This window comes from Galleria mellonella, unplaced genomic scaffold (genome assembly GCF_026898425.1).
Source record: "Galleria mellonella isolate WM207_F2 unplaced genomic scaffold, CSIRO_AGI_GalMel_v1 utg1267, whole genome shotgun sequence".
In the NCBI taxonomy this organism is placed as follows: domain Eukaryota; kingdom Metazoa; phylum Arthropoda; class Insecta; order Lepidoptera; family Pyralidae; genus Galleria; species Galleria mellonella.
The window spans coordinates 2,480,483-2,709,819 of record NW_026441987.1 but is presented as its reverse complement, the minus strand read 5'-3'; the positions used below and the strand labels follow the sequence as shown (position 1 = coordinate 2,709,819).

Below are 229,337 nucleotides of genomic sequence, written 5' to 3'. Positions count from 1 at the left end.
AGAGGTAACAAACAAACACATTATACACATTAACACGTGTATAAAATTGGGGTAATGTTTTAACAATTACACATCACAACATGTTAATAAACATTACCCCATATTTTATTAACATGTTGTGATAAACAATACCCCATATTTTATTAACATGTTGTGATAAACATGTTATCCCATATTTTATTAACATGTTGTGATAAACATTATCCCATATTTTATTAACATGTTGTGATAAACATTACCCCATATTTTCTTCGCATGTTAATGTAAAAAATGGGGGTAACATTTAATAAACGGAGCGAATTAATTTACAGAAACTACACTACAATGAAAATTCACCTTTGATTTTGTAGCAAGAGTCCTTGATACCGTCCCGGTGTCTCTGCTATCCGAGCTTTATGGAGCGGCTCCGGCGAATTGATTTAAATTGGCGCAAGTTGTAAAACTTGACGTTTGGCCCTTGAATACAAATGTACTTTTAATTTTCACGGTTGGCCATTAAACCGGCGAGATGCTAATACTAAACTATAAATATAATAAGATTAGAAAGAGTTTGTAAATAAGTAAATTCTAGAGGAGTTTGATGCATCAAGTTCTTTCATCTAGTTTGACCCGTGAATGCAAATGTGCTTTTAATGTTTACAGATGGCTATAGAAATGGCGAGATGAAAATGTTTATAGACTTTCTGTAATAAACTAAAAATATGATCGAAACGTGCTTGTAATAAAGCGATTTTAAATAAAGAATAATTTGTTCCTTTCCATTTTTAAATAAAAAAATATTTGTGTTTTGATCAGGTGTAACGTATAAATGTTCAGGTTTTACCTTAACAATTAATTAATATCCCACTGGTGGGCATGGATTTAATTTTGTTAGACTAATATATGTATACATGAATAGTTTTTACCTGCGACTTCGTCTGTACGGCTAGGATAAAGTCGTTGATAAACATAAAAAAGTAGCCTATGTTCCTCAACAACCTATCTAGTTTTAAAGCAATTGATTGATTGAGTAATTCAACGCCAAACGGTAACGAATTCACTTTCCCATGTACAATTTTTTTTACAACACAGGGGGCAAGCAGGCATGCGGTTCACCTGATGGTAAGTGACTACCGCCGCCCATGATCACCCACAACACCAGCGGCATTGCAGATGTGCTGCCGGACTTTTAAAAAGGAATATACTCTTTTCTTGAAGGTTATGTTGTGGTATCGGTTCGGAAATACTGCTGCTGGATGTACAATTTAGAAAAAAAAAAATAGAAAGGATAATTAACACGCTAGGTAAGCTTGGTATAATGGTTTTATTTTGAGATTTCCTTTACTTTTGCTTTGTCCTCTTATTTGCCTAATATGATATGGGTTAAAGAACTTTGTGGGAATCATAATAGGGGTTCATTATAATTCACCAACGAAACTGAATATTACGGCCCTCATCACGAGAGAGTTATTAAACTCGACGGGTCACTCAAAACATTTAAATATGATTTGTGTTAACTGGGATTTACTGGTCACATAGCTCGAAGAAACGACAATCGATGGGGAAGAAAGATTCTTGAGTGGCGACCGCGTACGGGTAAACGTAGTGTAGGGCGACCTCCCACTAGATGGAGTGACGACCTGAAATGCATTGCAGGGAGTCAGTAGATGCAGGTGGTTCATGAACGTTCTTTATGGCAGTCTATGAGGGAGGGTTATGTCCAACAGTGGACGAATAATGGCTGAAATGATGAAACTGGGATTTAAATCTCGATGGAGCTTCCCATGGAAGTGTTACAAACTTTTAAAAAGCTAATAAATTTTATGCAGGCCAAAAGCATAGTGTAAAGTTTCTTGCATTGAACTGTTTAAAATTTTATATTTCGATTAGGTTATTTTATTTCTCGATTGTTTATTTTATTTTCAACCAATTTAAAAAAAGGAGGAGTTTAATAAGGAATACGGTAGATTTTTTCATGTCTACTACTTCATAACTCCGTCAGTTTTAAACTTCTTAAATTTGTAAAATTTTTTCTTTGTTTAAAACGACAAAATACTATAAAACTTTATTTTATAAATTAGTTCCGTAATTTCGTTTTTAGATTAAAATAACAGGTTTTATCATAATTGATATCGGTTTTTTTATGCGACAAAATTTTTTTTTATTATTTACAAATTATTTAAATAATTTTAATAATGTTTATAATAAATTTAATATTTAATATTTTTAAACATCGTTTCAAATAAAAAAAAATCGAAGATCATTCTTATACATTTTTTATTTAAATATTTTTATTGTTTAATTTTTATTTCTAGTGTTAAAGGATTAAATAGTAGGTCAACGAGAAATACGTCACTGTAGTTGGTCGGCTTCTGTACGGTTTAAGTAACATGACTACAAGCAGGCCTGTTTCTTCTACGTTTTAGGCTATATTGTAGGGTAGCTCAATTTAAAAAAAAATCTTTAAAATTGTCAGTTGTTAAGTGCTCGTAGTAAGCGGGTTTCATGTAATGTATATTATTTTGTAAGTAAGCATATTAATTTAAATTCAATTAATTCCTACCAAAATGGCTCTCGCTGAAAATCAGCGCTGTAGCTGCTCGACTGCAGCGTAACGCTGAGCGGTAACCATTTCGGTAAATATTGCGTAAAATCTTCACCTCCAATATATGTTATTTTACTCGGTATGAACCTTTTTTTGTAATTATAACAATATTTGCAGAACTATATTATTTATAAACTAATATTAAACTATTTAAGAAGATGGCTTCCGCTGATTTTCTAGCCCCAACGTAGGTTATTTTCTCTTCTGGCGCTAGTAAAATGTAGATACGTAAAGTTGGTCGCGTGACAGACGATGTGGCTCCGATGCAATTATTGAAGAGTACTGAGCATGGGGCACGGGGCATGGGGCTCGGAACTCGGGGCACGGGGAATGGAGCACGGCTCGTGCTTGTGGAGCAACGTTCAATGCGACTGTCCTTATTTGAAGTTATTAATATTTGTATTTTTTCTTTTATAAATACACTAGCTGTTTCCTGCGGCTTTTCCGACGTTGCCTTATTTTCGGATCAATTTTAGTATTAATCTATTGAAATAGAATTTAATGAGAATGTAAACACCAATAGTGTAATTAAAAAAAAAATTGGTTAATTGTTTTAATATTTCGATTTGTTGATAATTTTATTTAGAGAGTATTTCCGTGATAATTTCTGATCTGAATATAATATTATATTTATATAATAATTTATATTAGAAATTTATTTATTTTTTATTTATTAACAGATATTTGCATGTTGGATATTAAAACTAGAATAACGGTCGCAAAACAGGCCTACGACGACAAAAAAAAAAAACATATTTTTACATCAAAAATATCCAAAATAATCCTTAAGATATTTATGAAAACTTATATTTGGAGCATAACATTATATGGGTGTGAAACATGGACAATGACGCAAAATGAAAAAAGATGCTCAAGGCATTCGAAATGTGGACATGGAGGAGAATGGAAAGGATATATATATATATATATATATATATATATATATATATATATATATATATATATATACATATACATATACATATGCATTGCAGGGAGTCAATGGATGCAGGTGGCTCAGAACTATTCCTTATGGCAGTCTATGGGGGAGGCTTATGTCCAGCAGTGGACGGATAATTGCTGAAATGATGATGAAGGTGATATATATATATATATATATATATATATATATATATATATATATATATACACAACTTAGAATGGCAAACAAGCTGACGGCCCACCTGATGGAAAGTGATAACCGTCGCCTATAGACATGAGCTGTACCATGGACATAACAGAGTATGCTGTTTCGCCCATGATACCTCCCATGCATTGCCATTCCTGAGGACTCGGGTGTTATACCTCTGTACCCAGTAAATTCACGTAATATCCCACCCTTCAAACCGAAACACAGCCATGCAAACACAACTGCATCACGGTTGAAACACGAATGGGACAGAGGTAGCCAAGCAATCGACTTTTGTACAAAGTTTCCCTCAGGTAATATATATATATGAATACATACAATGTAAAGGTCACTATGTATCTTATAATTCACTCAGCTGATTACGTTAAAATTCCCCTAATTGGGCATTACCCCAATTAAGGAGCGAGTATTAGTATAACTTAATGCCCGCTCAATTATAAAATTTCGTTGAATTCCACTCCAACGATTTTCTCGTGATTATGTAACAAACAAGTATAATCCTTAGCAATATTACGAATATAAATGTAAAAATTTGTCTGTTTGTTTGTTTGTTGCTTTACAGCCTTTTAATGGCTATTAAATTTTGAATTCTTACTTAAAATTTGAAAATTATAATAATAATAATATAGATTTATTTTCTCTTCACAATTTAACACAGTGAGATACAATGAGACATGCTTATATTAAAGTAATCAAATTATAAATATAATCCTGAGAGACTGGTGCCTGAGATAGGTATAAGAATACCTGTATTACAGCTCACCAGGGCCTCACTCCGCAGGGTTACTTACTAAGTACTTGTAATATAATAAGTGAATTCAATGTAATAAATATAATTTATAGGAAGAGATAAATAATTATACCTAATTCAATCTGGGAGTTGTGTGTGTATGCGTGTGTGTGCGTGCGTGTGTGAAAATCAATCTACGCACCTATTTATATTTCTGTCACTCATGTATGTGTACCATATATGTTTGATTTTGTACAAGTAGTTGCACACAACCATTTTGCATATTTTGTTTTATAGTAACAGGTGGCCAACGTCGTTGGAGACACTAAAATTATTGATATTTAGATATATCTTATATATAAAATTCTCGTGTCACGGTGTTTGTTACCAAACTCCTCCGAAACGGCTTTACCGATTTTTATAAAATTTTGTGTACATATTAGGTAGGTCTGAGAATCGGCCAACATCTATTTTTCATACCCCTCAATAATAAGGGTGACCCCCAACCCTAATTTTTTTTTTATTTTTTTGACAATTTTTAAATTTTTATTTTATTATGATTTAGCATTGAAAAATACATACAAATTCAAATTTGCACGCAATGCGATTAACCCCTGTTGTTTAATTGTAATTTTATATGCCGCAATAGGTTTGCAAGATGACAATCCAATATAATAATTGTAGTACGATATATTTTCATGTATAGTTCTAGAAATAATGTATATTGTAAAACAACGTTTACCGAGTCAGCTAGTATGTATATATATTGTTATTGTGTTTACTGTTTGTTGAACTAAATAAAGAGAAAAAAAAAATTCGTAACTATGAAAATGAGTCATTCGCAGTTTTTTATGCTTGTTCATATGCTTGTTTGCCACCTCAGTGGTATACCACTGAGGTGGCAAACAAGCATACGGCCCACCTGATGGAGAGTGGTTACCGTAGCCTATAAACACCTGCAATACCAGAGGTATTACGCGTGCGTTGCCGACCCTGAAGAAACCTCTTTACCCCCCTTTTGAAGAACTCCATGCTGTAGTCTCCTGGGGAAACCTCGGCAGGGAGCTTTTTCCGTAACCTGAGTGTTCGTGGGAGGAAACATCTCTGAAACCGTGCTGTACGCGACCATTTAGGTGTTTGGGTGTCAAACAGTAATAGGCTCAGAATAGTGATCTAATAATTTGCCTGAAGATGCCTAGTCATAGAGGTGAAACACGTGTAGCAAAACGTGCTTGGACGAAATGACAGTCGGAGATTGATGCTCTAAATGGAATGTTGTTGAATTCCTGGTAATGAATCAATCTTCGATCTTCGAGGTCAATCTTCGAGTGTTGGCAGTCCCACACATACTAATGGTAGCGGAATCACTACCTAGTATAATACAAAGTCGATTCCCGTCTATCTATCCCTATGTATGTTTATATCCTTAAAACTACACAAAGGGTTTTGATGCGGTTTTTTTAAACAGATAGAATTATTCAAGAGAAAGGTTTATATGTATAATACATGCATAATATAGTAGAGAAACACTGATAATTTTAGAAGTTTCTAATGTAATGACGTAAAGTAATGGGGCGGCGGCGGCACTATTTAGTATCAGTATAGCACCCGCGCGAAGTCGGGGCGGGTCGCTAGTTAAATAATTTTAATCAAATAATTAGTAATGCGAAATTTAGTATACACGTGAGGTTTGGTATGAGATGGAGACGGGATATAGGCTTCTTTTCATCCCGGTTAGAAGACATATCCCGGTCACGCGGACGAAGTCGCGGGTAAAAGCTAGTAAGTAATATTGGCGATAAAAAATATTAGTATAGAGATAGATTTTAGGAAATATTTACGATTAAGAAAATTTAGTATAGACGATATTAGAGATTAAATTCGGTAGCGGAGCACTTTTTAAATAATCACTCGGCAACATTGAAAAATGTTAAATTGTTTTTGAAACAACAGATACACTTTGACAAGTAAAAGTTATGGAAGCTTTTAATACCAAATTTTTTTTATACAACTTAGAATGGTAAACAAGCTGACGGCCCACCTGAAGGAAAGTGGTAACCGTCGCCTATACACATGAGCAGTACCATAAACATAACAGAGTATACTGTTTCGCCCATGATACTTGCCATTCGTTGCCATTCCAAAATACTGTGATGACTCTACTTGGGCCATCGAATATCTTGTGACGTATATTCCTCATACCTCAGAACTAGAACGTTCACGCATGGTACGGTTTTTTTTTATGGGTGAAGATGGAATGGTAACCCCGCCTGCGCTATCGGTATACACTGGTGGGGCACCAGTGAAGGATGATAGGTGAGGATGCAGGCAGGTCAGTTAGCCCATAGTGAACAATTTAACAAAAATTAACCACTATGGTTCCCTGGGAGAACTACGTGGAGGTCGACCTGATAGGGTGTAATAGTAATTGGCAAATTAGACCCCATTACTAACAATTCCTTTCCCCCCGCATGGTACGGTTTCAAAGGAGCTTCCTCCCGCGAACACTCAGGTCGTGGATCTTCCTGCTAAGGCTTTGTCTAGAAACTATAGCATGGGGTACCCTGCACTTTGGTTGTTTTGTTAAGAGAGGGACTGGCTGAAAACCAGCGCTGTGCAGCTGTTCACACTGCGCTGAGACACTCACAGCATCAGCTGAGCCGGTTCCTTTTGCCGAGTATGGGACACTTTTTGTATATGTTATTTATATTTTATATTGTAATTGTATGGCAATAAATGTTTCTATTCTATTCTATTCTTCAAAAAGGGTGTATTAATTTATCTCAACCCTTTGAGTGCGCATTGCAACTAAAAGTGCCACGAGCGTCATGGCGCTCGTGAACTCAGTCGCTGTTTAGCTTGCTGTAAAAATAAATATTAAAATTGGATAATTTTTGGAGGAGATACAGTTTTTTAGGAGACAAGGGTAAATGACATCAACACGACAAAGATTTCTTTGGCATTTTTAAGAAGATATGAGTAAAAATCGATGGCGCTAAAAGGGTTAAGGTTCAGCAACGCGCGCATGACACCATCAGGGGGCGGGTCGCTGCCGTCGGAGATGTGGTGAGTGCGAAAGCGAACCCATGTCTCCGACATATGGCACCTCGAGGGTATATCGTCTGATTTTTGGTGGGTACACTCCCATCTTACGGGGGGATTCCCACAGTACCCATTCACCCCCCACAAGGTGTATGGGTCTGCATAAAGCATTTTCAAGACGTTAAAAAAAAAGGTGTTGCAGACGTCCATAGGTTACAGTAACTGCGTTTACCTTCAGACAGGACGTATGCTTTTTGTCACCATATTAGTATAAAAAACCGTTTTTTTAAATGGTTAAACATGGAATGGTAACTTCGCTTCCGCTATCGGTATATGCTGCCTAGGCGGCTGAGGATAAAAGCTGGTCGGTTGGCCCATTGCGACGAATTTGATAAGAATTAATCACGGTAGTTTCCATGGGGAACTGCGTGAAGGTTGACTTGACATAGTATAATGTTAAAATGGGTCTATTAGTCCCCATTACAATCAATCCCTTTCCCTCTACTGTGCTATGTGTGTACAATACCTAACGTAAAATGTAAATTTCCATCATTCTAAGTTAAATAATTGAAGTGCAGATATACCTAATATGCTGTGACGCCCATTACCTTTGGTTAAGCCTATACTGGCCGCACCAAGAATTGTTCTGCCTTATGTCTTGAGCAATTTCGCACATGACATACGTGTTTTATTATATTATATGTTAGCAATTCAATATCATAGACTGGAAAAAGGAAATTGAAGGTTCGTATGTAAACTAGTGGTGCGACTTGTAGCGTATTTATATGTTAGTACATTACTGCAGCGACCAGCAACTGAGGCATTGATGGATGAACGTGCAAATGTGGGCCGAGGCGTAGCCGAGGCACATATACGTGAGTCCATCAATGCCTAGTTGTGGCCAAGGCTTGTATAGTACTTTTCTCAACAATGCGCGGAAATCAAAAACACAATTTTACTTTTTAAGTTCAATGACGAATAATGAACAATAATAATTTTTCACGCGCCATAATGTTCCTTTGTTTTTTTTTTCAATAAACAGCTTTCTATTTGCAAGCCAGTTCGAAGTTTAAAGAAAACCTTTTATTAGTTACCTCCTTGGTAGCCATGTTTCGAAGTAAAAGGTCATTCCATTTTTAAATTACAGGACAGATATGAGTTTACATAGTAATTTATCTGGCCGCAAAACGAGACATATGGATTTTCATACGACTTTTGCCGGCCGCTGCTCGCAATGCATCTGGCCAGTACGGCAATTTTGATTTATCTCGAAGAAGATTGTCAAAATAATGCTCACATTTCCAAGCATGTTTGAGAAAAACATATTTCCAACCGACATCAGAAAGAAGGAGGGTAAGGATATGATGATGATGATGATGAAGTAATAGACATCCATCCATATTAGGAATATTAGGGTTTCTATATGTATTTATATATGTAGGTATAACGGAACTTTAATGAACTTGCTATTGTCGGAAACAATAAACCTTTCCGACGATTATTTCGACTTCATTCGGATAGTTTTTTTTTTCAGATTGAAAAATGAATATAATTTTTAAGACAGTATTAGGATTATGGATAAGGCGAAAGGCGGAAATTATGCGTACCTTCGATAGCTGCAACTCACGAGTACAGCGCTGGTGTGCCCAAGTGGATGACCTAATCACCGCAGTTCAGCTCCTCGTCTTCTATGCTGTCTTTGGGTGGCTTCGATGGGCAGAATAGCACGGAATAGTTTTTACTTAATTGGCCCAACATAAAACTGTATACTATATTTTCAATGCGATGCGCGCGCGCGACGGGTTCGCTCGGTAAGCGGGATAATTGCACTCTGCCCTGTGGCGTTTTTGGTGCGTCACATGCCCATAGAGCATAATAAAATAGATGAACCCAGGTACAATCGAAGCGGCGTAACCAGATTATATTTGTTTTTTTTTTTATAATACAAGAGGCAAACGAGCATACGGCTGACTACTATATGACTATCATAAATAAGAATCATTATCATCATCATGTTAGCCTTAACTGTCCACTGCTGAACATAAGTCTCTCCCTAACGAGGGGTGTTGTCAGTAGTTGCCATGCTTGGCAGTTGTTGCATGGACTGGCAACTGCAGGCAACCGCAGTTTGGATTTGGAGAGGTCTTAAGAGGGACGCTGCTGCCCATCGCTTGCCCAATTTTAGCCGCCTCTTACGACACTCATGGGAAAGGGGTGGCCTATTCTATGCCGGGAGCACACGGGAATAAATAAGTTTATATAATTGCCATATGGTTCCTTTCCCATGAGCGTCGCAAGAGGCGACTAAGAAAACTTAATAATTGAGGGATAGACAGCAGCGACCCTCTTAAATTATCACTAAAACCTAACTGCGCTTGCTAATCCGCCTGCCAAGCGCGGCAATTACTGGCAAAGCCCCCAAATAAGTAAGGCTGCTGAATATAGTCAGCAGTGGACAGTTAATGGATAACATGATGATGATGATGATGATAAAGATTAAATAAGTATTCCGCTATCACTGGCACCCCAATCTTTAGCATTTGTTTGTACCAGTGTATAGAGGAAATGAAAAAGGAAAAGCTTTGCGGCCAATAGTGGGGATTGGAAGGGACCCTCGGCATTTAGTGAATCTACATAAGATTGGAATACTTTCTGTTTCGTATTTATACCTTACAGATATACATACAGTTAATCGATATCTAACATTGGTTATTCGATTACAATTATTTAGTTTAATTCCGTTACCATTAGTAGGCGTGTGACTGGCAACACTCGAAGATTTTTTTTAATGGATGATAATGGAATGGTAACCCCACCCACGCTATCGGTATACATCGGCGGGGCACTAGTGAGGGATGATAGGTGATGATGAAGTAGGTCAGTTAGCCCATCGTGACGAATTCAGTAGGTCGACCTAATAAGGCATATTGCTAGCAATGTGGCTGTCAAACTCCATTGCTAACAATCCCTTTCCCTCCCACACTAGAAGATTGGCCACCACTGTTACTACCAGAAGTTCGACAACCTTCCATATTAGCTATCAATCTCCGACTGTCATTTTGTTCACAACTGGCTGGAGGAGATTACATAAAATAGTTGCCTGGACACGAGGAAACTCAAATATAAAAATTAGTTGTTGAAAAATACAACAACAGAGTTTCTTGCCAGTTTTTTTCTTATTTGAAATAGCATTCTGTAACTGCATTCTGAATTCTGAATTTCGTTTTTGTATTATTATGGGAAAACCACTAGAGGGAGACTTTGTACAAAAGTCGATTGCTTGGGTACCTCTGTCCTACTTGTGTTTCTACCGTGAAGCAGTTGTGTTTCATGGCGGTTTGAAGAGTGGGATATGGCAGTGAATTTACAGGGTACAGAAGAATAACACCTGAGTCCTCAGGAATGGCAACGCATGGGGGTATCATGGGCGAAACAGTATACTCTGTTATGTCCATGGTACTGCTCATGTCTATAGGCGACGGTTACCACTTTCCATCAGGTGGACCGTCAGCTCGTTTGCCATTCTAAGCTGTGTAAAAAAACGTATAATCTCATTATTATTATCCCTAATCATGTAATTAGAGACACAATTCCCTGTAAATGTCTAGTGATATATTTTCTAATAAATTGCTGTTAGATAGAATCCTAAATACATTTGTGTTCTATCACAATTCTCTAAGTGGTGGCTTCTTTAATAACGAAACTAATCATCCTGTATATATTTCTTGCAGAAGACAGCTTGTAATTGCGACATTTGAGCTACGAACTAAATTATATGAAGCCCAACTGGAAAATTACACAATTTCTTGGAAAATTGATATTAAATACTAAATGTATTGACTTTTAGTTGCAACGCGAAATGAGAATAGATTGTAACCGATATTAGTGTTAATGGAACTCCAATTGATATTTCAATTATACGTACTTGATTACAACTATACTCGTCTATTTCTCAGCCATGTGGTTTTGACGTAGAATGGGTCACCCCTTCCTTTCCCATGGGTATTTTTTTTAATGGGTGATAATGGTATGGTAACCCCGTCCGCGCCATCGGCATACACTGGCTTGGCACCAGTGATAAATGACTGATGAGAATGAAAGCAGGTCAGTTAGCCAATCCTGACGAATTCAACTAGAATTAGCCATGATGGTTTCCAGGAGGAACCACGTGGAGGTCGACCTGACAGGGTATATTGCTAGTAATGGAGCTATTTGACCCCATTACTAACAATCCCTTTCCCCCTTCCCATGGGTATTGTCAGCAAAAAAGAAAGAAATAGTTTAAATCAAGTAAACATAGATTTAAGCATTTTAGAATAGTTATTTTTACGGAATGCAATTTTAGCCAAGAATGGACAAAAAACTCAGCTGTTGATTTTTCAAAAAGTTGGCGTCAAAAGTGTCTAAGGGAGTTTTATGGTCGAGGGATAGGTAGCAGTGTCCCTCTTAAAACATCACCAAAGCCTAACTGCGATTGCTAACTCGGCTGCCAAGTGTAGCAACTACTGGCAAAGCTCTACTTATGGTATACATGTATATACGCGAGCGCTCGTGCGCGCGCGTATATACATGTATGTAGTCACCATTTAATATTACTAAATTATATAATAACACCTCTGACTATTCCATTAGTTACCTATTATAATCATATATTCATGGGCCTATATAATTTTATCTTTTTGAACTCACCAACAACCGTTACGTCACTCTTAAATAATCAAGTGCCTGTCAACGCGCCGTCGCTACCTTTTATTTATAGCGCGTCCGCTTCAGTAGGCACATTTTGGATTATCAATATGAAACGACTGAGTGATATTAAAGATAAAAAAAAAATAATCGAGGTGTTTCATATAATTTTAATTATAAGAGTTCTTCATTGCGATTCCGTTCCAAGAAACAGTTCATTTGATCCTAAATAATATTATTTCCAAGAAATAAGCCATGTACTTTAATATCGAGCAACAAAGTACTGTTACAACAAAGGGAATTCATTTTTGCCATCCAAAAAATACGTTTTTCGAAAGCAATATTCAACAGTTGTATATCTGTATTGAGTATTAAGAGGATCTATAATCCATATCTCATTTATATGTTTTGTCTCACTTCTTTTATAAGTTGAAACCCTTATTTTCACTAGTGTTGTCTCATTGTTAAGAATCGATCATCAGTACATTATTCGATTGAAGTCACGAATAATGTAATCGATAATAATGGTGTATTCGATTTTACCAGATAATTAATTATTATAATTTTATAATATTTAGAATGGCAAACAAGCCGATGGCTCATCAGATGGAAAATTGTAACCGTCGTCTTTGAACATCACAGTATATTTTGTGATACCCATGGTACCCTTCATGCATTACCATTCATGAATACTATGGGAAATACGGCTATAAAAGCACAATTGTTTCACGCCAGAAACACGAGTGAGACAGACTTACCCATGCAGACGATTTTGGAAATTAATTTATTAAGAAGCTATGAATTACATTAAATATTGTCACATTTATAATCAATAAATTCTCTTACCGTGTAGAAACACTTTTGTAAGAGCCACTTCGACAAGGTTTGTTTGAATTGTTTAAGACCTAATTCTTTAAATTCTTTAGGCATTGCATTATAAGAGTTCTTCATTGCGATGAATTAGACATAATAAATAATATTAATTATTAACTATTGTATAAATAAATACAATAAAAATAACAATTAAAACTCCTAATAGAGCTCCTAATGGCTCAGAGCCATTTGTCAAATATTGCCAAATGATAAATCAAATACCTAAGGGCCGTCATCATCATCATATCAGCCTTTAATTGTCCACTGCTGAACATAAACCTCCCCCTTGGGGGTTTTGCCAGTAGTTGCCACGCTTGACAGGGGGGTTGGCAACCGCAGTTAGACTTTAGAGATGTTTTAAGAGGGACGCTGCAGCCCATCCCTCGCCTTCCCTTAGCCGATTTTTACGACACCCATTAAAATTTATTGATATTTTATTGATCGATCGACATAATTAGTAATACGTTATAATCAATTATTTATAAAATCGATCGATTGTATTGTTTAGATCTTGTCGTTGTATTGATAGAATCGATAGCCTAATCGAGTTATTTAGTTTGTTCCGGCTGACAATAAATAATCGATTATTTAATCATATATTGGGCATCTCTAATTTTTTATTATTTGTGCTACAATTTTATATGATACTCGAATTAGAGAAGAGAATACTCAAGAAGTTTTGTGATATTGACGAAGCGTGTAGTAAAAGGATGTACGAATCTCTTCATAGAAATGTCTCCAAGTAAGTAATAACTCATTCATTAAGTACAAGGGTGGACACGTAACTATTCCCAGTTCGTAGAGTTTTTTTACCTTAATCGATAAAAGAAAGTAATGTTTTTTTTTCGTATTTATGTGTTTTTTTATAACACAGGGGGCAAACTGGTGCCCCGTCAGCGTATACCGTTAGCGCTGGCGGGGTTACAATTCCATTATCATCACTTAAAAAACCTGCCTTTATCATCCACACCTATCATCTCTCACTGGTACCCGGTCATCGTATATCAATAACTCCAGCGGGGTTATCATTCCACTTTCAGCTAATAATAAAAAAAAAATCGACAAATACCTTAAAAGGCAAGTCGTGAGCATTTTCATTTATTTTATCAAACCCGAAAAATTAAAACTAAGCAAACCCCAATCCGTATTTGCAAATAATCTAACTAAATAAATGAAACTAAACAAATCCAATCACGACCAGCTTCATTAGGGTCGCTTCACATGCAAATGTCTAGGGCGACTCAACACTTATATATGTAAACGAAAAGATTTACAGTAGAAACCTTTTATTAAATAGAAAGCCAATCGAGATACGTAGAATAAGCACATGAGCCTCGCGTAAACCAAACTTTCGCTCCAGTAATACGCAATATAACGTAAAGATACGCAGTGTAACTAAGTACGTAAAAATACGCAATGCGAGGAATTTATAGCGATTACGTTTGCATCGATCAACTATATTTTTATCTGAGCAAGTTGTCATCTTCTTAATTGTTCTTGTTTATTTGTCTTTTTTATACAACTTAGAATAGTAAACGAGATGACGGTCTAACTGATGGAAAACGGTAACCGTCGCCTATAGACATGAACAGTACCATAGACATAACAGTGTGTACTGTTTCGCCCATGATACCCTCCATGCGTTGCCATTTTTGAGGAGTAAGGTGTTAAGTGAAGCCGAGGGGTAGGCAGCAGCGTCCCTCAGCGTCTCTAAAAGCCTAACTGCGGTTGCCAACCCGCCTGCCAAGCGTGGCAACTACTAGCAAAACTCCCCTTATGGGAAAGGCTTATGTTCAGCATTTAACGGCTGAAATAATAATAATGGTGTTATTCCTCTGTACCCAGTAAATTCACTGCCATATACCACCCTTCAAACTGAAACACAGCCATGCAAACACAACTGCTTCACGGTTGAAACACGAATGGGACAGAGGTGCTCAAGCAAACGACTTTAGTACAAAATCTACCTCTGGTAATCTTTCTGTATTTCGGTTGTATTTTAATAACAACTTCTAATTAATTCAAAGAATACACGCCCGTCAATAGAGTGAAACCGATGAATGTTTCAATTAATCTGTATTGTTTATACAGTGTCTCCCAACTGCATAGTTTGTAGCTGCAGAGTTGTTAGACGGAGCAAGTCATAAACTTTTGTATTTAATCTGTTGCGACGCTGGGAAGGCAAAGTATTAAGTGGCATTTAGTAAATTTTGCAGAGGAACAAAGAAACGAAACGAAAATGCAAAATGTCTGATAAGAAGGTAATATTAAATGACTATAATTTTATTTTTGTAATTACATATGTATGTAAATATATTTGTATGTATTTCTATGTATATGTATTTATATATTTATGGATTTATTTAGGTATGTATTAGTAATTTAAAAAAAAAAAAAGTATATATATATATATATATATATATATATATATATATATATATATATATATATATATATATATATATATATATATATATATATATATATATATATATATATAATAACTGTCTACTGTCGAACATGATACCTACATATATATTCTATATAATTACCATTATCCATAAGGAGAGTTTTGGCAGTAGTTTTCACGCTTGACAAGCAGATTGGGTGATAATGGTATGGTAACCCTGTCTGCGCTATCGGTATATGGTACACTGGCGAGGCACTAGTGATAGATGACTGATGAGGATGAAAGCAGGTCAGTTAGCCCATCCTGACTAATCCAAATAGAATTAGCCACGATGGTTTCCAGGGGGAACCACGTGGAGATCGACCTGAAAGGGTATATTGCTAGTAATGGGGCTATTTCATCCTATTACTAACAATCACTTTCTCCCCTGGCGGGCAGGTTGACATTTTAAGAGGGACGCCCATCTTATGCCCATTCCTCGATTATTAATTTCCCTTAGTCGCCTCTTAGGACAATTACGGGACAGAAAGGGTTTTTTTTTATGGATGAAAATGGTATGGTAACCCCGCCTGCGCTAACGGGATACGCTTGCGGAGCACCAGTGAAGGGTGATAGATGAGAATGAAAACAGGCCAGTTAGCCCATCATGATGAATTTATCAGGAATTAACCATGATAGTTTCCAGGGAGAACCGCGAAGAGGTCGACCTGGTTAGGTATATTGCTAGCAATGGGATTCTCAGTCTCCATTACTAACAATCCTTTTCCCCCGGATAGAAAGGGTTGGTCTATTCTATGCCTTTATATTATATTAGACCATATGGTAAATTTTTGATATGTTTTATATTAATAAATAAGTGGATTTTATTTTACACAAAAAAAAGCATTTTCAATTTTGGTTAAAACAATTTATTAGATTTAAAAATTAATTATGTAGTAATTCTGAACTGATTTTGATAAAATTTAAATTTTTTTATAAATATGATTCTTTATTTTATTTTTAATTTTCCAAAGCGGTTTATAACTGACGGAGTTATTAGGTAAAAATATTAAAAAAAATACCACGAAATTGAGAGTCTCCTCCTGATTTTAGCATATGCTGATAGAACAGGCGTGGTCACCATTCCATTTTCATCCCATAAAAAAGCAATGGAACGTTAAGCGGTCACAATGGTATAGTGACTATAAATTTACTTGTAAAATAAATGTAATTAACTTTTTATTACGGTTTAATTTTACTTGTCAGTTAAGTTTATAACATGGACAGTGCCGTACTAACTGAAGCGTGTAGGCATCCCCTTACCCCATCGATCATTATTGTTACCGTTCCCGTTGATCCCATGTCGACGTTTTGGGAATTCATGGTAATTGTTTTTATGGCAAATGGTGTTTGCTGAAATAAGACCATTAGATTGGGAGGGTTCGGTTAGCTTGCGAATGGGACAGTTAGTATTTTTTTTTAATGGGGGAGAATGGATCGGTAACCCCGTTTGCGCTATCGGTATACGGTGGCGAGGCACCAGTGAGGGATGAAAGGTGAAGATAAAAGCAGGTCTGTTGGACGTGACGAATTTAACAATAATTAATCACGACGGTTTCGTGATGGCACTGCGTCGAGGTTGACCTAATAGGATGTATTGCTAGTAATGGGGCTATTAGACCCCATTATTAACAAACCCTTCTCCCTGGATAGACAGTAGATAGTAGTAGACTTTGTACAAAAGTCGTTTGCTTGGGTACCTTTGTTCCATTCGTGTTTTAACCGTAAAGCAGTTGTGTTTGCATGGCTGTGTTTCGGTTTGAAGTGTGGGATATGGCGTGAATTTACAGGGTACAGAGGAATAACACCTGATTCCTCAAGAATGGCATCGCATGGGAGGTATCATGGGCGAAACAGTATACTCTGTTATGTCCATGGTACTGCTCATGTTACCACTTTCCGTCAGGTGGGCCGTCAGCTTGTTTGCCATTCTAAGTTGTATAAAACAAAAAACTTGCACACGATAACACTAGGGGTGTCACGTGCAAGTAATGTTTTAAGAGGAACGCTGCTGACCATCCCTCGACCACTGAGTTCCCTTAGTATATATATAAGTAGTAGTTATCACACAATGCGATGAAAATCGTACCGATCAGCGATATGAATGAGAAATTCAGTGTAATCGAGACATATCAAGCGCGGTATAAGATATTCAAGACGCGTTCAGTAAATTTATATTCGGCGTCTATAACTAGAGCTGTTCAGGATCGAAGCCCAGAAGTTTTGGGCGTAACTTTCACCATAGATATGTATTATTAATATATTGGATGATATGTTTATTTGAGACAAAAAAAAATGAGGTCGTATAATTTTTTTTTTATTTTTATATCATTCTAAGTACACTGGTAACATCGAGACCTTAAGGGTTTAAATCCAAGACGAGATTTTGCCTCATTTTGTATCTTCTACTGCTTCTATAACGTTTTGTGTTCTAAAGAATCGATTGGAATGATGTCTACAGCCACCTTTTATCATCGCGCCGCTCGCCATTGACAGGAATTCACCCTTTCTCATCATCATATCGGCCTTTAACTGTCCTTTGCTGAACATAAGCCTCCGTCTTGTGGGGTTTTGCCAGTAGTTGCTACGCTTAGCAGGCGGATTGGTAACCGCAGTCAGGCTTTAGAGATGTCTTTAGAGGGACGCTGCTGCCCAACCCTCGCCCTTCCTAAGTCGACTTTTACGATAGCCTTGGTAGAGGAAGGGGTGGCCTTTTCTATGCCGGGACCACACGGCCATTCTCACCCATTTGAACCTAAATGGTCACGTACAGTGCGGTTTCAAAGGGAATTTCTTCTGCGATTGCTCAGGCTGTGGAATAAGTTCCCTGCCGAGGATTTCCCTAGACTATACAGTATTGGGTTCTTAAAAAAATATATTAAGGATTCTTTAGGGTCGGCAATGCGCACGTGACACTCCTAGTGTTACAGGTATCCACAGACTACTGTACCCTGTAAATTCACTGCCATATCCCACCCTTCAAACTGAAACACAGCCATGCAAACAACTGCTTCACGGTTGAAACACGAATGGGACTCTGTCCCAAGCAAACGACTTTTGTACAAAGTCTCCCTCTGGTAAAATTTATATTCATATCTCATTCTCTTTAAACTGACTTCAAAAAAGAAGGACTTTCCTTCTCAATTCGGTTGTATTTTTGTTGTTTGTTACCTCACATTTTCCTTCATTTAAAAACTGATTCTAAAAATTCTATCTTTATTAAAAAAGGATACTTTCAGATAATAGAGAATAGAAGAGGCAAAATGCTGGGCCATCTTATACGACATGACGATTTTTTAAAGAGCATAGTAGAAGGAAAAATAGAGGGCAAAAGAGGAAGAGGAAGACCGAGGAATAATTACATGGGGCAGATAAAGGAAACACTAGGTGTCATGTCGTATAAGGAGGTCAAGGATATGGCCTGGGATAGAGCTGGCTGGAAGAAGATGCATGAATTAGTTGCACCGACAAGAGGAAACTGTTAAATGAAAAGAAACATTCAGATTAGTCCCATAGAAATTTTATTCATCATGTAATTTATTTATATTATTTCGAAATCGGTTCAGCCGTTTAGTTTTTATTTTAAAATAATTGGTTTTACAACGGTTGAAGTCTTTTTTTAACACAATCTTATTTTATATTTCATTTCAATCAGTCACACATCGTCTACAGTCTATAAAGTGTATAACTATTTTTATTTATCTTTTATCTACTGAAAAATTCCAGCGTCGAATTAGTCCAACAAATGAGCCATATCTCTTCTTGCCCATCGAATGTTATTCGAGCGTCGGATGGGACTATTTTTACGTTCACAGCATATGTCGTTAAATTATATAGGGATTTTATTTTAAAATATCGACAGCTAGCTAGCTTTTATTCGCGGTTCTGTCTGATTGTGACAGTTTGCACATTTTTTCTATTTGTATAATAGTTGATTTGTAGAGAATACATTATTTTATATTAGGTATATACGTATGCCGTGTAGGTCCCGGCATAGAATGGGTCACCCCTTCTTTTCTCGTTGAAGTCGTAAGAGGCGACTAAGGGAACTCAATAGTAGAAAGATGGCCAGCAGCGTCCCTCTTAAAACATCACCAAAGGCCTGACTGTAGTTATATATATATAAAGGTATAAATATAAATATAAGTATAGATCATAATATATTGGTTGGCTGGGAGAGAATGCTTGTAGCATTAATTATTTTTTTAGCATTAAGTCCGCCATGTACACATATATGTATTAATGAATAAATAAAAATAAATAAATATATACCTTAATAATACTCCAAATGAAATAGATATAAGGTTTAAATAAAAACAAACACATTATCCTCTTTTTTTTAAGGCAGTTAGACAAAGCGACTGATAAACCACATTCGATCCGTTACACGAATAGATATTAAAAATATCTGGTAAATATAAATCGGTCCTATCTAAATGCAGTTCCGTAGATTATGCATTTTATAATTATTATAAATGATAGATTTTTCAAATAGAATCGTCGTTATATTTTTTGCACAGCCATTTCTGTTATAATACCCATCAGAAACAGTTGTGTTTGCATGGCTGTGTTTCGGTTTGAAGGATGGGATATGGCATTGAATTTACAGGGTATGCAGGAATAACAACAGAGTCCTGGAATGGCAACGCATGGGGGGTATCATGGGTTAAACAGTATATACTCTGTTATGTACATGGTATTACTCATGTCTATAGGCGACGGTTACCACTTTCCATCAGGTGGGCCGTCAACTTATTCGCCATTCGCCAGTTGCAAAAAAAAAAAACACCTACACATTTACTTTTTTATTTGAAAAAAAAAAATAGGTTAAGTTTAGTAAAAATCCAAATAGCACGTCGAAAGCGCTAATAAAGTAACATCCTAAAATAGCAAGTTATTAGGTGCTTCGCGTTTAATGCATTTAATTATTTAGAAAGTTGTAAAAAATAAAAAAAGTTACTGATTAATACTAAAAATATACCTTATTAACACTAAAAAATATACAGTCGTTTCAACCTTCAAACATCGAGAAACTTCCGCATGCAACTTACTCCATGTTGTTTGTTTTGATGTTCATGTTGAATAATTTTCGTTGGATAATTGATTAGAATTATTTTGTTTAATTCCGCTACTGTAAACAAAATAATTCTACCGGTTATTTGATTAGAATTATTTTGTTTAATTCCGCTACTGTAAACAAAATAATTCTACCGGTTATTTGATTAGAATTATTTTGTTTAATTCTGCTACTGTAAACAAAATAATTCTACCGGTTATTTGATTAGAATTATTTTGTTTAATTCCGCTACTGTAAACAAAATAATTCTATTGGTTATTTGATTAGAATTATTTTGTTTAATTCCGCTACTGTAAACAAAATGATTCTACTGGTTATTTAAGTGATATGGATGGACTTCTGCAAAACAACACCTATTTTTTTTTATAACAAAATGAGCAAACTAGCAAGCGGCTCATTTGTTGGTAAGTGACTACCGCCGCTCATGAGCATCTGAAACACCAGAATAATTGCATTGTTGCCGGCCTTTAAAAAAAGGAATATGTTATTTTTCTGAAGCCTGTAGCTGTTACTGTAACCCCACCTGCGCTAACGAGATACGCTGGCGGAGCACCAGTGAAAGGTGATAGATGAGAATGAAAACAGGCCAGTTAGCCCATCATAATGAATTCATCAGGAATGATAGTTTCCAGGGGTCGACCTGGTTGGAATATTGCTAGCAATGGAATTCTCAGTCTCCATTACTAACAATCCCTTTTCCCCCAATATTCAATTTCAATATTAGATCTGCTAAAATAGTTAACACATTTTCAACATACGCTTGTCGTACTAACTTAGGATCCAATTCTCCCCTCAACAGAATGTTATCATCGTATAATAAAGCCGTAAACGTTGACCATGATATCGACATCTTTGGTAATTCTTTAGTGCAGTTTACTAGACTTATTAATAATATGGATTGGTAGTTAGGTCTTTTCTAATTGTATAATTGTTCATATAGCCTTAAGCTTGGTAGTGAGGAATAAAATTTTTTTGTTCAAACTTAGATTTAAGCATTTTGTAATAGTTGTTTTTCTCTTTTACTTACTAATAACATTGTATATTGTCTACTTAATTATTGATGGTAAGGTACCACATTTTACCAGTATATGTTGATGTACAGGATTACCGTTTCATTTTCATCTATAAAAATGTGCACTTAACTCTCTTCTTCTTTCTTTTTTATTGTTAGAGAGGCAAATGCAAGGCAGTCCACCTGATGGAAAACGACTACCATCGCCCACAAACACCTGCAATACGAGAAAAGTTCCTGTGTGTTCCGGCCTTTTAAATGTTTGTAAGTAAAGAAAACAGCCGTGTGGTCCCGGCATGGAATAGGTCACCCCTTCCTTTCCCATAGGCGTCGTAAGAGCCGACTAAGGGAGGGCGAGGAGGGGTTTTGCCAGTAACTGCTACGCTTGCCTATCAAGCCCCCAAGGAGGAAGCTTATGATCCGCAGTGGACAGTTAAAGGCTGGTATGATGATGAAATAAAGGGAAAACTGAAGACGGCACCTCATTCCACTACCTATATCTACGAGGTAGAAATAAACGGAATACACAGACAGTAGTTCTTTCTTACACAGCTGGTTAAAAGCGGTTGCTTTTCTGCACTACCTTAAGGGAACCCTAAAAAAATGTTCCAAGATAGATAGTTTTTTTTTAGAAACAAACATTGGTTACAATGCATTCGACTTTAAAAATAAACTGCAGTGTGTTTTGTTATACCAATAAGCGATCTGTAGCTCGCAGGACGGTTACAAAAACAAACGGACAGATGCATTGGTCTTTTATAAATAACAATTTGATGAGCTTTTGGACATAGTGTTGTGTTGTTTCGTACAATAGATCAGTTTCTTGTGTTGAGAATTATTTTGTTATTTATTTGTAATATTTATTTATTTTTATTGTATCAGCTGTTACCTTTCGACTGCTGAACATTGGCCTCCCTTATAAGAGGGGGTTTGTCAGTAGTTGCCATGTTTGGCAGGCGGGTTGGCAACTACAGTTAGGCTTTGGTGATGTTTTAAAAGAGACACTGCTGCCCGTCTCTCGAGCATTAAATTTCCTTAGTCGCCACTTACGACGCCACTTACACCATTTACACCCCCCCTTTTCCCACGTGAAAGGAGGGGGTGGTAAATTCTACTTATTATTTCAAACTTAACAACAGTTATTTGTGTGTATAGATTTTAAAAATAGATAACTATCGATAAAACACATTTGTGGGTATACAATTAAAAAAACATTACCGTTATTATTTCAGTGTAAGTTTAAAACTTTGTTACGGCGATTTAAGGTTTTAGCGCTATATGAATAAGGTTCATTTTGAAATGCAATACCATGTCTGTATTTTATGCAAAAAAACTTTGTACAAAATTTTTGTACAAAGTTTTTTTGCACAACAAACGGTACATACATGACAGTGGGTCCGATTCTGAGGTAATTCACCAGAGGGAGACTTTGTACAAAAGTCGTTTGCTTGGATACCTTTGTCCCATTCGTTTTTCAACCGTGAAGCAGTTGTTTGCATAGCTGTGTTTCGGTTTGAAGGGTGGGATATGGCGTGAATTTACAGGGCATAGAGGAATAACACCTGAGTCCTCAGGGATGGAAACGAATGGGGGGTGTCATGGGCGAAACAGTATGCTCTGTTATGTGCATGGTACATGGCTCATGTCTACAGGCGACGCTTACCACTTTCCATCAGGTGGGCCGTCAGTTTGTTTGCCATTCAAAGTGGGAAAAATAAAAAAAATAAATCTGACATTTTAATTTGATTATTTCACGATATTACTAGCTATTGAATTATCATAAATTAAATCAATACATATAATAAAATCATAACTGGTCGCTGTCTGTACATGGAAGATATATAAGAAAAACTATTGCAGGGGGCTTCATGAACCTTCATGAACAGAACCCATAACAATGATTTGTAGAATTTTTGTATAATAAAAAATACCTATACAATAATACTTCTGGTATTGCAGGTGGCCATAGGCTACGGTAATCACTTACCATCAAGTGGGCCGTATGCTTGTTTGCCACCTCAGTGGTAAAAAAAAAGTATTTGCCATTTTTCTTTTCTAATAATATCATTAAATGTAATATGATCCGATATTAGAAGTATAAGGCAATAAAAGCTCTATAATTTCAATAAGGAAGTAAGAATTTATGACGAGATTCAGCAATTTCCCGCCGCGATCGTCGGCCGGTTGTAAGCGGTACATTGTTGTGATCATTATAACTCGGTCCACCTTCGCACTTTAACAGACCTTGCACAAGGTAGCGTAAATTAATATTATATATATATTAATTTTCATTTATTTTGTTCATTAAATGAACATTTAATGAACAAAATAAATGAACATTTAATAGATGAAATAAATGAACATTTAATGAGTCAAATAAATGAACATTTAATGAATAAAACAAATAAAAGTTAAATGCTTTGATAATTTTAGAGATTATAGTAATATTTTAATTTGCGAGACACGATTTCTGGTTTATTTAGTGCCTACAGATCATATTGATAGGCTTAAAATGCAGCTGTAAATATTATTATCTAAAACTTCTAAAATACAATAATTTCTGAAATTATAATGTCTAAAAGTATCTTTAAAAGTTATTCCCAGAAATATTTCGTGATTTACTCTATTTATTTATTTATTTAAGGAACACCAACAGCATATTGCATTATAACATATAGGTATAACAAACATTAAATATAATACAATATTAATGCACACGCCTATTATAGGTATTCACAGCATTCACTTTAACATTAACATACAGTGCAAGTAAATTAAGTAAATAATAAAAATAAACATGTAACCTAAGTTGTGAGCAATATCAGAAAATAAGATTATGAGTGAATTGAATTAAAAAAATATATATTATGACAATTAGAGTTTTAATATTATTAACTAAATTCTAATATTATGATTTCAGCCGTTAACTGTCCACTGTTGGACATGAGACTTTCCCATAAGGAAAATTTTGCCAGTAGTTGCCAGGTTTGACAGGCGGGTTGGCGACTACAGTTGGGCTTTTACAGATGTTTTAAGAGGGACGCTGCCGGCCATCCCTCGCCCTTCCCTAGTTGTTTACGACACCCATGGTGAAGGAAGGGGTGAAGTGGAAGGGGTGGCCCATTCTATGCCGGGACCACACACGGCCATTTAAAACTATATTAATATACACTTTCTGTAAATATTAACGATTTATATTAGAGTAATATTTATATATCATTTAATTAATAAATTAATGAGTATACTTTATTTGCATTATACAATATAGGGAATAAGCAAGACAATTTACAAACACAACGATACAATTGTATAAGTACAGTGAGGCGGTCTTATTGCTGAGAGCAATCTTTTCAAGACAACTTTAAGGTAATGGACTAATTGTTGTACAAATAGGTATGATAGTGCTGTATAATTAAAAAAGCATCTTTTGCAAATTAAAATATATAAAAATTAAATATATATATATATATACATTTACATATTAATCAAACAAAATTATATGTTAAATATGTACCTAATACTAGGATATATATTAATAATTATAGGCATAAGGAAAACAAACTATCATAAAATAAATAATTATATAAATACATAAATCATTTAAACAAAGTGGATATTCATTTAAAACACGATCTGAGATTAAATTACAATTTCTAACTTTTGTTTTGATGTGGTATTTCTATTGTAACATAATAATTCAATGTAGGGAGGCAACAAAACCCCATAATATTAATGGGGAAGTAAGATTTCATACAAGATTCAGTAATTTCCCGCCGCGATTGCTGGCTGCTTGTAAACGATACATTGTTGTGATCATTATAACTCGGACCACCGCCGCTGTTTAAAGCACCTTGCATATAGGACTGTTGATAATAAATTTATTAAAATTATTAATAAAGAGATTGTATCTCTAAAATTATTATTAACATTATTAATAAAGAGATTGTATCTCTAAAATTATTATTAAAATTATTAATAAAGAGATTGTATCTCTAAAATTATTATTGACATTATTAATAAAGAGATTGTATCTCTAAAATTATTATTAACATTATTAATAAAGAGATTGTATCTCTAAAATTATTATTAACATTATTAATAAAGAGATTGTATCTTTAAAATTATTATTAAAATTATTAATAAAGAGATTGTATCTCTAAAATTATTATTAACATTATTAATAAAGAGATTGTATCTCTAAAATTATTATTAACATTTATTAATAAAGAGATTGTATCTCTAAAATTATTATTAACATTTATTAATAAAGAGATTGTATCTCTAAAATTATTATTAACATTATTAATAAAGAGATTGTATCTCTAAAATTATTATTAACATTATTAATAAAGAGATTGTATCTCTAAAATTATTATTAACATTATTAATAAAGAGATTGTATCTCTAAAATTATTATTAACATTATTAATAAAGAGATTGTATCTCTAAAAGTATACATGAATTTAAAATATTCATATAAAACTTCATTCTGAAGTAATTTCTCGAATTCTGAACCTTTAGTGTTGAAAGTATCTTTAAATAAATATGAAAGTGAACTTGTTTGTTTTATTTTCTAATCTTTTTTTTATACAACTTAGAATTGCAAACAAGCTGACGGCCCACCTGATGGAAAGTGGTAACCGTCGCCTATAGACATGAGCAGTACCATGGGCATAACAGAGTGTACTGTTTCGCCCATGATACCCCCATGCGTTGCCATTCCTGAGGATTCAGGTGTTATTCCTCTGTACCCTGTAAATTCACGCCATATCCCACCCTTGAAACCGAAACACAGCCATGCAAACCCAATTGCTTCACGGTAGAAACACGAATGGGACAGAGGTACCCAAGCAATCGAATTTTGTACAAAGTCTCCCTCTGGTAATCTCATAGCACCTAACGGTTAACCCATCACTAACAAATTTGATATGCACATACCACATGGGATTGGATACAGACATTGCGATTTGGGATTTTACATATTTAAGATTGTGTTAAAAAAAAGATTTCAATTTAAAAACTAATAACTATTTAATGGACCAAAAAAATCCGAAATAAAAATTATTATTATTATTAAAAACGAATTTACTGAGCCGATTTTGATAAAATTTCTATGAGATCAACCTTTAAGTATGTCCTTTCCCATAAAAAAAGTTTTTTCCAAATCGGTACAGAACTTATAGAGTTATGAGGTTAAACTAACATTTAAACTTTATGATACATGAAACAAAATACAGTCGAATCGAGAACCTCCTTTTAGAGATCGCTTGTAAACGTTCAGTGTAACACGGCGAGTGTGCAAACTCCTTTACACAGCCAGCTGTCCAATTACAGACTTCAGATTTATTTTGAACAATGTAACGCCGGTTGTTAAGCGAGTGCGCTGAAAATTTCAGAGGTAGAGAGAGAGCTTGGTTGACCGATAAAATTTTTATTTCTGATTTCCCGTTTGTTTCAGTTTTCGTATTTGCAGCGTATTCATTTGTGTTTCTAGATGCCCGTTTCGTATAATGAGTTTGGTAACCTCTCACCGACGTGATTTTTTATACAACTTAGAATGGCAAACAAGCTGACGGCCCACCTGATGGAAAATGGTAACCGTCGTCTATAGACATTAGCAGTACCATGGATATAACATTCAACACATCTCTGTTTGCAATTCCCGTCAATTCCCGTCTCTGATAAACCATGAAATATGCAGCGAGAAAATCTAAAAGTTAATATGATACTTTTTATACTAATTCGTGCGGGCATAGCAGTGGGATGTAACTAGTTGTAAATAAGCGTCATGGTACCGTTCATTAAAGGTAGTAGATGAGGACCTACAGTTTTTTTTATACTACTATGGTGGCAAACAAACATACGGCCCGTCTGATGGTAAACGGGGTTATCGTAGCCCAGGATTTTTCCGCGCCTGTTGCGCGGTTGTAATAAGCCTTTTTTGAAGAAACCCATGCTGTAGCCTCTAGGGAAAGTCTCGGAAGGAAGATTATATATATATATATATATATATATATATATATATATATATATATATATATATATATATATATATATGTAAATATTCGTAACTAAAGCCTACTAAGAGAAAGTACACTATAAGGTCGACTTCCCCGCGGTCACCCTATAATCCATCATATATATGTATGAGTGTGTATATATAAACATAGGATTTATTGTATGTTTTCCTTATTAATGTTGGTATATTTAAAAGTATCTTTCATCCAACTTTAAAGTAAAAAGAGAAAATAACTCCTTCCATAGTCAACTACACTCACCAGTCTCATCAGTATCTCTTGATCTGCAACCTAAGCCTTAAACCACTAAAGTCCAGAAAAAAATTCCTATCTTGTCTATGCTTCGTGTTTCATGTAGGAAAAGTTCTATTGGTGTTAACTATAACCTTAATAATTTGAGAAGGCGTATAGGTCATAGCTGGTAAGCAGATGCCAGGATACATTCAAAATATCGGTATAATACTACGGCACCCTCTGTAAAGGTGCAAGTTTATTTTATTTCAGTGCGCAACGTAATCTTGTCGGGGGTGGACGTCTCGTTCCGATTGCCCGCCGAAAATTCGCGGTGCCATTCAACTTTTCGAAAAGTGTAATTCTGAGACTTTGACCGTTTGTGTTGGTTTCTATTGTGTTATTTTGGAAATAAACCGGATCGGACGATGTGAGCGAGCGATTTGTTCGTCTCTTTTGTAAGTTTTTCGACTTTATCAAGATCAAGCCGGTAATGATTTCTAGACATGACATTTTGTATTTCGAGTGGGCTCTATACTTCCAATGACTTACCTGGAACATTTTCGGTCGTTTTAACGGCATGACTTGTTATTTTTAATCTAACATTAGACGTACGGAATTCGAAATAAATGTTTATTCAATAAACAGGCCAACACTAAATACAGTTTTACCACAAAAGTAATGTAAAACATTGTCTATTACAGGCGTTGTTTAACAAAACTCTAAGTAACTAAATTATGTTTATTTAGTGTAAAAATGTTTCTTTATAATTTTAAATCTATAAAAAAATAAACATATATGTTAATTTAATAGGCTGCACATTGGTAAATGTTAAGTTTAACCAGTAAATCTTAGAATTTACCAATGTGAGTTGGTAAATAGGATTTTATAAGAACAAAATCATTTTTTATATTTTTCACCAAACCAAACCAAACCTAATCTAATCTACTCGTATCTTTCTGACCACGAGAAAGATAAAAAATTTACTGAACACTAAAACTGTACAATATTGTACATGTTTAAAACTATGTCTAGTTCTGTAAAAGCCCGAATTACGGTATATCTATTTTTTTCTATACTTACATCAGAGACGTGGCAAATTAAAAAATATAGAAATAAAATGTACAAATACATATGTTACTGTAAAAGCTCGTACATTCGTTTGTTTGGTTTGGTGAAAGATACAAAAATGATCTTGTTTTTATAAAGTCCTCGCATTTACCAACTCATATTGGTAAATACTAAGATTTACTGGTAAAACTGAAGATTTACCAATATATATATAAACTATTGTAGTAAAATTTTGTACTTTAAATACCTGTTAATTTATAATAAAATATTCTTTTGTATAGACGTAAACAAATGTTAGACAGGTTTTTCTAGTAAGACATTTAAACATTTATTGAACACTTATCTTTGCTAAGTTAAATTTTTTTGTGGTAAAGCGGTTAGTGTCAATTTAAACTTTACGGCGATGAAAATTACGTCAAAAACCGAGCGACGGCGGTATGCTCGCCCATTGCGACGTCGAATTTAATATGCTCTGTAAAATGTTGTGTTTCTATTGATATAATAAACTGTTATAATAAAAATTTTTTTTATTTATTTATATTTTTTTATGTAGTTTCTTATATTTTTAAATACTTTTTTTTGACACCTGTATGGGTGTAGTCGTATGTTTTTGTAAAATAAAGTTTCTTTCTTTCTTTCTTTCATTCTTCTCTTTATATATCTAAAATGGTAATAGGCCTATTGATATTAAAAACTAGCTGTATCCCGTGGATTCGTTCTAGTGAATTTGTACATAAAGTATCCTATATGCTAAGTTTGTTATAATCAACCTGTATTCCTAATTTCATTCATATCTGTTTAGTATTTTTTGTGAGAAAGAGCAACAAACATTCATTCATTGATGTAAACTTTCGCATTTATAATATTAATGGAGTTACTTAAAAATCCCGTGATCCCGTGGTATAGAATGGGCCACCCGTAGGTTTTCCCCTAGGTGTCGTACTAAGGGTACTTAATGGCCGAGGGATAGGCAGCAGCGTCACTCTTTAAACATCATCAAAGCCTAACTGCGGTTGCCAACCCGCCTGCCAAGCGTGGCAACTACTAGTAAAACCCCCTATTTATGGGGGAGGCCTATGTACAGCAGTGGGCAGTTAACAGCTGATATGTTGAACATAGGCCTCATGGTGTGAAGGACCGGTTTACTAATATTAAATATAAGAACGAAAATGTGTCTGTTTGTCATCTCTTAGCGAATAAACGGCTCAACTAATTATCATGAAATTTAGCATAAGTGCTCTGTCCTGCGGCTTTGTCCGCAGTTGTATCGTATTTTTGAATAGCCTATATCTCTTCTCGAGAAATGAACTATGAAATCTATACTTATAATAAATCTGTAGAGAGGTCAATTCTGTACATGAAATATATTTCCAAAATAACTATCAGGGGGTGATTAGTGATCGATACAGATGCCAAAAATGCAATCAGTAAAATTTTTGTCTGTCTGTCTGTCTGTATGTTCGTTATAGAAAGAAAAACTACTCGACGGATTTTAACGAAACTTGGTACAATTATTCTTCATACTCCTGGGCAGGTTATAGTATACGTTTCATCACGCTACGATCAATAGGAGCAGAGCAGTGAAGGGAAATGTTAAAAATGTCCACCCGTGCGACGCCGGGACGGGCCGCTAGTAAAAATAAAATATTCAAATCCGACTGGTAGTTCTAGAGACTGGCGCGTTTAAGCAAAATAAAAAAAAAAAATTTCCGCATCATTATCACTACATAGTATAAAATAAAGTCGCTGTCGCTGTCTGTCCGTCCATATGTATGCTTAAATCTTTAGAACTACGCAACGGATTCTAAAGCGGTTTTCTTTAATAGATACAGTGATTCAAGAGGAAGGTTTATATGTATAATACATGCATAATATTGTAGAGAAACACTGATAAATTTAGAGGTATCTAATGTGACGTGATGTAATGTGCACCCGTGCGAAGCCGGGGCGGGTCGCTAGTTATATTATACTAGTGTTGTTTTTTAAATAAAATATAACCTATATTGCTTGCTGATAAAGTACCTTTCCATGGATGAAAGAATTTTCGATCGACTTTAAAGAGAAGTGGATTTCTAATTCGGTTTTGTTGTTTTTTTTTTTATCATTTGTTACCTCATAACTCCGTCAGTTGTGAACCGATTTGAAAAATTAGTATTTCATCTGAAAGTACACACTTACAGTTTGGTCCTGTGAAAATTTTATCGAAATCGGTTTAGTAGTTTAGTTTTTAAATTAGAATAACTCGTTTTGTCACAATCAAAGACGATTTTTTTGGGATACAATCTTTAATTAAGTAGATTGAATAGTTTTTGAATTTATACATTACTAACACAATTAAATCATTTCTCTATACAATATTAGTTTAAAACCAGAGGGAGACTTTGTACAAAAGTCGTCTGCTAGGGTACCTCTTTCCCATTCGTGTTTCAACCGTAAAGCAGTTGTGTTTGCATGGCTGTGTTTCGGTTTGAAGGGTGGGATATGGCGTGAATTTACAGGGTACAGAGGAATAACACCTGAGTCCTCAGGAATGGCAACGTATGGGGGGTATCATGGGCGAAACAGTATACTCTGTTATATCCTTGGTACTGCTCATGTCTATAGGCGACTGTTACCACTTTCCATCAGGTGGGCCGTCAGCTTGTTTGCCACCTCAGTGGTATAAAAAAAAATATTTTGCACCATATATATTATGGTTTATATACACTCTCTCATTTCGGGTACTCAAGGTTGACTCGAAGAAATCCCTTATGAATACCTGCAATACCAGAAGTATTACGTGCGCGTTGCCGACCCTGAAGAAACCTCTTTATTCTCCTTTTGAAGATCCACAAGCTGTAGTCTCTTGGGAAGACCTCGGCAAGGAGCTCATTCCATAACCTGAGTGTTCGTGGGAGAAAACATCTCTGAAACCGCGTTGTACGCGACCATTTAGGCTGTAGGGTATCTTTTTAAGATTTTTTTTTAATGGATGATAATGGTAACCCCACCCGCGCTATCGGTATACACCGGCGGGGCACCAGTGAAGGATGATAGGTGAGGATGAAGCAGGTCAGTTAGTCCATCGTGACAAATTCAACAAGAATTGTTCACGATGCTTTCCAGGGGGAACCACGTGGAGGTCGACGTAATAAGGCATATTGCTAGCAATGGGGCTGTCAAACTCCATTGCTAACAATTCCTTTCTCCCCTCTTTTTAAGATTTCTCATATTATATTTCTCTTAAATATCTTCCACGTACACCGTACAGATATCGTGTAGTTACAATTTTGTTATATTAGTGAGATTAGTATAGATACGGTGTGAAGAAGGACCACAGCTATGGGTTTGAGCAAATGCCATTTGCGTATAATATCGGCTTTAATTTAAGCACAATAGAGTCTAATTGGCTTTGGTTAAAATTCAACTCGGCATTTCTATTTGCATTTTGTGTTAAAGTTTAAAGGATTGGTTTATAAATAGACTAGGTTTTACACGTGACTTCGTCCACCTGACTGGGATATGTTTATTGACTGGGTTAGAAAGTATCACATATAGTACGGCTATTCCAAATTTGACAACGATTGGTTAAGCTGTTAAGGCATAATAAGGTAACAAACAAACTTACATTAACATGTATATAATTGTTTTTTAATGCATGATAATGGAATTTTGACTCCGATTGTATTAACGGTATACGCTGGCAGTGAGGGATGATTCAGCACGATGGATTCCAGGAGGGACCATGTGGAGGTCGACCTGATAGGATATATTGCTAGTAATGAGACTGGTATTCCGCATTACTAGCAATCCCTTTAACCCATAATTATAATATTAGTAAGGATGATAATGAAGTGATAACCCTGTCTACACTCTTGGTATACACTGATGGGGCACCAGTGAGGGATGATAGGTGAGGATGAAAGCAGGTTAGTTGACCCATTGTGACAAATTCCTAGGCAGTTGATCACAATAGTTGAGAGAAGGGATTGTTAGTATTGGGGTTTAACAGCCCCATTGCTAGCAACACAAAATAAAACACCCTTTCAGGTCGACTCCCACGCAGATCCCCCTAGAAACCATCGGGGCTAATTCTAGTAGAATTCGTTACGATGAACTAACTTTACTAGCTTTCATCCTTACCAATCCTCACTGATGCACTGCCAGACTATACTGATAGCGCAAATGGGATTGTCCGAGATATATGTATATCTACTGCTTATCCCGGTCAGTAAACATATCTCAAACATGCAGACAAAACCGCGTACAGGAGCTAGTATATTATGAATGTAAGAGTTTGGATAAATGGACGCATGTGGACACGTTAATGTAAAAAATATTTATTTATTTAACTCTTTATTGCACCATAAATAAAAATATAAAATGACAAGTGAATAATTCGAGTGAAATACAGTAAAATAAATACTTTGGTTAAAGGAGAACAGATAGAAATATATTGAGGGATAACAACAAATTATGATAAATAAACATATAAACGTAAAGAATAATATACTTATAAAAAATATACATATATAAATCACATACTCTCTGTGCATCTTCTGCCGAATTTATCATGGGGAGTGTTCTGAGGAATTGTTCGGATTGATATGCCTCACCTGCTGCTGATTTTTCTTGAAGGTTATGTTGTCCTATTGGTTCCGTATTTTTACAACCCGCCACAAACAAAAGTTTCATCAGAACAATCTGGACGAGTGGCGGTCTTCCACCGTGCGTTTTTCAATGCACTTTCTTCCACGCACAACCACTCTTTGGAATCAACTTCCAGCAGCAGTATTTCCGAACCAATACGACAACATAACCTTCAAGAAAAGAGTATATTCCTTTTAAAAAGGCCGGCAGCACACCTGCAATGCCGTTGGTGTTGTGGGTGATCATGGGCGGCGGTAGTCACTTACTATCCAGGTGAGCCGCATACTCGTTTGCCCTCTGTGTTGTAAAAAAAATATATAAATAACTATACATAGTACATATTAAATTAATAAATATATAAATTGTAACTAATTATTTAATAGTCCAGATTGAAGCTTTTCATTGTTGTGATAAATTAAAGTATTCGTAATTTTCCCGAAGGGGCTTTTTGAAGGAAAATTTGGTTAAAGACTTTTTTTAGTTTACTTATAAAGATTTTTTTTATACAACTTAGAATGGCAAGCAAGCTGACGACCCACCTGATGGAAAGTGGTAACCGTCGCCTATAGACATGAGCAGTACCATGGACGTAACAAAGTATACTGTTTCGCCCATGATACACCTACGCCTTGCCATTCCTGAGGACTCAAATGTTATTCCTCTGTACCCTGTAAATTCACGCCATATCTCACTCTTCAAACCGAAACGCAGCCATGCAAACACAACTGCTTCACGAGAAACAAGAATGGGACAGAGGTGGCCAAGCAAACGACTTTTGTACAAAGTCTCCCTCTGGTAGATTCTTATAAAATGAATTTTTAAATCGTAGCTCACGGCATTCGTAGCTGTAATTGTTTAAAAGTTTTTTTTTTTTTTAATCTGAAGGTATCGTAAACAACAAGGGTCAAGGACTGCGGAGGAATTGTTTATGTGAATGCTGACACGCGATATATCAATAAATTACGTGAATTTTTTACAGTAACAATTCAAAAATAGGCCACAAACCCTTTCATTGTAATTGAAAACACAGAAATGGCATTGATTCGACACATTTAAATGAGTAGATTTTATAATTTAATAAAAAATTCCCTATTTAATACTATTTTTAAGTTCACACATGCTTGAATAGTTTTGTACTCAATAGGAGCCTTTATTCATGAGCGCGGTTCACTGTGAGACCAACGCCCTGTTTGTCCCAATGATAAATGGAGATATAATTAATTACAATACAGTATGACTCGCGTATGGCTGTGTGATTCCACAAATAAATATTATTGAAGCCACTTGATTTGCTCCGCTATAAACTCGATTGTATTTTTTATATATATTCTTTGATGCACTTGAACAATAGATACAGCGATTAGTTTAACAACTTGTTAGCCAAACGTGGTTGCTTATCTGGCAAAACTTTCCTTCCAGCCATGCCCAGTGCAGTTAGAGAGAAAATAATTGTATTTTTTAATGTTGGTTACTTTATAACTTCGTATATATAAACGATTAAAAAAAATATTTCAATCTACTTACAGACTATATATGGCAGATATGGCAGTGAATTTACAGGGTACAGGAGAATAACATCTGAGTCCTCAGGAATGGCAACGCATGGGGGGTATCATGGGCGAAACAGTATACTCTGTTACGTCCATGGTACTGCTCATGTTTATAAGCGACGGTTACCACTTTCCATCAGGTGGGCCGTCGGCTTGTTTGCCATTCTAAGTTGCATAAAAAAAATCCCCGTACAGTTGTCACATTGGTTTAGAGTAAGCATATTTGTCGATTTTCGCCAACTTGATTTTTATAGGAAGTTATACTGGTAGATTTGTAAAAGAATATTAATGAGCTAGATATCGCTTATAAGGAATGTACAGACACGCAAACTTGCAGTTTTATTATATACTAGCTCTTACCCGCGTCTTCGTCCGACCGGGATATATTTATTGACCAGGATAAAAAGTCGCCTACGCCCTTTTCCCCATATATGCATTATGTGTATACCAAGTTTTATTCGCCATGTAGTCCCGGCAAAGAATAGGGTATCCCTTCCTTTCCCATGGTGCCATAAGAGCCGATTAAGAGAGGACGAGAGATTAATCGTATTAACGAATCCTAGTACGAAATAGGTATTGGCGACCTGCACGCATGCTAAAGGTAAAGGAGTTAAGGGGCCGCCTGAAAATCAACGCTGTATAGGTACATCTCGCTGGAGCTGTACATATATAGCAACAGCTGAGGCGGCTCCTATTACCTACCAGCAACATTATTTTTTTTTTTTTTCTATTTGTTGTTTTAATTTTTTATTTTCTTATTACTGGTGATAAAGGTTATCTATCTATCTAATCATCTTTAAAACCTGATTGTAGTTGCCAAGCGTGGCAACTATTGGCAAAACTCTTGTTAATCGTTCAACATATAATGTGATTATTAGAAAGAAACAATATATTCAGAGAGAATTGTGTACTTTTATTATAACAATGAAGGACAGGACAAAAAGTAATGTCGAATATGTAATTTAAAAATATATCAAAATTTGTATATCAAAATATTTCTAGCCATTAACAACAAATGAATAAAAAAAAATGGAGGAGGCTCATGCTTACCAGTGGACAGCTAAAGGATCATATCGTCATAGTCGTAGAATACTGACGGATCTGACAAAGATTACATATAAAGATCCGTCAGTATTCTACGACTATGACGATATAATGATAGTAAGTGCTTTATATTATTCCCAAATTCGTGTATAATATAGTATATGTTATATATGTGTAAGTATATTTGTTATTTATATATATTTATTCGTTTATATATGTAATTTTAGTATGTATGTATATCAATAATTACTAGTACCGCATTCGAGTATTCTGACACTTCCATATGGTTGACTGGGAGAGAATGCTTTTAGCATTAAGTCCGCCATGTACACATATTTGTACTAATGAATAAATAAATAAAATGATACTAAATTTCATAGTGATCGGTCAAGCCATTAAAGAGTTAAGAGGTCATAAATAAACAAACTCACTTTCATGTTTATAATATTAGTGAGAAATTGCTTTTGCTCGTGACTTTTGACATGTGCGTGGATTTTGGAGTTGGAACAATCCATTATGTCTATCCAAATAGACTTGTTTAGTAGTAGACAAGTACTTTTAATTTGTCATTTTTGAAAACAGCATCCAATTTGGCGCAGCAGTTTTTGCGTAACTAACATACAGATTAAAATCCTAACAAATATTGTTTTGATGAAATTATTTCTATCGCTCTTATTAAGAATTCTCATATTAAAATTTTATAAATATCTCTTACTAGCCTTTACACGTGACTTTCTTCGCGTGATCGTTTACTGACTGAGATAAAAAGTAACCTATATCCTTCTCCGTTCATATAGTATGTGTATAGCAATTTTTTATTTATTTATTTATTCATTAGTACATATATGTGTGCATGGCGGACTTAATGCTAAAAGCATTCTCTCCCAGTCAACATTAGGGAAATGTCAGAATACTCGAATGCGGTACTAGTTATTATTGATATACATACATACTAAAATTACATAATTAAATGAATATATAATTAACAAATATAATATTCAATGTGATTGGTTTTTTTTAATGGATAATAATATAATGGTAACTCCACTCATGCTATTGATATACACCGGCGGGGCACCAGTGAAATATGATAGGTGAGGATGAAGCAGGTCAGTTAGCCCATCGTTACGAATTCAACAAGAATTGTTCACGATGGTTTCCAGGGGGAACCACGTGGAGGTCGACCTAATAGGACATATTGCTAGCAATGGGGCTGCCAAACTCCATTACTTACAATCCCTCTCCCCCCATTGTGATTGGTTAAGCTGTTAAGGCGATATAAGATTATTATAAAATTTGTAAAAATATAATGATGTACAGACATCGTACAGTTACAAATATTATGTATATATATTCATCAATCATTACATTATGGATGCACGTCGAATCCGAGTGCTCATCGATTTCGCCGATTCCGCCGAAAGCTGAAATATCGTAACTCGATTTGAACTTATCGCTCGGTGCGAATCGATTCGTCTACCCTTTGAGGGGGTAACTATTTTTGTTGAAAATTGCGTAGCTTTTTTTATGAGAGTCGAGATAAGCCGTTTCATGATTGTGTACAATATTTGGAGACGGTTGGAAAAAGGATTATTAGGAAAGATGTCTAGCAGACTTATTGCTAGCAATATACTTTATGGAGGGGAAAGGGATTGTTAGTAATGTAGGTCTTAAAGCATCATTGTCAGTATTCTTCATTAGTTCGACCTCTACGCTTCCCCCTGGAATCTATTGTTTTTTTTATGCAACTCAGAATGGCAAACAAGCTGACGGCCCATCTGATGGAAAGTGATAAGCGTCGCCTATAGATTGTTATTAATTATAGTAAAATAATTTTGACACAAAACAAATTGACCTGCTTTCATTCTCACCTATCATCTCTTACTGGTGCCCCGCCAGCATAAATCGATAGCGTAGGTACCATTCTATTTTTACCCATAAAAACAAAAGACAAAATATTTACAAATTTTCATTTAAGTATGCAAACGAGGATATCTGCAAAGGAAACAGTGACTGACATAGCCCGAGGGATAAGCAAGCTGAAGTGCCAGTGGGCTAGTCACATTGCCGGCCTTTTAAAAAGGAATATACTCTTTTCTTGAAGGTTGTCTTGTCGTATCGGTTCAGAAATACTGCTGCTGGAAGTTGATTCCAAAGAGTGGTTGTGCGTGGAAGAAAGTGGCTTGAAAAACGCACGGTGGAGGACCGCCACTCGTCCAGATGATTGGGATGAAATTTTAGTTTCCTCCAAAAGATTACAATAGTAAATTTATTATATATATAAATAATTACAATGAGAAAACAATGGGCGACCTTATCGCTAAGAGTGATCTCTTCCATCTATTCTTTGATACTTGTCTATGAATATTTTTATTAAATTAAAGTAGGTACCGCATGATTTACTTAGTAATTCACTGTTCATCCCAAAGCTTGACTGGTAGAGAATGCTATTAGCATTAAGTCCACCTTTTGTGCCATATTTTCTTTCGATAAATAAAGTTATTTAAACAAACAAATATAATGTGAATCGGATTTAAAAACCCGTTTACATATTGATAGCTGTCTAAAACCCTTGTATGTACAAATAAATCAACACATAATGTTCGGAAAGGCAGCATTTAGCCTTGAGGGATGCGAGGGTATTTTTTTATCACAGTGACGCAATCCCTTCCTTGGGGAATACTTCGGATGCCGCCTATATTTGCCTGGGGCCATCGAAACATAGCCATGTGGTTATACCTTGAAATTTTTACACCCACCCATAGCGGGAATTCTTGTTATGGGTTGACATAATATTTTACTAGTTTTGACCCACAATTTCGTACGCGTGGCCAAGATATTCTCACTGACCGCGATAAAAAGTCGTGTATATATACATATATATATTTGAGACTTGATGCTCTACCTATATAATTTAAAGTCAGGCTATATTTTGAGCGACATCCTTCTTACAACGTGACCAAATACCTAAATGCCAATATTATTGTTATATTATTATTTATTTATTTTTAATTGTAATAAATGGAACAATTCCAATTTTAAAACTTGTACTCAACATTATTGACATGTAATTACTATTTTTATTATTTTTATTTGTTATTATTATTTTTAATTGTTATTAACATTGTTTTAATTTATTTTATTAATTTAAAAATTATAATGTAAACATTGAATTATTATTGTGTGACGAAAACTGTTTTATTGTTCAATATAGAAATATATTTATCATAAACGTACATTACTATGTTCTAAATTTAAATATGTAATTTTATTTTTTATGTATAAGTTAATTTAATGTATTTACTAAATATCTCGTCACATATTACTTTGTTATATTAGTTTCAAAATAATAATAGTAAGGTTACTAATCAATATTATTATTCCAATATTTATTTTTGTGGGGATCTATATTACTATTGGGGGGGGGGGGGGACTATTAATCTTAATCAATAATTCTCAAATAATTAACCGTCTCTCTTAAAACATCTTACGTGGTTGCCAACCCGCCTGCCAAGCGTGGCAACTATTGACAAAACTCTCCTTATGGGGGAGGCTTATGTTCAACATGATGAATAATTCTCTAAATATGCTAAGTTATGTTAAGTGTTACCTACATAGTATTTTTTATCGCGGACTTAAATGCTACTAGCATTAAGTCCGCCTTTTGTACCATATTTTCTTTTTATCAATAAAGTTATTTAAAATAAATTAAATTATCATAATTCGAAGAACCGACAACCGATGGAGAAGAATGAATCTTGAGTGATGACTCCGTATGGGCAAACGCGGTCTACGACGACCCCTCATTAGATGAAGTGACGACCTCAAACGCATTGCAGTGACTCAGTAGATGCAGGTAGCTGAGAATCGTTCCTTATGGCTGTCCATGAGGGAGACCTATGTCCAGCTGTGGATGGAAAATGGGTGAAATGATGAAATTATACTTATAGTTTACTTAAATCATTTAAGTACGTGTTAATTCCCGTCTTTTATTAAATATAAAATATGCACCGCGAATGTCTAAAACTGTTTATTACTACGTATGTACTTCTTAAAGCAATGTAAAATTTACTGTATAGTAATTTTTATATTATAAACTGTAGTCAAACATATAAATATTCATTTCCATTTATTTGTATGCATTATTAACGGGTTCTTAGCATTATGTAAAAAGTTTGAAAAAGATCGACGTCGAGTCCTGTGTTGAAACATATTAAACATATCCATAGAAATTCCGGCGCGCTATACAAAAATTGGGACACGCTGTATAAAGGAGCAATGTATTCAGCGATAGGCCGATATTCAAAGCGAGTTGAAATGAAATAAGTTTCAGTGTACGTACGTATCTGGAATACCCTAACTTTGTTTGGTTTGTCATGGATTTTAACAAATGCCTAGCGGGCTGGACAAGCGTTGATATCAATACCTGAAAGTCCAACAAAAATATAACAGTAAGTCATCCCTCTATTGTTGCCTGTACAATACGCCGCACTAGTGTTGCCATAACGAGATATTGAATTAAATAGATAAAATTTTCTACATTATTTATTACATTAAAACTAATATAATTTAATTTATGCTGTAAGAAAATATCCAAAATTGTAAAGTTATTAAAATAATTCGATTAACAAATCGATACGCATCAATTATAATCAACTAGTGTTGGCTACTTAATCGACATTTCAAATGGATAGTGTAATCGATAATACGTTGAATCGATTGCAATCGAGTATTATTAAAAGTGAGTTGATTGATAAAGGCTAGCGCGGAATATTAGAGAGAATGGGTTAATGCTATCTCTGAGCCATAAATGTTATGTCCTATTTTGTAAACAGTTAATTATTAACTTTGGATGACAGGAAACTTATTTAAGAGTCAAATAAAAATAATTTATTATTGTTATTATTATTAATTGAAATATTGTTTAGTACATTCATATCAAGTGTACCCAAACTTTGGTTTGTAGTGGATTTCACCAAATACATAGCAGGCTAAGTAAGCGTTGCTGTCGATATCTAAAAAGTGTATCTTATCGGTTTCTAAAAGTCCAACAAAAATAGTGAGTCATCCAGCCATTGTTAGCGGCACAATACACTGCACTAGTGTTGTAATAATCGATAGATATCGATTATAAAGCTACAGTTCGATTGAAACTACAAATAATTTAACGCTCAAAATTTGTATTGATTTTTTATACAACTTGGAATGTCAAGCAAGATTATGATCTATATAATGGGAAGTGAAAACCGTCGTTTATAGACAGGAGCCGTTTATTGTTTTAAACTTGTAATTGATATTATCGATACCAGAGTCTATATATTTAACTATCGTTAAAATATATAGTCTTTAACCGATTCTATTGATGGTGTCGCATTCCACAATCGATTAGAATCGAATAAAATTTATAAGTATTAAATATGTATTGTACTATCGGTTGAACCGATTCAGTCGATAGATTAATCGTGTTTTAAATTGTTATGGATGTCAATTTGTTTAGTGAAAAACATTATAACACCTTTCATTATAATATGTTGAAACGCTTTTGAAACTGACATCAGAATCTTGCAAAATACAGAATAAAGAGTAGAACAGAGATCTGATAATTATCTACTATTTACTATAACAATCTACAGGTTCCTTCTTTTTAACAAATTAAAAACCTACAGACACCTTAGTTTTAGAGGAGACAACATCATCATCATCGATTACTACTACTAATTATTCGAATGAGTAATTCATCATTTTCAAACCACTAACTCCTGATTTCATCTGACTACAAATTTTTAACTGACAACATTTTTTTTGGCTGTCACTTGTTATCACCTATTTTTTTTCGGGGGTCGCGAGACTTTTTATTAAACTTTTTAGCTTTTTCGTGGGTCGCTATATAAAAATAGTTGAGAAACAATGATATAGAGAACACAAGTTCTCGATGCAAATTGTGCAATAAAACGAATACCATAAAGTTCTTATTTTACAAAGTTTTCTTCAGCAATTAGTCTTTCTGGCTGAGTTCGTTATAAGTCCTAGAAAGTTCTAGAGTTCCTTCCAACACTTGGAGAGCTTCAACTGTCATTGTGTAAACTTGGTGTGTTTGTAATTGCTCAATGTATCGCCATTGTGCGCTGAGGAGTCTACGTCGTACTCGTATATATAGAATGGAGAATGGAAATCATCTGTTGAAATTGTAGTTTCAGAAATATTTAGAACTAGTTGTCTCTCGCGGCTTCACCCGCGTAAATCAGAACATAAAATATCCTGTGTGCTAAGTTAAGATATGATTAACCTGTAATCTAAATTTTATTCACATCTGTTCAGTGGTTTTAGCGTAAAAGAGTAACAAATCCATCCATCTATCGTTATAAAGTTAAGCCTAACTGCCGTTGCCAATCTACCTGCCAAGCGTAGCAACTACTGGCAACGCGCGCACGCACGCACGCACGCACGCACCCATCACGCACGCACGCACGCGCGCACTTAAGATCGCACGCACGTACTCACGCACGCACGCACGCATACACACACACACACAAATAATTTTTATTCTACTGACATGAATGATATATATATATATATATATATATATATATATATATATATATATATATATATATATATATATATATATATATTATATAACTTAGAATGACAAGCTGACGGCCCACCTGATGGAATGTTATGGTATAATATACGGGGACGAAGTCGCGTGTAAATACTAGTATATAGTAATATAATTCTATGTTACTTATTATCGTTATTAAAAAATTATAATGAGTAATAAAACTGCTTTATCTTCCTAACATTTTCAATTAGACATTTTCCTTAATTTTGATCTTTGATGTCGCGTAGGTGATGTGATTAAAACTTGAAATAATTAATATAAAAAAAGAAAAAGATAGATAAATCTTGACTAGAGAACAATTAGCTATTTTTGTTTGTGGGCCGACATTTGATTTCAAACTTCTGGTTTTGAGTTTAAAGTTACTTTTAATTATTTATTTATACTTTACTGTACATATAACAAGTAAATAAGGTAAGGTAAATTGTACGTAGGTGAGCTTAACTCTACAAGAGTTCTCTTCCAGCAACACCCAACCGGGTAGAGCGGTGTGGTACACACACACGCACACACGCACACACGCATACGCACACGCACACGCACATACACACGCGCTCGCTCACACACATATATATGTGTGTGTGTGTGTGTGTGTGTGTGTGTGTATAATGTAATGTAAATTGGACTCTATATTACGCGCTAAGATTCTCATTTTCCTTCAGAGACCTTCACAGGCCTCACGGAGTGACCTCACTGTTTTCAGGCTTTTTAAGCGTTGAGGGGCCACAGCTTCACATTCCAGGATTATGTGAACAGCCGTTTCTTTGACGTCAAAACAGCTTCGACATAGAGAGCTGTCTGTGGCTCCTATTGTGTATAAATGTTTCTTTAACGGGCAATGACCCGTTATTGTCCCTATCTTAAGATTTTTCCCGTCTAGATATAATAAACGTTTTTGATAGTCGTATATGTACGTATACATATATACTTATGTATATTAGACACAAATATATATTTATACATACATACACATATAAATATTCCGACAAATACAAATAATAAATATATTTTCATAGAGATAGCAAATAAGTTTTCTTGCTTATTTAACCAAAGTTAAATACAGTTTTTTTAAAGGATGGAAATCGAATGATTTAGACACGGGCAACAAGGCAATATGCCGTGCAATTGCGCCAGCTTCCTTTACTACGCTGGATGTGTAAACTTTATAAATTGTATGGAGCATAGGTAATGAATACGAGTGAGAGGCATCTATGACATTTTACTTTTAAATTTTCGTCTTGGAAGGAGAGTATTTTTTTTTTAATGGGTGATAATGGAATGGCAACCCCAGCCGCGCTATCGGTATACACCGGCGGGGACCAGTGAAGGATGATAGGTGAGGATGAAGCAGGTCAGTTAGTCCATCATGACGAATTCAACAAGAATTATTTGCTATTGTTTCTAGGGGGAACCACGTGGAGGTCGACTAAATAGGGCATATTGCTAGCAATGGGGCTGTCAAACTCCATTACTAACAATCCCTTTCCCCTCGGAAGGAGAGTATTTACTATACAGGTATATATATATATATATATATATATATATATATATATATATATATATATATATATATATATATATATATATATATATATATATATATATATATATATATAATATAGTACAAAAATGTTCTTTTTCATTTATGTGTTTACCGAATCGATTCTATTGATAATACATTTAAGTAGCATTTGGTTTACAAAAAAAAAAAAACCATTGACTTGGATAGTAATTTTGAAAAAAAATCCATGGGATTAATCTGAAAGCACGTCGTAAATAACGGAGTTTTGAGGTAACAAAATAAAAAAGAAAACCTAATTAAAAAACATACAATCGAATTGAGAACTTCCTGCTTTTTTTAAAGTCGGTCAAAAATACAACCGGACACTTTTGCGGTCGAAACAAGTAGGCCATTACTGCGTTTTAAAATGTACACACGGGGAAGTAATAAATAAATTGAACCCGGCGCCGGCCACCAGCGACGGTGGCGCCCCCTCCATTTCGTATTCAATACAATGCAAATATCCTCGCCGCTGCCGGACAGTGATACGGGGTATTAACATACATTTGAGAATGTTTGTAAACGTTAATCCGACTTGTGAGTAGTGGACAGCGACCAAAATTTATTAAACACTAGCCATCCGACCCTGCTTTGCACGAGTAGACAGGATTTTCGAAAATCAATATACATATATAATAAAATCGTAACTGGTCGCTGTCTGTACATGGAAGGTATGTAAGAAAAACTATTATAAGAGGGCTTTATGAACGTAACAGAATTTAAAACAATGATTTTTAAAAAAATTATGTGTACGTTTGTGCACGCTAATCCCAGAAATGGCTTAACCGATTTATATGCGGTTTTCACTAATGCGTTTCGGTTTGCTATACTTAATATTTAGCGTTTGTTTTGTTTCAATAAGTTCATAAATAAAAAAGTTATACCTATCTAAAGAATGGTATAAAATAACCGATCGGTTGAATGGGCTCAAATTTTATGAAGGTAGGTATCAGTAGGTATTTATCATATTTTAATTCACAGGATATTTTATTTATCGATTCACGCGGGCAATGCCGCAGGAAACAGCTAATCAATACATATAATAAAAAAAAAACAGCCAATTTAACTGATCGCTTATTATATAGCACTTTACATGTGATCCTTTAGATTGATATAACTTTTTTATTTGTGAACCGATTGGAATAAAACAAACACTAAATGTTAAGTGTAACAAACTGCAAGGTATTAGTGAAAACCGCATTTAAATCGGTTAAGCCGTACCTGAGATTAGCGTGCACAAACGTACAGAGAAACAGGTAAAAATTCTAAAAATCATTGTTTTGCCTTCTATTGCATTCATAAAGCCCCCCCTATAATAGTTTTTCTTATATATATTTCATGTACAGCGACCAGTTACGATTTTATTATATGTATTGATAAATCTAACACAATTCCTAGACAAACTAAGCCAAACTACGGTTGCCGACATGCCTGCCAAGCATGGCCACTACTGGCAAATCCCTCCTCATGGCGGGAAAAAAGATTGTTAGTAATGGGGTCTACGGTGACCTATTGCTAGCAATACACTTTATCACGTCGACCTCCACGCAATTCCCCTTGGAAACCATCGTGGTTAATTCTAGTGGAATTCGTTACGATGGACTTACTGACCTGCTTTCATCGTCACCTATCATCCCTCACTGGTGCCCCGCCAGTGTATACCGATAGCGCGGGTGAAGTAACCATTTCATTATCACCCATTAAAAATACCCTTATGGGGGAGGCTATGTTCAGCAAACATAAAAAATAAACCCAAATTGAAAACCTCCTTTTATTTAAGTCGGTTGAAAATGATTGATAATTTAAATAATCACCAATATAAGTTTATTGCACCAAAGACATAAAAATAAACAATGACATATAAACAATACAACTGAAATACAGTAGCATGGAGTACAGATCAAAATATACACATAAAGGTACAAAAGGCGGTCTTATCGCTAGGGCAATCTCTTACAGACAACCTTTGGTTAAAGGAGAGCATATAGAAGTGGGTAGGTGGCGGCAAGAGTGAATTATATTTTGACCACATTCAATACACATTTCTTTGAAAAAGTCCAGTTTCATTGATTGAACACTCAAATAAATCTATGCTAATGATTCCGAATTCACTTTGCAGTAAAAACAATGTGTTCTCTTTCTCTCTCTATCAAATTGCACGGTCCATGGTTTATTTTTTTAAGCACGGTCGAGGTGCAATTCTGTTTTCATTGTGGAGTTAGGATTTAGGAAGGCTAGTGGAGCGCGAACGTGTTTTTGTAAAGGAAACAAAATAACGAACGGTCGAATCTAGCACGTACACACTTTGGCTTTTTAAATGTATTAATTCGGCATTTTTTTATTATTTCAGCCATTAATTGTTTATCAGACAGTAATGTTATTTAATAAATCACCTGTCCATTTGAAAATTATACAAAATCTCGATTCTATTAAAATTAAACTACGATCCCTTTTATTGGAAAAATGCTATTACTCCGTTAATGGCTTTTGCACTGGCGATTAATGTAAATACCTTATTTAAAAAATTAATGTAATATATATATTACGGATGAAGCTAAGAACAAGGAATTACATAGAAGGAGTGATAAAATTGTCAATTCATAGCAGGTTAGTGTACAGAAAATGTTATACGGCCGTATAACCCTACCAAATTCAGATACAACTTGCGTGCATACTTTTTACATAAACTGTGTTGAATATATAATCTAGTAATGTAAAACTTGTCGTTGACAAATAATTGACATATCAAACATTTTCTATACACTAGCCTGATATGAATTGAGAAAAATAGCAACTGAGGATGTATTTTTCGTCCTCTTTTTACTAATTATATTTGTATAAGAAGAAACGAGCCAACCATATGATTTATAGTTTTTATTTTATCATTCCTTCTATGTATTTCTTTGTTCTTAGGAATGAAATTAACATTGTTTATTGTAAAATATATTTATTGTTATTGTTATTCAATAGTTGTAATATTCAAGTTAATTTTTTTTTGTATGATTATATCTTATTAAAAAAAAAAACAATGTACATTGTTTTTTTTAATAAATGACTAATCACTAATGACTGTTGGACAAAAGCTTTCACCATAAAGGGAGTTTTGCCAGTAGTTGCCACGCTTGGCAGGCGGGTTGGCAACAATTAGGCTTTTAGAGATGTTTTAAGAGGAACGCTGCTGCGCATCCCTCGCCCTCTCTTAGTCGCCTTTTAACACCCACGAGAAAATGAGCGGTGGCCCATTCTATATCTGGGCACACACGGCAACTAAATTCTGCTAATATTTATTAATAAATGTGACAGTTTGTGAAGATGTTTGTATGTTTGTTAAACAATTACGTTACACAAGAATAAAGACAGGATAAATATACAACTAAAATTTACAATATTTTAATTTTTTTTTTATCGTAAACAGATAAACTAAAAAAAAAATTGCAACTTAGATCGACGATTTTCGAAAGAATAAATATTAGTTTTCTTAAGCAGACAAATAAAATTTGCTTCAGGAAAAAAATGCTAAATTAACCTTTCCTTTACCTAATTGTAGTACCCATTAGAGCCTTAATGGTCGTATAATCGTATAAAAAAGTATGAACGTGATAATTATGTAGACGATATTCATCATAGACTTTTCTAGAATTACAAATAGGGTACGCACTTACTTTTTTTACCAATTTAGTGCGTCCCTAGTACGAAAAAAAATAAATGACGCGTCTGAAATTCATCGTAAAAAATCGCCCACTTTTTTCAAGTATTAATGACACAATTCACATGTTTTATCATAGGTATGTTTTATTAATATCAAATTTCTTTATTTTCAGGTAAATTTACCTTAAAATGGATATAGTGGCGATAAAAATAATGTATTTAACAAAATGACAATGCACCAGTGAATCAAAATGGCGGACGCTTTTGGCGGGAAGGTCGCGTTCAGTGTTCTAATTTTGATTGTTTTCGTGGACAGTGCCATCAGCCAAGCGCCTTGGGTTGAGGAAAATGAGGACTTGGGTGAGTGTTTTTTATTTTATTCACGTTTTCCATTTATTCTCAATGGTTAATTTGCACTTTTTTAAATACATGTTTTTTTTATGTACTCTGTCTACGTTTTTATTATAAAAATATAAATTATTATTTATTTTAAACGTGTATAGGCGTTGCATTTTTAGTACAGTACATATTGAAACATGAATAATAATATAATACGGATAATTTTTTTTTTAACTGACAAAGACACCTTTTTGTAGGTTAAAAAGAAGAACAACCCATATCTCTATATACGTGTGGGACCAAGGGTGTTGCAAGTGAACCATACAGCGCCATCTAGTTTCATTCACTGTCATTCTTCCCTTTTGCTTCCATGCGTATACTTATATGGCCGCGCTTTCTTTTCACTCTTTTTGTATTTTGCTTATTTTAAATAATTAAAAAGTTTATCATTATATTATTTTTACTTTTATTCCATCAGGTTATGGGCCCAGCACGCTTCCACTGCGCTGGTTATGGGCCATCAGATTAAAGTAAAATATCAGTGTAAACAAGTTTAGTTTTCCGAATAGTGACCGCGTGTAAAAAAGCTAGGTTAGGTTGCCGGCCACATTTTTTATTTTTTCAGCTAATCCATCAGTTTCTGAAACAATGTCTATAAACACCGTGCCTTTTAGTAAACTGACCGGGAGAGATAATTATAATAGTTGGAAATTTGCAACAAAATCGTACTTGGAGCATGAAGAATTATGGTCGTGCGTGGACCCCGCCAACAAAGAAACCGTTGACCCTAAGAAGGATGTAAAGGCTAAAAGCAAGATTATTCTCCTTGTTGATCCAAGTAATTACCACCATATAGAGCAGGCACAAAGTGCACGAGAAGTGTGGGAAAACCTGCAGTCTGCGTTTGAAGACTCCGGACTTAACAGGAAAGTAGCCTTATTACGTGATCTCATTAATACGAATTTAGATAATTGTACCGATGTTGAAGATTATGTGAATAAAATTGTAACAACTTCCCACAAACTGAGAAATATTGGTTTTAAAGTTGATGATGAATGGTTAGGAACATTAATGTTAGCAGGATTGCCAGATCAGTATAAGCCAATGATAATGGGTCTGGAAAGCTCTCTTGTGAAAATTAGTGCAGATTTTATTAAAACAAAATTGTTACAAGAAGTTAAAAAGGAATCTGATTCTACTGCATTGTACACAAAGCATAGGAATTATCCTCAAAAGAAAGTTACTAATCATAATATTCAGAATAAATCACGAGGTCCCCGTTGCTACAATTGTAACAAATATGGACATATCAGTAAGAACTGTTTTTCTAATAAGAAACTAAATACAAAACTTAATAAAAATTATGCTGCAGTTTTTTCAGCTTACACTACAATGGATGATAGTGACTGGTATGTGGATTCAGGAGCATCGATGCATATGACGAGAAGATCTGATTGGTTGTATGACATTAAGACACCTCCGATACAAAGTATAAAGGTGGCTAATGACTCTTCCGTTATAGTACAGAAGATGGGAAATCTGGATCTCAACCTCTACTGCAATGATGGTAAAGTAAACCCAGTCCAGGTGAGAGACATTTTATTTATACCAGAATTAAGCACAAACTTGCTGTCGGTTAGTCAGTTGGTGAAAAATGGATGTCAAGTTAACTTCCATAGCACTAGCTGTAATATTTACAATAAAGATAAACAATTAGTAGCAACGGCAAGACTCACCAACAATATGTATAAACTAAATACTATTAAAGGAAATGCATATATTACTGCCAATAACAGTAGTGAAAGTTTAGATATTTGGCATCGTAGAATGGGACTGTAAGTCTACTGAAATGAGGTTTGTTGGTTACTGTCAAAATACAAAAGGCTATAGATTATTAGATATTAAAAAAGGAGTAATTATAAAAAGTAGAGATGTAATATTCATAGAAAAGAACCAAATAAATTTGAATCAAGTACCCACCAACACAAATCAGAATATTGAGACTGTTTCATTAAAGTTGGGAATAAGTACTCCCAGTACAGAGACAAAAGTACCAACTCCGAATGAATCCAGGATAGGAAGTGATACACCTACACAAGACACTGACAGTTTTTTGTCTGAGGTTTCATCAGTTTCAAATGACTTGACTTACAATCCTACTAGTACTGAGACAACTGATGATAGCACACTTGAGGATTGCTATACGAATGTCACACTCAGACCAAGGCGTCAATTAAATACACCGAAGTATGAAAAGGCAAATGAATATAATGATAATATATATTATGCATATTTGACTATATATAATGATCCAACAAGTTTAGAAGAAGCCTTATCATGCACAAACTCACAGCAATGGCAACAAGCCATGGATGAAGAATATAAGTCACTGTTGAAAAATAAAACCTGGATATTAACAAAACTGCCCCCTGGTAAGAAAGCAATACCGTGTAAATGGGTATACAAGACCAAAACAGATGGAAATGGAAACATAACTAAATACAAAGCACGATTAGTAATAAAAGGGTGTGCTCAAAAAAGAGGTATAGACTATGATGAAGTTTATTCACCTGTAATAAGGTACACATCACTGCGATACTTACTGGCGCTGGCTACGAAGTATGATATGGACATTGATCACATGGACGCAGTATCTGCATTTTTACAAGGAGATGTAGAAAAGGAGATATACATGCTACAGCCACCTATATATGAAAATGGCAATGACACAGAAGTATGTTTACTAAAAAAATCGTTATATGGACTTAAACAAGCTAGTCGCAACTGGAACAAAAAGCTAAATGCTACACTTAAAGAAATAGGTCTTTCTCGCTCCAATATTGATCCCTGTATCTACTATAAAATTGTTAATGAAGAAGATATAATGTTTCTGGCAATTTATGTAGATGATTTGATTTTATTCACTAATTGTAATTCTACAAAACAGTATATGAAAGAAAAGCTATGTGAAAAATTTAGCATGAAAAATATGGGAGAATTAAAATATTGTATCGGTTTTCATGTAACAAGAGACAGGAAAAATGGTATTATGTATATTGATCAAAGCACATACATTCAAGAAATACTGCAAAGATATGGCATGTCAGACTGTAAACCTGTTAAAACACCAATAGATCCACTTACAAAATTGCATTCCTCAGGCGAAGAAGATGCAATATTAGAAAACATTCCTTATCAAGAGATAATAGGATGTCTACTCTATTTATCTCAAGGCACAAGACCAGACATTAGTTATGTAATAAATTACCTAAGTAAATACAACAATAAACCAGAAGTGAAACATTGGAAAGCACTAAAACGCGTACTGAGATATCTGAAAGGAACTGTCAATTATGCATTGACATACAGGCGACGCGAAAATGAAGATATAGCTCTTGCCTACTGTGATGCTGATTGGGCTAGTTCAGAAGATGACAGACGCTCATGTACAGGCTATACTTTTATTTTTCAGGGAGGATCCATATGTTGGAACTCAAAGCGTCAGCCCACTGTCGCATTATCAACAACAGAGGCTGAATATATGTCCTTGTCGGCATGTACACAAGAAGCACTTTGGCTGAGACAATTGCAAGAACAGTTTTGGCCACATCTTGAAAATAAAACTTTAATTGTTTATTGTGATAATCAAAGTTGCATTAAACTTGCAGGTACTGATGGTTATAATTTCAGAACAAAACATATTGACGTCCGCCACCATTTTCTAAGGGACAAAATAAATGAAAAGAAGATTGAGGTGCAATATGTAAATACTGGCGAGATGGTTGCTGATATACTGACCAAAGCTACTCCCCTAGCTAAGCTAAAATACTGCTTCTGCAAGATGGGCTTATGTTCAAGGGAGGATGTTGCAAGTGAACCATACAGCGCCATCTAGTTTCATTCACTGTCATTCTTCCCTTTTGCTTCCATGCGTATACTTATATGGCCGCGCTTTCTTTTCACTCTTTTTGTATTTTGCTTATTTTAAATAATTAAAAAGTTTATCATTATATTATTTTTACTTTTATTCCATCAAAGGGTGTTCAAAATGAAAATTAGCTGCTCCGTATTACTATGTATTTAAAACTTTTCTTAAAATTATTCAAAAATATATCACCGTTAACCATCTATCTAGAACACCGTAGCAAGAATGAATCTGTTCCTTTCAATCTTTCAATCTTACTTACTCATGCACACTCGTTCATTATACGTTCCGTTACAACAAATATCGAATACATTAAAAATATTTCCTACATACGTATTTACGATTTTACCGTATCTAAGTACGAAAATTATCCAGTATCTATAATGTAAGACTAGATTATAACATAATTCAAATTAATTTACAATTAACGGTTATAAGGTAACAAATGTAAATAAAAAATACAACCGAATTTTGTATCTCCTTCTTTTTATAATCGGTTAAAAAGAACGTTCTATCAGCAAAATTGAGCATAATTCCCAAAGAAACATAGATAGAAAAACAATTAAAAATAAAATCAAGAAACATTGATAAAAAAAAAAAAGGTAAAAAAATATCTCATACTAACATGACAGATGAAAGCGCAGTGTATCAGAAGCTCACATTTACCACATTACCACATTGCCCATGATACCCCCCATGCGTTGCCATTCCTGAGGACTCGGGTGTTATTCCTCTGTACCCTGTAAATTCACGCCATATCCCACCCTTCAAACCGAAACACAGTCATGCAAACACAACTGCTTCACAGTACAAACACGAATGGGACAGAGGTACCCAAGCAATCGACTTTGGTACAAAGTCTCCCTCTGGTGACTGTGCTTCGGCTCGCTGAAAGCGAGCTGTAGATGTGATTGTATCCGCATAGTCATTACGTTAAATTACAATGTGTACTTACAAAACTTTTAACAATAAAACATTTCAAATATGGCGGCTATGAAATTTGAATACCTACGTACAGTTCAAAGATTATTTTCATACTTTGATTGTGTTCCTTGGGGACTTTCATGAATGCTATCCGAGGGTTTGGCAAACAATTACAAAACACAGAATAGTATTGTTCCCAAAACAAACATGGATGTGCATTATTAAATCTTAGTAAATATGTATATCCAACTTAGTTTAGGTAATATTCCTAGTGGGATTTGTGTATGCCATTATTTAACTGTACTAGGCAATATTATACAAAACTTTTTGCGTAAAACAACATCTAAAATGTTTCTTTCCACTTTCCCGCCATTTCATTTTTCCGCCATATTTGAAATGCTAATACGAAAACGTGACTTATGGGGGCTATTATTTTATTTTTTTAAATTAACTAGCTGCTACGAACGGTTATCTGGATTTGCGATAAGGCCAGTGCCACGTTGGGTTTTACTTTTTTTTATTTTTTATGGGGTCATGATTTTGTTATGGTGGTTATTTAAAAATATATACACACGACTGTAAACCGAGATGGTTTATGCATGCAAAAATAATGCCAATCCCACCTATTTGCGCTGTTGGTATAATATGATGTTATATACATATGTTGGTATATGTGGAGTACAGGCCACATATATTATCTGTAGCTATATATTATTATTTACCAAATTCGAAATTGACACGCTTATCTATATTTTCCTTTTGGCTTTCCTTTACGGCCCTAGTCTTCTAAGTTCCTTTGACTATTATATACATATTTCCAATTGCCATTCCTGGTTTCCTTTGTCGCCCACAGTATAAAATACCAAATAGTAAACATAATAAAGTTTTTATACGTAATTTACGAGTACTATTAATTTTACTACAAAGTAACAGAAGCGTTGACAATTGATTCGATTAATTTTTAATAAATTGGTAGTTAATATTTCACAAAGGGATAAGTTATTAAATCAAATTTTTTCACGCTTCAATAGTAAAATATTTTTCATGCATCAAAAATTACCAATTTTCCCAACAATATCAAGTACAAACTTTTAGTTTAATAATTTTATTTATATATATAATATGTAGTTATATATTAGTCTAGCTTTCTCGATCACATAATTACATGTAAGTTAAAGCGGTAGTTATTATATCATCTAACTAAATGGCTTTTGGACAAACTTTTTTATAATATTACTAGCTGACCCCGTAAACGTTGTTTTACCACTTATTGCGAAATATAAAAATCGCGATTAAAAGACAGGGATTGATCGTAAAACGGTGAAAATTTTAAGTTGTGTTTATTTTTCAAAGCTAAATCATAATGAAATAAAAATGGAAACATTTATTAAAAAAATTAAAAAAAAAAATTTTGGGGAGGGTAACCCTTATCATTGAGGGGTATGAAAAATAGATGTTGGCCGATTCTCAGACCTACCCAATGTGCACACAAAATTTCATAAAAATCGGTAAAGCCGTTTCGGAGGAGTTTGGTAACAAACATCGTGACACGAAAATTTTATATATTAGATAAGAAGGAATATCTTGAGTGTTAAGCGTGACATTTTAATTATTTTTTACCCCTTCTATTGACATTTTTCTATTTTGTAAATTTATTGTATTAGTTGTTATGTGCAGATAAATGACATAATGTAATGAAAGTAGTAACCGTCGCCTATAGACATGAGCAGTACTATGGACCCATGCGTTGCCATTCCTGAGGACTCAGGTGTTATTTCTCTGTACCCAGTAAATTCACGCCATATCCCACCCTTCAAACCGAAACAGCCATGCAAACACAACTGTTTCACGGTTGAAACACGCATGGGACAGAGGTACCCAAGCAATCGACTTTGGTACAAAGTCTCCCTCTGGTAATCGTCCTCGTATTCTTATGGTTAGGTTAAGTTAGTAGCTAATTGTTGCATCCTTTTTGGAGTCATATTGCGAACAATTAGGAAAGAGGGGAAGAGGGAGACCAAGGCATAGTTACATCAGGCAGATCAAGGAAGAAGTTGGTGTGGTGTCGTATCGTATTAAGATGTGAAGAGACTCGCTGAAAATCGTAGTGAGTGGCAACAGCTCCATCGAAAAGAGCGCAGCTCTTAAATAGGATAGATTTCGAACAACAAAAGCGTTATATTATAGATCTACGGAATCTAAATTAATAATTTGAAAACAGTGAGGGGTAGAACGTAAATAAATCCATTGTTTGCATATTTAATTTGCGTTGCAGCTGAGAAATCTGGCTCATTTGAATTTTATTATTTTTCGTATACCAAAAACGTGTTTTTGGCTGAAACAATTTTCTTTATAAACTCATGAATAAGTATAGTGAATTGCTTGTTTGGCATAACATATAACGCAGTGTAGAACGACCCCCCACTAGATGGAGTGACGACTCAAATGCATTGCAAGGAGTCAGTGGATGCAGGTGGCTCAGGATCGTTCTTTATGGCAGTCTATGGGAGAAGCCTATGTTCGACAGTGGACAGATAATGGCTGAAATGATGGTGAATGATAACATATTGCCATGTAGTCTTGGGATAGAATGGACCATCCCTTCCTTTCTCGTGAGTGTCGTAAGAGGCCATTAAAGGAACTTAATTGTGGAGGGGTGGGCAGCAGCGTCTCTCTTAAAACATCACCCATCCTAACGGCAGTTGGCGACCCGTCTGCCAAATATGGCAACTACTGGTAAAACATTCTAATAGTGGGATACATATGTTCAGCAGTGGACAGTTAACGGCTAATATAATATTAACATTTATTATCCCAAACATATAAAATAAATGTTATATTTTATACAGTTTTTATAATAGATCAGCTGTTGCCCGCGACTTTGCTCGCGTGGTGGGGAAACACTGCACCTTGTGTTTTTCCTTTATGTTTCAGTTTTCAAAAATAATTTGTCAGCTGATAGTTACGTTGTTTTTTGATGGGTGATTGTGGAACGGTGACCCCTACGCGCTATAGATATTCGCTACTGTAGTTTTTTATACTACAAAACAAGCATACAGCCCGTCTAATGGTAAACGCCTGCAATACTAGGGGTGTCACGTGCGCGTTGCCAAACTTGAAGAACGTTTGAAGTAAAAACTTTAAATAGTTCTTTAAAAAATTATGCATAAATAATGACGAATTCTAATTAGCAAGTCCGACAACTGTTTTAATTATGACCGATGGTAGACTTTCAAAGTCGTATTAGTTTTAGAAGCTGCCTCTATTATTACTTTACATTTTATCTTGTAAAAAGTTATGTACAAGTTTAAAAAGATTCGTATTTTGAGAGACTTTGTACAAAAATCGTTCGCTTGGCCACCTCTGTCGCATTCGTGTTTTTCTGTTTTTGTTTTGATAAAAAAGTAGCCTGCTTTGTTCTTCAACGTTTTGTTATAAACAAATGAATAAACAAACAAACTGATAGTTACATCTTAGTAATATTTATTAATATATGTCTTCTTTTCATTTAAGAGTTTCCTTTTGTCGTTGCAACTAATTCATGCATCTTCCTCCAGCCAGCTCTATCCCAGGTCATATCCTTGACCTCCCTACACGACATGACACCTAGTGTTTCCTTTATCTGTCCCATGTAGTTATTCCTCGGTCTTCCTCTTTCTCTTTTGCCCTATATTTTTTCTTCTACTATGCTCTTCAAAAAATCGTCATGTCGTATAAGATGGCCCAGCATTTTGCCTCTTCTATTCTCTATTTATGTATGTATGTTAAGGAAATAAAGAGTCAGTGATAAGCTGTCCCCGTGACCTCGTCCGCGCGGTGGACGAAATTAGCTAAATTCGTAGAAACATTATCATTGCAGGCACGTCCGCGATATCGTCGCGGGAAATTAAAAGAGTCACCATGCAATTGCATACAATTTGCCCTCCCATATATATATATATATATATATATATATATATATATATATATATATATATATATATATATATATATATATATATACACAAGGAATAAACGAGCATGCGATTCACCTGATGGTAAGTGACTACCGCCACCCATGATCACCCGCAACACCAGAGACGTCGCAGGTATGCTGCTGGCCTTTTAAAAAGGAATATGCTCTTTTTCTGAAGGTTATGATGTCGTATCGTAGAAGAAAGTGCCTTGAAAAACGCACGGTTTTCAAAAATAATTTAACAATTTTCAATGTTTTTGACTAATTATTTAAAAGTTTCTATACTGGCCAACTAGAAGGTAATATTGTTATAAAGCCATCACGGAATAATTGAATTTTTATAGCAAAAATGTATTTGAAAAAGTAACTGCAAAGCTTTTAAAGTTAGATTTTTAGGTATGCAAATATATTTTATGATTTATATATTTAAAATATTTTTATTGACCGAATAAAAATATGGCACAAAAGCGGAGCTAATGCTGGTAACATTCTCTGTCAGTCAACCTTTGGGGTGAATAGTGAATCACGAACGTAGTACTTCATTGTTGGGATAAGTAATGTTAATGACAATATATATATATATATATATATATATATATATATATATATATATATATTTTGTAAGTTATATATAATATAATGAATTTATAAATGTTGTGAGCAAGGCAACTTATCTCTGACAGAGATCTCTTCCAGTCGACCCTATACAGTTAGAAAGCATGTCGTTAGCGGGCAGCTGAAGTGCTACAACTAATAATACATAAATACATACACTATAAATACATATAATACCTACATACTTATATAATAAATGTTAAAATAAATTAATATACTACTTACATTAGAAATTTAGTTTAATGATTTTAAAATTAGACAGTTCAGTTAGAAAAATAAAAAAAAATATAATTCAAGGGAAAGAGAATGTGATTTCAACCTTTTCTTGTAAGAGGTAATAGAGGGACTCTCTTGTATGTGGGAAGGGAGTTTGTTCCATAACTGGACAGCTCGATACGAACAATTATGAGAAACGGCAAAACACAGTGGGTTTGTTTAATTTGGTTTGATTGTGGTTTATTTCCCGTTATATATATATATATATATATATATATATATATATATATATATATATATATATATATATATATATATATATATATATATATATATATATATATATATATATATATATATATATATATATAACGGGAAATTAACGAAACCACTGTGTTTTGCCGTTCCTGATAATTGTTCCAACTTCGCTAGTACTTGTCACGCTTGGCAGGCGGGATGGCAACAATTAGACTTTGGCGAAGTATAAGGATAAACGTTGCTGCCCATCCCTCGACCATAAAGCTCCTATAGTCATCTTGTACGACGCCCACGGGAAAGGAACCGGTGGCCCATTCTATATTGCGACCACATGACGGTATTAATTAACATATACCAACGTGGAATTAACACGAAATATTGCTCTCTCGAGATAAATTTTATAAAGCTTTACATATTATACATTTCAGGGGCTTTTGATTGGAATATCGGTTGTAATATTCATTTTAATGACAATATTAATGAGGTCGCTTTTTCAATAACCAATTGGGACCCGGCACTCACTCGATTATGTTGATCGTGAAACGGATTTATTTTGTTAAACCGAATTTTAGCGGGGAAAGGGATTGTTAGTAATGGAGACTAAGAATCCCATTGCTAGCAATATACCTAACCAGGTCGACCTCCACGCGGTTCCCCCTGGAAACTATCATGATTAATTCCTGATGAATTCATCATGATGGGCTAACTGACCTGTTTTCATTTTCATCGATCACCCTTCACTGGTGCCCCGCCAGCGTATACCGTTAGCGCCGGCGGGGTTACCATACCATTTCACCTATCAAAAAAAACACCGAATTTTACATCCCCAAAGTGCTCGTACGTATTATTAAATATTATCAGTTAATTTCAATAGTTTATGTGTAGATACTTTTATTATAATATTACTAGTTGTTTTCTGCGACTTTGCATTCATAAATTTGTATATAAAGTGTCTAAGTCCTAAGTTAAGGATATAACCTATTTATAATAAGGATGTACCAAATTTCATACAAATTTCTTTCAATCTTTTCAATTTCACATTTTGATAAAGACGGAAGCTGTTGGGGAGACCTTTGTCCAGCAATGGGACCCTACAGGCTATACGATTGTTTGAATATTAGTAGGTTAATATTACATACTTTTCCCCGTAACTTCGTACATCTGCAAGTATCGGAAGAAGTGCATCAAATAATTCAGTGTTTCTTTTAATGGACGAATTTGAAATGCGCCTGCTTATGTTAACGGTATACAATGGTTGGGCACCAGTGGAGGATGAGACTTGAGATGAAATCAAGCTAACTGGTTCATGAAGGCAAATTTGTTAAAAGTAACCACAATGGTTGCCAGGGTGTCCATATAATCCTGTGATGATAGGGTGGGATGGACATTCCCCACCCTAACTAAGAGAGGAGGCCTGCCTTACACCACCTACAGGGCGGGCCGTCGCGTTGGATACTCGGTAGTCGTACAAACGGGAACCCGGGATCCAACATAAGCGCCTCGAGGTACGTCGTGTGGTTTTTAGTGGGTACGAATCCCACACACCCCAGCTGCCCTCCCTCCGGCAGATGGGACGGTCTTTCCGAAGATTTTCCACACGTTAAACAAAAAAAAAAGCTGTCCATATAAACGTGCACCTGTTAGGAATTATTGATAGTTGTGGGGGTAACCTCTTCAATCCTTTCCCCCCAAATCAAATCACTACGTTTTCAAACCAGATATCATCTCAAATTCGTAACAATCTAGATATCATCTTAAAAAGGATTCTACATAAGGATCCGACAATAAAAGAATAACAGTTGTAGCGTCAAATATCGGCAGAGTGAGCATCGTGCCTTTGCCTAATCCAGAAGTACGGACATAACCAAAATGGCTTCAACGTCGAAGATTACATTCCATCTGGCACATAAACCCGTCCCAAGGATTACGCCGCAGTCCATTCGCCAACAATATTTACTATTATATCGACGATAACTGTCTTACATTATGGGCAGCCAGAAACAAATGTGAAAATAGTAAAAAAACGAAATTGGCCGTATAAATATGGCTGTGCAGTTATATATTCCTTGATTTTGTTTTTTTTTTATTTTCATCATTTTGCGGGATTGGGTACAGAGAATAAAGTGCATACAGCCTAGTCTGAGGTAGGTAGTAGTTCTTTTTGTCTGTGTTTTTGATGAAAATATAGATAGAAAGATAATTATTAACATTTTTATTTTTTAATTTTGTAGTGCAGCGCGTGAATTATGTTCTGGAATTAGATATGGCTTTGCGTAGTTCAATTTTATACTAGGAAAGCAGGACATCTGAAGAATGAATGAAATGCAGTCAAGAGATTGATTATTTTCATAATAGTTATTATATGTAAGAGACTGAATTAATTTTAGTCGATGGTGGTGCATATCAAATTGACAATGTCTTTAGATCTCTAAGATTGATCCATTGAGTGTAGAATAAAAGTTTTGGGACTTAACGGAACCCATTCAGATCATGAGTCGAAAAAAAACATGAATCTCTCTAAACCATGTACCATTTGCTTCAAGAGATACCTCCCATTGTGCAGCCCACTTATTCTTGATGGCACTTTTAAGAGTAGGCAATAAATCTATGTAAGGAATAGCAATATCCTTCGGCAAACTGTCACATGTTACAACTGCCTTCGACAAAGGCTGCATTTTCATTGCCTCATACATTTATGTGAGGAGTCCGCATAAGAGCCACTAGCACTTGTTTTGTGAGCAAATCTTCAAGCTGAATTCATATTGTTTCAATTATATGACCAAAAAAAATATTCAATTTAATAATAATTTATTAAAATATTATATATTTATTTAAAAATTAAATATCATTATTATATGATCTGTAATTGGCAGCATACTTTTTTTTTGCATTTATTTGGGAAAATTAACAGAGAAAAAAAAAAAGAATAATACATAATATTACTTATAATGTTGAATACTGTTTTTTTTATATATGTAAATACGTTTCAAATTCATAGATCAAATATAGTACCTATTCGCATAGCAATAAATTTTTACGTTCAGTTACAATGTTATGATGTTCAGATATGTCATATTCTTCCAATTTTTTATTATTTTTTTGAAGCGTCCTAGAACGGCAAATAAGCGGACGGCTCAATTGATTAAAAAAAAAAAAACTATTAAAATTAAACAATCATATTCGAGAACTTGTGTTAGATTCTCATTAAAAACACACCAAAGGACTATGAGATTTTTCGTAGATATAATTTATTTATTTATTTATTTATTCATTAGTACAAATATGTGTACATAGCGGAGTTAATGCTAAAAGCATTCTTTCCCAGTCAACCATAGGGAAGTGTCAGAATACACGAATGCGGTACTAGTAATTATTGATATACATATATATATATATATATATATATATATATAGTTCATATTTATAGTTCATTCCCATAATCCTTTGGTGACATATTATTTGTAAATTATATATATAAACGAATAAATATATATGAATAACAAATATACTTACACATATATGATATATACTATATTATACACGATAATTGAGAATAATATAATTATATAGATCCTAATGAACTAATATATATATATATATATATATATATATATATATATATATATATATATATATATATATATATATATATATATATATATATATATATATATATATATATATATAGTGCATATTTAACATATAGTTCATTCCCATAATTCTTTGGTGACATATTATTTGTAGGTTAAAAATATATAAATCTGGATAGTGGAGCTATGTGTCTATAAATAGATTTTGATGTCGCTGCAAAGTTTTTGTTGTACATATTTTATATTGGACAGTTAAAAAGGTTTAACATACAATAGTGTACTTATCCTATAGAAGGATCTCTAACATGCAACCTTTGATAATCAGATAGGAATCTATAGCATATACGTGGGAGAACGTTGTGTAGCCTAAAAACTCTAATATGCCCGAATTACGATCGGAAATTGATATCTAATATGGAAAGGTCGTAGAACTACTAACAATAGCAGTACTCAATCCTCAAATGTTAGAAGTCGCACGCATACTAATGGTAGCGGAATTAAACAAAATAATCCTAATGAACTAACCAGTAATATGGACTTCCGCAAAATAACACCTAGCACAGTAGAATATTTTCGAAACCTTATTGATTTGGATGTAGCTTACAAATCAAAACACCTACAGCCGGCCGAGGTGGCCATCTTGCAGATGTAATAAGAAATTCGACTGAATGTGTACATCGATAATCCCAGGAGTGATAACGAATTCAAAGCGCGCCCCGCCAGCGACGAGACGAATACAAAACCTGCGTTGAACAAATCTAACCAATGATTAACTTATGTACGCTTTTGTATCACACACACGACAAGAATATAGTGGCTATGTGACGTTTTCTTAATTTGATACGCCAGCATTACGTTTGTGGACTGCGGTGAAGGATTTTTAAAGAGCTCCCGAAATGAGAAGGCTCTAGATCCGATATAAATTTTATATTTGTGTACATTGTGTGATTTGGGTTTCTGCTTTGAAGCTGATGTGTACACAGCCATGCGTGTTTTGCTTTGAAGGGTAGGATAATATAGTGAAATTGCAAGGTGAAATTCCATACACCAAAGTCTTGGGGGTGAAAAGAATGTCAGTAATGGGGATTAGCAATCTCATTCTACCTCTACGCTATTCTCCTCAGAAACTATCGTGGTTAATTATTCTTGAATTAATCACGATGGTTCAACAGATCTTCTTTATCCTAATTCATTATTCCTCACTGGTGTCCCATCAGCGTATACTGATTGTGAAGGTGAAGTTAACGGGAATAACGAGATACGCTGGCGGAGCACCAGTGAAGGGTGATAGATAAGAATGCAAACAGGCCAGTTAGCCCATCATGATGAATTCATCAGGAATTAACCATGATAGTTTCCAGGGGGAGCCGCGAGGAGTCGACCAGGTTGGGTATATTGCTAGCAATGGGATTCTCAGTCTCCATTACTAACAATCCCTCCCCCCCCCCCCCCCCGTAACCATATTATCCACGCCTAGTAAGCATAAATATTAATACGGGATTAATTCGAAACGAATTATTGTCAATTTTTTCCATTTGTATAGAAATGTAACTATAATTATGGCTTTATTGAATTGGATACAAATCGAATAAAAGGCACCGTTCTTACATAGCATTTTTGAGAAACGTTAATTTATCCGAAAAACGACGTTCCAGTTTCATAAACAAGAAACAAAATGGATAATTATTTTTTACAGATCTATTTCTTTTAACGCGCCACCTACCTACTTATGCTTTAATTCTTTCTACCCAAAGGTTGTCTGGAAGAGATTGCTTAGCAATAAGACCGCCTTTTGTACTACACTATACGTATTGAAAATTGTTCAACAAACCCTGTTATGTTAAATAAATAAATAAAATAAATAACTTCTTCTTTAAAAAAAAAAGCGTTCACGCTCAATTTTTTACTTTATCCGAGCAGTAAGTGCTTTATATTATTCTCAATTTCGTGTATAATATAGTATTTATCATATATGTGTAAGCACATTTGTTATTTATATATATTTATTCGTTTATATATGTAATTTTAGTATGTATGTATATCAATAATTAGTAGTACCGCATTCGAGTATTCTGACACTTCTCTATAGTTGACTGGGAGAGAATTCTTTTAGCATTAAGTCCGCAATGTACACATATTTGTACTAATAATAGCTAAATTGGCGAGGTGTAAATGGTTTATTTCTAAGCGATTCAGAAATAGTAATTATTCACTCGATTAATGTATTTATTTTTGTATTTCTTATGAGATATGAATGAATGAGTATACTTTATTTGCATTATACAATATAGGAAATAAGCAAGGCAATTTACAAACACAACATTACAATTGTATAAGTACAGTAAGGCGGTCTTATAGCTGAGAGCAATCTTTTCAAGACGACCTTAAGGTAAAGGAGTAATTATAATTATTATTAATGGAGATATCCTAATCGAATCGTAAACTGATTTTGATTGTAAACGTAACTTTTTTTTTTTTTAATTATTATTAAAAGAAGGGAAGGGATTACTTCTTCCCTTAATTATTATAAAGAGAAGGAATAATCCTATTATTGTTATAAATGCGAAAGTTTGTGAGGATGGAAGGATATTTGTTACTTTTTAATACAAAAACTATTGAATGGATTTAAATGGAATTTAGTACTGGGGTAGGTTACGTAGGGTAGGTAGGTACATTCTGCTTTACCTTCTTACCACCGTCTACAACTTACTGTCTGGGAGGAAAGGGATTGTTAGTAATAGAGACTGAGAATCCCATTGCCGACTCCCATTGATGACTGAGAATCACATTGTTGACTGAGAAGCCCAGAGCAATATACCCAACCAGGTCGACCTCCTCGCGGTTCCCCCTGGAAACTATCATGGTTAATTCCTGATAAATTCATTATGATGGGCTAACTGGTCTGTTTTCATTCTCATCTATCAGCCTTCACTAGTGCTCCGCCAGCGTATCCTGTTAGCGCAGGCGGGGTTACCATACCATTTTCACCCATCAAAAAAAAAAAACTACTTATTGTTTTCTTCTATCAGAGCTTTGTGTCCGCATGCAACAGTATGCATGCATGGTAGTACTTGAATTATTTATTTTGTTAATTTTTGTAAATGTTTACAAATAATTAAACGTGAAAATAAGGTTGTTTATTTGCTACCCCTTAGCACCTTAACGGCTTGACCAATCTCTATGAAATTTGGAATAAATGTACTTTTTTTTAATGGATAATAATGAAATGGTAACCTGCGCTAACGATACACAATGGTGGGGCACCAGTGAGGGATGACAGATGAGAATGAAAATGTACAAAAGTTGATTGCTTGGGTACCTCTGTCCCATTCGTGTTTCAACCGTGAAGTAGTTGTGTTTCTCTAACAATCCCTTCCCCTCTTTGTAAAGATGGGATATAACAGTGAAATTACAGAATACGAAGGCATAAACACTATTGTATTTTTAAATACAGCAACGCGTAAGAGATGTTACGGGCGTCACTGTATACTCTATAGGCGATGGTTAAAAATTCTTATTTAACTAATCCAATATTATAAACATCAGAACCTCGTTTTCCGAAGTTGGTAAAACTCTTACCGGTATTCAGAATCTCCACTCAATCACTCAGGAGTGCGTTAAGTTACATTTTACGAGGGTTCCGTAACAAAATTTACATACAAATAGTTCATATACGCTCAGCCTATTATAGGCCCTGATGAAAATGGCCCAGAGTTACCGTTAAACTTGTTTAATACAACCCACCTTTGTTAACTTAGTTTACTTTTGAACTATCCTTTCTAACTTACTAAATAGCATTAATATGAAAATGAGATACGTAAGAGATTTTAAATGTCGTGTGAATTTTATAATTAATATAATGATTATTAGTGCTGGTCACATAGCTCGAAGAACCGGCAACCGACGGGGTAGAAAGGTTCCCGAGTGGTGACCGTGTACGGGTAAATGCAGTGTAGGACGACCCCCCACTAGATGGAGCGATGACCTGAAATGCATTGCAGGGAGTCAATGGACACAGGTGCCTCAAGACCGTTCTTTATGGCAGTCTATGGGGGAGGCTTATGTCCAGCAGTGGACGGATAATGGCTGAAATGATGATGACGATGATGTAATTATTAATCAATTAATAATAATTATTTTTGTAATCAATTAAATATCGCTAGTTAATAGGTATTATCCATACCTTTATAGAAATATCTATATAATATCTATATAGAAATATATATATATATATACTTTGTACAAAAGTTGATTGCTTGGGTACCTCTGTCCCATTCGTGTTTCTACCGTGAAGCAGTTGTGTTTGCATGGGCTGTGTTTCAGTTTGAAGGGTGGGATATGGCGTGAATTTACAGGGTACAGAGGAACAACTATTGTAATCTTTTGGAGGAAACAATAAAGAGTATCTATCTATCTATCTATCTATCTAACAACACCTGAGTCCTCAGGAATGGCAACGCATAGGGGGTATCATGGGCGAAACAGTATACTCTGTTATGTCCATGGTACTGCTCATCTCTATAGGCGACGGTTACCACTTTCCATCAGGTGGACCGTCAGCTTGTTTGCCATTCTAAGCTGTATAAAAAAAAAGTTACATGAACGAAGTCGCGGATCAAAGCTAGTAGATTGATAATTATTAAAAGATAATATTATTTAATTAACATACATTAAAAAACCCATTGCCTACAGCTGTAGTACTAAATTGAGGCCTCTAATAAATTGATGTACTTGCGTCATCTATTCCATCTACGTCTCTGCCGCAACGCTCTCAACCTAGATGATTTGGTATTCATTAGCTCAACCGTACATTAACTAGTAAATGTAGATGTAGTCGATCTTAACATTAGTCAATTAACGAGCCGGAACCCGACATCCCCCACGGGAATGGAACTGCTTCCATACGGAGCCAAGATCTGAAGGCCTACCATGAAATGTTTTCCAAAATTTCGGAGCCGAACGAAACACAAATTTGATGTTAAAATTACGTAATACATACTGTTTAAAAATATTAACAATGTTAATATATCGTTCTTATGGACTTTTATAGAAGGATTTATGACGAACGAAATGTTAAGCTCCATTTATTGGATCGATACGGTATGGACAAAAACACGTAATTGAGTCCAAAAATTCGGATTTTCATGTAATAACATGGTAGACCATCTGTCTAGGTTTATTATACATATGATACTAGTTTTTGCACGCGACTTCGTACGCTTAGATTTTACCTTTATAGGCAGAGTTTAGATAGGACAGACAGGAAAGAAGGTTCTTGAGTGGCGACCCGTACCAACAAGCGCAGTGTAGGAAAGTAATGTGTGTAACAAAAGGGTAGCCAACTTGAAAGGTTTTAATTTCCTAGTTTTTATAACGAATTATTAATTATTAAAGCAAATAAATAAGCCCCCCCCCCCTCCAAATTCCAAATTGCGCTACGTAATACTGGAACACCCCCTCATAAGCTATTTAACATCACCCAGGGCGAAGTTGCGGGATGCAGCTAGTATTTACATCTATTATACATGGTGAGATTCATTCTATGGCGTTTCAAAGATCAACTCCTGAAGACCTTTTTTTATTAATTTCTTTGCAATCGATGGGATTCAGTGCGAAGGACGGAAGGAAGTCCTCCCGTGTCGGTCCCATATAAATTTGTGATTATATGACGATGCCGTTTACTTTGCAGGGCAAAATTATGATTATTGTGAAGCAAAGTCCGTCCGCTTTGAAATTTTTCAATCGTACATTAATTATTTTTATTTTATAATATAAATATTTATTTTTTGACATTTATTTTTTGAATTGACAAGTTTTTATTCCTTATTTACTAATACTTTCAAATTAAAGTAGACGTAGTTGTGTTTGCATGGCTGTGTTTCGGTTTGAAGGGTGGGATACGGCGTGAATTTACTGAGTACAGAGGAATAACACCTGAGTCCTCAGGAATGGCAACGAATGGGGGGTATCATGGACGAAACAGTGTACTCTGATATGTCCATGGTACTGCTCATGTCTTTAGGCGACGGTTACCACTTTCGATCAAGTGGGCCGTCAGCTTGTTTTTCATTTTAAGTTGTATAAAAAAAAAACTACATTACATAGATATAAAAAAAAAAAAACATATATAGACATTGATGTATATTATTCACTCCTGTTGGAATCTGCTCTTATTTTTTCACCTCTTAATTCTTTAAAATCCTATCGTTATGAAAATTGATGTGCACGTACTATTTGTTTTTTTTTTTAATGGGTGACAATGATATGGTCACTCCGCCTGCGCTAGCGGTATACGCTGGCGGGGCACCAGTGAGGGATGATAGATTAGGATGAAAGCAGGTCAGTTAGCCCATCCTGACGAATTCAACTAGAATTAACCATTTTGGTTTCCAGGGGGAACCACATGGAGGTCGACCTGACAGGGTATATGGCTAGTAATGGGCCTATTTGACTCCATTATTAACAATTTCTTTCCCCCCGCATTATTTGGGTCGGAGAAGCATATATGTTATTATTTGTCCCGACCAATGAACATTTCCGTCACGCGAACGACGTCGCGGGAAAAATTTAGGCATCAATATGTGTTTAAAATGTAATATTGAAAAAAGAGAATGTGGTAAGAAAAATACATCGCTATTCACTCTCTCTGTTTACCGTAACGGTTGACTGGTAGAGAACGCCATCAGGCATTTAGTTCGCCCTGTAGATATATTTTAATGTATGCAGAAATATAAATAAATATATACATATATTTGTGTATATGTGTAAATTTTAATATACATGTATATACTAGTATCGCATTCGAGTATTCTTTCTTACACTTCCCTAAAGTTGACTGGGAGAAAATGCTTCTACTATTAACATCGCCTTGTACACATATTATTTTATACATACTAAAGAATAAATAAATAAATACTATCAGATATAAGATGGAATTGTTTGTGTTAATATTACATAACTTCTGTTTGCCCTCCTGATGTACTTACAAGTGACTGGTTCAGCAAATATTTACTGAAAATCTGTAACATAATTTGTTTGTACAAATTCACAAATATTTCTCTTGGAACTTTTTCACAAATCAAATACATCATTTAATTCGTATCGTTGTTAGGGCTCTTAACTTATAGATTTATTTAAATAAATTTATTGTCTACTAGCGCTTCGCCCTGGCTTCGCACGGATAGTTTAGAATAAAAAAAAAATTAGAAATAATCTTCACTCAAACAGACTTATTTATAAAATCTTTCATATTGTAAATTTTTTTTATGAGTATACCATATATATTATTAAGGATTGTTTAAGCCGTTAAGGCGCAATAAGATAACAACCTTATATCGCCTTAACAGCTTAACTTTGTTTGTTAACAAACACACTCACTTTTACATTTCTAATATTAATAAGGATTGTTTAGGCCGTCAAGGCGCTATAAGTTTGTTACCTTATAGCGCCTAAACGGTTTAACTTTGTTTGTTAACAAACAAACACACTTTTACATTTATAATATTAATAAAGATTGTTTAGGCCGTCAAGGCGCTATAAGTTTGTTACCTTATAGCGCCTAAACGGTTTAACTTTGTTTGTTAACAAACAAACACACTTTTACATTTATAATATTAATAAAGATTGTTTAGGCCGTCAAGGCGCTATAAGTTTGTTACCTTATAGCGCCTAAACGGTTTAACTTTGTTTGTTAACAAACACACTCATCTTTACATTATTAATATTAGTAAAGATTGTTTAAGCCTTTAAGGCGTTATAAGGTAATAATAATATAATAGCCTTATAACGCCTTAACGGCTTCACTTTGGTAACAAACAAACTCACTTTTATATCACTATTTATATATAATAAATCTGTAGAGGTTGAATGTCTGTAAATGGAAAAAAAAAAACGCTAAAAACTGAGTCAGGGGGATATCAGAAGTGAAATAATACACATCTAGATTTTTTGCAAATTTTTTTCTTTGTCTGTTTGTGCAGGCTAATCTGCGAAACTATGGTACCGATTTAAATGAAATTTTGCATGGTGGTACCTTACATCCCCGGTCAATATTTTGGGCACTTTTAATCACGAAAAATTAAGGAGTTCCCGTGGGACAGTTAAAAAACTATAGTAACATTTGTTAATTTTGGTCCAATATTCCCAGACATAATAAATAGATATACGTATCTATACACATCGATACATACTAAACAGAAATAACAAATACCACGCGGACAAAGTCGGGGGCATCAGTTAGTTTATAATATAAGTAAGGATTACTATCACAGATTGGGCATTATAGTGTTTAAAATACACAACGGTTACACAGTTTATCTTTGTAACGAATGGTAAGGCAGTATTATGCAAATACGCTTTTGTTCGTAGCTCGTTCTGTTTTCGGACACTTGTGTATTATCTTCACGCTTAACTGTTTGGTGGTTCGCATAAATTTAATTTGGATTCACTAATTTACAATGTGTTTTACGTTGGAGTTAATTGATTGTAGTCGAGATATATTTTTTTTATGCAACTTAGAATGTCAAACAAGCTGACGGCCCACCTGATGAAATGTGGTCGCTTATAGACATGAGCAGTATCATGGACATACAGGGTGTACTGTTTAGCTCATTATACACCTCATGCGTTGCTATTCCTGAGCACTCAGATGTTATTTCTCTGCACCCTGTAAATTCACAGCCATGTCCCACCCTTCAAACCGAAACACAGCCATGCAAACACAACTGTTTCACGGTTGAAACACGAATGGAAAAACGTTGCCCAAGCAAACGACTTTTGTACAAAGTCAAATGGTAAAATGGTATTTTACGTTATGCCACTTTAAATTATAATGTTTTAACTGTAACTCTTACGTGTTATCAATGATAACACCAGAGGGAGACTTTGTACAAAAGTCGATTGCTTGGGCACCTCTGTGCAGAGGAATAACACCTGAGTCCTCAGGAATGGCAACGCTTGGGGGGTATCATGAGCGAAACAGTATACTCTGTTATGTTCATGATACTGCTCATGTCTATAGGCGACGGTTACCACTTTCCATCAGGTGGGCCGTCAGCTTGTTTGCCATTCTAAGTTGTATAAAAAAAAAACGTTGGAACTGAAACATGGTCCTTCCTAGACGGTTGCCTGTACGTCAGCTTGTTGGTCATTCTAAGTTGCTTTTAAAAAAAACTATGCGTCATTTTTTCTTGCATCACTTTTAAATAAACCATTATTTTAAACATTTATAAGTTGTAACGATTATTCATAACTTGCTGTATCCAACAGTTTCGTCCGCTTGAATTCATTATTTTCCTTTCCCTTTCCCTTGGGAATTATGAGAAATCCCCTCTTAGCTCTCGCCTAAATTATACAATTAAATTTCTAGACTAGATCCGGTGGTTTAGACTTTGAATTGTATATCAGTGTAGTGTCGTGAACTAATTTTTACCCCCGACTTCGTCTGCGTAAACGATTGTATTGATGGATTGATGAAATTGATTAATTATATGATATGTAAGTGGCAACTATAGTTTTTTTTTAATAGGTGATAATTTTTTTTAATAGGTGGTAGCCCCGCTTGCGTTAACGGTATGCGTTGACGGAGCACCAGTGAGGAATGGTGCGAAAAACTACGAAATATGCTTATTGAAAAGTGTTTTTAGACGATAAAAGAATTTGTAAGTCTCAATGGTAGATTAGACTAAGAATGCACTCTATGTAATAATATTAATAATATGACATGTACGATTTTAATGCTTTATAACTATAATATCGAATATTTTTAAATGTTGACATAATTAACTAATTCAATGTAACAATTAATATGTATTTAGAATAATTATTTGGACATACATAATTGATAAATTTTTACTTAACATGTGCTAAGACAAAATTTGCATGCCTTTAGATAAGGCGAAATGTGTAGCTCAGTTACCATTTAAGACCTTTGTACCACATTTCGAGCAAATAAATTATTCTTATTCTTATTCTTATGACAGGTGAGGATGAAAAGACAGATCAGTTAGTTCATCATGACGAATTCCACTAGAAATAACCACGTCGGTTTCCAGAGGAACCGCGTGGAGGTCGACCTGATAGGGTGTAACGCTAGCAATGGGTCAATTAGACCCGTTACTAACAATCTCTCTCCCTCGGCGATTAAGGGTTAACGAGGAATGGGTAGCAGCGTCTCTTTAAAAATATTTCTAAAGCCTAACTGCGGTTGCCAATCCGTCTGGCAAGCATGGCAACTACTAAAACTACAACCCCCCCCCCCTAAGGGAAGGCTTATGTTCAGCAGCGGACAGTTAAAGCTGATACGATAATATGATATGACCTGATGGCGTCAGGTCATATCATATCAGGTCCTCTTGCTGTAGAGCTGAAGTTCTTCCTCACTTCTTGGGTGCATTGGCATACTTCTACTGTCCATGCATCACGTTCATTTCCACCTCATACATCTAGGTTTGTGGAATGAGCTCCCGTCTCCAGTTTTCCCATCACAATATAGTATGGGGAACTTCAAATAAAATGTGCCTACAAACATTTAAAAGGCCGGAAACGCCCAAGCAACTCCTCTCGTGTTGCAGGTGTTTATGAGCGACGGTAGACGCTTTCCATCAGGTGCACCGTATGCTTAGACTGCCTAATAAAAAAAAAAATAAAAATAGCCTGTTTTCCACTTTCTCCCAAATAACACGTGTTTATTGAATTTCATAATGATTGATTGAGATGTTCGGACGTTAAGAATTAACAAATAATCAAACTCACTTTCAGATATTACTAATACTAGCATTTATCCGCGACTTAGACCGTGCGACTGGGATAAAAAAAAGCCTCTGTCCTTCTCTATATACATATTGCCATAGTATGTACAAGTTTTTATATGGGTGAAAATGGTATGGTAACGGTAACTCCGCCTGCGCTAATGGGATACGCTGGCGGAGCACCAGTGAAGGGTGATAGATGAGAATGAAAACAGGCCAGTTAGCCCATCATGATGATGATGAATTCATCAGGAATTAGCCATGATAGTTTCCAGGGGAACCGCGAGGAGGTCGACCTGGTTGGGTACATTGTTAGCAATGGAATTCTCAGTCTCCATTATTAACGATCCCTTTTCTCCCTCCTAGTATGTACAAGTATATACAAAATTTCACAGTGACTGATGTAACAAACAAACACACTTTAAAATTGTTGATATTTTATAATAATTGTAAAGGTGACTTACGAAAGTGGATCAAGCAATGAATATATGTAACGATAGAGAGTCATTCCACACCGCCCTCTCTATCTACCCAGCAAGAAACTTAGCGTGAGGATAAATAAAAGTTATTTATTCACAAGTAAAGCTTAGTAAAGTAGTAAAAGGGTCGAATGGAGCGAGACATTGAAAGTATTCTGCAGGACAAAGATATAAATATATGTTTATAGGGATTGTTGAAAAACGCACGTCGTGGAGAGAGATGGTGTAAAATTCCATAGCTTTTGAAGAGGACGTCTGTCGAGTCAGTCTCTCCCATAACCAGTATGGTTTTACCAGTATTTGTCAGGTTAAGCAGGCGGATTTTTTTATGCATCTTAGAATGGCAAAAAAGTTGACGGCCCACCTGATGGAAAGTGGTAACCGTCGCCTATAGACATGAGCAGTACCATGGTCATAACTAAGTATACTGTTTCGCCCATGATACCTTAAATGCGCTGCCATTCCTTAGGACTCAAGTGTTATTCCTGCGGATTGGCAACCGCAGTTTGACTTTTGGTGATATTTTAAGCAGGACGCCTATCCCTCGACCATAAGCTTCTTTAGTCGCCTCTTACGACATCCATAGGAAAGGAAGGGATGCCTTATTCTATACCGGGACCTACATGGCTAATCGGATCAGTTAGTTAAATATATTTTTTTATGAAATGAAAGGTACTGGGTACAGAGGAATAACACCTGAGACTTCAGGAATGGCAACGCATGGGGGGTATCATGGGCGAAACAATATACTCTGTTATGTCCATAGTACTGCTCATGTCTATAGGCGACGGTTACCACTTTCCATCAGGTGAGCCGTCAGCTTGTTTGCCATTCTAAGTTGTATAAAAAAAAAAAAACATAAGTTCTAGTAAACGAAGTGGGTACAGCTAGTAAAGTGAATAAAGTAATTGCCTTATAGAGTTAATTCTAGTGATAGTATAAATGCAGAAGTTTGCAAAGATGGATGAATGGATGTATGTATGTAAAACTACTGAACAGCTTTGAATGAAATTTGGTACGTCATATCCTAACTTAGTACATAGGATACTTTATGTATTTTTTTTTTGTTGGGTGAAAATGGTATGGTAACCCTGCCTGCGCTAACGGGATACGCTGGCGGAACACCAGTGAAGGGTGATAGATGAGAATGAAAACAGGTCAGTTAGCTTATCATGACGAATTCATCAGGAATTAACCATGATAGTTTCCAGGGGGAACCGCGACGAGGTCGACCTGGTTGGGTGTATTGCTAGCAATGGGATTCTCAGTCTTCACTACTAACAATCCCTTTCCCCCCGCTTTATGTATTTATTAATACATGCTGGCAATACCATAGGATTTTGTCAGTAAAATATACTTTTTATACATTTGAGGATGGTATCTATATAATACTAATCGTGAGAGAAGGAATTGTAAGTAATGCAGACCCTGTCAGATCGACTTCCACGCGGTCCCCATGGAAACAATCGTGCTAAATTCCAGGTGTATTCGTCACGGTGGGCTAACTGACCTGCTTCATCCTCACCGTTGCTATCACTGATGCCCCGCCAGTGTATACCGTTAACACAAACGGGGTAACCATTCCATTATCATCTATTAAAAAAAGAAATACTAATAGTTCTCAAAATCCTATTAATGTAAATGCAAAAGTGTGTAACAATGGATAAAAGAATAAATGTTCGTGACTGTTCCACGCAAAAACTGCTAAAAGGATTTGAATGAAATTCGGTACACAGGTAACTTATATCCTAACTTAATACACAGGATACTTTATGTATTGATTCACACGGGTGGACCCGTGGGATACAGCTAGTAATAAGGCACGGGAGAGACCAAGCTAAGACATCGAATTCAGCCTTTTATATTTATATGTCCAAAGAATATAGCTGAATACAGCAGTGAACGAGAATCGGATACGTAGTGGACTCACGTGGCGACTGTTGAGCGGAAACGAGAAATATTTACATACGACCCGACCTTTTGCTCAAAGGACCTCTTGGTTTTTAATACACGGATAACATCAAACGTAGGATCATGTGGATAAAGCGGTTTGCTTGCTTTATAGTGATGGCACGGTTGGATGATGGATATATAAAGATGTTTCTGGGCTGTAAGGAGTATGGTCTCAGTCAAAATACATAGTACATGGGAATCAATAGCGTTTCTGAAGAAATTTAATTTCTTATTCACATGAAAAAATGGTAGTTGGAATCTCTATATTGAGATTTATTATATATTACCTTTTCGATACATTTTTCTTTGGAAAAAATCTTTACCATAGATTCACCGGCAAAGAAAACAAGAAATACAATTCGTTTATTCATATAAGACATTTTTTGGTTACTTGTTGACGTTAGTTTATTTAATTCTTAAAAAAATACGAGTATGTATATTTTTATTTCTATCTCTATCCTATTTAAGAGCTGCGCTCTTGTCGGTGGAGCTCTTGCCACTCACTACGATTTTCAGCGAGTCTCTTCACCTCTTGATACGACACGACACCAAGTCATTCCTTGATCTGCCTGATGTAACTATGTCTCGGTCTCCCTCTTTCCCTCCTTCCTTCTATCTTATCTTCTATTATAATGTTCATAAGTTCGTCGTGTCGTATCAAGTGTCCCAACATTCTTCCCCTTCTGTCCTCAACAGTTCTAATAATTTGTCTTTTTTCCTTAACCCTAAGCAGGACCTCCTCATTGCTAATTCGATCCCTCCAGCTAATTTTATTTCAACCTGTATATTTTTAATAGTTTTTGCTCGCAACTTTGCTCAAGTGCTAATCAGTTTTAAATAGTGATATTAAGATAAAACATATGCAAGATCGTTTAAGAATTGTATTTTTGTAGGTGTAACTTGGAATGTATGAGAACCCCATTCAATTTGGTCAAGTCATTTTTATGTGACGCTACGATATATATATATATATATATATATTGATATTAAAATTTTGTTCTATAAAAAAAAACAATTTCAAAGAACAAAAGAAAGCAGTTATTTTTTAATACGAGTAAAAGTGACTTTGATAAAATTCCTATGGGTCCAATATGAAAGTATATCCGGAGTTATGAAATAACATAAAATACAAATATAAAAAAAAAATACAAACGACTTGAGAATCTCCTCCTTTTTAGAAGTTCCTATTCGTGTTTCTATCGTGAAGCAGTTGTGTTTAAATTTACAGGGTACAATAATACATCCTCAGGAATGGCAACGCATGGGGGGTATCTTGGGCGAAACAGTATACTCTGTTATGTCCATGGTACTGCTCATGTCTATAGGCGACGGTTACCACTTTCCATCAGGTGGGCCGTCAGCTTGTTTGCCATTCTAAGTTAGATAAAAAAAAATGTCTCACATGTCCAAGGAACATTCTAGACGGATAAAAAGGAATTTCAACGAATAGAATGCCCTGAAAAGGGTAAGTATTCATTCCAAATTTTTGCACACTTCAAAAGGCAGTTATTGGCTCACTGTCCCATTCCATTAAAACGGTTCAACGGTTACTTTAAGGTAAATCACAGTTATCTAAATCTAAGGGTTCCGTACCGTAATGAAAATGCTAATGGCTAGGGGGAAAGGGATTGTTAGTAATGGAGACTGAGAATCCCATTGCTAGCAATGTACCCAACCAGGTCGACCTCCTCGCGGTGCCCCCTGGAAACTATCATGGTTAATTCCTGATGAATTCTTCATGATAGGCTAACTGGCCTGTTTTCATTCTCATCTATCACCCTTCACTGGTGCTCCGCCAGCGTATCCCGTTAGCGCAGGCGGGGTTACCATTCCATTTTCACCCATAAAAAAATGCAAAAAAAATGCTAATGGCTATTATGTAGATAGCATAGACGTACATACGCGTAGATGACGCAGACACATTATCTTGCTAATATAATTAAACTTGGTTTCACACGTGACTTCGTCCGCGTCACCGGGATGTGTATACTGATCGGGACAAAAGCAACCAATATATGTCTCCTTCCTGTGTAGTGTATACCAAGTTTCATAGTGATTAATTAATCGGTTCGTGCGTTAGGAGGTAACAAATAAACAAATTTACTTTTACATGTTTGTTCCGACATTACTAAAAAATACCATTTTTTTTTTATACAACTTAAAATGACAAACAAGCTGACGGCCCACCTGATGGAAAGTGGTAACCGTTGCCTATAGACATGAGCAGTATCATGGACATAACAGAGTATACTGTTTCGCCCATGATACCCCCCATGCGTTGCCATTCCTGAGGACTCAGTTGTTGTTCCTCTGTACACTGTAAATTCACGCCATATCCCACCCTTCAAACCGAAACACAGCCATGCAAACACAACTGCTTCACGTTTGAAACACGAATGGGACAGAGGTACCCAAGCAATCGACTTTGGTACAAAGTCTCGCTCTGGTATTTACAAGCCTATACATAAAAGAAACGGATATAAAAACTCTTGACATGTCAGGCTGACAGTTTTCTAACCTTAACAGATTTTTACGAGCAAATAACAACAATTCCTATTATTAATAAAACGAGAACTCACATCGAGTATAACAAAGGTTATGCAGAAAAAAATAGAGAATTTATCTACTCAATGCAATAAACTTTTAAAAGATGATGATAAAGAACTAAAAAAAAAAAATATTAAACAATTTTATCAGTTGTCATGTCACCCATCTTGTTACTGTCATTAAAAATATTCTCAGCCTCAAAATCCAACACGGAAAGCGTGCAATACTAACGAATACGGAACGCGTCATAAAATGTAAATAGATCTGAGTGGTTAAAATATGCATTTTGTACGAATACAATTTATTATTCTCGTATTTAGCTAACCGGATTGAATGAAATTAATAATTTAATTAGCCGATTGTACGAATTTAAATTCGGCACTGATGTGTGCGAATGGGGCTTTATTCGCTTCTGCGCCTATAGAATTTTCCGCCGTTTTACAATAAACTGGATTATGTTTGCTTTTATATTTGCTTCATTTCATCAAAAATAAATGTGTAATTCTTGTTATATTTCTTTTATATTGTAAATCCCCCAACCCTGCCATTATCGTATGGTCCCGGCGTAGAACAGGCCACCCCTTCCTTTTCCGTGGGTGTCGTAAGAGCCGACTAAGGGAAGGCGAGGGATGGGCAGCAGCGTCCCTCTTAAAACATCTCTAAAGCCTGACTGCGGTTACCAATCCACTTGCCAAACGTGGCAAAGGTGGTAAAGGAAAGATTAGTGTGGGGCGACTTTTTGCGTGTTAAAGCGATAATCCTAATCTCAATGCGACTTTTTTTAATGAATGAAATTTCATTTATAATGATAACCGCCTTGCATTACTGTATGATTGATGTTAAGCGAGGATGAAGTCAGTAATTTGGCTCATTATGACGATTTCACTAGGAATTAACTGCATGATGTTTACAGTAATGATGTTTGTCAAATGGTTTCTAGTTTTTTATACTGTTAATTCTATTATTTTATTAACAAAGTGTCGTCTGTTAACGTAGTTTTTTAATTATTTATTAACATATTTTTACAAAGTTTTTTTTACTATTAAGGATTAGTTATAAATAGACTATTGATTCACTTACAATCCACTTATTTACATGTTATATTTAAAGTTTGTATTTCTTCTCTTATGTTATATTCTTCTGTTATGTGCGCCAAATAAATAAAAAGAAATCCCCTTCTATTAGGATCGAATAATATTGAAGAATTCGCTTAATCTAGTACTGATTAATATTAATATTAGTACTGATCGTAACGATCAGTACCATATATATCGCCGCTGATGTGTGCGGACAGGTCCTAACCTTGTATAAAATTTCTCTACCTTCTTTCAGTATGTTTCCATTTAAATACGTCAAATCAATTTCCTGACGTTTTCCAGAAGCTTCGAAACCAAATCCTTTATAAGATTTTAAAACGTGGAGGCTTCGCTAATTGGCCATGAGTAGGGTTGCCAGACGGCCGCTTTTAGACAGACATTTGAATTTATATATTTAAATGAGAATAAATAACCGCCTATTCGCGTGAGTGGCACAGATAAAATTAAAAATAACCGAGATAGAAAATGTAATGTAAAATATTGTTCTTACCGTCCGATCTTGTTTTTGATGGATTTAACAAAACTAAAGTCATATTTAACTGTGATTTTAAATATAAAGAACAAGCTATTAATAAACTGTTTACGTAGGACTTTCTACCAGTTGTTCAACGGATGTGTTATTCAAAAGATATTTTAGTTAAAATACCTTTTTTTTTTATACAACTTAGAATGGCAAACAAGCTGACGGCCCACCTGATGGAAAGTGGTAACCGTCGCCTGTAGACGTGAGCAGTACCATGGACATAACAGAGTATACTGTTTCGCCCATGATACCCCCCATGCGTTGCCATTCCTGAGGACTCGGGTGTTATTCCTCCGTACCCAGTTAATTCACGCCATGTCCCACCCTTTTAAATCGAAACACAGCCATGCAAACACAACTGCTTTACGGTTGAAACACTAATAGGACAGAGGTATCCAAGCAATCGACTTTTATACAAAGTCTCATCTATACATTGGTCCAGTAATGAATATGTTAAAAGTGTGTTATCTAAAACATTCCGAAAATAGACATCCGACTGATATGGGCCATATCGAAATGGGCGATGACCTTTTTTCCGCCATCAATGCCCAGAGAAAGCCAGTATATAGATATCAGATCGGTAGTTGTCAAAGATCGGTAGAAGATCCAAGCCGGCTTCGTACGAGGCAGAATTTTCGAAAATCAATACATACGAAAAACAACAGTTTTAACGAATTCAACTGATTGGTTATTTTGTAGCATTTTATATGTGGCCCTTTAGATTGATATAACTTTTTTATTTATGAACCGATTGGAATAAAACGAACACTAAATGTTAATTGAAACAAACCGCAATACACTAGTGGAAACCGCATTCAAATCGGTTAAGCCGTTTTTGCGATTAGCATGCACAAACGAATAAACGGACAAAAATTTTAAAAATCATTGTTTTGGGTTCTGTTTCATTCATAAATGTACGGACAGCGACCAGTTACGATTTTATTATATGTATTGATATATATATATATATATATATATATATATATGTACACATATATAACAAGAATAATATAAAAAGACTTAAACAAAATTGTAGTTAGTCTATTAAAATAATTACATACGTATCAATTAGACAGGTAGTAAATTAAGTTTATAATATCAGCAATTAACGTGGTAATAAAAAGACATAATCCATGTTTCAAAGTATCTTTCGAGGGGCCGGAGGGGGAGGGGGAAGTTATTGGTATTTATGATAATTGGCGTTTAATTTTTCTATAAAATTCTAAATGAAATGCTCGATATACGTTAGAATGCGGTTAAATGGTTTCATAGCAAGAGGTCTGAATTGAAACTGTATTCGGTATTCATATATTTCTACCGTTGAATTTATAAAGTACTAATTGGTTGAGCGAACTATGTAAACGTTTATACAACTTTTATGACGCAAATGGTAATGAGATATATATATATATATATATATATATATATATATATATATATATATATATATATATATATATATATATAATATATATATAATATATATATATATATACTGCGATTGCCGAAAATTTCTGTGAAAATTTATATATATAGCAATTAATGGTGTACAATTTTAAAACAATTACTTACTTATATATATATATATATACATATATATATATATATGTTTATAAGGGAAAAAAGGAATTGTTAGTATATGGGGTCTAAGCTTATTATACTCAATGTACATTGTATTACTGTTGCTGTGCCTAAATACATAAATAAATCACCAGCAATAATACTGATATCAAGTATCGATTGGAAAATTGAAAATAACGGAACGAGAAAGGACGAGGCATAAAAAATGTAAGGCGCCTCACTATGGGTGCGCAAAAGTTGTCTTATCAATAATTCACTTTGTCACACTAACATGTTTATTACACTTTTGGGCACCTTCCCCAATAATACAGCGCTTTTACGACTTAATGCCTCCAAATAGTGTTGTTATACCTCGATCTCGAGTAACGTCTTAGTTCGTACCGCGTCAATGCGCGTATTTTATAAAGCCTCGACTCAATTTAGTGTTGTAAAACGGTAATATTCATGGGTCACGTGTCGTATTACAGTTAAAATGTAAATAAGTTATTATTATTTTTTATTTTTATTTTCAGGGCTTTTACCTTCTTCAGGTACGCTGAACTGAGGGCCTACCATGAAATGTTTTCCGAAATTTCGGAGTCAAACGAAACACAAATTTGATTGATTATATAATACATGCCGTTTGGAAATATTAAAAATGTTAAAATATTGTTCCTTTAGACTTTTATGATAGGATGTATGATGAACTAAATGTTAAACTCCATTTATTGGTCCGATTTTGGTATAAACAAAAACACGAAATTGAGTCCGAAATTTCGGAATTTCATTTCATGGTGGACCTGCTGATTTCACAAATAAAACTTTATCGACTTTCCCTAGACACGGGAAGAGAGGGATTAATGGACATCAATAATTTACAGAGATGTTCAAAAATTTCTGGTTTAGCTTCAGCTAATATAGATTGAATAAGGTCAACATTAAATTTATTTAAATTTAAGTGTCGTATGAATTCTTTTCTTTGCTTCGAGTTTATATTAAAATATTTAAAAAGACATCTAGAAACATGTTGGTATAAATTTATGATTAATTAGCTTTTTGCCCGTTACGTATACGCATACATTTTAGAAGGATTTTAGAAGTAGGAAACTGTAAAACTGTTAAGATGCAACATAAACCAGATTTTAAGATGTAAGACGATAGATTTTTGGAAACATAACTGTGAAAACTGCATTCAATTTGGTGTCGTAATTTTTGCGTGATTCAGAAACAAACATATAGACAGATAGTGAGATAGATAAATTTCAAAAAAATATTGTTTTAGCATTTATGGATCTTATTAGTATTCTTTATATTATTATATATATCACATCTCCCATATTTAGAACTAACAAAATTTTTCATCGTGCCTCCCACCAAATTGTTTATAACTACTCCTCTTCATCCAAAGGTTGTCTGCAAGAGATCGCTCTTAGCGATAAGGTCACCCATTGTTTTCTCATTGTGATTATTTCTTGTAATTATTTATATTTATAATAAGTTAACTATTGTAATATTTTGGAGGAAACAATAAAGAGTATCTATCTATCTATCTATCTATTAGGACCCCTATATTAATTTTTTAACTATATCTAATATACAGACATCGTTTACATATTAAACTGCAAAGATCACATTCAATTTGATGCAGTAATTTTTGCGTGATATAGGAACAAACAAATGGACAAAATAAAAATAAAATTAATAGCTAGTGATTTTATAAAGACTCTGCATATAAGTTTGTCTTAAAAATCGATATTGCGGAAAACAGATATTGCCAAGTTACAACAGTGTTGCCGGATACGGTTTTTTTTTTAATTTTACTGAAGTTTCCAATATTTTCTCTAAAAATCGATACAATTTACATTTCCTTTTATTATTCGCCACAATCTTCTATTTCTACTTTTATCTTACTAAGGTAAGGCCCGAGTGGTCCTGGAATAGAATGGGTCACCTCTTCTTTTTCCGTGGGTATCGTAAGACTAAGGGAACTAAATATTCGAAGAATGGACAGCAGTTTCTCTTAAAATATCACCAAAGCTTAACAATGGTTGGATAGTAACCTGCTAAGCATTGTAATTACTGACAAAACCTTATGGGGAGACATGTCCAGTAGTGGACAGTTAACAGCTTATGTTTCTCATGGGCGAAGGCGCGATATACAACTACTACAAATCTAAAGCATTACTACTTTCCGAGCAGTAAATACTTTATATTATTCTCAATTTCGTGTACAATATAGTATATGTTATATATGTGTAACTATATTTGTTATTTATATATATTTATTCGTTTATATATATAATTTTAGTATGTATGTATATCAATAATTACTAGTACCGCATTCGAGTATTCTGACACTTCCCTGTGGTTGACTGGGAGAGAATGCTGTTAGCATTAAGTCCGCCATGTACACATATATGTACTAATGAATAAATAAATCTATATTTCTAATAAATCTGTAGAGAGGCCAATTCTATACATGAAATATATTTCCAAAATAACTATCAGGGGGTGATTAGTGATCAACACTGATGCCAAAAATGCAATCAGTAAAATTTTTGTCTGTATGTTTGTTATAGAAACAAAAACTACTCGACGGATTTTAACAAAACTTAGTACAATTATTCTTCATACTCCTGGGCAGGTTATCGTATACGTTTCATCACGCTACGATCAATAGGAGCAGAGCAGTGAAGGGAAATGTTAAAAATGCGTGCGACGCCCGGACGGGCCGCTAGTAAATAAATAAAGCATTACTAAACAAAAAAAGATATAATAGGAGTGGAGTTTATTTGCACATGGTCGTAGTACGCGTTCACTTGTTCGTGTAATGGCTTTATATTGTCTTATATTACATGTACTCACTTTTTACGACGCCATTTTAGTTTTGCAATAATTCGCGAGCGTAGCTAACTTCAGGAGTTTTTAGCGAGTTGAGAAGTAGGTACGCGCGCGGGGGAATTGAGTTTAGAATATTTCCCAGAAATTGTACTGTGAACGTGAATGTTTTATGGTTTATAAAGAACGGCAATTAACGAGATAATTTACGTAAACTATTATATAATTTGCATGAATTATCTTTCATTTTAAAGTAACAATTATTGGTTTATTTTATTTGTAATTAGATCGAGAAAGCTCTACTAGTTTTGGGGGTCAATTCGGGACCTTTAATCATGAGCGGCTGTGAGGCGAGCGTATGCCTGAGGGCCTACCATGAAATGTTTTCCGAAATTTCGGAGCCAAACGAAACAGAAATTTGATGTTAAAATTACATAATACATGCCGTTTGGAAATATCAAAAATGTTAAAATATTGTTCCTTTGGACTTTTATGATAGGATGTATGACAAACGAAACGTTAAGCTCCATTTATTGGTCCGATTTTGGTATAAACAAAAATACGAAATTGAGTCCGAAATTTCGGAAATCCATTTCATGTTAGACCCACTGATTGCACGCCTAATTTTTTTTTAATTGATGACAATGGTATGGCAACTTCGCCTGCGCTAACGGTATACGGTGGCGAGGCACCAGTGAATGATGATAGGTGAGGTTGAAAAGACAGGCCAGTTAGCCCATCGTGATGAATTCACTTAGAATTGAACACGGCAATTCCCAACCGCGAGGAGGTCGACCTGACAGGGTGTATTGCTAGCAATGGGGCTACTAGTCCCCGTTACTAATAGTCCCTTCTCCCATCTGCGCGCCTTATTTTGGGGTGATAATGGAATACTCACCCCGTTGCGCTATCGGTATACACTGGCAGGTCACCATTGTGACCAATTCAACAAGAATTAACTACGTTGATTTCGAAAGGCTTGGAGCTCGACCTGATAGAGTATATTGTTAGCAATGGAATTGTTAGTTCCTATTATTTACTATTCAATCCCCTCCCTAACTGACCCATTGGTAGTAATACACCCTATTAGGTCGACCTCCACACGGTTCTTCCTGGTAACCATCGCGATTAATTCTAGTGGAATTCGTCATGACCTGCGTATACCGATAGCGCGGACGGCAAATATAATTTTAATACGTAAAATAATTTATTTTTGAAAGATATTTAAGGAAAGTTGTTAATTTCCACAAAAACCTATTACTATAGACTGGTTGTTCCGGTATGAATACACGCTTTACCCCGGGCACCAGTTATAACTAGTCCTTACTGTAAAACAATTGTAAAAAATTCATATTTCCCCTTGAATGACTTCTCTTTTACCAGAGGGGGACTTTGTACAAAAGTCGCCTGCTTGGGACCCTCTGTCCCACGTTACTGCCGAAATACGAGACAGCCGTCTGTTCGTTTGCCATTTTGAGTCTCATAAAAAAATATAAAAGTGATTGTAAGTTTGTTTATTACCACTTTACGATTTAACAGCTTAACAGATCGTCATTTTTTCAAGTGACTTCTAAGATATATGGTAGTTCTCAAATCGGTTGTATTTTTTTTTTATTTTTGTTACCTCATAACGCCGTCAGTTTTAAACCGATTTGGAAAATTCTTTTTTTTATCTGAAAGGATATACTTACAGATTAGTTTTATAGAAATTTTATCAAAATCGATTCAGTGGTTTAGTCTTTAAATCAAAATAACTGGTTTATCTTCAATTGAAGCTTTTTTTGTGAAATATAATCTTGTTTCATAACACAGAGGGCAAACAAGCATACGGCACACCTGATGACACACATGAGGATCTGCGACACCGGAGGGATTGCAGGTTGTCTACCGGTTTAAAAAGGAATGTACCCTTTCCTGAAAGTGTCTACGTGGAAGACTGCCGCTTGTCCAGATGGTTGGGATGTTATATCCCAAACTTTTGGTTGGATTAGAACCTTAACCTACACGTCGCCTTCCTTTGCCTTCGGGTAGTCGCGGTTCGATTTCCGTACAATACAAACATTTCCATTGCTAGCAATGGACCCTGTCAGGCCGACCTCCACGTGGTCCCCCCTGGAAATCATCGTGTTAAATTCCATGTGTATTCATCACGATGAGCTAATTGATTTGCCTTTTCATTATCATCTATCCATCATTCTTGACTGGTGCCCCGTCATGGTATACCGTCAGCGCAGCGGGGTTACCATTCCGTTAATATCTATTAAAAATACAAACATTTGTATTCATATTTGTTTGTATTGGTCCCAGCTTTTTTTTATATAATATGTACTTATCAAGTCATCATGTGCGTTAACCCTTTTTTGTATGATTTTTTTTATTGATGAAATAAATCAAGGTGATATAATTCATGTTGAAAATTAAAGGAAAAATGGTTAAAAAAATAAATTTGATGGCTAGGTATGTTTTTTTTCTGCAATGGTCATTAAAAAGGCATCCAGACACGATCAATTTAAAGTGAACTTGTTCTTTTATATAATTTTTGGGCATACAATGATATAATGGAAATTTCCACCATTATGCAAAAAAAAAAAGGTTAATATCCATTCCATAGTACAAGGTTCCCTTAGTTTGATCATAGATGGCGCTGTGTGATTTGTCCAATTGTATTTACTTAATATCACAAAGTAATTAACACAGCTTAATAGTCTTGAATAATTTAAGAGAAGAAAAATATTTTGGTGTTCTATTTTTATTACGTTGTCATTGAATTAGAGTAATTAAACAAGAATTAAGTGGATAGGTGCGGCCATGTTTCAAGTTTTTACCGACTAGAAGTTCTTGTAAAAGTTTTAATAGCCCTTCTTGTGAATAGGCGTGGAAATTATTGCTACATTTAATTAATTATCATTTAGTAAAAATGTTATTTTTATTCACAGTTATATCACCTGTGATAAATCACAATGTGTGATTTACGCTCGATGTGACTTAATATCGCAGTTGTTGTTATATGCTGTTGAATGTGAAATATGAATTATGATTTTTATGAAAAGAGCGAGCGAATAGACTCTTTAACTCAGTGTGATAAAGTTTTTATTTGCTCGTTCTGTAAGACACGGCTACCGTCTGTTGTGAATTTGTTTTGATGGATGAAAATGGTATGGTAACCCCGTCTGTGCTAACGGGATACGCTGGCGGAGCACCAGTGATAGATGAGAATGAAAACAGGCCAGTTAGCCCATCATGATGAATTCATCAGGAATTAACCATGATAGTTTCCAGGGAGAAACGCAAGGAGGTCGACCTGGCTATTTTGTGTTACTGTGGCACACACATGAAGGGAATTTGCATTTTGTTTTTATTTTATTTTTTGATTTTTTTTTATATTATTTTTTTTTTATCTTTTTTCTCTATACATTTATGTCTATTGTTGTTTGCGTGCTGTAAGTAAGGCATTAATAAATTATTTATCTCTCTATTTACCTAAATCCGAACGCAGCGAATAACTGTGATTTCATTTAGCGTGATTTGTAGCACTCTTTATAAGCGTTATAGCTGTAGTGATATATGATTTGGCGTCGCCTGTGAAATTTCACTTGTGACATCAGACATTTTCTACTACTTGTGAACGATTACAGTTTGACAAATAGTTTTATATATTGGAATTGAAGTTTTCTATTATAAGTAAAGCTTTACTTTGAGTTTGTTATTATAGTTGACTTTTAATATATATTTTTCTATTTATTTGAAATTTATAGAAGGCGAAAACTTTGGTGTCAGGTGGTAATCAGCCAATTAATAGTTCTTCTTGTACAATAGCTCCTATGGCTGTGTGGTCCCGCCATAGAATAGCCCTCCCCTTCCTTTCCTATGGGTGTCCTAAAAGCTGAATAAGGTAGGGCGAGGGATGGGCAGCAGCGTCCCTCTTAAAATATCTTCAAAGCCTAACTGCGTTGCCAATTCGCCTGCAAAGCGTGGCAACTACTGGCAAAACTCCTAAGGGGGAGGCTTATGTTCAGCAGTGGACAGATAAAGGCTGATATGATGATGATATGATTAATAGCTCCTATAACAAACTTTGCACAGAGCGTTCTGGCACTATAGGAAGACTCGACTCCAAATAGTTATGGGATTAATGGTTGGGTGAAGGAGAAATTTACTATGGACATATATGAAATATAATAGTGATGTTACTCTCTATTTTGTTGTTGAAACTTAAAAAAAGTTTATTTAATGTTTATTATTTTGACTTACTTATAAAAGTCGATTAAGAATTTATTTAAGAATAAAAAAAAGAAGCAGTTGTGTTTGCATGGCTGTGTTTATTGAAATATGGATAAATAAAAAATAAACGGAATCCTCAGGAATGGCAACGCCAAAGTGAAGGGCGAAACAGTGCTTTTAAGTCCATGGTACTGAATTGACTTGTAAAATGGTATCGCTTTTAATCAGTCTAAGCCATCAGCTGTTAAAGTCTGCATATAATTGTAAAAAAAAAATGATACTTTTTAAATGAAAGATGAGTAAAAGGTAAGAGAGAGAGAGAGAAAATGGATAATAAAAAACACTTTAATAGTCTAAGATCCCGCTGTTAAAGTCTGCATATAATGTAAAAAAAATTAATGAAAATATATATTATATTATATTTATTATTTATTTTTATATAATATTTTCTATTCTATAATTCTTCTTATTTTCTATTTAGTCCTATTAAAAAGATGTAGATCAGGTGATCTAAGTAAGTAACAACTCTTACCTGTTCCCATATTTTTAAGGTAATCCCATTTTGTTTTATAGAAAAAATAATGGATTTCCGTTTAGAATAAATTTTATCATAAAAAAAAACAATACTTTGTAATTACAGCACTATTATCTAAAACATAACTTTACATACTGACAACATTTACTTGCGGCCATTTTCCATAGATATATGTATATCTGAGGACAGAAAACATAACATTTCGGTTTTGATATAAATATTCTCAAAAAGCATGATGTATTACCAAATATTTTAGCTATTTTCACCTGGTAACTCTAGGTCGCGGCTAACTGAGAGCAGGCAACTGGCATTGTATTATAAAATATTAAACTTTTTAATGAAACTTATAAAATATTAAGATTCGTTAAAAAGTTTAATATTTGCAGAATTTAGCAATGGGATCTTAGACTATGACTAGAAATTGATATCGTGTCAGAGGAACGGAAGAAGTTTCATTTACTACTTTATTCACTTCCGATTTGTAATGACTGAAGCGACGACGAGCTTTTTTTTAAAAAATGGATATACATGGTATTCCAAAGGATCGTTTAGAAATAGCACAGTATAAAGATTCACTTTAGTGGTAATCTTGTTATTTTTTTAATGGATGATGATAGAATAGAATAGAAGAGAATATAAATATTCTTTATTCAAATAGATTTATTTACAAACTCTTTTAATAGTTAAATTTACCAGAGGGAGACTTTGTACAAAAGTCGATTGCTTGGGCACCTCTGTCCCATTCGTGTTTCATCCGTGAAGCAGTTGTGTTTGCATGGCTGTGTTTCGGTTTGAAGGGTAGGATATGGCGTGAATTTACTGGGTACAGAGGAATAACACCTGAGTCCTCAGGAATGGCAACGCATGGGGGGTATCATGGGCGAAACAGTATACTCTGTTATGTCCATGGTACTGCTCATGTCTATAGGCGTCGGTTACCACTTTCCATCAGGTGGGCCGTCAGCTTGTTTGCCCTTCTAAGTTGCATAAAAAAAAAAATTATATGTCTGAACTGCTGGATTCGGGATATTGTTATCTGCTGAGAAGAACCCTCAATAAACTCGAGTTACTCTTTTCAAGTTATTATGTACAAGATAAGTTTACATTTACATGGGTACTGTGCGAAGCAAGGGATCGACAGCAGCGTCAGCGTCAAAGAGGAAAGATTTGTTTGTTTGTTTGTAATGGATAAATTCAAAAATGGTTTTATCATTTTAAAAAATTCTTCCACCTATAGTTTTCTTTTTTTTTATGGGTGCTAATGGAATGGTAACCCCACCCGCGCTATCGATATACACCGGCGAGGCACCAGTGAAGGATGATAGGTGAGGATGAAGCAGGCCAGTTAGCCCATCGTGACGAATTCAACAAGAATTGTTCACGATGGTTTCCAGGGGAAACTACGTGGAGGTTGACCTAATAGGGCATATTGATAGCAATGGGGCTGTCAAACTCCATTGCTAACAATCCCTTTCCCCCCTTCACCTATAGTAAGTTACATTTTCAGCGAGGACCGTAGGCTATATATTATTTTCTATCTACCCGCGCGAAGCCGGGGCGGATTACTAGTAGTAAAATAAAAAAGCAATGTATCCTATAATAACAAGACGACCCCATAAAAATGAAGAGGCAAAGGTGAAGAAAAATAAATGGGAACTCTTTATTGTTCTCCTAAAAGAAAGATATAATTATATAAAATATGTATATAAAAAAACACCGTTACAGGAAACAAGGTAAAGTGACAACAATGGGCGGTTTTGGTGATGTACAGAGCAGACTGACTCGAGCACTGACTCGATAATAGATACTCGAATGATCAATGTACAGAACTCGAATACAAGGTATTCGAATACAGGTTTCGAGTGCATAAGATACTCGAATTCTGCTTTTGTGTTCATTATATTTATATACTTTTATTGTTGCAATTTAAATTTTTTTTTTAATAATTTTATTACATCTTACCTTCAAAAAAAGAGCATATTCTTTTTTAAAAGGATGTCAGCACAAATAAAATTCCTCTAGTATTGTGGTTGTTCATGGGCGTTGGTAGTCACTTTTCATCAGGTGAGCCTTATGCTCGTTTGCTTCTTATGTTATAAAATATATTAAATTATTTAACATTTTTTTTTTTTATAAAGATAAACCTCAGAAATCCAATAAAAAAGTACTAGAATACTCGTACTTGGGTTCGAGTTTTATTCGAGTCCTTAGATTTAGGTCGAGATTTCGATTCTGTTTTTAACGGGTACCAAAATACTCGAATACTAAAAAAGGCCGAGCCGCCACATCACTAGGCGATCTTGTCGCTAAATAGCGATCTCTTCCAGGCTACCTTAGGATGGAAAGGAGTAATTAAATTTACGTTTGATGGAGGCGTAACAATACGTAAATTTTATAAAAAGAGAAGACTTTTATTCTAGAATAATGAGTAGGTATATATACTTATTGCCACGTGGTCCCGATATAGAATGGTTCACCCATTCTTTTCCCGTGGATGTCGAGAGAGGCGACTAAGGAAAGATAATAGTGGAAAGACGGGCAGCAGAGTCCCTTTTAATTTTTTTTTACAACACAGGGGCAAACAAGCATACGGCCCACCTGATGGTAAGCGGTTACCGTAGCCTATGAACGTCTGCAATACCAGAGGTATTACGCGAGCGTTGGCGACCCTGAAGAAACCTCTTTACTCCCCTTTTGAAGAACCCCATGCTGTAGTCTCTTGGGGGAACATCGGAAGGGAGCTCATTCCATAACCTGAGTGTTTGTTGGAGAAAACATCTCTGAAACCGCGTTGTACACGAACATTTAGGCTGTAGGGTATGAGGGTGAACTCCCTGTCGATGGCGAGCCGTACGATGGTAGAAAGTGACCGCAGGCATCATACAACAATTCCTCTGAGCACAATCCGTTGTACAAGCGGTAGAACACGCACTCTATGGAAGAAAAAAATATACCTAATTATCTATGAAGAAGTCATTCCGTTTGTTTCGCCAATACCATAATGTTTAAATGCCGAGTCCGCTAAATAATTGTGCAGCTTTATTCCACGTTAAGCATCATGACACCGTATTTATAAGGATTTTCATTGAATTGCAAGTGTTTTTTTATTTTTTTATCTTTTGTTGTTTAATGCGACGTCACCTCCGCGATCACGTTTTGAAAGGAACGCTTTGAAATTAAATGGGACGGAGGTTTGTACAAAGGTTGATTTATTAAGAAAAGCTAATAATAAATGTTGCGCGTTAATTTTGTGCATATTGTTTATAATGAGTCTGTGGTTATTTTTTTTTAGAACTTATCACGTTCCATTTTTTTAAATTTAAAAATAGAATAGGACTTTTTAGAATACAACAATGGAGGTTAATTTCGTTTGTAAAGTCTTAATGTTATTTCTTTTTTTGTTTTACACTTTTTAATGTTTTTTTTTTTTATTTGGAATTTTTAGAACACAACGAAGTAAAAGTTTTTCGCTTGTAAATTTGCTTTAATGTAAACATTATAGTCGTCATATCAGGCGTTATCTGTCCACTGTTGGACATAGCCCTCCCCATAGATTGTGATAAGTAACAGTTCTCAGCCATCCGCGTGTTAGTGTAATACTTTTCATAAACTGTAAAGCTATTAATTCTACATTGAAAATTTAGAACTAATAAAGACGCTGCGGCGTCCTTATTAGTTCTAAATTAAAAAAAAAAGGCCTAACTACGATTATTAACCCGTCTTAAAACATGGCAGCTACTGTTAAAATCCCCCTTATATATATATATATAGTATAAAAAGTATACTAATTTTTGCAGGCAGTGTCACAGTTCAGAACTAGTATAAAATAAAAACCCTATCATAATAATTATACATTCACCTTCATAATTTATTGATCACAACAAAAAAGTCATAAAACAAACAAACTGTGACGTAACCATTAGACCATATCACAAGTGGGTAAGGTTCAAAATGGTTGAACTTGGAGAGTGTCATAAACAAGGATGATATAGAGCGGAGTAGGAAATATGACCGTTTTGGCGTATATCCAAACAACGTAATAAAAGTTTTGTGGCCATGTCCATAAAGGTTAATTTGCGGTTGGCAATCAAGTTTTGATGTACTCGATGTAATTTTTCAAGACATTCTCAAACTTATACAGCGAATAATAGTTATTTTAAAGAAATACCAATTTTTTTTTATGGCTAAAAATGGTATGGTAGCCCCGCCTGCGCTAACGGGATACGCTGGCGGAGCACCAGTGAAGGATGATAGATGAGAATGAAAACAGGCCAGTTAGCCCATCATGATGAATTCATCAGAAATTAACCATAATAGTTTCCAGTGGGCACCGCGAGGAGGTCGACTTGGTTGGGTATATTGCTAGCAATGGGATTCTCAGTATCCATTACTAACAATCCCTTTCCCCCCACTACTAGGTATTGCCCACGGCTTTGCACTAGGAATGGGAAATATACATATACTGGTATCTGTATATTACAGTTACAATATCTATTTAGAGGGGGGGAAAGGGATTGTTAGCAATGGAGTTTGACAGCCCCATTGCTAGCGCCCTATCAGGTCGACCTCCACGTGGTTCCCCCTGGAAACCATCATGAACAATTCTTGTTAAATTCGTCACGATGGGCTAACTGACCTATTTCATCCTCACCTATCATCCTTCACTGGTGCCCCGCCGGTGTATACCGATAGCGCGGGTGGGGTTACCATACCATTATCACCCATAAAAAAAAAATATCTATTCAGAGCATATTCCTTTTTAAAAGGCCGGCAGCACACCTACCATGCCTCTGCTCTCACCGGCGGCAGTCACTTACCATCAGATGAGCCGTATGCTATCAGGTAACAAACAAACAAACTCACTTTCACATATATAATATTAGCAAGGATTACTTTGTACATTGTATTTTATTAATTTCTTTTTTTGGAAAATAAATTACAGATAGCAAAAAAGCAAGAGTTATATAAGTAAAAAAAAGCCGGTCAAGTGCGAGTCGGACTCGTGCAACGAGGGTTCCGTATAAAATCATCAAGTTTAATTTTTTTTTGTGAAATAACTACAAATTTACGATTTACGGATTTATTCGATTACTTGTGCTATATGACATTGCTTCTTGCCAAATTTCATGATTCTAAGTCAACGGGAAGTACCCTATAGGTTTTGATTCCCTTTGCGAATGTCAAAATATGCGATATAAATGAAACATAAACGGCCGTATCTTTTGATTGCGTCGATTTAGAAGCTTGATTTTTTCACTGCTTTAAGAGATTGCAGACCTGAGTATATGATATTAATTTCAACTTGATACTTTCATGCGTCTCTAAGAAAAAGGGTCTTGACAGACGGACGGATGGACAACGAAGTGATCTTATTATTATTCCGTTTTTCCTTTGGTGGTACGGAACCCTAAAATAAACCGTATGTATTACAACGTGGCAAATCTTTAAAAAATATATCCACAACATGATTAACAATTTTAGCATGAATTTAGTTACAAAGGGAATTTATTTTTTTCCAAATTTATTTTTTTTTCCAAAAATAACTTAACATTCAGCTTCGTATTCGAATGGAATAAACTGAAAATATTTTTATAAACTGAAATTATATTCGAACCGGTCGCACGAGTTTCATCTTTATTGCTGTTGCGGTAAAGACTAAAATGCAAGTGCAGATAGCAATAAAAATGGTCGGCCATTCCATGCTTTGAATGCAAATACTATCTCATGACGAATGGTGACGTCCTCACAGATTATTATTGCCTATTTATACCACTTTTTGTTTATATCAGGATGGAAATAGGAAGCTTTTACACATAACTAGTTCTATCCCGTGGCTTCACACTCGAGAATAGTTATTTTCTTTTTTATACAACTTAGAATGGCAAACAAACTGACGGTCCACCTGATGGAAAGTGGTAACCGTCACCTATAGACATGAGCAGTACCAGAGCAATCTGTAAGTATAAATAACATTTTAGATAAAAAAAAAAGAATTTTCCAAATTGGTTTTTTTTAATGGATAAAAATGGTATGGTAACCCCGCTTGCGCTAACGGGATACGCTGACGAGGCACCAGTGAAGGGTGATAGATGAGAATGAAAACAGATCAGTTAGCCCATCATGACGAATTCATCAGGAATTAACCATGATAGTTGCCAGGAAGAACCGCGAGGAGGTCGACCTGGTTGGGTATATTGCTAGCAATGGGATTCTCAGTCTCCATTACTAACAATCCCTTTCCCCCCAATTTTTTTGCCAAATCGGTTTACAATTGACTAAGTTATGAGGTGGCAAAATTTGAAAGAAAAATACAAACGAATTGCGAACCTCTTTCTTTTGAAAGTCGGTTTATAAAGTAGTACACTTTCTTAACTTCTTAACAGTCATGTACTGATCACTTTGCTCAAGGTCCCCGGGTGTTCAACACGCGAGAATATTTCAACAAGATAATCCATAAACAAACTAAAAATAGTCTATTTATCAAAGCATCAAAGCTATCTGTTAGACAGTGTATACTGTGACTTCTTAAAGTCAAATTAGCATGAAAAAGGTCACAGAAGCCGCGGCCCGTCACCGCTCCTGTGACCGCTTGCTTATTGGACTGCGATGAACCTAAAGGGCGATCACCTCTTGAAGCTATCTTCAAATGGATACAAAGAATATTGACATTGGGTAACTGCGTTGTCTTCTTGCTTTATGCGTAGATATAAAAAAATTGTAGATTCAAAATCCAAAATAAAAGTTAGACAAGTGAAGTATTTAGGGACGAGAGAAATAAAATTAAAAGTAGTGCGTGCGTGCGTGCGTGCATGCGTGCGTGGTTGCCTGCGCACTTATATATGCATGTGAGCAATATTGTCTAGTTTTTTTTAAAGGGTGAAAATGGAATAGTAACCCCGCCCGCGCTATCGGTATACACCGATAAGGCACCAGTGGGGGATGATAGGTGAGAATGAATGCAGGTTAGTTGGCCCACCATGATGAATTCGACCTAAGATAGGAAGGAACCTAAGAGAGTATATTGCTAGCAATGGGACTATAATACCTCATTACTAACAATACCTTTCCCCTCACACTGGCTAGTCAGAAATAGTGCATAATTTTGTTAAATTTGCTATATTTTTAGTTTCATTTTTTAGCTTCCGATTGTGCATCGTGTTTTTTTTTGTGCATCAATGATTTTTCAAATCAATGATCTTTCGTTCCGCAATAATCGATTTTCATGTGCAAATAATTAATATAGGATCTAGACGGAATCGAAATCTAAAACCCAAAAAAATATATAGGAATATTAAAAAAAGTAATGTCTGAAATCGGTTGAAAGGTGGTTAAAATATCGCTTATAAAACTACACGGATTGAATATCCTTTTTTTTTTGGTAAGACAGTTAAAATTAGGCGGCTTGTTCACGCTAACTCTATCGGTAACCCGGTAACTTCTAACTGCGCCTCTCATATTAGCTAACTTTACACACCTGATACTATGTGTTAATTATTATATAGTTTGAAATTAATTGATTAATGGCGGGACCTTATTAAAAGTTTGGCGTGCTAACGTACCTGTTTAGATAGATTTAACAAAACTGTTAGATGCGTTTCCAGTATTTATTTACTCAAATACTTGTCAGAGATCCCTAAATGAATGTTTACAATTCTAATTTTTTTTATGTTTATTTCGATATTATGTTTTTTTTTATATATATAATATAGACAGCAAAAGTCCTTCTTAAAACGTGCCCAAAAGTCTGCCTGCGGTTGCCAGCTCATCTGCTAAGAGTGGCAATTATTGACAAAGCTAGGGAAGTTTTTGTGGATGAGGCAGTGGAAAGTAAAGCTGATATGATGATAGGTGGCAAACGAGCTTGTAACTCTCCTGAAGATGAAACGACTTATGAGAAATGATGTAGATAAAGGCACTTTCTCCCACGCACAACCACTCTTTGGAATCAACTGTCAGCAACAGTATTTCCGAACCGATACGACATACGATAACATAACCTTCAAGAAAAGAGCATATTCCTTTTTAAAATTCCGGCAGCACAACTACAATGCCGTTAGTATTGTGAGTGATCATGGGCGGCGGTAGTCATTTACCACCAGGTGAGCCACATACTCGTTTGCCCCCTGTGTTGTAAAAAAAAAAGATGACTTTAAACAGTCCTCTTTTGACTCGAAACGATTAATTCTATCCTTCGCAGATTCTAGATTTTAAGCTAGATTAATATTTGTCAAACCAGTTCAGCAGTTGTCAAGGATTTACCAATCTCCTTATTGCGATTTGAACGCGTAAAGTTTGATTCCCATCGGTCCAGCGCGCAATGTGTGCTCCAAGTTGGAATACTGGAAATGGGTTTCTGGTTAGTTCTTTAGTACTTTAAATTGTGAATTGATCGATTGGTAATATTTTTTAAAGCCTATAGAGCATTCCACTGCTGGGCAAAAGCTTGTATGTTACATCTTTTTCTTTTTATACAACTTAGAATGGCAAACAAGCTGACGGCCCACCTGATGGAAAGTTGTAACCGTCGCCTATAGACATGAGCAGTACCATGGACATAACAGAGTGTACTGTTTCGCCCATGATACCCCCCATGCGTTGCCATTCCTGAGGACTCAGGTGTTATTCCTCTGTACCCAGTAAATTCACGCCATATCCCACCCTTCAAACCGAATACTCTACTCTGAATTTTATTTAAACAATAACATTTCTGTAATGTAATCTTGGTGTAAGTCGGATAAAAGTATTTTCAACCGACTTCAAAAAAGTAGAAGGTTATCAATTTGGTGGTATTATTTTTCTGTTTTTTACCTCAGAACTCAATCCTTTATATATCGATTGAAAAAATTCTATCTTTTATCTCAAAAGATATATTGTACTTTCAGATTGGCCCCAAAAAAATGTGGACTTCAAAACCAGTTATTTAAATTTCAAAATTATATCTGCTATTGAACAGATTTTGATAAAAATTCTATAGGATCAATCCGAAAGTTATCTTTTCTGATAAAAAGAACTTTCCAAATCGGTTTATAAATGACGGACTTTTAAGGTAACGAACAAAAAAAAATCCAAATTAATTGTGGACCTCCTCTTATTTAGAAGTCGGTTTAAAACGATACACGACGACAGATTAAAATGAACATGGCGGGAGTAGACTTTAAAAAAACTGTATTTTACAGTCGGGTTTTTGTGCCGTTCTCGCGTCAACTTGTTTAAAGTTGTAACTCTGCCTATACTGGCCACATAATTCACCGCTATCGCCTGTGTCCTCCACCAGAGGCGCCACAGCATAAATAATTACCAGTGTGCCAACCTCAGTTGTTTATCACGACGCGTGTGACGCGTGCGTCCGTATTTCTGTATTTCCATATTCAAGTGTTTTTGGTCATTTTAATCTGTTGGCCGCGGCCATTCGAGAGGGTCAACGCGTTTTTATTGCCATTGAGGTCTCATTATGAAGGTCGGATAACGCTCCCGTTTGTGATTTTAATTGGATTCGGAGTTTATTTTTTTATTAAAATATCTTTGAAATGTGGTGGCGAAAGAAAGGGACAGCCAATAAAGGATAGCATTTGAAATAAATGTCTTACAAGGAGATAAAAAATAGACACAATAAAGTGTAAATTAATAAATACAAAATTTACGGAGTACAGAGGAATAACACCTGAGTCCCCAGGAATAGCAATGCAACAGGGTATTATGGGTGAAACAGTATACTCTGTTATGTCCATGGTCCTTCTTATGTTTATAGGCGACGGTTACCACTTTCCATTAGGTGGGCTGTCAGCTTGTTTGCCGTTCTAAGTTGTATAAAAAAATATTGAACTGCGGTTGCCAACCCGCCTACAATCATGGCAACTACAGGCAAAATTTCTCAATGGTAAAATGTATTAAGGCTCCGTACTTTATGACAGTCAATGGGAGAGGTATATGTTCAGCAGTGGACAGATTACGGCCGCCATGAGGATATGTTAATATAATAATAAATATTTTTTATTTAACTAAACTAAATAATAATAATTTTTAATTTGTAATTTTTTATGAATCTATGTTTCTTTTTTCAAATAAAAGTCAAGTTTACAACAAAAGATACGAATAAATAAAATGACATAATAATCATCGTATTGATAAAAATAAAGAAAATAAAAAAATTACAAAGCTACAATCAATCTCAGTATTCTTGAACAGATCAGTCCCTTCTAGAAGCACCCATTCACGAGTATGACGGATGAGCTAGTCATCGTTGTGATCAACCGTATTATAGGCAGCGTAAAGACCTGACCACCACGCAGCCTCATAATTATGAAATAAATAATTAAATATGGCGTTTTTAATGCTAATACATTATTACTATAAAAAGAAACTAACTTTTTCACGAGATTTCGTCCGCATGACTGGGATATGTTTACTAACCGGGATAAAAGTAGTCTATATCTCTCTCTATTCCATATTGTATGTGTATACCAAATTTGGTAGTAATTGGTCCAGTCGTTAATGTGTTATAAGGTAACAAACAAACAAACTCACTTTCACATTTATAATATTAGTAAGGATTTGTAGAAACACAAATAAAGAAAACATGCATAAATATTCTGATAGATACAAATCGCCATATTATTTTAAAAAAATCTATTTTCGACTATAGAGTTACAACTTTACAAAATCGCATTTACGTCACAGAAGCTTACGATTAAGGCCCTCGAATTGATTCCTAAACTAGTCGAGCTTTTTCAGTCTAATTATATGTAAACCTGTAAATATTACATTAAAATATAATGTGTGCTTACGAAACATTAAACAATAGAATTAACAAAATTAAGTTGAAGAGAACATAAAACAAATACATTCGAACAACTGCAAATAGTTGAGCTGTGTCAATTCTAACAAAAGAATTGTCCCAGCCAATACGATGTTACTGTTGATTTTCGAAAATCTCCAATACGTGCGGCCGACTTCAAACGGATCCCTTCGTCCATGAAGACCGTTCACGCTTCACCGATTTTATTGGAGGTTGAAAATAAACCACGTTCTTTTGCTACAAACCTTTGATAATATGACGTCTATTTCGGCTCTAGGTCTCTTTCTTCCATGTGATTTGATATATTGATTTGAAATAGTCTCTTCTGAAGTAGCTCGGGTCTGGGTGCTCTCGGGTTGTTGTGCTTCGATGCCAAGTTTTTTTTTATACAACTTAGAATGGCAAACAAGCTGACGGCCCACCTGATGGAAAGTGGTAATCGTCGCCTATAGACATGAGCAGTACCATGTACATAACAGAGTATACTGTTTCACCCATGATACCCCCCATGCGTTGTAATTCCTAGGACTCAGGTGTTATTACTCTGAGCACTGTAAATTCACTGCCATATCCTACCCTTCAAACAGAAACACAGCCATGCAAACACAACTGCTTCACGGTAGAAACATGAATGGGACAGAGGTACCCAAGCAAACGACTTTTGTACAAAGTCTTCCTCTGGTCTTTATATAAAGAATAATCGTAACCATGCCATATATCGTCATAGTCGTAGAATACTGACGGATCTGATAAATATTACATATAAAGATCCGTCGGTATTCTGCGACTATGACGATATGTATGTAGTTTAGTATTAAGGACCCCATATTTACATGTCTATGTACGACGAAATATGTACTTATGTTTTTTTTTTTATATGTAACACCGTATCTCATGTTTCGAGTGAATAATAAATATAAGTAATATAAAATGTAAATATAGTGCCTACATGCGATATTTAACCGAAATTTTTTTTTTTTTATAGTTTACTCTGTTTATTCACTTGTTTGTGAGTTCGAATTTCACTTTAAAACGGTTGGAGTGGTATGTCGAAATTTGCATAGTATTTTAAACTAAATGTCATTTTTACAGTATTTTCAATCGACTACAAAAATAAAGTTCTTAGATTAGTTGGTTGTTTTTTTTAATATTTGTAAGGTCATAACTCCGTCATTGCTTTATTGCTTAGACAATGGGTCAGCCTTTTCTTACCCGTGAGTGTAGTAAGAGGCGACTAAGGGAACTTAATAATCGAGGGATAGGCAGAAGCGCCTCTCTTAGAACATCACCAATCCGTCTGTCAAGCGTAGCAACTACTGGCAAAACTCCCCTTATCCCCATAAGGGAAAAGGAGCCTATGTCCAGCAGTGGACAGTTAAATGCTGAAATGATAATGAAACCGATTTGGAAAATTCCTTTTTTTATCTGAAAGCATATTCTTACAAATTAGTCTAATAAAAATATCATCAAATACGAATTAGTAGTTTAGTTTTTTAATTGAAAATAATTGATTTTGCCATGACTGGAGTCGAATTCTTTTACGTAACACATTCGTGTTTCAACCGTGAAGCAGTTGTGTTTGCATGGCTGTGTTTCAGTTTAAAGGGTGGGATATGGCGTGAATTTACTGGGTATAGAGGAATAACACCTGAGTCTTCAGGAATGGCAACGCTTGGGGGTATCATGGGCGAAACAGTATACACTGTTATATCCATGGTACTGCTCATGTCTATAGGCGACGGTTACCAATTTCCATCAGGTGGGCCGTCAGCTTGTTTGCCATTCTAAGTTGTATAAAAAAAATCTTGAATTACTAGACGAACAAATAGTCCCTAGCTCCATGTGAAGTGTTAAATATAAAATACTTAATTCCTGCACACGAATTCAGAAATTTCTAGACAGGGATATCAATGAAACGTGTTAAATATCCGTATCCGGAATCGTATGATTGCAGACTTTCGGAACTACCCTGGGGATATAGATTGTACTACGTAATCATTTCCCGCCCAAATTCCGAGGGTTATTTGATTTATATACTTCTATCGAAATATGTTTATATTTATAAGGAAATTACATTTGGTAAAGATACTAAGCTAATTTCTTTTTTCAATGATCGAAGACGGTATGGTCTTTCAGTGGATGAAAATGGAATGGTAACCCTGTTTAATGTGAAGATTTTTTTTTATTTCAGGCGTTACCTGTCCACTGCTGAACATATGTGAGCCTTCCTATAAGAGGAGTTTTGCCAGTAGCTGCCCCGTTTGAAAGGCGGATTGGCAGCCACAGTTAGGCTTTTAGAGATGTTTTTAAAGACACGCTACTGCCCATTCCTCGACTATAAGTTTCCATAGTCGCCTCTTACGACTCCCACGGCAAAGAAAATGGTGGTAATATCCGATATCTGTATATTGAGTTCTTTTTTATTTATTTATTTATTTATACTTTATTGACCACATTACAAAAAAAATGTCTGGTACAAAAGGCGGACTTAATACTATATAGCATTCTCTCGCAGTCAACCTTTGGCGAAACAGAAATTTTATTATGCGGCGAAAAAAATTACAACACATACAATAGAGATTATATAAATATACATACATGAATACATTAAACAAATATAAATATACATATATATATATATATACATATATATATGTATATATATATATATATACATATATATATGTATATATATATGTATATATATATATACATATACACACACATACATACATATATAAATATACCTACTTATAGATTATATACGATAACACAAATAAGCAACGATAGAGATCAAAGTGATGATGATAAAGATGAACTGCATTCACAGTTTTTTCCAAAGATATTCGTAGACTTTTCCTTAAAAATAAATTTGTTAGAAATTTGTCTTATGTCCATGGGACTCATGAAACGTGTTCAATATCCTCAAGAGAAAGGAATGGAAACAAAAGCAGAACGATGTTCGGAACTACCCTGAGGATATAGAGAGAACAAGAGAGTCGTAATCATTTCGCGCCCAAGAATCACAGAGATATTTGATTTATATACATTTCAAATATGTTTATATTTATAAGGGACTAATAAGAAGAGAGAAATGTTGCAAAGCAATTTCTTTTTTCAATGATCTGCGTTGGCTTTCAGGGATGATTCTTCTTGTTTAATAACCACCCATTGTTTTATCGCCCATACCGGTATTTTTTATGGCTGAAAATGGAATGGCAATCCCACCTGCGACAACGGTATACACAGGCGGGACACCAGTGAGGGATGACAGGTGAATATAAAAAGGCAGGTCAGTTAGCCCATCGTGCTGAATTTCAGATGTATTCATCACGATAGTTTCCAGGAGGAACCGTGTGGAGGTCGACCCGAGCAATATAGGGTACATTGCAAGCAGTGGGACTGGTAACCAGCATTACTAACAATCCCTTCCTCCAAATACCGGTTAGATATCAATATTCATTACAAGCGAGTTCCTCTCTTCGTTATTATATATTGGATAACCGATATTCAATATATCTGTTATTGATCCAATATATGTATAGAGGGGGGAAAGGGATTGTTAGTAATTGAGTTTGACAGCCCCATTGCTAGCAATATGCCTTATTAGGTCGACCTCCACGTGGTTCCCCCTGGAAACCATCGTGAACAATTCTTGTTGAATTCGTCACAATGGGCTATCTGACCTACTTCATCCTCACCTATCATCCCTCACTGGTGCCCCGCCGGTGTATACCGATAGCGCGGGTGGGGTTATCATTCCATTATCATCCATTAAAAAAATATATATATGTATAGATATTGTAACTACAATATATAAATATTGCTATATATTACACACCCACACTTACTAGCAAGTAATAAACATGAGTTAATCTTTTGATGGGAGTATATCTAATTATTTATGAGCAGATCAGACCTTACCCACAAGGAGAATCCTTTCAAGAAATCCCCTTTGTTGCGTTGACATAATAATAAAAATATGTACACAGCGACAACCCTATCTGCTTCCAAAACGCACAGCCATATACAATAAACAAGAAACCGATAACGACTCAATTATTATGATTATTGCCGGGTCGAGTTTCGCTTATTCTTATTGCAAACTAATAAGGTCCAATTTCGATTATCACAGATTAACTACATAAACCTGGTAATAAGGTAATAGAGTGGGTAAGTTTCGGGGCCAACATAATAATAAATAGGGCTGGCGGATTCTTATGAATTAGTCAGCTAAATCGCGTATTACGTTTAATGAAATAAATTACAACATTCGTCGATATGAGACTCAGCCCAAACGACGGACTTTTGTCCGCGGAAAAATCTCTCTTTATATAACCAATTAGATTTGGGGGAAAGGGATTGTTAGTAATGGGGTCTAACAGCCCCAATGCAGTATAAATGACCAATATAACTGACCGAAGTTGATGCCAATCACGTCGCTGTGGGCGTTTAGAATCCTATATAATCTGAATACAGGCGAGTTGGATTCTAACATCGTTCTTCTTAACGGAGGACATAAAGGACTCAGGTGTTATTCCTCTGTACCGTATAAATTCACTGCCATATCTCACCCTTCAAATCGAAACACAGCCATGCAAACACGACTGCTTCACAGTAGAAGCACGAATGGGACAGAGGTGGCCAAGCAAACGATTTCTGTACAAAGTCTCCCTCTGGGATATTTGAGTCCTCAGGAATGGCAGCGCATGGGGGGTATCATGGGCGAAACAGTATACTCTGTTATGTCCATGGTACTGCTCATGTCTCTAGGCGACGGTTACCACTTTCCATCAGGTGGGTCGTCAGCTTGTTTACCATTCTAAGTTGTATAAAAAAAAAGTGGTCGCGTAACATACTTCATCATCTCAGTCATTATCCGTCCATTGCTGAACTTAAAACCTCACCCATAGATTTACATAAGGTATGGTCTTGATACACTTGCATCCTTTCACTGCCTGCAATGCAATGCATATTTAGAAAGTAAAAATTGAAATGCTCGTCCTTTCGGAACTTACCTAAAATATAAACCTACAGGATGGGCCTTAAAGTTGCATTCGGCGTTCGAGAACGAATTCAATTTAAAATACACAATACTGCCAACATTCTGAGCAAAATACAATTGTACGGGACAGAAGCGCGCAACTTAGAAATAGTAGCCGCCGCGACAGGTTGAATCGGATGTAACAAAAGTAATTTTATCAAGATAACGAGGGAGAATCGACCTTAATGTAATAGGAGTAAGCGTGCCAGGATGCGCGTGTGGTAACAAGATATGCCTGCCAATAAATCGAGGTTAGGGGAATTTGTAACGGCGGAGACACACTGCCGCGTGTGTGTTCGAACAATTTGCTTTGTTTTATGCCACTTTTAGTTTGCCATAATGTGTTTTTCAATCAGTTTGATATTGGCGGTTGCTGTTTGAAATTCTCTAGTGATTTTTAACTAAATTTTAAAAGAATTGATACTTTTTTTTTAAATTCTTAAGCGCTTTAACATTCTTCAGGTGTATCTTTTAAAGGGTAAAAATGGAATGGTAACGGTAGGAAAGGAATTGTTAGTAATACGTTTAAATAGCCACATTGCTAGCAATATACCTTATCAGGTCGACCTCCACGCGGTTCCTCCTGGAAACAATCGGTGTTAATTCTTGTGGAATTCTTCACGTTGGGCCAACTGACCTGCCTTCATCCTCACCTATCATCTCTCACTGGTGTCCCACTAACGTATACCGATAGCGCAGGCGGAGTTACCATTCCATTATCATCTAATTAAAAAAATGTTTAATGGCAAATCTGTACTCATTTAATTTTTACAATTTTACAATTTATATTCTGCAATTTTATATCTGCATTACCATCAGTCTCCAAACTAGGCCAGACCTGTATCTTGGGGACTATGAGTGCGATTACCTATTTAGTACACTTTATTTACAAAAAAAATAAAAATAATAATAAGGAAAACTATGTGAAAAGTTGAGTACGTGTGCGTGCGTGCGTGCGTGCGTGTGTGCGTGAGTGCGTGTGTATGTGTGTATGTGTACGCGCGCGCGTGTGTATGTTGTGTATGAGTGAGTACGTGCGTGCATGCTTGTACATTCGTGCATAAGTAGGTACGTGCGTATATATATATGTATATATGTAAATTTAAACTGTTTTACTGTTTCCACTTAATAATTGTACCGATTCATCATGAACTTCGTGGCCAGGATACGTTGAGACTGGGATACAGTTGATATACTTCTCCATCCCAAATAATACGTGTACCTTTTATAGTGATTGGTTGAAATGTTATTTTATTTTTATTTCCATAGATTTTGTTAACACGGTCCTAAGTGCGGGTTTTTTTATACCACTGAGGTGGCAAAGCATACAGCCCACTTGATGGCAAACGGTTACCGTAGCTTATGAACGTCTGCAATACCATGTTTAGTTTAGTTTTTACTCTGTCCGTGGACACAATTTCATTCAAAACTGTCAAGCCGTTTAAGTTCGAATGAACAACAAACATACAAACGTCTTTATAAACATTTATAATATGAGTCAGATAAAAAGATTAATTGTGATCTTCTTTTGGAAATCACTTTGAAGGCAAATTATGAACGTTCCCTTTTTCGAAGTCGGTTAAGTTACTTAGATATCATCACCACAATGAAATAAACGACAAATGCTACAGTTCAACATTGTCGTAACATTGTTATTACTTATAACGGACTCTTGTATTTGTAATACCAAATACAACATAATATGTAGTTTGTAAATGAATTCATGTAGTGAACGTAATCTTTGTACATGTCGCAGTAAAATGAGGTTATTAGGAATTTCTCGAAATACCTAGGGATATAACAAAATCAGGGAACATGTTGATTATTTATTTATTTATTCACTCCACTTAAAGGACCAATTTTTTTTACAGAACTTAAAATGGCAAACGAGCTGACGGCCCACCTGATATATACATACTTCAGCTCTTATAAAGTCCGGAACGTTGGTTTCAAGCCAGGCTTAGGTAGTTCGTTCTTTGTGACCAGGTGCAGAGACCTGCTGCAAAATCCACGGTATATTTTTAAAAAGTGTATTGCTGAGAGGTTTCACAACACGATCCGAGACTGTGTCTTGGTACACTTTTGCTGAAGTTTTCACACAAACTGGAAAATTGGTTTAATTCCGAGATTTTGTGATATCCCTAGGTATTACGAGAAATTCCCAGTATCCGAATTTTTCTGCAACATATTATATTATGTTTTACTTTGCGGCACTGCTGTTATGTACTAACCTTTATAAGGCTTTTGTTCAAACTTAAATATTTACGCGATGTTAAATAAATATTTAATTCACTTTACTGTTGTTAAGCAAAATATACACTGATGTTACTAGACTGTACAAAAGTCTTTTGCTTGGGTACCTCTGTCCCATTCGTGTTTCAACTGTGAAGCAGTTGTGTTTGCATGCCTGTGTTTCGATTTGAAGGATGGGATATGGCGTGAATTTACTGGGTACAGAGGAATAACACCTGAGTCCTCAGGAATGGCAACGCATGGGGGGTATCATGGGCGAAACAGGCTCTGTTATGTCCATAGTACTGCTCATGTCTATAGGCGATAGTTACCACTTTCCATCAGGTGGGCCGTCAGCTTGTTTACCGTTTTAAGTTTCATATAAAACTTTTCTATGTATGGTTACAGTATAAAAAAATCCGATGTAAAGTATGAAATAGATACCAGTTGTCCAACACCATGTATGTTAAGTGTCTAGGGGGGAGGGATTGTTAGTAATGCGGATTACCAGTCCCATTTGCTAGCAATATATCCTGTCAGGTCGACCTCCACGTGGTCCCCCCTGGAAACTATCGTGCTGAATCCAGGTGTATTCATCACGATGGGCTAACTGACCTGACTTTTCATTTTCACCTATCATCCCTCACTGGTGCCCCGCCAGTGTATATCGTTAGCACAGGCGGGGTTACCACTCCATTGTCATCCATTAAAAAAACACGTCTATGTACAGTTTATACAGATGAATGCATCCTGAATTGCTACAAATACGTTCAAGTAGTCATTGAATCACTGCTTGTTCTTTACACTGTGGTGACTTATTATACAGAGTGTAGTCGAAATCATTAGTATCATTTGGAAGTGAATATTTATCGCAAAAAAAGATGGGGCGAGAAACGAGAAAAACCATCGAGCCTTCCATACTAAGATGGCGCGTGCAGCTGTTAAGTTAGTATGGGAAATTCAGTATTTTTTATCATTTTTCGACCCATGCTTTTTTTGGAGAAAATGTTTAATTCCCCTGGTAGAACGCTGCCTTTAAAGAATGCTAACGATTTCTGTCTTATGCCGTGTATTTTATGCTATAATTGTATATAGTTTACGTACTAAATGTATTTCTAAGAAATAATTTGAAATTTAATACAGACATTCTCAACATTTGGCACAAATTTATGATAAATATTTTGTTTATAAATTTCCATTGAATATTTAGTATAAACTAACTCCCACTCAATCTTTCAAAAATTAAGCCTACAATTATTGAGTTTATTAACTTGTAACTTAGTCTGTATTTCGAGGAAATTCATCAAGTAACTTAACTAACGCACGCGTAATACCTCTGTTATTGCAGGTGTTCATAGGCTACGGTAACCGCTTACCATCAGGTGGGCCGTATGCTTGTTTGCCACCTCAGTGGTATAAAAAAAAACTAAAATATTTCCTATTCGACTTCGTTAAAAAAAATATACATATTATATATAAACAGTACATTTATGCAAAGCTTTATCGAATACTTCACAGTCATTTAGGTCTCGGTTGGAGGTCGTTTCGTTTTATGGCAAACAAAATGGCATCCACTCAAACATGGTAGCGAGCATTCAGATGTATATTTTTGTGAGAAATTGTGAGTGAAGGTGAGCTGTGTAACAATTGGGACTTGTATTCATTAATATTATTGTATTAAGTTATTTATTACTCGTGACTTTGGTTGTTTTTTTTTTTTATTGTTAGGGAGACAAAAGAGCAGACGGTTTACCTGATAGGAAGTGCTTACCATCGCTCATGAAAACCATGTAACACGAGAGAAGTTGCTTGTGCGTTGCCGGCCTTTTTTACTGTTTGTTGGAATGCATAAAAAGTAATCTATATATTTTCCTATGAGCCGTATGGTCCCGGCATAGAATGGGTCACCTCTTCCTTTCCCGTGGGTGTTGTAAGAGGCGACTAAGAGAGGGCGAAGAATGGGCAGCAGCGTCCCTCTTAAAACATCTATAAAACCTTTTTTTTATACGACTTAGAACTGACTACTGTTGTCAACCCGCCTGTCAAGCGTAGCAACTATTGGCGAACCTACCAAAGGATAGGCTAATGTCTAGCAGTGGACAATTAAAGGCTGATATAATAAATTATTATTATAGTTTATTAGTGTTTCAGGTATTAACCTGAAACACTCAATAAACTTACATTCTATTCCTTATCAATCATACAAAAATACATTCAAATTGAACGTGATATGATGATGATGATGACGTTACACGATATCTCTAATGACTTAAATGTTTTTGTTATCTTGGTGTACACAAATGTGGTTATCAGTTCGATTCCTATATACCATATATATATATATATATACTATGAACACATCATATCAGTCTAATTATATGTTAATAATATATGAATATATTACGTAATATTTTATATTTCTTCAATTCAATAATGCACCTACTTATTTATTGGTTTGCCCAATGGTTGAAATTGGCTGGTAGAGAACACCGTCCGGTGTTAAGTCCGCCAAATGTACATAGAATTTTACTGTGCATTAGAGTTTAAACAAATAAATATTCACGGTTTTAATATAATATGTTTCTCGACACATTTGTATACATCAAGGCAACTGAATCATTAATTCATTAAAGCCATTAAAGATAGTGTAACGTATATACATAATAAAAGACAAATGAATTTAAGTCCCTTAAAAATAGGTATGCGGGTAATATTACAAAAATAAGTCGGTACATTTATACTTTAAGTGTTTTAAACTCGGCCTCAGAATAATGAAATATTGCCCCCTCACTATTCCAGAAGTCGTAAACAATTCCGCTGCACTGAACTACATTCATATACAGTCTGTTGTTATCAAAGAATTTCCCGTTCTCGAACATTCCATAATGTACGGGGCGACGACGCAATTGGCGCACCCACACGATTACACACTACCAGCCATTGTGTGCCGATCATAATATGACGGTAAATGTTGTTGACTCTTTCTTTTATGGCGTTTGTTGGGTTTTCTAATTTTTTGTTTTAGCTCAAACGTTTACAGAGGTTTTTCGTAAATTATTATTTTAGCTATTTCATCTGTTTCGTGTTGTTATTTTTTCATTTTCTACGTATACGTTTTTCGTTTTCGTGCGATAATTAAATTCTTTTGTAAGTTCAAGGAAAGTAGTTGTTTTATTGAAGAGAAAAATAGCTAATGTGCTAACTATGGATGAATGGATGTTTGTCATTCATTCATGGGGAAACTACTGAATCAATTTAAATGGAATTTTGTACACGGATAGTATAGTTTAAAATATAGCATATTTCATATACCGATTCATCGAAACCTCGAAATACGATTAATAAATATTTTTAGCTAGTTTCTATTTTTCTATTACCTTGTTGAATAATAAAATTTTAATACCGTATTGCAAATCTCCAGAAATTAAACTAATCGCTCCATCAAACAAGCTGTATATTTGTCTGTCTCTTTAAGATTGTTACAGCAAAGAAAACAAATCTATACTAATAATATATAAAAGTGAGAGAAGAGGAAATGAAACACCAAATTTATTTCCTTTCGGCACCTTATCGGCTTAATCAATTGTAATAAAATTTGGGGTGTATGTACTATATATACTACATAAGGCTATGTTTTATCTCAGTCAATAAATAAATTCCGGTGTCACGGACGAAGTCGCGGGTAGAAATTAGTGTTGTATTAACGTTAAATTTCATGTATTTAATAAATTACTCGTTCATTTTAGAAAATTATTCGAAACTAACAAGAGAAACTATATACGTGTACAACTACGCTCCATGTTTCATAAGAACAAGGTACTCTGTTCGAGCAATTACGACTCATACCGTCGTGCACCAAGTATTACATGTTAGAAAATGTTGTCGACTTCTGAAGCTAAATGTGAACTAGTTGTTCGTTTAATTAATTAAAATTTTAATTTGATATATTCTTCGTTAAATTTTCATTTCAATACGAAATAATAATTGTATCAAACTGTTTGCGAGAGCAATGAAATTGCATGTATTTATTTCGACGCCAATATTTCTTTAGTGTTCGTTCTTTTTGCTGTTATTATTGATAAAATATATTAAATTAATTTTGCTTTTACATTTGTGTTTATGATAATTTTTAATTTGTTCACAATTTAATGTTATGGAGTTAGCTGCCGGTCGACGTTTTTTTTTATACAACTTAGAATGGCAAACAAGCTGACGGCCCACCTGATGGAAAGTGGCAACCGTCGCCTATAGACATGGGCAGTACCATGGCCATAACAGAGTATACTGTTTCGCCCATGATACCCCCATGCGTTGCCATTCCTGAGGAGATTTTCCCAGGAAATTATAGCCAGAGGTTCTTTAAAAAAGAGGGAGTAAAGAGGTTTCTCCAGGGCCGGTAACACACGCGTAATGCCACTGACGTCGCAGGCGTTTGTAGACTATGGTCGCAGCTTTCTATCACCACTTCACTGCCTGGTATAAAAAATAAAATTTAGATAAATTATTATTTTGTAAGGATTCAGCTCTCTAAGTTTGAACATAAGTGCCTAAATTTTCATATTCACTAGACGGGTTGAGCTCCGTGGTTTTCTCATAAAAAAATATTCTATGTGTTATTTCAGATTACGGTTCATATGTGCACCAAATTTTATTCAAAATGGTTTTTTTTATACAACTTAGAATGGCAAACAAGCTGACGGCCCACCTGATGAAAAGTGATAACCGTCGCCTAGAGACATAAGCAGTACCATGGACATAACAGAGTATTTTATTTCGCCCATGATACTCTCATGCGTTGCCATTCCTGAAGACTCACATGTTATTCCTCTGTACCCTGTAAATTCACGCCATATTCCACCCTTCAAACCGAAACACAGCTATGCAAACACAACTGTTTCAAGGTAGAAACACGAATGGGACAGAGGTACCCAAGCAATCGACTTTTGTACAAAGTCTCCCTTTGGTGGCTCTGGTTCAGCCATTTAAGTGTGTTTGAGTAGCAAAATTTCACATTTATAATAATACTAGTAAGATTATTCTATTAGTAGATTTCATCATTTCAGCCATAATCCGTCTCCTGATGAAGATAGGCATCCCTCATTGCCATAAAGAACGGTCCTAAGCCACCTGCATCCACTGATCTTGCTACCTTGGTCAAGAAGAGCGAAGCCGCTAGGGACTGGGGCTGTTTATTTTGGTGTTTACAGTTGAGGAGTTTTGCTAATTGTTGCCATACTTGACAGGCAGGTTAGCAACCACAGTTAGGCTTCTAAAGATGTTTTAAAAGAGCTGCTGCCCATCCCTCGACCATAAGTTCCCTTAGTCGATACCCACGGGAAAGAAAGTGGTGGCCTATTCTATACCGGGACCGGAACAGATCAGTTAGCCCATCATGATGAATTCATCAGGAATTAACCATGATAGTTTCCAGGGAGAACCGCGAGGAAGTCGACCTGGTTGGGTATATATTGGGGTTCTCAGTCTCCATTACTAATAATCCCTTTCCCCCCTATTAGTATAATAATATTAATACCTATCCAATATATAGGTATATCCACGCTGTCATTTCCGGGGAACACTGTGGGTGGGATGGTTCTATAACTTCTTGTCTTTAATACACAAGTTAAGCTTCCGCTGTTAGACAAATTAAATGTTGACGACCCCTGAACTTGTAGGGATTGTCGAGTCACTGTTTACAAGAATGACGGATCACAATTAATTACCTTTTTATATTAGGTTCGACTTTTATAATTGAAGTCAGTTTGTAAGACTGTGGGTTCTTTGGGATCCGTTAGCAAATAATAATTTTTAAGGTTCCGTGCGAAAATAATAAGGAACACTTATGATGTCAATTCGTCTGTCTATCTACCATAGGGATAGATTTTAATTTTTGTTCTAGTAATAATAATTAAATTAATCGCTTTCTATCAGGTGGGCCGTATGCTTGTTGGCCACTTCAGTGGTATAAATTTTTTTTTGTTCAAGTAAACTTAATAATAAGCATTTTTAAATCGAATTTTTTTTTATTATAAATCAACCGCTCAGTTTGGAAGAAGAACGTAAGAAACACAGCTGTTGCATATCGCTACATTGTACAAAATAAAGTCGCTGTCGCTGTCTGTCCGTCCCAATGTATGCTTAAATCTTTAAAACTACGCAACGGATAGTGAAGCGGTTTTTCTTTAATAGATAGAGTGATTCAAGAGGAAGGTTTATATGTATAATAGATGTATAACATTGTAGTGAAATACTGATAAATTTAAAGGTTTCTAATGTGATGTCATAAATAAACACATTTTTTTGCGCCTACATTACAAACGCTGGCTGAACCCCACGAGATAAATCAAAATAATGTACTACAGTATTGTACATCTTAAAAAGGTCAACAAAAAAGTCTGTAATAGTATATGTTTATCTCCTAAGGATAACCCACAATAACTATTTTTTACCTTTACATTTTACGGGAAAAAAATTTACGAAGAGATTTTAAGCAATACAGCATAAATTTAACTAATAATATAATTGAACTGGCTAAAACATTATATATATATATATATATATAAAAATTAATGCCACTTTTCGTTGTAATTTTATAACTCAAGAACGGGCTCACTTATTCAAACCAAATGTTTAGACTTTGTTCGGACTATTTAGTAGATGGTTTATGTGAAGTTTGCACAAAATCGGTCGAGCGGTTCTTCATTTATCACATTTTTTGTATCAAATGAATTCAATAAATGGCGGATCATTTTGTTAATGGGGATTTTTGTGTCAAATTCAAACTTTTTTTAAGATGGGGATTGTGCTGTCAAATTGAAACTTTTTTCAGTGTTGACAGTACAAGCATGTTGTTATGTCATTCATGAGGGCATTTCATTTTGGACGTGCTTCGATTAAAGCAAATTGTCTGCGATAATTATTGCTTTGTGTTTATATTTTTAAACATATTGTTGAGTGCAATCATACAAACGGTGAGTTTTGAATTGTTCAAATGTATACTATGTATATGTGTGCATGTACTTTTCTCAGTTTTTTATCGATTTTTGTTTGAATAAATGAATTTGATATTAAAGACTTTTTTATTATTTCACTTTATATGTAACGAAGCACGTACCGGGCCGCTAGTACAATATAAGACCGGATTCATGAAGAGTCCCAATGGGAGTGTTATACGAGAACTACATAGTTAGAAGCGGACAACGCCGCGGGAAACGGCTAGTTATAAAATATAAAAAGTGGAATATATGGTCGCAAAATTAAAAAAAGCTTAAGGGCGGCTGGTAGCTAATTAAAAAGGGGCCTCTAATTAGAAATGGGCTGTCTAACAAATCTAGGCTTGTCATTCGATCCAATATTGGGCACGCTTTGGAAAATTCCGGAAACTGTTTGTTCTATACTGAAATTATTTGATGTCTAAGTCTTATTTTGTATGATTGTGTTGATTTTTGCTGAGAACACTTGATGAAATTTTAAGTTTCATTACAAACTTGCCAATAAATGGGCTTTATTTAAAAATACACAATCGGGACTTAACGCGATGAAAAAGCTTTATTACAGATAAATAGTACCTACATACCTTACCAGAGGGTGACTGTACAAAAGTCGTTTGCTTGGGCACTTCTGTCCCATTCGTGTTTCAACCGTGAAGCAGTTGTTTGCATGGCTGTGTTTCGGTTTGGAGGGTGCGATATGATAGTGAATTTACAGGGTATAGAAGTATAACAGTTGAGTCCTCAGGAATCGCAACGCATGTGGGGTATCATGGGCGAAACAGTATACTCTGTTATGTCCATTGTACTGCTCATGTCTATAGGCGACGGTTAGCACTTTCCATCAAATGGGCCGTCAGCTTGTTCGCCATTCTAAGTTCTGATTGTGTATTATGTGTAGTAAAATATGTGTAAACAAAGCGAAAGTAGGTTGTGTTAAAAAACGACAACTCTGGTCGTGACACATATTTGAATTTATTTACTTAGTTATTCTAGCTTTTGACTGCGACTTTGTCTACGTGACCGCGACATGTTCACTGACCCGGACGTAAGGACAAAAATAGCTTACGTCCTTCCCCATCCTATCATTATCTTCCCCCTGGAGATTATCATGGTTAATTCTTGAATTCCACATGGTAGGCCAACTGGCCTGCATTCATTCTCACCTATCGTCTTCCACTGGTGCCTCGTCGGTGTATACCGATAGCGCGGGCGAGGTTACCATTCTATTTTCACCCATTAAAAAAAACCTCCAATGATTCGTCGATTCAGTGTGAGATTGCATAATACAAAATACCACAATCGCATATATTATAATATACGAATATACGGCACTCGAGAGTCGTTCTGAATATACAAACGAGGTACGGATGTGCGCGATGCAATTTCAGATAGCATAATAGTTTGTAAGCGCTCTGCCACCATAATGGCGACCACTCAACGGATTTGAGATCAAACGGACTAGTCTTTATGGATGTAATTGTGCGCATGTTTCCCCTTAGGGGGTTAAGCAAATGTCATTTTATGATATAACCAATAATGTCTTTAAATTTTACATTTAAAGGTTGGTAACATTGGGTTATTAAAAAGAAATATCGACTGTTTTACTGCTTTAAGTGTTACCTTTTTTTCTGTGCAACTAGAATGGCGAACAAGCTGACGGTCCACCTGATCGAAAGTGGTAACCGTCGCCTATAGACATGAGCAGTACCATGGACATAACAGAGTATACTGTTTCGCCTATGATACCGCCTATGCGTTGCTATTCCTGAGGACTCAGGTGTTATTCCTTTGTACCCTGTAAATTCATTGCCATATCCCACCCTTCAAACCGAAACGCGCGTGACTGACTTGCTGTAGCTTGTTACAAGCTACAGCAATCCCCTTTTATCGGTTGGGGGGGGGGGGGGGGAAGTGATTGTTAGTAATGGAGATTAGCAATCCCATTTGCTAGCAATAAACTTCGCGGTTCACTCTGGAAACCATCGTGACTGATTTTTTGGTAAATTCCATCATGATAGGCCAACTGAGCTGCTGCATCCTCACCTATCATTCCTCACTGGTGCCCCGCTAGTGTGTATCAATAACACAGGCGGGGTTACCCATTATTATCTATAAAAAAAACCCGTTTATCATCAGGCTGACCGTATGTTTGTTTGCCATTATAATAGTATAAGAAAACTACTATTGGCCAGTTGCAAATATTTTGTTGGATCAATTATTTACATATATACATTTTATTTATTTTTATATATATTTATTCATTAGTACATATATGTGTACATGGCGGACTTAATGCTAAAAGCATTCTCTCCCAGTCAACCATAGGGAAGTGTCAGAATACTCGAATGCGGTACTACTAATTATTGATATACACACACACTAAAATTACATATATAAACGAATAAATATATATAAATAACAAATATACTTACACATATATGATATATACTATATTATACACGAATTTGAGAATAATATAAAGCACTTACTGCTCGGATAAAGATAAAGAGTGAGCGAGAACGCTTTTTTTGAAAGACGGTTTAGTACATTTTCATTCCATTTTGTTGAAGCAGTCTATAATACATCGTTTCGACTATATTTTCCGCAGTAAACTATGAAATTAGCTTCGTATCGAAGAATAGGAAACATTTAGTACTGGCTTCCTTGCTTTACTGTCAAGTTATACGGAAGCGGCTCGTAAGTGGCAGGTAAGAAAGCGGCTTCCCCGTTCTCATTTAAATATGTAATCACTTGTATTTACTTTAAAATGATTTCACGTCTGTGTAACTAATATTTTTAACATTTTGCTAACCGGGAATTCCATCTTGGTTGTAATCTTTGGAATTAAAGTTGTGAGAAAAACCTAAATATAAAGAAAAATATATTTTTTTTTGATCATGAACGCTTTCTAATCCAAACGGTGTTGCCTGTCGTGGTTTTTTTTTGATGGGTGAAAATGATATGGTAACCCCGCCTACGCTAACGGGATACGCTGGCGGAGCACCAGTGAAGGGTGATAGATGAGAATGAAAACAGGCCAGTTAGCTCATCATGATGAACTCATCAGGAATTAACCATGATAGTTTCCAGAGAGAACCGCGAGGAGGTCGATCTGGTTGGGTATATTGCTAGCAATGGGATTGTTAGTCTCCATTACTAACAATCCCTTTCCTCCCTGCTCGTCATGGTAGGAGGACGTACCTGCACGTTAGTGCAATGACGAGTTTACTCGTCACCAGTCAGCAAATTGTTAAGTAATCCAAGCAATTACTTGAAAGGAAAATATCGTAAAATTTCTAATAGATACCTGCTGCTGATTTTCACCACCGTACAACCCGCCATAAACTAAAGTTTCATAGCAAACTCGTGGCGGTCTTTAAAAAAAAAAACATATAGGTCATCAAGTAATAAGGGGGAGACTTTGTACAAAATTCGTTTGTTTGGGTACCTCTGTCCCATTCGTGTTTCAACCGTAAAGCAGTTGTGTTTGCATAGCTGTGTTTCGGTTTGAAGGGTGGGATATGGCGTGAATTTACAGGGTACAGAGGAATAACACCTGAGTCCTCAGGAATGGCAACGCATGGGGGGTATCATGGGCGAAACAATATACTTTGTTATGTCCATGGTACTGCTCATGTCTATAGGCAACGGTTACCACTTTCCATCAGGTGGGCCGTCAGCTTGTTTGCCATTCTAAGTTGTATAAAAAAAATCTAGTATCGAGTGTCAAAGGTAGATCAAAATTTAATCAGTTAAACATCATTTTAGCTAATTAATTATGATAGATATTCTTTTTAAATAATATAATATAATGTACGTCACATTTTGTGTAGGTATGTATATAAATATAATAATGAGTAGGGATAATATTTATATTATTATATGTATCACATCTCCCATATTTAGAACTAACAAAATTTTTCATCGTGCCTCCCACCAAATTGTTTATAATTACTACTCTCCATCCAAAGGTTGCCTGCAAGAGATCGCTCTTAGCGATAAGGCCGCCCATTGTTTTCTCATTGTGATTATCTCTTGTAATTATTTATATTTATAATAAATTTACTATTGTAATCTTTTGGAGGAAACAATAAAGAGTATCTATCTATCTATCTGTCATTTTATTATATATTACAAACACTTACTTATAAGCGTTATCTTTACTGGACATCCTGGATCCTTGACTTCTATCTTTGATCCTTGGAAAGGAAAAGTATGTCTGATGGTTTTAAAAATACACAATAAACATTATGCAACCGCTGTACCTTTAAAAGGTTAATAGAAGCCACGTAAGTGCACTGTACGTAGAAATCCGGAATGTTCGCTTTACTATTCAATAGTACAGTCAGCACCAATATATTATTCAAATGCGACAGAGACACTCGTAATCGAAATGATAAAATCGTTATATCGTGTTGACTTTACTATTCAATAGTTTTCTCACAGTCACTTAATCGAGATCAAATTGTTTAAATATTATTCAAATTGTTCAGAAAGACTTTTTACGTAATCGAATTTGATTGAATGAAAAATTGTTACTTTATATATATTGCTTTTTTGTGTATACATTATTTTATCTCTTTACTGTGTATGTCTGTTGTTATTTATGTGTTGTAAGTAATCCAAATAAATTATTACTATTATTAAATTATTATATTAAGGCAAGTTAGTCAAGAAAATTTTGGTTATCGCACAACCTTAATTTTTTTGTTTAATTTCTCCTAAAATATTCAGAATACCCTGACCAAACAGAAAGGTTCACGTGTTGAATTGACCTAAATGGGAATTAAACCTAGAATCTTATTTATACAAAGTAACGTAGCCATTTTGCCCTAGTGATTTTTTTAATAGATGATAATGGAATGGTATCCTCGCCTGTACTATCGGTATATACTGGCAAGGAGATATGATAGGTGAAATAAAAAAGCAGTTAGCCTATTGTGATGAATTCACCTGGAATACAGCACGATGGTTTCTAGGGACCACGTGGAGGTCGACCTGGTTGGGCATATTGCTAACAATAGGACTCGGGGGGATTGTTAGTAATGCAGACTACCAGTTCCATTGCTAGCAAAACACCCTGTTAGGTCGACCTTCATGTGGTCCCCCTTGAAAACTATTGTGCCAAATTCCGGGTGAATTAAAAAGTAATATTCTCTTTTCATTCTCGATATCATCCCTCAAATACTGCCTCGCCAGCGTATATTCAAAGAGCAGGCGGAAAGAATTCCATTATTATCTATTAAAAAAAATGGACTAGTAGTCCTCATTTCTAACAATCCCCCCCCCCAGCCATAGAGATTGCCATCGTTTACAATGTTCATCCAATGATATCGCTAATCTCGTTTCGCAATTTACGTGTGCAACATTGTGTTGTAACTTTGTGCATATGGTAATTGATTTTCGGTGCCGACTGTACGTTGTATACGAGAGTTTAGCATTTAGTTCCTTACCACGATTCCAAATGGGAGGAATGCAATGTAATGACAGGGAGAATATGGTCTTTGCGTAGTACGAATAGTACTAGGTGGTTTATATTTATGAACTAGCCGTTTCCCGCGGCGTTGTCCGCTTCTAACTATGCAGTTCCCGTATATTATTCCCATTGGAATTCTTCATGAATCCGGTCTTATATTGTATTATATACTTAAATGGTAATTACGTACCTAATACCTTCATAAACTGAGAATCCCATTGCTAGTAATATACCCAACCAGGTCGACCTCCTCGCGGTTCTCCCTGGAAACTATCATGGTTAATTCCTGATGAATACATCATGATGGGTTAACTGGCCTGTTTTCATTCTCATCTATCACCTTTCACTGGTGCTCCGCCAGCGTATCCCGTTAGCGCAGGCGGGGTTACCATTCCATTTTCACCCATAAAAAAATACTTTCATAAAGTTTCAGCTAATTCAACTGATCGGTTATTTTATAGCATTTTATATGTGATCCTTTAGATTAATATAACTTTTTTATTTATGAATTGATTGAAATAAAACAAACACTAAATGTTAAGTGGAACAAATCACAACGCATGAGTGAAAACCGCATTGAGGTCAGTTAAGTAGTTTCCGAGATTAGCGTGCACAAAGGTATAGGCAAACAGATAAAAAATTTAAAAAATATTGGTTCTATTGTGTTCATAGTGCCCTCCTAAAATAGTTTTTCTTATATATCTTCCATGTACAGACAGCAACCAGTTAAGATTTTATTATATATATTGGTGACTTTGTAATTTCCTTCCTAACTTTCACGCACAACCACTCTTTGGAATCAACTTCCAGCAGCAGTATTTCCGAACCGATACGACAACATAACCTTCAAGAAAAGAGTATATTCCTTTTTAAAAGGCCGACAGCAAACCTGCAATGCCTTTAGTGTTTTTTTTTTTAATGGGTGAAAATGGTATGGTAACCCCGCCTGCGCTAACGGGATACGCTGGCGGAGCACCAGTGAAGGGTGATAGATGAGAATGAAAACAGGCCAGTTAGCCCATCATGATGAATTCATCAGGAATTAACCATGATAGTTTCCAGGGGGAACCGCGAGGAGGTCGACCTGGTTGGGTATATTGCTAGCAATGGGATTCTCAGTCTCCATTGCTAACAATCCCTTTCCCCCCTGCCTTTAGTGTTGTGGATGATCATGGGCAGCGTTAGTCACTTACCATCAGGTGAGCCGTATGCTCGTTTGCCCCCTGTGTTGTAAAAAAAAAAGACAAAAAAACCGAATAAATGTTTTTCTTGTTTTTATATCAGAATAAAGGTAGATTGATCCCTAAATCAGATTTCTCCTGTAGACATTCTATCAAAATCAATTCAGCAATTTCATTTTGAAACCAAAACAACTGGTTTTGATTCGATTAAAGTCGATTTTTTGTATAATACAATTTCAACAACAATACAAAAATACGCGTTTGCGTATTCTAAGTTGCATAAAAAAAAAAATATTATACTTTTCCCGCCGAAAAGTCATAAAAAAAAAACAAAGATTGAAGAAGATACAACAACCAGAATATAAAACCTCAGTCCCACAGGAAATCTAAGTTTGCTCGCAACGAATTTAATCATAAGAGAAATAGGTGGTGTAAGAATAATCAATCATAGTGCCCACCAGGCCTGATGATCTGAATTAACTTTATCTACACTGATATTATAAAGAGGAAAGATTTGTATTTTTGTGTGTATTTTTTATTTATTTATTCTTTATTGACCACATTACAAAAAAAATGTCTGGTGCAAAAGGCGGACTTAATACTATATAGCATTCTCTCCCAGTCAACCTTTGGCGAAACAGAAATTTTATTATGCGGTGAAAAAAATTACAACACATACAATAGAGAACTACTGCACATTATGTTTATATAAATATACATACATGAATACATTAAACAAATATTACATAAATATACATACATACATACAATGTATGTATGTATGTAATGAATAATATGTATTAATAGTTGTAACACTTCAGCTGCCCGCTAACGACATGCTTTCTAACTGTATAGGGTTGACTGGAAGAGATCTCTGTCAGAGATAAGTCCACCCTTGCTCACAACATTTATAAATACATTATTTTATATGTAACTTACAAGTGTAATAAAGAATAAAACTCAAAAACTACTTTGCCGATATCAAAAATTCTATCACCATTAGAAAGCTACATTCACCCTGAGTAACATAGGCATTTATTGCTGTAAAAGATTAGGGATCTTTACTAAAACTTTAGTAATGTAACTCAAGGTGGAAAAAAATGCTATAAAATATCTTTCGTCGCGTGCGCTGCGGAAACTATTGGTGATAGAACAAAAGTATGTTATACAATATTGAAGAAAATATCAATAACTGCAAAAAACTTCGCGATACTATATGTGCAACTATTATCGTTGTGTCACAATGACCACTTTTTGAAATGTTGTAAAAATGTCCACCCGTGCGAAGCCGGGACGGGCCGCTAGTTTACATATAAACTAGTTAATAACCCTGCTATTTTTATCTTCTTTATCAATCAATATAGATAGATAGATACTCTTTATTGTTTCCTCCAAAAGATTACAATAATAAACTTATTATAAATATAAATAATTACAAGAAATAACCAATCATCATTATTATTTTTTTATTTTATTATCAATAAAAATACAAAGTTACAGAAATTGTGTTACATTAGCATTCAGAAACCACGTAGGTTTATATTAATACTAAATACATTCAAATTATATATATATATATGTATGTATATATATATATATATATATATATATATATATATATATATATGTATATATATATATATATATATATATATATCTTTAATATCTATTACTGTTATTGCAGTGCTCTATCTATATAATCTAAAGAACAAACTAATGAACGTGGAGGCGAAAGAATCTCTGTTTGGATTGCATTCAGCTTTCTATTATTTCTACATGTCCTAATGAAAGACAAACGCGATCTATGAGTATTTATGTAACTGTATATACATGTTCACTTTTTTTTATACCAGTGAAGTGGCAAATAAGCATACGGGGGGGGGGGGGGGGGATTGATTGTTAAAAATGGAAATTAGTAGCCTCATTGTTAGCAATACACACTGTCAGGCTGACCTCATCGCGGTTCCCCCTGGAAACTGTCGTGTTCTATTCCAAGTGAATTCATCACGATAGGTGACCTGCCTTTTCATAGTTACCTATCACGGGTAATTCCTGATGAATTCATCATGATGGACTAACTGGCCTGTTTTCATTCTCATCTATCACCCTTCACTGGTGCCCCGCCAGCGTATACCGTTAGCGCAGGCGGGGTTACCATTCCATTATCATTCATTAAAAAAAAATAAGCATCTTATATGCGTAAGCGTTGGTAAATATTTACCATAGCATATAAACACCTAAAATACCAGAGGCATTATGCCTATACCTCTAAAACACTATCAAAAACATAACTGCGGTTTCCAACTCTCCTGCCAGGGGGGAAAGGGATTGTTAGTAATGGAGTTTGATAGCCCTATTAGGTCAACCTCCACGTGGTTCCCCCTGGAAACCATAATGAAAAATTCTTGTTGAATTCGTCACGATGGGCTAACTGACCTGCTTCATCCTCACCTATCATCCTTCACTGGTGCCCCGCCGGTGTATACCGATAGCGCGGGTTATTACTATTCTATTATCACCCATTAAATTAAAACAAAAACCTGCCTGTCAAACATGGCAACTACTGGCATAACTCTCCTTATGGGGGAGGCCTATGTCCAGCAGTGGACAGTTAACGGCTGAAATGATGATATTGTAATATAAATGATGATATTTACAGATACTAAAATAAAACCCTATTAGTTAAACTTTCACGTACATTTATTTATTTATTTATTTCATTAGTACAAATATGTGTACATGGCGGACTTAATGTTAAAAGCATTCTCTCCCAGTCAACCATAGGGAAGTGTCAGAATAATTTACCAGAGGGAGACTTTGTACAAAAGTCGATTGCTTGGGTACCTCTGTCCCATTCGTGTTTCAACCGTGAAGCAGTAGTGTTTGCATGGCTGTGTTTCGGTTTGAAGGGTGGGATATGGCGTGAATTTACTGGGTACAGAGGAATAACACCTGAGTCCTCAGGAATGGCAACGCATGGGGGGTATCATGGGCGAAACTGTATACTCTGTTATGTGCAGTACCATACTGCTCATGTCTATAGGCGACGGTTACCACTTTCCATCAGGTGGGCCGTCAGCTTGTTTGCCATTCTATGTTGTATAAAAAAAAAACTCGAATGCGGTGCTAGTAATTATTGATATACATACATACTAAAATTACATAATTAAATGAATATATAATTAACAAATATAGTTACACATATATGATATATACTATATTATACACGAAATTGAGAATAATATAAAGCGCCTGCTCGGATAAAGTAAAAAAGTCAACGTGAACGCTTTTTTTGAAAGACGGTTTAGTCGGTAGTCTCTTAATGGCATCAGGAAGTGCGTTCCAGAGTCGTGAAGAATGTAGGAGAAAAGAGTTTGAAGCGTAACCAGTACATTAAGGCAGTAATATTAGCTCAGTGCTAATGAATACCCCAGAAGTGTCTGGCTCAGCATATTTTCATTTGCATTCATTTTTCTCAGCTTTTTAAAGTGTTGGTTATTAGTTGAATGCGCTGTGGCCTAGTTGGTGGATTATTAACACGACTTAGGCGCAAGGGTCGCTAGTTCGAGTCTAGTATTCACTGAACATTTTGTATCAAAATTTTTGACTAATTTAAACATCAAAACATCGGGTTTTTTTTATACTACTTAGAATGGCAAACAAGCTGACGGCCCACCTGATGGAAAGTGGTAACCGTCGCCTATAGACATGAGCATGGACAATGAACATAACAGCGTATACTGTTTCGCCCATGATACCCCCCATGCGTTGCCATTCCTGAGGACTCGGGTGTTATTTCTCTGTACCCTGTAAATTTACTGCCATATCCCACCCTTCAAACCGAAACACAGCCATGCAAACACAACTGCTTCACGGTAGAAACACGAATGTTTCGTTAAAATCCGTCGAGTAGTTTTTGTTTCTATAACGAACATACAGACAGACAGACAAAAATTTTACTGATTGCATTTTTGGCATTAGTATCGATCACTAATCACCCCCTAATAGTTATTTTGGAAATATATTTCATGTACAGAATTGACCTCTCTACAGATTTATTATAAGTATAGATTATTAATTACTAATTAGTTGATTACCATTATTTTGTTTATTGCCCATTCTATGCCGGGACCATACAGCATAGAACTATATATCACTATACTCTGCCGTGTGGTCCCAGCATAGAATGAGCCACCCATTCCTTTCCCATGGATTTCGTAATTGGCAACTATGAGAACTTAATAGTCGAGGGATAGGCAGCAGCGTCCCTTTTAAAACATCACTAAAACCAAACTGTGGTTGCCAACTCGCCTGCCAAGAGTGGCAACTACTGACAAAACTTCCCTTATGATGGAGGCTTATTTCTTCGTCGTACATCTTCATCGTACAACCCGCCATAAACTAACATTTCATCCTAACCATCTGGACGAGTGGCGGTCTTCCATCGTGCGTTTTTCAAGGCACTTTCTTCCACGCACAAACACTCTTTGGAATCAATTTCCAGCAGCAGTATTTCCGAACCGATACGACATCATAACCTTCAAGAAAAGAGCATATTCCTTTTTAAAAGGCCGGCAGCACACCTGCGATGCCGCTGGTGTTGTGGGTGACCATGGGCGGCGGTAGTCACTTACCATCAGGTGAGCCGCATGCTCGCTTGCCCCCTGTGTTGTAAAAAAAAAAATGTTCAGCAGTGAACAGTTAAGGGCTGAAATTAATACAGTCCTTTCTCCTACATTACTACATTTTTTTTTAAAGCGACTGACTTCCAATTAAGTGGAAAATATAGTTCAGCGGCGGTTAATTAATAGCTTATATGATGATGCTAATGAACAATTCTTATTTATTCTTTAGTACCGTTTACCATCAGGCGGGCCGTATGCTTGTTTGCAACCTCAGTGGTATAGAAAAAAAAGTATACAAACGTGAACGTATAAAGCGGATTATATAAATCGCACGCTCTCCCTAGTAATCAAATGACATTAAACTTTTTACAACGTCAACATAAGACTGTTTCATAAATAAATGGAAAATACATTTTAATGGTGATAAAATTAGCATGGGAACAATGGGGGAGTGAATTGTTTAATATAAAAAATCCATGTCATTAAAATCTATAAAAAAACATAATGTTACATTTAAAAATCGCTGGTACAGCGCTAACAAAATTAATAGAGGAACATTTTAGAAACATTGTAGCCGTGTGGTCCCAGCGTAGAATAGGCCAGAATAGGCCAAAATAGCCTTCTTTTAATGTAGGTATAGTAAGCGAATACGGGAACATAATGATCGAGAGATGGATAACGGCGTCTCTCTTAAAACATCACCAAAGTCTGACAGCAGTTGCCAACTCGCTTGCCAAGTGTGGTAACTGGCAAAATTCTTCAATAGGAGGAGGCCTGTGTTAAGCAGTGGACATTTAATGGCTGATATGAATGTCGAAATAAGAGTAAGCCTAAACAATTTCAAATAATGTCTCGTTTTTATATTTATACTCCATAGATGTAAGGTGGGTATATAAATATAAAAATCTCACAGAAATCTCTTTTAGAGATAAGTTTGCCTTTGATAACATTGTTATTAAATTATTGTTGTTACTGTATATTTTAGTGCAATATATATTATATATATATATATATATATATATATATATATATATATATATATATATATATATATATATATTATTATATATTTATATTTTTTACATATTTGTATATAATTAATATATATGAATAATTGATTATATTATCTTACTAATATAATTTGTAAAATATGTATTAAAATTTTAAAACTAGTAATGATAATAAATAAATAAAATATTTATTTTAAATAGAATAATTAAACAAAAAAGTACCTTCAGTTGTGGCTAACCAATTACTAAACAACAACAACCGAATGAAAAGTCTCTTCTTTTTTGAAGTCGGTCAATTATTGAAACAGATTTAGAACTTGTACTTGAAATATATAAAAAAAATTTGGATTGCACCACATCATGGTCGTGACAGAATAACTTGGTGCAGTCCACGTTGAAACGTCGGCAATATAAAAGCAGGTATATAGGTATTATTTACTTGTAAAGGCTTTTACATCGCGTTAAGTTCCGATTGTGTATCTATACATATAAATAAAATTGGATTGTCTGTTTGTAATAGTGAAATAACCGTTTTTTACTACATGTATGTATATGAATATATACGGTACATACACCAAAATAACATATTTTACAATTTTTGTATGTCTGTCTGTTTGTTCCGGCTAATGTCTGAAATGGCTAGACCGATTTTGACGGGACTTTTATTGGCAAGTAGCTGATGTAATAAGGAGTAACTTAGACTACGTTTATTTAAAAAAAATCTTTTATTTTAGCAAAATAATGTTGCAATGTCCAAGTACTGTCCAGTACCGCGCGCAGTTAGGCGGAACGAAGTTCGCCGGGTCAGCTAGTTTAAAATATGTTAAGACAATGCAAAATTTTAAAATTAACTATAGAAAAATCCCAACCAGGTCGACCTCCTCGCGGTCCTCCCTGGAAACTATCATCGTTAATTCCTGATGAATTCATCATGATGGGCTAACTGGCCTGTTTTCATTCTCATCTATCACCCTTCACTGGTGCTCCGCCAGCGTATCCCGTTAACGCAGGCGAGGTTACCGTACCATTATTTAACTATATTAAACTATAGAAAAATTGTCATATACTTATAAACATCGTCTAACGTACCCAGATGATTTTTTCTATATTTCTAAGCATAGATGTACAATAAAAATAATGAATATACATTTCTTTTGTTAGAATACTAAAAACATACAGTTTATAGAGGACTTTTTGAAGTCAGCTAATAAATGGAAGAGTTATTGAAAACTGAAAAAGTTTATTTCATTTAAACAACATAATTCAAGTTAAATGATCCATTTCCAGTTCTATGTAGCAATCGTACGCTATTCCTATAATATCCGGTAAATTATAAACTCATGTATAATAAATTCTAACTCTTGTTTCGTTACGTTTTGTCAAAGTAAAGGATTCTTGGTATTTTTGCCTTTTTCGTACTACTAGGAATTGTAAATGAGTCGATGCTAGGCTTGTCATATGCCCGGGAAACCCGGGAATGTCGCGGAATTTTGTGTTATGTCCCGTGTCCAGACATTTGTGTTCTGATAAACTCTTCAGTGTGTTACAGTCACCTTTCACCATCGTACCGCTCGCTATCGGTAGAGAATACATATTCACACCTTAGAACCAGGATGGGCATGCACAGTGCGTATTTTTTTTTTTAAGAATAAAGATGGCATGGTAACCTCGCCTACGCTATCGGTATACACTGGCGGAGTACCAGTGAGGTGAGTGAGGAAAAAACAGGTCAGTTAGCCCATCGTGACGAATTCAACGATAAATCAGTCACAATAGTTTCCAGAGGGAACCGCGTGGATATCGACCTGATAGAGTAGGTATATTGATAGCAATGGGGACTAACCTCCTCATTACCGATAATCCCTTCCCCCCGCATAGTGCGGTTTCGGAGGACGTTCCTCCTGCTAACACTCAGGTTGTGACAACATTTACCTGCGGAGACTTTCCCTAAAGACTACGACATGGGGATCTTCAAAAAGGCATATTAAAGTTTCTATAGGGTCGGCAAGGCGCACGTGACGGACGCGCAGAGGGAGACTTTGTACAAAAGTCGATTGCTTGGGTACCTCTGTCCTATTCGTGTTTCTACCGTGAAGCAGTTGTGTTTGCATGGCTGTGTTTCGGTTTGAAGGGTACAGAGGAATAACACCTGAGTCCTCAGGAATGGCAACGCATGGGGGGTATCATGGGCGAAACAGTATACTCTGTTATGTCCATGGTACTGCTCATGTCTATAGGCGACGGTTACTACTTTCCATCAGGTGAGCCGTTAACTTTTGACTGGTTAAGAGATTTGACTGCAACACATATAAAGGTGCAAAAAACGGTCTTATCGCTACGGCAATCTCTTACAGACAACCTTTGGTTTAAAGAGAACATATAAAATATATAAATATTCACTGCTGAACATAATTTAATTTTTTTAATGTATTTGTGATATGACGATGATGATGATGAAAGATGTTTAGATGTTTTATTAGAATTTTCAAAATTTACAAATTTTCGAACATTGTGTATGATTGAAATTTGGTGATTTAAATTGTATATTTTTTTTTATATTGCATAAACATTTTGTTTCTATAAATAAACAGTTTTTCAACTTCCTAAAAAAGGAAAAAGGCAGCTTTAATCGTCACAGAATTAAAATAGCACAACACGGGAGTGAGCTTTATTGATTATGCAAAAATAATTATTAAATTCGGTTCAGAGTTTGTGACGTAAATCGTCATGTAATCGCAAAATAATTTAGACTAATTGATAACTAAGAATGGGTAATATCAATATCGGTATCGTTCCGATAACTATATATTGAATTCCTCTTAACTTTAATAGTAAAAAAAGATATCACCCATTTCGATATCGTCCATACCGATCGGATATCTGTATTAATTTCGATCGGTTTCTTCATTCGATTTTGTATTAGGATATTGAATAACCGATATTGCATAAAGATGTATCAGTTATTGGACCAATACATAAAACATTACAATTCGAATATATAGACCAAGGTATTGCAAATAGAATATATAGATATTAGAGTTGCAATGTTGCATATATTGTAACTATATATCGAGTTTTCAATAAGAGGAGTAATATCTATAATTGCTATATATTACTTACTCATGTTAAGATCCTTTTTTCGCTTAAAAATAAGGGCATACTAATTGAAATACAGTGGATTTTGTTCCAGTGTCGACGATGGACGTGGAGGCGGTAGTGGGGCGGACTGCCTCGCTGCCCTGCGACATCGAGCCGGACACCAACGAAGACCGGGTCTACATGGTACTCTGGTTCAGGCATTCAGGTGGAAAACCGTTGTACAGGTCAGTTTCTTTATATTTTCACTGCGTTTATCTGTAGTCTTACACTGAACCCTAAGGTTGTGGCATAAAAAAATATTTATTTTATGTAAACTTTTAATTAAATACAGTAATATTTTGTACCATCATATCAGCCTTTAATCATCCATTGCTGACAAGCCTCCCCTTTGGGAGGTTCTGCCAGTAGTTGCCACGTTTGGTAGGCGGGTTGGCAACCGCAGTCAGGCTTAAGAGATGTTTAAGAGGGACACTGCTGCCCATCCTTCGCCCTTCCTTAGTCGCCTCTTACGACAGCCACGGGAAAGGAAGGGGTGGCCTATAGAATAAGCAGGGATCACACGACCAAATATATGTTATAATATTTTGTACACCTAACTATACATATAAAAGGTAAATAAAGCTAACTAAACTGTTTGTGATCTTCACTTCGAAGTATTTCTTAGTAATATTTGTTTATTTTTACCAAACAGTTTTATAAAAATTATAATATTTGAAAATAAGTAATTACTTAAATTATTTGTTCTTATTACAAACATAGCCGTGTGGTATCGGTATAGAATAGGCCACTTCCTCCTTGAGTGTCGTAAGAGGACGAGGGACGGACAGCAGCATCCATCTTAAAACATTTCTAAAGCCAAGTATGGCGACTACTGGTAAACCCTCCAAAACCCTCCAAAGAGGAGGCTTATGTTCAGCAGTGGACAATTTTTTTTAATACAACTTAGAATGGCAAACAAGCTGACGGCCCACCTGATAAAAAGTGGTAACCGTCTAAATGTTTCGCCCATGATAGTCTCCATGTGTTGCCATCTCTGAGGACTCAAGCGTTATTCCTCTGTACCCTGTAAATTCACGCCATATCCCACCCTTCAAGTGATGATTAATAAATAATGTCCATGGATTTTAAAAGGGTTTCTTCCAGTCAAGTGCTATGGTAAGTATCAAATCTTATTTAAATCTGTGTATTAATTTAAAGGTTTAAAAGAAATTTATCATTACAAACCAATTTATTATTAAATGCCTTATAAACACAATTATATTATAATATTAGTTTAATGTTTCAATAAATAGAAATATTTGCCTATAAATTTTAGATACAAACATTTACAAGCTTATCATAATTTATTGAATACCCTTAGCACCTATCTCTTTCATGTTACAAGAGGCGAATGTTTACAGAAAAAGGACAGAAATAATAGTCGGGACAGTTATATAATTTCTAGAGGATTCCTTGTAAATATCTTGTATAGGGTTTTTATGCTGTATATATAATTATGTAGATTTTTATTACACTAACTCCACAGTTAGCTTGTAAAAAAACCTTTTTGGTTTTCTTTTTAATTTTATTAAAAAAATAACCAGCATTCTTCTGTGACTTGGAATAATTGTATATATATATATATATATATATATATATATATATACTCGTATATTACTCTCCTAAAAAATGTGTTCTCATACCAGCAAAAAGTCCTTTTGATTTCGGCGTAGAATAGGCCACCACATCCTTTCCCGTGGTTGTCATAAGAGAAGACTAAGGGAATTTAATGCTAGAGGAATAAGCAGCAGCGTCTCTAAAAGCTTAAACCGCGGTTACCAACTCGTCTGCCAGACATGGCAACTACTGGCGAAACACCCTTAATTGGAGTAAAAAATAGTCCTTTCGCCCACGCTACCTTTTTTCGCTATATTTGCGACTGACTTCCGTTTAAGTTGTAGGTATATTTCACATTTGTTGTAAACTAGCAATTTACCGTGGCTTCACTTGCAACATGTTTATCTCGTAACACAATTTCACGAAAAGACGTTTTCAATTCGACTGTTTTTTTTTTTATATTTGTTACCTCAGAACTTCGTCAATTATAAACCGATTTGGAAAATATTTTTTTATCTAAAAGGATATACTAACAAATTCATCACAAAGAAATTTTATCATAATCGGTTTAGTAATTGATAAGCATTTTTACCAATCCTGTTAGGTCGACCTCCGCGGCTCCCCATTAAAACCGTCATGGTCAATTCTCAACGATTATGTCCCGATTGGCCAACTTACCTGACTTCATCCTCACTTATAATCCCCCGCTTATAGTGCCCCACTATTCCAATCCATTTTTACCCACCAAAATAAAGCATAGTAGGAAAATAAGTAAATCACCTATTTTATATTTATACAGTTGAAAGTACTACAATTGGATTATAACAATTTAACAAATAGGTGGACGTTTTCCAAAATGGCCGAATGAATTCACAATATTCAATTCATATCCATTTCTATGTTTATTTCAGTTGTATTTCAGTCAAATTCAATTCACAATTCTGCAATCATTTGCATTATTTACACATACCGCTGAGTCGGAGATGTGAACGATACGAGTATTCAGTTTGATGTGTTATTTAAATGGTAAATGCTTTATTTAGTGCTAGCTCGAACCCGTGGCTTTGCCCGCTTCATCATCGTCATCAAATCAGCCATTATGTGTCCACAGAACATAGGCCTCTCTTATTAGCAACGGTCCTGAGTCACTTGCATCCATTGATTCCCTGCAATACGTTTGCATGTATTCGCTGTGTGCCGTGTGGTCCCGGCGTAGAACAGGCCACCCCTTCCTTTTCCGTGGGTGTCGTAAGAGGCGACTAAAGAAATGCGAGAGACGGGCAGCAGCGTCCCTCTTAAAACAGAGGGAGACTTTGTACAAAAGACATTTGCTTGGGCACCTCTGTCCTATTCGTGTTTCTACCGTGAAGCAGTTATGTTTGCATGGCTGTGTTTCGGTTTAAAGGGTGCGATTTGACAATGAATTTACAGGGTACAGAAGCATAATACATGAGTCCTCAGGAGTGGCAACGTATGGGGGATATCATGGTCGAAACAGTATACTCTGTTATGTCCATAGTACTGCTCATGTCTATAGGCGACGGTTACCACTTTCCATCAAGTGGTCCGTCAGCTTGTTTGCCATTCCAAGTTGCATAAAAAAAAAACCTTTATATCTGTACGAAGTTGGGGCTTGTTGCTAGTTTGCATTAAATGTAATGAAAAAAAAGAAGAGAAAATATTACATCACTTCATATTTACTATTTCTTTTATTACTTTTCTTAAACAATTTACAATTTGTAATGAGAAGATTTTTTTCGAATTAAATTAAACACATATCCAAGATTTTCTGTTAATACTAAAATTACTTTAACAGCGTCACTAACTGCGGTTTATCGTCGTTATAACCATTTAATGTTCACATGTTTCCAACAGAGGGCACTAATGTTTTATTGCTGAATTAAACTGTCAAAGTAACTTTATAGTATATTTGGACACATACTCCACAAGATTTGTTATGTCTAAATGAAGAGGAAGACTTGAAAAGATGGATAGGTTGCGGGAAAGATATGTGTACCCCAAATAATAGGATGTAGGCAAAGTTTTACAAGTCTGTGGTTAAATTACCCTACTCGGGAATCAGTGTCTAATTAGATAATTAATTTTATACATTTAAAATTTTTTAAGGTTATTTAAAAATTGAAACTGTTATATTATATACATATGTTATTAAGCTGAACATGTTACCCATTTTATTAGTATTATTAATAATTTAAATAAATTTTTACCTAAGTATTTAATAACAAACGAATATCTTATTTTGGGGGGAAAGGGATTGTTAGTAATAGAGACTAAGAATCCCATTGTTAGCAATATACCCAACCAGGTCGACCTCCACGCGGTTCCCCCTGGAAACTTTCATGGTTAATTCCTGATGAATTCATCATGATGGGCAAACTGGCCTGTTTTCATTTTCATCGATCACCCTTCACTGGTGCCCTGCCAACGTATACCGTTAGCGCAAGCGGGAATATCATTCCATTTTCACTTACCAAAAAAAAAAATAGCTTATTTGAAATACACTATAGGGACTTAAAGCAATGAAAAATTTGCACATAAATAATACCTACATACTTGCTTTTTTATTGCCGACGTTTCGACGTGGATTGCACCACATTGTTATTAGGTTCATGGAATGCTTACCACTTTCGTTTCTCAGGCTATGGAATGAGCTCCCTGATGAGGTTTTCCCTAGAGACTAAAGTATGGGGTTCTTCAAAAAGGGTATATTAAGGTTTCTTAAGAACCAGTAACGCGCACGTGATACCCCTGTGTGTTGCAAACGTTTTTAGGCTACAGTGACCGTTTACGACGGTCACTATGTTTGTTTGCCATCTTTGTGGTATAAACAAATTATACAAAAATAAATAAATATATTTATGTTCATTTTATTTTTGTTTAATCTAATCTGTATCCATACAACTACATACATTCACAATCAATACACACTGCGATTAAGTCATTAAATGTAATTACATTTAGTTGTATTAATTTTCTTTGATACAAAATGGACTCGTCGAGAACTTAAATCCTTTGAGGGGACGAACAAAATTAGATTTAACATAATTAAAATAGTGGAATCTGACATTCGGTTTGAACTCCGCAGTAGTGATGTGCTTTTTAGTGTAATATACATATAATCGTATCCCGATTCGAGTTTCAATACTCGAACACGTACTCGAGTACATATATGCGTATTCGGCTACTTTATCATACTTGACTACTTTTTTTTTTAATTTCTTTTCTCCCAAACTTTATTTTAAGAAGACAATAAATGCGCCTGTCCTTCCATTAAATAGAGTGACAACTTCTAATGCAGTGGAAGTCAGGTGATGCAGGTGGCTCAGGTGTTCCTTAAGGCAGCCTATACAAGAGGCTTATATTTAGCAGTGGATAGATAATGGTTGTATGATGATGACGATGAATCTTTCCTTTTGTAATTAAGAGTGTTAACGTAATTTACTTATAATGTCAACAATAGAATCAAACACTGGTTAACTTCATGCCATTCTATTACTAATGTCTCGTCGCTGTAGATTTAAAAGCAACAATGTTATGAAATTGAAGTTAGTTGAAAATATATCCAGTTCAGTAAAGACATGTGTTTTCTTGCACCTTAGTTAAATTGATATTCAAAAGTGAACTTTAACACCTTAAACAAAGAGCGATATAGTAAAATAATATATTAATCGATTTAAACTGTAAAAAAATATAATTTATCTGTTATATACACAACTATTAATAGAGGAATAATAAATGCATGCAATTAAGAATACAATAAAATAAAACCAAAATAGAAAAAAATACACATAATCAGTATTCAAGTAGTACTCGAACTCGAAATCCGTGTTCGAATAACCTGTATTCGAGTTCAGTCACCCGAGTACTTATTATGTATTCGAGTCTGTACTCGAATCCGCACATCACTATTCCGCAATCAAATACTGCTTTGAGGCAGAGATAAAACTAATAATAACTACAGAAATGGCATATAATTATATTGGAAATTAGAAATTTCTGCGCACACCGGCTCCCCCTAGTGACTCGTTGTAGCGTAAATGAGCGTAGCAAACTTTACTCAAAATGACATTGTACGGATTATAATCTGGATAATGACAGTGACAGGAATACTAATAGACTGATATGAACCACTAGTTATTATGACTTCAATTTTTGACATTTTTTTATACAACTTAGAATGACAAACAAGCTGACGGCCCACCTGATGGAAAGTGGCAACCGTCGACTATAGACATGAGCAGTACCATGGACACAACAGAGTATACTGTTTCGCCCATGATACCCCCCATGCATTGCCATTTCTGAGGACTCAGGTGTTATTCCTTCGTACCCAGTAAATTCACGCCATATCCCACCCTTCAAACCGAAACACAGCCATGCAAACACAACTGCTTTACGGTTGAAACACGAATGGCACAAAGGTACCCAAGCAATTGACTTTTGTACAAAGTCTCCCTCTGATAAATTCTGGTAAGTTATTTCTGAATATTTTTATTATTAGACTATTATTGCGATTATTCGCCGTGTGGTTTCGTCATAGATTAGGCCACCCTTCCTTTCCCGTGAGTGTCATAAGAGGCGACTAAGGAAGGGCGAGGGATGAACAGCAGCGTCCCTCTTAACATATTTTATTTAATATTACAAACAATTTGGGGAAATTGCAAAAACTTTATTATTATTGTTTTATTTTTTATATCACTGAGGTAGAGAACAAGCATACAGCCCGCCTGATGGATGAACGCCTGCAATATAAGTGGCATTACGCACACGTTGCCAATTATAGCTAAAACTATCTTTATACATGAAACAAATAATGGTGCATTATTTATATTTCTATAGAAAAAACATAATACTTGATTGACAAGAAAATATTCCGTACAGGGAATTCGGTGAATATTGTATAAGATTCGTGTTCTGATACGTGAAATGCGTATAATGAAAAAAAAAAAAACCAGAGGAAACACATTGTCTATGCTCGCACAAGAAAGATAAGTGATATGTCAAACACACAAGCTAATGTTTCGGAAAATAGCTTTTTGATGTGAATAATATATATATATATATATATATATATATATATATATATATATATATATATATATATATATATATATATATATATATATATTATAATTTTGTTTTTAGAAATTAGTTTGACAGCTGGACGCGAAAAAACAAAATGGAGGACTCGATAGTTTTTTTCTGTTTAAGACATTTTGTTTTAGAATAGACACACTATAAAAAAAGTTGTATTGTTATTATATTATGTTTTAATGTAATAATTAATAATATTTCAAATGTCAAACTCGTGTTCGCGTCACAGCTGCTGAAGACTGAGGGTCCCGGATGGTCCCGAAACTAGTTGAGCTTTCTCGACCAAATTGCAAGTATATTAAATCGGTAGTATATTACATTAAATAAAAAAAAAAGTTGGTCACATTGGTACCACTGTCACATTCGTATTTCTACAGTGAAGTAACTATGCTTGCATGGCTGTATTTGGATAGATAATTTATATGCATTTCTTACAGCCGTTAACTACCCACTGTTTTTTTTAATGGGGAACAATGGAATGGCAACCCCATCCGCGCTATCGATATACACCGGCGGGGCTCCACTGAAGGATGATAGATGAGGATGAAGCAGAGCGAACTGACCGGGGCTAAAGAGATTGTTAGCAATGGAGTTTAACAGCCCCATTTCTAGCATATATATATATATATATATATATATATATATATATATATATATATATATATATTTTCACTATCACCTATTAAAAAAAACCTATGTTATGTCCTATGGACGGATAATGGTTGAAATAATGATGATTATTTTTTTTATACAACTTAGAATGGCAAACAAGCTGACGGCCCACCTGATGGAAAGTGGTAACCGTCGCCTATAGACATGAGCAGTACCATGGACATAACAGAGTATACTGTTTCGCCCATGATACCCCCCATGCGTTGCCATTCCTGAGGACTCAGATGTTATTTCTCTGTACCCAGTAAAATCACGCCATATCCCACCCTTCAAATAGAAACACTGCCATGCAAACTCAACTGCTTTACGGTTGAAACACGAATGGGACAGAGGTACCCAAGCAATCGACTTTTGTACAAAATCTCCCTCTGGTAATGATGACCTTCTCTGTTATAAACTTCCCCTATTTACAATTGTATTATAATAGTAAGGAATTACACATAAGATTGTTTTAAAATACCTACTTACACCAATATAGAATACTGAAGTGTCAGAAGTACATAGTAAATTGTACCTATGTACTTTGAAATTAGAGACGTTCTCCTTTGAGTAACGTGGCGTTATCGAGACGAGTAAGCTGCAAACTTGTGACGTCACGTTTCATTGCCTCCGTACAGACGTGCCAGCGATGGCTGAAGTGATAAACTGTCGAACATTTTTATATTTTACTATCTATATCAGGGGTTCTCAAATTTATTTTGTCTACTGCTTACTTTGAGAATAAATTATTTTTAGTGCCCCCATTTTTTCACCTACTTAAAAACTACTATTATTTCAAATTAAATTAATCAATTATTGTAAGCTATATTAGTGGTGATTAAACACTAATACTAGGGGGGAAAGGGATTGTTAGTAATGGAGACTGAGAATCCCATTGCTATCAATATACCCAAACAGGTCGACCTTCTCGCGGTTCTCCCTGGAAACTATCATGGTTAATTCCTGATGAATTCATCATGATGGGCTAACTGGCCTGTTTTCATTCTCATCTATCACCCTTCACTGGTGCTCCGCTAGCGTATCCCGTTAGCGCAGGCGGGGTTACCATTCCATTTTCACCCATAAAAAAAAAACACTAATACTATACGAGCCTCTACACAACGCCCCCATTTTTTTCCTGGGTCTCTTACCGCTCCCCCTTTAGGCCTGCAGCGCAAACAAGGGGGCGTCATCGCCCACTTTGGGAAAGGCTGATCTATATGCTTACGTACTTAGTACGCTTGCATTTTAGAAATAGGGTAATCAATGAAATAAATCATCTCTAAATGGCGTGGTTAGTTTAAATAAACAAAACTATTTGAAAAAAGATGATTCGAACCAGAAAATGAAATCGACCCAGTAAACGGAGCTTAACATTTCGTTCATCATAAATCCTATCCCAATAGTCCAGAGGAACGATATTTTAACACTTTTAATAATTTTAAACGGCATATATTGTAACATCAAATTTCTATTTCGTTCGTCCCCGAAATTTCGGCAAATATTTCATGGTAAGCCCAGTGGGTCACGCGGACGTAGTCGCGGGTAAAAGCTAGTTAAAAATAAAATAAACATATAAATATATTCGACGCGCAACATTTTTTTCTCGTTTTCGAATTTTTCAATAACGAAATTTCTATCCCAATGTATGCATGAATTAATTTTTTATTTTACGTTAACGAACATACATACACATCCATCACGCCTGTCTCCCATAACGGTAGGCAGAAACAATGGAACGCCAAATGCTTCGATTCAAACAAGCCTCTTTCACTTCCACCACATACATTTTAACATATTCATACATATTATAAAAAAAAACTACAATTTAAAAATAAATTGAGATTCAAAAGAAAAAGGTTTTCTATTTATATAAAAAACCGTTAAACATTACCTTCCTTTTTGCACTCACTCGGTTAAAAATTACACAACGTCTCTGAGAGGAGAAAATTAATACAACGCTTCCTTATTTATTAAGGAATCTTAGATTAATAGACATTTTATTGAGCACAGATTGTGAAATTTCACTGGAGTCACGCTTTGATAATTTAAAATTATTAAATGTTATTATTATTTAATAATAATGAAATATTATTAATTTCAATAATTATAAAATAATATTGAAAATATTTATTAATTTCATCATCATCATCATCATCATCATCATCAATAGATCAACTGTTAACTGTCCACTGTTGAACATTTTTTTTTAATGGGTGATAATGGAATGGTAACCCGCACTATCGGTAAACACCGGCGGGGCACCAGTGAAGGATGATAGGTGAGGATGAAGCAGGTCAGTTAGCCCATCGTCACGAATTCAACAAGAATTATTCACGATTGTTTCCAGGGGGAACCACGTGGAGGTTGACCTAATAGGGTACAGTGCTAGCAATGGGGCTGTCAAACTCCATTGCTAATAATCCCTCCCCCCCACTGTTTTTTTTTTGAGGGGGTGAAAATGGTACGGTAACCCCGCCTGCGCTAACGGGATACGCTGGCGGAGCACCAGTGAAGGGTGATAGATGAGAATGAAAACATAGTTGGATATATTGCTAGCAATGGGATTCTCAGTGTCCATTACTAACAATCCCTTTCTCCCCCCCCCCCCCCACTGTTGAGCATTAGGTCTAGAGGTGTTTTGCTAGTAGTTATTATGCTTGGCAGGTAGGTTAGTAATTGTTTTGAATTGAAATTGAATTCTTGTTGAATTCATCACGATGGGCTAACTGACCTGCTTCATCCTCACCTATCATCACTCACTAGTGCCCGCCAGTGTATATCAATAGCGCAGGCGGGGTTTACATTCCATTATCACACAAAAAAAAAACACGAATAGGATAGAGGTGCCCAAGCAAATGACTTTTGTACAAAGTCTCCCTCTGGTAAATCATAATGTACGAGTAAAGCCACAGGGTAAAGCTAGTAATATATAGTAGATATATATTCATTAGTTCACACGTAATATAATGTCAGTATATAGCTTGTATGCATACGTGATTCGCAATTATTTGACGTATGTCAAGGTACTCGCTGTTACGGATCGTTACCCGCGTTACCGTGCCCGCTCTCAGACACAGGGTCTGGCGCAAGTTACAAGAGGAAGCGATTTATGTGTAACGATACAGTACTATTTCTATTTTTACTATATACAGGAATGAAGTTAAGTCTATCTGTTCTCCTTTGTCTGTAAGAGATTGCCCTAGCGATAAGATCGCCTTTTGTACCTTTGTGTATATATTTTAATATGTACTTTATGCTACTGTATTTCACTGTTTAATTATTATTGTATATCGAAGAATCGACAACCGATGTGGAAGAAAGGTTCTGGAGTGGTGACCGCGTACGGGTAAATGCAGTGTAGGGCGACCCCCCGCTAGATGGAGTAACGATCTGAAATGCGTAGCAGGGAGTCAGTGCATGCAGGTGGCTCAGGACCGTTTTTATGGCAGTCTATTGGGGAGGCTTTTATTAAATGCCGATTGATAAAATGATTCGACAAAACTAGTTTGAGAGAATATGGCATTTGTTTTTGAAGTCTGTTAATAAATATTTAATTTAAGTCACTAAGAATGAAGCTATATTTTTAAAGATCTTGTTGTGTTTCAACCTAAACAGCTAATTCAATATTAAAAAAAAAAAAAACCTTATAGTAATAGAAAAAATAACAAAAAAAAAATAAGATATTTATAAAGTAATGATTTAGAAATAATATTAAGCAAATTTTACTAATAAAAACTTTTACGTTGAAGTTATTTTAAAAATAAACAATTGTCTTAAGTAAAACTAGTTCGGTTGAAGTTACAAGTGCTAGCGGTGAAAAGATAGGTTACATTTTAAAGTCTTCCAAACTACACCTGCTAACTTGGCTCATTACTTGTGCTGAGATCTCGTTTGTGGTCCATGTTATAAGCGACAACCTTCTATATATATAAATATTTATTTTTAAATAACAAAATTTAGTTGGCAAGAGCAGTTTTTATAATGAATGAAAATGGAATAGTAACTCCGCTTGCGCTATCAGGATACGCCGGCGGGGCACCAGTGAGGGATGATAGGTGGAGATGAAGTAGGTCAGTTGGCCGATCGTGATGAATTCATCAAAAATTAAACACGATGATTTTCAGGAGGAACCGCGTGGAGGTCGACCTGTTAGGGTATTTTGCTAGTAATAGGTCTGTTGGATCACATTATTAACAATCCCTATCATATTTTAAGAGGGACTTTGCTGTCCATCTTTCGACCATTAACTTCTCTACTGCCACGAGAAAGGAAGGGTTGGTTCATTTTATGCCAAAACAACATGGCGGTATATTATTTTGAAAGTCATAAAACCCGAAACGGCAATCTACCAATTTACGAAAAATAAAAAATAGATACACCATATTATTTAATATGTTATTTAATGTAAAAAAAAAATATTTTATAAATATTAAACACAAACAAGTCATTTGTAAAGGTATCGTATGCGCAAACAAATGAAAGTAAATACGTCAAAATATAAACTAGATTTAAAATATATTTCATTGAATTTATAAATTAAATGGTAGAAACTGTAGTCTCGTTATATAATATCTATTTGTTATTATTTTCAGTTTGTTAAATTGTTATAACTAACAATAACAATGTTTAGTTGTTATAGAAAATACATATTTATAATTGGCTATATTTATTATTTGTTATATTATTTATTTATTTAAAATTCAATGCGTAATTATATAATACAAGTAACCAGAGGGAAACTTTGTAGAAAAGTCATTCGGTAAATTTTGATTTTACATTACATTACAGTTCGTAATATAATAAAAAGATATAATTATGTAGAAAAAACTTCATTAGAATCGATATCTTTATTTACCTTTATAGTTGTTAATGTGTAAGTAAGTTATATAATATTTTGTTGTATAAATTATATTGTATTTACATGTTTTTTTATGTTTTGATCATGCTGTGTACGCATATTTTTGGAGGGTTGTGGAAGGCTTGAACAAAATATTATTGTACTGTAGAAATTAATGTAACATTGTTAATTCTTTGTTACATTAATTTATAGGTACACATTGTACCTATCTATTAAATAAAAAAAAATATTACAAATTATATTATTATGAATTATTATATATTTATTTAAACATATATTTATTAAACATTATATTAAAGTCATAGTTATGTTATGCTTTACCTATGCTACAGCTCATGATTTCACCTAAATCTGATATGTATTTATTTATTTATTTATTTAATTATTTATTGCACCATATTGTCAACCTTTATAATCTGCATCATTCTTTGAAGGGAACAATAATCATTCATTCATTCAAATTTTGATTGATATGAACATTGCGAGATTTATTATTTTAAAGTAAAATTTTTCCACAGATCGTATTAGAAAAAAAAATGAAAATTCCGTTGTTTCAACCTTATGTTTTTCAGGTGATATATCCCTAGTGCTAGGTAAATCCTAGTTGATGTCAGGGAGGAAACCGTATCTCTGGCTTCGCTCGTTACCCGCATTATACAGATGTGTCTCAAAACATAGGGTGTAGCGTTTTAAAGTTATTAAATTTACTATTTTTTATGCAGCTCAGAATACCATAGGAAAAACTATTGGCCCACTTATTAGATAGTAGTTACAGTCGTATATAAGTAGCCTCATAGACACCACATAATAAACAATGTCGCCTATAATCTCTTGAATTGAAACTACTCAATGATATTTTGAGCCAGTATCCGCAATTGGATGTATTTGCCTCCAACTTGCTGGAGTTTCTTCGAGTGACCACAGAGTATTTGTGTTCAGACGTTTTTTGTTTGAGTTAAATCTTTTTATGTTATTTTTATGTAATATTCCATTTTATATGTTATTGTACTCATGCTTTCCTGAGTGAGCGTATTGGAAGACTGTAAGGCTCACCCAGTGGATGTAATAAATAAATAAATAAATAAACAATACTCATTTCCATTTCCATTCCGGGAATTAATTTGTTTTAATTTATGTATATACTTTTGTACATTCACTTTTGATATAGATAATATAAGAGGTTTGTAGGCGGCTCACTACGATTTTAGTTTATTTTTTTTTATTATTTTTACTTTTATTATTTATACCTGTACACTAATATAAATGTAGAGATGTTGCATCTCTGTGCATCTTCTACCGAATTTATCATGGGGAGTGCTCTGAAGAATTGTTCGGATTGATACCTGCTGCAGATTTTCACCATCGTACAACCCGCCATAAACTAAAATTTCATTCCAACCATCTGGACGAGTGGCGGTCCTCCACCGTGCGTTTTTTAAGGCACTTTCTCCCACGCACAACCACTCTTTGGAATCAACTTCCAGCAGCAGTATTTCCGAACCGATACGACAACATAACCTTCAAGAAAAGAGCATATTCCTTTTTAAAAGGCCGGCAGCACACCTGCAATGCCGTAGGTGTTGTGGGTGACCATGGGCGGCGGTAGTCACTTACCATCAGGTGAGCCGCATGCTCGTTTGCCCCCTGTGCTGTAAAAAAAAAAAAATTTAATACAGTCATTTATAAATAAAAAATAAATACTGAGGGTACGCACAATTTAAAAAAAAAATAGAATTACCTTTTTCTTGGTTTAGTGCGTGCTCTGTCAGTGTATAGGCAAAATGAAAATCGGTTTTTTATTTCGCATCCCTTATAGGGTTATAACATAAATGTGCACAGGCAGACTTATCCCTTGAAGGGATTTCTTCCAGTCAACCTTGAGAACCCCAAAGAAGAAAGTATCTTTAGGCTATTTTTTATGCAACTTAGATATTCCTTTCGATAAAAAATACATCAAAATTTAGAACTTCCTTCTTTTTAAAGTTTGTTGGAAAAGCACGAGCTGAGTTTCTTGTCTGAACTGAAATTGCATTTTGAATTGGACTCTAGATTTATAAAAAAAATATCTGAAATATTATCTTTATTTTATTTACATTAAAATTCTCTTTTATGTTTTCAATTTATGTATTAATTTTTTTTATATCAGCCGTTAACTGTCTACTATTGAATATAAGTCTTCGCCATAAAGAGAGTTTTACAAGTAGTTGCCACGCTTGGCAGGCGGCTTGTCAACCGCAATGTTTTCAGAGAGACGCTGCTGCTCATCCCTCGACTATTAAGTTCATTTAGTCGTCAATACCTACAGGAAAGGAAGGGGTGGCCTATTTTATGCCAGGACCACACGGACCATTTTATAGTCATTAATTACGATTATTTATGTTAATGTATTAAACAAATTATTCGTACTCTTAAGTTTTCATCTTTGAATCATTTTACCTTTACCGTTGGATATTCTCAAACGTAGCAGGTCAAATGATGTAAGATCGTTCTCGCCTTCATATTAATTAAGAACCTAGCAGCTGGATGCGGGCGGGTAACAGATCGTTAACTATGTCTTGATCAATTTACAACGCAAGTCACAAGCGGCAGCGATTTGTTGCATGTACAACTATTAAAAATTGCTCGAATCCATGTGTCGTGTTTGAATTATTCAAGTCGCTCGACTATAACATGACCAAACTACTTGTATATAACGTGAATAGAGTAATAGTGATATTATGTATGATTTTTTGTTACGTCAGCCATAAACTGTCCACTGCTGGACATAACAAATGTATATACATGTGTGTGTACAAGGGAGTGTTATTTATGAGGTTACTATGAGATTTATAATAGAGACTTATATTTTTAATTATTACTCAATTTATTACGATATGATGAAAACACTTACCCTGACGTTATTGTCATCTATCATACCCCACTAGTACCGGGGTCAAATAGCCCCATTACTAGCAATATACCCTGTCAGGTCAACCTCCACGTGGTTCCCTAGAAATCATCGTGGCTAATTCTAGTTGAATTCGTCGGGATGGGCTAACTGACCTTCTTTCATCATCAGTCATCTATCACTGGTGGCCCGTCAGTGTATACCAATAGCGCAGACGGGGTTTACCACACCATTATCACCCATTAAAAAAAACCCACTAGTACCCGACTAACACATACCAACAGGCAGGATTACCATTGCATTTTTATATTAAAAATAAAACTACGCATGTATGACAGTGTAATATCACCCTTAGAAAAAGAAAATTGACTAACTAACTGACTAGACTAAGCTGTTTAACGTGCTACGGGCAACTATGCGCTTTGCTACGAAGCTACAGAGCTACGTTGCTACGTCGTAGACGTCTACGACATTATGGAGTTCTAAACATAATTATCTATTCCGTCTTCAAGTACAGCGTACAAAGTTCTTTATTTATGTAGATTTATATTATAATAAATATGAATAAAAATGTGTATAAGCGTCTGTAGTAATGATATTTTTAGTTATATTAGGGAGACTTTGTACAAAAGTCGATTGCTTTGGTACCTCTGTCCCATTCGTGTTTCTACCGTGAAGCAGTTGTGTTTGTATGGCTTTTTGAATTTTACGACGTACTGTGCTACATGCGACGCGGAATATCTACACCGTGTGGTCAACAGCGCTTCTTCGTAGGTTTTTTTTTTATACAACTTAGAATGGCAAACAAGCTGACGGTCCACCTGATGGATAGTGGTAACTGTCGCCTATAGATATGAGCAGTACCATGGACATAACAGAGTATACTGTTTCGTCCATGATACCCCCATGCGTTGCCATTCCTGAGGACTCAGGTGTTATTCCTCTGTACCCAGTAAATTCACGCCATATCCCACCCTTCAAACCGAAACACAGCCATGCAAACACAACTGCTTCACGATAGAAACACGAATGGGACAGAGGTACCCAAGCAATCGACTTTTGTACAAAGTCTCCCTCTGTGAAGGTGAAGTATTCCTACCCTTGTGGCATTTACCTTACACATATTTTTTTATTAATCTCATATTATTAATATCTATGAGAATGGAAGGCTTAATCTATGTCAAGATCACACGGTCTAAGTGGATAAATTTTCAAAATCCGTCCAACTTTGGGTCTGCTGGAAGGAAACTCTTGTAAAGTTCGACTTTATACATTTACTTACCACTGGTATATTTCTATACGTATTAGTAGTGTGCACAATAATATATTTGTACATTACTGCAGTGGCCAGCAACTGAGGCATTGGTGGACGAACGTGTAAATGTGGGCCGATGCATAGCCGAGGCACACATACGTGAGTCCATCAATGCCTAGTTGTGGCCAAGGCTTGTATAGTACTTTTCTCAAACAATGCATGGAAATAAAAAAAACACAATTTTACTTTTTAAGTTCAATGAAGAATAACGAACAATAATAATTTTTCACGCACCATAATGTTCCTTTGTTTTTTTTTCAATAAACTGCTTTCTATTGGCAAGCCAGTTCGAAATTTAAATAAAATTTTTATTAGTTACATCCTTAGTAGCCATGTTTCGAAGTAAAAGGTCATTCCATTTTTAAATTACAGGACAGATATGAGTTTACATAGTAATTTATCTGGCCGCAAAACACGACAGAAATGGATTTTCATACAACTTTTGCCGGCCGCTGCCCGCATGTATCTGGCCAGTACGGCAATTTTGATTTATCTCTAAGTCAAAATAATGCTAACATTTCCAAGCATGTTAGAGAAAAAATAAATAAATATATAAAACAAGTTCAAGAGCTGGTAGTTTTAATAGCGTGCGAGTAGGTGAGTCACGTATTTGTTAGCCAGCTATTTTAAAAGCTTGCTTGTAGTTTTCGTTGTGTGAAATTCCAATATTTCCTTCTACTTTACAAATAAAGGAAGTGGATATTTTTTATTAGTATACAGAATGTGATTTAGATTATAAACACCATGTTAATAAAGCGTTTTTTTTTTTCAAAAGAAGGTAGATAGAAATGACAAATTACAGTTTTTTCACGATACTCTGTCAAATTACTTCGGGAATTTAAAAAATTCTTGGGCATTTTTTATACCACTGAGGTGACAAATGGATGATAAGCGGTTACCGTAACCTATGAACGCCTGCCCGGGGCATTATGCGCGTGTTGCCGACCCTAAAACCTCTTTACGTCTTTTTTGAAGAATCACTTTTTATACCACTGAGATGGCAGACAAGCATACGGCCCACTTGAAGGTAAGAGGTCAACGTAGCCTATGAACGCTTGCAATACCCCAATCATTACGCGCTCATTGCCGACCTTGAAGAAACCTCTTTACTAGAGGGAGACTTTGTACAGGAGTCAATTGTTTGGATACCTCTGTCCCATTCGTGTTTCAACCGTGAAGCAGTTGTGTTTGCATGGCTGTGTTTCGGTTTGAAGGGTGGGATATGGCGTGAATATATAGGGTACAGAGAAATAACACCCGAGTCCTCAGGACTGGCAACGCATGGGGGGTATCATGGGCTAAACAGTATACTCTGTTATTTCCATGGTACTGCTTATGTCTATAGGCGACGGTTACCACTTTCCATCAGGTGGACCGTCAGCTTGCTTGCCATTCTAAGTTATATAAAGAAAAGAAAAAACGAAAAATCCTCTTTTTTGAAGAAATCTCTTTTCTTTTTTTTATGAGTAAGAACGGAATGGTTACTCCGCCTACATAATCGGTATATGACACGGGACACTAATGAGACATTATAGGTGAAGATGAAAGCAGGTCTATTAACCCATTGTGACGAATTCCACAAGAATCAACCATGATGACTTCCAGGGGAACCGCGTAGATGTCGACCTGATAAAATGTACCCTATTTTTTTTACTAGATGATAATGGAATGGTAACCCCGCCTGTACTAACGGTATACGCTGGCGGGGCACCAGTGAGGGATGATAGGTGAGAAAAAAAAGGCTGGTGGGTTACCCCATCGTAACGAATACACCTGGAATTCAGTACAAAGGTTTCCAGGAAGGACCACGTGGAGATCGACCTGACATAGTATATTGCTAGCAATGATACTGGTAGTCTGAATTACTAACAATCCCTTCCCCCCTGTTAAAGCTTTAATAATATGCCATAAATATTCATCACTGCTGCGTATAATGAAGCGTTTTCAGCGGTAAAGCCAATGGACGACTGCTAAGTTCTTAATAGACAATCACACACAACATTAACCAGTCACAAGAGCCGCTCATCACGACATCGCGAGAACGCCAATCATAACGCAGGAGAAATTTACATAACCTTTCAGGTTTCAAATTGTAACATGCAAAACAACCTTCAGCGCATTACATCAAATTTATATTGCATTAACGGTTCAAAATTATTTATTTTTATTTACCCTAGTTAAACCGCTTCAAATACTAGGTGTATTTATTCACCATCATCATCATCATCATATCATCCGTTCATCATCAAAACGCAAACGCACATTAACACCCCCGATAGTATATATTAAATGAGTTTGTGGTACCCCTTTACTAACAATCCCTTCCCCCCATGTTTCGCCATTATAAACCATACATCCGAGTAATCTACGTATATAAAGGAATATCGCAACAAAATGTGGGAAACACACATAAAACGTAATTACCTGTTTCTCACGTCCGGATTATCTGAGAAACGGCGATAAAGTGTGAAATATTGTTCAATGTTTGAATTAAATTTCATAAGTTTACAGTGTACGGGAAAAATTACAGTTTCATCACGCAGATGGATTGTTTTTTTTTTTTCAATGCAAAAAATGGTGCATCTTTCTATACTAATGGTGTTCTTAGAGATGCATCGGTATATGCTGGTGGGACACCATTGTGAGATGTTTTTAATGGTTGGTAAAGAAATGGTAACTCCGCCTGCATTAACAGTGTACGCTCGCGTGGCACCAGTGAAGGATGATAGGTGAGGATGAAAGCAGATCTGTTAGCCCATAGTAAATAATTCTACTAGAATTGACCATGATGGTTTCCAGGAGGAACCGCATGGAGGTCGACATGATATTATGATACATCTTATATTGTTAGTAATGGTAGTAAAATAAAAAAAATAACCAAATCAAAGCAAAACACAGTGATAGGTTCGGAGATAATAATAGCTTTGTAATGGTGGTAAACACCAACAACAACCAAATCAAATAAAAAAAAAACAGCGGTAAGTTTGAGAATAATCATTGGGATGCTGTTACATTCAACTTAAACATAGAAGATGGATAAAATTTCTTTTTTAGAGTCGAATCGTTTAGATTTTCCGGAATATAAAACGATCCGGTTACATTTCTGCAAAATACTGTTTTAAGAACCGAAAAAGGACTGTATTTCCTTTTATGTCAGTGGTATATTATTTCAATATGCTTTACTAACCGACTGCGGTGAAATAAAAAGAAAGATTATGATTTTGACGGGTATGTATGTATGTATGTACATATCGTCATAGTATATATTTGTCTGTTCCGTCAGCATTCTACGACTTTGACGATATATTCATCTGTTTTTTTATTTTTATACCACTGATGTGGCAATCAAGCATACGCCCCACCTGATGGTAAGCGATTACCGTAGCCTATGAACGCCTGCAATACCAGAGGTATAATGCGCGCATTGCCGTTCTACGTCGAATCTGCCAGCGTATAATACCTAGCATGGTACGCACCATAGCTCTTTATGATACTATAATTTTATGTGTATATTGCTGGATGAACGTCCATGTTTCCGCTCCATAAATGAGTATGGCCAGAACACATTGGTTAAATACCTTGATTTTCAGTCACTGAGATAGTTCTGATTTGAAGATATCATCTAGTTTTCCGAATACCATACGTTTATTTATTTTTATTTATTTATTCTTCAGTACAGGTATTTTGCTTTCTTTCTTTATACCACTGAGGTGGCAAGCAAGCATACGGCCCACCTGAGGGTAAGTGGTTACCGTAGCCTATGAACACCTGCAATACCAGAGGTATTACGCGTACGTTGCCGACCCTGAAGAAACCTGTTTACCCCCCTTTTGAAGAACCCCATGCTGTAGTCTCTTGGGAAAACCTCGGCAATGAGCTCCCATTCCACAACCTGAGTGTTCGTTGGAGGAAACATCTCTGAAACCGTGCAGTACGCGACCATTGAGACTGTGAGACATGAGGATGAACTCCCTGTCGATGGCGAGCCGTACGATGGTAGAAAGTGACCGTGGGTATCATATTGAACATATATGTAAATGGATGCAGGTTGCTCAGAACCGTTCCCTATGATAGCCCATGGGGAAGGCCCAAGGGAAAGTTCAGCATTTTGTTTGTTTGTTTGTAACGCTTTATTGTACTTTAAAGTCCAAAATTATACGATACAAAGTTTTAAGAGAAGAATAAATGTAATGGCAGACTTATCCCAAAAAAGGAATTTCTTCCAGCCAACTATTGTATGTCTCATAAAAGTTGTGAATAGTTGGAGAAAAAAAAAAATAGAAAACAGACAATATAAAAAAATGCGGTGCCTACGTATTTCTCGGTTTGCCGAATGGTTGACTGGTAGAGAACACCGTCCGGTGTTATATCCGCCAAATGTACAGAGAATTTAACTGTGCGTTAAAGTTTAAATAAACAAAATAAATAAAAAATGTCTGAGATGACGATGACAGGTATTATCAATGATAACAAGCATTCTCTCTCAGTAAACCTTTGGAAAGTATTTGCAACAGAAAAAAAGATATAAAATTAGGCCGCTACAACTGATTAATACTTGCGGGATTAACAGTCGATTTTTTAGGGTTCCGTATTTCTAAAGTAAAACACGGAACCCTTATAGGGTCACTTTGTTGCCCGTCTTTCTGTCAAGACTCTTTTTCTTAGGAACGCATGGAGGGTATCAAGTTGAAATTAGTACTATATATTCAAGTTTGCAATCTCTTAAAGTAGTGAAAAAATCAAGCTTCTAAATCGACGCAATTAAAAGATTCGAACGTTTATGTTTCATTTATATCGATATTCAAAAAGGGAATCAACTTTCCGTTGACTTAGAATCATGGAATTTGGCAAAAAGCAATATCATGTAGTACAAGTGAAGGAAAATATCCAAAAACCGTAAATTTGTAGTTATTTCACAAAGAGAAAAATTTTAATGTGTTGTTTTTGTACGGAACCCTCGTTACGCGAGTCCGACTCGCACTTGACCGGCTTTTTTATATCATCACGTCCACACGTTTGTGCCGGATGTAGCGCAACAAATAAATCATTAATTAACTAAACATCGAGCTGGTTCGACGAGGAAGCTGGCATGTATCGGAAAGCCGGCCGCTTCACGCTTCGTTAACAGCGGGGTAACAAGCCGAAAGCCCGGAATTGCACGGTTCACGTCTTATATTATGGTAATTCAGTTAAAAAGTTGGCTTATTCAATCGAGAATAGTGCTGACTCTATGTATTAGGCATTGGATATTGGTCGATATTTCGATTAGGGACACGAATAATCCTAATAATCAATTATTTAATTAATTAATTGATTAATTTATTTATTTATTACATCTACTGGGTGAGCCTTACAGTCTTCCAATACGCTCACTCAGGAAAGCATGAGTACAATAACATATAAAATGGAATATTACATAAAAATAACAAAAATAACATAAAAAGATTTAACTCAAACAAAAAACGTCTGAACACAAATACTCTGTGGTCACTCGACGAAACTTCAGCAAGTTGGTGGCAATTCAATATATATTGGTGTGTACAATAAAGTATTAAATAAATAAATAAAAACGAATAAATCGATTTATTATCGATAATACTCTCGATAGTATCGAATCAATTATACAGATAACTAACTGAAAATAAATCCTTTCGAAATTGGTTGACTGGAAATTTTAGGAACAATAACATTATTATATTGTTCAAGATCGTGACTTCATTTTGTATTATTGTTTAAGTGTACATTAAAGATCTTAATACAGTCTTATAATTATTAATTATTTAATTAATTAGATAAAATATAATAAATTCAATATAATCGATTGTTAACAGTCGATAAAGTTAATCGATAATCAGTAAATACTGGGACCATACTATCGGTATAATCGAGAAAAGATTAACATGAGACAACATAATTATATAAAAAAACATAGATGTATATTTATTATCTCATTAAAAAAAAAATATAATTACCCATCTGACTAAATAAAAAAAAAAAAATAACGGAATATAACCTTATTATTACTTTAACAATTCCGTAGCTCTTTCCCCTGTACCGTTAATTAAAATAAATCTACCTAATGACGCCTTAAAATCAACGAAAGAAGTCCTAACTGCCAGATGTACGTACTCAGGGACACTCACTCAATTTATTAGCCTATTTTTTCCCCTCTTTGAGCATTTTATTCTGTATTCTAATAGGTGCTTAATTAAGGATGCCTTTCTGGTCGGAGTTTTCGGTGAAGTGTTTTTATGAAAGCATCGTGGTGTGTTTTTTAATGGTTGCAAGTAGGTATCTCAATTTAGCGAACCAAATGTTTTTTTTTTTATGCATCGAATTGTCGGAGTAAAGATTTTTTTTTAGATTTACAGGTGAAATCGATTTGTGAATGTCCTATTAGAGAAACTATCAGGGAGACTTTGTACAAAAGTCGTTCGCTTGAGCACTTCTGTCCTATTCGTGTTTCTACCGTTAAGCAGTTGTGTTTGCATGGCTGTGTTTCGGTTTGAAGGGTGGGATATGGCAGTGAATATACAGGGTACAGAGGAATAACACCTGAGTCCTAAGGAATACTAATGCATGAGGGGTATCATGGGCGAAACATTATACTCTGTTATGTCCATGGTACTACTCATATCTATAGGCGACGTTTACCACTTACTATCAGGTGGGCCGTCAGCTTGTTTACCATTCTATTGCATAAAAAATACTTACTATTTTTTTTAAAGAGACACGGGTATAAAATATAAAATAAAATAGTGTTTCCTAAATTTAAACCCCACACTACATAAAAAACAGGACGCCTGGAAAAAAATTAAATTATATGTAAATCACAAATTTCTGTTGACATTAAATCAGTATTTCTTCATCATGTGATCAGCCGTTAACTGTCCACCGTTGAACTTAGGCCTTCCTCTTCAATTTTGAGTCGATTTCACGATTCTTTTTGCAATAGATAGAATTTTCTCTCATGTCGGTCCCATATTAATTTTGTGACGATTGAATTAGCAATATTTTTTAGAGAGGCAAAAACCTGTTTACGAAGTTTACATTACACATTCCTAAATTAAAAATTTTAAATCTAATTTTAGACAAAATAATAAAAAAAAAGTATAACCGAATTGGAACCTCTTTCATGAAGTCGGTTGAAAAAATTGTGTTTCAAGTTAACTCTATATTATAAGATTTTCAAATAGTCATTTTTTAAGATCTACAGTCCAATTCGGAATACAATTCTGAAATGCAATGCAACTGAGAAAAGTGGGCAAAAAACTCAGCTGTTTATTTTAGTGTGTATTCACGATTACAACCATTTTTGTGTGGAGATAAATGTACAAAATTAGTAATGGAGAAGAATACTACTAATTAAATCAAATCTTCTCCATATTCTTCTCATTTTTTCTCCGCTATTGATCAGCCTGCAGTATAGTTTATATGTCTGTAGTATATGTCTGTGGGGGGAAAGGGATTGTTAATAATGGAGACTAAGAATCGCAGTGCTAGCAATATACCTAAGCAGGTCATCCTCCACTCGGTTCCCCCTGGAAACTATCATGGTTAATTCCTGATGAATTCATCATGATGGGCTAACTGGTTTGTTTCTCTGTTTTAATTTTTATCAATCACCCTTCACTGGTACTTCGCCAGTGTATATCGTTAGCGCAGGCGGGGATAGCATTCCATTTTCACCTACAAAAAAAACAGGTATCTGTCTGTATATAGCTTTAGAAAATTATCGCACGTCGAGTGTGTCGTAAAATATTTATAGTTGTGTCGCTAACGAGCTGCTATGAACGGCGAAGCATACATCACTAATTTTGAATCTTTTTTTGGACAATGTTCTTGCAATCAGTAAAATTAATTCTGATTTATTTTTCTACAACTTAGAATGGCAAACAAGCTGACGGCCCACCTGATAGAAAGTGGTAACCGTCGCCTATAGACATTAGCAGTACCATGGACATAACAGAGTATACTGTTTCGCCCATGTGTTGCCATTCCTGAGGACTCAGGTGTTATTCCTCTGTACCCTGTAAATTCACGCCATATCCCACCCTTCAAACCGAAACACAGCCATGCAAACACAACTGCTTTACGGTTGAAACACGAATAGGACAGTGGTACCCAAGCAAACGACTTTTGTACAAAGTCTCCCTCTGGTGTTGACAGATAGGTAGATACATAGATAATCTTTATTGTTTTCTGCAATAGATTACAATAATAAGCTTATTTTTCTCTTTATTAATTTTATTATATCAGCTGTTACCTGTCCACTGTTGTACATAGGTCTTCTCCATCATCAGGTAAGTTTTGCCAGTAGTTGCCACGCTTGGCAAGCGAATTGCTTGCAATAAGACTTTTGGTGATGTTTTTAGAGGACGTTGTTGCCTATTCCTCAACCATGAAGTTCCCTTAGTCGCCTCTTACGAAACTTATGAAAAAAGCCTATTCTATACCGGGACCACACAGCAAAACTTACTCTAGATACAAATAATTACATGAAAAATTACACTTTCTTTATCTCAAATTGATTTTATAACGGTCGAAACTGCTATTTTTCATCATCGTCATCTCAGCAGTTATAAGTCCACTGCTGAGCATGTACCTCCTCCATAGACTGCTATAAGGAACGCTCCTGAGACACTTGCTGTTTTCTGCAAAACAAAAACTGTTTGCCGCAAAATTTTTATTTACACGCTGTAGATATGTGTTTCCGTTTGTTCCAAATTCAAATATCTTCAATATTGGAATGTTTTCACGATTGTAGACACTTTTGGTGGCGAAAAATGTACCGGCTCAATCAATTCTTCTCCATATAAACTCCGCTATTGATCAGCCCGCATTATACCCGTAAGCAGGTTTAGAGGATTATTGCAAATCGGGCGTGTCGTAGAGCTTATTTACAGCTGTGGCGCTAACGAGCCGCGACGAACGGCGCTCACCGGATATTGGACGGATAAAGTGCGGTGGTCAGCTATTGCAAATATAGGTTGCAGGTTCAGTTCCCGGAATAGGCATATGTATTTTTCTGTGGCGATTTTTCGCGGTTGTAATGACACTTTTGAAGGGATTTTTGCGATCAGTAAAGTTTACTAGCAGTTAGTTACTGTTTGTCGTTTTGGAACAAGAAATTGCTTGTTGCGTAGTAGAATCTATTTAGATATGGAAATTTTGAATTCTAAATAAAATATTTTCAACATAAATTGCGACAACTCTACGTTCACCACTCTCTCTCTCACGCGTGTGCGTGCGTGTGCGTGCGTGTGTGTATATGTGTGCGTGCGTTTGTTTGTGTGTGTGTGTGTATGTGTGCGGGTGCGTACACCCGCACACGCTCGCATATGTGTGCATGATTAAGGTCCCTTTGTGGTCCAAAATGTACACATTAAGTTTATTTATTAATTGTTTCGAATGTCACGAGTGAAGGTCAGAAAACCGCAGGACGACGAATCACGAGTTAAATTGTGCTGATCAGGAAATAGAATACATATTTGAAATCGTTATTAAATCCAGTAAATTGCTGAATACTAGGTACATTTAGCTCGGATCACGTAACTCAATTTTGACTGTTGCCGCGAGCATATAGATAGATAGATATAATATTTTATAGTTAGGTACTATAAATACGCGTTCAAAATTCTGGTCCATAAATTAATCAAAGATTAGTTTCATTGACACTTCATTAAATTAGACACTTTTATGTGTCTATCCTACTACTATTATAAGTGTTTTGTGAAGATGTTTGTATGAATGGATGTCGGTCAATCTTTCTCGCAAAAACTACTGAACGGTTTTCAATAAAATTTGGTATATAGGCAGGTATTCTAACTAAATACATAGGATACATTATGAAGTAGTTTAAGTGAAAAAAGCCACATGATACAGCTGGTTTCAATATAATTCAATTATCACATGATACGTAATAGATTTGGTCTGCCTGCGAGAATTAAGTTTTTTTTTACTTTTATGCTAATTGGATAAAAATATACTATATTTTAATCTAGTATATGATATGTCTGTATATTAAATATCATATTTAGTCATTAAGCGTTGGTAACAAATATCCAATTACCCATACATATTTTTAAACCCTCACATCTTGCTAATATTATAAACTAGTTCTGTACCGCAGATTTGTTCGAGGATGAAAGATGCAATTCCCTCTGTTAGATGTACGAATTAGATCTACGTATCTATTCGCTCTTTGTTTATGCAATGAGTGATGTAATGAGTTTGTAACAAACTGAGTTTATGACGAAATGCGTCTGTGACGAACTGCATTTGTGACGAAACCGTTTATGAAAAGCCTATTGGTGACGAACACAGTTTGGGACGGATTGCATTTGTAAGAAATTATGTTTATGACAAACTATGTTTATGACGAACACATTTTGTGACGAATTGCGTGCGTTGGTGACTAACGCCATTTATGACGAATTTCATTTCTAACAAACTGTGTTTATAATTAACTAATTCTGTGACTGACTTCTCATATTGTACTTTTGTGTACATGCCTGCATTTGTGCCTTGGGGCGTATATTATCCATTTTTTTTACCCTTAACAGTGTTACCCTTTGTGTATGTCAGTGTAAGCAAACCCTTGTCGGGTTGTTAACGAAAGCAATCGTGTGTGCGAGCTTTATCCCCGTTTCGTTTGACAAATGTGAAGGATTCCGCTTTGTAGATAAGGAATTTTTAAATACTTCTTTCGTACGTTGCAGTATAGATGGGTCGCAATATTTTCTTTTTAGTATTTTTTTTAAATATTAATATATTGTATTATTTATGTATCGACATACTTGTCTAAACTGTATTTTAAACTATATGATTCTAGAAATAGAATTTGCTTTGAGTAAATATTGAAGACTTAAATAAATGCTCTTTATTATTTGACACAAACATGAATCTATATAAAACTGAATTTATTTTATTATATGGTACCGTGTAGTTCTGGCATAGCATAGGCCATCCCTTCCTTTCCCGTGGATGTCCTAAGAGGCGACTAAGAGAAGGCGAGGGATGGACAGAAGTGACTTTCTTAAAACATCTCTAAAGCCTAACTGCGGTTGCCAATCCGCCCGCCTAACATGGCAACTACTAATAAAACCTCCCAAAGGGAAGGTTTATGTTCAGCAGTAAACGATTAAGACCTGATATAATGATGATGGTGATATAGTTTTAGTTTTTTTTAGTGTTTTTAAATTATGAGGTTTTTTTTTCTATATTTGTTTATAACCCCTTGGTACTTTAATTACTCAACCAACTGTTTTAAAATTCTATGCAGATGTAGTATTTGGGACGGAGAAGGATATATATTTACTGAAAAGACTAGCATACTTGTGAATAAAAATTAGGTAAGAATTGAACCTGCAACCTACTGGCGAGGCAGCGTAACCGCTGCACTATAAACGCCATCAAGACAGAATCTAGTAAACAATATAGGAACTTCGCATTTGCCTAATGGTTGTACAAAGCCAGTCCTTTAGTCTAAAGCACTATACGATAGTTTCAAACCAATCTCACAAACTGAAGTGCAATATCTATATATGTATATATATATATACATATATACAATATATACATACTATATCTATATGTAAACGTGCGATTTAATCGTACCTAGTCTTAATTGCTGTGCGGTGTTGTGGAAAATCGCCTTAACGTCTTCATCGTGTTAGTAGGTTGGATGAGTAATGGGAAAACTAACGCATTCTAGAGAGAGCAAACCATTGACTTTTATAAAGATAGATGACGCATGAACCTAACCATGACCTTATTTTACTAATATAACAAAATTGCAATTAAACGATATCTGTACGTGGGAGATATTTAAGAACAATCTATATGATGAAAGCTATATAAGCCAAAATAATAATTTTAAAAATTTATATCTGTCTATCTGTGTGTTTGTTTTGGAATCACGCAAAAACTACTGCACCAAATTGAATACGGTTTTTTTTTATACAAGTTAAAATGGTCAATAAGCTGACGGCCCACCTGATGGAAAGTGGTAACCGTCGCCTATAGACATGAGCAATACCATGGACATAACAGAATATACTGTTTCGCCCATGATACTCCCCATGCGTTGCCATTTCTGAGGACTCAGGTGTTATTCCTTCGTACCCAGTAAATTCACGCCATAACCCACCCTTCAAACCAAAACACAGCCATGCAAACACAACTGCTTTACGGTTGAAACACGAATGCGACAGAGGTACCCAAGCAATCGACTTTTGTACAAAGTCTCCCTCTGGTAAACTGGTAACGGTTTCCACAGTTGTGTTCTTGAAGGTCTGATTTAAAAACTAGTGTAAGTTTTATCTTCATATACCGTCATAAGAGTGGTCTTTTAAATTTTTTTTATACAACATACTGAACATTGACCTATCCTAAAAAAAGGGAAGGGGTTGCTAGTAGTTGCCACGCTTGGCAGTCGGGTTGGCAATAACAGTTAGACTTTTGATAAGTTTACAACACAGGTTTTGAAATTAGTGTTTTTGTGAAATACAATCTTAATTATTTTATTTCTCTGACAATCTTAATTATTTTATTTCTCTGACAATCTTAATTATTTTATTTCTCTGACAATCTTAATTATTTTATTTCTTTGACAATCTTAAGTATTTTATTTCCTTGTCAACAGTTTCGACGTTCGCGGTCGCAGTTTCAACAAAGCTCTCCACTGGTCCGATCCGCTGGCGTTCGGCAGACGGGCATACTTCGTCACCATGTCTCGACCTTCGGCCCTCACTGTCGACGCCGTGCAGCTGGACGATGAGGGCATTTACAGATGCCGGGTCGATTTTAAGAACTCGCCTACAAGGAATTTTCAAATACGTCTCAATGTTGTAGGTGAGTTCGACGTAATATGTTTAAGCGTTGCCATGGAAAATGAAAACATACTATTTATATTTTTTTATATGAATAAATATGAAATAAAATATTAATTATTTTTATTTTTTCCAAAATTTATATTATTCACATTCTTAAAATATACATTTTGTACCTACAAGTTACCTATAAACAAACATACTTATAAAAAAATTATAAAGAAATAAATTACTTAAAACAGAAATTATTAATAAAGTCATTCTGTATACCGTGGTATGTCTTAAAAAATATTTTTTTTTTACTAATTTCATAGATTTTACCAAAACAGATTTAGCGTAACATTAACAAATTTTTAAAACTATTCTTTTCTTCGTGAAGTGTTTATTTATGATAAAATTAATACACTAATTAAAATTAATAAATTAATACACTAAAAATATTATAAATTTCTTAATATAAAAATCAATTTATGGAATAAATCTTATAATATTATACTTCAAATTCTGCTTATAAAAAAAACTAATTATTTACATCAATATACGAGTACAAACGGACACTATATCGCTTGACATTCAGTACAAAAAAAAATATGAAATCAAATTAAGAAAGTTAATTTTTGATGCCGGAAAATGTAATTTAATCTCCATATTACGTGTTGAGTTAAATGTGTAACTAATATTAAATTAACAAACTACTAAACTGTGCGCTGTAGATGACCGCAAGCATGTATTTTGACAGTAACTAAGTTTCTACGTACTGGTACTCTCGAAACAAGAGCAATATCAAGAGATAGTAATAATAATAAATGTCATCGAATCTAGATAGAAAAACGTCAAAATAATGATAGGGACAATAACCGGCCATTGTCCATTAAACAAATATTTATACACAATAGGAGCCACAGACAGCCCTCTAAGTCGAGGCTGTTTCGACGCCGAAGAAACGGCTGCTCACGTAATCCTGGAATGTGAGGCTGTGGCCCATCAACGTTTAGAAATCCTCGGAACGGTGAGGTCGCTCCGTGAGGCCTGTGAAGAACCCGGGAAGCTTCTGCGCTTCTGGGCGGAGCTAGGTTGGCTGTACTAGCCACGACTCATACGCACAACGGCCCTAATTAGAGGCTAAGCGCGAAAATAGAGTCTTTTTCACATTCACATTTAAATGTCATCGAATCTCAGTAATCGCCTACTTCTCACGCTTGAATAACCTGAGCGATGAGGACCTAAGCATCTGCGAGCACAACACAGACTACCTAGACGAGTGTTAATTTAGAAAAGTCTGTTTCCTAAAATGGCCTGTCTGGGAATCGATCCCGGAACTGCATTATGCGAAGCGCTGTGCTATGAAGATCATCAATTTTTGCTTATGACTGCAGTTTTGTTTCTAACTAACAGTCCGGTTCGGTTTCGCACGGGGTAGGTAAATTTTTCGAAAACAGTAAATAGTCTAATTTACTTGCTGATAACGTAGCTTCCTATAGGTGAAATAATTTTTAAATCCGGTGTTTATTTTTCAGTTGATCCTGTACAAATATGTTTTTCTTTTTATCGATACGAAATTTTTTTTTATACAACTTAAAATGGCAAACAAGCTGACGGCCCACCTGATGGAAAGTGGTAACCGTCGCCTATAGACATGAGCAGTACCATGGACATAACAGAGTATACTGTTTCGCCCATGATACCGATTAGAAATTTGTGACACTCATATTATCCATTCATAGTTTTGGTTGTAAACTTTTTATTTAAAAAAAAAGTAACAGCTGTGTTTCTTGCTTGTTCTTCTCAGTTGAAATCCACCTGCATCCAATGACTTCCTGTAATGCATTTGAGGTCGTCACTTCGTTTACTGGAGGTTATCCTATACTACCTTTGCTCGTACGGGGTCACCACTCAAGAACCTTACGTCTTGTGCCTGTAGTGTGTTTGGAGTTTAATCGTCAGTAAAGTGCAATAAATATATTCTTTGGTTCAGTGCCACCACATCAGCTGCTGTTGTACGACGAGGCAGGACGCGACGTCGCCGGCGTGGTGGGACCATTAGAGGAGGGTGGTAACTTCACGCTACTCTGCGAACTCAGAGGAGGTGAGCAGCTATTATATAAGATTTAATATTTGTTTATTTAGTACATATATATATATATATATATATATATATATATATATATATCCATCACCATCTTGAGTCTGAGAACATAAGGACAATCATCATCTTCCTACCCTTATCCCACTTATTGTTTGTCGGCATAATATGATTTTATCCATATTACAAAAAGATTTGGTTTTTAGTTTTACGACCGGCCACCTGCCTGACGTCAACCCATTTTGAGAACATAAGGACAATATGGTGCATTAATGTGATCAACTGAAACGAAACGTTCCACTCTCGAGGGTTTGCTGCACTCTAAAAGGAATAACTAAATTATTCATTACGTTCAATGCTACAATTATTATATATTCAATTGTACAAGTGAAATTGAAATAATGAAATGTCCTTTTATGGAAACCATAAGTTAAAGTGAAGCGGAATATACAAAATAATAATTACTTTTACGGTTTCAAATCCCAATTTACTATTATTTTCCTCGTTTAATAATTGGAAATTATTTTTATTGGAACATATTTTTTATAAAGATCGTCAGAAAAATTGTTTTAATAATAATTATTAAACAGGTTGAAAAAGAAAGAAAGAAGAAAAGAAAGAAAGAATTATTTTTATTCAAATTAACTTAGATTTCAGCATTTGTGAACAGTCATTTTTTTTAATAACCATTTATTCGTAACGTAATTATAGCCAAGAACAACGGACAAAAACTCAGCTGTTGCTTTGTTCAAAAAATTTAACTTTATAAATAATGAATTCGTATGAAATACAAACTACTACGCAGTATATGGTAATAAAATAACTCAATTTTAATGACCGGAGCAGACCAGTCCCTACAGGCAGCACCCGTTTACTAGTATACACGAAAACGTGAAAACGAAAAAAAAGCTATAAATATGTATCTCGCAACCACAAAAATTGTATTATTCACTTTTTCACCAACGCCGATGATATTTTTTTATTTACTTGCAACGTCAGAAAATCGCAAACGTTCACAATAGGTGTAATAATAAGAGGAAATACAAAATACAGTAAAATGTACATTTAATAAATAATTCTATGACATATTGCGTCTCTTTTGTGCCGTTTAACAGAATTCCGGGATATTGTATGGCACGCATATTTTATGCCTGTTACACATCTATCGCTTTTCTAACATTTTTTTTTCTCTCACTGACAATTTTTTATACAATTCAGAATAGTAAACATAAAAACACACACATTTTGGTTCGCAGAAAATGTGCCTGTTTTTATGATATAAATCGCTGTTTATAATAATAAAATGTACCTACCGATGAATGGCGAGTTTGTTTCGTTGCGTTAAATTGTTTCTACCGTGAAGCAGTTGTGTTTGCATGGCTGTGTTTCGGTTTGAACGGTGGGATATGGCAGTGAATTTACAGGGTACAGAGGAATAACACCTGAGTCCTCAGGAATGGCAACGCATGGGGGTATCATGTGCGAAATGCGAAATAGTATACTCTATTATGTTCATGATACTGCTCATGTCTATAGGCGACGGTTACCACTTTCCATCAGGTTGGCCGTCAGCGTGTTTGTCATTGTAAGTTGCATAAAAAAAAGTTAAAAATATTTGAATTTAGAATCGAGACTTGAATATTTGTTTAAAAGTAGGTATGTGTGTATTTTTGAGCGTCCCGAAGTGCTACAAATAACTCTAAAATTGTCAAATTTTTTAAATAATTCATTGTCATTTATCATTTTTTTTAAATGATATCTTTGATTGATTATAAAAAATGCTATATTAGTTAATTAAACTGTTAATAATGCAAAAAGAATCTTATCGTGATAGTTCATCACAAAAAAATTTAATTAAAATAAAAATTTGAAAATTGTCAAAGCAAAGTTGAAGTAGATGCAAAATTTTTAGTGATAGGTTTGTGTTTATTTGTTTTTATGATTAATGTTTTAGTTCACTATTAGATTAGTTTAAAATAATAATCAAACAGACATATTGTAAATTGTACAATTGTTATTGATAATTGATGGATAGCTCTAACGTTGCCACACTTTGGTAATTTTTTGTACGAACTCTTAAGAATATGATAGAATTGAAAATGACTGACAGCTTACTTGTGGTGCAATGAACTCTGTCTTTAGTCAGACATAGAAGTGGTACTGTGAAATTTAAAGTTAAAAATTACATTGTAATACTATTTATGGGTACTGAGTTTAATACACTTTAACGCTATTCCTGAGTTCTAAGTTTAATAGACTATAATGCTATTCCTGAGTTCAAAGTTTAATAGACTACAATGCTATTCCTAAGTTCTGAGTTTTATACACAGTAATGCTATTCCTGAGTACTGAGTTTAATACACTGTAATCCTATTCTTGAGTTTTAAGTTTAATAGACTGTAATGATATTCCTGAGTTCTGTGTTTAATTCACTGTAATGCTATTCCTAAGTACTAATTTAAAATATTTTAAAGCTATTTGTGAGTACTGAGTTTATACCTCTGTACTTTATACATAGTTTCTCTGCCATATCCTAACATCTTGTACAAATCTGAAATTATAATTCCATCTCGTCATATTTATTTTAGTGCTTCTCATTTTCTTTTTGATTCTTAATTTTTTTTTTCATTATTACGTATTGTAGAGTTAAGTATTAAATAAATATATTGTTCTTTCACTATCTAATCAACAAAAACATCTAAACCTTAATATTAACAAAGGTATCGTGTAATATGTAAAAAAAAAAAAAGAAAATATAATCAGACTGAGAAAAATTCTAGGATACAAAGTCACGTAGTGTATCTCGCCATTCCATTTTCACGTTGCGAGCGGCGCGTACTTTTTCCGACTAAACCATTCAAATGGAAAAATACAATGAAACGCGCAGAGTATTCTACGAATTGACAGAGTTGATTTTTGTATTGTCAAATTATATGAATATTTCCGGATTCAGGTGTTGAACGTCGGTTTTCAATACCTACTTACTAACACTCGCAGTGTTAGCGGAAATTCTATTTTACGAGATACGTTCTATGTTTTCTTACTAACTGAAGTATATCTAATATGTTAAGAGAGCGACTGGCTGAAAACCAGCGCTGTGCAGCTGTTCACATTGCACAGGGACACTCACAGCATCAGCTGAGCCAGTTATTGTCTAATATGTGACATTTCTTATCGGCAAGAGTGATCTCTTCCAGTCAACTTTTGGATGGAGAAGAGTAATCAGCTAACAAACTAAGAGCTATGTCAACCACATTAGTTCTCCGTCGAATTTCCTCATTCCAGACCATGTTCCTGTCATTTCGTCCCTCCCTGTCATGTGTTCATTATTATATAATAATTTTATGGGAGATTTGTTCTGGCATTACGCTAATAGTACTGCACCAAATTGGATGCTGTTTTCACAGTAATATTCCTAAAGGTCTAATTCCAAATCTGGTATATGTTCTATCTTATCCTATCCAGCAGTTATTTCTTTTATAAATTTTTTTACTTCTGAAATCCATGCGTACAAAGTAGCATGCAAAGAAAAACAAAGCAAATTAGAATGGCAAACACGCTGATGGCCCACCTGATGGAAAGTGATAACCGTCGTTTACAGACATGAGCATTATATATATATATATATATATATATATATATATATATATATATATATATATATATATATCATGGACATAACACAGTATACTATTTCGCCCATGATACCCCCCATGCGTTACCATTCCTCTGAACCCTATAAATTCACTACCATATTCCACCCTTCAAACCGAAACACAGCCATGCAACCACAAAGTCTGTTTTGTACCTTTGAAAAAAGATATACTAAAATATTCTATACATTTCTCAAAAATCCCACGCTCTCATTCTCACAAATGGACACAACATTGTGATCAAGATAGAAACCAAAACTAGAAACTTGATATAAGTTACTCCCATTATACTACAAGAGACGAAGTGCCCGCAAAAATGAAACTAGCAAAACAATCCGTGGTTATTACATCCGTCAAGCGGACAGCTGGACAAAGAACGCACTCCGTTTTGAACGGAGCGAAATCGAAAAATACACGAACTATTAGTGTTACAAATGACGTTTCCGCTACAAGCGAGAGGGGGCATTTTTCTTGTTGGCGTAATAGTAACTTTCTCGAGCTTGGCCCTTGGCCTAAGTCGGGGGAGGAGCGGAAATCTCTTATGATTTGTGTTTCCGCTGGAGTTTATAAATTGTGCAACTTAAGAGATAAATGAAAGAATAAACCCACAGTTTCTTTCTGTTTCATTACATTCCTTTGTTATTTAAGGGTTCCGTAGCTTTAATGTAAAAAGTAATGGAACGCTTGTGTACATAGGCACAGCATTATGGGTATTCTTTTGTGATAATTTTTATTAAAATGGGTGGAAAAATAAATGATTAAGCAACGATGACAGTACAATGACAATGGCGATGATGTACTCGTTACGTATTTTTTTAATGCAACTTAGAATGGCAAACAAGCTGATGGTACACCTGATAGAAAGTGGTAACCGTCGCCTATAGACATGAGCTGTACCATGGACATAACAGAGTATACTGTTTCGCCTCTGATACCCACCACGCGTTGCTATTCCCGAGGACTCCCATCAGCCGTTAACTGGCCACTACTGAATATAGGCCTTCTCCACAACAGAAGTTTTGCCATTAGTTGTCACGCTTGGCAGGCGGTTTGGCAACCGCAGTTAGACTTTGGTAATGTTTTAAAAGAGACACTGTTGCTAATCCCTCGACCATTAAGTTCCCTTAGTCGCCTCTAACGACACCTATGGTAAAGGAAGTGGTGGCCTATTCTATGCTGGGACCACACGGAAATTTACATTATGTAATATCACATACAATATATATATATATATATATATATATATATATATATATATATATATAGACTAACTTGACATTTAACTTAGAATGGCAACCAAGCTGACGGCCCACCTCATGGAAAGTGGTAATCGTCGCCTATAGATATGAGCAGTACCATGGACACAATAGAGTATACTGTTTCGCCCTTTGATACCCCCATGCGTTGCCATTCCTGAGGACTCAGGTGTTATTCCTCTGTACCCTGTAACGCCGTATTCCACTCTTTAAACCGAAACACAGCCATGCAATCACAACTGCTTCACGGTTGAAACACGAAGCTTGTTTGCCATGCCATATCACATAAAAAGATATGACTGTGTAAAAACATTACATATAATCTTCCAACGTATTCATTCCAAAAAATATATTGTCCTTTGTCCGTGTGAAGCGATGTATAAAGTATTCAAGTATTCCATCCCATAAGTGAAGTTAGAATACATATATCCTAACTTCACCCATAGGATGAAATTTTGTCAAAAAGTTTGTTGACAAAATTTCATATATATTTAAATCCTTTTAACCTGATGGTAGAGGGGGGGGGGGGTTAATAGATGATAATGGAATGGTAACCCCGCCTGCACTAACAGCACAGAGGAGCATTAGTGATGGATGAAAGATGACAACTAAAAGACAGGTCAGTTAGCCTATCGTGATGAATACACCTAGAATTCAGCGTGATAGTTTCCAGGGGGGACCACGTGGAGGTCGACCCGATAGGATATATTGGCAGCAATGGTACTGGCAGTTCCCAATACTAACAATAAAGGGAAAGATTATTAGAAATAGGCACTAGTTTCTCCATTATTAGTAATACACTATTAGGTCGACCTCCGCGCAGTCCCCCCTAGAAACTATCGTGACCAATTCCTAGAGAATTTATCACAATGGACTAACCGACCAGATTTTTTTTTGATGGGTTAAAATGGAATGGTAACCCCGCCTGCGCTAACGGGATACGCTGGTGGAGCACCAGTGAAGGGTGATAGATGAGAATGAAAACAGGCCAGATAACCCATCATGATGAATTCATCAGGAATTAACCATGATAGTTTCCAAGGAGAATCGCGAGGAGTTCGACTTGTTTTGGTATATTGCTAGCAATGGGATTCTCAGTCTCCATTACTAAAAATCCCTTTCCCCCCAACCGACCTGATTTCAACCTCACTTATCAACCCTCGCTGGTGCTCGTAAACGTATACCGATAGCACAGGTGGGGTACTATTTCATCATCATCATCATCACAAGGCATACAGATCGGTCCCATGAAATGTCTTTTTTAAAATCGGTTCCTTAGTTAAATTTTTAAATCAAACGACGGAATTAATTGACGAAAATTACTGATGTTTCTACAATTACAGTCGGTTTATTTTTTTTGGGTCACAATTAATTATGTTCAAAACATTACACATATATAAAAGGTTCTTTTATAAACTAATCATTTTGGAAGTAAAAAACAAAAATGTGAAAAATATTTCTTAGTACCTTGGTTTTGGATCAAAAAAATATCACAACAATTACTGTGTTATTAAAAGACCAATTTATATTCGTTTCACAAATAATCCCGGTCGAGAATCGAACCCGGAAATACCTGCGCGAACGACCTAATCCTACATTCGGGGTCGACACTGTCCCGCTTGTAGCGGAAATTAATTCCATGCCCGATAAATATACACTGGAACGCAGTACATTGGTATTTGGGAAGCACAAGATACACAATCTGAAACTAAAATAGAGCGAAATTGTGCACTCATTAGACAATGATTTTTAGCCATACAAGCATAATTTACATACAAGCATAATTACTAGAGGGAGACTTTGTACAAAAGTCGATTGCTTGGGTACCTCTGTCCCATTCGTGTTTCAACCGTGAAGCAGCTGTGTTTGCATGGCTGTGTTTCTGTTTGAAGGGTCGGATATGACGTGAATTTACTGGGTACAGAGGAATAACACCTGAGTCCCCAGGAATGGCAACGCATGGGGGGTATCATAAGCGAAACAGTATACTCTGTTATGTCCATAGTACTGCTCATGTATATAGGCGACGGTTGCCACTTTCCATCAGGTGAGCCGTCAGCTTGCTCGTCATTCTAAGTTATATAAAAAAAAATTATAACAGGAAGGGAAATTTTAGTAATAGTTTTTATTTTTACCATTACCATTTATTTTTACATTTCTACCATCGTACGGCATCGTACGACAAGGAGTTCATCCTCATATCCTACAGCCTCAATGGTCGCATACAGCCCGGTTTCAGAGATGTTTCCTTCCACGAACACTCAGGTTATGGTTCTTATCCTTACAATAGTAATGTAAACTGACTATGAATAAAAAAATTGCTTACACAGTTGGTCTCTCGCTGATATTATATTTTTTGAAAATAGATCGATATTAAGAGTTCCAGAGAGAGTATTAAATTAATTCTATTATGATAATTTTATTAAAATGGCTGGAAAAATAAATGATGAAGCAGCGATGACAGTACGATGACGATGGCGATTATGTACTTGTTACGTAATATTTATTTATTTATTCATTAGTACATATATGTGTACATGGCGGACTTAATGCTAAAAGCATTCTCTTCCAGTCAACCATAGGGAAGTGTCAGAATACTCGAATGCGGTACTACTAATTATTGATATACATACATACTAAAATTACATATATGTATAAACGACTATGTTAGACATTCTGTGATAACTATATCGTTATTTCGTTTAATTTTAATTCCAGTCATATTTGGACGTACCTCTTATAAGTTGGTGTGTATCTAGGACATTTTTTATATCTATGTACGGAATACGTTGAAATTTATTTGTTTTGATATCAGATAAAAAGAAAATACAAAAAGTAATATAGTACGGTAATCGGCTTGACGTTACTTATTGAATTAAGTACTGACGCTTCAATGGAGGCGTCTCTCGCATTTGTATAATTGAAAACAGTCAAAATTAAGTAAGGAATTCAGGTGAGCAATTGCGTATTTTTTTTTTCTTTGGTGTGGGTTAAGTTAATAGAGTTCAAGTATTTTTTTTTTATTATTATTATATTGAATCACAGAATACAAGAGGGAGACTTTGTACAAAAGTCGTTTGCTTGAGTGCCTCTGTCTCATTCGTGTTCTTCATGCAAACACAACTGACTCATCCGTGAAGCAGTTGTGTTTGCATGGCTGTGTTTCGGTTTGAAGGGTAGGATATGGCGTGAATTTACTGGGTACAGAGGAATAACACCCGAGTCCTCAGGAATGGCAACGCATGGGGGGTATCATGGGCGAAACAGTATACTCTGTTATGTCCATGGTACTGCTCATGTCTATAGGCGACGGTTACCACTTTCCATCAGGTGGGCCCTCAGCTTGTTTGCTATTCTAAGTTGTATAAAAAAAAATGTTGTAAAAACGTCCACCCGTGTGAAGCCGGGACGGGCCGCTAGTTCATAATAATCCGCTATAACTCGCGCCCCACCCCACAAATATCTCCTTGAAAAATTACCCGTGGCGCGACAAAGCGGTCCAAATGAGAATATATGTGGGGAGTCCACATAATCCTGTATATCACTTTGGCCCATTAAAGAGTTACGTCCCCGCTTTTGTCTCACTAAGTTAAACGGATGACTCGTTAACTAAAACTCACTTTGCGCTGCCACTTCACGAATAAGGAAGTTCGGCTAAAATGGGCCAACTCGTTTACTTTTTCACACCGACCTATTGTTTGTAATGCTATTTTTTTTTAAATGGTTTTGAATAGAAAGAGAATTTCGGTTTGTCTTCATTATAATAATATAATACAGTATAGGGTTTTTAAAAAGGGTATATTAAGGTTTCTTCAGGGTCGTCAACGTGCACGTGACACCCCTAGTGTTGCAGGCGTATGTAGCTGGTCACATCAAATGACCGGTGTGAACAACGCGCGATCACCTACCGCTGTTAAACAGGGGGGAAAGGAATTGCTAGTAATGGAATTTGACAGCCCCATTGCTAACAATATGCCCTATTAGGTCGACCTCCACGTGGTTCCCCCTGGGAACCATCGTGAACAATTCTTGTTGAATTCGTCACGATGGGCTAACTGACCCGCTTCATCCTCACCTATCATCCTTCACTGGTGCCCCGCCGGTGTATACCGTTAGCGTGGGTGGGGTTACCATTCCATTATCACCCATTAAAAAACCGCTGTTAAACACCTAATTTAAAGCGAGTATTCCCGTCACCGAGTACGAGAAAATGCATATCAGACCTACCCACGCGTAATTGTGAAAACTCCGATAATTTAAGATCATCTGTTCCACATTACTGGTGACCCCTGCTGAACACGAAGGCCTGTATTACTAAAAAAGTAATTATTATTACTAAAAAAGTGTAATAGGCTTAGTGATCGTTTACCATTAGACGACTGTATGCTTGTTTTGGGCGAGGGATGGGCAGCTGCGTCCCTCTTAAAACATCTGTAAAAGCCTAACTGAAATTGCCAGGGGGGAAAGGGATTGTTAGTAATGGAGACTGAGAATCCCATTGCTAGCAATATACCCAACCAGGTCGACCTCCTCGCGGTTCCCCCTGGAAACTATCATGGTTAATTCCTGATGAATTCATCATGATGGGCTAACTGGCCCGTTTTCGTTCTCATCTATCACCCTTCACTGGTGCTCCGCTAGCGTATCCCGTTAGCGCAAACGGGGTTACCACACCATTTTCGCCCATCAAAAAAAAACTGCATTTGCCAACCCGTCTGCTAAGCGTGGCAACTACTGGCAAAACTCCCCTTATGGGAAAGGCTTATGCCCAACAGTGGATAGTTAATGGCTGAAAGCATAATAAATACTTGTTTGCCGACTTTGTGGTATAAAAGAACAAATAAATCAAACTCAAATTTTCAAAATCAAACCATTTTTCAAATAGACTTGTTTACAAGCACTTTTAAATCGTCATTTTTTTTAATCCACTGCAGGGTTCGTAAGGTCGTTATCTGTAGAGAAGAGTCCGCAAGAAACTCAACAGTTACTCTTTTAAATCTCTGTTAACATTATGTGTATTTATTTAAATGTAGGTACTATGTCTAAAATTACATGGTCGTTAAAAGCCCGTGCATAATCGATTAACACCATTTGTCATTCAAGTAATCGTTCAGTGTGGAATAGGCTTTGTTCAATAAGTGTGTTTGAGTACATTTCTCGAATTGAAAACAACCTCATTTTTAACCGCCGGAAATAAAGCCTAATTATTGCAATAGAATAATAATAATAAAGAGAAAATATCTCGACCGAAATCATTCCATTCGTTTTATCGGTGAACGATTTTATCGCAACCAGTCTGGAACAACATCTCAGACGGTTGGGATTCCGAGGCGGCTCACTCCCGGGAAAGATGCAGAAAGCGGTGCTCTTAAATTCTGCCCGCATTGTACGCCGGTTTCTCTCCCTGGGGCCCTGAATCCCGGCCGACTGCGCTTTTGCCGGAGGTTAGTTGCCATCTCCTCTCCTTAAGAGGGGAGATGAGAATTTTTGTAAAGTTTAAAAAATAATAATAAAGCCTTTTATTTATTTCCATATCCCTAATATATTTACAGTATTGTTAGTATCTATTCTATTTATAATTTTACTTAATAACTAATTGTTAGTGTAATTCTTTTTTCGATTCTTGGATATGATCCCCTCTTTGGGTGAAGACCTCCTCCATCTTTCTCCACAATTCTTTTCCTGTATATTCTGTTATATCATCAGTCCACCTTCTTATTGGTCTACCAACATTTTTTAATATTTTTTTTAATTTAATTTACTCATAATCTTATTTTCTGATTTTGCTCACAACTTAGATTACATGTTTATTTTTGTTATTTACTTAAATTTCTTACACTGTATAATTACGTTAAAGTGAATGCTGTGAATACCTATAATAGGCATGTGCATTAATATTGTATTGTATTTAATGTTGTTATACCTATATGTTATAATGAAATATGCTGTTGGTGTTCCTTAAATAAATAAATAAATAAATAAATAAATAAACATTTCTCTTGCCTCGTGGTGAAATGGACAGGCCATTTCGTACTTTGAAACGTCCATCTATTATCAGTAAATCGTAAGATGTGACCAGCCCATTGCCATTTTATACGTAGAGCATGTGTGACTGCATCTGTTAATTTAGTTTTTTGTCTGATTTTTTCATTTTTATGTATTTTTCTTAATTCTAATATACTTCTTTCCATAGTTCTTTATTTATTTACTTATTCATTAGTACATATATATGTGTACATGGCGGACTTAATGCTAAAAGCATTTTCTCCCAGTCAACTATAGGGAAGTGTTAGAATACTCGAATGCTGTATTAGTAATTATTGACATATATACATACTAAAATTACATATATAAACGAATAAATATATGTAAATAACAAATATACTTACACATATATAACATGTACACTTACTGCTCGGATAAAGTAAAAAAGTGAGCGTGAACGTTTTTTTTGAAAGACGGTTTAGTCGGTTTCATCAGAGTCGTGAAGAATGTAGGAGAAAAGAGTACTCTTTGTGTTGTTGTAATATTTTGTGTAACTTTCTTTGTAAAAATCCATGTTTGGCTAGCATATAATAAGCAAGGCAAAAGACAAGTGTTAAATACAATTTTTTTCATGTTTATAGAATAGTTTCCTTTTAAAATTTCTTTACCAAAATTTTTGCAATAAGAATCATCTAAATCTACTCACAATAAGCTTATGGCGTGGTCTTCTGTATTAAACTATTTATAATTTTAACAATCGTTTTCCACATAAAAACCGATTTCAAATGTGGCAAAACTGGTTATTTTGATTTATAAACTAAAGTACTATAATGGATAAAATTTCTAAAGGACCAATCTATAAGTATATCTCTTTAGATAAAAAAAGAATTCTCCAAATCGGTTCAGAACTGACATAGATAGATAGATAGATAGATAAACACTTTATTTGAGCCATTTATGACACGCGTAAATTAACAAATAAATTTATACAATCTGATTATTTACATTTTTTCAAATATAAAACAAAAGGTGAATATTGGAGATATGTTTTCACCAAGTGTGTCTCAGTTAGCAAACATAAAAAAGAAAAATAATTAAAAACCTTTTTGAAGTCTATTAAAAAAAAAAAAGTAAAAATTGTCACGTTTTCTTTTTGTTTGCCGCGTAATAAAATCTTGAATTATTTGTCACGATCGTAATTCACAAAAAGTTTTTTTTTTTTCGTCTATAGAATAAAATTTTAAATTATAAATATACAATTTGTCACGAGTTCACGGAACATTTTAAATTGAACATTCTTTTAACGATTGACCGTTGAGAATTTTTGTTACTGGCAATAAAAATTAACTCCAACACGCGCCAACAGCTGCGAGTCGTTCGTGTGCGAAGTGAGAGTTCAACTTAATGAATAATAACACCGTTAACTTTGAAAAATTCCGGTGAAGTAACGCGTATAACGAAGTTACCATTAGGACTTCCTCGTAGGTAAGTGAGAATAATTTTTGGTAATTAAATCCACAATTTTTTTTTTTACAATGCGCCTTGACTGAATATATGTATTTAGATACTGGCTTTTTGCTAGTTGCTACTTACGCGTGGATTTCCAAACTAGGATAAAAATTAAATAAAAAATTTTTTTTACTTAACTTAGAATGACAAACAAGCTGACGGCCCACCTGATGGAAAATGGTAACCGTCGCCTGTAGACATGAGCAAAGTACCATGGACATAACAGAGTATACTGTTTCGCCAATGATACCCCCCATGCATTGCCATTCCTGAGGACTCAAGTGTTATTCCTCTGTACCCAGTAAATTCACATCAAATAAAAATTAATTATTATGTTAACCGTTAATTATTTAATGGTGGATGTGAGCTTTCCCCATAAGAGGAGTTTTGCCAGTAATTGCCACGGTTGGCAGGCAGACTGGCAACCGCAGTTAGGCTTTATAGATGTTTTAAGAGGGACACTGCTGCCCATCTCTCGACGTCCCTTAGTCGCCTCCTACAACACCCACGGGAAAGAAAAGGGTGACCGGGAGACACACGGCGAATGTATGTATGTGTTTTTTTTAATGGATGATAATAGACTGGTAAACCCGTCTGCGTTAACGTTATACGCTGGCGGGAGACCAGTTAGGGATGATAGGTGAGGATGAAACGGCAAATCAGTTAGCCCAACGTGATGAATACATATGGAATTCAGCACGAAAGTTTCCAGGGGGGACCGCGTGAAGGTCGACTTGATAGGATATATTACTAGCAATAGGACTGATAGTCCGCATTACTAGACTGATATATATAGATATAGATTAATAAACTGTCAGCTTGTTTGCCATTCTAAGTTGTATAAAAAAAAATACCTGAAACACTCAATAACCTTACTGTCTATTCCTCATCAATCATACAAAAATACATTCAAATTAAACGAGTTTTTTAGGAAATCAGTTGAGAAAAAAAATCAAACGACTTTCCCTTTTGACGTACCTTAAAAATATGCTGATAAGATCTGAGAATCTTATGAATTGTGAAGATTTAATGCCAATCGCTTCTTGGAATCAGCGTCGCCATATTTTACAAGTGAGATGAACGGCCTTTGACAAATAAGGGATAAGTCTGTAAAGTGAATAAGAGCAATAATGTCTCAATATCATATTAACAAGATTCCATACCTTCAGTGTGTAGATTTTTTATAATATTTTTTTTATACCACTGAGATGGCAAACAAGTATTCGACCCACCTGATGGAAAGTGATAACCGTCGCCTATAGACATGAGCGGTACCATGAACATAACAGAGCATACTGTTTCGCCCATGATACCTCCCATGCGTTGCCATTCCTGAGGACTCAGATGTTATTCCTCTGTACCATGTAAATTCACGCCATATCCCACCCTTCAAACTGAAACACAGCCATGCAAACACAACTGCTTCACAAATGCTTCACAGTTGGTAGAAACACGAATGGGACAGAGGTACCCAAGCAATCATCTTTTGTACAAAGTCTCCCTCTGGTGAGGATTTTTAATTTTTTTTTTATACCACTGAGGTGGCAAACAAGTATTCGGCCCACCTGATAGTAAGAGGTTACCGTAGCCTATAATAACACCTGCAATAGCAGGGGCATTACGTGCGCGTTGCCGACTCTGAAGAAACCTCTTTACCCCCCTTTTGAAGAACCCCATGCTGTAGTCTTTTGGGGAAACCTCGGCAGGGAGCTCATTCCATAACCTGAGTGTTCGTGGGAGAAAACATCTCTGAAACCGCGTTGTACGCGACCGTTTAGGCTGTATGGTATGAGGATGAACTCCCTGTCGATAGCGAGCCGTACGATGATAAAAAGTGGCCGTAGACATCATATTGAATAATTTCTCTGAGCACAATCCGTTTGAATAGCACAATAGTTTGAATAGCAACTATCCGCTGAGACCGATGTTTGCTTCCACATTGAATGTTATTATTATTTCATCCGTTACATGTACACTCCTGGACTTATGTCCAGCAACTTTCTCCTAATAAAGGGATTTTTGTCAGTTGTTGCCACACTTGGCAGGCGAGTTGGCAACCACAGTTAGGCTTTTAGAGATATTTTAAGAGGGACGCATGCTGCCCATCCGTCGCCGTCCCTTAGTCGCCTTTTACGACATCCACAGGAAGGGATGAGTGGTCCTATTCTTGGCATTCTATGCCAAGGCACACATTTTAGCTATACTAGAAGAAAACTTGTGTAGTATTAAGCTCAGCTTTGTATGTTTGTATTTCATTTTTATGTATCTGTATATTTGGTGTATGGGCTGTTGGGAGAGATATGCTCGGAGTTTCTTTACGTGTTAGATTCTAAAAGAAGGATATTCGCAAAAGAACCAAAGTAACCGACATAGCCCGAAGAATAAGCAATCTGCAGTGGCAATGGGCTGATCATATAGTTTGAAGAACCGGCAACCAATGAAGAAGTAAGGTTCTTAAGTAAACGGCAAATGCAGTGTAGAACGATCCCCCACTAGTTGGAGTGACGACCCCAAATGCATTGCAGGGAGTCAGTAGATACAGGTGGCTCAAGACGGTTTTTTTATGGCAGTCTATGGGAGAGGCCTATATCGAGCAGTGGACGGATAATGGCTGAGATGATGATGATGATGATGTTTTTTTATTATTATGTCAGCCGTTAACTGTTCACTGCTGAACGTAGGCCTACCCCATAAGGGAACTTTTGATAGTAGTTGCCATATGGACATAAATTCTCCAATGCAAAAGCCCAATCTGTGTCTCCCGCAGTGAGAAAAATAGAGAATTGTACATGTCAGCTAAAGTCTATATCCAACAGTGGATAGATACAGGCTGAAATGACGATGATAGGATTACTCCACTTCTAAATTTTTTATATTTAGAATGTCTAAAATTTTTATCCTCATTCCTTGCTCTAAATTGGATTCGTGATTATGAAAATCTACCGTAAGCTATGTCAGGGTTCTTTATAAAAAGGCTTAGAAATATTTGATACTACGAGCCAATTGTCTCAAACGAAGTATATGGTATTAAGGACAGAGTATTCTGTATTTACATATATACAGAGTGAAATCACAGTCTTTAAGTATCTTTTCAATGGAGTGTTCTACCAGCGAAACTAAACAATTTCACCAAAGAAATATGATTGGTTATTTCATTAGAATTATTTTGTTTAATTCCGCTAACATTAGTATGTGTGTGACTGCCAACCCAAACTACGAATTTTACAGTTTGGCCGACCTAATAATTTGCCTGATGACGCCTCGTAAAAACAAGTGTCGCAAAACGTGCGTAAACAAAGTGGCAGTCGAAGATTAATAGCTAATATGAAAGATTTTGGAACTTCTGGTAGTATTAGTGGTGGTCAATCTACGAGTGTTGGCAGTCACACACATACATACTAACGGTAGCGGAATTAAACAAAATAATTCTAATTAAATAATCTATAATATAGATTTCTAAAAATCACACCTAGTTCAATAAAATAAAAGAAATAAGAGTCAAGAAAGACGACAAAAAAAAATTAATATTAATCCATGTAAAATATTATTATCACCATTTACCATCAGACAAAAAAAAAGATCATTTTGTATGAGTTGTGTGAATATAAGTATGTACTTAAGTTTGATGTCAAATAAATTTAATATTATTTATTTATTTATACTTGATTGCACAAATACATTATTATTATTAAACACATGTATTGAATGAAAAAAATTTTACTTTTTTTATGATATTTTCCTTTTTTTTCGGATATGTATTCTTTTATCTGTTTTAAATGTAAATGTCTATCTATGTCTACTGTTATTTGTTTTTTTTTTATTTTTTTATACAACTTAGAATGGCAAACAAGCTGACGGCCTACCTGATGGAAAGTGGTAACCGTCGCCTATAGACATAAGTAGTACCATGGATATAATACAGTATACTGTTACGCCCATGATACCCTCCATGCGTTGCCATTCCTGAGGACTCAGGTGTTATTCCTCTGTACCCAGTAAATTCACTCCATATCCCACCCTTCAAACCGAAACACAGCCATGCAAACACAACTACTTCACGGTAGAAACATGAATGGGACATAGATACCCAAGCAATCGACTTTTGTACAAAGTCTCCCTCTGCTGTAAGTAATGCAAATGAATTATATATCTATCTATCTATTGCCATGTTCCATCAGATAAGCCGTCAGATTTTCCCCATTGCAAGTTATTAAAACAAATAGAGAGTTAGCGGCAAACACAATCATGTCCATTAAGCGTAATAATAAATTCACGAGGCGGTAGAATTTTCTCTTACTCATCACAGTTCATCAGAGGGGATTGTTGTGTATTTTTGTAAACATTTTAAATTCCTTATTATGCATTCCGTAATCTTGAATATTAGATGGAAAAATTCAACCCTTCGATGGGACTCGAAACCGCATTCCTCTTATTTCGGTTACGCATTTCTACGGGGAAGTTGTAAATTGGTTGTATTTTGGGTGTAAAGGTTTGAATTGCATCACGTTAAATGGAGATTAATTAAAAACTTATGTGTCTTTAAATCTATTAATAAATATATACAAAAAAAAAAAAACAAATTGAATTAAATCTAGAAACTTACAAATAGATAATTGTCACTAATATAAATAAACTAACTTTCACTCGCGATTTTGTAGTTTTTTTGGCTATGCAGAATACAGAGGAATAACACCTGAGTCCTCAGGAATGGCAACGCATGGGGGCTATCATGGGCGAAACAGTATACTCTGTTATGTCTACGGTACTGCTCATGTCTATAGGCGACGGTTACCACTTTCCATCAGGTGGGCCGTCAGCTTGTTTGCCATTCTAAGTTGTATAAAAAAAAAGAACCGGGATGCTCACTGTCCTTCAGTAAAAGTGAGTTTGTTTTTTAGCCAAGAGGCAATTGAACTTACTTTAACGCCATTGCTAATATTATAAATATGAAAATGGATTTATTAGTTTAAAATTCGTTAGTTTTTTAACCTCTAGTTAAATAGTTTTAAAACCTCTTAGAGCCTTAATGGCTTAATAAATCACTATGAAATTTGGTAGATATATACTCGTATATCATATAGAAGAGAGTTATAAATTCCAAAGTATCGTTTAGAAAAAGTTAATAGATCTTTTATGGGAACAGGCATTAAATGTTATAAAAAGATACCGAAGGATATTTTGTATCTGCCTTTTAATAACTTTAAAACTGTTATTAAAAAATACTTATTGAACAAAACCTATTGCACATTAACGATTACTTGAATGACAAATGTGCATGGTGTTAGTCGATCATGCACCAGCTTTTAATGCCCATGTAATTTGAGACATAGTACATATAAATAAATACACATAATGTTAACAGAGATTTAAAAGAGTAACTGTTGAGTTTCTTGCGGACTCTTCTCAACAGGTGACAACTTTCCGAACTTTACATTTATAAAACAAATATGTAAACAAGTCTATTCGAATAAAAATTATTTGAATTTAAAATTGAACTTTGATTTTTTATCTCAATCCTAGATACTAAACTGGTAAAAGTCTTTGGTATTTGGTTTACTCTACCTTCCTCATAAAAACGTGGCTTGAAGTACATAATGAACATTTCTTTATCAGGGCGTCCTCAACCGACCCTAACCTGGTTGATCAACAACAAGCCAGTGGAAGACCACACAGTCCTGAAGAATGATGGCAAGGTCATCATCAGCAGGATCAGCGTAGGCGGAGCTGAAAGGAGTTGGCTGAACACCAGTATAAGGTGTCAAGCTACAAATACTCCACTTTTGAGTCCTCATGAAAGGACCGCCAGAGTGGAGATGAGATGTAAGTAATACATTCATGTGCTTTTAGTTTCAACCGACTTCAAAAAAAGAGGACTTCAATTCGATTGTATTTTTTTTTTATTTCTTTATGTTTGTTACCTGATAACTTTGCCATTTGTAAACCGATTTGGATTTTTTTTTATCGGAAAGATAGACTTTGAGATTGATCCCTTAAAAATTTTATCCAAATCGGTCATATAGTTTACTGTTTATAACAAAATAACTTTTTTTTCTCTTAGTTCTCGTATTGGGTTTGCTGGAAAGAATCTCTTTTAGAGATAAACTCACCCTTACGCACTATTATGTTTAATTATTATTCTAATATAATTTTTTTGTACAATAATGATTTTTTTTTTTTTATGAACAGTGCGTCCAACTTCAGTTATGATCACAAACAAACCAGTGCAGATGTCGGCCGACATTGAAACCGTGCTGGTTTGCATCTCGCATGGCAGTAGACCACCAGCACAGATCACTTGGTACAGGGAGAACAGAAAATACACTAGAGGAAAGGTAAATTGTTAATTTCAGGCAAATAACAAGACTTTGTTGTAAACATAGGCTCTAGGTTATATATTTTACAATTTAACATACTTATTTAAAAAGTATATAAAAATTATATAATATTCATTTGCCGTGTGGTCTCGGCTGGCCCCTTTAGTGAGAGGGATAGATAGCAGCGTCCCTCTTAAAACATCTTCAAAGCCTAACTGCGGTTGTCAATCCGTCTGCTAAGCGTAGCGGATCAATATTTAAGAGAAATTGGTATAAAACGTCTATTTAAGAGCAATAGAAACCAAAACAATATTTTTAGAATTATTATCAGTCTGTATGTTTGTTCCGACAAATTAATATTGTTAACGTTGTTGTGGTGCTGGAGAAGGATGGAGAAAATTAGCTGGAGGGATCAAATTAGCAATGAGGAGGTCCTGCTTAGGGTTAAGGAAAAAAGACAAATTATTAGAACTATTGAGGACAGAAGGGGAAAAATGTTAGGACACTTGATACGACACGACGAACTTATGAACATTATAATAGAAGGTAAGATAGAAAGAAGGAGGGGGAGAGGGAGACCGAGACATAGTTACATCAGGCAGATCAAGGAATGAGTTGGTGTCGTGTCGTATCAAGAGATGAAGAGACATGCTGAAAATCGTAGTGAGTGGCAAGAGCTCCACCTACAAGAGCGCAGCTCTTAAATAGGATAGATAGATAGATAGAACGTTGTTTAATATTCAAACATACCTAACACATACATGTGTTAATACATACATACATTCGCCGTGTGTGTCCCGGCATAAAATAGGCTACCCCTTCCTTTCCCGTGGCATAAAAGAGAGAGGGATGGGCGACAGCGTCAAGCAAAATATCTCCTAATCCTAAACGCAATTGCCAATCCGCCTGCCAAGCATGGCAACCACTGGCAAAACACCCCAAGGGAGAGGGTTATGTTCAGCAAAGGACAGTTAAAGCTTGATATGATGATGATGATGAATGACACTACAAAGTCGCGGACAATAGCTTGTTTTTAAAGTGGGTTTATTTGTAAACAGTTACGTTGGTGATGTTTTAAATTGATGATTTTTGTTCATCAGCACAATGAATACACAAATGAAACGACCACAGTGAGCCGGCTTACCATGCTGCCGCAGCCTGAAGACGACGGCGCGATAATCCGGTGCCGAGCGGATAACCCGGTACTCAGCGTTGCTCTAGAAGATTCCTTCCGGATGAGTGTTGTTTGTAAGTGCATAAGGGCCAAAAATATTTAGGTGAATAAATAGTAAGACGGAAGTACCAAGACTATTAGAAAATTTGATATTTGCAATAATACGTACTTTGTTTGTGCCGATAAAACAATTATAGCGCATTTGAGAGCTAAGAACAAGGAATTACATAGAAGGAGTGATAAAATTGTCAATTCATAGCAGGCCAGTCTATAGAAAATATTATACGGCCGTATAATAACCCTACCAAATTCAGATACAACCTGCTTGCATACTTTCTACATAAACTGTGTCCAATATATAATCTAGTAATGTAAAATTTGTCATTGACAAATAATTGACATATATATTCTATACACTAGCCTGCTATGAATTGTGAAAAATAGCAACTGAGGGTGTATCTTTCGTCCTCTTTTTACTAATTATTTATTTGCATAAGAAGAAAGGAGCCAACTATATGATGTGCAGTTTTTATTTTATCATTCCTTCTATGTAATTCCTTGTTCTTAATTTGAGAATTATACAACGCCATCTAGTAACATTTTAAGATAACTATAACTATGTCAATACAAGTCTATACAGTAAGTCTTTATTCAATCACGATAAAGTCCAAAAAATCTTGTCACAAATGGTAGCTGGTTTATTCGTGTGAGAATCATTAATATTTGGGTCAATTAGTTGTTTCATTCAGAACTTTTTTTATGGATGAAAATGGTAAAGTAAGCTCGCCTGCGCTATCGGTATACGCTGGCGAGGCACCAGTGAGTGATGATAGGTGAAGATGAAAGCTGACCAGTTTACCCTTTTGCGACGAATTTTACAAGAAAGAACTAAGATGATTTCCAGGGAAAACTGCGTGAAGGTCGTAATATACCCTATCAGGTGATAGGATATATTGCTAGCAATGGGGCCGTTGAATCTTATTACAAATATTTTTTTTTCATTCATAGCTGTTTGTATGGTCTGGGTATTTTCTATGTATTCAAATATGTCTATCAGTTATCCAGTAATTATAGTACAAACTCCTATTAATGTGAGACTAAATGGTCTATTGATATTAATTTGTGATATGTCCAGAATATTCATTTAAATATGGAAGACACTGTCCGTCTTACTTCCCAATGACAGTTGTATTTGCCAAACTAATTTCAATCCTATTGTATGTTTAAATAAAATCTATAATCTGTCAATAGAATATAATGAAAATGTAAATAAACGTATAATTGATTGACAGTCTGCTAATGTACGGTTATAGTGCAAATAATAAATTTATTAAACTGATTGAATGTTTCGATTTGTTACTATTAATATAATATATAATAATAATTTTATTTAAAAAGCGTTTCTCTGATAATTTAAACAAAACTTGGTTACTTGTACATTTAGGTTCTATTGAAACATACTATAGTTTTATTCAGAAAATAGTCTTTCTGTGATAATTTAAACAAAAGTTAGTTACTTGTACATTTAGGTTCTATTGAAATATACTATGGTTTCATTCAGAAAATAGTCTTTCTGTGATAATTTAAACAAAACTTGGTTACTTGTACATTTAGGTTCTATTGAAATATACTATAATTTCATTTAGAAAATATTCTTTCTGTGGCAATTTAAACAAAACTTGGCTACTTGTACATTTAGGTTCTATTGAAATATACTATAATTTCATTTAGAAAATTTTTTTTCTTTGACATTTTAAACAAAACTTGGTTACTTGTACATTTAGGTTCTATTGAAACATACTATAGTTTCATTCAGAAAATAGTCTTTCTGTGATAATTGATATAAAACTTGGTTACTTGTAAATTAGGGTTTTATTGAAAGATAATTGCAACTTTTCCACACTTAGTCAAGCTAAACTCATGAATGCTTTTACTTAAGAGTATTCATAAGATTAGCTTTATATATATATATATATATATATATATATATATATATATATATATATATATATATATATATATATATAAAACATTCTATTAATATAGATTATAATATCCATAGATAGACCAGTGCTAGCTATGTCTCTGGGGAGTACACTGAACCCCAACGACATAAAGGAAGGCGACGACGTCTACTTCGAATGCAACATCCGAGCGAACCCCAAGGAGCACAGGATCTCGTGGTACCATAACGTGAGTGAGTCACGAACATTTGTGTTCTTTGTACGATCGATCGCGTGCTTAGATTATATATATAGATAGAGTGTCTCCATAGAAATGTTTCGAGAGGAACGGCTCAACTTTTTCATACAATTGTGCGCGATAAATAGTTATGAGTGATTCGCTTATAACTTCTATATTTATTTTATCTTATAATTTCTGCATCTCTCTAGGGCGTAAACATTCATTTTATTTATTAAATAATACGTCAAGATACATTTTATGCGCAAGTATATAGAACAGTGACAAGAAAGAAACTTGTCGAAAAAGCGCGGGAAACGTTTAAAAAAGCGGGAGTGTTTTTTGATCTTCTTTAAATTAATTTTATTTTTAATTATATAAGGATTAGTCTTATTTATATATTGTGTATTAGATTGTATATATAATTGTATATTTTGTAGTAATAGTGTTTGTTGCTGTAAATATTGGTAAGTAAATTACCTATATTAACTAGACATTATGGATCCACCTATAGACCCTGGGGGGACAACCCCCCAGGTGTCTGCAATATAACTATCCCATTTAATAATAGTTTTGATATATTGGGTGAATCTAGTATGGACACAGATGGTTCTAGCGTTGCAAGTTCTAAACGTAAGCGAGTACGTGGCGAACGTCGCATTTGCAAACATTGCAATAAAAAACGAAGGAGGCACACCAAAGGTCTCGAATCTAAAATTAAAGATAGTGATTGTCAATGTATTGAGGATGAGAATCAAACTCAAGTATCAATACCAGTTGTAAATAATACCGAGTCTGTTAAACCTGCTTCTCCACCCAGTACTTTAAGCAGAACTTTGTACAATGCCGAGGATGTAGCTCCTTATGTCGTTCATGTACAAAAAAATGAAACACATCCTAATGATAACACTACATTACATCCTATTGCATTTGGTCGCTTTTTACACACTAATAAGATAAATAATATAGTGAATGGTAGCCTCAAAAGAATAGGAAGAAACCGTTTATCGCTTTCTTTCTCAAATTTTGAAAATGCAAATGCATTTTTAAATAATAGTCAATTAGAAACACATAATTTTAAGGCATTTATACCTTCTTTCCATGTAACCCGTATGGGAATTGTGAGGGGTATTCCTAAAGATTGGACAGAAGAGGAAGTAATCCAAAATATATCAGTACCTATAGGTTGTGGGAGAATTCTAAAAACCAGAAGAATTAAGAAAAAGACCATTAATGAAGGACAACCAAGTTTTATTAATACTGAAACCATTGTTATTACTTTTGATGGACAAATATTACCAAAAAGAGTATTTATGTTTTACACATCATTAACTGTAGATTTGTACATTTACCCCACTATCCAATGCTATAACTGCTGTAGGTTCGGACATGTCAAGATGCAGTGTCGTTCAAATCCTCGATGTTATAAATGCAGGCTAAATCATACAGGTGATAAATGTGAAGTAGATGAGGAAAATGTTTCTTGTATCTTGTGTAATGGTTCTCATTCAGCAATTAGTAAGAAATGTCCTGAATATGCACGTCAGAAAGCCATTAAAGAAACAATGGCCCACAGTTGTGTTTCTTATGCTGAAGCATCAAAATTTCATCCTCCCACTTCTAAACTATATTCAGATGTATTAACATCATCATCTCCGTCCAATAAATCTCATTTTCAATCTTCTTTCCTTAAAGAGAAATCATCATTACCACATATTCAATCATCATATAAAAAAACAGTTACACTTAAACCACGCTCTCCTCAAAAAGCACAACAAGGATATGATCGTTCTGCCCATGAAGCCATAGTTAAGGAATATAATATTCCTGCTCCCTCTAATGGTTGTGCATTATCATCAAATAATATTGACAATAATCAATCCATCTTTGATATTATTCTCATGCTTATTAAAGTGTTATCGCAATCGAAAATGATACAAACAACTTTACCACCGTCCAACGATGCCATTTACAATGTATTTTCTCAATTATTAACTTCTCACAATGGATTACAAAGTCCTAATAATTCAGTGGAACTGTCGTAGCATAACAAACAAGAAATCAGACTTATTTTATTTAATTAATAAATATAATCCTTTTATAATAGCTCTCAAGAGACTTGGTTAAAGCCAGGATATCCTTTTAATTTCAGGCTTTACAAGTCTCCGTGATGATAGAGCTGACGGATATGGCGGTGTTGCCATATTGGTCAAAAACTCCCTTCCTTTTTCTTCTTTTTCGCTTCCTGTATATAGCGGCATTAATGCAGCTGCTATAATTATAAATGGTATCTGTTTTGTTACTTTATATATTCCTGATCCTACATGCCAAATATATTCACAACTAGAACAATTATTTTCAATTTTACCTAAACCTTTTCTCGTAATGGGCGATTTTAATCCTCAACACCAATCGTGGGGCAGTTCTACTTCTAATTTTTATGGTGGAAAACTCCTGACGATAATTGACACTTACAACTTATGTATTATTAACTCAGATGTACCAACACGTAGAACTGCACCAAATGAAGGGTTTAGTGCTCTTTTCAATATGTTCTTCTGATTTAGCTTCTTCACTGTCGTGGTATCCTCATTCCTCTACCTTCGGAAGCGATCACTTTCCCCTCATTCTTTCTTTTCCAATTTCCATTCCCTCAAGTCGAAAGAGTGGTCCTCGGCTTAAATATAATTTATCAAATGTAGACTGGAATATTTACAAACAATATTTAGATAATAAAATATCGGAGTTACCTATTGTTTACCATGGAAATGAACATCAATGTTGTAATGACTTGATGATAAATATGAAGGAGGTTGCTGATTTATTATTTCCTGTTAAAAATAGTGCTTCAGGAAAATTCCCTCCCCACCTTGGTGGGACAAAGATTTCGGAAGCAATTAAAAATCGTAAAGAGGCTGAAAAAAATTATAATAATTACATGACAACAGAAAATTTTGACATTTACACCGCAGTTTCACGTTCTACTCGAAAACTACTGAAAAAAAGAAATTAGAAGGCTGGAGAAGATTTTGTTCTTCTATCTGTCCAGAAGTTAATTCATCAGTCGTTTGGAATAATATTAAAAGATTCAGATCTGCCTTTAGTGATCATACATCACGTTCTGCACTCGATTTAACTTTAGCGAATAAATTTTTAGATCGCCTTGCTCCTAGTTATGTGCCGGAATGCCTTTACAATATTTCTCTATCCGTCTCTGACGAATTATTCGAACTTGACTCTCCTTTTACTCTAGTAGAACTTAAAGGTGTTCTAGCTTCTATTAAAGACTCTGCACCGGGAAAGACGGTATACCGTATTCTTTTTTAAAAATGCTAGCGATGCGACATTAATTTACTTTTTAAATATAATTAATTCCATAATTATTTCGGGAAATATACCTACTTCATGGAAGTCTCAGATTATTATACCATTTCTAAAGCCTCATAAACCACCTTCTGAACCATCATCATACCGTCCTGTTGCACTTTCCTCTGTCTTACTAAAGCTAGCTGAACATTTAGTGAAAAACCGTCTAGAATGGTTTTTAGAAAGTAATAACTTACTATCCCCGAACCAGTTTGGTTTTAGGAAAGGTAAGAGCACCTTAGATAATGTGAGCATTCTTATTTCAGATATTCATATAGCTTTCTCACAAAATTTGTCAATCCTCTCAGCCTTTTTAGATATAAATTCTGCCTATGATAATGTAATAATTTCTATTTTAAAAACTAAATTACAAGCTCTAAATGTACCGGTAATGCTTTCTAATTTCATTATTAATATTTTATCAGAAAGAACAATACATATGGATTTAGATGAAGATACCAAATTATCTAGAACTGTATGGAAAGGCCTTCCACAAGGATCTGTTCTTAGTCCAATCTTATTTAACATATACACATACGATCTAGAATTATTCCTTGATAAATCCGTCAAAATTTTACAATATGCTGATGATCTTTTATTATATTTTATTGCGAAGTCCATAGAATCTGCTTCTGCCAAATTATCTGATTCATTAGATTTGTTAAAAACGTGGTTAGATGCAAATGGTCTTAATCTTTCTGTAACCAAGAGTAGTGTAGTTTTGTTTTCAAGAATGAGATCACCGCAACAAATTAAGGTGCTTTATGATAACTCATACATTCCTATAAAGACTGAAATTAAATTTTTAGGTATTGTGCTAGATAATAAATTAACAGGTCTGTCCCACTGTAATTATATTTCCACGAAATGTGAGCGTAACCTCAACATTCTTAGGTGCCTTGCTGGAGTTTGGTGGGGAGCACATCCCGTTTCACTAAAACTTGCTTATAATGGTCTTATAAGGAGTGTCATTGATTATGGAACTTTTTTGTTAGCTCCAGGAAGTTCATTTGCTTTTAAGAAATTGGATTTAATTCAATCAAAGGCCTTGAGGATTATCTCTGGAGCAATGAAATCAAGTCCAATCAATGCTTTACAGCTCGAAGTCGGTGATCCACCTTTGGTTTTAAGAAGGCAATATCTATCTGATCGCTTCTTTTTTCGTATATATATATATATATATATCTTTATATATATATATATATATATATATATATATATATTTATAAATGCTCATATCAATCTTTAGTTTTATCTCCTAATATTAAATATGATTTTGGGTTATCAAAAAATGATTCAGAATTGAATGCCAAATTTATGTTTATAACTGACATTGAATGGAATGAATGGCACTACATCTTTACTGATGCATCAAAACCAGACAATAGCGGTTGTGTTGGTGTGGGTGTGTTTCATTCACAATTTAATATCGTTCAAAAAATTAAACTTCCACCGGAGTCTTCAGTTTTTACCGGGGAATGTTATGGTATTTTAAAAGCTGTAGAATATATACTTTTAATGAAATTACATAAGGCAATAGTTTTCACTGACTCTATGAGCTCTTTGCAAGCTCTAGCCAAATATCCGTTTAAATCAAAACCAGTTTATCCCATTATTTGTGATATAAGACAAGGTCTTTATCTTTGCATGTTGAGAGGGTATTCCGTTTCTTTTGCCTGGTTACCAGGACACAGTGGTATTAGCGGCAATGACAAAGCTGACCTTATTGCAAGAGAGGCTGTAACTTGTGGTGATATGTATCCGTATCATAATTACTGTAGTGACCTGGCTTGTCTCCCAAAAATATATTTAAGGTATGCCTATATATAAAAGGAAGATTTTATCGCCTTATACAACCCGATATTCCTTTCAAACCATGGTTTTGTAAATTAAAGCTTGGAAAGACCGCAACAACTATTATAACTCGTATGCGTCTAGGTCACGTATGCACACCTTCTCATTTATACAAGCTTGGTATTGTACAAAGTTCGTCGTGTAATTGCGGTGCTGAAGTGGCGGACTTGAATCATATATTCTTCTCATGTTCTAAATTTGACCACACCTCCCTATTTAATCATCTCCGATCCATCCGTGTTCCATTCCCAACTTCTATTCTTACTCTACTTTCTTCCAATGATCCTATTATCTATAAAATACTATCTTCATATATATATGATAACAATATTAAGATTTAGTTATATTACATGAATACATTTATAGTTGCATCAATTGCTTTTCCTATATATTTATAAGTATATTCTCATATGTACAAGTATATCCTTCATATCCTATAAATATCCTAGACCTAATCCTTATCCTTTCTAAATTCGTTTGTGTTAGGTATTTTTATTACTATTATCGTTTCCCCGTTATGTTCTTGGCAAAATACCCTAATATCGGGGTGAACGCCACAAAAAAAGAAAAAAAAAAAAAAAAAAAAGAAACTTGTCAGCTAATTTGACAATTAGCTGACAAAAAGTTGATGCGTTTTTGAGGCTCGATGCTCTATCTATATAATCTAAGAGGGCGTGTTACAAAACCGTGAGGCATCTATTATACTATAGCCAGTCACTTGTCCGTTTTGCTCTCAAAACTGTGTAATCAAGTTGTATTTTAACCGACTTCAAAAAAGGAGACTTTAAATTTTTTATGTTCATTATCTCATAACTCTATTAGTTCTGTGCCGATTTGGGAAGTTCCTTTTTTATCCGAAAGGATATTTTTACAGATTAGTTCCATAGAAATTTTATCACAATCTATTTTATAAGTCAATTTAAAAATAAAATAACTCGTTTTGCCTCCATTGAAGTCGGTATTTTTTGTGGAACACAAAAGCTGACGGTCCACCTGATGGAAAGTGGTAACCGTCACCTATAGATATGAGCAGTACCATGGACATAATAGAGTATACTGTTTCGCCCATGATACCCCCATGCGTTGCCATTCCTGAGGACTGAGGTGTTATTCCTCTGTACACTTAAATTCACTGTCATATCCCACCCTTCAAACTGAAACACAGTGATGCAAACACAACTGGTAAAAACACGAAAGGGACAGAGTTGCCCAAGCAAAACGACTTTTGTACAAAGTCTCCCTCTGGTATTTAAACAGATAAAAATAGATAACGACTGTCTGTTAATGATTTTGAAATAAGGGTTATAAATAAAATATTTACAAAATATTTAATGTGGGCCGATCAATGTCGAGCATTCATTATTACTAAAAATAGTTCAAAATAGTCGCCGGAATGTTTTCCATTAGTCACAGCTATGATTATGACAACACCATCGTGTAATTAGCGTTTTTGGTACGGTGTTTATCAGATGGAGACTTTGTTCAGGTCGTCTGCATGAGAACCTCTGTTCCATCCGTGTTTCAACCGTGAAGCAGTTGTGTTTGCATGGCTGTGTTTCGGTTTGAAGGGTGGGATATGGCGTGAATTTACTGGGTACAGAGAAATAATACCTGATTCCTCAGAAATGGCAACGCATGGGAGGTATCATGGGCGAAACAGTGTTATATCCACGGTACTGCTCATGTCTAATCCTGCGGTTTTATCTGAATTAGTATATAAAGTATCGTATATGTTAAGTTAGGGTTTACCCTATCCGTGTGCAAAATTTCATTCAAATTTGATCAGTCGTTTATGAAACATCGATATATCCAAACATCACACATGCTTTCGATTTTTTTATATATCGTAATAAACAAGCATACGGTTCGTCTGATGGTAAACAAATTTATTATAACTTATAGACGTCTGTAACATCAAGGATGTTACGTGCGCGTTGCCGACCCTGAAGAAATCTTTTTACATCCTTTTTAAAGAACCTTATGCATTTATAATTCTAATATTAAGATGTTCAAATCAGTTCTAATTTCCAGGATGTCCAAGTAAGTCAGAACATGTCATCTGGAGTATTCATCAGCACTAAGTCCTTGGTACTCCAGAGGGTGGCCAGGAGAGATGGTGGACTGTATACCTGCAGAGCCGCCAACCAGATGGGGGAGTCCAGCAGCCAAGCCGTTTATCTTAGAGTGCAATGTAAGATACCTTATCACGCCATATAACATATGTATGTGTACATATATATATAAGTCGTTTGCTTGGGTACCTCTGTCCTATTCGTGTTTCTACCGTGAAGCAGTTGTGTTTGCATGGCTACGTTTTGGTTTGAAGGGTGGCCTGACTCCTCAGGAATGGTAACGCATGGGGGAAACAGTATACTCTGTTATGTCTACTGTCCTGCTTATGTCTATAGGCCACGGTTACCACTTTCCATCAGATGGGCCATCAGCTTGTTTGCCATTCTAAGTTGAATAAAAAAAACTTTCTATTAATATTTTATTTATCAAAAAGGTTATAGTAAATTTCATTATTTCTGAATTTGGTACATTTGTAGTAATTTATAATATAATAATATTGTTTCTTTTTAACTGACTTCAAAAGAGAGAGTTTCTAAATTCGGTTGTATTTTTTTATTGATATTTCTTATATTACCTCATAACTCCATCAGTTCTAAACTGATTTGGAAAATTCTTTTTTTTTTTATCTGAATAGATATACTTACAGACTAGTCTCATGTAAATTTTAACAAAATTGGTTTAATATTTTCATTTATTGTTACCAGACGCACCAGTATGCGCGCAGCCTTCCCCCGTGCTGATCGGTGCCAGGCTGGACGAGCCTCTGAGGGTCCGGTGCACGGTCAGCGCTGACCCAGCCGACGTCACCTTCTACTGGCAGTTCAACAACAGTGGCGAGAGCTTCCAGGTCTCGCCTGCTAGATACGGTTGGTATTTGGTCATCATTACATCCTATACATTGAATAGGAGGGGGGGCAAAGTGATTGTTAATAACTCCAATACTAGCATAAATCCTATTAGGTTTCCTTCCACGCGGAGTTCCAGGAGGAATCTGGAAACAATCGTGCTCATTTATTCTTGAAATCGTCAAGATGGGTCAGCTTACCTGCTTTCATTCCCATATATCATTCTTCACGGGTGACCCGCCAGCCAGTTTATATCGTTTTCTTTAATAGATGAAAGTGGAATGGTAACCCCGTCTGCGTTATCGGTATATACTGGCGGGGCACCAGTGATAGATGATAGGCGAAGATGAAGGCGGGTCAGTTGGCCCATCGTGAAAAATTTAACAAGAATTAATCACGATGGTTTCCAGGGGTAACCGCGTGGAGGTGGACCTGATAAGGTATATTGCTAGCAATGGGTCTTTTTGTGTCTTGGTTTATTACCCATTACTAATAATCCCTTTCCCCCAGCGTATACCGTTAGTTCAGGGGGTTACAATTTCATTCTCATCTATTAAAAAAAAAGACTTGATATAAATCCAAATTAATCCGAGCAATGAAGGTTGGCTTGTATCAGGTTGGATTCTAATGTTCATCACCAAAACCTAACTGTGATTCCGAATTAACCACGATGATTTCCAGAAGGAACCACGTGGAAGTCGACCCAATAGGATATATTTCTAGCAATGAAAATGTCAGACCTCATTAAAAACAATCCCTTCCCTGTCCTTCCTCCATTATATCATTGTTTCCCATCATCCAAAAAAAAAATTAATTGACAAAATTTTTGGTGTCAGCCAGATTCGAACACATGACCTTTACAGTCGCAGTAGTATATAAACTGGTTTCTTATTCATAAAAGCCTCAAACGTTATACAAACATACTATTTCTTAATCGCAACTTCGTTGCAGAACATTTTTCTGTAAAATATTCCAATAAAGCAGTAGAGAGCAAATCTCAAATTGTACGATACTTGGATGTTCTTTCATCCATATGGCACATAGCAAATTAATTTACAACTCCGCCGTGCAAAATAGTGAAATTAGAAGTCACGTGGCTAGACGGCGTACTCGCCGCCGAGCTTTGTTCCGGAAAGTGTAATTACTGTGACAAATTAATTGTTTTGTTCCGCATTGACATTTGTTTGCGTTTTCGAATGACACGCAGATATACAAATATTCTTTTACGTTTTCTACAATACAGCTTTGGTGATGTTTATTATTTTTGCTAATATAATAATATTTAATAATTCTAGTGGTCTTGGTTATATATCGCCATACTTAGTACTAATTACAGATTGAATTCCCGCGCAATACAACGTTCTTATTCATATTCATAAGTGTGTGTGTTTTTTTTTATTGTTGATTAGTTGATTGTTAATCTTTATATATAATTGTATGATATTTAAAAAAAATATTTGAAAATTTCGTTCGGTTGATTAATAGCTACAGAACACGCTCTGTATAGTTTGTGACTAGTTGACGCTTTGTCCGGTGGTATTTTTATTATAATTAAATTAAAGAATAAATAAAAATACAAGGTTGGCAGCACATCTGCAATGCCTCTGGTTTTGCAAGTGGTCATGGGCGACGGTAGTCACTTTCTTGTAGGTGAGTCGCATACTCTTTTGCCCCCTGTGGTATAAAAAAAATTAAATGTCAATAACTAGCGTATATTGATTGATCAGATAAATAATAACTTATGCGCATTTCTGTCTAATATAGTGTATGTATAATAAATTTATCACAATTAATTGAGTCATTAAGATGCTAAGAGGTAACAAAGCAACTCACTTTCATATTTAACTCAATAATGATAAAAATCAAAATAATTTCCTATAATATTGCACAGAAGCAATAGAGTACTATTGTACTTGGTCCTGCGAAATACAAATTAGAAATAGTCACGTGGCCAGCCGACGTGCTTCCCGCTGAGCTTTGTTCCGCAAAGTGTAATTACTGTGACAAATAAAATATTTTGTTCCGTATTGACATTTAATTAATATCTTTTTTGTTATCGTTTCCAATAAAGCACGAAAATAAATATAAATGTTTCTTGTTACACTATGATTATGGACGTCATAACGATTTCCGTGAAGTCTATGGTGTTATTTGTGTCTATAGGCGACGGTAACCACATTCTATCAGGTGAGCTGTGTCTATATTTGCTATTTTATGTATTGAAATTTTATTGACCAAGAAAATATGGTATAAAAGGCTTACTTTATAGGCATTTTCTACAAATCAACCTTTAAGATGTACTGAGATACTCGATGGCGTTAAAAAAATAAAATTATTTATATTTTAATATAAGAAGGTAAATTACATATATACAGACATTCATAATATAGTATTTATATATATATATATAAAATATACATATATATGTACATATAAATGCGATAAACTACTTCCTATTTGATTACTTGTTTTGATTTAAAGAATTCATTTAATGAACGCTCTTCTTAAAGGATAATTTCTTAGAGAGAGGTTACGTATGCTTTTGGGTAATGACTTCCTGAGGGGTGAAGTTTGAAGATTAAAAGACTAAAACATGAAATTGACCATTCTAAATATAATAAAATAAAATATTTCAGATTTTCTTTAAAACTATATATTATATCTATATAATATATACAATATTGCTTCACTTAAACAATATTAAATGCATCGAAGTAATGCACGTATCATTAACCTACGATGCAAAATGAGATGTGTTATAAGTTTGACGGATCCATGTGTGTATCTGTTACATCTAAATAATAGCTCTTTTTTTATACCAGTAAGGTGGCAAACAAGCATACGGCCCACCTGATGGTAAGTGGTTACCATAGCCTATGAACACCTGCAATACCAGAGGTATTACGCGTGCGTTGCCGATCCTGAAGGAACCTCTATAACCCTAAAGAAAGCTCATAAACGAATGGACTAATTATAATTAATGAGCTCCCTGCCGAGGTTTTCCCAAAAGACTACAGCATGGTGTTCTTCGAAAGGGGAGTAAAGAGGTTTCTTCAGGGCCGGCAACGCACGCGTAATACCTCTGGTATTGCAGGCGTTCATAGGCTACGATAACCGCTTACGATCAGGTGGCTCATATGCTTAATTGCCACGTCAGTGGTATAAAAAAAATTAAGTTTTCATTTGAAATCTGACGTGATAGCTATGATTCTTTGCTACAGTTTATGAAGGTCTGTACAGGTGTTGCGGGGGATTACTTGAAATTATTAAATTTATTTATTTTTAAATCACTAAATATTATACTATTGAAGGGATAAACTTTCGTTCGTAGAATTTTATCCTCTCTGATGTGGTCTTATTTTATGCATGGTGTGTCTAACTTGAGTCTCCCATAAGAGTTAAACATTGTTACCGTCTCAAAGTCATACGAACTTTGACATCTCGTTTCTTTCGGATGTGACTTTTGTTACAATACACCTTGAGTGATTATTTGAGTTATTATAGTTGTAGCCGCAAATAAATCTTTTATATTTGTTTGTTTTTTTTTTGTTTACGAACTTTATTGTACAGAAAAATAATGTAATACATTGTGAGAGAAAGAGAAAATTAGCTACAATGACGGATTTGTTCTGAAGGGAGTTATTTGTTATTTACTTTATTTCTATTGACAGTTTTTTGTTTCTATTTATTTGCTAGCTCATACTAGCGACTTCGCATGGTCCCGGCATAGACTACCCCTTTCTTTCCCGTGGGTGTCGTAAGAGCCGACTAAGGGAGAGCGAGGGATGGGCAGCAGCGTCCCTCTTAAAACATCTCTAAAGCCTAACTGCGGTTGCCAATCCGACTGCCAAGCGTGGCAACTACTGGAAAACCCTTCCAAGGGAGGACTTGTGTTCAGCAGTGGACAGTTAAAGGCTGATATGATGATGATGATGACTAGTGACTTCGCCCACGTGACTGGAATATGTTCACTAACAAAATCATTGAAGTAGCCTATTTTATTTAAATTACTTTATTTTATCTTAGCTGTTGCCAGCGACTTCTTCCGCGTTTCCTTTGTTTTTCGTAAAATAAGTAGCCTATGTCCTTCCTCACGGTTCAGTGGTTTTGATGTAACAGACACATTTCTCTTCACTGCTCTGCTCCTATTGATCGTAGCGTGATGAAAAGTATACTATAACCTGCCTGTATGAAGAATAATTGTACCAAGTTCCGTTAAAATCCGTCGAGTATTTTTTGTTTCTATAACGAACATACAGACAGACAGACCAAAATTTTACTGATTGCATTTTTGGCATCAGTATCGATCACTAATCACCCCTGACAGTTATTTTGGAAATATATTTCGTTTATTATTATGTTTATAGTATATTTCGTTGACGAAGTCGCGGGTAAAAGCTAGTCATAAATAAATAAATTTTTGAAGAAATAAGTATTATTAAATATGAACTAGCAGATCCTAAAATCATTAAACTAAATTCCTAATGTAGGTAGTATATTCATTTATTTTAACATTTATTATATAAGTAGCTAGGTATTATATTTATTTACATTATATGTATTTATATAATATTTTATTATATATTTTAATATTTTATTCAACTGTATATTTGTTTATGAATTAATAGTTGTAGCACTTCAGCTGCCCGCTAACGACATGCTTTCTCACTGTATTAGGTTGACTGGAAGAGATCTCTGTCAGAGATAAGTCCACCCTTGCTCACAATATTTATTACATGTAATTTACAAATGCAGTAAAGAATTTATATTATATTCGATATTAACACCTGCGATCTAATTGTTTATAATTACTGCTCACCATCCAAAAGTTGCCTGGAAGAGATCGCTTTTAGCGATAAGGTCGCCTATTGTTTTCTCAGTGGAAACATTTCTTATAATTGTTTGTATTTATAATAAGTTTACTATTGTGTATCATTTGGAAAAAAACAATAAAGAGTATCTATTTATCTATTATTATTTTTATAAATTTGACAGTGTCAACAGGAGGCACCGCAAGTGAGCTGCGATATCGAGCTGCAAGCGAGCGTGACTACGGGGCGCTACTGTGTCGCGCCTCAAACGCCGTCGGCCGACAGAAGCGGCCGTGTGTCTTTCAAATTGTTCCCGCAGGTGTGTATACAGCTTTATTTAAAAAAAAAATATTTGTATGTAAGGATACTTAGGTCTGTAACTTTTATTTTTTTTTAATACGAGAATGTATGTATATATATTATATATTGTATATTGGCGTGTAATTCCGGCATAGAATGGGCCAACCCTTCGTTTCCCGTGGATGTCGTAAGAGGTGACTAAATGAGCTTATAGTAGCGAGATGGGCAGCAGCATCCCTTTTAAAACATCCGTCTGTCAAGCGTGGCAACTACTGGCTACACTACTACATTTGGTACCTTTGCATTTTTTAAAGTTAGTGTTTAAAAGTAAATCATTAAAATAACCACATAGTCATATAACAGTAAACTGAAACGCTGTCTTTAATTAGCATTTAAAATAATATAAATAATGTAGCAACCAATTCAAATTCAGACCAAAAACGACTATTCCAAAGGTACCGGAGGATTTAGTGTGACCTCAAACGCTACCCAATTATGACGCCTAATTATAAATTACTAGTAGGTACTATATGTTTTTGTATATATTAGACTACGTGATACAGCATGCTTAATTGGGTTTTGTTTTGATGGGTGAAAATGGTATGGTAACCCCGCCTGCGCTAACGGGATATGCTGGCGGAGCACCAGTGACTTCACTGGTGCTCCGCCTGTTTTCATTCTCACTTGAGAATGAAAACAGGCCAGTTAGCCCATCATGATGAATTCATCAGGAATTAACCATGATAGTTTCTAGAGAGAACCGCGAGGAGGTCGACCTGGTTGGGATTTTAACACCTGTCTGTTGAAAAATGATAGCCGAGCTTACCGTCTTAAGTCTGTTGCCAGTGCTTGTAATTTAAATATTTTGCCTCTCCAAGCAACCCATTTTTTTCCGAATTGCAATCCTTCCTTACTTGACCTAATCCTTGTATCATCTCCCGAACATGTTTCCAAGTTTGGTCAGCACACCGCTGATGCTTTTTCCTTTCATAATCTCTTATACCTTTCCTATAAAATCCGTCCTCCTAAATTAAAGCGTAGAATCCTCATGCAGCGCAATTTTGGGGCCATTGACATGGACCGTTTGCGAAAAGATGCATCGGAGTGTGACTGGTCATCTATTGCAAATATAGGTTGTGTAAACATACAGATACAAGAATTTAATCAACTCGTTCTTGACCTTTATGATCGGCATGCCCCAATCCGTCCCGTCAGAGTCCGACATCTGCCTGCGCCCTGGCTCACTGAGGATATTAGAGCTATCATAAACAAGAAAAATAATGCTAAAACTAAATTTAAAAAAGACCCAGACAGATATCGTGACAACTACGTGCGCATCAGAAATCTCTGCAATAAGATGTGTAGGGAGGCCCAACGTCGCCACATCCATAAATCTGTTGAGAATGGAGATCCAGCAAAAGTCTGGAAATTTCTTAAATCTTTAGGAGTTGGAAAAAAACACAATGAGAGTTCCACTAGTATTGATATTGAGAACCTTAATAGACATTTTTGTTCCTCTTCTATTGTTGTTCCTAATGACAAATTAAAAACACTGTATTATCTTTCTTCGCTTCCAACTCCTGATTACACTCCTTTTGTTTTCGGACAATTGTCCGATTGTGATGTTGAGAGAAGCTTACTGTCAATATCTTCTAATGCTCTGGGTACTGACAACATCAGTCGTGCTATGATCATGCCTATCCTTGATATCCTGCTGCCAACTATTACTTTTCTCTTTAATAATTCATTATCCTCAGGTATTTTTCCTCATATCTGGAAAGAAGCCTTTATTATCCCCCTACCTAAAAAAATATCCCCACAGTTTTTTCCGATTATCGACCTATATCCATTCTTCCCTTCCTTTCCAAAGCTCTGGAAAAGTTAGTACATCAGCAACTCAACTTGTTTCTGTCCAAAAATAACCTTCTTAATCCTTTGCAATCTGGTTTCCGCGCAGGTCACAGCACGACTACTGCTCTTGTAAAGATCTCTGATGATATCCGTTTCGGAATGGATAGCTCAGAGCTGACAGTTTTAACATTATTAGATTTCAGTAATGCTTTTAATACCGTCGATTTCGACATTTTGTTGCAACTGATGACTTCTCTCAACATATCTCCAACGGCAATTGAATGGTTTCGTAGTTACCTGGTTGGACGTCGGCAGCGTATTCGTATCAACGACTCTTTGTCATCTTGGTGCAGTACATCTGCGGGCGTGCCCCAGGGTGGCGTCTTATCTCCTCTTTTATTTGCCTTATTTATCAACAATATCACATCTCAGCTTCGGTCTTCCTACCATCTTTATGCAGACGACCTTCAAATTTACTGCCGGGCTCCTCTTATTAATATTTCTGTTGCAGTAAATACAATAAACGAAGACCTTGAACGTATATCTGTCTGGAGCAAATCCTATGGTCTTGCTGTAAATCCGACCAAGACCCAGGTTATAATCATAGGTAGCCCTAGTTACATTTCCAGAGTGGCTTTGAATGACCTTCCTTCTGTAGTTTTTAATGGAATGAAGTTAAACTACAGCGACCGCGTTAAAAATCTCGGCATTTGTTTTGATAGTACTTTATCCTGGTCACCTCAGATTGCTGAGATTAGCAGGAAGATGTTTGCGGCAACTGGATCCCTTTACAGGTTGCGTAAGGTTCTTCCTATGGATACCAAAATTGCGCTTGCTCATACATTGCTCCTCCCCATCCTTGACTACGCCGATTCCTGTTATTCAAATGTCACTGAAGAGCAGTTAAATAAACTTGAGCGTCTTCAAAATTTATGTATACGGTTCAAATTTGGACTTCGCAAATATGACCATGTATCCCAATATCGTACACGACTCAAGTGGCTCTCTATCCGTCTTCGTCGTAACTGGCACATCCTTTCCCTTCTTTACTCAATTCTCTTTAATCCAGTTACACCTCATTATTTAAAAGAACGTTTTATGTTTCTTGGAGAGAGCAATTCTAATTCATATTCTTTACGTAGTACTGACAACCTCCAACTCATAATTCCTACCCATTCTTCCTCTTTCTACTCCAAATCCTTTTCCGTGCAAGCAGTTCGTTTGTGGAACTCACTCCCTACCTCTATACGGTGCGCTCAATCGTTGCCCATTTTTAAAAACTTAGTTAAAGCCCACTACCTATCCTTATAATCACTTAGTCCTACGTATTTCCAGTTTTATGTGTGTTATATATATGTGTATTAATATGGTATATTTATATGTATTTATGCGTATATATGTATATGTATGTATATATATTTATATGTGTATGTGTATGTATATATATGTATATGTTTGGTTGTATGTGTTTATTTATGTATGTATATGTATATGACTATGCTGTCACAAATATTATTTTTTACAAATCTATCTTTTTTAAAGCGCCACCTACCTACTTATGCTTTAATCCTTTCTACCCAAAGGTTGTCTGGAAGAGATTGCTTATAAGACCGCCTTTTGTACTACACTATACGTATTGAAAATTGTTTTAACAAATCATGTTATGTTGGTGCAATAAAGTGTTAAATAAATAAATAAATAAATAATATATTGCTAGCAATGGGATTCTCCTTAATTGGGTATTTAAAATATATTTATGTATGGGTAAATCAGATGTAAATAGCAGAATGCATTAATAAAACATATATGTATTTATAATATAAAAAATAAATTAATAAAAATACCTCTGTCCCATTTGTGTTTCTACCGACAAGCCGTTTTGTTTACATTGCTGTGTTTCGTTTTGAAGGGTGGAATATGGCGTGAATTTACTGGGTACAGAGGAATAACACCTGAGTCCTCAGGAATGGCAACGCATGAAGGGTATCATGGACGAAACAGTATACTCTGTTATGTCCATAGTACTGCACATGTCTATAGGCGACGGTTACCATTTTCCATCAGGTGGGCTGTCAGCTTGTTTGCCGTTCTAAGTTGTATTAAAAAACAGTCGTTTCTCAAATTTATTTGATTTGTATTTAAATTTTTTTTTTTCAAATTAAAACTCACGACCAAGTACGTCTAGGTAGTATACAATTCGACTACAATGTTCTTATGTGTTTATAGTTTATATCAAAGACATTGTCTATCTTGACGATTTAATCAAATAAAACATTATTACTATTGCGACTATTTTTTTATTAAAATATATCCTAGTATTGGGTACATATTTAACATATATGCATGGGATTATATAATTTTGTTTGATTGATATGTATATGTATGTGTGTGTGTATATGTTTGTATATGTGTGTATGTGTGTATATATATATATATATATATATATATATATGTATGTGTGTGTGTATGTATGTATATATGTATATAATTTTCATATATTTTTAATTTGCAAAAGATGCTTTTTTAATTATACAGCACTATCATACCTATTTGTACAACAATTAGTCCATTATAACCTTAAGGTTGTCTTGAAAAGATTGCACTCAGCAATAAGACCGCCTTGCTGTACTTATACAATTGTATCGTTGTGTTTGTAAATTGTCTTGCTTATTCCCTATATTGTATAATGCAAATAAAGTATACTCATTCATTCATTAAAAAAACACAACTAAAAGCTCGAAATATCATACATAACAACAAATACACCATCTATCCGTGTATATGTGACTGCAAAAAGCCTCAAACAAAAGCTATTGTGTGCAACCAATAGCATTTAATAGGCCGATTCCGATTGCATCGTTAATCGCTAAGCTGTATCACCATTCATCACGGGAATGCTACTATTAATCAAGAACGTTTGCTGGATTGGAGTACGAACAAATGGGTACTTAGCAACAGTGCTATTTTACATTATTCTCTGTTGATGCGTAATAGAGGCACAGTAGCATTTCTATTATATTTCACTTTAACATTATTTACACAATAAATGTAGTAACTAACATTATATTAGTTAGATTAGATGTTTTTTTTTTTTTTGATGGGTGAAAATGGTATGGTAACCCCACCCGCGCTATCGGTATACACCGGCGGGGCACCAGTGAAGGATGATAGGTGAGGATGAAGTAGGTCAATTAGCCCATCGTGACGAATTCAACAAGAATTATTCACGATGGTTTTTAGGAGGAACCACGTGGAGGTTGACCTAATAAGGTATATTGCTAGCAATGGGGCTGTCAAACTCCATTGCTAACAATCCTTTTCCCCCCTAAGTACATTAGTTAGGTTAGGTGGTTAGTACATTATTTTTAAGCCCTCTATAACAAGGTAATGATGTGATTATAAAAAAATTATTCTTAAATGCACTATGACGCTGCAATAACTATTCAATAGTGACTTCAGATAAACTATAAACCTGTTATAAACCTGTAATAGCAAAAAGTGTTATTCATAAACGCACTAAAGCGCACTAAAACGTACTAAAAGCAAACCAATAAAGCGGAAACGTCACATAGCAAACCTATAAAGCTACAATGGGCTAATTACAAGAAGATTTTAACCTCAAAATTAATAACGTTAAATCAAAATAATACATTATTTTACGCATAAAAATGAAAATTTTTCATTTTTTATAATCTAAAATACTACTATAGTACTGGCAAAACCCCCCAAGGGGAGGCTTATGTTCAGCAGTGGGCAGTTAGAAGGCTGATATGATAAAATAAGCAATAATTAGTGAATTATTTAATGTAATTTTATGCAATATAGTGGAATTTGAAAGTGATGTAAATTTCAAACTAACAGATTTTTGATAAACTTAGGTTGAAACATCTGATAGTTAAAAATCAACAAATAAGATGGTCCTTAAAATCTAAGAATTCTATCACTTTTTCTTCTATAATACCATCAGGCGAGCCGCATGCTCGTTTACTCTTATTTCATAAAATATAGGTACAAATAAGTTACATTTAACGTACATTTAAAGTAACATAAGTTATAAACATTATACGCTCGTTCATCATTCAGAGTTCTCGTTATAATGGTCAGTTGTATTGGGCACGTACAGCAGACGCCGTAAAACGCTTGGGCGTAAAATGCGAAAATTACTAATTTTATTGTTAATCCTGAGAAAATTTCCTGTTTTGGCAATTTCCGATCTGTTTTAAGGGTGCCGGAACTTTAAAAGTATGCGGCACCTGTCTATCTTTGCGGAGCTCCTGAATATATTTATAAAATTTTATAAATCTTATACATCGTTATTGGAATTTATGTTGGTTATACAACGTATCTACTGTTTTGTTTATTTTAAATTTGTAACAGAGGGAGATTTCTTATAAAACTTGTGGCTTGAATACGTTGATTGATGCTCTACTGTCTCATTCGTGCTTCTAGTTTTTTTTTTTTTTTTTTTAATGGATGATAATGGAATGGTAGCCCCGCCTGCGCTATTGGTATACGCTGGCGGGACACCAGTGAGGGATGATAGGTGAGGGTGAAGCAGGTCAGTTAGCCCATCGTGACAAATTCAACAATAAACAACGATGGTTTTCAGGGGGAACCGCGAGGAGGTCGACCTGATAGGGTTTATTGCTAGCAATGGGGTTGCTAATCCCCATTACTAACAATCCCTTCCCCCCTGCTTCTACAGTTGTAGAGGTATTTTTGCATGGTCTTTTTTCGGTTTGAAGGATGGAATACGACAGTGATATTACAGAGCAAGTATCTATTTAATCTGTAATTTTACTACCTATACTATAAACCCCTTCCTTTCACGTGTCTATCATTAGAGGCGTTTAAGGAAACTAAATGGCCAAGGGCTGGGCAACAACGTGCTTTTTAAAACATTACCAAAATTCTAACTGCAGTTGGAATCCACCTGCCAAACATGGTAACTACTGGGGGGAAAGGGATTGTTAGTAATGGAGACTGAGAATCCTATTGCTAGCAATATACCCAACCAGGTCGACCTCCTAGCGGTTCTCCCTGGAAACTATCACGGGTAATTCCTGATGAATTCATCATGATGGACTAACTGGCCTGTTTTCATTCTCATCTATCACCCTTCACTGGTGCTCCGCCAGCGTATCCCGTTAGCGCAGGCGGGGTTACCATAACAATTTCACCCATCAAAAAAAAACATGGTAACTACAGACAATCCCCACCTCCTTATGAGGGAGGCCTATTCAGCAGTGGACAATTCATGGTTGATATGAAAATGATGGTATCTATAAAGCTGCAGCTCCCATAAATGGTAAATGAGGAGTATCATTACCATCACAAGGTATATTATATTGTGATCTCAATGGTGCTGTTCATACAAAGTTCTACACAAACTTGGTATCAAGCAGATTTTATTTTAATATGTGAAAATGGTATGGTCACCCCGCCTACGCTAACGTGATACGCTGGCGGAGCACCAGTGAAGGGTGATAGATGAGAATGAAAACAGGCCAGTTAGCCCATCATGATGAATTCATCAGGAATTAACCATGATAGTTTCCAGGGGGCACCGCGAGAAGGTCGACCTAATTGGGTATATTGCTAGTAATGGGATTCTTAGTCTCCATTACTAACAATCCCTTTCCCCCCTATCAAGCAGATTCAACTTCGTAATATACTTGTGTTTGCATGACTGTGTTTCAGTTTAAGGACTGAGGTAATGTGTAATTATTACTCAGTATTCAGAAATCATGTATGTTATACCAGAGGGAGACTTTATACAAAAGTCGTTTGCTTGGGTACCTCTGTCCTGTTCGTATTTCAACCGTGAAGCAATTGTGTTTGCATGGCTGTGTTTCAGTGTAAGGGGTAGGATATGACAGTGAATTTACAAGGTACAGAGGATTAATAACTGAGTCTTCAGTAATGGCAACGCATGGGGGGTATCATGTGCGAAACAGCAATGAATACTCTGTTATATCCATGGTACCGCTCATGTCTATAGGCGACGGTTACCACTCTCCATTAGGTGAACCGTCAGCTTGTTTACCATTCTAAGTTGCATAAAAAAATAAACTAAATTGTAATATTAAACAATTTAAACCACGTGATTAAATTCATATACATATTTCGTATCAATTATTATATTAAATGTATAACGAAGCACGCCACCGTAGAAACGCGACGCGAGACTATAAATCAGAACTCATCAGATACCGAGTTCAGAATCAGATATGTACTGGAGCGAATATCTAAAACGGTGTGTAATTTAATAATTTACCAATTTAATTAAAACATTCCACGATACGCGAATGGTGACCGTTAAAATACGAGGTAAGTTTGGGAGGCAATATGGAAATGGTAACGAGAAAACTTAACGTGCTACTTCGCCATTTCGTTCCTGATACGGAAATTTTTAGGTCAGACTTTGGTTTGCTGTAGTTAATATCGATTGGCATCGGCTCGTTTAGCTTCAAGTAGCATGTTTTATTGAATTTATTTATTCCGAAACGAGTTACAATGTTTTATTGTAAACGGGACAAGGATTTGCAATGTATGGTACTGCATTGATCGAAGCTACTTCCAAAAAGAGATTTTTAACAGCTGTTTATTTAATAAAAAAAAAAATAGTCAAGTGCAAGTCAGACTTGCGCACCTAGGCTTTCATATAAATTAAAAATTGAAAAAAAATGGATACAATATATATATATATATATATATATATATATATAAATTGATGTTTTATTACTACATTTTTATGGGTTTCGCTTATTTTTCGCTATTTACTTGTTCTGTACAACATTGCTTCTTGCCAAATTTCATGTTTCCAAGTTACCTAAAACCTAAAAGTTTTAATAATTTTTTTTAATATCAAAATATCGTGGGGAAAAGGGATTGTTAGTAATGGAGACTAAGAATCCCATTGCTAGCAATATATCCAACCAGGTCGACCTCCTCGCGGTTCCCCCTGGAAACTATCATGATTAATTCCTGATGAATTCGTCATGATGAGCTAACTGGTCTGTTTTCATTCTCATCGATCACCCTTCACTGATGTCCCGCCAGCGTATCCCATTAGCGCAGGCTGGGTTACCATACCATTTTCATCCAATAAAAAAAAATCAAAATATCCTATATAAATGGCTCTTTTGATTACACTGACTTAAAAGTTTGATTTTTTCACAGCTTCTAGGAATTATAGTTTTCAGTAATTAATTTCAATCTCAGATTGATATTTTTTTTAACAACCCGTTCTTGAAATAAAGATCTTGATGAACGCACATACAGATGAATAACAAAGTGTCCCAAAGAAGGTACAGAACCTTCCTTGGAACTCTCAGACTAAAGGTTGACTTACTTTTTACGTCACAAGCAAGTGTTATGAAATTTTTGGTATTGAAATTTAACTGCTAAATATATTATCAGCTTGCCCAAATATAGCCGTCAAGCTAAGCTGATCGGTAATAGATTTAGGTACAACTGACATACCCATATAGGTAACGGATAATTCCAGGTTCAATTCTTTAGTCTTTATAAAGTCATGATTTTATTTTTAAATGGCAAATAAATTGCCGACCATCTAATGGTAAGTAACGGTCGCTATATTGTATAAGTATGTTTACATGAACAGCATACTGGACATCATAAATGATAAAAAAACATATTAAGTGATCATTATTATTTCAGTTATTAACTGGCCACTGCAGAATATAGCACCTCCTATTGGTGGGTTTTATCAGTAGCTATCACGCTTGGCAGGCAGGTTTTATTTTTCAGTATTGCTTATGGTATACACGATAAAAAAAGCTGTCGCTCTCAGTTTAAGCTAGCTATTTATCACCATGATGTTATGATGGTCTAATACTGAGATGGATTGAATATGGCTTATTAATTCACCTAGAGAGATTGTTTATTATCTACACTAATATTATAAAAAGGAAAGATTTGTATTTTTATGTCTATCTTTGTAATGAATAAACTCAAAAACTACTTTGCCGATTTCAAAAATTTTTTTACCATTAGAAAGCTACATTCACCCTGAGTAACATAGGCTATATTTATTACTAGAAAAGATAAGGATCTTTATTAAAACTTTAGTAACGTAACTCAAGGTGTAAAAAAAAAAAGCTATAAAATATCTTTCGTCGCGTGCGCTGCGTAAACTATTGGTGATAGAACAAAAGTATGTTCTACAATATTGAAGAAAATATCAAAAACTACAAAAAACTGTACTAAACAGGGACGGGCCGCTAGTATAAGTTACATTTATGACGAATTGGCAAGCAGGTTGTCAACCGTAGCTGTGGTGTTGTTTTAAGAGGTACGCTCCTTTTTTTTTAACGTCTGGAAAATGCTTTATGCAGACCCATACACCTTGTGGGGGGTGAATGGGTACTGTGGGAATCCCCCCGTAAGGTGGGAGTGTACCCAGGTATAGGTCATTAAGTGAAATTGTAATTATTAGTTTTCTTTCCTAACAACCGGCAGGTGGAGTACTAATGTACTTGACGTACTCATAATATTCACAATATTTTAAATTTTGTATATATATATATATATATATATATATATATATATATTTATTTATTGTATTTATATTTTTGTATTGTATACTATTTTTTAGGATTTTTTTTTTAAAGTATGCTCAATCTGTTTTGCAGTAGTGACGCGGACTCGGATAATGATGACTACTTCTCTGTTTCTACACACGATTCATCCTGTAACACCAACAACAGTTTCTCCAGTTTGCCATGTCTATCGGATTCTTTGGCTGGGCTGTTCACAGATGTAGCTAACAATTTCAACATTATCCACATTAACGCCCAAAGTATTCCGGCACATTACTCTGATATGATTACTACTCTTGATCAACACAACATCCACGCTATATTAGTCTCCGAATCTTGGTTAAAACCATGCCTCTCTTCTACTTCTTATTCCCTCCCGGGGTTTCAACTTATTCGAAATGATCGAACTAGCAGTGGTGGTGGTGGTGTAGCTATTTACCTTCGTACTCAATTTACTTACTCTGTGGTCAATATATCTGCACAGCCACCTCCAAACAATGCTGGTGAACATCTTTTTATTGAAATCTCTCTCTCCCATACAAAATTACTACTCGGAGTCTACTATAGTCCTTCCATGCGCATTGATTATTTCTCGTCCTTTGAAAAAATTCTTGAAAATCTTACTCCTTCCTATAATCACACAATCATAATGGGCGATTTTAATACTTGTCTCCTAAAGAATGATACACGTGCTTCCACTCTTATTTCAACTGTAAAAGCTTGCAATTTAAATATACTCCCGTTATCTGCGACACACCATTTTCCCAATGCTACACCTTCACTTCTCGATTTAATTATAATCTCATTCCCACAAAATGTTGTGAAGCATGGTCAGTGTGCAGCGGACTCCTTTTCTTATCATGATTTGATTTATCTATCTTACAAAATTCGTCCCCCAAAAGCAAAACGCAAAACTCTTTTCCAGCGTAGTTTTGGCAGTATGAACGTGGAGGGACTGCGCAATGATGCGAAAGCAATAGATTGGACACCTGTTAGAGAGGCAATGTCCGTGGATGAACAGGTTGTACAATTTAACAAATTGATTACTCAATTATACGATGTGCATGCACCCATCAAAGCTATCAAAATTAAGCACGCACCTGCCCCATGGATTAATGATAAAATTAGGACATTGATGCATGGAAGGGATGCCGCAAAAGCTCGTTACAAGTATCGTCTCAGTGTTGAAAATAAGGCTAAGTATCTCAAACATCGGAATTGCTGCAATAGAGTGTGTAGGGATGCACAACGACGCTACATTCATGACTCGATCTCAGAGCGTGATCCCGGTAAAGTTTGGAAATTTCTCAAGTCATTAGGAGTTGGCAAGATCCATCAGGATAGCATATCTTCTAATTTTGATGTTAACTCTCTTAACCAGCACTTTTCAACATCTCCTGTTATTGATGTTAATAATAAAACTAAAACATTATCAGATCTTTCCTCGCTTCCAACTCCAGACTATTCACCATTTGTTTTTAATCAATTTACAGAGTGTGACGTTAAGAAGAGCATTATTTCTATAACGTCTGATGCAGTAGGTAGCGATTGCATCAGTCGTAAGATGATCATTCCGATTCTTGATGAAATATTGTCTATAATTTGCTTTATCCTAAACCGCTCCATTGAAACTTGTACCTTTCCAAAGTGTTGGAAAGAAGCACAAATTATCCCCATTCCAAAAAAGAACAATCCTCATTCTTTCTCTGATTTGCGACCTATCTCAATCCTATCATTCCTTTCTAAAGTGCTTGAACGCCTTATTCATACTCAATTGACAAAATTTTTTACTGAAAACAACCTATTGAACCCTTATCAGTCTGGCTACCGACCCGGTCATAGCACAGTAACAGCACTAGTCAAGATTACTGATGATATTCGATCGGGTATGGAACACGGCCAACTGACCATTCTCACGCTCCTAGATTTTAGCAATGCGTTCAATACCGTCGACTTTGATATCCTGCTGGAACTGTTACGCTCTCTTAACGTATCTCCGCCTGTAGTTGAATGGATTCGTGACTACTTGTTTGGACGCCGGCAGCGAGTACGAATAGGTGATACATATTCATCTTGGTGCGATACGTTTGCTGGCGTTCCGCAAGGTGGCGTCTTATCTCCTCTCCTTTTTTCAGTTCTTATTGACTCAATATCTGACCAACTAACTTCTCTCTACCATCTATATGCAGACGATTTACAAATTTATACTCAGGCCTCTATAGATAATTTAAAGGATGCTATCGCTTTAACAAACAAGGATCTTAAACATATAAGTGATTGGAGTAAGGCTTTTGGACTGAAAATAAATCCTTCCAAGTCTCAGGCAGTTCTAGTAGGTAGTTCTAAGTTAATACAAAAGGTCGATCATTCAACACTGGCATCTATAAATTTTGGTAATGTGGCTATCCCCTTCAGTGCATCAGTGAAAGATCTAGGTATAATTATAGATAGTTCCCTTACTTGGCGGCCACAAATAGAATCTGTCAGCAGGAAAGTTTTCGGATCTGTATGCTCACTTCGTAGACTGCGTAATTTCCTTCCTACTGCTACCAAAATTGCGCTATCCCAATCTCTTTTACTTCCAATTCTTGATTATGCCGATACTTGTTATCTGGATCTTACGGAAGACCAGCTTAACAAACTTGAGCGTCTTCAAAATGTTTTTATCAGGTTTATTTTCGGTCTTAGAAAATATGATCACATTTCCGAGTTTCGCACTAAGCTCAAGTGGCTTCCTATTCGTTTTCGCCGGAATACTCATATTCTTTCACTGCTCCACAATGCCCTTTTCAACTCTTCTTCCCCTCACTATCTGAAGGAGCGGTTTGAATTCTTGCATACCGTCAATTCTTTTAATCTTAGGTCTTCTGAGGGCCTTCAGCTGAAGATTCCGGTACATTTCTCTAATTTTTATGACAAATCATTTACGGTGCAAGCTGTACGGCTTTGGAATGCTTTACCAGTTTCCTTACGAAATATAAAATGTACGGCTGGTTTTAAAGCAAAACTGAAGAACTATTATTTGAGCAAGTTGTCATCTTCTTAATGTGTTTATATGTCTGGTTAGCATACTTATTACTTGCATACTTTTCGTGAACAGTATTTATATATTTTTATGTATTTGTGTAGGCGTTTATGTCCATGTATGTATATGTATTTGTATGTGTATGGTATGTATATGTATATATATGTATATATGTATATATATATATATATGTATGTATGTATGTGTATGTGTATGTATATATATGTATATGTGTGTGTAGGTGTATGTATATAAATATAATAATGAGTAGGGATAATATTTATATTATTATATGTATCACATCTCCCATATTTAGAACTAACAAAATTTTCCATCGTGCCTCCCACCAAACTGTTTATAATTACTCCTCTCCATCCAAAGGTTGCCTGGAAGAGATCGCTCTTAGCGACAAGGTCGCCCATTGTTTTCTCATTGTGATTATTTCTTGTAATTATTTATATTTATAATAAGTTTACTATTGTAATCTTTTGGAGGAAACAATAAAGAGTATCTATCTATCTACCCACCAAAAACCAGACGATATACCCTCGAGGTGCCATATGTCGGAGACATGGGTTCGCTTTCGCACTCACCACATCTCCGACGGCAGCGACTCGCCCCCTGATGGTAAGAGCAAGTCTTCTCTCTCAAGATAGGGTGGCTGGCGTGCTCACCCTACCACTCGGGGGATGCACCGGTATATTAGCCTATCCCCCAGGGAAGAGGTACGCTCCTACCCGTCCCTCGACTGTTAAGTTCTCTTAGTCATCTCTTACGATACGCACGGAAATGAAATAAAAAGTCATGCTACCTGGTAATTTTACCTCTGGACTACTTAGTTACTTACTCTAGTTTAAAATAAAGGTCGATTATTAAATCAATCATTTTCATATTTGAACTTTTATATTGCCTTAAATTGTATGCCCTATTATTTTTTAAGTAGAAAAACATGTACCCAATCGAAAGTTCTGGAAGTCTTTGACAACAATTTGCGAAAGTAAATAACGCATTAGTTATAATGTGTTTAGGGACAAAAGTGTTTAAGAGACTTCAAATAAAAGTATTGGGAGGTTCTTAATTTATTTGCATGTTTTTTGCGGCAGTTTTTTTTATATAACTTAGAATGGCAAACACGTTGACCTCCTCGCCTATAGACATGAGCAGTACCATAAACGTAACAGAGTATACTGTTTCGCCCATGATACCCCCCCCCCCATGCATTGCTATTCCTTAAGATTCAGGTGTGATTCCTCTGTACCCTATAAATTTACTGCCATATCCCACCCTTCATACCGAAACACAGCCATGCAAACAACAGTTTCACGGTAGAAATACGCATGGGACACAGGTGCCCAAGCAAACGACTTTTGTACAAATATTCTAGATAGCTACATATTTACGTAGACAAATCTGAACCGAATTTGATTTTTCTATTTGCAATCTATAATTTTTTTTTTTCCAAAATGGTTTATACTTAATTTTATAACGATTAAAACTTAAATATTCTATTGCAGAGATAAAAACTGTTAGATTTCGAAGCTAAATTTTCTTATTAGTTAATTGAAATTGAAATGTTATCTACTAATTATATTACGAAAGATTGCTCCCAGCAATAAGACCGCCTTACGGTACTTATACAATTGTATCGTTGTGTTTGTAAATTGTCATGTTTATTTCCTATATTGTATAATGCAAATAAAGTATACTCATTCATTCATTCATTTATACGAAATGCAATAAGAAATAAATAAATATTTTTTAGACTTTCGTGCTGTATATTTTATGCTTAATACAGGTATTATGCGATCAATTAGATTGTCATACCAGCCTTTAACTGTCCACTGCTGAACATAGCCTCTCCTCCATTAGCGGTTTTCTTTTTTTTGATAGATGTAAATGGTATGGTAACCCCGCCTGCGCTAACGGGATACGCTGGCGGAGCACCAGTGAAGGGTGATAGATGAGAATGAAAACAGGCCAGTTAGCCCATCATGATGAATTCATCAGGAATTAACCATGATAGTTTCCAGGGAGAACCGCTAGGAGGTCGACCTGGTTGGGTATATTGCTAGCAATGGGATTCTCAGTCTCTATTACTAACAATCCCTTTCCCCTCTTAACCATAAGGAGGTTTTTGCCAGTAGTTGCCACGCTAGGCAGGTGGGTTGGTAACCGCAGTTTGGCTTCCTTAGTCGTCTCTTACGATACCCACGGAAAAAGAAGAGGTGGCCTATTCTACGCTAGAACCTAAATCACGTATCATTTAGGTAAACTATGATAATTTATCTGAATTATTTCGACGTTTGATCCCGGTATAGAATGATCCACTTTGATTTACCAGAGGGAGACTTTGTACAAAAGTCGATTGCTTGGGTACCTCTATCCCATTCGTGTTTCAACCGTGAAGCAGTTGTGTTTACATGACTGTGTTTCGGTTTGAAGGGTGGGATATGACGTGAATTTACTGGGTACAGAGGAATAACACCTGAGTCCTCAGGAATGGCAATAAGTGGGGGCTATCATGGGCGAAACAGTATACTCTGTTATGTCCATGGTACTGCTCATGTCTATAGGCGACGGTTACCACTTTCCATCAGGTGGGCCGTCAGCTTGTTTGCCATTCTAAGTTGTATAAAAAAAAATCCGGCCCTTCTTTGTCCGTGGGTGGCTGAGTGGGTGGGTGAGAGGGTGAGAGGATGGTTGTATACCATAAGGAGCAACTAAAGGAACTTAATGGCGAGGGATGGGCAACAGCATCTCTTCAAAAACATCACCAAAACCTAACTACGGCTGCCAATCCGCCTGTCAGACATAGCAAGTACTAGCAAAACTCTCCAATAAGGGGAGAACTATATTAAGCAGTGGACAGTTGACGACTGAAATGATGAAGATGGTATGATTTCGACCTTTCGACTAGGATACACCGGCCATGATCACGGGTAGATCTTCTGTCTGCCTATCCGAAGCCAAGCCGGATCCAATTCCCATTTCCTATAAACCATAAACTATGCAACGCGAAGTTCTAAAAGTTAATCTTATGATTGTACACAGCCCGACCTTCTTCACCAAGGAACTGCACAGCCAACCGTGTAATCCGGCACAGTGAAGCGTACCTAACAGTGAAGTGCATAGCAGGGTACGACGGAGGGCTCACTCAGCACTTCACACTGGACGCTCTCAGTGACACCGGCAGGGTTCTGGTCAACACCACCGCTGGACAATTGGGTAAGAGCTTGAGAACTGAACTGTATGCAGTGAAATAGAATAGTGCGGTATGGAGTGATATGAATTTTAATAAATAAATAAATAAAAATAAATGAGTAATTTTTAATTTACTTTTTTTATCTTACTAGCTGACCCGGCGTCCCTAATAGCAGAATAAGTATGAAAAAACTAAAAAATCGATTGTTAGGCGGTATGAAGTTCGCGAGGTCAGCTAGTTTCTTACATAATTTTTTTTTTTATACAACTTAGAAATGGTTGATGGAAAGTGGTAACTATCGCCTATAGACATGAGCAGTACCATGGACATAACAGAGTATACTGTTTCGCCCATGATACCCCCCATGCGTTGCCATTCCTGAGGACTCAGGTGTTATTCCTCTGTACCCTGTAAATTCACGCCATATCCCACCCTTCAAACCGAAACACAGCCATGCAAACACATCTACTTTACGGTTGAAACACGAATGGGACAGAGGTACCCAAGCAAACGACTTTTGTACAAAGTCTCCCACTTTTGTTATTATTGTTATTATTTCTCATTAATTTAAGTGTGATTGAGTATACAATAAATACTTAAACAGCTTTGTAAATTTTTATATTTATTTATAACATTAATAGGATAGTAGGATTACAACTGTAACAAACAATTTTATTTGTAACAGATCTAATTGTATGGCTGAACATAAGCTGGTCAGATTTGGAGTCATTAACAGAAGAGGAGGTTCTGGCTGTGACGGCGCGTAACAGCAAAGGTGCCTCCGAGCCTGTCCTGTTACGAGATCTGGTCTTCAGAGACGCAGCCAAGAGAACTGGTGAGTGAACATGACTAGCTAAAAGGTTTCCAATGTATTCAGGGTTCATGTGTATGTATAGGTCCTACTTAGGGTTAAAGAAAAGACAGAGAATTATAAGAACTATTGAGGTCAGAAGGAAGAAAATGTTAGGACACTTGATACGACACGACGAATTTATGAACATTATAATAGAAGGTGAGATAGAAGGAAGAAGAAGAAGGGAGAGACCAAGACATAGTTACATCAGGCAGATCAAGGAAGAAGTTGGTGTCGTGTCGTATCAAGAGGTGAAGAGACTCGCTGAAAATCGTAGTGAGTGGCAAGACCTCCATCGAAAAGAGGACAAGGCATCTAGACAAGTGGCAAGCGAATTCGTCGATGGAATCGACATCGCTAGCGAGTCCGTGAGTTAGAATGAGTCGCCCGGTGTTGCTATCTCATTCTATCTCACGGACTCGCTGGCGATGTCGATTCCATCGACGAATTCGCTTGCCACTTGTCTAGAGGCCCAGCTCTTAAATAGGATAGATAGATGGATGATGGATGTATGTATATGTGAGTTTATTTAACCGACTTCAAAAAGAAAGTTCTCAATTCGGTTGTATTTTTTTTTAGGATTTGTTATCTCATAACTTCGTTTATTCTAAACCGATTTAGAAAATAACTTACTCGTCTAAAAGGATATATGATTGGATATCAGATTTAGATGCACTTCATATTGATACCTAGAATTTAAAAAAAATAAATTTGTTACTTAAAAGTAATTGGTTTTGTCATATTACGTCAGTTTATTAAATCTGGTCAGTCAGTTTATAATATGATATTAAGAAATAATAATAGAAAGGCTTTTTTTTTTGATGCGTGAAAATGTTATGGTAACCCCGCCTGCGCTAACGGGATACGCTGATGGGCCACCAGTGAGGCATGATAGATGACGATGAAGCAGACTAGTTGGCCCATCGTGACGAATTCAACAATAAACCAATCAAGATGGTTTCCAGGGGGAACCGCGTGGAGGTCGACCTGATAGAGTTTATTGCTAGCAATGGGATTGTCAATCCCCATTGGTAGCAACCCCTTCTCCCCCTAATAGTAAGGTTTGGATGTATGGAGTATCAATGGAAATCTTACATCACCCCAAATGACAGTTGCTATAATATGTATTAATTTTTTTTTATCGGTTAAGGCGCTATAAGATAACAAACAATCATACTTTCACATTTATATCATTAAGTAATAATCGTAAAAAAAAAAGAAATCGTGGTGTCTACTAAAATTGTTAATTTGAAAGTTTGTTTATTTATTAGCTCTTAGCGTTTTAACGGCTCTACCAATCGTCGTGAAACACTATACACAACTATGTAGGATGAAAAAGGACATAGGTTACCTTTCACTCCAATCAAAGGACATATGCTGGTCACGCGGACGAAGTCGCAGGTGGAAGCTAGTTCATCATCATCATCATTTCAGCCGTTAACTGTCCACTGCTGAACATAGGCCTCCCGCAGTTTCGGTAGTTGCCATGTTTAGCAAGCGAATTGGCAACCGCAGTTACACTTTTAAAGATGTTTTAAGAGGGACGCCGCTGCTCATCCCTATACCATTTACTTCCCTTAGTCGCTTACCTTCCCTTAGTCTTACGACACCCACAGGAAAGGAAGGGGTGGCCTATTTTACGCCGGGACCACTCGGTCAGTTTATAATATTAAGAAATAAACGGTATTTTATAATTTTAGCAAATAAATATTGTGGTATTTGTTAAAATTCGAATAGAACGCACAAGTGAAGCGAGCAGCAATTTCCCCGCGGCCGCTGCACTAGCCGCGCTAGCAGCGCTGCTCACGGCCGTCGGCGCCATAATTGCACTGGTATTACGCAGGTAATAATTATTGCCACAGGTAATATTATATTATACATTATTACTACTAACGGTGCTGTAAAAACTGTATAATATAAAAAAAAAATATCTTAGACTATGTAAGTAGAGCATCTTCACACAGATGCATCGACAAAAACAGATCAACTTTTTTATCCGTGTTTTTTTTTATACAACTTAGAATGGCAAATAGGCTAACGGCCCACCTGATGGAAAGTGGTAACCGTCGCCTATAGATATGAACTGTACCGTGGACATAACAGAGTATACTGTTTCGCCCATGATACCCCTCATGCGTTGCCATTCCTGAGGACTCAGGTGTTATTCCTCTGTACCCTATAAATTCACGCCATATCCCATCTTTCAAACCGAAACACAGCCATGCAAACACAACTGCTTCACGGTTGAAACACGAATGGGACAGAGGTACCCAAGTAATCGACTTTTGTACAAAATTGATTGCTTGGGTACCTCTGTCTTGTTTTGTATATTTTTGTATATAAGACCTGTATTACAAAAGTAGTAGTTTTCAATGCAAATTAAAAAAACGTCCTGACTCCGTACCATACTCATACCTTACAGCCTAAATGGTCGCGTACAACGCGGTTTCAGAGATGCTTTCTCCCACGAACACTCAGGTTATGGAATGAGCTCCCTGCCGAGGTTTTCCCGAGAGACTACAGCATGGGGTTCTTCAAAAGGGGGGTAAAGAGGTTTCTTCAGGGTCGGCAACGCGCGCATAATACCTCTGGTATTGCAGGCGTTCATAGGCTACGGTAACCGCTTACCATCAGGTGGGCCGTATGCTTGTTTGCCACCTCAGTGGTATAAAAAAAAAATTATTTAATTTACGAAACAGACGCAGCGACAACGCAGCGAACAGCAAGCGACCATCGCAGAGCGTGGTACAAGTCGACGCTCAAGGTCGGAGGTACCTGATAGCGTATCCAGCGCCAGCAGACAAGTTGGAGACCAAACCTGATATTTTGAATCCTAAGTCTGGTACGTAAGGTTTCTATTTGTTTGTACTTTAATTACTCTTGCAGTTATAAGCTCGAAAATGCAGTGAAAAATTTAAATCATTAGTGTATCAAGAAACATCGTTACTAATATTACAAATTTCAGCGTGAATCTGTTTGTCTGTTACCTTATAACACCTTAACCGGTTTACCAATCACTATGACATTTGGTATGCACGTATTGTATGGGATGGAAAAGGGTATAGGCTACTTTTTATTTCGAAACATATCCCGGTCACGCGAACGAAGCCGCAAGCAATAGCTAGTGCTAAATAAATAGTAAATTGAATAAATAAAGGAAAAGTTAGCAACTGTTTATTTCTTTAATTTTTTTCCAATTCTGAACATTTCATAATATTAGTATCAAGTCCACGTCACTACAAACAAAAAAAAATGTCCATAAAGAATCTATGCAACCAATTCATTGAATTTGAAAATTTTACGCTACAAAGTAGCTAGGCATTTTATGATACCTATCAATATTTCGGGTTGATTGTAGTATTATAAATAGTTGTTATAACATTAATATTCATAATCTTGTTGAATATTCATTTATATTGTGTTTATATTTCTGGGTGGTTGCATAGAATGATTTTCCAGTATCTACAATAACAGGGCAGTGCCGTCTCTTAAAACAATGATTACTTACTCTGTTTTAATTTTTTTTTATACAACTTAGAATGACAAAAAAGCTGACGGCCCTTCTGATGGAAAGTGGTATTTGTCATATAAAAACATCATTATATCAGTCGTTATTCGTCCACGGCTGAACCTAGATATCCCCCATAGACTGCTATAAAGTATGGGGGCGTTCCTTATAGCAGTAACCATTGCGGAGATTTAGTCAGTAGTTGCCACTCTTGACAACAGCAGCTTGCTTTTTGGTCATATTCTAAAAGGAACGCTGCTGCCTATCCCTCCACCGTTAAATCTCTTTTTAAATTTTATATTATATTAATTTAAATTTATTGCATTCATACAGACAATGAACCCCCCCGTGTGGTGTTAGAATCGAGTGACAGCAAGAACTATACCATCAGGGAGGCGGGAAAGGAAGCACACAAATCGGCATACAGCCCGCCGCCGACCGACGATGAAATGGTATGTTGTCTATGGTCATACAAATGGAACATTATTTTGTCTAAGATGACTTTTTACACAGGAACAGTTTTACATAAAAGAAAAAAAAAAAGAAAGAAAACTATATGGATTTCTAAAAACTATCTCCATAACATTGTGGTCCACAAACAAAAAACAAAAAAAAATCGACTTCAACTGTAGTTTTGTGGTCCTGCTATGACCACGTGGTGCAATCTACGTCGAAATGTCGGTTATAAAGAAGCAAATATGTAAATACAATTTAAAAGTTTAAAAGCGTTGCCATTCCTGAGGACTCAGATGTTATTCCTCTGTACCCTGTAAATCCATGCCATATCCCACCCTTCGAACCGAAACACAGCCATGCAAACACAACTGCTTCACGGTTGAAACACGAATGTGACAGAGGTACCCAAGCAAACGACTTTTGTACAAAGTCTCCCTCTGGTAAAAAAATAATGCCTGGTTCAGTAAAATATCAAATCATCAATTTGATTCATACTTACATATATAAGCTAATACTTTAGTTTATATAGATAAAAAAGTCTCCATACAAACGCTTTAAGAAAAACGTGTCAGCTTTTTCATACAATTTTGTATGATAAATAGTTATGAGTGATTCGTTTATAACTCCTATATTTATTTTGTCTTATAATTTCTGCATCTTTTTAATGCGTAAATACTCGTTTTATTTATTAAATAATTAAATATATATACGCCAAGATACATTATGTGCGTAAGTATATAGAACACTGATAAGAAAACGAAGTAGCTAATTGGACAATTAGCTGACAAAAATTCGACCCGTTTTTGAGACTCGATGCTCTATCTACGTAATCTAAGGTTAATACGTATTCAACGCAGCATATCGTTACAATTCATACAACGATTTTCCGTAACGACATAACAAACAAACAGATATCAGTTTCGACCCTTATTCTATTATAATACAGATAACATCCCGCCTAGTTTCCACCATGCAACACATGTATCCATGGGATACCTACACCATGATATACAAAATCATATAGAGAACAGAGTTAACTATTAACAGGGTAAGAAAACAGTAGGCACGCACGCGAATCAGGGAAAATCTTTATGTAATCATTTCAAATATGGATATACACTAGGGTTGCCAACTGCCCTGTTTTTCCAGGAGATAGAATGAGCTCCCTGTCGAGGTTTTTCCAAATGACTACAGCATGGGGTTCTTCAGAAAAGGGGTAAAAAGGTTTCTTCAAAGCCGACAACGCGGACGTAAAAAACTTTTTTTTTTATACAACATAGAATGACAAACAAGCTGACGGCCCACCTGATGGAAAGTGGTAACCGTCGCCTATAGACATGAGCAGTACCATGGACATAACAGAGTATACTGTTTCGCCCACGATACCCTCCACGCGTTGCCGTTCCTGAGGACTACCACATTGCTAGCAATATAGCCTATTAGGCCGACCTCCACGCAGTTTCCTCTGGAAACCATCGTGGTTAGTAATCGTCGAAGTCATCATTATGAGCCAATTGCTGCTTAATCCTCACCTATCACCCCTCACTGGTGCCCCGATAGCGCAGACAGATTCACTATTTCATTTTCACTCTTTAAAAAAAAATATCAAATCATTTTTTAAATTTGAGACTGGCAACCCTAATATAGACGAAACATTCACGTAAGGAACAGCAAAAACTGTTACGATGACTCGCAAAATAAATATTTTGATACGCGAAATCCGTAGGACGATTATAAGGTAGAGAATATAATAAAAATAATAATCCGTAACTACTAATAATAATGATTATTTTTTTTTTTACAACACAGGGGGCAAACGAGCATGCGGCTCACCTGATGGTAAGTGACTACCGCCGCCCATGATCACCCGCAACACCAGCGGCATTGCAGGTGTGCTGCCGGCCTTTTAAAAAGAAATATACTCTTTTCTTGAAGGTTATGTTGTCGTATCGGTTCGGAAATACTGCTGCTGGAAGTTGATTCCAAAGAGTGGTTGTGCGTGGAAGAAAGTGCCTTGTAAAACGCACGGTGGAAGACCGCCACTCGTCCAGATGATGGGGATGAAACTTTAGTTTTTTTTAGATTATTTACTTCATTCTCGGCTAATTTTCCGGTTTTCTCGGACAACCCGTCCCAAAAACCTTTGGAAAAAAGAAAGCTGAGATTCCAACCCCTTTTATTGCGTGTGTGTATGCAAATATGCATACACATGTATATTACTACATATATAATTATTATTTACATTGAATTGCTTATTTCTCAGCTTTTAGCGCTGGTAATACACACTTACGGGTACGTGACCAAGTAAGTGCAGTGTGTATGTTTGAATGGAAGGTTATGTATGTGTATGTCGGGTGGCTACTTCATCCTCATCTATATCTAAGAATGTTTTATCTATTCTGCAAGTATTTAATATAACAGCCTTTTGTAGGGAGATGTAGAGATTTTTTCGTAGACCTATTTGTTTTAGACTATGGTGTAAATGGTTGGGAATGACACCTGTAGATGAAAGGACTATCGGTACTATGTAAACTTTTTCCTGTTTCCAGATTCTTGTGATTTCATCTTTAAGTTCAGCGTATTTATATTAATTATTATTATTTCTATCACAATGGCGTTATATATTTTTTTACTTATATTAAATTATTTACACATCACTACATAGTATAAAACAAAGTAGCTGTCGCTGTCTGTCCGTCTCTATATATGCCTAAATCTTTAAAACTACGCAACGGATTTTGAAGCGGTTTTTTTAATAGATAGAGTGATTCAAGAGGAAGGTTTATATGTACTCGTATAATATAGTAGGGAGACTTTGTACAAAAGTCGATTGCTTGGGTACCTTTGGGTACCTCTGTCCCATTCTTGTTTCTACCGTGAAGCAGTTGTGTTTGCATGGCTGTGTTTCGATTTGAAGGGTGGGATATGGCGTGAATTTACAGGATACAGCGGAATAACACCTGAGTCCTCAGGAATAGCAACGCATGGAGCGTATCTTGGGCGAAACAGTATACTCTGTTATGTCCATGGTACTGCTCATGTCTATAGGCGACGGTTACCACTTTTCATCAGGTGGGCCGTCAGCTTTTTTGTCATTCTAAGTTGATTAAAAAATTTTTTAAGTTTTTATCTAAATTTAGGTATAGGTCTACATTTAAATTTAAGTTCAAATTCAGATCCAGGTTCAGACCTAAATATATGTCTATATTTAAGCCTAGATTCATGTCCTAGGTCTAGATATTACTCTAGAGTCACTCAAAGTAATAATTACATGTTTTTTTTTGATGGGTGAAAATGGAATGGTAACCCCGCCTGCGCTAACGGGATACGCCGGCGGAGTACCAGTGAAGGGTGATAGATGAGAATGAAAACAGGAGGTACCAAGTGACCGAGGTTAACAGGAAGATGTTCGCTGCTTCTGTGTCGCTTCGAAGACTTAGAAACTTTCTCCCTACAGCCACTAAAATTTCCCTAGCTCAATCCCTCCTACTCCCAATCCTTGACTATGCAGACGTCGCTTATCCAGATCTAAATATTGATATGCTAAATAAATTAGAACGACTTCAAAACCTCTGCATACGATTTGTTTTTGGTCTGCGCAAATTTGATCATGTATCGCACTATCGCTCTTAGCTTAAATGGCTTCCCATACGCCGGCGAAGAGATTTACATACCCTCTCTTTGTTACATAATATTCTTTTTAACCCTGGTGCACCTGCCTATCTTAAAGAACGTTTTAAAATCATCTCCTCTACCCATACTTTAACATTACGTTCTTCCGAAAACCTTTCCCTTATGACTCCTTCTCATTCCACTGAATTTTATCACATATTCCTTCACTGTTTCTAGCATTAGGTTATGGAATTCATTGCCTGTTGTTATTAGAAGTACAAAATCCATTGATGCTTTCAAACGACAAGTGAAAGATTATCTTTTCTCTATCTGATTTTTTCTTCATTTAAAAAATTGGCATTCTTTATTTATGTATTTATATAATTATTTATTTTATGATAGTTTGTTTTCCTTGTACATAATTATTACTAGGATACATATTAATATAATTATTAATATGTATCCTAGTATTGGGTACATATTTAACATATATGCATGGGATTATATAATTTTGTTTGATTGATATGTATGTGTATGTGATTGTGTATATATGTGTATATATATGTATATAGTTTATATATATTTTTAATCTGCAAAAGATGCTTTTTTAATTATAAAGCCCTATTATACCTACTTGTACAACAATTAGTCCATTACCTTAAGGTTGTCTTGAAAAGATTGCTCTCAGCAATAAGACTGCCTTACTGTACTTATACAATTGTATCGTTGTGTTTGTAAATTGTCTTGTTTATTTCCTATATTGTATAATGCAAATAAAGTATACTCATTCATTCATTCATTCAAAACAGGCCAGTTAGCCCATCATGAATTCATCAGGAATTAACCATGATAGTTTCCAGGGGGAACCGCGAGGAGGTCGACCTGGTTGGGTATATTGCTAGCAATGGGATTCTCAGTCTCCATTACTAACAATCCTTTTACCCCCAATAGTTACATGTTAACCAACCACCAACTTTCAACCGTTCATTTTATTTTACCCCCTAATTGTCGTAAAACAATCTCGATTATTTAATGGGAGGGATGGATGTCAACCTACCATTTCTCATCAGTTTTTATCCATGTCTCAGCAATAATCATAATGTTTCCATTGTTGTGAATTACGTTTTATAGTGAACTCTCTTTTTTAATATTAGGACATAACAGGGTTCGCATCGTAAAAACAAGTTATGGCATAATAAAATGGGGACAAGTTGTTAGATACAGGAGCTTGTGTATACACATTTATATATAGCTAGCTACTTACCCCGACTTTGCACGGTACTTTATTTTGATGTATCCCTTAAGGGTAGCCATTAACATCAATTTTTGGCGACTGGATAAAACAAAAACATTGACTTTATCTTGTTACATAAAAGATAGATAGATAGATAGATAGATAATTTATTTGCATTACTTAAAGCAAAACAGACATATATAGACATATACAAGAAGCGAGATAAAACAAATACATAACAAAAAAAATACATAAAAGAGAAACATATTTTTTTTCCTTTCGTGTATGTGCTATAACTCAGTTAAACACAAAGTGATCATAACTCAGCCTATTCCTTTACCCTCAAAAAAGCAAAACACTGATATTCTTATTATTAAATAGTTTTTTTTGTTTTTTTTTTATACAACATAGAATTGTTTTTTGTACAACATAGATGTGTTTCGGTTTGTAGGGTGGGATATGGCGTGAATTTACAGGATACAGAGGAATAACACCTGAGTCCTCAGGAATGGCAACGCATGGTGGGTATCATGGGCGAAACAGTATGTATGTGTACTGTTATGTCCATGGTACTGCTCATGTCTATAGGCGACGGTTACCACTTTCCATCAGGTGGGCCGTCAGCTTGTTTGCCATTCTAAGTTGTATAAAAAAAAAAAATAGACGGTTACTTCTTAACTTTCTATCACTGGTGCTACTTCCATACAATAAATTAAAGTGTAAGTGAATAAATAAATAAATATTTTTACTGTATAACAGACTTAAACATTGTCTATTCCAGATGCCGCAAAGATAGCAAAGGGAGGGAACGCACAGTGCCGTGTAAATATAACGAACGCTAATTGTAAATCCAAAGAATGCCAACAATATTGTTTGTAAGGTAATATAATGAATCTTCCATATCAATTTATTATAATATTTATGATTATCTCAATAAGGCCCTTTTTACAACTGTACGCCACGTTTCGCGTCTCTATTATGGCATTATTTTGTATTAATTTCCAAATTTGTTACGGAATTAAATGTATTCGTACCCGTTCGCCTTAATGATATAATCTAAATGAAAGGTTTATGTTTACATATATATGTATATGTACATGATATTTTAATGTAAATTGTGATTAATAAATAAACGTTGATTCTGAAATGAAAATATATGGATTTTATTTCTAGTATAGATACATTCATAATATAAATAAATTAGTACTAATACAGAGGAGTCACTGTCACAAGGAGTCTGCAACATGATGACGATGATGATTTTATATTTTATGATGAAAACGGAATGGCTTCTTAACCTGTGCTTACGGAATACGCTGGCGGGGCACCAGTGAAGGGTGATAGATGAGAATAAAAAGGCAGGTCTATTAGCCTATCGTGATGAATACACCTGGAATTCAGCACGATGATTTCAAAGAGGAACCACGTGGAGGTCGACCTGCTTGGGTATATTGCTAACAATAGAGCCCCTAGTCTCCATTACTAATAATCCCTTCCCCCCCCCCTATAATATTTTTTTAATGGATGATAATGGAATGGTAACCCCACCAGCGCTATCGGTATTGACCGGAGGGGCACCAGTGAAGGATGATAAGTGAGGATGAAGCATGTCAGTTAGCCCATCGTGACGAATTCCACAAGAATTGTTCACGATGGCTTCCAGGGGGAACCACGTAATGAGTATTACTAAAACTTTAAAGCGGTTGCCAATATATATATATATATATATATATATATATATATATATATATATATATATATATATATATATATATATATATATATATATTACATGTATTACATCTCTATATTTAGAAATAATAGGATCTTCATCGTGCCTCCGATCAAACAGTTTATAATTACTCCTCTTCATCCAAAGGTTGCCTGCAAGAGATCGCTTTTAGCGACAAGGTCGCCCATTGTTTTCTCATTGTGATTATTTCTTGTAATTGTTTATATCTAGAATAAGTTTACTATTGTAATCTTTTGGAGGAAATAATAAATAATAAAGTTAAATAAATATAAGTTTATGGGTACAATATTGATTATTTAGTTAGTTACACGTCTGACGCGTACAAGATTGTAATATCGCCGCTGGGCACACGGCCTTGTACATTACAATCGTACTCTGACACCTTAATATATAGAAGCCATTTGTTGTACCTATGATATATAGGTATACTATATGTTGCGAGAAAATGAGGATACTTTTTTATGGAATGATAATTGTAGCCCCGCTTGCGATATCTATATACGTTGGCAGGGCTCCAGTGAAATAGGTAAAGAGGAAATCAGATCACTTGGTACATCGTGATGAATTCATCAATAATTAACCATGATGGTTTCCAGGGATACCGCGTGGAGGTCGACCTGATAGGGTATATTGCTAACAACGGGGCTGTTAAACCGCACTACTAATAATCCCTGTTTAATAATCATTCACTCTGACTCGTTCATTTGAGCCCTCTCGCTCCCGCCACACAGCACGTATAACATGTCGTCTCTTTATATATAGTTTTAAAATAATAAATATTCAATAATACCAAGTGCCTTTGGACTTTACATCCACTATAACCTGCATACCATAGTAAGGTATATAAATAGTATACAATCCCTTTCCCCCTAACGAGGTCTGCAGGATGTGAGGTTCCTTTCAAAGAAAAAGCTGATCTTTTGATTTCCTTAACAAGCTTACAGCCCACCTGATGGAAAGTGGTAACCATCGCCTATAGACTTTAGTCTTAAAATATCATGAGGTACCTAAATACCCAATACAAACTGATGTAAACTGAATACAATCATTCGTATTGTGTAGGGATCGAATCCACAACCAACGGAAAGCAATGTAAATAGTACCAACACTCTCTTTACATTAAAAGAGGTATGACGTAAAGATAAATTAAATGAACATACAAATCCATACCAATTCGCTAGTCAAATATAAATTTGTGCGGCGGTAAGTAGGCCGATTGAATTCGGCATCGAGTAAACCCACGATTTATGGCGAAAATCGAATAATTGATTGTATCGATACATAGGGGATTGAATAAATCATTTCGGAACACCGACACGTTCGAGCAAGCGTTAATTTGGTGTAATCTGTGGGTGTTAATAAAAAGAAAAAAAAAGAAAAAATATTTGTCATAGAGATTACAGAGGTGTCGAAAAATTGGCGGGAAATCTTGTTGCTAGGACTTTTTTTTTTTAATAGAAAGACAAGACTCAGTACGATTAGATAATAGTTTGATTTATGAGCATTGTTCAACTAGCGGCTAATTATTTAGTTATTTAGGTAAATATAATTATTGATATAACTAGATTTCTCTATATACGTATATTTAGAAGGTATTTACAATAAAAAATAAAATAAAAAAATAGAAATTATATAATGCGTGAAACGAGAGATCGAGTTAGGGAAGATAACATGGAAAATGTATATAAAAAGAAACGGCGCTGTCATATTTATGTCTATATCTAGTCTGAAAGAAAGGCGAGAAATAACTTTGCACAATTTAATTAACTTACTTGATGGAAAAGGAATGATGTTTACAACTGATGATGAGTTTGTTATGAGTTCTTTTTTAAAAAACGGAATGTGACAAACAAACTAATAAAAAATAGGCAACCGTTGCTTTTAAACGTAATAAAAAAAACACAACCGCGCAAAAACAACTGTCAAAATTGATGACAGAAATATGACTTCGACGATATACGATAGAAACAAAATTTCTAACAGTTACTGCTTTTTTTATTGGGTGAAAATGGAGTGGTAACCCTGACTGCGCTAACGGTATACGCTGACGGGGCACCAGTGAGGGGTGATAGGTGACGATGAAAGCAGGTCAGTTAGCCCATCGTGAAAAATTGCACTAGAACTAAACCCCGATGGTTTTTTGGGAGAACCACGTGGAGGTGGACTTGATAGGGTATATTGCTAGCAATGGGGCAGTTAGACCCCATTACTAACAATCCCCTTCCCACAATTACTACTTTAGCATCCATTAGTCTTATTAAGACCGCTCGTGTTATTTCTTCTCAAATATCTCCCATGTAAGATAAAATATAAAGATATAGAAGTGCAAACTGCACGAATCCATTTGTTGCCACAAACTGTATATCTATCAATACTATACACACACACACACACACACACACACACACACACACACTGCATCAAAGTTTCACAGAGAAATGAGAATAAATATTCAACCTGTCTATATGAGATTGCACGCTGTAGTGCGCAAACAGACCTAACGCTTCCCTCCCGTTAAGTATTATAGCATTTCAAACCGACTTCGAATATAAATTCTCGATTGGTCTAGTTTTTCAATAAATGAACTTCAAACTTTAAATTAACTATTCACCTTTACATGAATTAATATTTTCATAGAAGATGGAAAACAAACTTTAAATCCATCTGATAGTGAACTTGTGGGCGTCGCAGTGTATTCTGTGACGTCCATATTGCTTTTCATATCTATAGTTCGTATTTTTTTGCCAGAAACATAGATAATTTTACATCAAGTTGACTGTTAGCTAGTTTCCCATTCGACGTTACGTAAAAAAGCCGCTGAAAACATTTGGTACTTAGTAATACATTACAGAACTATGTCGTTCACCAGAGAGGAGATTGTTAGTAATGGGGACTTTAATCCCCATTACTATCTGTATGCCCAGTCAGATCGATGCCCAGATGATCGCGCCCCGCCAGCGTGTACCGATAGCGCAGGCGAGGTTACCATTCCATTATCATCCATTAAGAACTATAATGCTCACCCTTTTTGCCCTTAATAGATAAGATATCTAACTAATTAACACGTCATTAATCACCATTTCAATAGTTGCATGATCCCGTATGCGGTCGACCTGATACGGCCGTCCGTCCGCCAACCAGCCATCAAAGAGCAATTGTGATAAATCGTAGACGCAGATAACCGAAATGTTACGAGGTAATAGGCATTTAACGCGCAATTTTATTATATTTTATTTTACAGATTATGTTGTTAACACACTATATAAATACAATAGTTTATAGCACAGGCTTAAAAAAACAACAAGTAATGGCTAAGAAGCTGGTTTTTATTGCTAGGACTTTCAGAAAATTACACTAAAAACTTTATTATTTATTGTTAACACTTTTGAATGAAAATATTGTTTGTATATTAACAAGGGATCTCACTGGACGCTGAGAACTAAAGAAGCATGTGCCCCAACTAGGCTAATGACCAAAAAGTGTTTGCAGATTTTGTCACAGTAAGGAAGAAACGCCGCAGCACTTAATTTGTGGCTGTAGCCCACTCATATATAAACGATATATCTCGTTTGGAAAACACACTCTGTATCATGAGAAGATAAAAAAACATTGCTATAAACATACATCTTAAAATTTCTATCATTGATAGGAATTAACAGAGAACTTTAAAAGAAGAGCTAGCACAGAAGATCACAGAAATGTTACAATGTCACATTATACAACTTAGAATGGCAAACAAGCTGACGGCCCACCTGATGGAAAGTGGTAACCGTCGCCTACAAATCGATACAAATCAGGGAAAATCTTTATGTAATCATCCCTTCAAATATGGATATACACTAGGGTTGCCAACTGCCCTGTTTTCCCAGGAGATAGAATGAGCTCCCTGTCGAGGTTTTTTCAAATGACTACAGCATGGGGTTCTTCAAAAAAGGGATAAAAAGGTTTCTTCAAAGCCGACAACGCGGGCGTAATTTTTTTTTTTTATACAACATAGAATGGCAAACAAGCTGACGGCGCACCTGATGGAAAATGGTAACCGTCGCCTATAGACATGAGCAGTACCATGGTCATAACATAGTATACTGTTGCGCCCATGATACCCCCCATGCGTTGCCATTCCTGAGGACTCAGGTGTTATTCCTCTGTACCCTGTAAATTCACGCCATATCCCACCCTTCAAACCGAAACACAGCCATGTAAACACAACTGCTTTACGGTTGAAACACGAATGGGACAGAGGTACCTAAGCAAGCGACTTTTGTACAAAGTCTCCCTCTGGGTTTTCTGCCCTAAAAAGCCTGTCTCTCAATAATAACAGCCTCGGCTTCGTCCGCTTGATCAGGATGAAAGAATCTGTATTTTTTTATAGCAAATACAAGGAATAAAGATATTAAATTACATAAAATTCAAAAATTCAAAATTCAAAATTCAAAAATCATTTATTCATGTAGGACATTTTAGCCGCTTATGAACGTCAAATTTTTACATTATAATTTTATATTTTCCCTACCGTCCAGTTCGGTATATAGATCCAATTGAGAAGAACTGGCAAGAAACTCAATTGAATTACTTTTTTTTTTTTTTAAAGCCATTATTATTACTTATGTGAGGGTATTAACATCTGATTGAGCTATAACCGATCATAAGTTTCCTCTTTTCAACCGAATTCAAAAGAGAGAATTTCTCGATTCAGATGTATTTTTTTTTTTGTTTGTTATCTCACTCGCTCGCTCACTCCGTCAGTTGTAAACCGATTGGGAAAATTATTTTATTATATTTGAAAGGATATGCTTACAGATTGATCTCACAGAAATTTTATCAAAATCTGTTAAGTAGTTTAGTTTAAAAATTAGAATAACTGATTTTGTTCAAATTAAAAACTTTTTTTTTTAAAACAATCTTAAATTACCATAAAAATATTACATTTATAATATTACTAGTTATTACATACAACTTTATTTGCGTGACCGAAATGTATTCATTTTTATTGAAATAAATTTTTATTCATTCATTCATTCATTCATTCATTACTGGGATAAAAAGTCTTTATTCTAAATATTTACATGTATATCAAGTTTCATTACTATTAATTGTACTGTTAAAGCACTAAACGATAACAAACAAACTTTCATATTTATAATATTAGGGAGCGTAGTTCGTATTTCGTTCAAAGGTTGGCGGAACGTAAGAGTAAGGCTTGAAATTCAATAAAATTGTACCGTGCATTGTAGTGCAACGTCACGTGATAAATATGTACGTACCTACGAATCGTATAAGTCGATCGACTCAAGTATGTACAAATCGATCGATTTAACTCGACACCTAGCTGGAATGCACCCCTCTTGTACACCGTACAGGAAAAAGTTCTTCGAAAAGAAAGGAATTCTCCATTTTTTTTTTGCGAAAATGTTATACCATTACTTTGCTAATTCGGATCCGATTTCACAAATCTTTTTGCAATCTATAGGGTTTACTCCCGTGTTAGTACCGTTTTAATTTTGTGACGATAGCGTTTCTCTTTGGGGAGCAAAAAATCTTTTTGTTCCAATAAAATTTATTTAAACGATTCCGCTATCGTACGTCGACATTTGTGTCAGCAGAGAAGATTCTTTTTTTTTTTTAGTGGTATTATATTCGTAATTGCCATGTGGTCCCGGCATAGAATAGGTCACCCCTTCCTTTGCCGTGGGTGTCGTTAGAGGCGACTAAGTGAGAGCGGGGGATGTACAGCAGTGTCCCTCTTAAAACATCTCCAAAGATTTACTGCGATTGACAATCCGCCTACCAAGCGTGGCGACTATTGGTAAAACCCCCAAAAGGGAACCTTATGTTTAGCTATAGACAGTTAAAGGCTGACACATAAC

General features: G+C 35.4%; 1 protein-coding gene across 2 annotated transcripts; it reads left to right on the top strand.

Moving 5' to 3' along the window:
• The first annotated feature begins 28,134 nt into the window (after positions 1-28,134).
• On the top strand, positions 28,135-222,848 carry LOC116413785 (hemicentin-2-like). 2 transcript variants are annotated; one of them, XM_052900803.1, is made up of 18 exons: positions 28,135-28,309; positions 48,147-48,333; positions 128,827-128,974; positions 157,822-158,030; positions 159,984-160,094; positions 178,108-178,314; positions 178,681-178,826; positions 179,909-180,056; positions 182,045-182,175; positions 189,415-189,574; positions 190,161-190,322; positions 195,297-195,431; positions 211,904-212,077; positions 212,740-212,889; positions 214,645-214,750; positions 215,607-215,749; positions 216,749-216,867; positions 222,499-222,848. In XM_052900803.1, exons 2-18 carry the CDS (start codon positions 48,225-48,227, stop codon positions 222,511-222,513), a joined length of 2,373 nt encoding a protein of 790 aa, XP_052756763.1. In that variant the 5' UTR covers positions 28,135-28,309; positions 48,147-48,224; the 3' UTR covers positions 222,514-222,848. The 2 variants fall into 2 exon arrangements, with proteins under 2 accessions (XP_052756763.1, XP_052756768.1); XM_052900808.1 differs by having other exon boundaries at positions 28,135-28,341.
• Positions 222,849-229,337: the final 6,489 nt, after the last annotated feature.

Bases quoted from the DNA above. Each gene is read 5' to 3' on its own strand.
- LOC116413785 (XM_052900803.1), top strand. From the start codon at position 48,225: ATGGCGGACGCTTTTGGCGGGAAGGTCGCGTTCAGTGTTCTAATTTTG. The intron at 182,176-189,414 runs GTGAGTGAGTCA...TCTAATTTCCAG, and splicing joins GGATCTCGTGGTACCATAAC to GATGTCCAAGTAAGTCAGAA. The intron at 215,750-216,748 runs GTACGTAAGGTT...GCATTCATACAG, and splicing joins TATTTTGAATCCTAAGTCTG to ACAATGAACCCCCCCGTGTG.